At 40.7% G+C, this 288,358-nt stretch overlaps 2 protein-coding genes across 5 annotated transcripts; one reads left to right on the top strand and one right to left on the bottom strand.

Annotated features, from left to right (window-relative positions):
• Positions 1 to 91,930: 91,930 nt before the first annotated feature.
• On the bottom strand, positions 91,931 to 190,988 carry glt1d1 (glycosyltransferase 1 domain containing 1). Of its 4 annotated transcripts, XM_072587402.1 has the most exons (13): positions 190,638 to 190,896; positions 176,260 to 176,408; positions 167,828 to 167,933; positions 163,675 to 163,726; positions 156,365 to 156,401; positions 152,213 to 152,242; positions 151,778 to 151,834; positions 135,710 to 135,805; positions 134,183 to 134,232; positions 125,453 to 125,496; positions 124,164 to 124,284; positions 123,657 to 123,755; positions 91,931 to 95,570 (listed from the first exon to the last, which is right to left on the bottom strand). In XM_072587402.1, the coding sequence occupies exons 1-13, from the start codon at positions 190,799 to 190,801 to the stop codon at positions 95,424 to 95,426; spliced, it is 1,152 nt and encodes a 383-aa protein (XP_072443503.1). In that variant the 5' UTR covers positions 190,802 to 190,896; the 3' UTR covers positions 91,931 to 95,423. The 4 variants fall into 4 exon arrangements, with proteins under 4 accessions (XP_072443503.1, XP_072443504.1, XP_072443502.1 ...); XM_072587403.1 differs by lacking the exon at positions 152,213 to 152,242; XM_072587401.1 differs by lacking the exons at positions 91,931 to 95,570; positions 123,657 to 123,755; positions 124,164 to 124,284; ... (8 more) ...; positions 176,260 to 176,408; positions 190,638 to 190,896 and adding exons at positions 185,832 to 190,017; positions 190,915 to 190,988.
• A 1,380-nt stretch (positions 190,989 to 192,368) lies between these two features.
• slc15a4 (solute carrier family 15 member 4) lies at positions 192,369 to 263,925 on the top strand. The gene is made up of 8 exons (XM_072587398.1): positions 192,369 to 193,102; positions 198,812 to 199,104; positions 201,387 to 201,555; positions 202,239 to 202,349; positions 228,619 to 228,787; positions 246,082 to 246,237; positions 255,978 to 256,136; positions 262,799 to 263,925. Exons 1-8 carry the CDS (start codon positions 192,545 to 192,547, stop codon positions 262,945 to 262,947), a joined length of 1,764 nt encoding a protein of 587 aa, XP_072443499.1. The 5' UTR covers positions 192,369 to 192,544; the 3' UTR covers positions 262,948 to 263,925.
• Positions 263,926 to 288,358: the final 24,433 nt, after the last annotated feature.

Genomic DNA, 288,358 nt, shown 5'->3' with positions numbered 1-288,358 from the left:
GGGCAACTTTTTCACACAGAGGGTGGTATGTGTATGGAATGAGCTGCCAGAGGAAGTGGTGGAGCCTGGTATAACTACAACATTTAAAAGGCATCTTGATGGGTATATGAATGGGAAGGGTTTTGAGGGATATGGGCCAAATGTTGGCAAATGGGACTAGATTAATTTAGGATATCAGGTTACACAGATGGGTTGGACCGAAGGGTCTGTTTCCGTGCTTTACATCTCTATGACACTATGACACTGTAAACTTAACTGTCCTTGGTTCAGGATAAAACCTCTGTGAACATATGAACAATGTGTGTATTGAGTCCTGGTCATGGCACAGTTACAACACCAAAGCAGGTCATTTAGCTCATTGTGTCTGTGGCAGGAAAATGTAGCCAGTGGAATATTTGACTCAGTTGTGCTTTGCATAGATGGCAGATAAAAAGGATGGCAATACTAGAGCACAGCAAACCCCTCTCTTCTTGAGGACCAGGATATATTTACATGACAAACGTCATGGAATGTGAGTTCAGCTGATTGCATGGATTGGAAATAGAGTGTGAAAACCCAGACGGGGGTCAGAAATGAAGCAGAGGAAGACCTTCCTTGAGAGAATCTCACTTTGCCCTGTTTCAGTGTCCAACTAAAGTAAATCCACCATAATATCAGGTGCAAAGTGTAATTGTGAGAATCAGATAGTTGTTCAGATTTAGAGAGATGGAAAACTTCTGTTTTCAAACTGAATAACACAGATAATTCCCCTCTTTCATAAATCACTCTCAGACTCAGTTGCTCAATTTTGTTGCCTCTCCCACAATTAATGAAGGCACTGCTCCCAGACAACCACTAAGGGGCGCTGACAACCAGTCAGCGAAAACGCCAACCTTCCAACTTTCTCTTCTACCTTTTTTAAAAACTTGTTCATGGGTGTGGTCTTTGCTGGCTAGGTCAACATTTACTCCAACAGGCATTTCACTGTGCAGTACAGGGACCCCTTGCTGTATGAGGGTCTCACCTATGACAGCTCAAACTTATACGGGTTTAATTTTAGAGATTGGACATATAAACGTTTCCTGCACTTATGAATGGCTTTTTTTATATTGTCCTGTACCAGGTTCCCACTCACAAACAAATTAGTTTGCAAACAGACTCAAGAATGGAACCTGTTAACACCCTGGGGACTGCCTGTATGGCACTACAAGTCAAAATGAAACATCGTTCATTTACACTCCTAGACAGAAAAGCAAACTTTTGACTTGAAAAATTTCAAGAACTAGGGCCCAATACAATGTTGCTGGTCAGCTTCAATGTGTTTCCTTACATTTGGATGTAGATAAAAATAAACTTGCATTAAAACACATTTCCAGCAGACCAGAATAATATTATGAATTAGACTAAATATCAAAACCCTTGATCTTAAATTGGAAGGTTAAATTAAACATGAAGCTTAAGATAATTAATGCATGATGCAAATTCATATCTTTGAGCCGTGAATCCCAGTTGGTGTTGCATTTGCCCAAGTATTAATATGGGAACAGAAAAAAATGCATCCAACACTGACGTTTTCAAGAGTCTGTCTTATAATGCCACCTCATGGCAAGACTATCCAAGTTCTGTCATGAGGCTGTGCATAAAGCAAGCTGACCTGGAATTAAAGCTACCCAGTGCGTTACAATCTCTGTACCACATTTCATCACCCTCTATATTGTTGCAGAATTTGGAAAAGTAGTAAATGCCATGAGTTGTGCAGGACACTGAATACCAGGGACAGAAATTTTCTCAGAGATGCTCCTGTTACAGCAGCACTGCTTTACCAGAAGTTCCGGGTGCAATCTGGCAAAGTTCTGGAGCTAGAGCAGGATCAAGATCAGCTTTGGGGAATTCCAGACTTAGTTTAGAAATAGTATCTAGTGCAGTGGAATAAAGGGAAGGGGTACCATTAGACTGGTTGTCTTGCAGACACCCAGCAGCCAGCTGGCTGAATGGCCTCATGTGCTGGACCTATTCTACGATTCTCCTGCAAAATATCATCTTTAACTTTACCTGATAAAATGGATTCAGATGCAATGTCGGAAGGACCAATTTTGTTCCAACAGTTGAAGAATAGCAAAATGTTGCGATCCAACTGCTCCACTATCCAACTTCCTCCCAAATTACTGCTGCATTTGTGGAGACAAATTATAGGTCCAGGTGAACGTTCACACAGAGTGGCAGCATAGTTACAACCAAAGAGAGTGTCCCTGATCTGGAGTTAACTATCTGTTAGGGATGGGACCACACAATTTGGTCCATTAGCCTTGTTTTGTGGTCCATTTGTGATCAATAGCTACTGTGAGAAGTGACAAGACCATAAGAAATAGGAACAGGAATAGGCCATTTAGTACCTTGAGCCTGCTCTGCCTTTCGATAGGTTCATGGCTGTTTGGACATTCCTCATGTCCACTATCCTGCATTCCCCCATGACCCTTGATTCCCTTACTGATCAATAACCTATCTTAGCTTAAAGAGTTCCAAAGATTCTCAACTCTCAGAAAAAAGAAGCTCCTCTTCATCTCAGTCTTAAATTGAGATTATACCTCCTCATCCTGGACTATCACATGAGAGGAAACATCCTCTCAGCATTTACCCTGCCTAGCCCCTTAAGACTTCTGTATGTTATGCTGAGATCACCTCTGATTCTTCTAAACTCCATTGAATAGAGTCCCAATCTGTTTAGTCTTTGGTTGTAAGACAACCCCTCCATACCAGGGATCAACCTAATGAACATTCTCTGAACTGCCTCCAATTAAATAATATATTTTCTTAAATAAGGGATTTAAAACTGCTCACAGTACTCCAGATGTGGTCTCACCAGCGCCTTGTACAGTTGCAGTAAGACTTTCCTACTCTTATACTCCAATCCTCTTGAAATAAGGGCCAACATTCCATTGGCCTTGATGATTATCTGCTGTACTGTGCTAGTTTTCTGAGTATCATGCTCAAATGCCCCCAAGTCTCCTTTAAGCCCCTAACAGTAAATAATGCTTTTTTTTTGTTCTCCTTTCCAAAATTAACAACTTCATTTTGTCCCACATTTGCCAAAGTTTTGCCCATTTACTCAACCTAACACTATCTCTCTGTAAACTGCTTGTATCCCTCTCGTAAACTGATATTCCACCTTTTATTTTAATCACCTGCAAATTTGATTACAGTCCATTTGCTTCCTTCCTGCAAATAAATAATGTACATTGCGGCCCCAGAACTAATCCCTGTGGAATCCCAACAGTTACAGGTTGCTACCCTGACAAGGAACCCTTATCCCAACTCACTGTTCCCTGCCCATTAGCCAATTGTCTCTCCATGCCAACATACTACCTCCAAAACTGTGTGCGATCTGATCTCACAAGTGTATATCAGTTGAAGCTGGGAGCAATTTTATGTAATTTGCTGATAAAATTCGGAAAATGGTATTCAGCTGAAAAACCGCAGAGCAAATGATGTTGATAGAACCATATCCAACTTGAGCTCTATCTTCAGGACAGCTAAGGTAAGAATTTATTGAGTTCTGGGCAAAAGCCATATTGGAGCAGAAATGTTAACTGCGCTTCTCTCTCCATGGATTCCATTGAAGCTGCCGAGTTGCTCCCGCACTTTCTGTTTTTAATTCAGAATCTAAAGCACCCATTGTATTTATTTCAGACCAGTTATGTAAGCGCGCTACTTATTTAAAGAAAAATGATAGAAAAGCTGGAAAAGTTAATTATAAAGGGATAGTCCCTTAGTTATGTTGTGTGAATGTTTCTTAGTGTTTGCAGTGGAAGATGATGCTGGGCTCTACATAGGTGTGCAGTTTGGGTTTATCTTTTGTTACCTGTGAGAGTTATTGGGATTTTCTTGTTTTTCAATGTAAAACCGCAGCAATTTTGACAAGACATGCTTTCAGCGTTCACAGTATATTGCTTCTATAAGAATTTATTTGCTGCAGCAGTAAAGGCATCAGCATTTCTTGCAATTCAGTAAAGAAAACTGTTCTTCAATTGAGAAGAAGTGTTAACATAGAGCCATGCAATCCCAAGATAATGAAATCATTCCATATTGTCCAAAGATAGGAACAAGCTGGAATATGACAACACAAATGTGCAGACACTGTAAGGGCTGAGTAATCATGGTCCGGTGGTAGCAGTTCCATTTCCGAATGAGGAAGGTTATATGGTCAAGCCCAATACTGACTTCTGGGACTGCTGAGGGGAATGTAGTTGTTTAGATGAAATATTAACAGAGTCCCCATTTCCTTGATCTGGTGGATGCAGGAGGTGTTATGAGACTATTCAAAGAAAAGCAAAGGATGTGTTCCCACTAATATTTACACTTCAAAGATTATGTGAACCAATCATCCATTGTTTGACAGTTTGCATGTGTTACAACACGGGGTAAACCCTTCTGCTAATTTGAACCAGACCCACAGAAAAGCTCACCTCGCCTCAGAGAACATTAGACCACAACTAGGTACAACTCCTTTATCTGAAACCTACCTCTTACCTCCCACTCTACAATACTGGTCCAATAAAAAAAGCACCGATTAAGATTTATATTAAAAAAAATCACGTTTCAAAACCGACCAGCTGGGTCGATTCTCCTCTGTAGATTCGCCTCTGGGTTTTCCTGAGCTGCCTTTTCATCAGCCTTCTGCTGCATGAATTTCTTCTGGGCAGGTACCTTTCAGAGAGCTATCCTGCTAGCAGTCTGTTGGTGCGTGGCTGCTCTTTCATCGTCTCTGATAAAGGTACCTGCGAAGAACCAAGCAGTAAGTCCAACTTTGTGATATAACTGGCTTGTCCAACTTTCTCAATACAGTCCTCCGCTCTGTGTGTTGGGTATGAGTCCAATCTCACAATAGTGTTGACCTTCTGATAATCCACATAAAATTGTTGAGTCCCGTCCTGTTTGGGAACTAAGACGATCGGCAAACTCCACTCATTCTGGTTTGGTTTGATGATATCCTCATTGAGCATGGCCTCCATCTCTTTCTGGACCTGCTTGGCATTGAAAGGATTAAGCTGATAGTGGTGTTGTTTTATTGAAACAGAATTCCCTATGTCTACTTCATGTACAATCGCATTAGTCCTCTCCATCTAATTCTTAGATATGTCCTTATTCTGCAGGAACAAATTTTTCAACTGCATTCCTTGCTCCTAAGACATATAGTTTACTAACCTATCCCACTCCTCAAGAACTTCTTCATTTTTTAACATATTTTGAGGCACATCAAAATCCACATCACTTGGATTTGATTTCTCACTCTGCAGGGCAGTAACTAACACCTGTTTCTCCAGTTCTTTCACTCTCATATAATATGGTTTCAACATGTTCACATGACATACCTGATACTGTTTATTTCTATCTGGCATCTTTACCAGATAGTTCACTTGACTCAACTTTTTCTCAATTTGATAGGGACCACTAACCCTGGCTTTTAAGGGATCTCCTATCACTGGTAACAGTACTAACACGTCATCCCCTCTGGAAAATATCCAACTCTCAGAGTTTTTATCTGCCATCTGCTTCATTCTATGCTGTGCCTTCTTTAAGTGCTGTTTAGCTAACTCACCTACTCGATTTAATCTCTCCCTCACCTCCGATACATAATCAAAGTGTAAGATCTCAGACTTTGATCCTGTCAATTTCTCTTAATTTCAATGAGCCTCTCACTTCATGCCCGAATATTAACTCAAAAGGAGTGAATTGAGTAGATTCATTTGGGGCATCTCTAATGGCAAACAATATGATGGGGACACCTTAATCCCAATCATTCAGGTAATCCTGACAGTATGCTCTTAACATGGTCTTCAAGGTCTGATGCGACCTTTCTAAAGCTCCCTGGGATTCAGGATCACACACAGTGGATTTAAAGTGCTATATACCTAAGCTATCCATAACCTCCTTAAACAGCCCAGCAGTAAAATTAGACCCTTGGTCTGACTGAATATCTCTGGGTATTTTAGGCAAAAGTGAGGACTGCAGATGCTGGAAACCAGAGTTTAGATCAGAGTGGTGTTGGAAAAGCACAGCAGGTCAGGCAGCATCCGAGGAGCAGGACAATCGACGTTTCGGGCAAAAGCTTTTCATCTGGAATAGAGGCAGGAAGCCTCCAGGGTGGAGAGATAATGGGGGGGGGGGGGGGGGGGGGTTGGGGGAGAAGGTAGCAAAGAGTACCATAGGTGAATGGGGGTTGGGGATGGAGGTGATAGGTCAGAGAGGAGGGTGGAGCGGATAGGTGAGAAAGGAGATTGTCAGGTAGGACAGGTCATGGGGACAGTGCTGAGCTGGAAGGTTGGAACTGGGGTAAGGTGGGGGGGAGGGGAAATAAGGAAACTGATGGAGTCCACATTGATGCACTGGAGTTGAAGTGTTCCGAGGCAGAAGATGAGGTGTTCTTCCTCCAGGGGCCGGGTGGTGAGGGAACAGCGGTGAAGGAGGCCCAGGACTTCCATGTCCTCGGCAGAGTGGGAGGGGGAGTTGAAATGTTGGGCTACGGGGCGCTGTGGTTGATTGGTGCGGGTGTCCCGGAGATGCTCCATGAAGCGCTCTGCTAGGAGGCATCCAGTCTCCCCAATGTAGAGGAGACTGCATCGGGAGCAACGGATGCAATAAATGACATTGCTGGATGTGCAGGTAAAACTTTGATGGATGTGGAAGGCTCCATTAGGGCCTTGGATGGAGGTGAGGGAGGACGTGTGGGTGCAGGATTTACAGTTCCTGCGGTGGCAGGGGAAAGTGCTAGGATGGGAGGGTAGGTTGTTGGAGACGTGGACCTGACCAGGTAGTCACGGAGGGAACGGTCTTTGCGGAAAGGGGTGGGGAAGGAAATATATCTCTGGTGGTGGGGTCCGTGTCGAGGTGGCAGAAATGTCGGTGAATGATATGGTTTATGCGAAGGATGGTAGGGTGGAAGTAATCACAAGTAATATTCACACCAGTCAATCACATGTAACATTCACACCACATACTCACAGGTAACATTCACACCACATAGTCACAGGTAACATTCACAACACACACTCACAGGTAACATTCACACCACATAGTCACAGGTAACATTCACAACACACACTCACAGGTAACATTCACAACACACACTCACAGGTAACATTCATATCACACAATCACAAGTGACATTCACACCACACAATCACAGGTAATATTCACTTCCACACACACTTAAGTAACATTCACACCACACAATCACAGGTAACATTCACACCACACAATCACAGGTAACATTCACACCACACAATCACAGGTAACATTCATATCACACAATCACAAGTGACATTCACACCACACAATCACAGGTAATATTCACTTCCACACACACTTAAGTAACATTCACACCACACAATCACAGGTAACATTCACACCACACTATCACAAGTAACATTCACACCACACTATCACAAGTAACATTCACACCACAGGTAACATTCACACCACACTATCACAAGTAACATTCACACCACACTATCACAAGTAACATTCACACCACACAATCACAGGTAACATTCACATCACAGGTAACATTCACACCACACAATCACCGGCAACATTCACACCACACACTCACAATTAACATTCACGCCACACAATCACAGGTAACATTCACAACACACACAGGTAACATTCACACCACACAATCACAGGTAACATTCACACCACATAGTCACAGATAACATTCACACCACACAATCACAGATAACATTCACAACACACACTCACAGGTAACATTCACATCACACAATCACAGGTAACATTCACACCACACAATCACAGGTAACATTCACATCACAGGTAACATTCACACCACACAATCACCGGTAACATTCACACCACACACTCACAATTAACATTCACGCCACACAATCACAGGTAACATTCACACCACATAGTCACAGATAACATTCACACCACACAATCACAGATAACATTCACAACACACATTCACAGGTAACATTCACATCACACAATCACAGGTAACATTCACACCACACAATCACAGGTAACAATCACATCACGCAATGAGAAGTAGCATTCGCACCACACAATCACAGGTAGCATTCACACCGCACAATCACAGGTAACATTCACACCACACAATCACAGGTAACACCCACAACACACAATGACAAGTAACATTCACACCCCACATACTCACAGGTAACATTCACACCACATAGTCACAGGTAACTTTCACACCATACACTCACAGGTAACATTCACACCACACAATCACAGGGAACAGTCACACCACAGACTCACAGGTAATATTCACATCACACAATCACTAGTAACATGGACACCACACATTCACAACTAACATTCACACCACACAATCACAAGTAACATTCACACCACACAATGACAAGTAACATTCACACCACACAATCATAGGTAACATTCACACCACACGATCACAAGTAACATTCACAACACACACAAGTAACATTCACACCACATAGTCACAGGTAACGTTCACACCACACAATCACAAGTAACATTCACATCACAGGTAATATTCACACCACATACTCTTAAGTAGCATTCACACCACACAATCACAGGTAACATTCACACCACACAATCACAGGTAACATTCACAACACACACAGGTAACATTCACACCACATAATCACAGGTAACATTCATACCACACAATCACAGGTAACATTCACACCACACAATCACAGGTAACATTCACACCACCCAATCACAGGTAACATTCACACCACACACTAGCCATTCATTTTTAATTGAAATCAGTTTTTAAATTTGAAGGCTGCAGCTAGAGGGAGCAGAACCTCACAGTAACTGTTCAGGAAACTCTGCTTCCAAATCATACAAAGAAAAAAAATGCTACATAAAGATAACTTTGTTTCTCATCGAGATATACTGGCTAATGACTATGGGAAAATATTAAAATACGCTTCATCTTACTTCATTTTGATGATCTATGAAGAGGATCAGGAAATGAGATATTGTATGGCTCAATATCATAGCCTGGAGAACTATTATGCACATTTGTATAAAAAGTTCAGATTAAATGACATAAATTACACTGCAACTTTGGCAAAAAGAATATAGGAATGGACTACTTTCTAAATGGTGAGAAACTTAATAAAGCCAAAGCACAAAGGGATCTGGGAGTGCTAGTCGAGGATTCTCTAAAGGTAAACATGCAGGTTGAGTCTGTGATTAAGAAAGCGAATGCAATGTTGTCTCTTATCTCAAGAGGGTTGGAATATAAAAGCAGAGATGTACTACTAAGACTTTATAAAGCTCTGGTTAGGCCCCATTTGAAGTACTGAGTCCAGTTTTGGTCCCCACATCTCAGGAAGGACATACTGGCACTGGAACGTGTCCAGCGGAGATTCACACGGATGATCCCTGGAATGACAGGTCTAGCATATGAGGAACGGCTGAGGATACTGGGATTGTATTCGTTGGAGTTTAGAAGATTAAGGGGAGATCTAATAGAGACGTACAAAATAATACATGGCTTTGAAAAGGTGGATGCTAGAAAATTGTTTCTGTTAGGCGAGGAGACTAGGACCCGTGGACACAGCCTTAGAATTAGAGGGGGTCATTTCAGAACGGAAATGCGGAGACATTTCTTCAGCCAGAGAGTGGTGGGCCTGTGGAATTCATTGCCACGGAGTGCAGTGGAAGCCGGGACGCTAAATGTCTTCAAGGCCGAGATTGATAGGTTCTTGTTGTCTAGAGGAATTAAGGGCTACGGGGAGAACGCTGGCAAGTGGAGCTGAAATGCGCATCAGCCATGATTGAATGGCGGAGTGGACTCGATGGGCCGAATGGCCTTACTTCCACTCCTATGTCTTATGGTCTTATGGTCTAACACCCAAATGTGGTCCAGAGCACAAACTCTGGGGACAATGCCACTCCTACTGGGAATGTGATTGACCAAACTATCCTGATTCTCAATGAACAGTTCTACTGCCTGGATTGCAAGGGGAAGCCCATGATGGTCTCCACAACCTGGCTATCTGGGGGATGTAGTCCTCTCTGCCAAACATCCAGCATGGAGCATGGCAGGAGGGGCAGCGTAGGAGATGCTGTGGACCCTGTCACTTTGAAAAGTGATATTCAAAGGCACCACTCTGCCTCCAATTTCAATAAAAATATAATCCTTACAATCAGTGCAGCTCTGTGTTTCTCCACATCTCCAGTCCTTTGTTATTGACCATCAACACACCCTCTTGTTTAAAATTCTGAAATAAAGACTCAGAACAATTTATTAACAGCTTTACCTAATAACACTTCTGATAATACATATATGGCTGAACTGTCCTTGCCTTTGCCTACCTGAGGGTTCCTATTTGGTGCTACGAGTATCTGCAGCAGAGCACTGGAGGACAGTACTAACTATCAATGGGGAAGATTTCTGAAAGGTTCATGGGATCATCTTGACCAGCCTTGGGCCTTGAGGTCTAGACTTCGGACTGTACCAGCTGAGAATATGCAGTTGCCATACAGGCTGGCTGGCTAACAGGTAACAACAGGGGCTCTAGAAGGGACGATCTTTAAAATCCAGACTCCTTGCTAGTGGCCAATGGATTTGTGCCAAATCTGTCAGCTTTCTCTTGTAGGTCACCCCCATTGAACTCTTCATCTGAGCCCGCTGCAACTGAGCCCAACTGCAAACTACAGTGAGTTGGCACACAGCGAACCATTCCTCCAGTCTGACTGAAACTTAGTCTTCCCTGGTGAGTCACCGTATTCTGATCCTGCCATGACCATTAAATCAAATGACTGTTTTTGTTTAAACATTTACGTTCTCCAGCTCTCAGCCTTCATCATGAGGTTGCAATGGCTGCTCAGGGGGCAGTATGTCTGAAGGCATAAACACTAAAGGAGGATTGAAAAAGAGTTGCATAGTTGCACTATCTACCCATGCCAGGTAGCAAGACAAGGATAAGGTTGTGTTTAAGAGCAGGCATTAAGGCAGGAAAATATCATGATCCTGATGTTCCCAGTTGCAATGACCTCTGGTACTAATACAGCTATAAGGCACAATACTGTGTCCTCCCAGGGACTCAGGGGATGAAGTCACACTTTTCCACTATCAGTTCTCTGCTCAATGTTATGTATGACCTTGTCAGACAAGAGAGACAGAAGAGCGTTAATGGGTATATTGCAAGGTGTATGTGTGAAACATTTATCATAACTGAATTCCAATTACTAGTGTTATAATCCCATTTGATGGCATCTCTGGGCTGCACGGCCTCACAGCACCAGGAACACAGGTTTGATTCCACCTTTGGGCGATTGTCTGTGTGGAGTTTGCACGTTCTCCCTGTGTCTGCATGGGTTTCCTCCCACAGTCCAAAAACATGTAGGTTAGGTGGATTGGCCATGCTAAATTGCCCATTGTGTGCAGGGATGTGCAGTTTAGGTGGATTAGCCATGGGAAATGCAGGGTTACAGAGATAAGGTAGGGGCGTGGGTCTGGGAGAGATGCTCTTCAGAGGTTGGAGTGGACTCAGTGGACCGAATGCCTGCTTCCACACCGTAGGGATTCCCTGCTTCCATGATATTGGACAAGTCAGATGCCAGAATTAAAGCTGTCTTGATACATCATATTTTGTTTTCTTAAAATAAATAAAAACAGCAGTTTTTTAGATCAGGCTTCAGATTTGGTTTTATCAACAGAAAGAAGTTAGTTATTCAAAATAAAATAAATAAGACAAACTAAAACTAAGCTATCCACATACATCAGAATTTAAAAGATTTCAAGCACCTGGCTAAACAAAATCCCATCTATATCCTGACATCATTCTTTTTCCATCAAAATCCAGAGAAATTTTCCCTTGCTATCAAATCTCTAGGCCGAATTAACTGCTTCTTTTCAGCTCCTGCCCTATGGGTTGTGAAGTCTTTTTCTTGGATGCATACATCTGAGATCTTAGACTTTGCTAGCTTTGAATAAACAGTGCAGATTTTTAACCAGGTATTCCTGGTGTGGATGTTTTCCACCAAGTAAAACTTTACACTAGTTGTCTTATTTGCTTAACTGCTCTAAACAAACAAGGCAAAGATATTGTTATATCAAACTTCACTCAGATCTTTTTTGAATTGAATTGAAAAGCTTTTAGATATTCTTTTTTTAAAAATAACTTGCTCATCTTAGCTTCCTTAGTCTAACAGCTTAACTTTGTTTTCTGTCCTGTGGTAAACCCCACATTATTAACAAACTTCTATTAACACTCCAGAATGCCTTCAATCTTTTCTCTGACACTTACTGGTTTAAACTCATGATTTCAAAGAGACTGGCCTAGTTAATTATTAGATTGCTGCACACAATTAGAACAAGCCCATATTACACTAGTTTAATTTATTATATAGAGCAGCTTTCATCACATTAGAGATGGTGATGGGAAGGGGTCAGATACATTGAACAGCATGAGGCATTAGTGATGTGATGGGAAGGAAGTGACATTTGAAGATACATTCACTGACCTTGACCACCCAAGTGAGGTCATTGAACTTCTTCTGGCCCTGCTGCCAAGTCCTTGGGACCAGATTTCTTCAAGTGGCTTCAGTGGCTATCTGCTTGTCTTGCTTTTTGTAGAGTCTGTCTCCTAGCACCCCTGGGAGAAACTACAAATTTTGCTGCCTGCATTGTTGGAACAAGGCATGGAGTAATCACACAATGCTGATTGCAGTGCTTGAAAACTGATGCAATCTAATATTTAGTCCATGCTTGCCTAACCTCCTCCATTTCTAATGGAAACAGGAAGTGTTGGCAATACTCAGGAGGAGGGGCAGCATCTCTGGAGGTGTCAGAAAATATTAGGAACCTCACAGGCTTTAAGCAAATACAGAGACAGAAAAAAGTGGGAGAGGTGAAGGAAAGGACAAAGAGAAGGTGTGTAGTAGAATGGAAGGCATGAGCTTTTAAATTTTGTGTTAAAATGAAGTAATCAAATCTAGCTTCATGCTATGTGAACGAGTATACAGAAGTTCTAAAATACTAATGTAACTGATGAAAGAAAATTGAGCATATCCTTTGACACTTGCTGTTTTATATCTTGCACATTGGAGAATTGACGAGTGGTAAAATTGCTTCTTTTAGGTGATATTAATACATACAGACACTGAAGGTTGGTAAGTTTGCAATACCTTGTTTATTTTACTGTATCAGTTCTGTTAGAATTTCAGAATACACCAACACATTGTTAATCAGTTCCTGTTCACTGCTGAACACTTCCAATAAATTCATCACGAGAACATTTACATGGGTATAGAGAAAGAGTAGGGGGATGGGAATAGTTGAGTTGCTGTTCCAGAGAACAGTCTCAGAGACTAAATAGCCTTCTCCTGTGCTGTAACCATCCTATAATTCTGTGATAATGATATAATGCACTGATACATTCATAGGCAACATCACAGACCAATTTATAATTCCCTTACACTGCGTGACTAATCTGAAATGAGGCACCTGATGAGCTGAGGCATGAAACATTTTGCGAGTGAGGAGAACAGCATTTAAGGGGTATACATTCTCCAGGTTAGATCAGCAATTTGTGTCTATATTGCCAAGTAAACATCTTCCAAACATAATTTTCAAAAGTCTCACGTTGGTAATGATTCTTCTATCATCCCTCTTGACAAAGTTATAACAGATCATCATTCTGTCTGTTCTGCTGTAACACTCTAGTGATGGAGAGGTCAATTTACTGAATGTTAATGGGATCTAAGGGATACATCAAACATTAATAATCTGTTCACTACTTTCAGTTACAAAAGGCTTTGAGATAATTTATACCTTCATTTATAAATACTCACAGCAAGCAGCATAACAAGAATGTCCCTCATATTTTTTCCCTAACTGATGAAAGGAATGTTGGTTTATGAAGCTGCATGATTGAGTTTATGATGATTGCAGAAACTAGATGACAGTCAAACCAAACCATTTGGTCTTTGGCTAAACATTACACTGAGAATTATGAGTGAGAAATCAAACTGAGGACTGAATTCTAGTCTGATATCTAGTTTTGTGTGATTTCAAATATCTTCTAGTTAAATGTAGGAAAGATTGAAGCCATTTGGTCCTCTTCAAAAACTATGAGTGGCGCTCCGAAAGCTAGTGTGCTTCCAATTAAACTTGTTGGACTATAACCTGGTGTTGTGTGATTTTTAACTTCAAAAATTATATTCACCTCCCTGGTCACCATCTCAGGCTAAATCAGACAGCTCGCAACCTTTAAAACTTCCAACCCTTGTACTCTCTAACATAAAGATAGCTCATAATATTGCTCCTCTCATCTATCACTGAAACGCTCATGTATGCTTTTGTTACCTCAAGACTTAACTATTCTAATGCTGACTGGCCTGGTCTCCTGTTGTATGTGTACGTTGCATTGAAGAGAGTTTACATCAAAGAACTCCATGGGCTCTGTGTATAGAATGCCTGACAGTTCATCTGCTGTGTGTCTGCAAACTGCACACACAGAAAGCAGTGAACTTATAGTAATGTCTGCTTCATATGTTGCAATGAGGTATACTGTGTTAAATAAACTAATACCTGACAAGCAACCTGACTGTTAAAACCCTTTTCATTAACATGACACCTCCCAGATTAAACAGTATATAAACTTGACTTCATTCAAAACTTTCTGCATGTATCTCAAACTATTGTCTCTGCGCTCATTGATTTATCATGGTGTAGAAATTCCTTGATTTTAAGTTTCAGATGCTCAATTGCAATTTATTTCACTGCCTTACTCTCCCTCTACCTGTGACCTTGTCCAGCCCTTCCTCTGATTTTGGTTTCCTGATCATTCCAAACTTCCTTTATACTATAATTAGCAGTTCTGCCATGGCCTAGACTCTGAGATTCTCTCCTTAACACTCTCCATTCAAATGAAAGAGATAGAAAATAAATAAGTGGAGAATTGTGCACTGAGCAGAGTGGGCAAGTTAGATGTATAAGTACAAATACTCGAATACCTGCAAAGATTTATAGAATAAGCAACCAGCTCAGATCATACAAAGTCATCAGTGATTATAGTACTACACTGGGGATAAACAGGTCAGTTCAGTCCAATGTACAAAACACCAGGCATGCATGAAGAGTGAAGAAGAAATCACCAGTGACAATGATCGTGTAGGGATGCTGAGTGACACCATTTTGCTTAACAAATGCAACATGAAACAATGTGCACCACTCCAGATGGGAATACAATCACCAGGTTGTATTGAGTTCAGTTGTATTTGAGTAGGTCAATTCACCAAAGTTCTTCTGAATTCGAATGATTAACCTTGTAAACTCTGCTTTATCTATCTTTATCGAATTGACAAGTACATATGCACAACCATATCTGGGAAAAATCATGATCTTTGGAAAAAGGGGGCATGTTTTGTTATGGCTCATGGTCAGAATGTCAGTATACCTTTAAGAGGAATGTTCATGATATCATTATTGTATGATAGTGTGTGACCTCAAGGAATATCAACATGAGGCAGAACACAACAAATCCTGGATCTCCCTTTGGAGAAGGGATCCTGAGCTGGAGCTTGGCCGCTCCAATGTTTCTTTTCTTTTATCATTCTCCTTTTTTCCCTCTTTCTACTTACCTCTTATCCTCAGAAGGCCACTGAGGGTAATGAGTTGAGCCAATGTGGACCCAAGTTGAAGCCCAGTGTGGACTCAACTACAGAATCTGCTTTTACTTTTTTCTTTTGTTTTCTCTTTTCTTAATCTTTAACCTTACTTACCTTCAGTGGGGAGGACCCCCCAGCTTCAGCAGCGGCTGCATTGCCGAGATTGGCTCAGTGTGGTCTCATGCCAGCGACATCATCGGTAGAGGCAAGATGGCACCAAGGAATGGTGCCATGGTGATATGGTGATAGGACCTGTGCTGGTGGTGGTCACAGTGTTGGGTGGAACAGTCCAGATGGAGCCCATGGCTAAGCACTCAGGAAGGATCGCAATGCTAAACCTTTAACTTTATTTTTTATTTTTTACTTTATACCTAAGATTTTGTAAGATATATCTGTACCAAAGGTGGCTCTGGACTATGTCAACTTTGCACACTTTTCACTGTTCTCTGTATCCCTGTACTTGAATGTATGTGACAATAAAACCTAATTCTAATGTTAATCTTTCTTGACTCGTTTAGGACACATATAAAAATCTACCTCTTTCATCAAACATTGTCTTAATAGCTCCTTCTCAATATTGATTTTTGTCTGATTATTCTGTCATGAAGCACTTTAAAATCTGTTACTATGTTAAAGCTGCTATACCATTGCAAGTGGTTATTGTTCTCCTACGTTTTGATGACCTCCATGCACTGGAATGACTCGGCTAAATCATAACTGCGAATTACTCCGTTAAACGTAAATCTCATTCCCTGCCTTAATTTCTTTTAAAAGGCTGCATAGAATTTACCTTTTTAACTTTACCTTTTGTCATTTCCTCAATCTCTGCCTGGGGTCCCTATGGTTTAACTAATGTCATTAGACGTTTGATTGTTTAAAGGAATGATTGAAGTGCAAGTTATGACTATATTGAATTCTAATAACAAGATCTCCCTTGTGGATGATATTGGAGGAATAAAAGCAGATGAAAATAAGTTTGAATTTCTAAGGAATCTGACTGCAGGGTACTCAAAATTACAATTGCAATGATGTATTTGTATTAGAGCTCTATCTCTTTGTCACGTACAGTATTGGGAGTGCAGGATTAAACACTGAAATTAACACTTACCTGTTTGATCGGTTTAGCTATGATTATTCCTACGCAACAAAAAATGCCGGTGTTTTACTGCAATTATTGACTCAACAAATATGTCAATTGAGAAGGTCAGTGGGATTAATGAAAGATAACAGGTGTACGAATGGAGTATTTTCTTAAGCATATATGGAACTGTAGTGAATGTGGAGCACAGTTAATGTTCTGTTCTACAATAAATCACTATGAGATTCAGAAATCACTGAATAATGCATGCAAACCCATCCATCTGTGAGCATGATCAGTATATTATTTGTCAATCACAGGGTTAAATCTAGAATTTTTTTCACCTTGCAGATGCTTGAAGATTGCTGAGCTGTACCATCGTAAGATCATCTTCATTAATGAGCTCACAGAGAATCCATGACACCCAGCTACTTTATAAATGAATACGAAGAAGTGCAGGAACCATTATTATTCGAGTCACCGGACTCTGCAGGTCTGTGTGAGGTTTTCGGCGATGGGACCATTTTTACTAAGTGTCATTGTTGCCGGAGAAGAGGTTGTTACCCTCATTTAAATAAGTATTATGTCTGCTGAGATTTCCAGTACAAATGTATGCAGTAGAGGTGAACATTTAAAGCACAATAAATCAAGTTGCTTTGTGTGATGCAGCAAGTGTGTAATAAATGAATTACTTGAGGCCAGTATGTGTGGCAGTGGGCCGTGTGTGGTAGACTGCATTTTCAGCCTCACTGGGTGATAAAGGTTTCATAGACGTTTCTGTACAGGAGTACAGAAGCCAAACATCAAGTCTTTGCCTTGGTTTGCAAAGCAAAGCACATGAAGTTCAATGGACTTGCATATCCCATCACTGCGTCTCTCCAGTAAAAGTAAACAGCAGTCAGGAGTGAGTGCTTCAGAAGCTGGGTGCATCTTTTGGGTTTGTCAAATGATCTATTGTTATTGGGAAAAATGCATGGGATCAAAAAGAACACAAGTACACAGTTGAATCAGATCCACTATATTATCTCCTGGGCCGTCCTGTATTGTACACTTCTGGACTGAAGTACAATAGTCCTAGCTTCTCCTCAATAGCAGCAACTGATAGGGATGACAGGGATCTTCCCAGGTCTATGTGGATAGAGGCACTGTGAACAATTGCCAGTTGAAACCTGGTCAATCACTCACTCTGGCTGTACCAGGAAAAGGATTTGAAACCTTTTCCTAATTCTTATCAATCCGGCAACACCTTGAACAGAAAACTGTACAAGAGACATATTTTTTCTTCCCAACTATTAATTCACAAAGCACAATCAAACTCCAGTGAACAGTAACTCTATTAACAAACATAGAAGCAAAGTATGTCCCAATACAAACATTTTCATAATGATTTTAAATTTCTGCTTTCCACTTATCAACGTACTACCTAATGAATGTAATTAATCTCAATCCAATTTAAAAAGAAGAGTTTTGTGTACCTTTATTAGATTTATAATTTTAAAAAAATTCATGCCTATATACAAATCCATGCAACCTATTTTTGTTAACAGACTGCTCTACCATCTTTTCCCATTATTATTCCTGTCTTCTCACTTAAACTAGAAACTACCAATGTAAACTTGTCGCACTGTAATTATCCCCACTTACCACTGGTGGCGCTGCAGTGCTTGTTTTGTCTCGCCCAGCTCCACACTGTGAGAGAAACTCCCATCTCTATTCCAAATCAGCACTGTTTTGCTCTTTAGTTATATACAGTATCGATGAAAGTATTAAATAAAATTAAGGACATAATCTATTACTTTAAAATGGGGTAATAAATTAAATTTGCATGCCTTAGTCAAATTACATTCCCAGCCCAATATCTAATCCCTTGCCACCTGAGGATTATTCTCATATAGTTAGGTGATGAATTTCCATGCAGAAAGTGAATGGAACTTGGAAAATGAGTTAGACTGCACTGTTCTGACACTATAATAGCTGGTTACAGAGAGACAATAACTGATGCCTGCCAGTAGGTGACTTGTTTGAACCAATGGGAAACACAAAGGAAACAGAGAAAATATATTTATTAAGGGGACAGTAATAAAGTCTATGTGACAAGTATGTTTCCCAGCAGTAGCACATTACATTAGGCTGCTGATAGAGCTGATTGTAAAGAACTGGCTGAAGTATGTGTATTGCCCACATTAAGGTTACCAGCTGATAAAGTTAGGATAGCATTCTACGAAGAAACCGCTCTTTCAAGATGCTCTATTGACTTTCCAAATGGGTGCTATATTTCAAGGCAAAGAAAAAGATCTATATGATTGCTTTACTCTGAACAACCCACCAGAGAGCAGTACCGCAGTTTGAAAGGGACAACTGGAGGTAAATTCTTATTTTCTTCTCACTGTTGCTTTCTTGGTTGCACCTAAACAAGCATGCTGGCAAGGTAAACCACAATGTCACAGAAAAGGGCCATACTATTAGACAGTACAAACATCCTGTTTTGTAATTCAAACAGATTGCGCAAACTTGAAGCTTTTTCCTCTTGAGAAACACACTTCACAATCAGGTTTATCGTCCCATCCTCCTACCACCGTCTTTCTCATGTTCATTTCCACTCACCAGCACTTTTACAAGGGGAAATAGATCACAGGAAGAAAGAAAGAAATTGTAGTTCATTTTTCATCTCCTTTTTGTGACACTACACAGCAGTGGGCAGCCTCATTTATCAAACTGTTCAGTCCAGCAGGGAAGGTTGGTGTAATTCCTTTAGGATTACAGGTACAATGGATTTCCCTTGCTTTCCGCAGAGTTTAGGTGGGGCGGGGGGGGGGGGGGTTGGGGGGGGAGGAGGTGGATTATCTTTGTGCCCAGTCGACAGCTAAAACATAGATAATTATGCTATAAAGCAGAGGAGGAGTGTAACTGCATGGTAAGGAAGTTTGCAGCAGCGTGCCAAAACCTCACATGCCAACGTTGGATTCGTATATAACCAGGTACATCTGAGCTGAAGCCTGTTTCATATGTAGCACTTACAGCAAATAGCAAATTATATCCTCATGACGTGAATGGTTCAGGAATATGACAGAAGATGAATCATTGTGCAACACTGGATTTTTAATCTGAATACATTCCAGGTTGATTTTAGATTACATTGGTTCTGAAGTGCAATAAATTCTCTAGCAATGAAATGCTGACCATTCGATTCACATTCAGGCTGAGTTCATTTGACCCAAGTCATTGATGCGATGGTTTGCAATTCACCTTTGCTAGAAATTCAGAACTGAGCTGACAGTCACATCATTTCGCCTCTTCTTGTCATGTGTCACTGCGTCTGAATCAAGCCAAATATCGTAACAGATTTTCGCACCTTGCTTTCAAGTGATGTAAGAAATGAGATGAATGTCTTCATCCTGAACTAACTTCTTCTTTAAATTGGGAATAAAAGTGAACTCAGCCAAAGCCTTTATCCATAATGGCACATGTAGTGTTCAAGGTTTCTGCAACTAATCAGCACATCCATCAAACTGGTTAAAGACAGAGCTGGCAAATCAAGGATTAAATAATTGGAAAAAAAGACTTGAACTAATCAAACCAAGAGAGGGGCCAGCAGACCAACTAAAGATTGATAGAATGTTCAGTGTTAGACCTGGTACACCTTGCCTAGATCATTTGTATAATCCAAACACAAAAGCAAGAATATATAAGGCTCAATTAGTAAGGCTGCCCTAGTACATGTCGAAATCTCTCAGCAGGTCACTTCTTCTCAAAACTCTACTTCTGTCCAAAATTAGGTTCACGGAGCTAGGATCTCACTCTGTGGCTTCACTATAATTTGCAGCAGGAACGCAGCTGTTTGGGGAAAGACAGCAAGGCAATCAGCAATACAGAGGGTAGGGTGGAGACATTCAACAAAAAGGAAGACATTCATCATGAAGCTGACTAGGCAAACTCGTGAATATGTAAAGTACTGTCCAGTGCAGCATGGAATCAGACAGACCATGCCTTATGCAGATTGATTTCTACTGACTGAGCAGAATTTAGTCAGTGTAGTTCTCTCTATGATCAGGAAAGGTTGATCAACCAGGTTGACCTGCTCCTGATCATTAAGCCAGTAAGGCAATGGGAAAATGCATAAAATCCATACGTGGCTTATGTTGAAATGAGAGCTGTGGTTCTCTTTGCAGTCAAATAACCCAATAAGGTTAATTGTTTATCATAGGTGCGAAGGGGTGAAGTAACAGAAAAGATCTGGTCTGAATGAACCAGTCCCTACTAAAACGCAATACCTTCAGGAGGTGGCAAAGAAAGGAAGGAGAGGTCCTCCTGGATTATATTAGAATGCATTTCCTTCTGACAATCACTTACTGTCCACAATCTATACAAACTAGACTGAGAGTGAAATCATAGTGAGATGATGCTTATTGGTATATGATAAGAGGCAAGTCCTATTTCCCATTTCTGAAGGAAATGTTATATATTACTGTTGAAATTCCTCTCTGTGTGGATATTTTCCTGTTCTGGGTTATTGGTTATCTGAACATCTCCTGCTTTATTAAATGAAGAGACTGGAGAACTGATTGTATGTTAATGTAATTAAATATTATCTCAGTGTGAAAACTGAAAAGCAGTATAATAAATTAATGACACATCCATTTGTACTGGGAAGTCAGCTACTTGGGTAACCACAGGGGATTTCACTATAAGTCCAGATTAATTTTTCAATAAATAAATGTTTTATATTATTATGTAATAACTACAACAAAAGCACCTGAAACTGATGGCCATACAACATGCTGGGATCAGTGCGATGCTGATTTATGTTGTCAGGGCCCCATGAGAGACTGGTTAGCAAGGTTAGATCTCACTGGATATAGGTAGAACTAGCGATTTGGATACGGAACTGGCTCAAAGGTAGAAGACAGAGGCTGGTGGTGGAGGGTTGTTTTTCAGACTGGAGGCCTGTGACCAGTGGGGTACCACAAGGTGCTGGGTCTGCTCTTTTCGTCATTTATATAAATGATTTGGATGTGAGCATAAGAGGTATAGTTAGTAAGTTTTCAGATGACACCAAAATTGGAGGTGCAGTGGACAGTGAAGAAGGTTACCTCAGATTACAACAGGATCTTGAACAGATGGACCAACGGGCTGAGAAGTGGCAGATGGAGTTTAATTCACATAAATGTGAAGTGCTGCATTTTGGGAAAGCAAATCTTAGCAGGACTTATACACTTAATGGTAAGGTCTTAGGGAGTGTTCCTGAACATGGAATCCTTGGAGTGCAGGTTCATAGCTCCTTGAAAGTGGAGTCGCAGGATAGTGAAGAAGGTGTTTGGTCAGAGTACTGAGTACAGGAGTTGGGAGGTCATGTTGCAAGTGTACCGGACATTAGTTAGGCCACTGTTGGAATATTGCATGCAATTCTGGTCTCCGTCCTATCAGAAAGAAGTTGTGAAACTTGAAAGGGTTCCGAAAAGATTTACAAGGATGTTGCCAGGATTGGAGGATTTGAGCTATAGGGAGAGGCTGAATAGGCTGGGGCTGTTTTCCCTAGACTGTCGGAGACTAAGGGGTGACCTTATAGAGGTTTACAAAATTATGAGGGGCATGGATAGGATAAATAGGCAAAGTCTTTTCCCTGGGGTTAGGGAGTCCAGAACTAGAGGGCATAGGTTTAGGGTGAGAGGGGCAACTTTTTCATGCAGAGGATGGTACGTATATGGAATGAGCTGCCAGTGGAAGTGGTGGAGGCTAGTACATTGCAACATTTAAAAGGCATTTGGATGGGTATATGAATCGGAAGGGTTTGGAGGGATATGGGCCAGGTGCTGGCAGGTGGGACTAGATTGGGTTGGGATATCTGGTCGGCATGGACGGGTTGGACCGAAGGATCTGTTTCCGTGCTGTACATCTCTATGACTCTATGACTACATGACTGACATATATGAATCAGTCATTTAATAGTCTGAAGTGTGTGATGGTTTGCAAGCAGAGTAGGGGCCAATAATCAGATCACGGGATTTAATTATAGTTCACGTCTTTCAGAGTGAATACACTGTTGAGTTGCGTCACCGTATTAACATGGACTTGACACCCTTTCTGAGAACTCTTTCAGCAGCCATTGATGGTTTGCTCCTCTGACTGAATCTGGAACTCACGTATGGATTAATGCAAAACTTTGCATGACAGCAGGTGAGGTCTGTGTCTCAGCATGAAGTCATGCCAATTGGAAATACATTAAAAAGCTTAGTTTTTTTCACAGCACTAACACCAAAAAGTATCAAGAGGCACTTCCTCTTAGTGACTGCACCAGCCTTTAAAATCAATACTCTGGGGCTTCCTCTTGCTGGCAAATGGTGGTGAAGTCAACTGCTCAATGTTTGTCAATGTAAATGAAACCATCTGTGTGAAGCTAGTCCCTGCCTAAGACCCATTTCAGGAGCAGGTTCTATGTTAGTGATGGTGTGATAACATTTGACATTTCTCCATGAAAAACAGTGATTCAGTGGGACCCACAGCATCATCCCACGTCAGCTCCTGCTCCAGCCATCTGTTTCCACTGCCGTTAGAACAGAAGCAAATTGTTTGTAAAGTATAATTTTATAGATACACATGCATTCGGCCTTATCTATGTATACTGTGAATGCTGGTGTATCATTTACTAAACGGTGAAAAATATGTGCATGCTGTCCAAGGGACAATAAGTGGCCGATGTTCATGACCACTCAGTCAGATCCACAGTGAAGAACTGGATAAGGCATTTTTTGCAGAGTCTCACTGTAAATCTGACTCAATCACAAGGAGGCAAACCTGAATCTTGACGTGTCCATGTGTCAAAGGGATACAACAAGGACCAATGTCAGGGAGTCCTCAGAACAGCCACGTTTGGCTCATGCTTTGAAATCACAAAACAATTTCTCCTTCAATCTGTCCAAATCCACACATTCTATCTCCAAATTTAAGGAGACAATTCTAAGCCTGTTACCCAATCTACTCAGCCTATGACAATAGACAGATTAAATAAAATAATGAGCTCCTGTTATCTTTCTATTAGTTAAATTACTAGTACCATGCTGAGGTTGGTTAGCTCAATTGACTAGATGTCTAATGAGGAGATCAGATTAGTGCCAATGGTTTGATCCCCATTCTGGATGACATAGATTCGGGACCTGCCTCCTTACTCTATCTGGAGTGTACATTATGACAATTATTGGTTTTGTGCAATAGTCTAATATTTTTACGGCTTCAGAAAACTTCCAGGAATTTCAGAAACATGTGCACTGTTGTAACATTAATTTTCTGTAAGGAATAGAGCATTAAACATCAATCCACCCTGTACAACTTCCAAAACATTAACCAGATTATCCATAATCCTAATAACTCTAAATCCTAGTTCCTGCAAACAGGAATACAGGATGCTGTAGCTGGAAAGAACCCTCAGCCTTTTTGAAGTCTGCACCTTTCTTGCACATTAGGGTCAGGGGCTAAATGATAAGTTTGGAGGTGGGAGAAGTTATTCCACTACCCTTGCTAGCTACTCACTTGCCAGCCTTTTATTGAAAAGCATGGTTGCTAGAATTTACAATTTTCCCTTCTTGTCCTTGCTAATGATCTTGTGAAACACCTCGAGACACTCTACAGTGTTAAAAAAGAATGGGACATGATCCAGTGTAAAATTCTGACAACACGGTAACAGGATTGCTGAAGGAATGCTTCCCTGGCTGGAGCATCCAGAATGTGTGGCCACAATCTCAAGTTGAGAGGGCGGCCATTTAGAACTGAGAGGAGGAGAAGTTTCTCCCCTTAAATCTTATTGCAAATTTTTGGAATTCTCCACAACAGACAGATATGGTGATTGGTCATGGCATCTATAAAGGCAGAGGTCAATAGATTCTTGGATGTTGGGAAATCAAAGGATATGGCGATGGTGTGGGAAGGTGGGGTCAAAATGGAATGGTGGAACAAGCTTGTTATGGGGACAGCATGGTGGCTCAGTGGTTAGCACTGCTGCCTCACAACATCAGAGACCCAGGTTCATTTCCCACCATGGGTGACTGTCTGTGCAGCATTTGCACATTCTCCACATGTCTGCATGGGTTTCCTCCCACAATCCAAAGATGTGCAGGTTGGGTGAATTGGCCATGCCAAATTGCCCATAGTGTTAGTTGCATTCGTTAGGGGAATGGATCTGGGTGGGTTACTCTTCAGAGGGTTGGTGTGAACTTGTTGGGTTGAAAGGCCTGTTACCATACTGTAGGGCATCTAATCATCTTGTGGTTCCTAGGGTTTCAAACAAATCACACATTTAGAAACAATGTTGGAGCCTAAAATCAGATGTATTTTTCAGTTCTCCTCATATGCTGTGGAAGGTTGCACTACTGCTATTAAACACAAACCACAGTGAAGCCATAGTGATGTGGCATTCTGATTACCCAAGCATGCACACACCCAATGCAGTGCCCAGCTCTTCTTGAACAATACAGCAAAACAACACCCGAATGGCCTACTCCGAGGTGCTATATAAATGCAATGTTCATCTGAAATCATGAAGCTCTTGAAGTGTAGACAAGCTCTTTTCAGCAGGATGGAAGAATGAATTACTTGCTCTGCTGCAGTGAACTATTTTTCTTTGCCATGTCCCATTTAGCAGATTGCCAAGACCCAAAGTCTCCCTGAATAGATCATGAAGTTCTAATTTCGAAAGAATTCCATGATTTCAATAATAGAACGATCATTTTGTTTGACATGTTGTTCCACTTTCCCAGTCACTCTGTAGACTTTGATGCTGGTACAGTGAATTTAAGCAAAATTCTAGCACTGATCAGGGGCACCGGGGGCAGTGCCAGGGGAAACAAGCCCGTATGAATGCGCACCCTGCATTGTACAATAATAGCAGATGTGCAATTACCTCTTCACACCCTGTGAGATGCCTGATGTAGAGTTGTTATCTTTGCTAAGGATTGGAGTCTCTGACTATCTTGTCATTCTTTGCCAGTTATTGAAAATCGTAACAGTTAGTGGGGGCGGGTGGTGGTGGGGGGATTAGTTAGTGGAGCTCAATGCTGGTGTTTAAGTAGTGTATTGAACTCCATAAACAGTCCTACCTTGCTGTATTGTTTAAATGCAGCTGATACTGTGCACAGTACTGGAGTTTTATGAGAACATAAAAGAACAAGAAATAAATGTTTCATTAAGTCAGATGGGATCCAGCTACCAATAAAGTGACATGCAGGAATAATATTTTTTTGTCTGGATTTTGGCAATTAGAAGATAGTCGTTTGTTGGATTAGAGGGGAAGTACAGCACTGAAGTGTGAGTTCAGTTCAGATACTCTTGATTAAATCCAGGAGCTATGTCTAGCAACTCCTCCAGGGTAACTGTTGTGGTAAATAGGTTATATAGCTCATTCTACAGTCTTGAAGCAAGCAGGAGGTGGTTAAGACTTAGAATTGAATTTATTTGGACTTTTTTCTTAATCACCTAATAGGCTGGGGAAGTGATGGCCTAGTGACATTATCGCTGGACAGTTAATCCAGAGACCCAGATAATATTCTGAAGACCTGAGTTCAAATCTGAATTCAATAAAAATAATCTGGAATTAAGCCTCTAATGATGATCATGAATCCATTGCTGACTGACAGAAAAACCAAACTGGTTCACTAATGTCCTTTAGGGAAGGAAACTGCCATCCTTACCTGATCTGGCCTAATGTGAATCCAGACCCACAGCAATGTGGTTGATTCTTAATTGGCCTCATTAGGGATGTGCATTAAATGTTGTCTCATCCTGTGAATTAATAAAGAGACAAATAAAAAATAATTCAATGCTGTCCCTTCTGGTGAATTTGGTAGAGTGAGGTTGGTCACGCAGGGGCCCTAATTAAGTTGGGGTAGGAAGGTTTGTGGACAGTCTTACTGAGCACTGCCAATTGAGGCCATTATGGAGGCAATTAATGCTTACGTGAGACCCTCATCCAATTGCGGTTGGTACCTGATGAGGGACTCACATGTGGGAAACAAAGCAAGCCAATGCCACTGCCAACTCCCCTCTGCAGTCCCTCCCCTGTGCCTGGGATCCCTTGATGATCCTTAGGTGAGCTCATTGCTGACATAGCCACCACCTCCTGAGTGATGCCACCAGGCAATAACAGACTGCCAGCATCTGATTGTCAGCTGAGGGCACTCTGCCCTTGGTGTCCTTGATCCAGGAACAATTCGCCACCACCCAGTTAGTGCAGTAGCCTTTCCCAACATGACGTGACAAGGGGGGGGGGGGGGGGGTCTCATGGCCTCTGCAGCCAATCAGATGTATCCCTGTCACCTACATTATATTCTGCCAAATGTGTTTAAAGCTACTTGCAGTTGGAGATGAATATATTTTTGACACCTCAAAAACCTAACTCCAATAGTTACTGACAGAACAGAAAGATAAGAAAATGTATCTGAGACTCAACTTACAAGTTACAGAAAACTGGTTAAATTTGGATTTGAAAACCTAAATGCACATGTTCCCTAGAATATTTCAGTGTTTTAATATTGGGACCAGGAAAGACACAAGGAAAGTGTTAGTCAAACTACTGTATGACCTTGTAATGCTATTCCAACTACATAAAGAATTATGGAAAGGACCAACGCAATTATGAGTTGTCAGATGATGCATGAGTCCAATGAAGCAGACTACAATGCTGCTCTCCAGTACACTAGCTATCTGACACCCTTTATCACTCTTGTCCCTCGATGACCCACTAATCAAATATATCCTCCACAAGGCCATGGTGTTATCCAATAGATGCTAGCCAAAGAGATAAAATAAAAATAAATTATGCACATTGGTTGCTGTGCTCTGTCGTGGGCTTCTTGCCACTTATAAAGAAACTAATAGCAGGATCTGCATGCAAATAATTATTTTTAGCATCTTTAGATGAAGACAGCAATACTTCTATCAGCAAGGCATGCAGTATAGGAAGAATGCTTATAATAGATAGCCAGAACTGGCTTCCTATATTCATCCCATGACATACCTGCTGCACGATAAACTCACAGATTACCAGGCTGATATTTTACTCTTTTCACTGAGGAGGAAGCCAGCTGGATTTGAAATCATCAAACCAAAATAACCAAATGGAAAAAGTATACATCCATGAATTCAGGAGTACATTTGATGTAATGGTAGTGGTTCTACCTGTGAGCCAAGTGACCCAGATTGAAGTCTCACTGTTCTGCAGGTATACAATAACTGGTTGATTGGAAAATATCCATATCCATGAATTCAATCTGGGGGACAATTACACCTTACATCTCATGTAAATACTGTTAAAATCCAATTAGGAGGATGAACTGATTTCTCTCCTTATCTCCCACTCCTCTTCTGGTCACAACAAAGTTTGAATTTTAAATTGGAGGTTATATTGCCAATTACATGTATGTCAGAGTGTGTGTGTCTCTCAGTACCAATAACAAGCCAACCAAGTCAATAAGTGAAAGAACTAGTATTCTGCAAACAAACATTTTGCTTAAGCAAATACGTGAAAATCATTAACAAAAGGTTTAAACCGCATAAATGTATCCATTTCTTTTAAAAAAAACATGCATCCCAGAAAGATAAGATAATACTCTGCAGTGTTGTCTTAAAAGTACTTTGGTTAAATTTTAAATTTCAAAAAAATGAACTTGTCACCAAATATACAGTCAAATACCTTTCCAACACATATAACCCATCATATCTGCACCAGTGAACATAAACCGAACAATACTGACATCATTTTCCAGATTGAGCAAAGAGTTGACTGCAGCTAAAGTGACTTTCCACAAAAAGTGTTTGCACTGGGATTTCTTCCTGGATTGGATATGGCTGGTTGATTTCTCTTTATCCGGGAACAGTAGTGTGGGCTCTGAATTTTACCTGAAGAACACGTGGACTGCTGCAATGAAAGATTTTCCATCAGAAACTCCCACTTGCACTGATGAGGACTTCACGTGGGTTTTCAGCTTTCAGATGCTGATAAGAGGCATTCCAGAGTAAGGGAAATGGCTAATGCTCTTGATGTAAGTGATGTCAGACCTTGTATATCAATGTGACCTCTTTCTGAAAGTGTTACAGACTTAGCAACTCCATCCAATCAGCTTGTTCTTTCTAAATGCAACATTGCTGCTGCTGCAACCATGTCTTTTGCTTTGCAAAGTGTTCTTTTCAAGTATTTCAAGAAATATGTACACATGTTCAGTCAACAATATCATAAATTCAGATCTTGCAGAATAGAACTTCATAACAATGTCCATTTTCGTCTCAAAATTGAAAACCCATTCTGATGGCACAGATATTAACTTTAAAGCTTTTAGAAAAACAATATTCTGGCATAGTGAAAATTTAACTGAAAATTTTAAAATGAGGGAGCCCAACAAGTTTAACAAGTATGTATGTGACAGACAAACAGTTATCATTATCCTAGTTATTAAATCTGTAACATTTCTTTACTTGTCACTATACCTTCAACTGGCAATAACAATACAAAATGCAACAAATATGCATTGTCCTGGATATTGCGATATGCAGATCTGTGAAGTTGGCAGTATCTTCTGGCATCCTTACAGACAGAAGTCCAAAATGGTGTAAGTGATTCCTTGTTCCTTCACAGTGTGCATTACCGAAATCTCAACAGTTAAAGTAAACCCCAACAGCAACAATCAACAAAGCAGCAACTTACATTTATGCAGCACCTTGACAAAATAGAACACCTGAAGGCATTCTGCAGGAACATTGGAAAACAAATGTTGACAGCAATCCACATAAAGAGCTATTAGGACAGAAGACCAAAAAGATGTCAATGAAGGTTACCTTTTAAGCAGCACCTTAAAGCAGGTCGGACAGACAGATAGCAGAAGGGGTTTTCAAAGTTTAGGGTCTGGCCAGCTGAAGACCCTGGCAGATCAGTTAAAATTGGGGATTCTGAAGAGACCAAAGTTAGAGGATCACAGGTCAGGCTGGAAATATGAAATAAATTACCAAGATAGGGACTGGTGAAGACATCAGGGGATTTGAAAACAAGGATGAGAATAATGAAATCAAAGCCTAACATTTAATATGCTTCTGGCTTAATAAATTATTGGATTGGTGTAAGAAGTAGAAGAATTACGTGCAGTCACAATTTCCTATTGAGGGAGCCAGTACAGAGATAATGTGCTGAATGGCCTCCTTCTGCACTTTAACAATCTTATAACTAATTTCAACATATTCTCCAAAACCAAAAAAAAAGTGTAAGTCAGGCATTTCAATTGGCAGTAAAGAATGAATTTGTTCCTCACTGTTTTATGTACAAAATGACTATCAAAATCATCCACGGTAATTGCTTCGTGGTTGACATACAGAGGATTTTCTTGTCAAGTTTTAGGATGGAAGGCAGCTGAGCTTCAGTTGACATTCCTGACTATGACAAACGGCTTCTAATTTACAAGGGCCTCCCTTCCTTTTTCCAGTTCAGCAGCATAACAGAATGCCATAAATTGTTAGCAGAATTAATCGGGAAGATTAACCAGGCAGCTAACAGTTTAGAAGAACACACGATGTAGCATGTCAACATGTCCTTCGTTTCTATGTACACAATCCTGCTGAGAGTTCCCAACAATTACTTATGTGACTGTGTATTAATGAACAATCAAGGAGTCAAGAGCCATGTCATGCTGGGGGATGAGGAGCCTTGCGTTTTGTCAATGAACATTCATTTACACTGATTGCTCACCCACATTTGTAGATTACCTAGTAGCTAAATTTGAGCATGTGATAAGTTAGCAACGCAGCTAATGATGAAATTCCAACATTACAAATTCAAATTTTTACATGGATTAACTGATAAATTTGACAATATTAACATTTATAGAATGATGTTGAATTCATTGACGGAGAGAATGCGGGTAAGCGGAGTTGAAATGCCCATCAGCCGTGATTGATTGGCGGAGTGGACTCGATGGGCCGAATGGCCTTACTTCCACTCCTATATCTTATGGTCTTATTGACAGTAACTATAGACCCCAAAGTGGGCCTAGCAACCTGTAATAACTCTTTATCAGCTATTCACCCCCCAAAACATGTCTTCAAAACCATCCAGGGCCTTCTGTTAATCAAACCCTGTGGGGTAACTGGTGCCCTTTACTCTTCTGACTCACACCTACTGTATCAAGCACCACCCCCACCCCCAACTTCCACTCCATGATCAATGCTATAGCTTTCAGAAGGCAATGCCAAGCAATTTGAAAACTTTGTTCCCAAACCTTACTACTTTCTACTTCTCTTTCCACATCCAAAATCCTACCTCGAGAACCTTGGTCTCAGTCTGCATTACAGTTTTTGATGGCGTACGCCTTTTTTTAAGAAACATATTACAATATATTGCTAAAGGCACTGAATAAATACAAGCTGACATTAGGTACGCAGACTATAATTTATATTTTTATACAGTAACAAAGATATACTCATTAAATCTGGGACAAGTCCTCAGTACAGGGACATTTTTGTATATTTTTTGTTTACCATTTTCAGCACCTTTGCCACTATCCTCTGCCTGACTTTACTTGGTCTCTCCTAAAGTCATTGACTATCTGCTGGGTTCAAGGCCACTGACCACCATTACTTGCTTTTCCTACAAAAGCCTGCACTCAAAAGCCTGACCTTTCACTGCTGTGCCACATGCGCAGTGTTAAGTTTCTCAACCCTGCAAATCCAACGTAGAAGAAACTTTCTTGAATGGCCAATTTTCACTTTAGATTTGGGATGTGGGTGCTAACCAGAAATTGGGCTCAAATGTCTCTAGAAACAGTGCCACCATAACCACAAAACATTTTCGTGTCTACTCTTAACAATTTCAAAGGAGTGCTTGAACTCTCTGGAAGGGTACATGACTTCTCTAAGGTGCTCTAGCAGATGCTCCTTAAATTTGGAAATCCCAATGTCTAATATTGCTTATGAGTAAAGTCAATGTGCTGCTATCTTGCTGAACAGTGAATGAATGAAGGATGTCCAGGCCTGGTGAAAATGGTGAATGCTGAATATGGGGTGGGTCGTCCAGATTCGGGTGTCCCATGTCATTTTGGTTTAGAGCCCTGTCACCGCCATAAAAAAAGTCAGACCAAAGTGCTAGCAGGTGAGTTGACCATGGCAGAGAAAAGGTGATCTGCTAAATAACATTGCATCTCAATACATATATACCAACCTAGATATCTACGACACAGCAAAATTTTAATACATAAAACCAGAAGACTGCAAGGAAATAGGGACAGGAGTAGGTCATTGGGCACCTTGAGCCTGCTCCCTTATTTAATAGGATTGTGGCAGATTTGATATTCCTCACGTTCACTTTCCCACCCTTTCCCTGTAACCACTGATACCCATACTGATCTCAATTTATTGAACACAACCTTAAATATACACAAGGATTCTGCTCCCACAGCTCTCAGTGACAAAGGGTTCAGAAGATTCACTGTGCTCTCAGAGAAGAAATTCCTCCTCATATGATTCTGATATTGGCACTGCTTTATTCTGAGACTATGCTCTGTGGTCTGAGTCTCTCTAGTATGGGAAACATCTTCTCATCATTTATCCTGTTTAAGAATCCTATATGTTATGATGAGATCAGCTCCCATTCTTCGAAATTCCAATGAGTAGAGTCCCAACCTGTTTAACCTGAGAGAACCTACTCCAATGTGCCTCCATAATTATTGCCTTTGTCATTTTACATGCAGGAAATTATGCAGCGTAAAGACATGGGAAAATTATTGTAGTCTGGGAAAGGGTCCATTTGTAAGCAGATTGTACTGACTACCATTTGAGTTAACATGACATGCTAATCCACAGATGATTCCAGGAACCTTCTTCAGCTGGCTTACATTATTTATGTGCTGGTTGGTTAGCTTGGTTGCCTGGATGACTGGTTTGCAAACCAGAGTGATGCTAACAGCGTGAGTTTAATTCCTACATCAACTTCATCAACAGTAATATTATAAAGGCATCTTTGTGCATCTTTGTAACATCAGATGGGAAATCAGTTTAGCTCAGTTGGCTGGATTGTTGGTTTGCAGAGCAGTATGATACCAACCGTGTGGGTTCAATTCCCATCACTGATTTGAGCTTACCATGAAGGAGTCTTCTTCTCAACCTCTTTCCTTACCTGATGTCTGGTGGCCCTCAAGTTAAATCATCACCAGTCTCTTGTTTCTCTAATGAGAGAGCAGCCCCTTGGTCTGGGAGGACTATGGTGACACAACAACAATGATGTCTGTCTGTAAACGTGCATTTACCAGGCGAACATGCATGTGAAAATTAATTAAACAAGTTAATGTCAAGAATACGGTAAATAAATATCACAGTGAGTAGGAATCTGTTGGATGTTTTAGGAAAGAAATGTTGAAGATACTTGAGGTTCATCTCAAGCCCTGAGTAGGTACCATTTCTCAGGAGATGATAAGTATTCTCTATTGATTAAAAAAGGGGCCCTTACTTGCACTTGTAAACCAAGCTACAGCACCATCTTCCACTGCAAACACCATCAGATATCTGTAGGACACAACACAACCACATCGCAGGAACTCTCCAGTCAGAACAAATGTTAGCAGTTTCTCTGTCACCTTTCACGTTAACGTATTTACATGATTAGCCTTTTGCTTACAATTTCTCTTTTTGTTGCTTAAATATATCACTGCATCATTAGTTCTTTCTTCACAAATGAAAAGATACAAGTAAAATTGTAAATATTTTTAGTTACAGTCTGTTCTGCTATAATTCATGTTTCTTCAATGCAAAATTAACTTCTACGTGATTGAAGAATTTAGACTAATATTTTTCGAATGTGAACTTTCCTTCCCAGCATTGACTATAACATGATTCCAGTTGCACTAATTTAAATGGCACGTCTATTGTGCGATTTTCTTATGACGTGAGACTGGAGCTATCGCGTTATGGTAAAACTGACTGTATATCTGGAAGTGAAGTTTAAGTTCTCAATCTTTTCAGTGTGGTTGACTTGAACAAGTCTCTCTCTCTCCTTGCTAAAAATGCACAAATGGTGGATGCTTAAACACCCAAAAGTGTAATAAAAACTAAAGTTCAATAAAGTGATATGAGAGTATCTCTGTAAAACCGCAATCTTATATCTACAATGGGATTTGTTGACCCCTGACCATCCGTTGATGAGGCCATTGCTCGTGCTGTCTGAAATTATTTCTGTAATAAGATATGTCATCAGTGTCTGTCATTCATTGCAAGGATTTTTAAACGAGACAAGTAATGTTATAGTCAGGGCAGCTCCAGAGCAGCATTATCTATTCTGATTGTCTTCACATGTATATTTTCATCATTTTCAGGACACTTGGAATAAACTGCAACAATAAAGTGGCAGAGAAACCAACAGGTCACTTGCTTAGAAGGTTTAAGAAGCAGAGGAACAGTGAGCTCAAGCCTTTCATGTTTATGATATTCCATGAACTGCCCTTCATTCACAGTTTGGTTTGTCTAAAAGGCTTGTTCTATTCAGCTCGTTGGTCTGAGCCCTAGGTTAAAGGGTGGGGGAGATGTATGGTGTTGAAGCTTCTCCTGGGGAGATTTCAGTGATAATGGCATGGCTGACCTTGATGACTGAGCTCAATTCCAGTAACATTTTGTCAACTCTCACCTGAAACCAGCCTGATCTGTTACTTTTCTGGTGCTCAGAAGAGGGGACTTGGAGAATCAGGAAGCATTAGGCAGATGCAACAGCAGGTAACTAAACCATGGGTGAGGGGATTCTGATTTGGGATTCTGGGTTGCTTTAACAAAGATCAGTATGGATAGGGACATTGGTATGGGGTGGGGGTTGAAGGCTCCAGTGATGACCAGAAGAGTGAGATGGGGACGCCTTTTCTCTGACCATGATCAGGGTGACTGTGCAAAGTTCTAGTATAAGTACTGGATGGAGAGGTAGAGATGTCCTCTAGCATTTGATCCCATAGGAAACCTGAAACCTAGGACAGTTACACTCCAGGAGCAAAAATGGTTTCTGTGGGATGGACCAACCAACTGTGGTCAACTGGAAAAGTGGGAGGACTGCAAATGCTGGAGAGTCAGAGTTGATAAAGTCTGGTGCTGGAAAAATACAGCAGGTCAGTTAGCAACTGAGGAGCAGGAAAGTCGATATTATGGGGTATCAACTCTTCATTAGAATGGCTAATGCCTGAAACGTCAACTCTCCTGCTCCTCAGATGCTGCCTGACCTGCACTTTTTAACTAGAAAACTGTCAGACTTAAAGAATGCCATTGTGCAAAGACATTGTGCAAAGCTCAGAAGACTTGACAGAATATTAAAAAAAAGCAAAGATTGGCTAAAATGTGAATAAATGGGGAAAGTTTAGAGAATGAGAGAAAGCTATCTAGAAAAATAAAAACAGTAATATTTGGAAAAGTAAAGTCTTAATGAAGTGAACATATAGAAAGTAAATTGGAGAATTAGGAATGGAAAATAAGGAAATGGCAGAAGAATTGAATAGCTATTTTGCATCAGCCTTCTCTACGGAAGATATATCCCAGAAAGAATAATAAATCAGGAAATTGCAGAGAGGAAGGAACCCAGGAAAATTACAATTCCTGGAGAAGTGGTACTGAGTAAATATTTGGAGCTGCAGACTTACAAATGACCAGATCTGATCAACTTCATCCGAGGATCTTCAAAGATGTGGCTAGAGAAATAACTGATGTATGTATTTCCAGAATTTCTTTAAATCAGAGATGAAGACAGAAAATAGTAAAATATGCCAGTTAACTAAACATCTTCTTTAGTTATAGTCAGGCACTTAGATGGATTCAAGGCAATCCAGGAAGATTCAATATGGTTTTGTGAAGGGGAGATCATGTTTAATCAATCTCTTGGAGTTCCTTGAGGAAGTACCATGTGCTGTGGATTAAGGAGAGCCAGTGGATGTACCATATTTAGATTTCTAGAAGGCATTTGATAATATGCCATATCAAAGGTTACAGTAGAAAGGAATTATGGTATAAAAAGTAACACATTGACATTGGTCAGAGATTAGCTAACTACAGAAACAAAAAGTAGGTATAATTTTTTTTTCCGGATTGGATGCAATGTGTGGTGTGCTGCAGGGATTGGTGCTGGGATCTCAAATGTTTGCAATTTGTATAAATGGCTTTAATGAAGGGCTGGTAGCCATGGCTACCATATTTGCTAAAGGCACAAAAATAAGTAGGCAGGTAAGTTGTAACAAGGATAATGAAGTCACACATAGACGTACGTAAGTTAAGTGAGTGCGCAAAAATAGACAAGAGTGCAATGTGGGAAAATGCGAAATTGTCCATTTAGGCAGGAGGAGTTAACAAGGAAGCATACTGCATACATGGTGAGACACTGTAAAGCTCTGAAATCCAGAGATTCAGAGGACCTAATGCATGAATCACAAAAGGTTAGTATGCAGGTATGTCAAATATGCAGGAAATCTAACAGAATGTTTAGCAATTATTGTGATAGGAAGTGAATACAAAAGGAGACAGCTAGTGCTTCATTTATACAGGGCAGTAATAAGTCTGTGTCAAGAGTACTGAATGCAATATTGGCCATCTTATGTAAGGAAATGGGAAATTTGTGGGAAGCAGTGAAGAAATGATTTTATCAGACTAATACGGGGAATGGGTGGGATGTTTTATGAGGAAAGGTTGGACATGCTGGGTTTGTATCCACCAGAATTTAGAAGAGTAAGAAGCAACTGAATTAAAATGTATGAAGTCCTTAAGGGATCTGGTTGGTTGGATGTGTTGGGGTGGGGTGGGGGGGGGTTGGGGGTGGTGGTGATGCTTCCTCTTGTGAGAGAACCAAAACATGGGCTCACTGTTAAAAAATAATGTATTGCCCTTTTAAACCAGCGATGTGATAATGCTTTTTTTCCTCTCAGAGGGTCATGATCCTTTAGAATTTTCTTCCTGAAAAGGTGCTGGAAGCAGAGAGTTTGAATGTTCTTAAGGCTGGAGTGGGTAGATTCTTGTTAAGCAAAAGGGTGGAAGTTTACCAGGGGTAAGTGTAAATGCAGATTTGAGGTTACAGTCAGACTAGCTAAGAACTACTTGTGTTCCTTGTTCATTTCGTTGTATGTTGTATGCTTTGTCTGTTGGGATTCTTCCATCCAACATCCAGGATCCCTCTAGATATGTGGAATTGTGACAAGTCCTCAGTTGAAGTCTCCTCACTGCACTTGGGCCCGCTTAAGAAACTCTAAGGAAGATATTTTCGGGATCAACCTATGCAGACATGGTATTACACAGGGCAAAAGTGAGGACTTCAGATGTTGGAAACCAGAGTTTAGATTAGACAGGTGCTGGAAAAGTGCTGGAAAATGGTATTACACACACCACTGGAGCAGGAAGGACTTGACCCCAGGTCTCCTGGGTCAGAGGTCGGGATACTATCACCATTCGACAACAGCTTCACAAACCTTAAGGAAAAGTTTCCTGTGACCATGCTGCTCAAAAGAGTCAATTAAGATTGAGAAACGATGGAAAGGCAGTGCCCACCCCCAGTTTATCTCTTCACCCTGGAGGCTTCCTGCCTGTATTCCTGATGAAGGGCATTTGCCCGAAATGTCAATTTTCCTGCTTCTCGGATGCTGCCTGACCTGCTGTGCTTTTCCAGCACCGCTCTAATCTAAACTCTGGTTTTCAGCATCTGCAGTCCTCACTTTTTCCTAGTGGGACTATGTGTCCACTTTGAGGAAGTGGGGGTGGGGGTGGGAGTATGGGGAGGGGGGAGTGGGCAGAGGTGGGTGATAACTGCTTCTTCTAGGGTTCCCCGCCCCCCCCCCCACACTTCCCGACTTCAGCCTTGCCTTTGCTAAACAGGGGACAGTTAAAACCTGGTTCTAAAACTAACTCAGCCTAAAAGCTCATCTGAAATTAGATTCATGTTTCTGTTACTGGAAAATGGGAGAAAGACTCTGTTCACCGTTTGGAGCAATAACTTAAACATGCACACAGTCAGAAGACTATCTTATAGCAAACAAAGGACATCTTTCCCCAAAAAGGCTGTTTCCAAACAATTTACCTTGGGTTAACAAAGGATGACTTTGTGAAGCATACACATCTGGCAGCTCAAAAATATTAGCTGCTAAAACTCCACAAGGAAATGAATCGATCCTTTAACACGGATAATAGATACCTTCAGAAATAAGAATGGTCTGATGTCATCTGCCTTAAAAAGTACACATCCACGGTCAGTCCACAAAGTGAACCTGTGGAAATCTTTGGAAACTTTCATCATAATTTATTGAGCTGCCCTCGGCTTATTTCCAAATATACTTCACATTTAAGTGCCCGCTATGGATATGAGCAAGGCAGCTCACATTAAAAGACAAGGCATGATTGCCAGACTAAAAAGAGATTCCCTGAAAATGGCAGAAAGTTAGCTTCCATTAACTTTCAGCTCCGGCTCCCCCATCCATAACTCATTCAGATCTACTAGACTCCATTTGTCACGGCTTGACTTTCCTGCTGAAAAATATAGCCTTCATTAAATAACATGGCCATAAAATAAATGGATGCCAAGTAATTTAGTAAGATTAAATGGGCAGGACTTTGTACACTTATCATGGGTGCTGCAATGCATCATGTTCACATACAGCAAAATTGCAAAGTTAAGAAATGTTAAGGCCATTTATCAATCCCTGGATGTAACCAGCTTATAAAATAATGCCACAAGGAAATGAAAAATAGATTTTTATTTTGGTAAAACCCTACTTGGAAAGAATATGTTTCTTCTGGAACACACAAAAGAAACAGTGCACATTGTTTGAAAATCAAACTCCTTGAAAAGATACCAGTTTCCCTTAAGATTCATTGAGTATTCCCGAATTAGAATTCTGTACAATAACATGTAACATGACAATCTACCTGGTGATCTTCACAGTATTTTAGACCTATGGTCTTTGCATCATTCCAAACAAGGAACATTTGCAGCAATACAACCCCAGATTTTAACTTCCACTGGGATGTGGGGTGTTGCTAACACATACAGTCATCAGTCTGGCTCCTAGCAATTGAGTCCTGGAGGTTTAAGTGATTTAAATGACTCTTCTGTCTTGACTTTGGTCATCAGAAAGCTGGGAAAGCTAAGTGAGCAGACCCCCAGCAACCAGATTACATTGACAAAGCACTCCAGTTCCTTCCAATCTGCAAGGAAAACTCTTTTGTAGGAATGCATAGTCAAAAAATGAGCTTTTTCTGGTGAAATTCTACTTGCAACATGATTTGATTAATGGGTGCAAGACTGGCCAAGTTTTTCTCAAACTGCAGGTAAAATATACTATTGCTCCCTTGGCATATGGGCAGCCGTGCTGAGGCAAAATAAAATTCCCCTGTAAAGGTGGTGGCTGCTGTAAACAGTTTGGGAGAAGTTCACTAAGTTCACAAACTTGGTTATTAATCAGACTACTGCATGTAAACTTCTCATGGTGCAGGATGGGTAAAAACCCATGTTTTTATTTGTCTAGTGTCCAGAACGTAAATGTGAGTGATGTTCAATATTGAATATAAATCACCCTTTGATAATAGTTGAAAGTTCCAAAAATTCATGAAGTTTCTATAACATTGTGCAAAAAAAAGTGCAGATTTGAATTTACAAACCTTAGGGAAGGAAGTAAAAGGTGTGGGGGTGGGGTTGCATTGCTGGTCAAGGACGATATCACGGCTGTGCTAATGGAGCACACTATGGAGGTCTTGGGTAGTGAGGCATTATGGGTGGAGCTGAGAAATAAGAAGGGTGCAGTTATGTTGTTGGGGCTGTATTACAGACCTCCCAACAGTGAGCATGAGGTAGAAAAACAACTAGGTAAACAGATTATGGAAAGATGTAGAAGCAATAGGGTAGTGGTGATGGGAGATTTTAATTTTCCCAACATTGACTGGGATACACTTAACGTCAGAGGCCTGGATGGAGTAGAATTTGTAAGAAATGTCCAGGAGAGTTTTCAAGAGCAGTATGTCAATAGTCCGACGAGGGAACAGGCCATATTGGACCTGGTACTGGGAATCGAGCCAGGACAGGTGATAGAAGTTGCGGTGGGGGATTACTTTGGGAACAGCAACCACAATTCTGTAAATTTTATAATACTCGTAGATAAAGAAGAGAGTGGTACTAAGGGAAGAGTACTAAACTGGGCCAAGGCCAATTATATCAAAATTAGGCAGGAGCTGGGAAATGTGGATTGGACACAGCTATTTGAAGGGAAGCCCACATTTGAGATGTGGGAGGCTTTCAAAGTTAGGTTAAAGATAGTGCAGGATAGGCATGTCCTGTTGAAGGCAGAGGATAGGAAGGGCAAGATTCGTGAACCGTGGATGACAGGAGAAATTGTATGACTAGCCAAGAGGAAAAGGAAAGTGTACATAAGGTCTAGGCAGCTAAGAACAGAACGGGCCCTGGAGGAATATCGGAAAAGTAGGACAAGTCTTCAATGAGGAATCAAGCGGGTTAAAAGGGATCATGAAATAGCTTTAGTGAGCAGAATTAAGGAGAATTCCAAAGCATTTTATTCTTATATAAGAAACAAGCGGGTAACTAGAGAAAGGATTGGTCGACTAAAAGATAATGAAGGAAGGCTGTCTGTTGAACCTAAGAGAATGGGTGAGATTCTGAATGATTACTTTGCATCAGTGTTCACTGTGGAGAGGAACCTGATGAATGTTGAGATTAGAGATAGAGGTTTGACTATTCTGGATCACGTTGACATAAGTAGGAAAGATGTGTTGGGTGTGCTAGAGGTTATTAAGGTGGACATATCCCCAGGACCAGATGGGATCTATCCCAGGTTGCTGAGGGAGGTGAGAGAGGAAATAGCTGGGACCCTGACAGATATTTTTGTAGCATCCTTAAATACCGGTGAGGTGCCGGAGGATTGGAAGGTTGCTTATGTTGTCCCCCTGTACAAGAAGGGTAATAGGGATACTCTGGATAACTACAGACCAGTGAGCCTGACGTCAGTGGTGGGGAAGTTGCTGGAGAAGGTACCGAGGGATAGGATCTATTTATATTTAGAAAAGAATGGGTTTATCAGTGATAGGCAACTTGGTTTTGTGCAGGGGAGATCATGCCTTACTAACTTAATAGAGTTCTTCGAGGAAGTGACCAAGTTGATAGATGAAGGAAGGGCTGTTGATGTCATATACATAGACTTTAGTAAGGTGTTTGATAAGGTTCCCCATGGTTTACTCATGGAGGAAGTGAAGTCACATTGTGTGCAGGGTGTTCTAGCTAGGTGGATAAAGAACTGGTTGAGCAACAGGAGACAGAGAGTAGTAGTTGAAGGGACTTTCTCGAAATGGAGAAAGGTGACCAGTGGTTTTCTACAGGGTTCAGTGTTGGTGCCACTGTTGTTTGTAATATACATAAATGATCTAGAAGTGGGCACTGTTGGTATGATCAGCAAGTCTGCAGAAGACACGAAGATTGGTGGAGTAGCAGAAAGCATAAGGGACTGTTAGAGAATACAGGAGGATATAGATAGACTGGAGAGTTGGGCGGAAAACTGGCAGATGGCTTTCAATCCAGACGAATGTGAGGTGTTGCATTTAGGCAAGTCTAATTCTACAGTGAATTATACAATGAACGGAAGAGCCTTGGGAAAAGTTGATGAGCAGAGAGATGTGGGAGTGCAGGTCCATTGTACCCTGAAGGTTGCTGCACAGGTGGATAGAGTGGTCAAGAAGGCATATAGTATGCTTGCCTTCATTGGGTTATTGAGAATAAGAGCTGGCAAGTCTGTTAAAATTGTACAAGACGTTGGTTTGGCCGCATTTAGAATACTGTGTACAGTTCTGGTCACCACATTACCAAAAGGATGTGGACGCTTTGGAGAGGGTGCAGAGAAGGTTTACGAGGATGTTGCATGGTATGGAAGGTGCTAGCTATGAAGGAAAGTTGAGTCGGTTAGGTTTATTTTCATTAGAAAAAAGGAGATTGAGGGGGAACCTGATTGAGGTTTACAAAATCATGAAGGGTATAGACAGGGTGGATAGAGACAAGCTTTTTTCCCAGGGTGAAGGATTCAATAACGAGAGTTCACACTTTCAAGGTGAGAGGTGGAATGTTTAAGGGGGATACACACGGTAAGTACTTCACACAGAGGGTGGTGGGCATTTGGAACACGTTGCCAGCAGAGGTGGTAGAGGCAGGCACGGTAGATTCATTTAAGATGGGTCAGGACAGATGCATGTGTAGGTGGTGAGCAGAGGGAATCAGATGCTTAGGAATTGACCGACAGGTTTAGACAGTACATTTGGATCGGCTCAGGCTTGGAGGGCCGAAGGGCCTGTTCCTGGGCTGTAAATTTTCTTTGCTCTTTGTTCTAAACAATGAAACATTTTTGAAATGTAGTTTACCTTTGGAATGTTAGGAAATGTGGCAGCCAATTTTCATACAGTAAGCTCCCATAAACAAACATGTGACAACAACTAGATAATCTGTGACAATGATGGGCAGGAAAACCAGTGCGAAGAGTGTGGGGATGATGCTTGCATTCTTCTTCACTATAGTGAGTTGGAATTTATATATACCCAGGCCAGTCTTGGTTTAATATCTCATCTAATCCTTCCATTATCAAATGGACACAGTGGTTGTATTAATGCATTCTGCTCTGACAGCAAGTGTTATAATAAAATTGAAAAAAATAAGAGTTGGCTAGCTTGGTTGGATGCTTTGCAAAACAGAGTGATGCCAACAGCATGGGTTCAATTCCCACACCAACTGAGGTTACCTTGAAGGATTCCTCTTCTCAACTTCTCCCCTCACTTCAGACATGGTGACCCTCAGGTTAAACCACCACCAGTCATCTCTCTCTCTCTCTCTCTAATGAACTATGTTCTTGTTAGACTACAGTGACTTCACATTTACTTTCAATACTATAATGGTGATTGGATGAACAAACATGTGTCAGGTTACTTTTTTGCAGTGGATAATGTCCATGGAATTTTTGATTGCATTCATTAAACAAGTTGGAGTTAGACCAGTTAGTCAGGTCTGGAGTGAACAAAAACAGAAATTGCTGGTGAAACTCAGCAGATGTGGCAACATCTGCAGGGGGAAAACAGAGTTCATGTTCAGAGTCCAGTGATCCTTCTTCAGAACTGCAGGTCAGTTCTGCATGATAGTTCAACACTCCCATTGGCTTTACTCCCACATGGGTTCTGAAATGGATGCTGTCATATGGTTGCTCATTCCACCTTCCGAATGTGCAACACGACAGCTTTCAGGTCTGTCCCTGCCTGACCTGCTGACCCCCAAATCCTGACTTTTTTCCTGCAGGAAACAAGCTCCTACATTGCCATATTAGGAAGGTGGGGGAATGAGCAGTAAGCTAGTAAATCTTATGATTCAGACCATCCTGGTGGAATACTGCAGCGCTTTAATTTTAAATGAGGAGAATGATCTATTCTTTGCTGTTTGGATGATAATACGGGTAATCAGGGATGGGCAGTAAACACTATCCCCACACTGTGAAAGCACATTTCGGCCCTATTTCTGCATAACAGCGAAAGGATATTCTGTCTGACATGTTTTTCAGTCAACCCAAACACCTCTTCTGAACAGAAGTAAAAAGGAATGGTGACCCAACAGAACTTGGTTCTTTCCCATATTTTGTCCCCAGCCCCTGCTTCCTCTTTTCCCTTCACTCCCATCTCTGCTATCCTAAAATATAATCCACTCACATCCTCCAAAATTCAGGCATTCAGGCTTAAATATTGGATTCATATTCCAATGGGCAACAATATGTTTTGTTGCCTTGTCACTCATGGGAAACAGAGGGAGAAACGGGTTCAATTGTGGAGTGTCATGTCATCAAACTAAACATTATCAGCTCAAGAGGCAATTAAAGCAATAAAAACTCTCCCTTTACTGGGTGGTGTCTGGCACCACCATCAGAGGTGACATTGTGCTAGGTGTGGGTTAAAAGGACAGCTCAGGTTCAGAGAACATCATAGGAACCTAAACTGTATCTTTAAAGAATTCAGCCCAACAAGTCCACACCTACCCTCCAAAGAGTAACCCATCCAGACCCCTGACTAATAACCTATACTATGGGCAATTTAGCATGGCCAATTCACCTAACCTGCACATCTTTGGATTGTGGGAGGAAACCGGAGCACCCGGAGGAAACCCACGCAGACACGGGGAGAACGTGCAAACTCCACACAGACAGTCACCTGAGGCTGGAATTGAACCCAGGTCCCTGGTGTTGTGAGACAGCAGTGCTAACCACTGAGCCACAGTGCCTCCCTGGAGGATGTCTTTCCTGTCTAAAATTTAGATATGGAGTCAATTTGGCTTGGAGTGGAGGAGAAAATCATAAATTAATTCCCTGCTTAAGCCAGAAACAGGCGCTGGGCAGGGGAGGGGGGAGATGCTGTAATTCCCTATGATACTTTCAGGGAGGTTCAGGGAAAATTTTTCTAAATGACTCCTGGCAACATTTCCCACAAGACTCTCGGCTGTTTGCCTCATTGATGTTGGATCTGGCCTCTACAGCTTAATGCTCATGCTATCTTGTGGCCAGCACAGGCAGAAATCCTGACCAGTGCTGGGATCTTCTGGTGTCCACGCAATGGGTGAGATATTGAAACCCCAGCAGCATACCATTTCAACCGGGAGCTGCTCTTTGTGTCGGTGTGCAATTCCAAATGACATAGCTGAGAGAGAGGCCTGCTTCATACTTGGAGGTCCTGGTGGCTGGGGTGGTAGACCAGAGGGCAATCCTCTTTCCTCAGGACTGCCAGAGGAATCTAGACCCTGCCAGCCTGCTCCAACGTTCCTGCCACTATCGGTGTTCACAGTCCACAGGGATGTGCAGCAATGTTGTGAGAGGCTTAATGACCTTCTGCACTCCATAAAGGTGAGAGCTACTATCTTCTCCTGACTTGATTTGATTTATTATTGTCACATATACCAAGATGCAGTGAGAAGTTTTGTTTTGCATGCTATCCAGACAATCATATCTTACACAAGTACATCAGGGTAATAGAACAGAATGCAGAATATAGTGGTACAGCTAGAGAGAAGGTGCAGAGAAAGATCAGTGATCAGCACTAGAGCCCTGAGTTTGATTCCAATCTTGGACGACTCTCTGTGCACAATTTGCATCAACTCTCCCTGTTTATATGGGTTTCCTCTGGGTGCTCCAGTTTGCTTCCACATTCCAAAGATGTGCAGGTTAGATAGATTGGCCATGCTAAATTGCTCATAACATCCAGGGATGTGTAGGCTAGGTAGCTTAGCCATGGGAAATTCAGGGTTACAATGATGGGGTGGGTCTAGGTGGGATGCTCTTTGGAGGCTTTGTGTGGATTTGATGGGTCAAATGGCCTGCTCCCACACAGTAGGGATTCTATGAACTCTGATAATGGGGAAGAAGCTGCTCTTGAATCTGTTGGTATGGCGTAGATATGGGAGGGGTCTTTGATTATGTTGGCTGTTTTCCTAAGGAAGAGTAGACAGAATCAATGGAAGGGAGGTTGGTTTTTGTAGTGGACTCACTTTCACTTCCCATTGCACATGTTTCCCTCCAGAGCTTGTGGAGCATAAGAAATAGGAGGAGAAGGCCAATTGACCACTCAAGCCTGTTGCATCATTCAACAACATCATGGCTGATCTGCCCCAGGCCTCAACTCATCTGTCATACCAACCCAGCAGGGTCCTCAACTCCCTGATGGGTCAAAATCCATCCATCCATTTCTTCTTTAAGCATCTTCACTAATCTAGCCTCCACAACTCTCTGGGAGAAGAAATTCCTTCCATTCTCAGTTTGTCCGGGTCTTTGGTACCACCATTCCAGACGTATGGAGAAATATCACTGTAATATGGTCCAACTAACCTCACCTTCATTCGTCCAGGAATTTTAGGGCAAGGGCTGATTTATGAAAACAAAAACAATGGAATCATTTAAAGTAAAACAAAGGATGAGAATTTAGCCAAATTGTAGAGCAAGAGACTGACACAACTCTTTGGTGGGTGTTCTGATAAATCTGCTCAGCCTTACTCAGAGGCATACTGTAAATTTAGAATAAAGTAGTCTATAAATGAGATGTTTCCGTCTTTATTATTTACCTTCATTCACACAGAACCTTGTTAGGTTTCACCCAGATGCAAATTCAATTTAAATCCACAGCAATGGCTTGTAAACATAGACAACCTTTGAGATTAATGTATTATTGTACACTATGGAGTTATTCCATGCATATTTAATAATATACAGCAGCCTTTTATCCGTAATGTAAAATTACTGGAGTTTGGCTGTATTGATGGAAGTAAAAATTACTTTGATACAAATGGTCCTGCCTCTCATAGTATAATGCAACCACCTTTGTGTCACTTGTAATATCAACATTATCTGTTCAATATCTTTATTAATTAGGCTGGAACCTGTTTCAAAGCACCTAGGAAACATCCATAGTAATTGTAGTTAGTCAAGAAAGTTATTACAGTTGATACTGATTGTTGAATGTGCGTAAATCTACCAACTACTCCAATATAGTTAATATATTTCCAAAGATTGCTGAAATAGATCAAGACAGACAGCTTGTCTACCAGAGCAGATTTAAATCTATATCATTATTTATTGCTGGTAGAGATTTTCACATGTCCCTCTCAAAAATAACATCTTACGACAGGGATTTTGTTTATAATGATTAGATTATGAGATCAGGTCACTATAAACAGTGGCGCAAAACGACAAACTGAAAGACAGAGTTTCCAAACATAAGCAAAGCAAAACTCCATGAGTGCAGAAGACATATTATACACACGATCCCATTAATTAACATGCTTCATTATTCAAAGCAAAGAGTGCATTCATTGAGTTTCTGATGTCTGTATACATTTTTGTTCCACTGGAAATATGGATTCAGATAAGCAGGTTGTTTTGTGGTAATTTTGGAGAAACTCAGTTAAATCAAGGAGAGTTCAAAGGCTCAAGGATACACTACAGGAGGAAGAAATTCCTCACAGCATCATTTATTTACTTCTAATGTGGGGTTTTAAAGGCTGAATGAAATAGGAGGAAATCTTTAAAGCTGTGTGATTCTGTTTGAAGCCGGTCCATACTGGAGTTAAGGTGCATTGGGCAGGAATGAGCTCCAGACAATATGATTACTGCTGGAATCAAAGACAGATGCTCATATTCTCTGTTCTGAATGGCCTCACCCATGTTACCTGTACGCACATTTGTAATGGAGATAGGGGTGCCTCGCTATGCGTGGGAGTTGTGTGTGGGGTGGTGTGCTGAGATGGGATATTCATTGACAGATATACTAGCTTGCAGGTGCCATATGCATGTACCTGACCCAATCGCTTATATGTGCCAATGGATATGTTTAATAGTCTCGGACCAGCACCTTCAGGAATTAAGAGTCTTATTGTGTTCTCTGCGGTCTCCTTGACTGTTATTATGAACAGCTCCATGATGAGGCACATCCACAAAAAGTGATTTACAGTCAGTGAATTATCTTCGAAGGGCAGTCAGTGTTTTTTTCTGGGCGAATACAACAACCAAGATGTATGCAAACTGCAATAATTTATTGAACCAGAAAGTCTGTTTTGATGGTGTGGATTCAGGTTTGTAGCTGGCCAAGACACCAGGGGAAACTCCACAATCAGGGCCATGGGGTCTTTCCCATCCACCTGAAAGTGTTAGGTCATGGATTTTAATACCTTACCTCCATCAGGTTAGAATCCCTTTCATTACTCCACTGAAGGCTCAGCCTTGATGATGTGCTCTTGATCTGGAGTGGGCCACCCATGAGCTTCTGGTTGGGTCAAACATACAACCTTTTGAAGAAGAGGTGACAAATATTACACCATAAGCTGAGCTGCGAGTTGACGCGGTGCAACACAGACCGCGGCCTCTTCAGCAACACTCCATCACTCATGGAGGTAAGGAATTTGTAAAGCCTCAGGAGTGGGCAATGTGATCTGAACTAGATCTTTCCGTGCTCACTCGTGGGTGGTAGCTGTAAGGGTTTGTCTCTGACTAATCCTTCTCCTCTGGTAAGTGTTGGCCCAGGCTGAATGAAGAGAGTTTACTGGGCGTGTTCACAAACCAGGGGAGCCCCCGAATTTATTTTGAAGGCAGTGGTAGTGGTCCTGCTAGATGAAATGCAATTTGTCTGTCAGCTTTTCAAAAGAGCTAATGAAACTAAGAAGGAGTGTGTTTATCCTGACCAAGCCTTTCCATACTGGTTTCGAATATACCCATGTATGGGGGAGAGTTCCTTTGGGTTCATTTAAATGGAATTTTCAGACATTCACTGATTTCATTCCACATCGATTCATTCTGCTTCCTGTTCCTATTGACATCCCTTCTGTTGGTTGTGAAACACAACGAATGAATGGGAGGTCTTGTTGGACAGTCCTCTCGCTCCATGTGTAATCATGCACTGCACAATATTGTCCAAGATTACAGGATATGTCGAATACACATACAGTTGGATTCAGTCTGGTTGCTGTGACTCCTTGCACTGTCAATGAGATTTTTTCGAACTGCTTAAAGGAAAGTCAGCTGATATGTTACACGGCGCCTCCACTGCTGAGACTAAACACCACCCTTCAGCAACCAGGTTCACAAAAGAAGCATATGATCTGGTGCTTGTGTGTGCACCCAGCCTGACTGCAGTCTCCAATCTGGTCTGACCTTCTTGCCAGGTACACCCTATCAGTCTGACACTGGTTAGGAGAAGGTCAGGAGGCAGGAAGAGAGAGAGGGAGGAGAATGGGCTGGGAGAGAATGAACAGTAAAACTTGTGAATGACACATCCTAATCTGACTCATCTTGTATACATCAAACAGAGCTCTTGTATGACCACAACATTTATTATGAAGTGTTATTGTTATTTCTTCAATTTTCTTCTGGGGAATATTGAAGGAGGGACTGGAATCACAGGGAGACAAGAGATTGGAGGGACAGTAGGAAATCTGAGGTGGAAAGGGAGATCGGAAAGAGGGCAGGACTTTGAGGGAAAAGGAATCCTGGAGTCGAGGGATAGAAGACTGGGAAAATTGATAGGGAGGATAGTGGTGGGTAGATTGGAGAGGGCATGGGAATGGCAGGCAACAGGAAATTGGTGGAAGAAAGGAGACTTCAGAGGTGGAGTAGTGATGGAGGGACAGGAGACTAGAAGGAGTCAAGAAATTACAGAAGCCAAGAAATCATGGGAGGACAGGAAATGAGAGGAAGAGGAAATTAGGGGAGAAGGAGATGGTGGGAGAAGAGGTGGGGGAACAGAAGGTGGGAGCACGAGAAATGTGTAGGGGCAGATAGGGGTGGGGGAGAACTGGTCTTGGTCAAAAGAGGAGGGACATACAGCAAGCAGAATCATTAAATTGGCCAATCATATCTCCTGCAAATTCACTCCACACTTTATACTGCCCCCCCTTCTGATCGCTGGTCAGGCCCTCTGATTGTCTCTCTGCCCCCTCAGATATCCTTATTGCCAGTAGACATTGGTAGGGAAGGAGATCTGAATGGTGTTTTATCTCAACAATAATTGGTCATTTAAGGGTCTCAGTTGGTGTTGGGATGGAAAGGCCATCCTCCATCCACAGGCTTTCCCCCCTCCACCACTCCCCCACCAGGCCTCAGTTGGAGTGGAAGGATGGAAAGAGATAGGGTCTGCTCCACCCTATCATCAAACTCATTTGCAGTGACAGTGTCTGATCCCCACACAGTAGGAACACAGGTGGGTAATGGAGAAGGATGAGAGTTAGGGGGAATTAAAATGATGAAATAATACAGCTCAATAGGGGCTTCAGCAATCACTGCAATAGTTCAAAGTGCATGTAACACAATTTTCATTTCCATATTGTTTTGTTGCCTCAGACTTTGGCAGTTTAGAAACAGCAACATGAGGGCCAGTTAATTGTAGAATCATTTGAGCCTGCTATATGGCTTTGTAAAATAGAGGCTGTTATGATTCTTGACAGACAGTGAATGCTTTGCTGGAGCTGGGCAAAGTGAGCCATGATGTTTATAGGATTCATTTTTGTGTAGTTTTCTATGTCTACAAAAGGTCACCTCCTTCATAACCTGCAGTGATGCATTTACGGTTTCTGTTCAATGTTTAACCTACTTGTGTTGATCAATTTAAAATTGGTAGGATGCATGTTTTTAATATGTTCCCCCTGTTACCATTGAAAGACATCAAAGCAGCTTTCAGCATGAACAGAGTCGTTTAATGGCTTTGAAATTGAAAACCATTCATCCATACCACTCCTTCCTTTTTCAATTGACTTAGTCAATCTTGTATCAATTTCAAAATTGTCCACCAGATGGCACTTGTAAATCATCTCTCAATGCTCAGATTACACTTAGCTTCCAAATTGTACAGTACATTTGCAAATCAAGCAACACATTAGGTAGCCAACTCGTGTAAAAGAACAATTTCTGGAATTTATTGATTAGTAAATCAGTTGGTGTTGTGGCTAACTCACTAACTTGACAAGTTTACAATTCTGAGATGTGCAAGTCTTCTTTAAAAGTTTTAAAAAAAGCCATCACTTTAATTAAACAGAACCTGTGGTATTAACTAACTGAAGTAAAAGGTCATAGGTGCAGAGAAATTGTTTGACTTCTTCATCATCGTCCAAAGTTATAAGATAAAACATGATAAAAATACAAGTTTCTGTCGAGAGGAGTAAATGGTGAGGAATGTATTCCATAGCTTGCCGATTTCTCATTACACAACGGACATATTTTATTATGATTGCAAAATTGCATTCAGCATTTTGAAATCTAAAAATATGATTTGTAATGAAACATGTCCATTTAGTATTGCCATTTAGATTGAAAAAGACTGAAACAATGAATGTGTCAGTTCCTCATTAGATTGTTCATTTTCTAGTTTCCAACTTTCAGTTCCTTCAATGATGCTGCCTTGAACATATGCTCGGTCTACCAGTCCATTTCCTTATCAAACATTATATAGAGTACCAAACAAATGTCGTAACTTTATATTATCAACGTTGCTGTTGACTCTGACTGTCCTCTGAATCCATTATACTCTATCATGGAGGAATGAGATTTTTAACCCATTTCACTGTAATGTGTTATTGTTATTACCCCTTCTACTTCATCAGTTTGATACTGAAATGGAAGGTCGTTGCCCCTCTAACTCCTGTTACAGTGAAATAAGATCATAACAGCTAGAAAGACAAATGGTAAAAATTGACAGATACTGTGAATGGAGGTGGACAAAGTTCTCGTCAGCATGAACTCAGAGTGAGAATTCAAACAACGATATGCAAAAGATAGCCCCCTGCAATGATGGATGAGGCAAGAGGGGCAAGGTTGGAACTGACATTTGTAACAAGTGATGCTTTGGATAATATTTGAACCAATATGAGGCAAAGTGCAGTAATAGGCTGCAATTTTAACTGTCAGGTCATTTGATGGGCTTTGTGTCAATATTCATTAGATAACCCAGATATAATAACCTTGATATTATCTGAGAGAAAAAGACAGAGAAAGAATATTTTCCTGTTTGTCTTGTTTGTTAATTTTTATTTTCTCTGCTCAATGTTACACCGGGTTAATAAGTTTGATTCTTCCACTCATATACTGTGAAGATCAAATCATTGCTGTGGTTCCTGCTCCAAACTCTGTTCCCTAGCCACTGACTCCAACACTCTCCTTGCTATCTGAGCTGAGTCAGCCCCCGTTTGTAACCTTGCTGTTGTATCTGACCCTGAGATGGGAGAACAAGAACGGTTTCATATCTCAAAGGAGTAAAACCTCTGGGACGAGAGGTCATCGTCTCAGGATAAGGGGGAACAAATTTAAAACAGAGTTGAGAAGAAAATACTTCTCCCAAAGGGTTGTGAATCTGTGGAATTTGCTACACCAAAGTGTGGAGGATGTTGGGACAGTGAGTAAATATAAGGAGGAGTTAGGCAGACTGTCAATGGATAATGAGTAGGAGGCTTATAGGGAAAAGGCAGGAAAACGGGGGTGAGGAGCATTTCAGCCATGATTGAATGGGGTGCAGACCCATGATGGGCTGAATGGCCTAATTCTGCTCCAATATCTTATGAACTATCGCGGAAGTCTTGCCTCCATTGTCTCAATAACAATGCCCATTATACCAATGTCACTTGTATCTGGTCACTATCATCTAATAAACTACATACTGTTAAAGACAGGGGCCTCATCTTATTCGGCTACCAAGGAGCTTTCCTGTACCAGACTAAACCAGGTAGGCCCTCTAGATTTCTCCAAGGATAGAGGATAGTAGCAGTTGTCTGATGAATGAAGGTAAGGCTTCAGCTTACAGCACTAATGAGGTCAGAAGCCAAATGGCCCTGGTGTACACATTGGTGAGCAGGTAATGGGGTATGGGTGTGGGTGTCACATCACTCCTCAATTCTACCTCTCGTAGGAAACAGGACAATGACAGCAATTCTATCTCATGGATAAAAAAAAGCCAGGGATTCATCTTATGATGTGGTGCTACATGGTATGGACTCTGTGTAACAGTAGCAATTCTAAAATGTGGAAGTCTGCAGATCCTTTGGCTTTAAGAAGCAGCTCTGACAGTCAGTCGCAGACAGAGCCGAACATTTGAAATCCCTGCAGAGGACAATTTCTTCACAAGATTCTACCAGAATCCACAGTCGATGGTGAAAAGCATTTCAGACCTGGTAAGAGAATCAGAGCAGCAACAGTTATCTGCACAGAGCACAAGTCAAGGCATATGGTGCAATTGATCTGTTGGAGCAGACCTGAGTCAAGGCCTGAATGGACATCGGGGGCTCTGTGCATAAAGCTGAAGTCACTGGTGAGCAAGGGAAAACTTTAAAAACAAAAGTTTATAGGTCGCAAGAGTTCAAAGTAAAGAAGGAACTTACAGCTCAGAGTGAGTGGCACCATAGTAAGAAGGCACAGCCTTGTGTTTATGAGATAACAAGGCTAATGGATTCTATTCAAAGTCAGTTCCCAGAACCTGGGTGATCTGAGGCCAGAAGGAAAATGATAAAGGGGTAAATCTGAAACTTTGGCAGATGAGATTAAATGGAAGAAGTTAGAGAATTATTAAAACTGCAGAAAAGACAAGAGGTCAATTATTTAAACACTGGTAAATATGGAAAGTATTTATTTAAACTGCTGTCACGGGGATTCATCCAGGAAACAAAAGCAATAGGGATTGTTAGTAGCATCACTAACAATGGGAATATAAAAGGAACAGGATTTATCTTATAAAACCACAAAGAGTGGGATTCATTCAGTAATACCATTATGGAGACAGAATTAATGTATTAATGCTGTGCTGGATGCATCTGCAGAGATGGTATGAATTTTTTTTAGATTCCCTACAGTGTGGAAATAGGCCCTTCAGCCCAACCAGTCCACACCAACCCTCTGAAAAGTAACCCAGCCAGACCCATTTCCCTCTGACTAATGCACCTAACACTATGGGCAATTTAGCATGGTCAATTTACCTGACTTGCACATCTTTGGACTGTGGGAGGAAACCGGAGCACCCAGAGGAAACCCACACAGACAAGGGGAGAATGTGCAAACTCCACACAGACAGTCGCCCGAGGCTAGAATCGAACCTAGGACCCTGGTGCTGTGAAGCAGCAGTGCTAACCACTGAGCCACCGTGCCACCCCAAATCCTCCATTATATTCACAAAAGGTGGGAATCCTCCACTTTGATCACAAAAATGCAAGAAAACCCACCAGGACAAGAGTACACTGCAGTAGCATTGCTGTGCTGCATGGTTAAAAGCCTTTAAAGATAGGAAAATAAGCACATTAGGAAGGCTTGGCATTAGAAATAATCTTATGAGGAAGATTTGATTTTAGGGATGGGTCAAAGAGAACACAGGACTGGGCTTCTTGCAGAAATCAATTCATAAGATACAGAATGTATTCAAACTAGACATTAAATCAGAAGCTGAACAAGGAAATATACTTTTGAATTTGATTAAGGCATTAGCTAATGATGTTACAACTTGCTGGAAGGAATGTAAAAGAAGCAACAAATACTTTTGAGGTTTTTCTGCAAGTTTGTGACAATTACTTCCATCTCAAAATAAATAACATTCTTGGAAGAGTAAGAGTTAATAGAAGAATTCAATATCCCAAGGAATCCATAGTTAATTTCATTAATAATCTCTATATATTATTGATAAAAATGTGACTATGGAGCTTTAAAATCACAATTCATAAGAGACATGAATCACTGTTTAATGTGAGATTTAATGTGAGCAATGGTGTGGAAAGGGGATTTTTCTCACGTTTGAAGAACAGTTGGAAGGCCATGCCTCAATTTGTTCCAGGAGAACGTAAGAGCTAAGAGTAGGCCGTCCGGTCCTTCGAGCCTGCTCTGCCATTCAGTAAGATCATGGCTGATCTCTTCAAGGCCTCAGCTCCACTTACCCACTCTCTCACCATAACCCTTAATTCCTTCCCTGTTCAAACAGTTATCTTAGCTTTAAAAACATTCAATGAGGAAGCCTCAACCACTTCCCTGGGCAAGCAGTTCCATCGATTCACAACCCTCTGGGTGAAGATGTTCCTTCTCAATTCAGTCCTAAATCTGCTCCCCCTCATTTTGAGGCTATGCCCTCTTGTCCTGGTTTCACCTGCCAGTAGAAGTATCCTTTCTACGTCTATCTTATCTATTCCCTTCATAATTTTATATGTTTCTATAAGATCCCCCCTCATTCTTCTAAATTCCAATGAATATAATCCCAATCTACTCAGTCTCTCCTCATAAGCCAACCAACTCAACTCCAGGAGGGTCAAACCTGTTTCATTCCAATCAGCAATTTGTCCAGGCAGTGTCAGGCCACATATTGAATGAAACAATAAGTGGAGTGAGTTAATCAGAGGTCAGTATCTGCCCCATAGTGGCAGTGTCATTGGGAGCAGAAACCTCTATTCATACCACAGTGGGGCTTAGCACGTCTATCATCCTTGTGGATTGTAGGAGCCAGGATGGCATTATAGGGAGGGTGTGACCAGTGAGAGTTGCGAAGGTGATGTGTCAGAAACAAGGACCTCCTGTGGAGCCCCCTCCCTCGATTGTTAGCACAATATGTATGTGCGGGGGTCTCTGAACACAGTAGATCATAGGCAAACCTGTCCAGGGGTTCATTTTGTAGAGATCTCCAGCCAAGTGGGCTTCCCACAAGCTTTGATTGGAGGTGGAATGGGGAGGGGTAGGGAATGGGAATGGGATCTCTAACCTACACTCTCCTGCCTCATCACAGTGCCCCTTTCTGTCTCTGAACCCACTTTCAAGATGATGTTAAATCCACATTCTGGTGAATAAGAGCTGCTCAATAGCACTGAGGAACCATGAATTGTCAGATTGGATATGTTCAACATTTTGTGGATAAGACATATCAGAGCATGTTTCCACAGTGTTAGTGTTGTAGCTACACTGGAACAGCTTAGTTATGAGGAAGTGACAAAAATGATTGATAAGGCAGTGGATGGACTTTACTCAAGCATTTGAAGGGTCTCTCATGATAGACTGATCCAGAAGATTAAGTCATATGGGATCCATAGTGAGTTGGTAAGTTGGATACAAAATTGCTTGGTCAATGGTAGAAGGTACAACCAACTTTGTTTTAACCAACACTTAGTGAACTGGCACTTGCTGATAAATCAGCAAAAATTATACCCCTGAAATACCAGACGTTTACTGTATTATTGCGAACTCTGCAATGTCCGAGTGGTCAGTTAAGAGTGCAAGTGAGAAGGCTCTCTACAAGTAAGTTTTATTTAAGGCAAAGTTGTATTATTATTATTCAAGTGATTTATGCTGTAAATCAGTGATGAGTATACCCCATGCATTATGTTTCTAATAATTACTGTGTGTTTTTACATTTATTATCTGGACTTCTTGGTCAACCAGCACACTCTTGGTCCCGTAGGCGTCAATTAATAAAAAGTTTGCTGTAGTTGTGGAGAGGCGTTTCTCTGAATGTAGCTCCTGTGGTGTTCTGCAAGAATCAGTGCTGGCACCTCTGTTGTTTGTAATATACAGAAATGATTTGGATGAAAATGTCAGTGGTCTGATTAGTAAGTTTGCAGACAACATGAAAATTGGTGGAGTTGTGGATAGTAAGGAAGGTTGTCAAATATCCAGCTGGATATAGATCAGTTGGTAAATTGGGCAGGGAAAAGACAGAGGAAGTTTAATCAAAACAAGTGTAAGGTGATACATTTTGGGAGGTCAAAGGCAAGAAGAAAGTATACAGTAAACAGATACATAGAACATAGAAACAGTAAGGACCTGCACCTGGTGCTGTACCCTTAGGGGCATTGATACACAGAGAGATCTTAGGGTGAGAGTCCATAGATCCCTGAAAGTAGCAACAGAAGAGGATAAGGCAGTAGAGAAGGCATATAGCAAGCTCGCCGTTGTCCCTTGGGACATTGAATATAAAAGTTGGCAAGCCATGTTGCAACTGTATAAAACTCTGGTTAGGCCACATTTGGAGTATTGTGTGCAGTTCTGATTGCCACACTGTAGGAAAGATGTGAAGGCTTTCAACAGGGTGTAGAAGGGGTTTACCAGGATGTTGCCTGGATTGAAGGGTATTACCTGTAAGGAGAGGTTGGACAAACTTGGATCATTTTCAATGGAGTGTCAGAGGCTGAGGGGGGACCTGATAGAAGGATATAAAATTATGAGCAGCATGGATAGGGTGGATAGTCAGAGTCTTTTTTGCAGGATAGAAATGTCAAATAGTAGGGTGCGTAAATTTAAGGTGGGAGGGGGAAAATTTAAAGGCGATGTGCGAGGCAAATTTCTTATGCAGAGGTGCCTGGTACATGCTGCCAAGAAAGATGGTTGAAGCAGACATGGTAACAACACTTAAGAGGCATTTAGATAGACACATGAACAGGCTGCGAATAGAGAGATATGGACCATGTGCAGACAGATAGAATTAATTTAGAATGGCATCAAGATTAGCACAGACATGGTGGGTAAAGGGCCTGCTCCTGTGCTGGACTGTTATGTTCTATGTCAGGTTCTGGAATACAACTTTTCAGTTTTAGGGCCAGGTTGCATAGCATTGTGCTGCTATCTCTTGTGGCTCTTTCGAGATGGTGATGGAGCGGTCTGGGACATTGGCTGTGAGGCAACATTCTGTGAGTCTGACTATCATCAAGCTGCTGCTTGACTGGGCCATCATGTGTTTGGTTAAAGAGGGTCCTGTCATTTTGGATAGACGGTCTGTGCAATAATTGTGGTTGTTGGAAATCTTTTAGCTCTCGGGTGGGCGAGTCTAATTGCCCAGCCACTCACCTTTCTCTGGGCAGCTTGGATCAAGATAAAGTGTCAAAGCTTGACTAGGTGCAGACCAGAATTGTGGTGGTAAGTGTACTGGTGTATCCTTTATGAAACATATTAATTGTTTCAGCTACCCAGACCCCTACCAGAACCAGCTGACTGACGGGAAAACTGCATGTCTTTTGTTTTGGTCAGGGTGGGAAGAGTAGAATAGGTCTTCACAACGATGTTAATGAGTCAGGATCAGAACAACAGATTGAGGAACTTGCAAATTTCTTGCATAAATCTATTGTGTTTCCTCTCAAGCTTCAGCTAGACTGATACATTCCAGGAAATGTGGGCATTAGAATAGGGAAGGTGTTGGAACAATTAAGGTGCAACAATACGTTATAATGGTGATGTGCTCCTCTCCTCATCAGAATCTTACAACATTCCCCTCTCTGATATTATCCCTTGATGTTTTGTATTGGAGATTACCAAGCTGTGGCTGGAGACCGTTCTCCTGGTGTCTACTAGTCTGGTGAATTGTATCTCACCCATGAAGCCAAGTAATAATTGCATGAAGTCTGGTTGATTGTGGAAGTCACCTGATCAAGCACTTTGTGAAATGCTTCCAGTACAGCCAAATGATTGCCAGCTACAGCATTACTAGGAAATGACATCCATTTGTTCTCCATCAATATACTATTTAGCTTGAGTAATGACTGAGGTACCTTCAAGGTGACTTCTGCTGCGAAGCTGGGGCTGTGCTCATGCATTGTTGAAAAGAAAAGCCATTAGTGGTGCTTGTTGTGTTACATTAAAGAGGACTCGCCTGTGTCTGCTCCCGATAGAGCAGCTTGGCTTGAAACTCCCGCATCAGCACCGATGGGAAATAAAAACACTCTGCTACAATTCTGTACTGATATTAAATTTTTGTACCATGTATTGAGGCTCTTTAGCAATGCAGTAATGAGAAATCTCATTGCCATTGTCTACAGGATTGAAGGAAAACTGCACGGGGGTGGGGAGGTGGAGATATAATCAAAATCAACTTTGGCAAAAACAAGTTTCATTGTTCCACTGCCCAGCTGACTCGGCAGCTGTACGGGTTCATTGATCCACAGCTGAGACTTGTCAAGATGTTACACACGTATTCATTATGAATTTATTTCAGATTAGAGGGATGAGATGTCTTTCCATCAGCCTGTCTCAACCCTGCTGTCCACTTGCAAGAAGTAACTGATCATCTTCTCAATGTTAACCAGATGGAGGCAAGATCCTTTATGATAAAAATTGGGTTAACATTGCATTTGTTTTTATTCCAAATAGAATCAATAACATAAGTACTGGCCTTATCGGTTATTTAGTGTTCAATGCGTTATATAAGTATTTTATTACACTAAAGTTCTCTTATAATAAATTGCAAACCATTACACAAGAGAGAGTTTCCTTTTCACAAGATGTCACGGCCCAGATGAGCTCAATGCCACCTTACTGTTGGAAATATACTGCGAGATGGGTATGGAATGGATCTTGGCAACTAGAATTGTGTACGAGATATACATGTAGAAAGCAGTGAGAGATTCTTCCATTCTGGACCAAGACCCTCAGCATCACTTGATTACCATGTGATCTAATGCCACTTCCTGTGTTGTCATCAGCTATCTTAATGTTAGCTGCTGTCTTATTCTACATTCCACCACCACCCCCAAAAAAAGGTATTTGTTCTGCCTCTGAAGGTTTGCCCTTCCAATCATTAACATGTTTACATTTCTTTTTGTTTTCAGCCTGCACCTCTTCTCTCCACTGAACCTCTTGTACAGTTCCTGGGTCAGAGGGATAGCTGCTGGGATGTTTTGACCAACCACATAAAATGATGTTCACAGATCCAGGGAAGGTACTGGGTTGTTGTCTTCCTGCAGAGGATATGGAGTGGTCTGGTTTGGACTCTCAGTCATCAGGATTACCAGCCTAGTCCCTTATTAATATTTTTTGGCATGTGTTTCATGTGAGCATGTTATGATCCATTTCCATTAGGAAAAATCGTGCCTAGGGAGTGTACCCCAGAACCTGACTCCCTCAGTTCAGGGCTTGGACCAAAACAGGCTCGCTCACTGGGAGTTCTGTGCTGGAAGTTAAAGCTTGTAAATAATGGTTGACTTTTCTTCTTCCCATCTTATTCCTGTTGTTTTGACAGCCAAAGCTTGTGTGGAAGGGCTGAGAGCTAAAGACTAGGTTTCGTGATGGGCCTGGACAGTTGTGCAATGGAGCAAATGAGGCTGAGTTAATACCATTAATCTTCGTCAAAACTCACTAAGACCATTAAGCGTTTACAAATAAAGTCTTCATAAATTATTTACTTCCAAAACAAAGCAAATCTTTCACTTAATTGGTACCAATGAGAGCAGGAGCGTGCCTATTGTTCAAATCTGTTATGGACCAGACCAGACCCCCTCAAACCATTTCAAGAAGGTAGACCAGACCCTAACTTTGTTAGTTGTTTTAAGCAGGTGTAAAGCAGATATTCCATGAGAGAATCAGTTGGTCAAACTATTTAGTGTTAAACAAAACAGAATTTATTTACTGAATGAAACACAAACAAAAGAGAATAGAATAGAGAACAACTTAATCTATGTGAAAATCCAACAGACCATACGAACTTAATGATGCTGTTCCAAATTTAGATAGATAGATAAGACAGATAGACAGAAAGAACCAACCAACTTGGACCTGATTATTTGGGTCCAGCAGCATTTTTCCTATTACTGCTTAAAATGACAACAAACCATAGAAAAGCTGAGCTGGGAGAACTGACCACTCCCCTTTCAGTGTACAACTGTTTTTTAAAAAAAACTCGAAAGCCTTCTGCATGAGGTAGTATCTGTTAGCTAGAATAAAATTGACCCTGAAACCCTTCAACCCCAGACTTTTCAGAGTCTGTGTCTTTTATGAACTCTCTGAAAAAAGAGCCAAGGACAATGTAACCTTGTTAAAGGAGTGGCATCTTCACACCTCTCCCCTTAATAAAAACTCCCATCAATATCCAAAGATGGTTTCATTTTTAAAACCCCTTAATCCTAAATTGTTAGTACTCTACAACACACATATACATTACATTGACAATAAACATGCAAACATTCCCTGCTACATCTTGTTTCTGTCTGTTTTACTCCTGCCACCGAACACCTCCATTTCTCATTCAAGTCTCGACAATGTGTCAGCAATCACGTTTCTCATCCTGCCACATGCACCATTTTCAAGTTGAATGGCTGTAACAACAAGCTTCACCTAAACAGGCTAGCACTGTTGTCCTTAAATTTCTACACAAACCTCAATGGGTTATGATGGGTGGGTATATAATTGCCTCAGAAACGTTACTGGTACCATAAACACTGAAATGTTGTCATTCCAACACCAAGCTCAAAGTCTCCTTCTCAACCATTGAATATTTCTGCTGGTGAATTTTCAACTTCCTGGAGAAATACCGGGTAGGTCTTTCTATCTTCTTGTCATCCTCCTTTAACAGCATTGACATCCCCATCACTTGCATCGATAGCCACCTTGAATGGCTTTGTGTAATTAGATGAGGCCAATATCAGGGCAGTGATTAACACAGCTTTTTCTGACAGAGGTACCTGCCAGTATTCTCTAAGCAAGTCCAACTGAGAAGTATACATTGCTTGTCCCACCTTCTCAACACAGTCTTCCAAATGTGGAATTGGATATGTATCAGTCTTTGTAACTTTATTGACTTTGCGATAGTCCATACATAACTGTTGGGCACCGCCTGGTTTTGGTACCATTGGGTGAGCTCCTGTCACTGTAACTCACTTCGATCATGCCACGTTGGAACATGCATTCTATCTCTTTCTGAAATTATGCCAACTTTAGAGGATCTTGCCTCTTAGGATGTTGCTTAATCAGAACAACATCTCCTATATCTACATCATGTATAATTAGGTTAGTACTTCCCAGCTTATTTCCACATATCTTCCTGTGTGATAATAACAACACTTTTTGGTCATTTTGAACTTCCTCTGGAAGGTAACTCAATAATTTATCCCAAATTTTGACAACTTCCTCATTGTCCAATTTAATTTGAGGAATGTCCAATTCAGAATCCTCTGCGTTGTATCAATAACACACTCTCCTCTTGCTTTCCCTCCCTGTCAAAATACCTTTTGAGCATATTCACATGACACACTTTGTGTGTGGAGTCCCTATCAAGTAGCTCACCTCACTCAATTTCCTTTCGACTTGATAAGGTCCACTAAACTTTGCTTTTAAAGGTTCACCAATCATTGGAGGTAACACTAATACCTTATCCCAGACAGCAGAATTGTGGAGTTTTGATTTCTTGTCTGCTTCCTGTTTCATTGTCTGCTGTGATGGTTTTAAATGCTGTCCAGCCAACTCCCCTGCTCTATTTAATTGACACATAGTCCAAATATGTGGTCTCTGAATTCTGACTTACCAATTTCTCTTTAATCAATCGTAATTCTCCTCTCACTTTGTGTCCAAAATCTAATTCAAATGGTCTTAATTTAGTTGATTCATTTGATGAATCTCTGTTTGCAAAAAGCACATATGGGATTCCCTTATCCCAATCACCTAGATAGTCCTGACTATAAGCCTTTAACATGGTCTTTAATATCTGATGCTACCTTTCTAGCGCTCCTTGTGATGGCATGCAGTAGATTTGCATTGTTTTATTCCAAAGCTGTCCATAACTTCCTTGAATAATTTTGATGTGAAGTTTGACCCTTGATCTGGTTGGATCTCTGTGGGTAGTCTGCATCTGGTGAAAAATTTGAGCAATTCCTCTACAATCCTTTTAGCTGTGATATTTCGTAATGGGACGGCCTCTGGCTATCTAGTCAATACATCCAGTACTGTTAACATATACTGATTCCCACTTTTTGTTTGAGGAAAGTGACCTATGCAATCAATTATGATTCTTGTTAAAAATTCTCAAATGCAGGAATAGGTATTAAAAGGTGTGGGTTTTATTACTGCTTGTGGTTTTCCAATTACTTGACATGGATGACAAGTCCGGCAAAATTCAACTACATCCTTGTGCAGTCCAAATCAGTAAAAAATGTTTTTGTATTTTAGCTTGTGTTTTTCTCACTCCTAAATGACCCCCTAGTGGTAGCTCATGTGCCACTCACAACCTCCATTCTATAACCCATGGGAAATACGACATGATGAACTTCTGCCCATTTCTCATCTGCCTGAATATGTAATGGTCTCCATTTCCTCACTTAAGATAATAACATGCAAGGATACATTCAGATTCTTTTTCTGTTAATGCCTTTTGATACAATTGCTTTAAATTTTAATTTTTCTGCTCTAACTCAATTAATTTATCTGAGCTAAAGATGTCTACATTGTCATCTATCTGCTCCTGGTTTGTCTAAACCATTTGAGCAAACAGGGTCTCTGCTAATTCCACTTCAACTTTCTTATCTGTACTCTTTGATCTCTCGTGTTTCAGCTGGTGACTTTGTGACCTCATCACCAAACAGTCAGGAAAATTCCCAGGATATGTGTCCTGCAATAGTTTAGTTGCCTGGGTTTCCACTGGCTTTTCAACCATAGTAGCCAGCACTCCTACCTATGAACCAGCTATATTGTTTGCAAGGACAAATTGTATTCCTGGACCTGAGAGTTTGTCCGGTACTCTTACCACGACTTCCCCATTCTTCACTGGACACTCTAACATCACTTTACAAAACTGAACACTTTTTGTCCAATGTGAATTCCAGTCACTAGTTCCTTTTCTGAAATTATATCTCCTCATCTTTCAGTATCACAGATTGAGTGATAGACTCTGTGCCTCTTAATATTGTAACCACTTTACCTGCTGCTCCTAGCCTATGTGATTAAACATTACCTTCGCAGGTATATGGTTCTATGTTCATCTGAATTCCTCTGAGTGATGGACCATACCCAGTTGCTCCTTAAAGCCCCTGATAGCTTTCTTTATGATTTGAAGCCTGACTTTGTCTTTTGCACAATTGTGTGGTCTGGATCTGGCTCTCCACATTGGCCTTGGCGAGAGGGGAGTCTTCTTCATGATGGCATTATCTTTGCCACATACAATGCTGTAAGTGTGCTTAGAGATGAAAATGGGGAAGCTAGAATGACTGGAAGCGGTAGCTTCAGCAAGTAAATTGTTTGTGGAGGAATCAGAGACTAAGTCCAGTAAGGCCCAGAGGAAGAACAGACGGAGAGGTTACTGAACACGATAGGTAGTGGTCTGAGGTATGTTTGTTTTAGTGTGAGGTGTATGGGAGGGGCTGATGAACCTAGAGCTTGGAATAATTACACATAACTAAAGAATGTTGTAACTATTGTAGAGGCTTGGTTGAGAGAGGAACAAGACTGACTGCTTAACGTTCCTGGATTTACATGTTTCAGGTGAGATAGAGAGGGATGTAAAAGAGCTGGGAGAGTTGCGTTACTGATAAAGGAGAATTTCATAGCTGTACTGAGCGAGGACATCTTGCAGGGCTCATTCAGCAAGGCCATATGGATAGAGCTCAGAAATAGGAAGAGTGCAAATCATTTTGATAGGATTGTACTACAGGCCTCCCTCTAGACAGATAGAGAAACAGATATATGCACAGATCATGGAAAAATATAAAACTAACAGGGCTATTATGGAAGATGATTTTAATTTCCCATATATTGACTGGGACTATCTTAGTATCAGGGGTTTGGTTGAGGGCGAATTATGTAGGTGTGTCCAGGATGGTTTTTTGAAACAAGATGCAACTAAGGAAGGGGCCGTACTAGAAGCGGTATTGGGGAGTGAGCCTGTCCAGGCGAACAAAGTTTTAATGGGGGAGCAATTCAGGAACAGTGACCATAATTCTGTAAGTTTTAAGTTACTTATGGATAAGGATAAGAGTAGTTCTTGGGTGAAAGTATTAAATTAGAGGAAGGCCAGCTATCACAACATTAGACAGGAACGGGGGAATGTTGATTTGGGGCAGCAGTTTGAGGATAAATCAACATCTGGCGTGTCTGAATCTTTGAAAGGCCAGTTGATTAGAGTTCAGGACCGGCATGTTCCTGTGAAAATGAAGGGTAAGGATGGCAAAATTCAGGGACCTTGGATGACAAGAGAAATTGAGAGCTTAGTCAAAAACAAAAAGGAGGCATGTGAGAGGTACAACAAGGAAGCAGACTGTTTGGTCCAACCCCTAAATGCTGACCAGAGGAAACTGAAGGCAGACAGAGCCCTCAAAGAAATCAAAGATAGCAGGAGAGAACTCAAACAAGGAATTAGGAGGACTAAAAGAGTCCATTCAATGTCTTTGGCAAACAGCATTAAGGAAAATCCCAAGGCAGTATATGTATATAAGGAGAAGGAAGGTAGCTGGGGAAAGGGTAGGTCCACTCAAGGACAAAGGAGGGAACTTATGTGTGGAGTTGAAGGAAGTAGGTGAGGTCCTTAATGAATACTTTGTATCATTATTCACAAAGGAAAACAAAATGGTGGATGGTGAGTGTCAGGAGGGGTATGTTGGTATACCAGGGCATGTCAGTATAGAAAAGGAGGAAGTGTTGGGTGTTTTGAAAAGCATTAAGGGAGACAAGTCCCCAGGACCTGATGGGCTCTATCCCAGAATGCTGAGGGAGGCTGGTGAGGAAATTGCTCGAGCATTGTACAAAATCTTTGCATCCTCTTTTGTGGCAGGAGAGGTCTCAGAGAACTGGAGACTAGCCAACATTGTTCCTTTGTTTAAGAAAGGGAACAGGAACCACCCAAGAAATTACAGGCCAATGAACCAGCACACTAGAGATAGGGACATTATTGGAAGAAATTCTTAGGGATTGGATTTACTCAAATTTGGAAATATTTAGACTTTTTAGTGATTGGCAGCACAGCTTTGATTAGATTAGATTCCCTACGGTGTGGAAATAGGCCCTTTGGCCCAATAAGTCCACACTGACCCTCCGAAGAGTAACCCACCCAGACACACTTCCCTCTGACTAATGCACCTAACATTATGGGCAGATTAGAATGGCCAATTCACCTGACCTGCACATCTATGGACTGTGGGAGGAAACCGGAGCACCTGCCGCAGACATAGGGAGAATGTGCAAATTCCACACAGACAGTTGCCCAAGGTTGGAATCGAACCTGGGTCCCTGGCACTGTGAGACAGCAGTGCTTCTGAGCCACCGTGCTGCCCGTAAAGGGTAGAGAAGGTCATGTCTCACAAACTTGATTGTCACTTCTTCAAAAACGACAAAGAAAATTGATGAGGGTGGGGCAGTAGATGTCCATATGGACTTTAGCAAGGTCTGTGGCAAGATTCCTCCTGGCAGGCTGATATAAAGGGGATGTCACATGGGATCCGCAGTGAGCTGGCAAGATGGATACAGAACTGCCTTAATCATAGAAGGGAGAGAGCAGCAGTATTTTTCTAACTGGAGATCTGTGACCGGTGGTGTTCTACAGGGATCAGAGCTGAGACCCGTATTGTTTGTAATTTATATATGAATGATTTGGTGGAGAATGTAGGTGGCCTGATTACTAAGTTTGTGGATGACGCAAGGATTGGGGGAACTGCAGACTGTGAGGAGGATTCCCAGAATATATAGCACAATATAGGTAGGCTGGAGACACGGCAGATGGAGTTTAATCTGGACAAATAACAGGTAATGCATTTTGGAAGATCTAATGTAGGAGGGAATATACAGAAAATGGCAGAACTATTTGTAGCATCAACATAGAGAGGAATTTAGGCACACAAGTCCACAGTTCCCTGAAAGAAGCAACACAAGTGGATAAGGGTGGTCAAGAAAGCATAGGATATGCTTTGGTCAGGGCACTGAACATAAAAGTTGGCAAGTCATGCTGGGGCTATATGGAACATCAGCCTAAATTTTAACTCGTGAGGGTAATTCTGGTCGCAACACTACCAGAAGGATGCAAAGGCTTTGGAGGGGTTACAGAAACAGTTTACCAGGATGTTGCCTGGTTTGGAGGGTATTAGCTATGATGACAGATTGGACAAACTTGGTTGTTTTCACTTGAGTATTGAAAGATGAGTAGTGACCTGATAGAAGTTCACAAAATCATGAAAGGCATCAATAGAATGGATAGTCAATGTCTTTTTACCAGGACAGAAATGTCAATTACTGAGCAACATAGGTTTAAGGTAAAAGGGGGTTTAAAGGAAATGTGAGAGGCATGTTTTTTTTTGACACAGATGGTGGTAAGTGCCTGGAATTCATTGCCAAAGGCAATTTAAGTAGCATCTTGACAGACACATGAATAGGCAGGGGATAGAGGGATATTCACCACGAGATCTAATTACTTGTAATAAACAGTGGTTCTTATAAAATACAGAAACTGGTTTTCTATCAATGTGAGTCTGAAAGTTAGGTAAATTGGAGAAATTGATGTACTTATTTTAAAGTCTTGACCTTTTGTGATGACTCTGGGAATGTTGAGCTTGATTTTCACCGCACTACCCCAATGAGTCATGACATATTCCAGGTGCAGGCAAATGATCCTTTGGCAATTTTGGAAAAATAGCAATGTTTTCTGCTCATATCTCTGCTCATGCCTTTCTCTTGACCAGTGACAAAACAAACTGACAGGCCATTCATTCCATCACAATTTGTGGGATAGTATTGTGTGCAAAACGAAAGCACAGTTCACCAATATAATGATGGTCACTGTAGAGATGTACAGCATGGAAACAGACCCTTCAGTCCAACTCATCATGCTGACCAGATAACCTAAATTAAACCTCATTCATTTATCGGCATTTGGCCCGTATACCTCTAAACTCTTCCTATTCACATACCCATCCAGATGCCTTTTACATGTTGCAACTGTATCTGCCTCCACCACTTCCTCTGGCAGCTCATTCCATACACGCACTACCCCCTGCATGAAAATGTTGCCCCTTAGGTCCCTTTTAACTCTTTTCCCTCTCACCCTAAACCTATACCCAGTAGTTCTGGACTCCCCCATCCCAAGGAAAAGACCTTGCCCTATTTACCCTATCCATGCCCCTCATGATTTTATAAACCTCTATAAGGTCACCCCTCAGCCTCTGACGCGCTAGGGAAAACAGCCCCAGCCCTGGCAACATCCTTGTAAATCTTTTCTACACCCTTTCGAGATTCACAACATTCTTCCTATAGGAGGGAGACCAGAAATGCAGACATTATTCCAAAAGTGGCCTAACCAAATGTCCTGTACAGCCACAACATGACCTCCTAACTCTTGTACTCAATGCACTCACCAGTAAAAGCAAGCATACCAAACATCTTCCTCACTATCCTATCTACCTGTGGCTCCACTTTCAAGGAGCTATGAACCTGCACTCCAAGGTCTCTTTGTTCAACAACACTCTCAGGACCTTACCATTAAGTGTATAAGTTCTGTTCTGATTTTTCCTTTCCAAAATGCAGCACCTCACATTTATCTAAATTAAACTCCATCTGCCACTCCTCAGTCCATTGGCCCATCTGATCAAGATCCCGTTGTACTCTGAGGTAACCTTTTTCACAGTCCACTGCACCTCAAATGTTGGTGTCATCTGCAAACTTATTAACTATACCTCCTATGTTCACATTCAAATCATTTATATAAATGTTGAAAAGGAGTGGACCCAGCACCGATCCTTGTGGCACACCCACTGGCCTCCAGTCTGAAAAGCAACCCTCCACCACCACCCTCTGTTCACTTCAAAATTCGAGAGTATATATGAAGTACTTTGTGATATGTTTTTGGTGAATCAAAGTTTCTTTCTTTATTTACATAAATATACTCAACAACAACAACAACAACAACAACAACAACAACTCACATTAATGTGGCTCCATGAAAGAAATTAAAATTGCAAGTTGCTTTACAGTGAAGCACTGATCTTCCATTTTTATGACTTGTCCATGATGCTTACACTGAGTGACACATAAACTACCATTTGAAAACCTTTCATACTCACCGTCAGAAAATGTCAACAGTTTTCAGACGCTGCTACTTAATGGAATCCAACTGACTGGCTGGGACAATCTTTGGTTGTCACACACAGTCACCTGCTGCTCTGGTTGGACACCTTATGCAGGACGCTATCCAAGGCAAAAGTTCGGAGTGATGAAATCACTCTGGCCAACCTAATGGAAAATAAAACAAACAGGTCCTTGTTCAGGCATTGGAGGTCCATGTTGTGCAAGAAAGCATGGACATTACATGATGAGGCAGAGATTAAATACTGTCGTGTGTTGAACAAGAACTGCTGGCTTGTCCAAAAAAAGCTTTAAATACTGTAAAGACATTGCTGCAATTTTAAAAAAAAATCACGCCCCCAAGAGTTGTGTAAAAGGTTGCATTTATCCTGGGCTGTGCAGTGTAAGGATTGTTCATGTTGCTACTGAAGATAAAGTGACTACAAATGCCTTCTTCTGAATGTGAAATTATGAAATATGTTCATGATTTCAGCGATGATGAGAACATTTTTTTAAAAACGTAATCTATTTTTCCTAATCAACGAGTCAGAGATGTCATTACACACCTCTGGGGAAGGTAAGATTTGAACCTGGGCCTCTTGCAGTAACAACACTACACCACAAGAGCTCTTACAAGTAAGACTGGTTCAGGGGGAAGTAAGCGTGAATAGACGTAACTCTCATGTTTTGCTATCTGCATGTCACACACTTTATGATGAAATACAGATTTAAAATGGTGTTTCATTTATTATGAAGAGAGATATGTAAAGGCCACCTCTTTTTATTTCCTTTGGTTTTGAACTGTGGCCAATAAATACTGTATATTACTTTTAAAGAAAGGAAACTGCAAAAGAGATGGCTGCAGTTGTAAAAGTTTTGCTTACTGGAGCACACTGTGCGTTGTTTACAATATTACTTTCCCCTGAAGCAGAGAAAGCAAGCACCACAGAGTAGATGGGTTTTGAACCAGGGCAACAACTGCTTGACAATGTTTTGATTGGCTCTTAATGAGGTGCCCATGGTTTATGTGGGGACAGAGCAGCAGAAAATCCTCTGGCCTGCAAAAAAAAAGCGGTGAAAAACAAGTCTGTCTCTCCAGTTCTGGAGGCACTAGGAAATCTTCAGTAACAGTTTGCTGCTGTCCATGCACCTTCCTACGCAAATCCTGTGTTGAAGGAGGAATAAGACACCATTAAAAAGTGAAAGGGTAGATACACAGCCAGCAAATGAAAATGGCATCAGTGTGAAAACAACAGTGTTCCATTGGCAAAGAAGTAGAAGGAATTGGAAGAAACTGAAAGAAATAACTCAATTCCTGTGATTTAGACTTGTGCTACTGAATTGTGTTTCCCTAATCATTTTCACCATTCTTATTATCGATGCATTCTGTGTCTCACAGGTCTGCATGAGAGGGAGTTGCAATTTAAGAAGTGGTAGATCTTAAATTATAGAGTTATAACTTAACAATTCTTATAACCTAATTGCAATTGAGTAAATACAGTTTGCTTACAATTAATCTATTTTCTTGTTAAGAACACAAAACTGATGAGATTATCTTTTAACCTCAGTTCATCAGTCAGGTGAAATGAGAGCTTTGGATAGTGACAAAAATGTTCACATTTGTGAGAACTCTGGGGAGAGTAAGGCGTAATTACCAGAACACACTTCAGTTAGTCCTGACATTGTGTAGAATGTTCTGCTTAAATTGAATGTTTGCTGTATAATCCTTACTGAATAATTTTCAAGATTCTGTATCTACTGCTACTTGGAGTATGTACTCTAGCGTTAGAAGTTAGAAGGAGGTCAGAAACTCATTTAACTAAGCGACCAGCGATAGTTCTGCTGCAAATGAGCTATTGTTGTAAGTTTCCTTAGTTGCTTCACTCAGGTAGCACAAACAGATTATCAATGAAATAATCGACAGACTCTCCTGGGAGTTGGTATTTGCGATTGCAGCATGGTCTCACTATTGTCCTATTTATTCTTGAAGTGAAATATTGATCAAAAGCTATTAAGGGGTTGTCAAATGTAATTTGTTTCTCATTGATCTGTTGTCTGTGTTGTACATGATCTGATGTTCTTCCTATATGGAAGAAAAGTGTGATAACCTGTTCTGCATTTGATTTGGAATTCAATCTTAAAGCTGTTCAAAATCTTAGGAATTGTGCTATCCACATTTGCAATTTGCTGCCCTTTAAATTGAACTGATAGCTCGTTTTTATTTAATGGAAAGATCACAGTTCAGGTGAAATTTATCATATTGGCTGACTGATGAAAGGCACTTGAAGTTGTTGATTATTTTCTCGATCTGAATGGCGATTGTGAGCGCTTTGATCTCTGTATACTACACTCAGTTTTTTGTTTTCTTTCTTCAGTTGTTGCTGAATCTTTGTTATAGCATTACAAACTGAAAGCTATTAAAGTTTCCATTGTTCTAAATGCTGTTTTCAATGTAAGATTCGGTTTGTCTTTACCAATATGGCACTTTCATAGAGGTGGCTGAAAATATTCCTTTTCCAAGGAAAAGGATGAAGGATTTCTAAACATTCTCTCAAAACCTCTCTCAAAATGCTGTAAGTCAGTAATATTCAATGGTTTTTTTTTTGATGGTATCATAGATGGTTGCTGTGACATCATGCATAATATTTTCTGCACCTGAAGTATTTCTACATCAAATTGGACATTACATCATCAAATTCTTGTTCCTTTCCTTTATCTCCAATTTGTTGCATTTTAGGAAATAAAATTGAAAGCACATTTTAGTTGCTTGAGAAACTTGTGTTTCTTACTCAAACCATCGAAGCAAAGATTTAATGAACTCCATTGTGAGGACCCACATTGTTGAAATTCAAATACACTTTTTTTAACCCTGAGTTTTGCAATTGATTTACGTGAAGCTCATTTCTGAATAGTTATCTTAACCTGCTTGTTTCTAATTTTTTTGTTGAGCTAATAGTCCAGGCATTGTTGAATCACCATTAGAAGTCTCAACTCTGTTCCTCAGCTGAGCTTTTCAAATGTAAACAAGATGGCTTCTCAAATCTGCTTCAAGTGTCAGGGTGGGGGGTAAGTGTACAGGCCACCCAATAATAATGCTACATTGGCAAAGGTGAATAATCAAGAAATATCTGACACATAAAGAATGGAACGCCAGTAGTCATGGGTGACTAACACGCATATCGATTGGCCGAATCAAGTCGGTAGAGGCAGTCTTGAAGAGGAGTTCATAGAACTCATCCGTGATAACTTTCCTGAACAGCATGATATCAAATCTACAAGGGAGTGTGCAATCTTAGATCTGGTCCTGTGTAATGAGACAGATAAAATTAATGATCTCGTAGTTAAGGATCCTCTCGCAAAATGTGATCATAGTATGATCGAATTTCGGATACAAACGGAGGGTGAAATAGTATCAGCTAGAACCAGGGTGTTATGCTTAAACAAGGGAGACTATAATGGATTGAGGAAGGGATTAGCTAAATTAGACTGGGAACACAAGTTATATGGTGGAACAGTTGAGGAACAGTGGAGACTTTCAAAGAGACTTTTCACAATGCTCAAGGAGAGTATATTCTGATCAAAAACAAGGGCAGGAAGAGCTGGCCTTGGATAACCAGGGAAATAAAGAAAGGAATCCAAGTATACAACAGCCACCTGTTCCCCTCCATCTACCGCGCTTGTTATATCCTCAAAGAACTCCAGTAGGTTTGTCAAACACAGCCTTCCCTTCCTGAATCCATGCTGCATCTGCCTGATGGAATCCTTTCCATCCAGATGCCTCACTATTTCGTCTTTAATGATAACCTGCAGTCAGAAAAATGCTGGAGGTTAAAGCCAACTGGTCTATAGTTACCTGACTTTTGCCTCCATCCTTTTTAAACAGCGGCGTGATATTCATTGTCATCCAGTCCACCAGGACCTGTCTGGAGTCCAGTGAATTTTGGTAAAGTACCACTAACACCACAACCAGTATAACCTCCACCATTTCTTTCAGCACCCTGGGATGCATTCCATCAGGAGCAGGGAACTTATCTACCTTTAGACCCTCAAGTTTGCTCAACACTGCCCCTTTAGTGATAACAATTAAATTGAGGTCTTCACCTCCCATTGTATCATTAGCATCATTAAAAGCTCAGGCTTACAAAGTCAACAAGAGTAGTGGGAAACAGGAAGACTGGGAAAACCTTGAAAAGCAAAAAAAGACATGAAGCAAGCAATAAAGAAAGGAAAGATAGATTATGAATGCAAACTGACATGGAATATTAAAACAGGTAGGAATTGTGTTTACAAATATAGAAAACAGAAAAGGGTGGCTAAAGTCCCTTGCAGAATGAGAAAGGGCAATTAATATTGGGTAATGCTGAAATAGCTGAGGCCTTGAATAACTATTCTGTGCTGGTCTTCACAGGGAAGATATGTCTAACATGCCAAAGAATGATGCTAATGATACAATGGGAGGTGAAGACCTCAATTTAATTGTTATCACTAAAGGGGCAGTGTTGAGCAAACTTGAGGGTCTAAAGGTAGATAAGTTCCCTACTCCTGATGGAATGCATCCCAGGGTACCGAAAGAAATGGTGGAGGTTATACTGGTTGTGGTGTTAGTGGTACTTTACCAAAATTCACTGGACTCCAGACAGGTCCTGGTGGACTGGATGACAATGAATATCACGCCGCTGTTTAAAAAGGATGTAGGCAAAAGGCCGGTAACTATAGGCCAGTTAACTTTAACCTGCAGTCAGGAAAATGCTGGAGGTTATCATTAAAGACGAAATAGTGAGACATCTGGATGGAATGGATTCCATCAGGCAGATGCAGCATGGATTCAGGAAGGGAAGGCTGTGTTTGACAAACCTACTGGAGTTCTTTGAGAATATAACAAGCGCGGTAGATGGAGGGGAACAGGTTGTATACTTGGATTTCCAGAAGGTATTCAATAAGGTGCCACATGAATGACTCATCCATAAGAATGCATGGAGTTGCATGGAATGTACTATCCAATGTAATGGATAGAGGACTGGTTAACCAATAGAAAGCAGAGAGTTGGGATAAGTGGGTGTTTCTCTGGTTGGAAATTAGTGGTGAACAGGGTGCCGCAGGGGTCGGTGTTGGGCCCATGAATGTTCGTGATATATATAAGTGATTTGGAGAGACAGGGTGTAACATATCTAAGTTTGCTGATGGCACTAAATTGAGTGGAAAGGCAAACTGTGCAGAGAATGTGGAGGGTCTGCAGAGAGATTTAGGTAGGTTATGTGAGTGGGCAAGGATCTGGCAGAGTACAAAGTTGGTAAATGTGAAGTTATCCACTTTGGAAGTAAAAATAGTAGGTCAGAGTATTATTAAATGGTGAATGATTGCAGCATGCTGTTGTGCAGAGGGACTTCGGGGTGCTTGTACATGAATCACTGAAAATTGATTTGCAAGTGCAACAGGTAATCAAGAAGGCAAACAGAATATTGACTTTCCTTGCTAGAGCGATTGAATTTAAGAGCAGGGAGGTTCTGCTGCAATTGTACAAGATGTTGGTGAGGCTGTACCTGGAGTATTGTGCGCAGTTCTGGTCTTCTTACTTGAGAAAAGACACTGGCATTGAAGGTGGTTCACCTGGTTGATGCCAGAGATGAGAGGGTTACCTCATGCAGAGAGGTTGAGCCACCTGGGACTATACCCCCTAGCATTTAGAAGAATGAGAGAGGATCTTATGGAACATATAACATTATGCAAGGGATAGATAAGAGAGAGGCAGGCAAGTTGTTTCCATTGGTGGGTGAGGGGTGAGACTAGAACTAGGTGACATGGCCTAAAATTTAGGGAGAGTCGATTTAGGACAGAGATGAAGAGGAACTATGTCTCTCATTCTCTGCTCAAGGAAGCAGTAGAGGCAGCTTCATTAAGTATATCCAAGACACAGTTGAATGGGTTTTTGCATGGTAGAGAAATTGAGGGTTATGGGGATAATGTAGGTAGGAGGAGCTAAGACAATGGAAAGATCAACCACGATCTTAATGAATGGTGGAACAGGCTCGACAGGCCAAATGGCCTACTCCTGCTTCTATTAACATGAAACTATGCCACTGGCTTCTTTTTGTAGGTGCGTGTTCTGGATTTATTCCCTTGGCCGCTAGTGTGCTTTTACTACTCATTACTTTTTAACAGATTGTTTCCCCAATTATTGGCTGTAAAATGCTTTTATTCAGATTTACGGTTGCTTGCCTGCAGCAGTTCTTTGTTCAGAGATTATTTTTATTCACAGCGTTCAGATCTGTGGTTTTTCTGGCTGCCAGCTGGCCTTACAGCTATTTTAAAGGGTAAATCAGTAAGGTCATAGATGATACAGCGCTGCCAAAACCTGAGCAAATGCCATCTACAAGTTTGCTGATGACACCACTGTGGTAGGACGGATAACTAACAATGACGAGTCAGAATACAGAAAGGAGATAGAGGGCTTAGTGGAATGGTGCATTGAGAACAACCTCTCTCTCAATGTCAATAAGATCATTGACTTTGGAAAAAAAGGAGGAGGAGTATACGACCTCATCTATATCAATGGAGCTGAGATTGAGAGGGTGGAGAGCCAAGGATCCTCACTAACATTTACAAATATATTTGGGTGCATAATGGCCTGGTATAGCAACTGCTCTGATCAGAAACTACAGAAGGTTGTGTGCAAGCCCAGACCATCACGGAAGGCAACCTTCCATCCATGGACTCCATTTACATGGCTTGTTTTACAGAAAAGCTGCCATCAAAAACCTATTGCATCCTGGCAATGCTCTCCTACAACCTCTTCCATCAGGCAGAAGATATAGAAGCTTGAATACATACACCAGCAGGTTCAGGAACATGCCATTATTAGACTAATGAATGTACTCTCGAACTTCAGATAACACTGATCTTGCTAATGTTGATTTTCCGTGGTGCACACCGTGTGTGTCATAACATGTATGCCTCTAAGTTTTTTTTTAACCTTATGATCTGTATGTCTTTGCTTATTATGATCTGTCCACACTGCTCATAAACAAAGCTTTTCACTGTACTTAGGTTCACGTGACAATAAATCAAATCAAATCAGATACAAAAATGGCAAGGTGGTTTATAGTGAAGACGATGGCCTTAGAGTACTGAAGGATATAGCTGGGCTGGTCAGATAGGCTGATCGATGGCAAATGGAATTCAATGTATGAGACATTGGTGAGACCTCTTCTGGAGTACTGTGTCCAGTTCTGTTAGCTCTGTTATAAGAAGAATGTTATTAAGCTGGAGAATGTGTAAAAGAGATTTACCTGGATGTTGCCATGAATGGAGGGTTTGAGTAAAAAGGAGAGGCTGGATAGGTTGGAACTTTTTTCAGGGTGCAGAGGAGATTTACCAGGATGTTGCCTGGACTGGAGAGTTTTACTTATGAAGACATATTGGATAGGCTACAGTGATTTTCCTTGGAGCAGAGCAGACGGAGGAGGTACATGACTGAGATATGGAAAATTATGCAGGGCATATAAATGGGCAGACAAAGGAAATTTTCCCTTGCTGGAGAGGGCATGGATTTAAGGTAAGGGTCAGAAGTTTTAGAGGGAACATGAGGAAAGATTTTATTTCATTCAGAATCTGGTGGCAATCTGGTACTCACTGCACTTGAGATATCAAGGTATACAAGGCAATGGACCAAATGCTGAAAAATGGGATTATAATTGTTAGATGCTTTGACCAGCACAGGCTCAATGGGCTAGAGGGCCTTATTCTGTGATGTAAATTGTTATGACTTTATGAAGTGATTCTTTTTCAGATCTCTTCTTCAATGATTTCAGGTCTGTTTCTTGACCTTCACTGCTGTCAAGATTTTCTAGGCACCCCCTGCTGCCGTCATTTTTTTTTGTGTGATTCTATGTCTACAGTCATGAGTTTGTACCCAAGATACAGTGGTCAAGGAGATGGCAAAGTCCTTTCAGACCAGGGCTTCATTATAACACTATTTATTACATATTAAAACAAAATACCACAATATATGATATTCAGAAATACACTAAGGTTCAACCTTCATGTAATAATAATAAAAAAAGGCTATTCCACTGTCTAATGCTAGTTAATCCATTCCACTTGTTTCTCTCTTCCTTTCCTCTTAACTCTGACTACACTATGCCATCTTTACCCAGTAAGGAGTAGCTCTGTTATATCATCACAATGTTGCAACAGAGTCCTAAGCTTCTTGCACAACAATAACGAGTAACATTTTAGAACCCTTTTATGAAGTAAAGTTGGAGTTTCCATAAAGTGCACAGTTGGAAAATTCCACTAGACCAGTATGGATACACTTCAGTTTATTTTTCTATAAACTTTAGGTGAACTCATGCTTGCCTTCATTCATGTCTACCAATATTCAGGCTTTTGCTAAATCTAACTGTTAATTGTCTCTGCCTTTCTCCTACACTTGATAAATGTTAAAAATCAGCAAAAAGCAGGCAGAGATTATTGGCCACAGGGCATTGTTTGGACTCAAATATCAAAAATAAAATCTCTCTGAAATAGCACAGTCTTGTTACAGCCTTTCATTCTTGATCTAATTTCTCCCTTTCCGTTCTTAGGTATGTATTACCTGTTGTTTTGATTGAATGCCATTATTTCTAATTATTATTCTCTGATGCACAGCACAGCACCATCTGCTGCACTCTCAAACAAAAATTACAAATTTAGGAGAAATTAAAATTAAATTTGTTCAAGACAGATTTTTCATGTTAAAATGTTTGGCCAAGGATACAAAACACATCATACATCATCATTGTTTACTGACCAGATGTTCCAAAAATAATCCAAAATATTTCAATTTGTCCATTTTTGTTATTTGCTACTCATTTTTATATGGATTATTAGCTGATAATCATCGCTGCTGTTGTATTGATTCAGCTCCTCGTGGAAAGATGGGTGTAAGAGCACTCTTCCTGGAGTCATGGTAACTCCAAGATGAACTATCTGGTGATGATAATCTGAAACCAATCTTCATTAGTGGAGATGGTAATCTGAAAACTGATCCAAATGGCTGTGCAGCGCCCTAGCTCCAGTTAATACTGTTAATGACTGATCAGCCTGGTTTATTCATAGAATGGAGAGAGGTTCACCAGTGTCTGGGACCTGGGATTCTTCACATTTCAGCTCTTAATAGGTTTGCAAGCCAATGACCTGTTGATTTGGAGTGCCCTGATTTGATAGCGTTCTGTTAGTAGACTGTATGGCTTTAATTGATTCAGCGTCAGCAATAATTCTGCATATAACTTGATCCTTAAGCTTTGTCTTAATTCTGATAACCTGAAACTAAGCATTCTAGATTTAAGGAAGTAGGTTTATGCTGTACACTGAATTCTGTAAGTGTTAGGAAATTGGTTGACCATAAATTGTATTTATTACACCTGAATTGCTTTAAAGGCGATGAAAAAAAAAGTGACAATTGGAGTTGGCTCATATTCGGTTCTTTTATTCTAATTCTGTTTGGTACTTATTTTCTCTCCTATTAAACTCCTATCAGTTTGTTCTATTTCAATATTGTTTGCATTTTCCTTATCCACTTTATTAATTTCTCATTCTATAATTTGTCCTTTATATTCCTCTTTTCTCGGTTTTTTCCATTTAGTTATTATTCCCCAGCTCTACTTCTTAATGAAGGAAAGCAGTAAAGTTATTTCAACACCCTGAGGTTCATTTATATTTAGACTTTTAAAAAAAAAGTCAATAAATCTGAGCTTAATGAATTAGCTTTGGAAATAACAAAACAGCACGAATAATTCTATCAACTAGAAACAGAGTTTATGCATAGCCACTGAATATTTTACAAGTATTTTATTGCAGGCTTGTCTGTAGAATAAGAGCAGTAAAACATTAAGTGAGCAAATGCTTCACTAACTTCAGTCCATAGATCTTACTTTTACTCAGTAAATAATACATTTGTAATGCGTAGGGTTGTAAGACTGGGATGGAAGGTTAACGTTCAGTTTGCAATAATTTATATTATTTCGTGTATTCTCCCTACCCAAAGCAGAATTCAGGGATGGTGCTGGAATTGTTAGCACCAACCTAACCCAAAGATATTTCCTCACAGCAGAAGCATTCAGCCTATTAATTTTGTTTCTCTCTTTACAAAATGTTGCCTGAGCTGTTACGTTTTTCTCTAATTTTCTATTTTGCTATGACTGGACCTGGAGCAAGGATCCCCAGTTTCTGATGGTTCCAGGTGAGGAGGGTGGAACTGACTCCCTTTCTTTGTCCACTTTTTAAAAAATTCATCTTCAATTGTAATGTAATTTTATTTTAAATAGAGCCAATGTGACCAGGCTTTCCTGAGAAAGAAAGAGCAAGTTTCTTTGCTACAATTATGAGGAAAAACAAAAGGCAACACACAGATATGAGAAGTGAATAAGAAAGAACAACAATAAAAAAAAAGACGTACAAATCAATTTTTGGTTTGTCCTTGTGGAATAGATTGTAAAACACTGCAACCATTAAGTTGGGTGATTCTAGTGGTGTTGACGTCAGCAGTTGAGCAGTTGGTTTGGAGATTGGGTTCTACAGATTTGACAAAAGAAGTTGTCGGATTTTCTGTTTGACTGTGACTTCTGGTCGATGACTTGCTTCCTGGAACGAGAGAAAGACATTTTCCATTTTTTTCCTTTTTAGCTGCAAGTGCAGGTGTGTCAAGTAGATGTTCTTCAACTGTATTCTTCACAGCGCACCTTCGCCCAGTAGCACTAGAATACCAGGCTAGCACACTAGCACAAGAACTCTCAGCTAGTATGCATACACCAAATGGTTTTTAAACCCTTCTCTTGTGTATTCGTACCAGGGGAGAGCATAGGCATGTTTAATTTTTGCCCAGACTGTTTTCTTTACCTCATTATGTCAATAATCTGCAGATATAATTCAGAGGAGATGGTTCTTATCTTTGTATTGTACTTGAAGTGGTTCTCTGAAATTCCTTGACATATTTCTGGGTATCTCTCCATAGTCTCTCTCAAGATTGAGTATAATCCACACAGACATTTTCCAGACAGACACTACAATTTATTCTCAGCGATTATTGGCTTATTTGTCCTTTTCATTTTATTAAATAAAACAACCAATTTTAATTCATATTTTAATATGTTCATAATTAAATTGGGGTATGATCCATTGTTCTGGCACTTATGTTTGATTATTTTAGTTTCCCATGTAAGAAAAGCACACTAGTGAAAATAAAGGGAAATTAATAACTATTACATTATCCAGGTAGAAATCCAGATAGAAATCCAATATTACTTTCTCCTAATGATTACATGAATTTATAACGCTGAATTCCTCTTGAGTGAACGTAGACTTTAGTTTCTATTGAAACAAAAAACTTTTATGCTGAGGAGTTCTACCAGATGTTTAACACAGAAAAAGTATTTTCATACAAATGGTGGGAACCACTTATTATGACAATAACAACAGGATAATTCAGTGAGCAACTTTAATCCAACTGATTTGAAGTACTGTTATTTATCCTTTGCTGTATCTCTCTTTTTCGTGGTTTCTTTGACATGAGCCCGTTTTTGCAAAATGTAGTTCAGAGTAGGAGTTATTTGAGGTATATATTACCACCAATCCTCCTTTATGTTTATTCTAGGCACTGCCTAATGATCAGTGGTTAAGGTTACAACACTGTACAGCCTTTATAGAATAGGCATTGTTCTTAGATATCAAGACTGATTATTGCATGATTGCAATACTGCACTACAAGACAGGCATAAATATGCAGACTCTCAGGAACTGTTTAAAAAAAACCATCTGCTTCCTAGTAAAGTTAGTCTAGAACTTCCTTGTCCACCCAGAGACTGTTTGACATCAACAGAATGGGTGGAACTTAGTTTAACTGTAATACTAACTCCTTCACAATCATTACCTTATGACATCTATTGAAGACACAACAGTTTGAATAGCCGCCTTTTACACCGTAACATTTCAGTGATACTTCCTGAAATAATTCTGTGAAGGCTGTTATTCTGTCACCAAGTCACCCTTTATGTACACGTGCATTAGTACGAGTCACTGACCCAGCTAGGTCAGAGCCAGCTCGAGTGAACAGAGTTCCTGACACTCCTTTTTTTTTTGGCACTCCTGTTTATATCTGTCAGCCAGGACTTCCTGATTGGTGGTGTTAACCTGGTCCAATCAGGGAACTGGTTCTATGAAATCCACCTGGCTGACATTGTTCCAACCACTAAGCTTCCCTGCTCAGTTTGTGCTTCATTCTGCTTTGTCAGTGCTTTTCAGCCTTGACTTTTCTCAACTGTTTGTTTGTAGCCATTAATCTAGTACCTCATTTATGATCCATTTTGGCCATACCTGAAATGTTCAGGTCATTCTTCCTGATATAGTGACAGATCCCTTACCTACTCCATTCCATCACATGATTCCCTGAATATTTCCTTCTGGCTTCTTCCAAATTCCTTATCACTTTTTACTCCTCAATGGATTCCCTCATTAAGATGATCTTAAATTGGTTTCCTGTAATGAAATTGGGTGTGAGAAAATTGTTTTTAACGTTTTTATAAACCTCATGTGTGGCTAGAACTTTGGAAAACATCCTATTTTCAGTGAAGCATCTGATCTAGCATGAAAATGTTATACTTGAGAAGCAAGTTGAATACTTAACATCCCAAGACTTCTACATCCATATTGTTTTCAATTTCAACCTTGTAGTATATTGCATGCTCCCCAGAATCACTTTCAAGACATTATGAACTATCAATTTTCATTTCATTCTATACAACCAGTCTTTCCATTTACTGACTTATCTAGCTCAGTTTTGGTCATCCTTGGCTGTATCTTCACACTTGATTGTCTCCTGGAGATTGATATTGTTTGCAAATTTAACAAGTTCGTATTATGGTTCTGAATGTAGGTTGCTCAGTTAAATTGGACACAGTTGGTATCTCAACACCAGTCCCTGGGACACTCATTATAGAAGCTGCTCAATTTGCTTTCCATTGATATTAGCAGAGAGAAACCACCTGGCTGATTCTTGAAAAATACCCACTGAGGGTATACAAGGAAGAGCTAAAAGAGGAGGCTGTCAGGCAGCAAATTGGAGTCTCAGAAAAGAACAGAAGAGTGTGCAGGAAACACAATTCTTTCTTAGGCTGTGGACACGGGAGATATTCTGTTTGACTAACATGATTGACTGATGATGGGTAAGTGTGGAATTGCAGAGCCAAGTTCTGTTAACTCAAATAAGTTAAACTAAACACAGCAATCATCTGCAGTATTTGCAACAGATGTGAAAAAAAGCTTCTTGATTCACATCAAGCCTCAAGTCATTAGTTGTTTGCTGAGCCCATCAGCTGCAATCCCTGATGAGGCTGGCAAACTTATGTTATGGTCTGGTTGGGGACTGTTAGCTGTTAGTTTCTTTAAAGCGAACAAAGTTTAGCACTTACCAAGAGAATAAAAAACACAAGATTCCACAGTTTTGAACAAATAAACTTCATAAAGTAGGCAACAGGGTTCAGTTGGGAAACTATGGCAAGATCAGAAAAATGAGATTCTGAATTTCCATAAAGATTTGAAGATTTGTGAGACAAGTATGAGTGGCACGGTGGCTCAGTGGTCAGCACTGTAGCCTCATAGCACCAGGGACCCAGGTTCGATTCCAGCCTTGGGCGACTGTCTGTGTGGAGTTTGCACATTCTCCCAGTATCTGTGTAGGTTTCCTCTAGGTGCTCTGGTTTCCTCCCACAGTCCAAAGATGTGCAGGTTAGGTGGATTGGCCATGCTAAATTGTCCATAGTGTCAGGTGCATTAGTCAGTGGGAAATGAGCCTGGGTGGGTTATTCTTCGGAAGGTTGGTGTGGACTTGTTGGGCCAAAGGGCCTGTTTCTACACTGTAGGGAATCTAGTCTAATCTCAGTGGAGTGAGTGAGAGGCCTCTTGGCATGCTTTGCCATCTCACTATGACCTATTCTTTTCCCATTTATTTATACTTGCCCATATAGTGGAGAGAAACTAGATGGTGACAATTCAAAATATGAAATCTCTCCCTCAATGTCAGCAAAACTAAAGAATTGATCATTGACTTCAGGAAGGAGGGCCACACACCCCTAGCAGAGGTGGAGAGGGTCGTTAGCATCATCATGTTCCTAGGAGTGATGGTTACCATCAATCTATCCTGGACCTCAACTCCTCTTCTTCCTCAGGAAGCTTAAGAAATTTAACTTGTCCATAAGGACCCTCACCAACTTTTACAGGTATACCATAGAAAGCATTCTAATTCGGTGCATAATGGTAACCGCTCTAGTACATCAACTGCTCTGCCTAGGACCATAAGAAACTAATAAAGTTATGTGCACAGCCTAGATCATCACATAAGCCAACGCCCCATCCCATCCATGGACTCCATATACACTTCTTGTTACTGTGGAAAGGCTGCCAACATCATCAAGGACCCCTCCCATCCCAGTAATACTCTCGTATAACCTCTTCTGTCAGGCAGAAGATACAGAAATTTAAACACCAACTGATTCAAGAACAGTTCTTCCCTGTTGTTATTAGAGTGCTGAATGGACATCTCGATTTTCAAATCTAATGTTGATCTTGCTTTTGTGTACTTCCTGTGCAGCATAACCTTGTATGCCTTACTTTGTCTAAATACTTTATGATCTGTATGTCCTTGTATGTTATGATTTGTCTGTATTACACACAAAACAAAAAACTTCTCACTGTACGTAAGTACATGTGGCAACATTAAACCAAATCAAAATGTCAGAGCGGGCACCTGGTACATCTGGCTCCTGGTTGCTCCTCTAGGCCTTAATCTTGGAGAACATTTCTCAACATATCCAGGCAGCATCTGCTCGAACCCCAGACCATAGAAGTTGGCATTGGACAGATGCCAGCCCCAGCACTTCATCATAGCATATCTCAGATTTGCTTAGAATACAGTCCTCCATGTCAGTGCTGCATGTTGTGAGTACATTGACAGGGACAGACAACTACCTCATGCATTGGAGCAGAATGCACCTCAGTGTTCTTTGCTTGGTCTCATAGCATTCATTTACCTTCACACCTACTTGGATACTTACAGCTATTGTCTTGCCTTCACTTGGACTTAAGGACTCACAGTCCATCTCACCTTGCTGTTCCATTTAATGCAGACACAAAGTGATGCAGTTTTTCATAGTTTCCAGTGGTGATCAGTCATAGGGTGGGAATGTTGCTGCACTGCACAATGCTACATCAATTTCACCTCTGCAGCATGTGCCAGCTGCTTATGTGGCAAATACAATGTATGTGCTTCAACCAAATAGCCATATGCAAGGTGAGTAGTCTTCAGTCAAAGGAGACTGTTGTCAGTCAGGGGATTCAACGCAGTAGGTCCAGGGCAGAAACCATTATTGGTTCAGGGGCTTGGATACTCAGATGTCTGCTTGGGTTGGTCAGGGTCAGAGGTTGTGTAGTAGAGTGGGCCGTGGTCAGTCCCCAGGTTCAGTGCATCCATGAAACTGCACAGAGATCAGGCAGGTCTCATCAGTTGGGAGTTTGTCATTTAAGTTGGTTAGGGGAGTGGGGCTCTGTTCACTGGGAGATTATCAGGAGCCACTGCTGTGGTGGGGTAGTCAAGCATGCCAGGTGGCAGACAGGGCTATAGTTGAGACAGTGGGAAACTGAACATAAAGGGTTGGGAGGTGACAGTAACCCATGTTCACCTGTAACCATTTGCACTGAGCTGGGAGGGTCATCAACAGTCACTGACAGTCTGGCTTCAACACAGGTACAATAACTAAGCTATAGGCGTGAGGCTCAGGGAATAATGTTGGGTAGTGATGGTATAAAGAATTGGGTGGGAATATTTGGAAGCTCAAAACTGATGGAGTTGACAGGGAGTTCAAAGAAGGAGGGAAGAGGCATTCCATGTCCCTTGTCACGGTCCTTATGTCCTGCTGTATGGAGGGCTATATGATACTATACTGTAATGTGTGTACGACGTGAATGTTGCGTGCTCACATTACTCAAGATCTAACATGTTTCTGATATTCCTGATAGAGGTTCATTGGAATGATGACCAAAAAATCCAGCCCCAGGAGGGGTCATCATCACCGTGGCTGCAGTACAATGAAGGTGCAGAGAAATGGAGCAGGAACAAACATACCTGCAAGCCTGGGACCAATACCAACCTCCAACAGCTGCCCAACAGTGTCCATTGGAGAAGCCACAGCTGAAGATCCCCTCAGGATGTGCAGAAGATAAAGGAGGCCTAGGGCCTATTGCCCTCAGTGACATTTCTTCCAGATGAGCAAGGAGAGACAGAGGATGGCCCAGGACATTGTCACTGACGTGTACGGACTGCTGCAGCAGGACCTGCGACCTGAAGGTCCTAGGTCCCACCCTATCTCACTGCCTGTCAAGGTGACAGCTGTATTAAATCTTTATACTACTGGTTGCTTCCAAGGATCCATTGGGAACCCCTGTGGGATCTGTCAATCCTCAACTCACAAATGTCTCCAGACTGTCATTGATGCACAGATCACACTACTTCATCTCATTTCCCCATGACAAGGTCAGTACTACAGCCTGGACAATAGGCTTTGCCAAGTAGCTGGCTTCCTGCAGGGCACTATAGGCTTTACATATGTTGCATTGAGAGCACCATTTCACAATGCAGCAAACTTTATCATCAGAAAGGGTTCCATTCCATCAATGTACATATCTGTGAGCATCGGTTGTAGAAGTCTGCACAAAATATCCTGCTTCATTTCAAGATCCAAAATGCCTTAGAAGGATGGTCATTTGGAAAACAGGGCTATCCTCTCCAACTGTGGCTGCTGACAGCATTACTCAATCCTGAAGTCTGAGTGTAGATACCACAGCTATCCTCGAGATGACCGTTAACCTACTGAAGGGGAGGCTCCCCCGATGTTTGGATTGGACCGGAGGGGGCCTTGCAGTGCAGTCCAGACAGAGTGTGTCACACAGTGTTTGCATGCTTTGCCCTGCACTATTAGATCAAGGAGAGGGAAGGGGAGAGGATCTGAAGAGCTGGGAAAAATAGAGCAATTTTCCAATCAGGAAGATAAGGACATTGAGCAGGAGGAAGAACACTTCAGCCTGATTGAGTGGCGCAGTGTCAACTGCTGCAGGACAGTCAGGACCGAATTGGTACCTGCTTCCAGTAGGTTGCAGTTGGGTGAAACCATTCATTCATTCATTCCCTGTCTGTTGTTGTTGCACAAAAAGGCAAACAGCCCATTTATTCCCAGAAGCAAATGCAGCTTTTTGTTGTTTCTTTTTTCTTCTTCGATTTTTATACATTACAGTAGCAGTTAGTGTTTGCAACTATTCTGACGGCTTTCCAACATGTGATGTTCACACATTGAACACTGGAATTTGGGAAAGACTAACAGTCCCTCAGACAGGAGTCTAATGTGGTATGGCATGAAGATAGGTAGCCTCTGCAGCTTCAATCTTGGAGCTGCCGTTATAATGGCAGTTTATCTGACAGGTGATAATGTGAAGTAGCAATATATTTATAAATGTGAGATACAAATTTTTAATGAAATGCCATCCTTGTCACCTATGAGCCCTCAGGAACTTTGTTTTTACATCTCTCCTATTATGTCTACTGTGATGGGCCATTCCTGGCTATGATGGGGAGGTGTCAGTGTTGGACTGGGGTGGACAAAGTCAGAAGTCACACAGCACCAGGTTATAGTCCAACAGCTGAAGTTGCTTCACCTGATGAAGGAGCAGAGTTCCAAAAGCTTGTGATTTCAAGTAAGCCTGTTGGACTATAACCTGGCGTCATGTGACTTCTGACTCCATTCCTGGCTGACAATGCTGGACTTGGTGCACACCTGGGCATTAAATTTGGCACCAGTGGTGAGAGTCCTAGAAGGGCACAGATGAGTAAATCTGCTGAAGCTGAACACAATCTTGATGCCATTGAGGTGTGGAGCATTCATAATGAGGTGAGCAGCGGACAACTTGAGATAACTTGCTAGAGATCAGGGAGAGAAACCATCATGAAGTTCCTCATAATTGACACTTATCTGATTTTTGGTAAAGTTCAGCCCTTTGCCTCCTTTAAAGGGGATTCAAATTCTTCACTCTCAAAGATCAACCTTCAGAACTCTTTCACGAGTCACTCCACCATGGACTGCCTCAATGATGGTTTACATTCTGTAGGATAAATCTCTTCCCTGAGACTGCATTCCAACATCTACTCTTGGGCAAAATTCGTAGACAGCTAACTTCATTAAACTGGCACTGTATCTTGTTTTGTTTCAAGCCTCAAATGTTTCTCAGCTATACCAAAATACTGCTTGCAGGGTTCCTTCACCCAAGTCTCAGCTGTAGCTCCTGAGATGTAAATGACCTCCAGCTTCTGACAGGTCTGTGGAGGCTTCTTCTTTGGCTGCATCTCTCTCTCATTGTCAGAGCCAATGACCTTCCTCCACCTTCTCAGGTCAAGGTTCCTCCCAAGCCGTGGCTGCCTCAGCACCTCTGCATCCAGGAACTGCTTCTTCTGCTCCTCTCCATTGGATTCACTAACCTATTGCAGGATCCCCCTCTCCTATGATCTTTCTGGATCATGTAACGGTTTCTTTTTCACCTGTCTGTCCCATTGTCTACCTTCACAAGGCATACTTTATGTCTGCAGCTGCCTAACAAAAAGATATCCAGTTCAGATCATGTCCCTTAGTCACACTATTGTACAGGAGGGGAAAGGGCACATTGAAATCCTATACAATTCCCAAAGTTAATTTCTCAGACCACTTTTAAGATCCACTAAATTCAGGAAGACATTTATAGCAGACCTCACGTTTCATTGTGAGCCAAGCAAGAACTGTCCACTTCTGCAGCTTTGTAGACTGTTACCTTCATTTTCGTTAAGTAGGTCTCTAATAATAAATTCAGATGATGCTCAATTTTACAGTTCTTTCATCACCGAGTTAGTACTATTCTTCTGAGAAAGAAGTTGTGCTGTCATTTTTCAAACTCTGCAGCAATGCTAATGGCTAGATCCACTTTACCCCCAAGTGCCATGACCTTTTCTTATTGCTGGCGTTCAATCTTTTTTCCCCTTGTCTCACTCTGAATTGTCACGGTTAGTTCTTGATGAGCCATGGATGGCAGTGTTTATATTTCACAATTATATTTCCCTCGTAAAACATATTCATCAAATCTCTTTGTGAAAAACAGCCTATTAACCAAAAAATGTCAACATTTTCTGGCACTATGCTAATTCAACAACGCCAGCTTCGTCAGCTCTAATTAAGGTGCCAGCTGCTCAAAGAGTACCAGGTCTGCCAACTGTGCAAAGAGCACCATTAGCTCCAGATGTGCCAAATCTATTGAGGCAAAGCAAACCTTGATGTAATCAGACAACTTGCTTTTCTTGTGAGCTACTCCCCAAAGGTATAGAACCTTAGTTACATGGAAGTATACTTCTTTGGAAAACTGTGTGAAAACACCCATGCTGAACTGCAACTTTCAGCTATCCAACTGGTGATACTGCAATAACAATGACAATTAAAGTACCTTATTCTACAGTATTAGTACAACACAAACATGCCTACAGTTAAAAGAAAGTCGATTTACTATATTTTCTCTTCACTGTGAAACTCTGTTTTATCATGTAAGACAACACAAGTTTTTAATACAGAAGTCATAAGATGCTACCATCTCTTCACCTTTGTGCATTCCTTAAAACTTGGACAATAAATAAAGATCTGTGGATGAAAATAGAGGCCAAAGGTGGAAGATACTAAAAATTCAATTTACAGACCATGCGCGGTGGCTCAGTGGTTAGCACTGTTGTCTCACAGCACCAGGGACCGAGGTTCAATTCCAACCTCAGCTGACTATTTGTGTGGAGTTTGCACATTCTCCCCATGTCTGCATGGGTTTCCTCCCACACTCCAAGGATGCGCAGGTTAGGCGAATTGGCCATGCTAAATTGTCCATAGTGTTCAGCGATGTGTAGGTTAAGTGCATTTATCGGGGTAAATATAGGGTAGGGAGAATGGGTCTGGGTGGATTACTCTTCAGAGGGTTGGTGTGGACTTGTTGGGCTGAAGGGCCTGTTTCCGTTCTGTAGGGATTCCATGATAATGACAAGGGGTACTTAAAATAGCAAGAGCACAAAGAACTTGAAAGAAATGACACAGAAGACTTCAAAATTCTAGATGTTTGATCAGAGTCTAAAAGCTACATGTTTGCTTCTAGCAGGCAAAATGAAGGGCAAAATGATGCAAGGTTGAGCAAAAACCCCCAGTACTAAAACATATGGACAAAACCCTGGAATTTGGACAGAGACCAGGACTTTCAAAAGAAAGGGGCAGCTGGACTGAGTTCAGTGGGAAAGACACAAGAAAACCAGCAGAACGGAGATTGCTAGATGGAACTATTGTTCAGCCTGCAATCCCAAATTACAGCTCCTCTCTAAAAGGACAATCGACTGAAACTAACAGACCCTAGCCCGAGCCAGCATTTACACCTTGGGTCACACAATGTCTTTGAGATGTGGCCTATTAGATACTAGACATTCAACCTTGACCAAAACCCATTCGCATATAATCTAACCATCAGAAAGCCAATTAACTTCAGAAGAGAACATCACTGTGTGTGTTGGCACAGTGGCTCAGTGGTTAGCACTGCTGCCTCACAGTGCCAGGGACCCGGGCTAGCTTCCAGCCTCGGGTGACTGTGTGTGAAATTTACTGTGTGGGTTTCCTCTGGGTGCTCCAGTTCCTTCCTGCAGTCCAAAGATGTGCAGGTTAGGCTATGCTAAATTGCCCTTAGTGTTCAGGGATATTTAGGTTAGGTTCATTAGTCAGAGGAAATGTAAAGTAATAGGGTAGGAGAATGGGTCTGGTGGGGATACTCTTCAGAGGGTCAGTGTAGACTTGTTGAGTCAAATGGCCTGTTTCCACACTGTGGGGATTCTACGATGATCAAGATATAGCAGCCAGCCCAATCTCACCTCACTGTGGCCTTTTTTCAACAAACAAACTTCTGTACAGCTTCCCCTGACAGCAGCTCCTAAACCTAGAACAGAGAAGACAAACCAAGGACCTCATCAGAACAAAAGACATCTGAGAGGGGGAAACCAACTGAGAATCTGAACAAAAACATCCAAACATGATGCTTCCTGAACCAAGAACACTGCTGGCAAGAATCTCAAAAACCAACCACAACCATTAGAACTAAAACCCAAAACCTCTACTGATACCACAAGTCCTCGGGCATAACAGCCAAACCAGCAAACGTAGAGAAAAACCAAGTACTTACCCAATAGATCCAATTCGCACCAGTGAACTCAACCCAAAAGGAAAAACCCAAGCAGTCTGAAGTCTTCAACCAGGCTCCCGCTACAGCAAGCCAGAACAGCCAGTGCACATCAAAACCACGATCTGAGTGGTGAGCATAAACCCCGAGACCCCAAAGTTCCAAAATAGAGAGCAGGGAGGGGAAGGTCTGGTGTACCAGTACATCGGGATCTTCAGGTAGGAATTCTGATTAAGAGCGCAAAATTAAACACTGTTGTTTTCTGTGGGTTAGTAAGGTAGTGTCTAATAGCGGTAATCTAACTAACAGTAGATTTTAAATAAGTCCAGTGTCCAGAGCCAGGCGTGTAGGATTGATTCAAACCACCTAAAGGTTGAGAATAAAAATGACTGCAAACTAAAACCCTACAATGAAGAGTTGAAACAAAACCAGAAATTGCTGGAGAAACTCAGCAGAGACAAGGTTTCAAGTTTAACGACCCTTCCCAGGTATAGTTGGATGACAGATATCATAAAGTAGTTGTAGACTGGGTTCAGTGAATGGGCACAATTGGCTCTGGAGAGATACTCACCTCCCCTTTTTGTCTTCTCAGCAATTAAGTGCTGGGCAACAAGCTCCATCAGGGATCTCCTGACTTGCCAGCAACTAATTCTCTTGAATTGTTAATTAACATCCACTTAACTGCATTAAGTTGCCATCAGCCCAATTACCTACCTTCCCAAAAGGTGAGGAAAGTGGCTAGTTTCCTGACTGGAAACCAGAGTGACTTACTTACTGGCAGTGGGGTCTCCATTTGGCCAAATCAGGGATAGGGATAGGGATAGGGATAGGGATAGGGAAAAGTGGGTAGCTGCCGAAAGCCAATCCACATTCTTGTCTCTGACTTCCTGACTCTCCTCATACCAACCCTTTGAGAAGCAAAACAAAATGTCTTACCTTCTTGCCATTGGATCCCCTGAAATCTAAGCCCTCCATAAGATCTCAAGACCCCGGACATTGTTGGCCTTTGATTGGCTAGCAGCCGATGGCAAGGCAGGACTTTAACATCAGGGCCTGTGATTCACCGAAAAGCTTACAGTCAGCTTTTAAACTGTTTGGCGCTCAATCTGGCAAGGTTTGCCATTGGTGGGGATGGAGAGCCAGTCAATACCTGCCCCCCTGCACTTTGGCTGCAAAATGGGAAAATCTTGGCTGATATGTGAGTATAGGACAAGATAGACAAGTGTGACATATTTTAACAAGCAGTAACAGCAGCATAACAAATGGTTATGAATTCATTATAGTATAGTCCAACATCCCTTTGTAGTAGTTATATTATCTGGCAATCTGTATTCAGAATAGCATACTTAGTTGTTGGTCTTTTTACAAATAACTAATTACATTGCCTATATTAAGAATAGTTTTCAAATATTATATTTTCCAGCTTCGCAACTGACCAATTAAGAGCTTATTTCCCTCAACCTCATTCAGGATATTATCTCCAATGCATGCACATTTTTTTTAGGTCTAGAAACCTCATAATATTCCACTTCTTCGCTGAATACTACAGTAAATATTCTAACAGAGTGGATCTAGAATCATATCTTCTGGATATGCCAAATTGACACATTCTTACATTAATAACCAATAACTTTTGAAATTATTTTGCTTTTGGTCTGGTGATCAAACCATTCAAGCTATGTTCATCATACTGGACTTTCCAAACATTTCATGATGGTAAATGTAACTTGAAGAAAGAAAAAAGTGTGCATTCCAATGAAAACTTATTTTTGATGTTGATATGTTACTATAGTATTCACTATTAACTTCTGCTTTTTGGAAAATATATAAGATCAATTTATTTACTAAGTAAATGTATTTATATTCTTGAGTTCAAAAATGAATTACAATTAAACAAAATCTTATTCTGACTCTGCCTTTTTGTGATAAATTCTCAGCAAAATAAAACAATCAAATTACTTCTTGATTGTTGTGTGCTTTGTCTGGTGTATGTTTTGTTATAGTGTAGAGCACTGAAAAGCTTTCACACGCATGAAAGTGAAAATATTTTAAATTGACAGTTATTAGATAAATTATTAAGGAAAAGGTATAAATAAATCACTATAAAATAAATCCTGAATGATTCTGGAAATTGAATGCAGCAGCAAAATATGCCCATACCTCAAACGATTTACAAGTGATCAAGTTCAGAATGCTAAGGCTCCAGTCATGCCAATATTGATCTTTTAACTTGTTCATTGATAAAGATGGGGTCCTTGAATTGCCATTATAAACTTTGTAACATATTCTAATAACCTCTACAGGAAATATTTGTGTGAGTTCAAAACCATGCTGGCATAATTTATACCATATATCATGGATTTTGCTATTCTTGGAACTGGGTTACTAATGTACCAACAACATTATGGAAGAAATACAGAGGACCCTCTATTATCCAGCATTCGATTAACCGAATTTCAGATTATCCGAACAAGATCGCAAGGTCCCGATGCTTGGCTCCCTGCCCGTGTCCTTTGGATAATTGAGGTTCTTCTACACCATTTTGATGGGATTCTGGGAATAAAGGGCAAGTTCTCAATTTCTCCCAAGAATAGATCATTGACTGTGATGTTTTGTTTGAACTTCAGTCACACAATTATAAAATAATACAACACAGAAGGTAGCCATTGATCAAGAGTTTACTTTCATTGAAAGAGAAACTGGCCACTATTATGCCATAGTAGCAACCGATAGTGACTCTGGAATAACACATAAAGTTCAAATATTTTTAATTGAACAATATTTCCAAAGCTTTTAGTTAAAAGACAAAAGATATATATATTTCAAAATCACAACTCCAATATAAAAATAAAAGCACATTATTTTGTCTTATCTTGAAAACCAAGTGCAAATTTGTACTTGTTCAGTACACATTACGTCATTACACCCCCCAATTCCATCCATAGCAAATGAAAATTTTACAGTCTCTCAAATTACTTTGCTGAACATGAACACGCAACACTCTATTCAGAATGGCTGGTAAGCCTTCTGCTAAAATGTGTATCAAAGAATCTAAGCTTACTTTAAATCTTTAACAAAGAAAATAAATTCCAATTTTCTTCAACTAATGCAGAGAGCAAAAAAAAAAGCAATTGCAGAGTTTTTCTACAACACCTATAGTAATTTTATCGGATCATTTCTGTATTTGTCAAACATTTTAAGTATACTTCTACCATTCAACTGGCAGATGTAGTTAATGCCTAATTTCTGAATGCTGATATTCTAAATTGAAGATAAAATTGAGACTACATCAAGAAATGTGTTCAATAAACAGCAGTTTACAAATTATATTAAAATGGCGTAAACATCAAGTGTTGCCATTCAAGTATTCTATCATGCAGAATAGCATTTCAGAACTAGCAATGGTATAAACAAATTGCCAGGAAAATCATTGTAGTTTTTTGATAATAAAAATCAACATAAAGGAAAAAGGCTGAAAAAGTGGCCTCAATAAAAGAAGAATTAAAGTGTATCCTACACTGTGAATGTAAAAACCACAGCCCACACGATTTCACATAATTTGGTTTTCAACTGCCTATACCAGTACTGAGTGTCCACATTTGTATCAGAGAAAGTGAGGACTGCAAATGCTGGAAAGTCAGAGTCGAAAAGTGTGGTGTTGGAAAAGTCCAGCAGGTCAGGCAGCATCCAAGCAGCAGGAGCATTGACATTTTGGGCATAAGCTCTTCATCAGGAATGTGAGGGGGAAGGAGGCTGAGAGATAAATAGGAGGATGGGGGTGGGGCTTTGGGAGGTAGCTGGGAACGCAGATGGGGAATTGTGATAGGTCAGTGGGGAGGATGGAGTGGATAGGTGGGAAGGAAGATGGGCAGGTGCCTCCTCCACTAAATCCAAGCCACCCGATGACTGGAGGAAGAACGCCTTATCTTCTGCCTTGGGACCCTTCAACCGCATGGCATCAATGTCGACTTCATTAGTTTCCAAATTTCTCCTCTCCCCATCTCATTCTGATCCAACCCTTCAACTCACCACCCCCTTCTTGAACTGTCCCCACCTGTCCATCTTCCTTCCCACCTATTCAATCCATCTGCCCCACTGACCTATCTCAACAACCCCTCACCTGCATCCACCAATTGCCTTCTCATCTACTTCCCCCCCACTCTGGCTCCATCCCGTTCTACCCCCACCATATTTATCTCTCAGATCCCTTCCACCACCCCACATTCCTGATGAAGAGCTTATGCCTGAAATGTCAACTCTCCTTCTCCTCATATGCTTCCAGGTTTAGATATTTACAAAATTATGAGGGGCATGGATAGGATAAATAGACAAATGCTTTTCCCTGGGGTGGGCGAGCCCAGAACTAGAGGGCTTAGGTTTAGGGTGAGAGGGGAAAGATATAAAAGAGACCTAAGGGGCAACTTTTTCATGCAGAGGGTGGTACGTGTATGGAATGAGCTGTCAGAGGAAGTGGTGAAGACTGGTACAATTGCAACATTTAAAAGGCATTTGGATGGGTATATGAATAGGAAGGGTTTGGAGGGATATGGGCTGGGTGCTGGCAAGTGGGACTAGATTGGGTTGGGATATCTGGTCGGCATGGATGGGTTGGACCAAAGGGTCTGTTTCCATGCTGTACATCTCTATGACTCCATGTACTCCAACACCAACACCTACCTCCATTATCTCAAGTTTAACTTTGTAGATCCGTGCCAGAGCAACTGTAATTTTGCTGCGAGAACTGAAGCTGAAAAAGTTTCTTTTCAATGCAATATGTTAACTTCTGAGCACTGAAATACCAGATGGTTAGGAAGTACATCTATTGCAAATCTATAACTGAATGAATGAAACTAGTAAAAGGGGCTAAACTTCATTTGATAAAGTTGTGTTTTAATAATTTTTGGAGAGTTTACTCTCATTTTTAAAGAGATCAGGCATGCTCAAAAACAACTTTGACGATTTTCTTTACTATGGCAATGCTGAACCTGTGGGAAGTCAGATGTCAAGGCTGAATGACTCACTCCAAGTAACATTCACAATAACAACATAATATTGAATATAAAGGAATTGTATTTGTGCAGTTGTCAGAATAAACGTGAACTGTTAAGGAAGGATGAGTAAGGGAAAATTCATAGATGTCAATAAAAGCCCTCAAGTGGACACTTTGGTCACCAAACAGTTGTAAATACTGGACCAAATATTCAATCTCCAATTCAGTCAGCCATTGTTAAGTGGATAAAATGTCATTATTATGGGTAAAACTGCTCTTCAAGCCTAGCTGTTTCTCTTTAAAAATTCTATCTGACCAGTTGGTTTACAGTGTTTCCAGTTTGCATTTTGTCTTTTTGCTATTTCCAAACGTTCAGGTAGTTTTGATAATGGTACTGAATCTAAATTCATTAACACAAACAAGAACGAGATTTACTGTCAGAAAATAAAGGGTTTAAGGGATAAACTTCATTATTAGAAGACTACTGCCAAATAATGCAACATTATAATTAGTAGTGATATGCCATTCAGTAGCTCACTAAATTAACATCTTGTTTTAATCTAATTGTTCTAATTGTTTTGATTTGATCAGCAGTGATGCAGAATTTCACGCTGTCCTCTCATAGTAGGATTGCCTTCATTAAGGCTACATCGAAATGTTTAATAACTGAATTTAAAAACAATGGTTTTTCTTTCTTCCTCCCTCTCATTAAACTGTGCAAATAGGAATTAATTGCCCAGCTAGAGAGTAATACCACTGATAGTGGACTTTAAAAGTCCAAAAATGCTTGCAATTGTTAGTTGAGGAAATCACAGAACTGTGCAGACAACTGGAAAATAAAATACTGTTAAAGAATGCACCAGCAAGTTGAGCCTTTCTTGATGTGTGCTTCATACAAAAAATATTCCATTGACATGAATTCATTTAAAGTCAGGAATTGCAGAAACAAGAAAAGAAGGCACTGGCAGACAATTTAACACCAGCAGGTCACACAGGTTAAAGCTTAATCAAAATATGACCTGACTGATGGTTAACACACAGCAAATGGTTTTATATTCCCTTTTAAAAGCCACTCTCAATCCCCATAACCTTAATTTAAAAACACAATTTTATTTTTAAAATCTCTGTTCTAATCAATTATACCCAAGTTCCAAACTTGACTGCTGGCTATTTAAAGCAGGTTTTCAATGAGCTTCTGATAAGTCTCCTTTTCTGTTTCCCAGGAATGGAATTTCTCTACATATTCTTTGGCTTTAGCCACAATATTTTCCTTCAAAGAAGTATCAATGATCAATCTTTTTGATAATTCAATGAATTCCTAAAAGAAAATAAATACAAAAAATCAGAATTTCATTCACAACACAATTCACAAACAGAGCTTATTAAAATATACCTGGTAACAATGTTTGCTTAGCAAAATAAAATGGTGTGGTGAAGCATTTCTTGATGCATTCAAAAATTGAACAATTTTTCAAGCAGATTTCTACTTTTATGATTCCAGCCTGTTATACTACTGGATACAAGATTAGAGTGGTGCTGGAAATGCACAGCAGGTCAGGCAGCATCCAAGGAACAGGAAAACCGATTTTCCTGTTCCTCAGATGCTGCCTGACCTGCTGTGCATTTCCAGCACCACTCTAATCTAGATTCCAATCTCCAGCATCTGCAGTCCTCACTTTCGCTTATACTACTGGACAAGTCAAATCCCATAATGAAATCTAGCTTGATAAATCATTTAAAAAAGTAATTACATGGTGGTGAGTCATTGAAACAGAATCATAAAAAGCAGCAATGTTTCTGTACCAACGGAACAAAACTTTATTACACAAAAGGGATCAGAAGGTAAAGGTACCGAAAATAGAAAACAGAAAGATCTTAATACAGAAAGCATAACAAATTATCAAACAATTTGCTGTTCAACTCCAGAGAAATTACACTCCACCTCTTAACTCCCTAGAGTTAACTGATTCCTGACAGTTTCCTTGCTGTGACTATGGTGACAATTCAATGAGTCTTTTCCAAATCTGCCAACATTAACTTTACCACAGCAAAGTGCCTAAGTTTTCTCAATTCAAAGAACCTACAGATTTCAAACCAAACTTTCCTGATTTGGAAGTTCCACAGACTACACCTCTATTGAAGTGACTTATTTTCCCTGAATTGTCCTATATTCCTTTAAGGAGAGAAAATTAACCTTGCTTCAGATTTCAGTCAGGTCTCCTCCAGTCTGCCCTAAAAATGTTCTATCTCTGTCTTTTTGAACTAAAATCAATTCTTGGTTATTCTGAACTGTAAACAAAAAGCTTGTAGGCTTCAACATTTGTTCACTGCCATAAACCAGACAGTATAAATAATTTTCTGTTAATATACCACAGGAGTCTACAGCCACTTGCTTTCTGAACAATGCTAGATTAGGTTACTGTATCAGAATGCATCTGATCTTTGTTTTCAAAGAAAACACTTCAAAAAGTAACCAACACTCATATGTCACTATTTTGAAATCCAAACTCCAAACGTTTTACACGCGCATATAATATATATATAAATAAAACTATACATGTTTATCACACTATTTCCTTTCAAGATCTACAGTTTACTGATTTAAGATTATTGGTTAGGTTGTTGCGTATCATTTGTTTATCCTGAAAATTGATCAAAATTATAGAAATTATAATTCCAAGTGAAGAATGAGATTTCCTTCATTTTTTCTAATCTTTCAACATCATTGCTATTACTTAAATATGGTAAAGGGAGTAAATCTTTAGAGGAAAACTGTAAGCTCAAGGCAAGATTTGTAATAATTATAAATGAAAGCATCAAAACAATCAAGAATCAGTTGGGTTTTTAACTCTATGAGAATTGAGAAATCTTCACAGTAATTAAACATAAAGAGTGAATAGTGTACTACAAGTACTCCACTGGAACAGTCTTTCTAAATATTTTTGAGTTGACATATTTACAGCTATACACTGCAATACAATACGATGCTTTACTGAATTACTGGATAGTATGATGTATGAAGGATGCAATGTACCTCTTTTACTTTGTATGAACTCCATTAACTTCAGTATAAACACACTAGAAGCACACACAGAAAATACACAAGGTAGTGCTGGGCATATTAATGAAAATATTTTGCTGCAGAATGTAAAAATAGGACATAATTAACATACACAGTCAGGATGTATAATGAGGAAGAAAATACCGAGGATGATATTTTCAGAAAATATACTTTATCAGGGTACACTATTCAGCTATTATAATTTGCCTTTCTCTTTACAGATGCTGATGACGGGCGTGTATTTTCAGCCTTTTAATTTTCTTCCTCATTTGCAATTTTTTGTTTAATTGATAAACTGTGCCTGTCATAGCCATATGCTTTTCAATAACAGAAGACTATCAAAGCTTTCTTTTCTGCTGCAAGCACTTGCTACTTTTTAAGTAGCAATGACGCCTATTCTAATTGCCAACAATACTGGAATGGTCACATGAAAAATAGATGGATTTTATTGAAAAAAATACTTACATGTGTAATCAAATCTAATGGACCTTGTGTATTTCCAGATAAAAGTAAGTACTATTCAATACGGACTGTTTTCATTAAATCTATGTAATCCACTCAAAATGAAACAATAATAATATTTACACTAGCTTTTTTTCTTTCAAAGATCCTACTCAATACTACTTTGAAGCATGGTACTGTATTATATAGGTTTTGAAAGATTAGTTGCCCAAAGTTTGTGTTTTTTTCTATTTGTTATGCAAAGGAAGATAAAAAGTGGCTTACATAGTCCATGGCCTATAACAGACATACCAGTACTGTACCCTGTACCAGTTGCATTGCTCTTTCAGGTCAACTTTACAGAGAATGATTAAACAATCAATGGATGGCTCTGAAGGTGCCTTTTAATTTCCTGGTAACAAATTTCTCCACATCTATGGTTTATCAATGTTTCCTTACTTTAAAATGTTATATGGTAGAAAAGCATCATGGTGCAGCACACACATGCAGAAAAGAGGGCCAAGTATATGTCCTTGGGGAACTGCAGAAATGATGGTGGAGGATTGTGTTATTGACAAGCCACGATGGTGAGTGTGTTCTAGAAAATGTGATACACAGCAGAACTTGAGATAACTCCACAGAGGCTGGTATCCTGTCACCAAGTCACCCTTTATTTACATGTGGAGAATCCTTGATAGTGAAAAGCAAGCTCTCAGAGTGAATGGGATGTTTGACATTCCTGTTCTTGCCTGCCAGGCGGGGCTCCCTCAATGGACCAAACAGCCCCAATCAGGGAAGCATATTCTATGATGGCCACCTGGCTGACCTTGTTATAATCACCATAGAACTGAGTGATATAGACTAGACTTTTGATGTATTGCTAAGGGATCTGCCATCGCATTATTCATAAGATACTAGAGGAGTTAGACCTCCTGAAATGTTATCAGTTAAACGAAAGCAGCAGGTACTATAACTAGCAAAATATGTATTAAATAATTATGGCCATTTGCTGAAAATAGGGCTGATTATTTAATCTGCTGAGTTTGCAGAAATGTATTAAAACCAGAAGCTTTTTAAGAAAATGGAAGACCTCCAAATCCATTGACTAAAATGATACAAAATCCCAGGAAGAAAAAGTAAATCCAACTATCAGGCAAATCACAAAACATTTATAAACACACCATGTAATTTTTAAAAACATAATAAAAACTAAATATACAGATGATTGTAATTTAATCATCTTCAGATAGTATGAAGAATTACTATGACTACACCATATAATCACTAGATGGCAGAGTTATATAATTTTAAAACAATTTTATGCCTGAAATCCAGAAGATATTTTAGGGATTGGGCTGGATTTTATAATGCATCTTTTCACAAAATTTGCATTATATTTATAAATTCCTATCTTTACAGTGACATGAAGTTTACAGGATTAGAGAAAAAAAGGTTCACTTTCATTCTAATCTCTTGCAGTATAAATGAAGAAGGTAAACTGAAGTGCTAGTAAAATTCAACAAATCAGTTTACTATTCCAATTAATTGGAAGAGCTACAAAATAAGCCAAAAATATGATGTGTACTATTTTCAGCTATCAAATTTATTGAGTAAACATATATTAGCCAAATAAAGTTATCATCTTAATACTGACTACATCTGAAAGATCATAGAAATATACACAATGTGTATCGGCAAATGATAAGAAGATTCATACAGCTTACAAATCTGAATATTTTTCTGGTTGTAAGCATAAGATTTCTTAAATTAACAAACAGTACTCGAGGTTCATGGTAGTAAAGGCAGTCATTTAACTTGTTGTATTTGAAACAGCTCCTTGCCTGAGTATAGTAATCCAAAATGAATCTCTGTGTTCATTCGCTCCACACATTGCATCTTTCACTCTTTTAAACATTTATCCACTCTTTCCATAAGATGTAATGGCTACAGCCTTAAGCGTTCCTTTTGGTAATACATTCCATCATCCATTAATCCTGCTTAAAGGATTTTCTCTAACAGCATTTGCTTTCTTACAGTTCTACATTGAAGATCTATTGTTGCTGATACCCAATTAGATGAAAGAAGCTTTCTCTTTGCACTTTATCAAGGTTCTTCACAATGTTTAAAACCTTTGTTAAATCTCATCCCCACCAGTGCAATTTAGGGGAGAAGTGGCATCGTGGTATTGTAATCCAGTAGTCCAAGTTAATGTTCTGAGGATATGAGCTTCAATCCTATCATGTCAGCTGGTGGAATTTAAATATAATTAACAAAACATGGAATTGAAATCTAGCCTCAGTGATGGTAACCATGACATTATTGTAAAACAAAACCATTTCAATAATAACCTTTGGGGAAGGAAATCTGTCATCCATATCTTTTATGACCTACATAAAGACTCCAGACCAAACTCTAACTCTTAATTCATTAGAGATGGCCAATAAATGCTGGGCTTACCAGTAATGCCCACATCCTATGAATGAGTAAGAAAAACATTCCAATTCTGTACAATAGCTTGATCCCCATTCTCAGTTGCATAATTAATTTTGTAGTGTAGTGATATTTAATGGTAAAAGAAAATGAGGCTTCAGATTTGTAAATCTTTAAAGAATTGTACAGTCTAAAGCATAGCTTTCATAGTTCATGATAATTATCTCAACTTTTCAATGTGTTGCTGCCTTTGAAATATTGCAGATTAAGCTCTGTTTTATAAATAAATAATTCCTGCTATGGGTTTACACATTTTATGCAAACATTGCCTGTTCAAGCACCTGGCATTTTTTGTTGCATTACGTTTTAAATAAAAGCATTCAGTTCCTGGTTGTTCCTCCCAAAATAATGCAACATTTTGAAAGTTCATCTACTCTGGTGAGATCTTGTAATAATGCTGTCCATAGCTCATCTCTACTTTAAGGGTGAGACTGTGTTATTTCATTGCTGTTGCCTCAGACGTCCACTTGATCCTGCCAGTCAGGGCCAATTCTGCATGGAACACCTTACAATTTATTTTATCAATACTTACAGAGTTAAAATTTTGGGGTCCAAAACGGGCCTGCATTATGTCAAGTTTCACAATTACAGATTATGTTCCAGAAAATGATTCAATTTCAGGGGCAAATCAAACAGTGAACTCTTAATCTACTCTCTTTTGCTTCAAACATCAGCCATGTGATGTTTGGTGTGTTCAAGGGGAAAAAAACATAATGTATCCAGTTATATTTTGAAAAGTTTGAAAGATTTTATAGTATTAGTAGAAATAGTTCAAAATCTTAACATAAATTATCCTTGTTGCTTGACAATGCCAATGAGTCAACAAAATTATTCACTAAGGAATGGATAGATGTAATTTCACCTGTCCACAATTTACTCAAGGAATGAGCTGTTTACTTTTGAAAAGTTTTATTATTTAAATACAACATCTGTCCATCACAATAAAATACATATGCAAAAAATCTGAGGCAAAGAAAAGAAAAAGTTGGAAATACACAACAAACCTGTTACCCTGAATATTTCAGTTGTTACCTTTGATAATTTGTCTTTTGTCATTACAATACAGTTCCTTCAAGTCCACATTACAGAGGGATGTTAACAAAGATAGATAGGAACACAAGTTGTGTGGATGCTACATGGAGTTTACAACAGGATGTAGACATGTTCAGTGAGCATGAAAAGTTTAGCAGATGGAGTATAATGTTGGAAATGTGAGGTTGTCCACTTTGTGGTATAAGAAATGCAGAACATTATCAATATGGAGAATGCTACTATCGAGAGGGAACTGGGAGTTGTCATACAGGAATCACATGACTTTTAAAATCAACTTGTTTGCACATGTTATGACATACCTCTTGGTCTCATTAGATTTGAGCCCAACCATTCTTCCCCAGAGGTAGGGACACAACTTCTGCCACAAGAGTCCTTATGACCACAAGAAGTTAGATTGCAGGTACAGCAAATGAAATGTTGGCCTTTATTGCAAGGGGTTGGGGGGGGGGGAGGTTGTAATATTAATTCTTGCTACAACTACACAGAGCAATTGTGAGACCATACTTAGAATGCTGTGTATAGTTTGGGTTTCCTTTGTTAAAGAGGAATAAATTATATTTGTGGCAGTTCAGAGAACATTAATTAGATTAATTCCTAGGGTAAAAAGGTTATTTTTTGAGGAAAGGTGTAGCTGTTTGGGCTAATATTCATTGGAGTTTAAAATACTGAAAGATGATCTTATTAAACCCCACATAGTATGGGGCCAGTGAATATAATCAAAGATGATTCAGGTTTTTGAATCACAAGGCCGTCAAAGGTTATGGATGGGATGGTGGCAGTGGAAAGTACAGGTAAAACTACAACAGATCAGCTATGATCTTACTGAATGGTGGAATGGACACAAAGAGCTAAATGGTCTACTTCTGCTTAAATTTCTTATTTTCTTAAGAATTAGGTCAAAAGCTGAGAAAATTCATCATTTTCAAGTTAGAAGGAAAAAGGGTGATGCGCTTTGCAAACACCCATATTAGATTAGTTATATTGCAGGTTATTACTGAGGCTCTAAGCTATTACCCCTCTCTTGATCATCAACACAATGTACCTCACTTTAAAACACTGTGTCTGCAAATCAAATGCAGTACATGAGCACTTGACACTAAAAATAGTAAAGTACCAAAAATGTGTTAATGATTAATATGTTTTACATGCACCATCATACTCTATCATTTTGAAACCAAAATGCATTAATACCTCTCAAAGATTCAGCATTTAAAAAATTACCCAAAAAATCTTTTTTGGATCTATTACAAGAATAATATTTCTACTTCTTTAGATGAAAATATGGCTCCTTTAGATGCTGAACAGGTTCTCAGGTGGTAAAGATAGATTTTGAACTGACAGTTTAGCTTGTATTCAGTGCAAAAGTTCATTTTGATAAATAATTTGAAACATGCACTAAGAATGGCTGCCAGGAGAATCATCAAAGAACTGAGTGCTAGTTAAATTGCTGGACAGTCCTCATTAACAATACTGTGCTGTGTTTTGGTGGATAGTGCGTGACCCAACAACATCTCCTAACAGCAAGCAGTTGTTTAGGAATAAACAAGCTGTTGCTGACAGTTATGAGCACTATTTGAAAATAAATCCCTTTAAACTGTTCACTTGAAGGGTCCTTGTGGCACAGTGTTAATGTAAATACCTATGGGCCAAAATGTTAAAGTACAAGCCCTGTGTGCTCCAATGATGTGTCATATCATGACAAAGGAAATCCACAAAAAAAACACTGTTCGCTTGCTAAAGGATATTTGAAAAGGATTTTTGAAATGCTGGGGGAGATTTTCTAAAGACAACTTGTTAAGACTTCAATGTTGTTGACATTCATTCTGGAAATTCTCTAAGGACTTGATCCAAGGAGCATTCTGCTGCTCTATCTTAGTGACCTTATAGGAATCACCATGTCATAGAGTCATAGAGATGTACAGCATGGAAACAGACCCTTCGGTCCAACCCGTCCATGCCGACCAGATATCCCAACCCAATCTAGTCCCACTTACCAGCACCCGGCCCATATCCCTCCAAACCTTCGTATTCATATACCCATCCAAATGCCTCTTAAATGTTGCAATTGTACCAGCTCCACCTCATCCTCTGGCAGCTCATTCCATACATGTACCACCCTCTGCATGAAAAAGTTGCCCCTTAGGTCTCTTTTATATCTTCCCCCTCTCACCCTAAACCTGTGCCCTCTAGTTCTGGACTCCCCAACCCCAGGGAAAAGACTTTGCCTATTTATCCTATTTATGCCCCTCATAATTTTGTAAACCTCTATAAGGTCACCCCTCAGCCTCCAACGCTCTAGGGAAAACAGCCCCAGCCTGTTCAGCCACTCCCTGTAGCTCAGATCCTCCAACCCTGGCAACATCCTTGTAAATCTTTTCTGAACCCTTTCAAGTTTCCCAACATCTTTCCAATAGGAAGGAGACCAGAATTGCACGCAATATTCTAACAGGGGCCTAACCAATGTCCTGTACAGCCAAAACATTACCTCCCAACTCCTGGATGCCTTGTCAGGAGTGTGTGCTAGGATTTCAGAAGGAATGGGAGGATGAAGTGAGGAAAGGCAGAGCAGCATCAGCTGCTACACGAGATGAACACTTAGGGTGGCATGGTGACCCAGCACCAGGGAGCCAGGTTTAATTCCAGCCTTGGGTCACTTTCTGTGTGGAGTTTGAACATTCTCCCCTTGTCTGCGTGGGTTTCCTCCGGGTATTCCGGTTTCCTCCCATATGCAAAGGTGTGCAGATGGATTAACCATGGGAAAAACAGGTGTGCAGGGGTAGGATGTGTCTGGGTGGGATGCTCTTCAGAGGGGCTGAATGGTCTGCTTCCACACTTTAGGAATTGTATGATTCCTCAGCTAATACGTATCACTCCTCTACCAGAACTTCCAGTGCCATGCCTGAGGATTTCTCTGCTTTTTTCTTCAATTTCCAAATCAGTCTGAATCCTGCCACTGTGCATCAGTGAGTTCATTCCACATCTTGGTGGGAGGGCATGCATGGAATCTGCATATACCACTGTACAATTACTGCTTCGAAGGAGTGCTTGAGTGTTACAGGTATCTGTTTCTACATCTCCAGCCAAGTTCACATTATCAGCAGTTAGGACCACAATTGTATACCACAAATAGGCTTTCCACCAAGCAAGTTGTATTAGCACAGTACCTATTTTCAACAATTTATCAACTTGTTGCAAAATGATACCCTGAGACTGTCTAAAAAGATAGTTGGCTGGGAAACACAGGAAAAATAGTCTTTCTTGTGGACTTAACTACTTTAACATAGCTTTATTAACTGTCAATATTTGGCAAGTTTTCAGCATTCCACTATGCTTAAGATTGCTCAGATACCAGAGGGAAAAAGTTAAAGGTGAGAGAAGAAAAATTTAAAAGGGACCTAAGGGGCAACTTTTTCACGCAGAGAGTGGTGCGTGTATGGAATGAGCTGCCAGAGGAAGTGGTGGAGGCTGGTACAATTGCAACATTTAAAAGGCATCTGGATGGGTATATGAATAGGAAGGGTTTGGAAGGATATGGGCCAAGTGCTGGCAAATGGGACTAGATTCATTTAGGTTATCTGGTTGATGTGGACGAATTGCACCAAAGGGTCTGTTTCCATGATGCATATCTCTATGACTCTATGACAAGGGACTTGAAAGGATATTATACATTAAAGAAGATACTGTACAACATGATATGGACATCTATTAAAATGTAAAATACATTTATTGTTTTCAGTAATGTGGATTGCGGAATGAAAACATAATTAATTGCACTTACACCTATAGACTTAGAATTGAGACAGTCCCAAAATGTTGCTGAGGGGGTAATGAATAAGTATACTCAATTGTTAACCACAGAAAATATAAAAGCTTCTTGAAATATTGCTATTACTTTTACTACTTAGAGACAGTTAGTGGGCAGAAAATTTAATTTCCCTTTTCCCCAAGCTTGATTCGCACAATTAAGATAAATGTAAGTTTATCTGTTTAGTCTTTGCATTTCTCCAGACAGGCACTATGTGCCCCATCTGTATCTCATAATAATAATCAATCCATCAATTAGAGTTTCTTAATTTTATTCCATTTAATGCATCAAAGCTCGTTATACGATATACATTGGGTAAAATTAAACAGATGCTGCCATTAAATTATCACTTTACCAACAACTGCAGATCAGCTCCTTTGTGACATTGGCTGCAGCAACATAAGCCAATGATTCACACCAGAAACTAGCATCGCATTTTTCATCTTTATAAAAAGCAATATTGCGCCATCTATCTGCTATCTGTGAAGTGCTGGCTAGCTGCAAACTCGATCAATAAAATGGGATCTAATTGTGAATGGTGCTGTTTTAGTTTTACTTCCATTTCAATAAAAGGAAAACCTCTAAACCAGGGTGAATTTTAAGCTAGACTTGAAAGAGTTCTGGTACACAGATTAATGCCAGTGCAATGCATATTAATAACTAATAATAGGCATATCAGAGATGGAATACAAAATTTCTTTTAAAAAAATCTTTCATGTAATGTAATTTCTTGCTCATTCCTGAGTGGCTTTCTAGGCCATTTGAATGGCCAGTTAGAGTTAACTACTTTTCTATGCAGTCTCATGTAGACCAGCTAAAGATGGCAGCTGAAAATAATGGTTGCAATAATCAATGACCGTTATTACACAGCTTTATATTCTAGATCTATTATCAAACTTTTAAGCAATTTTGGGCATCCTCTTCTGCACTGTTTTCAAGTCTATGGTAGTTATGATGAAATGGAAAGCTGGTAGACTGATGCTAATATAGCCATATATACTGAAATTATTAACTCTCAGGGACTCATGCAGCAATATAAAATCATATTAGAATTTCTACAGTGTGAAAGCAGGCCATTCTGCGCACTGAATCCACCAACCCTCCAAAGAGCATCCCACCCAGACCCACCCCCACACTATTCACGTAACCCCCCCATTCGCCATGGCTAATTCACCTAGCCTGCACACCTCTTGATACGATGAAGCAATTTGGTATGGCCAATCCAACTAACCTTCACTTTGAACTGCAGGAGGAAACTGGAGCACTCAGACATGGGAAGAATGTACAAACCCCACACAGAGTGTCATCTGAGGCTGACCATTGAGTCACTGTACTGCTCTTTTTTTATACAAGTCGTCATTGTGAATGTGAATCATGGAATCATAGAATCCCTACAGTGTGGAAGCAGGCCATTCAGCCCATCAAGTCCACACTGACCCTCTGAAGGGCATCCCACACAAACCCACCCATCCCTGTAACCCTCTATTTTCCACAGTTAATCCACCTGGCCTGCAGATGCTTGAACACTATGCAGCAATTTGTCATGGCTAATCCACCCAATCTGCACATCTTTGGACTGTGGGAGAAACAGGAGCACCTGGAGGAAACCCACGCAGACACAGAGAGAATGTGTAAACTCCATGCAGACAGCTGTCTGAAGTTAGAATTGAACCCTGGTGTGGTGAGGCAGCAGTGCTAACCACTGAGCCACTGTGTTGTCTTAAAATGTCTGGCATCCAGTCACAGTTTTGTGACATTATTCAGGGTAACATCAGAATGAATTTTTAAAAAAAATCTGCCAGCCTTTAATCATGGCCACCAAATTCCCAAAGAATTGGGGGAGGGATAGGGCATTGTGGAAAAAAGGGAATGTGGAGTTTTACTTGTTTTAATAGCAGCATCTCATTTGAATGTTTGAGTTGGTTTTGTGTCAAGCAGCTGGCCAAACTGAGAGGCTGACAGCTCCACACAGTCAGGCTTTTTATTCAAGTTTGCAGCCAAGCATAGGATAGGAAAGAGATAGTGGGGTGAGGTGGTAAACGTGAGGTGGGGACGAGGACTTATTGAATAACGAGGTGGCAATGAGGGAAAAGGCATTAGGTCATAGAGAGGGAGACAGATTGTAGCAGGTTTACTTGTGAGGTGCGGAAAGAGAAGAAATCCTGCTCCTCATGATCCACAAGGAATGCTGGAAAAGCACTTCCTGCTGCAACTGACTGTTCTAGTTTAGCTGTAAGGTTTCTGGAGCTTCTGGGAATGATACCTTTAGCTGATGAATCTAAATGGCTGCTAAACCCTGGGCCAGACAAGCTCATTAGCATGTTCTAATTTTAGACACACCTCTCTATTCAATGGTAAAGATATACCATTTTCAGCAGCAGCTTGGTCAAGAAAAGCCTCCACTGTTTTCACTGAATACCTTGGAGATAGATAATGTCACCTATGGTCCAAGAACAAAGAAAAACACGAAGTGTAAAAATAGAACTGTATGTCAATATGAACAATTATTTTTTCATGTAAACCAACACTTCCACTCTCGATGTCCATCATGCTAGACTGTGATTATTTAAATGTATGAATTTAGATTGTCATCATGAATAGATACTTCATATAAATACATTTTTAATTTTGCTAGACTTTCAATATCCTGAAAGCAAATTTTTATCAGTAAATTAGTATTACAATTATATACCTACTTTGAGCAAGAAATTTCTTCAGATTTTCTTTAGAAACTGGTCACTTATAGTCCTAGAGTCATAGAGATGTACAGCTTTGGTCCAACTTGACCAGATACCCTCAATTAATCTAGCCCCATTTGCCAGCATTTGGCCCATATCCCTCTAAACCCTTCCTATTCTTATACCCATTCAGATACCTTTTAAATGTTGTAATTGTACTAGTCTCCACCACTTCCTCTGGTAGCTCGTTCCATAGAAGTACCATCCTCTGTGTATAAAAGTTGCCTCTTCAGTCCCTTTTGAATCTTTTCCCTTTCACTTTAAACCCATGCCCTTTAGTTTTTGGACTCCCCTACTCTCAGAAAAATTCCTTGACCATTCAACCTTTCCATGCCACTCATGATTTTATAAATCTCCATATGGTCACACTCGCTCCAAAGAAAATAGCCTCAGCCCATTCAGCCTCTCCCTATTTCTATATGTAGTGGACTGCAGTGGCCCAATAAAGCAGTTCACTACCACTTTCTCATGGCAATTAGGATGGGAAATAATGCTGGCCTAGCCAGCAGAAGTTTCTTCTTCTTGCATATGACATGTTGGTTTTATAAATCTAAGTCAGACAGCAAATTCACAGTACTGTTTTTTTTTGGATGGACTGCCTTGAATCCCGCTGCAAATTTTCACTGCCCAATTCATTCATGATATACTGGCAATGGCCAAATCCCATAAATTAATTTTTAAGTTTTACCTCATGTGCCCCTACCAAACAAAAATTACTGCTTGAGTAAAAATAATTTCAGAAATGACAATTAAGTAAATGATACCATGAAGTTTGTCAGGAATAGAACAATTTGCTGACAGATTCCATATTTTCCACTAGAAATGAATCAAAATGAACAGAAGACAAGAAGAATATGATTGCAGGATGCTGAAAATCTTTTAACCATACTAGTTTGATAAAAATCTAGTACTGAAAATATGTGTAGCCAATGGGACCACAGGAAAGCTATTGGCCCAAGGAGGGAGTGGTGTTGGAAGCTATGCACCAAATAGGTGATGAGGCTTCATAAAAAATCGTCACCCACCGTCGTGATGGTGTCTAGCAAGCATGTGCAAGAGACAATGCTGAAGTGGGTGTACCTGTCTTCAGCTTGACGTTTCGGGCAAAAGCCCTTCATCAGGAAGGGCTTTTGCCCAAAATGTCAATTTCGAACCTACTTGGATGCTGCCTGAACTGCTGTGCTCTTCCAGCACCACTAATCCAGAATCTGGTTTCCAGCATCTGCAGTCATTGTTTTTATCGTACCTGTCTTCAGCCAAACGTCTTCTGTGGTCACTAGCATTATAGCTGCCAGTATTGAGCAAATTTGGTTCACTTCATGGAGGACTGAATGGCAGCAAAGGCAATGGGTCCTGACAATATCCCCAATTTACTAGCAAAGATCTGTGTCCAAGAGCTAGTCATTCCCTTCAGGTCATATGTGACACTGGCATCTACCAGTCAATATAGAAGATAGTTTGGACATTATCTATCTGTTAAAACTAGGTAATTGTAATTCAAATACCATCCAATTATTTTCTTTTCAATCATCAGTAGTGATAGAAGAAATCATCAATAGTGCCAATAAATAAATCCTATTTACAAATAATCTTCTTGCAGTTTGAATTGTATTTTATCAGCTCGCTCTAAAATCCACTACATAGTTGATCCTAAAATGCAATCAGTAGTTAAATATCAGTGGAGGAGGTATGACTGGCTGATGCAAAAACTCAGTTAAAATGAGTACAAGACCAAGAGCCCTAGCAAAATGAGGGTTGGGGGGAAGTCATACAGTGGCTGAAGGGAGGTGTTTCTGACAGCTTTAATGGCATAATTGTGTGATGTCCACATGTTGCCTTGTCTTATTTGTCTTGAGTTATTTTATTGATGACTTTCCTCTATGTTCATTTCAGTTGTAGCACTGTTTACTGATGGATCCATTATTTCACCTCTGCTTGCATACCTTAATGTAGCAGTCCATGACAGTTCACACTCGGATATAAGACCATAAGACATAGGAGTGGAAGTAAGGCTATTCGGCCCATCGAGTCCACTCCGCCATTCAATCATGGATGGGCATTTCAACTCCACTTATCCGCATTCTCCCCGTAGCCCTTAATTCCTTATGACATCAAGAATTTATCAATCTCTGCCTTGAAGACATTTAGCATCCTGGCCTCCACTGCACTCTGTGGCAATGAATTCCACTGGCCCACCACTCTCTGGCTGAAGAAATGTCTCCGCATTTCTGTTCTGAATTTACCCCCTCTAATTCCAAGGCTGTGTCCACGGGTCCTAGTCTCCTCGCCTAATGGAAACAATTTCCTAGCGTCCACCCTTTCCAAGCCATGTATTATCTTGTAAGTTTCTATTAGATCTCCCCTTAATCTTCTAAACTCCAATGAATACAATCCCAGGATCCTCAGCCGTTCCTCGTATGTTAGACCTACCATTCCAGGGATCATCCGTGTGAATCTCCGCTGGACATGCTCCAGTGCCAGTATGTCCTTCCTGAGGTGTGGGGACCAAAACTGGACACAGTACTCCAAATGGGGCCTAACCAGAGCTTTATAAAGTCTCAGTAGCACAACTGTGTTTTTATATTCCAACCCTCTTGAGATAAATGACAACATTGCATTTGCTTTTTTAATCACGGACTCAACCTGCATGTTTACCTTCAGAGAATCCTTGACTAGCACTCCCAGATCCCTTTGTACTTTTGCTTTATAAATTTTCTCACCGTTTAGAAAGTAGTCCATGCTTGTATTCTTTTTTCCAAAGTGCCAGACCTCGCATTTGCTCACATTGAATTCCATCAGCCATTTCCTGGACCACTCTCCCAAACTGTCTAGATCCTTCTGCAGCCTCCCCACTTCCTCAGTACTACCTGCCTGTCCACCTAACTTTGTATCATCGGCACACTTCGCTAGAATGCTCTCAGTCCCTTCATCCAGATCATTAATATATAACGTGAACAGCTGCGGCTCCAACACTGAACCCTGCGTGACACGGCTTGTCACGGGCTGTCATTCCGAAAAAGAACCTTTTATCCCAACTCTCTGCCTCCTGTCAGACAGCCAATCCTCAATCCATACCAGTAACTCACCTCGAACACCATGGGACCTCACCTTGCTCAGCAGCCTCCCGTGTGGCACCTTATCAAAGGCCTTTTGAAAGTCTAGATTGACTACATCTACTGGGTTTCCCTGATCTAACCTACTTGTCACCTCTTCAAAGAATTCCAACAGGTTTGTCAGGCACGACCTCCCCTCACTAAATCTATGTTGACTTGTTCTAATCAGACTCTGCTCTTCTAAGAATTTAGAAACCTCATCCTTAATGATGGATTCTAGAATTTTACCAACAATCGAGGTTAGGCTAATTGGCCTATAATTTTCCATCTTTTGTCTTGATCCTTTCTTGAACAAGGGGGTTACAACAGCGATCTTCCAATCATCTGGGACTTTCCCTGACTCCAGTGACTTTTGAAAGATCTCAACCAACGCCTCCGCCATTTCCTCAGCCACCTCCCTCAGAACCTTAGGATGTAGCCCATAATCCAGGTTTGGCTTGACAAGTGGCAAGTAAAATTTGGCCCACGTATATTTCAGCAGATTCCAACAAAAGAAAGCCCAACGGTCACACCTCATTCTGAACAGCATTATTACTGCTAAGTACTTCAATGACATCACCTTTCATCATCATCACCAAACAGTACCAAACATATACTGCCATCACTATAAGAACTGCGCAGAAGCTGGGAAATTTGTCAAGGATGACTCAATTGCTGATTATTCAAAGCATCTTCACGATATTCAAGATTTATGACAGGAGTTTGATGGAACACATACCCTTGGCTAGGTAGGTGCAGTCACAAAAACACTCAAGAAAGTTGGTAGCAACCTGGACAGAGTAGTTCACATAATCAAAACATCTTACAATAATCTGCAGACTGAACCTGCAGCATATACAATTCGGAATTGTAATTCAGATGCTCTCTCTATAAATCCTCCCAGACCTGCTGAGTATTTAGAACATTTTATTTCTTCTTGAAATATCCAGTATGTCATATTCTGCTCTCATTACTTTATCCAATTTCATTTCCAGGTCTTCTGCTATCTTATTTCATTATCTCATGATGCAATTCTCCCTCCATAATCTTTCAAATAAACTTCCAGCTAGAAACAACACACATTTGCACTCTGTCTTCATATCCTTGTTTTTGGTTTCCACTGAACAACATTTTTTCACTGTTTGGCTTGGTGTCATCCTGGGAATGCCTAGTTTTGGGTTTCTTCTGCGGGATTTGGCAAGTTTCATTTAATAATCAAGCTTATTCATTCATTAGAAGCAGGCAAGTAAATAGCAGCAAAGGAACTGCAAATTTACACAGGAAGTAATAAATGTGTCACGTGTCCTAGACTAAAACTCAATCTAAACCTGGACTGTAAATGTTCCTCATGCTAGGTTTTATTACAGGAGCGAGCATAATTTGTTATTATATATACTCCAAAGAGGGGTACTTACATTTCAGATATTACTGTGAAACTCTGTATTTGTTACTGTTTACATAGCTATTTAAAATTAAGAAATCCACTATGCAAGGTTTGGCATGTTCTGTAGGGTACAATTCCATTTCGCAGAAGCACAAATAATTCAACATTAATTGGGAATGTCATGCAGAGAATCCATAAGGACTCCTAAAGTTTGGAATAAAATTGTCCGGTTGACATTTTTTATGTATCTAATACATAATTTACATGAACTATGACCACTTCATGCTAAAAGCACTCAAAAAGTGAACAAATATTCTACTCTGCAATAAACTCAATATTTCCCCAACCATCAACATCTATTGCAAGTCAGGATTCTAATGTTGTTATGAACTTACTTGTTAAAAACAAAAAATCTTAAGGAAGGTGTTCCTCTTCACTACCTAAAAATAGACTCAATAATGCTGCTGAGCTTTGATTTTAATATTTTACTTAAACTAGTATTCGTGTTACACCTCTTAAAATGACAGGACTGGAATTCATAACCTCATAACTAGATATATTATTATGTGGAGTACACAGAAACTGTCAGAATTTGCCACATAGAAAAATCATGTTTAATTCACAACAAAAGCTTTTCTGCCTATAATTTTCAAATAAAGTTTTAAAAGTGTAGGTTAATGAAAAAGATTACCATTTAAAGCACTCATTAGGAAAATATTGTGATTCATTAAGCATCTCACTTTTATATCTACAAACCTGTCCACAACACTCTAGTCAATTGGTAGACTGACCTAATCAACCCCCACAATCAAGAAATTAGACCTGGCTTCTGCATTACTGCTATATCCAGCTGTAAATGGTGGTGGACAACTAAACAAGAGGAGAGGAGGTGGCTCCACAAATATCCTCATCTGTGATGACAGGGGACTGCAGGATATCAGTGTCAAATATAACGCTGAAGCATTTGCAACCAACATCAGGCAGAAGTACCAAATGGATGATCCATCTCAGCCTCCTCCTAAGCATCACAGATGCCAATCTTCAGTCAATTTGATTAAATGTTTGAATGCCCTGGACATTGCAATGGCTACATGACCCTGACAACATTTTGGCAACAGTTTTAAAGATTGACATAGAAACATCGAAAGTCCTTCTAGCCTGCTCTCTCATTCAATATGATTATGGCTGATCATCCAACTCAGTACTCTGTTCCCATATTCTTTGATTCCATTTGCCATAAGAACTATAACTAACACTTTCTTGAAAACATTCAAGATTTGGCCTCAACTGCTTTCTGTAGCAGAGAACTCCACAGCTCACTACTCCGTGGATGAAGAATTTTCTCTTCCACTTTGCCTAAAATGGTCTACCCTGTATTCTTAGACTGTGACCCTGGTTCTGGATTTTCTGGTTACCAGGAACATTGTTCCTGTGTTTATCCTGTATAGTCCTGTTAGAATGATAAAGGTATCTATGATATCCTCCCTCATTCTTCTAAACTACTGTGAACAAAGTCCTAGGACTTGTGCTCAAGAAATTGTCATGTCCCTCACCAAGGTGATCCAGTATACTACAACACTGATGACTACTCATCAATGTGGAAAATAGCCCAGATCTGACCTATCCACAAAAAGCAAGACAAATTCAAATCAGTCTAACTGTCAATCCATCAGCAATTAAGTGATGGAAGGTGTCATCGACAGTGCTATCAAGTGAACTTATCCAGAAATAACTTTCTCATTGCTTCTCAGTTTGGGTCTGAGAATATTGCTTCACTCTTCACCTCATTACAGCCTTGGTCAACATAGAAAAAAAAGAGTTGAATTCAAGATGCAAGTCAGAATGATTGCCCGAGACACCAATACAATATTCCACCCATTGAGACAACAAACAGCTCCTGTAAACTGAAATCAATGGAAATTGCGGGAAACTTTTCCACTGGTTGGAGTGATGATTGTGGGGTTTTTTTTAAGAATAGATTAGACTTCCTACAGTATGGAAACAGGCCCTTTGGCTCAGCAAGTCCACACCGACCCTCCGAAGAGTAACCCACCCTATATTTACCCCTGATACCATGGGCAATTTAGCATGGCCAATTCACCTGACCTGCACATCTTTGGATTGTGGGAGGAAACCAGAGCACCCAGAGGAAATCCATGCAGACACAGGTAGAATGTGCAAACTCCACACAGACAGTCGTCCGAGGCCGGAATTGAACCAAGGTCTCTGGTGCTGTGAGGCAGCAGTGCTAACCACTGAGCCACCATGCCATCCCAACCATCCAGGATATCACTGGAGTTCCCCAGGATATTGTCTTTGGCCCAAACATTTTCAAGTGTTTAATCAGTTATCTTCCTTCCACTATAAGATCAGAAATGGGAAGATTCATGATTCATCAGTACAATGTTAGCACCATTCCCAACTCCTCAGATACCACAGTAGCCCATGTCCATTTGCAGCGTGATCTATACGACATCCAGGTAGGGTTGATAAGTGGCAAGTAACATCTGTGCCAATGATCAGCTCCAAAAAGAGAGAACTGAACCACCTCTCTTTGATTACCAATGGTACTACCATCACCGAATCCCTTGTTATTAATATCATGGGCAAAATTAAAAATCACACAACACCAAGTTATAGTCCAACAGATTTATTTGGAGGCACTAGCTTTCGAAGCTCTATTGGACTATAACCTGGTGCTGTGTGATTTTTAACTTTGTACACCCCAATCCAACACCGGCTCCTCCAAATCATAATATCATGGAAGTTACCATTGAAATGGACCAGCTAAGCAAATACTACGCTGACAACAGCAGGTTGAAAACTAGGAACTCTGAGGCAACTGACACATTTCCTGACTCCTCAAATCCTGTCCAACATTCACAAGACACATGCAAGGACAGCGATGGAATATGCTCCACTGGCCTGAATGAACGCAGCTCCAGTAACACTAAAGAAGCTCAACACCACCCAAGCAGCCTGTTTGAACAGCACTCCATCTACAAACCTAAACATTCATTCTCTCCATCTTGGACTTAATGGCAGCAACACAATAAATATATAAAATGCATTAAAGCAACTCAGCAAAGTTCCTTTGAGAGCACGTTTTAAAATTGGCTACTTCTACCACCTAGAAGGAAAAGTGGAGCAGACATACATGCAACCACCACATCCTACAAATCCCCATCCAAGTCATACACCATCCTGACTTGGAACTATATCGCTGCCATTGGATTGAAATCCTGAAACTTCCGTCCTAACAATGATGTGGAATGACCCATGCTACAATGGGTACAGAAGACAGCCTACCAACACCTTCGCATGAGTAATTAGGGATAAGAAGGAAATGCTGGACCTGCCAGTGATGCCCAGAACTCGTGAAAGACTTGGAAAACTGAATAAAATAAGAAATACTACGAAAGAATATGAAAACAAAATGACACAAGAACAGAATAAAGAAACCTGCAGTCAGATTATGAGTTGATAGTCTGAACTGTTAATGCATTAGTACAAATGGGCTCCAGATTTGGTGAGGGAGATTTGTTACATCCAAAACTCCTAGCCAGGAAATACAATTGAATGGGAAGAGTTTGTCAGAACTCATGGAAAAGGGTGGATTGACAGTGTGTTCAGGAACTCTTATAAACTGTGGAACAGCACCCTTCTTCAGCCATTTGCTGTTGCAGTTAGAGCAGAAGACTAGGTGAAACTTCAAGGTAATTCAGGTCCTAATTATTAATTGAGATTGAGTTTAAATAAGATCAAGTTGAGTTTTGTTTACTTGCTAAACTGAACCTATTTTACAAATGAAAAAAATAAGCATTCCTTCTGTTTGCATTTAGTTCAGTTAATGCACGTATATTCCTCTATTTAAAATAATTACTTATTTGTAAGTTAATAATCTACACTATTTCTATGCAATAGTTAAGAAATGCTATTACATACAGACATTTGAAAAAATTCTAAAATGAAAGAACTGAAATCTGCAAGTTTAAATCTGGAAAAAGGTTCGGTTGAGGTCAGAGTAAAGCAGATAGGTTAGCCTAGTCATCTGAACCTGAGAATAGATTGCAATATCTTTTGTAACATTTATTATGATGTAACAAATTAATTGTAACATTTCTATATCATTTCAAGTTTGTGTGAAAATATGTTTCATTAATGTGTGAGAGTAACAATATGTGATAATGCAGTATTAGATTCTTGGCACCAGGCTTTTGGACAATGTTTCTCAATTTTTTTTCTCTCTTTGTCCCCACATCAAAGCTTCAAAATGACCACGCCCCCTCAGTGAGACCTGTCAGAGTGGGGACAACAGGCTACAAGAGTACAGACCTGTTAGGGTCGAAGCTTCATCACGGCCATTGCTGCAGCAAAGCTCAGGACCCCAAAATGTCAGCTTGTGACATCACTTGGGTCCCGTCCTCTACTCCTTTGGGAAACCTTCTTTATGAAGTTTGTGAGGACTTCATTAAGAATGCAGAAAACATTTCAGTGGATGGCTCCAGGGATGAGGGATTTCAGCTGCATGGGCAGATTGGAGAACCGGGATTGTTCTTGCTACGGAAGGAAGGTTGGGTGGAAATTTGACTGGGGTGTTTAAAACCATGAGAAGTCTAAACAGAGTGGTTAATTCTCTAGAAGGACATGGGCATCGCTGGCTGGTCAGCATTTATTGTCCATCCCTAGTTGCCCTTAAGCTCACATTGGTCAAGCTCAAGGTCAAGAACCAGAAGTTGCAGGTTTCAAGTGATTGACAAAAGAATCAAAGGTGACATGAAGAAAATATTTTTCTTACACAGAGTAATTTCAAGTTGGAATTAACTGCCTGATAATGTGGTAAAGGCAGGATCAATTGTGGCTTTCATAAGGTAATTGGATAGGCACCTGAAGATAAATAAATTGTAGGGGATACATGCAGGACAAAGACAGTGAAGTGGAATTACATAAACTGCTCTTACAGACAGTTGCTATGGGCTTGATGGACTGAATGGCCTTCACCTGTGTTGTAATAATTCTATAATTCAATGCTTTTGTACAATAGCAATATGGGCAAGTAAAAAATATTTCTCAGCAAATTTAAACCAAATGGCTTTATCTGACAGTATTTAATAGACAGTTTCTCACAATTCAACATGAAAGCCGAGGTTAACTGAGAAGACACTGATCTCTTGCAATCATTTAATACCACATAGGAACTGGAAAATGACCAGCACATTTGTTCAACAATTTACAGAAGAAGTGAGTGACCTCTGCATTTGTGCTAACAATAAAAAGCTTTATTTTCCTGAAGCTCTGCATGACAAACATTCCTACCAGACAGTACATTTTAAGAAATAATTTGGTTAACAACTGTACAAGGTAAGTGCGTGGCAAGAAGGCATTCCACCCTTGCATAATGTAAATCCTTCTGTGTTCTTAAATGTTAACTCTGCTTTCTCTACACAGATGCTGTCAGACCTGCTGAGTTCCTCTGGCAACATCAGTTTGTGTTTCAGATTTCTTTGTTTAATTTTAAAGATCCTACTGTTTTCTGCTTAGAGAGCAGTTGTTTGTTTAAGAAGTTGTGCCTTGACCTTCGTCACTCGCTTTGACAACTGATCTATTGTTAATCATCTCCCTGTGAAGAGTGATGCCTGCCTATATTTTACTCTGCACCTCCTTGCCCTGCAGCCCTGACATATCTTATTATTGAGCTCACTTTTTCTATCCCACTGAGAATCTTTATTCTTCTAAAGAACTCTCTTCAAATCCTTTCACAAAGTCAAAGAAAAGCAAAGACTTCTCTGTCCCATTTTCTTCATGACAGAAGTGAAAGTATTCTTGACCTTCATGTACTTTTCACAATTATGAAATATGGTAGATAAAATAGGTTGAAATAGAAGAACAAGATTGATTTTGTTAGAATTTTATTTGGGAACTAGATAATTGGGGTAAAATGTTACTCTTTCAACTCTGGGACTATTGGATTTTTTTCCCCAACAGCCTCCTTCTATGTCCTGAGTTCAAATTCAGCCCAGTTTGTTTGGATGATTTATTTAGTTATTTTAAAATAACCAGTGCTCCTCCAAACTAATATTATCTGATCTCTTTTCCTGCATTTGGAGGACACTACTGTAGATTATTAGCCAGGATTATGTGCTCAAAAATAATATAAACTTCTCCAAAGGCTGACATTTCTGAGGAAATGCAACATGGTTGGTGATACCCCCTTTCAAATACTCTAATAAATAAAAGGTCCAGATGTCCATTCTCCTGATTCAGGTGGTCACTAAAACTTCCATTACACTATTTAGAAAAGAGCAAAATATTCTCCAATGAATCGATCAAAAACAATTATTTGATTTGTCATATAATGATTGTGTGTGCAACGCTGCTATGATAGAATAGCTACTACAGTTACACAAACATAATTAAATTGATGTAAAATCACTTCAGCTTTGAAAATTAGTGCCACATGGTCAAACATTCCCACGATGCCAGAGGCTAAAACTCTAATTTTATGAAGGAAACATGTACTCAAAATCTATTTAGATTAGAAAATATTGCAACAGTAAAGCAAATTCATGATTACATGAATAGATAGTTACAAGACTAAATGTTTGATGAGGGAAGGGCTGTAGATTTCATATATATGGCCTTCAGTAAAGCATTTGATAAGGTTGCCTATGGTAGGCTGATGGAGAAAGTAAAGTCGCATGGGGTCCAGGGTGTACTAGCTAAATGGATAAAGAACTGGCTGGGCAACAGGAGACAGAGAGTAGTAGTGGAATGGAGTTTCTCAAAATAGAGAACCATGACCAATGGTGTACCACAGGGATCATTTCTGTTGTTTGTGATAGACATAAATGATTTGGAGGAAGGTATAGCTGGTCTGATTAGCAAGTTTGCAGATGACACTAAGATTGGTGGAGTAGGAGATAGTGAAGGAGACTGTCAGGGAATGCAGCAGAATATAGATAGATTGGACAGTTGGGCAGAGAAATGGCAGATGAAGTTCAATCCAGGCAAATAGGAAGTGATGCATTTTGGAAGATCCAATTCTAGAGCAAACTCTAGGGTAGATGGAAAAGCCCTGGGGAAAATTAATGTAGAGAGAAATCTTGGTGTTCAGGTCCATTGTATCCTGAAGGTGTCAACGCAGGTCGACAGAGTGGTCTAGAAGGCATACAGTATGCTTTCCTTCATTGAATAGGGTACTGAGTACCAGAGTTGGCAGGTTATCTTACAGTTGTATAGGACTTTGGTTCAGCCACATTTTGAATACTGTGTACAGTTCTGGTCACCACACTATCAAAAAGGATGTGGATGCTTTGGAGAGGGTGCAGAGGAGGTTCAGCAGGATGTTGCCTCGTATGGAGGGTACGAGCTATGAAGAGAGGTTGAGTAGATAGAGATTATTTTCATTAGAAAGACGGAAGTTGAAGGGGGTACCTCATTGACATCTACAAAATTATGAGAGGTACAGATGGGGTGGATAGCAAGAAGCTTTTTCTCAGAGGGGGGACTCAATTACTAGCAGTCACGAGTTCAAGGTGAGAGGGGAAAAGTTGAAGGGAGATATGCGTGGAAACTTCTTTACGCAGAGGGTGGTGAGTACCTATAACACATTGCCAGCAGAGGTAGTAGATGCTAGCACATTAGCGTCATTTAAGATGTAGCTAGACTGATACATGAATGGGCAGGGAGCAAAGGGATTCAGATCCTTGGAAAATAGGGGACAGGCTTAGATAGAGGGTCTGGTTCGGCACAGGCTTGGAGGGCTGAAGGGCCTGTTCCTGTGCTGTAATTTTCTTTGTTCTAAATTACACTTTTAAGATGAGGTGATTGCTGTAAATTCAGTACTTTCATTCGTGAACACAGAAAGAGCCTAATTGCAGTCCTGAGCAAAGGGAATATGTAGCTTCAAAACTACCATGTCCACATGCTAAGCAAGATCATTGTTATTCATTACTAGTATTCGTAGCTTACTAACCTTTTGTGTTGACATGAAGGCTAGTAACTATCTTAACTGAAAGAAAATTAGTATCAATGAGACCCATTCAAAAGATTTTGATATTAACTTGGCCAGGAGCAAATATGTGTTTCAAACAAGGTCAGCACGATTCTCCAGCCAAGATTCAGAAAGCTGGATAAAACAGGCCATTCCTGTATCACCATTCCTGCAGGAATGGATGCCTAGCAGAAATAGCTGCATCAGTCCCTGATGCCTCAGCATCAATATTAATTACACTGCAGCAGTGGACTGAAATGATCAGCCTGGTTTTACCTGACAATTACCAGCAACTTCATGGCACAGTCAATGACAACGTGTAATCAGCATAGAATTTCACCATCTTCTGGTTTGGCTACTTTTCAATAATTTCTCTGTTAAAACTGAGCAGATGAGCTGCTCACTGAGGGCAAATTTGAGTGGTTTAATGACACCCTAGTCAGCAGTCATTGGTCTTTGATTCTTAATTGCTATAGTAAACTTGCAATTCAGCCAACATTATCCAATATGAACCCTGATTGACTCTTAACTGCAGAACAGTTCTGGGTTCTACAATAAGCAAGGTATACATTCAATGTGACTAGCAGGAAGCCAATCTAGAGCACTTGAGAAAGATAACATTTCTTCAGCTAATAGATCTGTTACGCTTATATTTCTAGTTGTATTGACATCTTTCGCTGTAGTTGTAACTATGTCAAAAGGGAACAATTTAATTGAAGTAGGCTACAGCTCACACAATGCAATTAAAAGAACAACTGAATTAATATTTTGGAGGGCTCTTGTGACACAGTAGTATCCTTACCCAAAGACATTGGTTCAAGTTCCATCTGTTCCAGTGATGTGAATAACATCTATAAATAGATTGATTAGAAAATACCTTGAATAAATGTTTCTCTGTGAAGTTAGGAGAGGGATTTGACTGTTAAAATAAGTTAGAAGGTGTTTTAGCAAATATAACAACCGTTAAATGATAGATCAACTTTTTTTTCCAATTGTACGAATGTGTTGCCTATAATAGGAGAGCAAGAGGTAAGAGTAGGATTAGACCTCAGTCACTGTTACACCAATAATATACCTAGCCTGGCGGAAGCTATATATAGATCAAGCATTAGTTTAAAAACCAGTTTATTCTGTGTTGCACTTTGTTTCCTAGAAAATGCTATTATAAAACAAAGCTGCAATCATTAGCAAATTTTCTTTTGTCCAGTTTCCAAATACCAGTAAGAATATTCCGGCCAGGGTTAATTATATTTTCTTCAATTTTATTTCACCTAAAATAAAAACAGTCCAAAGTACCAGGGTAAAGAATGGGAAGACAGAGAAAAAGAAACAGAGCATAATGCCATCAAATTCTCCACTTAAATGTACAGATGAATTTCTGTTTGATTTGTACAAGCACTACTTTGTAGAATAAAGTACTTTGGAAAATGAAGAATTTCTCAGTGTGCAACAATGCTGAAAAATTAATGTTGTATTGTAAATTATCAAGTCTTAAATGGGCTTTTTAAAAGTTTCTTTGATAAACGTATCTGACAAAAAATTCTATATTGTTTTATCGAATTTTTCAAATTAACATAATGCACTCCTACGAATACAAGAGAAAAAGTATGCAGGAAACCTGGATGTTTGTAAATAACTAGTTTCTTAATCAAAATTCAACAGCCACACAACTGATTTTCTGTTAAAACAAGGCTCTACATTGTAGAAATTGACCTTTGAAGGAGTGCAGTGCAAATTCACCAGCAAGTTAAGGACATAAGAAGTAAGATTAGCAGTAATAGGCTGTATGCCTCTTCGGGCCTGCTCTGTCATTTGTTAAGACCATGGCCGATCTTTGATCTCAATTCCACTTCCTCAATTTGATTCCTTAGATGCATTGATTCCCTTAAGAGTCCAAAGATTTATCAATTTCAGCCTTCAATATACTCAGAGATTGAGTATCCACAGCATCTTAAGGCGACAGAATTCTAAAGGTTCACAACTCATTAAGTAAGTTTTTTTTCTCAATTGTCAACCCCTTATCCTGGAAAGATTACCCTTTTCTGGAATTTCCAACCAGGCAAAGTAGCTTTCAACAACGATCCTGTTAAACTGTCTCAGCATCTTAGTCAAATTCAATTAGATCAACTCATTCTTGAAATTATAGAGAATGCAATTCCATTTTACTCAATCTTGCCTCATGTGATAAATGTCTTATCGTCAGGAATCACTCTAGTGAACCTTTATTGCATCTTTTTCTAAGGCAGACTGTGGCTCACCCCATTAATTAAATTTAGGACATTTGTACCCCAAGGTATGGCTGTATTGTGAAATGTAATTTATGATAAATTAGCACAAGAATGGCTCAGATTAACAGAATATTTAAATTATGCATAAAATAATTTTAATCAGAAGAAATCTATTTAAATAAAACATAATCAGCAGTTTTGTCAGTATTCACTTAACTGCATCGTCATTACCCAGGATCTTCTGGCAAAATAATCTGATTTTTAAGACGTTTAGGTCATCCAAGAATTAATACTGAAAGCTTTATGTATTTCTCTCAAATCCAAATGTGCTATTAATTACACAAGTGTTGTGTTATGGTTTTGTTAAGTAGAAATTTAGCATTGTTAATAAATTATATTGAAATTCCAGGATCTCTTGGGTGTGGCGTGGTGGCACGGTGACACAGTGGTTAACACTTCTGCCCCACAGCACCAGGGATCTGGGTTTGATTTCACCCTCGGTCGACTGTCTGAGTGGAGTCTGCACATTCTCCCTGGTCTGCGTGGGTTTCCTCTGGGTGCTTTGGTTTCCTCCCACAATCCAAAGATGTGCAGCTTAGGTGAATTGGCAATGCTAAATTGCCCATAGTGTTCAGGAATGTGTCGGCTAGGTGCATTGGGAAATGTAGAGTAATAGGTTAGGGGAATGGATCTTGGTAGGATACTCTTCGGAGGGTTGTTGTGGACTTGTTGGGCCTAATGCCCTGATTCCACACGGTAGGCATTCTATGAAAATTTTGCATTAGCTAAATCACTAATGTCACAATTACTTCATAACCAAAAGGTCAATGCTTGTGGGGGTTGGGGGAAAATTACAGCATTTTTATTTCAGAAACTAAATATATTGGAAGACTTCAAGACGGGGGTGTGGCAATCAAGTGTATTTACAGCTCCAGTCATATAGCATCAGTGTAAATTCAAACTCTAATTTAGTACTGATTGACTCATTTGAGTCAGATGGAATGCATTACAAGCTTTGGGTTGAACCGTGGATGATTTCTGAGCCAATTTGACCATGCCTTGGCACCATAATCAGAGCATAAGATTCCTCTTGTCCTATTTAAATTGTTCATTACTTACTGGTGGATCGAAGAAGAGAAGTCCTGTGTGTTCGTGTTTTACTATGGCTCTGTTTCCAGATATATTTCTTGCCAGCACTGGAACATTAAGGTCCATCGCCTAAATACAACAAACCCCATTCAAAAAAAAGAGGAAACACGTGCCAGTCATCTTAGCAAAGCAAATGAAATAAAAGTAAACTGAATTTATTTTGAATCTTTCCCAATTTTATCCTGTACAGATTATAAGTCACAACACACTACGTCCCGGTCAGAAACTGGTCAATAAATTTCTTCGTAACATTACTGATGTTTTCCCACAGCTAAATGTGCATTTTATGTTTCCTTATATAAAAGAAATCCATTTAGCTCTAAAAACACCTAAGTTCTATGTCACAACTAACCTTAGAATACACATCTACTGATGTTATAGTTGAAATGTTAAAAAAACTAAATCATTTAAGTTAGCGAAATTAATAAAAACATATTTGTTTATGAAAGAAAATTAGGTATTTCAGAAAATAAGAACCTCGAGAATAGTAGAAGACATTCCTTCAGAGATAGAGCTATTTACAACAGCAAAAGAATCCCTCATGGCAGCTTGCAGTTCTTCCTGAGGCTTCTCTGAAACTAGATAGACCCCAGAAGCACTATAAAATAACAAAAAAAAATTATGTTTAATCTTCATTGAATCAAATGCAAATATTGCATGTCAACAAAAGATTTTATAATCAGTTAACTTCTATTTGTGATTGTGATTTTGATTTAGTTTTCTTGAAATCTGGAACAATTTTTGTGCCCTTTAAATCATTAAGGTGAGAAATGACAGTGCTGGATCATGAAAGGCTATATCTATTTTGAATAACTATTAAGCACTCCAAGGTCATGAATAATATGGTTAAGGAATAGAATACTGATCTGAACTTATCAGAATTTCTATGTTTTCATTTGGAGAGTCATAGAGATGTTCAGCATGGAAACAGACCCTTTGGTCCAACTTGTCCATGCCCACCAGATACCCTTAATGAATCTAACCCCATTTGCCAGCACTTGGCTGAGATCCCTTGAAACCCTTTCAATTTATATACCTATCCAGATGGCTTTTAAATGTTGTAATTATACCAGCCTCAACCACTTCCTGTGGCAGCTTGTTCCATACACATACCACCCTTTGAGTGAATAAGTTGTCCCTTCAGTCCCTTTTAAATCTTTCCCCTCTCACCTTAAACCTATGCCCTCTGGTTTTGGACTTGCCCACCCTGGGGAATAGACCTTGTCTTTTTACCCTATCCATGCTCCTCATGATTTTATAGACCTCTATAAAGTCACCCCTCAGCCTCCGATGCTCCAAGGAAAATACCCCAGTCTATTGAGCCTTTTCCTATGGCTCAAATCATCCAATCCTGGCAACATCCATGTAAATCTTTTCTGAATTCTTTCACATTTCACAATATCCTTCCCATAGCAGGGAGACCAGAATTGAATGCAGTATTTCTATAGTGGCCTAATCAATCTCCTGTAGAGCTGCAGCAAGACCTCCCAACTCCTATACTCTGCACTGACCAATAAAGGCAAGCATAAAAATTTGCTGTACCAGTGTGAATTTCTCTTTTTCTCAATTTCTCAAAAATAACTAATTATTCCATCAATCAAGTTAGCAACAAACCATGTTTTTTTTCTTTACCGCAATGTTTTAGAACAGAAACACGATTCCAATGTGGGATCAACAATAAAAGACAAATAAAATATTTCAGAGAAGCTGGCATTACAGAAATGAATACTTGCTCATTCAATTCAAAAAAGTTAAAATTAGCTTACCTCTTGACCTTGGCTTTCACCTGCTGTGTGAATGCTGCATCAACCTGCAAAGATCAGTCAAGCAACAGATAAATGTGACCCTCCTCTTTTGGAACATAACTGTACTTGTCTCTTAGATAATGGATATGCACGTATGGAGTCAGCTATTACGAGGGGGCATAGCTTTAAATTAAGGGGTGGTAGGTATAGGACAGATGTTAGGGGTAGAGTCTTTACTCAGCGAGTCGTGAGTTCATGGAATGCCCTGCTAGTAGCAGTGGTGGACTCTCCCTCTTTATGGGCATTTAAACGGGCATTGGATAGACATATGGAGGATAGTGGGCTAGTGTAGGTTAGGTGGGCTTGGATCAGCGCAACATCGAGGGCCAAAGGGCCTGTACAGCGCTGTATTTTTCTATGTTCTATGTTCTTAAAATAATATATTTTGAAACTGTATAGTATTTGTCATGGCCAGCATTGTTCCCTCTGCTATTACCAGCAAAAACTGATTGACTGACTATTTATCCTTTATACTCTTTAGAATTTGGATGCACTCCAAATCAGCTGCAATCTTTGTTCCCATAACACTTCAATTTAAAAGTAATTTACTGGGCTATGGAATTCACAGAATGGCCTAAGACATGATAGTATAACAAGATAAATGCAAATCGCTCTTCCTTCTTTATAACATAGCATGCACAATAAAAATAAATTACTTTTACTTCTGAATTTCTTGCTCCTCTTCTGACGCTGGTGATTGAGGCTAGGACCTGGTGCCAAGAGTGGTGACAGCCTTGCTATCTATCAGCCAGGTTCCAATTTGCCTGCAAACTTAAACAATAACAGCTGCCACTCTGTTTCATCATAAGGGCAGCACCACTGAGCTACAGACTGTTCTTACTCAACATCTATACAGAGGCACTCTTTTCAGTTTGGGCCATAGACAACAATCACACGCAGGAATCCCTGGTCCATATTTTCCCTTGCTATGCCTACTGTTATGGTCCTATCATATTCCAGCCAAAGATTATTATAAAAAATGTATTTTGAACTCTACGACCCTTCTTATATCACAACAACATCTGAATAACCATGCAAAGTTTTCCTCTGGGTTCCTTCTGGTGGACCAAACAGGTACAGTGAATTTGAGCTGCATTATGACTGTGAAGAAAGGGGTACCTCCAATTTTCCAGTTTTGGGCCTCCCATGTGTAGGTATGAGAGGTCATAGGATTAATGTAAGGAAAGAGTAAGGTTTGGAGTTAATATAAGGTAAGAGCTTGCTTGCTAATAGAATCCATACAGTGTGGAATTTGGCCTATTGAGGCTAACAATAACCCTTCAAAGAGCATCTCACCCAGACCCATCTCCCTTCACTACCCCTGTAACCCTGCATTTCCCATAGCTAATCCACCTAGCCTGCACATCCCTAGATAATTTATCACGGCCAATCCACCTAACCTAAACATTTCTGGACCATGTGAGGAAACCAGAGCATCCAGAATAAACCCATGCAGACACATGAAGAATGTGCAAACTCCACACAGTTACCTGAGGGTGGAAATGAACCCGGATCCCTGGCGTTGTGAGACAGTAATGTTAACCATTGAACCACCATCCAGCCTTGCTCCCGAGATCTGCTGAATCTCTAGCTATATGTTCCTTCTTCAAAAGCTATGATGTTTTGGATTACTGTCAGTGAGCTGTCCAGATATCAAGCAGATACACACATGATCAAGGTGGATGGCAGGGAATGCCTCCTTGTGCCTCAAAATCACACTTGTGATGTTGGCCTTGATAATGTAATGTCAGGTAAATTCAACAGCAGTTGTTATGAAGATGATGTTCCACAGATGATGTGGAATGATGAAAGCCTCCCCTATGCACTTAATATATTACTTAATATATGTTACTGAAAGTTCCAAATTTATACTGGAGCCTTTGCCAATCTACTGTAAATACACCAAATCTCCAATGAAGTCACTGCATGACTCAGAGCTGTTTCATGACATATTTATGTTTCTGAAATATGTTCTACTATCCCAAGATCTATCCCTTTTCAGTCTACTATGATGGTGAATTACAGTATGTTTCAGGTTTGCATTTGAAATCATGTCTTGCAATTAATTAAAACATAAAATTTACTGGATATACAGGCATTTGATTTCTTATCGGTAAACTGATGCTGCTGTTCTCCTGTTGCTATTTGCTCTTTTAACTTCGCACATTTCCACTCTTTTGTGTGATTTCCCTGGATGTCTTTCACATTATCTTACTTTCAAACTTTTCTTGTTTGACTCTTTAAACTCTCATCGCTTCCATTTATTTTTTTCCAGTTGCCTCCTTTGTGTTAGCCATTTTCTCTCTGCTTCAAGTGTCCTTTCAAACTCATTTATTTTCAATTTTCATTCTTTATTCTTATCTTTTTTTATCCCAGTTGCATTTTATTTACTTTTTGCTACCAACACAAACATAAGCTCAAAACACTCAACAATTCTATGCTGGTGCATGGAGCATAAAAGACCTTTGGAAACAAAGGGCAAACTGAAAAATCCTGGCTTCAGTCAGGGAACAAACAGTGAGCTAAAGGTTTTGGGCAAAAACTGTTATCATGAGCTGCTATTTTGACACCAGGAAGACAAAGTGCAAAGATACAATCAAGAATAGTGCACAGTTTTCTCACATCTACCCAAATACATGCTTCAGTAACATTTTCTTGGTATTAGTCATAAAGTTACACCAGTTTTAAAATAGGGCTAAAAGAAGCCTTTAATCCACTGAAAAGCTTCTTCCTGTTCAGCCACTATAGAAGTCCCTCTCTTTAGTGGGTTGACAAGGCGATCAGTCGATCAGTCTCTGAACTGATCAAACACAGTCAAAGACCCACTTTGTTTTATACAGTTTGAGCACAACACGGCTTTGCAAATGTAGAATATGGCAAATAGTTTCCTCACTGCAACTCCTGGAGATATATGGGCATTACTGAAACACTTTCAAACTGACACAATGTTAAAAACAACTTCATCAAACAGCCACATTGTTTATTAGAACTGTTCATTAGAAAATGAGTGCAAAAAAAAATCAAAGCTGACTAGAAAATGAATAGAGAAATGGCAAATCTGCAATGCAACCCTTCTAAATGGCAGTCAGCCAGACAGGCTTATTGGCAATATCAAAGTAATTAACAAAGAAAACACATTAAATTGTTTAGCAATGTGGAGAGACACGACCATCTGCTGACCTGAAATACTGTCCAACTTCCATATCTAAACCAAGTTTAAGAAGGATATTTATCCCTAAAAATTGCTAGCTCATGGCCAAACTTCATCTCTGAAGTTAACCTTTTATTGAAAACTGCTTTAGGAGAGCATTAGGATCTGGGCAGAATGTAACAGAGATTCACTATGTTAGTTTCTGGGATGGGCCATGAGAGATTGAATAGACTATGGTTACATTCCCTGGAGTTTAAAGAATTAGAAGTGGTTTAATTGAAACAGAGACAATTCTCAAGGGGCTTTGAGAGGATAAATGCTGAGAAAATGTTTTCTTTCCTGGTTGGGAAATCTCAAATCCAGGATTACAGATACAAAATAAAACTACTCACCTTTAGTACTGAGAAGTGGAGAAATTTCTTCACTCAAAGTGTTATGAATCTTTGGAATTCTTTAACCCAGGGAATCTATGATACTCAGTCATTTAAGATATTCATGATAGAGTTTAATAAGCCTTTTGAATGCTAATGGAATTAAGGGATGTGATAGCACAGGAAGGTCGAGTGCACACAGAAGATTAGCCATGATCTTAATCCATGACAAAGCAGGCTCGAAAGCCAAATAATGCCTTCATTAATTGTTACCTCGTTTACTATAACTTGTTTTTTTAAGTGCCTTATCCCTATCTCTAGAGTTACTTTTTAAACCCCTCCACTTTTCTCTTTCCAGCCAAGCTTTTATTTCCCCAACATGCTTCCCTTCACTGTTCCTGACTCTCAATTCAAAGCCCAAGCCATAAGCTCATACAACATCCAAAATGTTTCACATGAGAGCAAGTTAAACATAATCAAATGATTACTAAAATTAAAATTGAGGATACAGTTTCAAAGCAGTATGTTATGTACACATAAATCCTGAAGCCCAGATCAATAATTCAGAGAGCTAAGTCCAAACCCCACCATAAAAACTGTGGAATGTAGATTTAGTTAATTTTTAAAAATCTACAATAAAAAGCTCCTATCAACAATGGTAACCACAAAGCTACCAAATTTTCATTAAAGAAAATATTTGGTTTACCCATGACCTTTAGGAAGGGTACCCACCATTCATACTTAGTCTGGCCCTTGTGAGTGGAGACCCAGAGTAACATGATTGGCTCTAAACCACCTTCCAACATGGCCTAAGCTATTCAGTTGTATTGAACACCTACAATGTAGTAAACGTCTAAAACCGAACAGATCAATTGGCTTCAAAATAGCCACCTGATTCGGACACAACAGAGGTACAACTAGCTCAGCCAAACCTTCAAAATTCTCACCAATTTCAAGGAACTAGATCTGCCAAAAATCCAAGCAGATGTTTGCTGCCAATTGCAGAGTTCAGTCCCCATCCTAGCTCCTCAGCTACTGAATCATAAGACCATAAGACCATAAGACATAGGAGCGGAAGTAAGGCCATTCGGCCCATCGAGTCCACTCCGCCATTCAATCATGGCTGATGCACATTTCAGCTCCACTTGCCAGCGTTCTCCCCGTAGCCCTTAATTCCTCTAGACAACAAGAACCTATCAATCTCGGCCTTGAAGACATTTAGCGTCCCGGCTTCCACTGCACTCCGTGGCAATGAATTCCACAGGCCCACCACTCTCTGGCTGAAGAAATGTCTCCGCATTTCCGTTCTGAAATGACCCCCTCTAATTCTAAGGCTGTGTCCACGGGTCCTAGTCTCCTCACCTAACAGAAACAATTTTCTAGCATCCACCTTTTCAAAGCCATGTATTATTTTGTACGTCTCTATTAGATCTCCCCTTAATCTTCTAAACTCCAACGAATACAATCCCAGTATCCTCAGCCGTTCCTCATATGCTAGACCTGTCATTCCAGGGATCATCCGTGTGAATCTCCGCTGGACACGTTCCAGTGCCAGTATGTCCTTCCTGAGGTGTGGGGACCAAAACTGGACACAGTACTCCAAATGGGGCCTAACCAGAGCTTTATAAAGTCTTAGTAGTACATCTCTGCTTTTATATTCCAACCCTCTTGAGATAAGAGACAACATTGCATTCGCTTTCTTAATCACAGACTCAACCTGCATGTTTACCTTTAGAGAATCCTCGACTAGCACTCCCAGATCCCTTTGTGCTTTGGCTTTATTAAGTTTCTCACCATTTAGAAAGTAGTCCATTCCTATATTCTTTTTGCCAAAGTGCAAGACCTCGCACTTGCTCACGTTAAATTCCATCAGCCATTTCCTGGACCACTCTCCCAACCTGTCTAGATCCTTCTGTAGCCTCCCCACTTCCTCAGTACTACCTGCCTGTCCACCTAACTTCGTATCATCGGCAAACTTCGCTAGAATGCCCCCGGTTCCCTCATCCAAATCATTAATATATAATGCGAACAGCTGTGGCCCCAGCACTGAACCCTGCGGGACACCGCTCGTCACCGGCTGCCATTCTGAAAAAGAACCTTTTATCCCAACTCTCTGCCTTCTGTTAGATAGCCAATCCTCAATCCATCCCAGCAGCTCACCTCGAACACCATGGGCCCTCACCTTGCTCAGCAGCCTCCCGTGTGGCACCTTATCAAAGGCCTTTTGAAAGTCCAGATAGACCACATCCACTGGGTTTCCCTGGTCTAACCTACTTGTTACCTCTTCAAAAAATTCCAACAGGTTTGTCAGGCATGACCTCCCTTTACTAAATCCATGTTGACTTGTTCTAATCAGACTCTGCTCTTCCATGAATTTAGAAACCTCATCCTTAATGATGGATTCTAGAATTTTACCAACAACCGAGGTTAAGCTGATTGGCCTATAATTTTCCATCTTTTGCCTTGATCCTTTCTTGAACAAGGGGGTTACTACAGCCATCTTCCAATCATCCGGGACCTTTCCTGACTCCAGTGACTCTTGAAAGATCTCAACCAATGCCTCTGCTATTTCCTCAGCAACCTCTCTCAGAACTCTAGGGTGTATCCCATCGGGGCCAGGAGATTTATCAATTTTAAGACTTTTTAACTTTTCTAGCACTATCTCTTTCGTAATGGCAACCATACTCAACTCAGCCCCGTGACACCCTTTAATTTTTGGGATATTACTCATGTCTTCCACTGTGAAAACTGACGCAAAGTACTTGTTAAGTTCTCCTGCTATTTCCTTATCTCCCATCACTAGGCTCCCTGCATCAGTTTGAAGTGGCCCAATGTCTACTTTTGCCTGTCGTTTGTTTCTTATGTACTGAAAGAAACTTTTACTATTATTTCTAATATTACTGGCTAGCCTACCTTCATATTTGATCCTCTCATTTCTTATTACACTCTTTGTTATCCTCTGTTTGCTTTTGTATCCTTCCCAATCTTCTGATTTCCCACTGTTCTTAGCCACTTTATAGGATCTCTCTTTTTCTTTAATACATTTCCTGACTTCCTTTGTCAGCCAAGGTTGTCTAATCCCTCCCCGGTTAATCTTTCTTTTCTTGGGAATGAACCTCTGTACAGTGTCCTCAATTATACCTACAAACTCCTGCCATTTTTGCTCTAGTGTCTTCCCGGTTAGCCTCTGCTTCCAGTCTATTTTAGTCAGTTCCTCTCTCATGCCCTCATAATTACCTTTATTCAACTGTAACACCATTACATCAGATTTTGCCTGAATGTGGTAAGAACGAGACAACATTCAGACTTGGGATAAGTGCCAGGCAATGAAACTCTCCAACAAAAAAATTACTTGTTGACATACATTGGCACTTCTATTGTTGAATCCTCCACAATCAACATTCTGAGGGGTTACTAGTGATCTAAAATGTAACTGGACTAATCACTTAAACACATAGCTACAAAAGCAAGTCGGAGGCAGGGAACTCTGAACGTGTTACTCACCACCTAACTATGCAAAGTCTGTTTACCATTTACATAGCATAAGTCAGAAGTGCAAAGTTCCCATTTCCTTGAACGAATGCAGCTTCAGCAACACTCAAAACTTGAGATCACTAAAGGCAATGCATCCTGTTTAATTGCAACCACCTTAGCCATCTTTCATGTAGTATTGGTACAGAGTCAGAAGTGTGCACCATCTGCAAGGTGCAGGCAGCAACTCACTAAAGGAATGTCAATACTATCTTATAAACCAGGGCATGGACTGACCACCTTGAAGAACAAGGGCAGCTGGCATACGGAAACACCATCAGCTGTAAGTTCACCTTCAAGACACATACTATCCTGACTTGGAAACAGATAATAATTGCTTCATTGTCACTAAATCTAAATCCTGGAACTCGGTTCTCAACAGCACTGTGGGAGTGCCTTCATTGCACAGACTGAAAGGTAATCAGGTATCGGCAATAAATGCTGACCTTGCCTATGGTGCTTGCATCTCATGAATACAAAAATAAAAAAACTCATTTTCTAACATATTTTCATAAGCCTACTGAATAAAGACTGGTTACACAATTCCATATTGATTTGTAAGGATAATACATTTAGTTATGATCCTAGCTGATGGCAATATAGGACAATTCACTATCAGAGTGAAACCTGAATTAAATCATAAGTTTTATTTTTACAATATAGTCAGTTACTGAATGTTTTTACAAGAAGTTGCCAATGTATGTTTAACACAAGAACAGACAAAAGGAAAAGAAAACACCGCCCAGATGATATTAAGAATTACATGAAATGATCTTATGACAATAGCGAAAGTGAAGAGTCAACTCTTGTACCTTCAAAAACATTATCGATACTCAAATCTTTGTGAAAGGTCACTTTGCTCCCACTTAAAAATAGTTCCTTCTTTAGTTGGCACAACTAAACTTGGCTTTTTCAAGGCAAACTCCTGCATTCACTCAATGCTACATCTTTGGTTAGTATCTTTTCATAAGACGATTAGACAAACTGCTAACACAGCTCACTTATTTCTTAACAATGATTGTTTAAACTCTTCTTCCACAGCCTTCTCATATTGACATTAAACCACGACAGATTGCTTGACTCCAGTCTGGATTGTTTTAAAAACCGCTAAACTGTTAACATTGCTGCCATAGATCTGTGCTTTCCGACAGAAACCTGTACACTCACTGAAATAAATCTTCTAGATATTTCTGTGTTTCTAAATATACTCGTTTCAGTTTCTGTCTCTTTGTGCCATAGATCGCCTTGTTGTTCAGCAACAATCTAACATTTTCCTCTCCACCTTTTTTTCCTAAATGACAACTTTATTCACCTCAAGGATCTTTTAAAAGCCTAATTCACATAAACAGATTACCAGGTCGGGTTGTATCCCTCATGATGTGTTATGTTTGAGTTAAGTCTTTCCTTCTTGATGCAAACAGTACAGAAATACAAATCATAGCTATGCATAGTTCCAGTCATATGAGAACCCTCAGTTTCCAAACAATAATAGAATATCACAGACCTTCATCACATTGGAATAGTGATAACTTGGGCCTGCTTAATATACCATCTACTGTGCAGAAGGACACTACACAGGTCAATAAAACAGCCTTTATGAGAAAAATAGACATTCAAACATTTGAAGAAAGATCTTACCTCTGGTCCAATAATAATTAAATAAACCCTTGGATCTTTCTTATGCCAAACTATAAAACAAGATTTTTAAAAAATCAGCTGAAATACATGAAATGGATTTTGCTGTAGATTTTGGCCATATTTCAGTTACATTAACTTCATGACAATGGTACACTATTTCATTTCCATTTAATAGCTTCAAGGAAAGAGATAAGACTAAACCTCAGCAGTAACTCTGAAATTAACTTTAAAACTGGGTTCTTGGAAAAGGGAAATTGTGCAGGCAGTTTAAATTAAATTACTTTAGCCAACAGATGATGAATGCATGGTATGGAATTTTCAGAGAAATGCTGGAGGAAGATAGCAATGGAAAAAAATCAGGTTGAAATTAGATCAGAATTTGAGAGAAAGGGTGTTTTAATAGGATTCATTTTTGAGACTGGTCAGGATAGACTGCTAAGTCATTCCTGGCCCTGTATTTAGGTTCTGGATCCTGTTTTTAAGCATTTCAACTTACAATCTACACTGTTGACAGTTACCGATCGCACAGTAAAAGCATTACTGTAATTATAACCAATATAACTTAATATGGTCATACTTGTTCCCATTTCTTTAGATGCAAATATTCAGATAGTTCATTTTATCACTATAAAAATTGCTACAAATTGTTCCATGCAAATTTATGAAAAATCTCCCCAGGTCCAAAACTCAGTAATAAATATTGGATGGTTGTTAAATAGGGAATTCAGAAGAGACCTCAGTACCCAAGGAATGTTTGGAATGTGGCTATTACATAGATTCTCAGGAGGAAGCTAGATAAACTAAGGAGAGAGGAAAGGAATATCAGAATCTGCTGATAGGGCTAGATGAGGGAGGGTGGGAAGATATTTGCATGGATCTTAAACACCAGGATAGGTTAATTGGTGCATCTGACCTGTTTTTGTGCTATATTTGAATATAACACAAATAAAGCATAATACATAGATTAAAAACACATATTTTGTAATATCTGTTACAGCATCTTCAAATTTCTTGCATTTAAACTTTAGGTGAGGTTTGATTAATAGGAACTATCTCTGTCATTAACTGTACAGCTTCCAAGTTTCTTCACAGAAGGAATGTCCAGTTGGAAAAGACAAAATGTTTCATCAACAGTTATTAATGACAAAATATAGTTCATGGTTTGGCAAGAAAGTCTGCATAATGCCTCGAATTATTTGTCTCAAATCTTATTAATAACACATAAAAAAAGCTGAAGCTGCATTAGATTTCACAAGTTGTGACAATTAAGCTCCCAAAATAGTACCAATGACCAAACTAGGTTGCATTTATTCTAAGCGAGGTTTCCAGAGTGTACAAGGTCTCTCTTCTTCTCATTACAGCATAAAGTAATAAGCTTTCAATTCACAGAAGTAATTAATAGAAGGATCAACAGTTCAATGCAGAATATACATGCCTGGATTGTAAAGAGAGTTCAATTACGAACATTACCACTTAAAAGTCAAGGGACATTCAATACATTAAGGTAATGAAATCTATCTTAAGTACCTGAAAAAGCATCCACCAAAAAGAGGGGATCTTTAACTCGCCGAAGTCCACACACCAAAAGAAATATGTATGCATCAATATTCTTACAATGAATCCCTGTAATCAATATATGGGAAAATATTCATTTATAAAGTAGAAAATCATGTTCAGTAATCTTTTCAGTCTGAAAAAAATCCAGTCTTTGTTAAACTACCTTTTGCAAAAGATAATTTTTAAAAATCAGAGCGATCTAGTTTTGTGTTGTTATTCCAGTGAACAGAAAGGTCAGATTGATATAGAAAATTAACATGTTTGCAACATTCTATATTTTGGTTTACACTGACGATTACTTTATTGCAAACTGTTAACTCAAGAATGTCACAATCTTTCAGCTTTGATTCAGAACGGAAAATTTCTTAAAAATGTCAGCATTTCAGCAGGCTCAATTAAAGCTATCAATTTTCTTGGAAAGAGTTTGTAAAGCTGGCATTGATCTCAGTTCTGTTCCTGGGCTTGCTCTCTCCTAAGGTTACTTCACGTGCACTGTACATTTTGCTTCTGAAGAACAATGCAGAAACATTTAATTTTACCATTTGCAAACTTAAATTGCAAAAACTATGCTCATCTGTACTCAATAAAACAACAGATGAAAGTAATCCTCTTTTTGCTGGCAAATTCCAAATCAGGAGAGACTAGTACTCAAAAGGAAATGAACTAGACAATGATGTAGTAGCCATGCCTGTACATGATAAAGTGGTTCTGTAGGGGAAAGTTAAATTTAGTGCAGTAAAACAGAATAATTGGCTATCTTTTATATAGAGCACAGCAAAATCCTATTTAGTTCACCATCCAAAATAATAATATAGCCTGCTAACTTCTACCAAGTGGATATCATAGCATATTTTACTTCAAACAAGCTAAAGCAGAATTTAAAAGAAAATCCATATGCAAATAAATCTGTCATGGGATTTAAATGAATAACGTATCTGGCTTTGCTCACTGTTTTAGTTGACATATGATTATCAACTGGATGACTGGTTTGCAATCCATTCTCATTTAATCAATATTATGTGTAACACAACAGGGTCAACAGTGACAAAAGATGGAAAACTGAGTTTTGAGGAAGAGTCTGAATACACTTCAATATTCTGACCCAAGTCTGTGATTATCAGCACACACCTAAGTGTCCCAACATCCTACATGCGTTAACATATTCTACTACCATAAGTTATATGCAACAATATTGTTGGAGCTTCACAAATATAAGATTTTTTAAAAATTTAAAACTGATTTTACAAACCACTGAGGGGAAGAAAGATAACAGTGATTAGAATGAAGAAGAAAAAAAGACTTGATTTGATACAACACTTTCAATACATGTGAAGTTGATACAAGCCACTGATAATGACTAGGTTTTGTACCACTGGGCAAAAAGGGGAAAAGAAAATGTGGATTAGACATTAGATTTGATGATGTGACCATAAAAATCAATCTGCATCGAATAATTTACAATCAATTATCAGCTTAAACATAGGAAAATATTTGGCTGGATTTTACTAGCAATTGGCTAAGTGGTAACTCTGGTAAGTTTCATGGAAGGCTTCTCTCCGTATTGACGTTTCTTACGCCATTTCTCAAATTTGTCTAATTACCTGTTCACCATTCCCCAATGATACCCTGTTTGTTGTATTCTCCTTCTCACCGCTACCTGGGACCCCTGGTGCTAACACCATCTTTAAAGCCCAGCTGTGTATTCAGTCCAGTTCTGTCCTTTGGAACTGCCTTTCATTATGCATGTCATGGAAACATAACCAAAGGCAAATGCTTCTCAGAGTTCACAGGTGACATCGCTGACACTTCGCATATTAAAGAGGATGTTCAAACATCTGTTGCTCTTTAAGAAGCTACACAATTTACTCATCATTAGCCTCATCCCCTCTAACAACCCTGTCTCAGGGAATGCAACTCTGTCCTCAAAGCTCAGTGTAGCCCAACATCTTCTCACTGTTTAATGTGGGACCATTGCATACTGAAACGACTTCAAACAGTTCAAAACATGCACTTTTGTTCAGCAAAGGGTAGGACTTATACAATTAATGATGGGATCTTGGGTAGTGTTATAGAACAGAGGGACCTAGGGGTTCAAGTACATAACTCCATGAAGTTTGTGTCACATATGTGGTTAAAAAGGCATTTAGCACGCTTGCCTTCGTTGCTCAATCCTTTGAGCATAGGAGTTGGAAAGTCATGCTGAGGTTGTGCAGGACATGGGTGAGGCCTCTTCTGGAATACTAAATCCAGGTCTAGGTGCCCTGCTATAGGTAGATTATTCTTGCTGGACAGGATTCAGAAGACATCCACCAGGATGTTGCTGGGGAAGAAAGGTTTGAGTTATAAAGAAAGGCTGGGTAGGTTGAGACTTTTTTCACTCGAACATAGAAGGTTGAGAGGCAACCTTACAGAAGTGTATATATAATGAGGGGTAAAGAAGGGGTTAATGGTAGTTAACTTTTCCCTTGGATGGGGAATTTCAAACCAAGGGGGCACATTTTTAAGATGAGAGGAGAGAGATTTAAAAAGACATGGGGCAAACATTTTACACAGAGGGTGGCTCGCGTGCAGTATGCACATCTTGAGGAAGTGGTGGATGTGGATATTTATAGAAGTACATGAATAGATTTGGAGGGATATGAGCCAGTGGCAGGTAGGTAGGCCTAGTTTAGTTTGGGATTATGTTCGGCATGGACTGGTTAGACCGAAGAGTTTGTTTCTGTGCTATATGACTGTATGACTACAAAAGTGAACAAAACAAAAAGAACAGAAGCTGCAATTGCCTCTGGGAACAGACAGAGACTGCTGCTCTTTTCATCAGCAGTCAATGAATGATCAGTACATCCAGCTCACATCTACTCGAACCAGGTTTCAATGAAATCCTGTTTGACTTGCTGCATATGATGCTGTAATGGTCCATTATGTGGTGTTGCTCGGATCAATATTCTCATCTTCCTCCTCAGAAGACTGCTGTCATTCTCCCAGTTCTTCAAGTCCATCACAATCCCTTAAAACTTGCTCCAGTTGTGCAGAGCACAATATGCTAGGCATTTGTAGTGTACAGTCTGGACTAAATTGAAGGACTGTCCAAGACGTATCCAAACATTGGAATCTTATGTTTAGCACACCAACATTTGCTGCAGGATGGTTTGGTTGGAGAAATGGGCTGCATTATACATACTTTCAGTTTCAGTCAGATGTTGTGTAATGGAGTCATCAGGCATGGTTGCAGACAGGAGCCCTTGTCTCCCAGTCACCATCCTTTTTGAGGCATCCAGCTCTTGATACAAACCAGCAACATGAGAGTTCTCAAGGACGCAGGCATCATGGCAACTTCCAGGGAAACCACTGCAGATGCCTAAAGTGTTGCACTGGTGATCACAGATGACTTGTACATTGATGGAATGGAACCCTGTTCTACTGTAGAAGTCACTTGTACTTTGATATGGCGTTGTATGTGATGTGTGTAGTCCATCGTGTCCTGCATCTGGGAAAGCCAGCTGTGCTGCCAAAGCCAATTGTTCAGCTGCACAACTGATCATCGAGACATGAGATTACGCAGTGTGATCTGGCACAAATTGCATTGGTAACAGCCTTAATACATCTGTGATTTGAGGATTGAGAGATCCCACACAAGTCCTCAGTGGCTCATTGGAAATAATAAGTTCTACAAAGAATTTGGTCAGTTGTCACCTTGATGATCATCAGGACAGGTTGGCACAGATCTGTGACTGTGTCTTGGGACACCCTCAGTCTGTGGCGTCATCCCTTATTGCTCATCTGAAGGAAATGTTATTGAGGATGATAGACTCTGGGCCTTCAGTCAGTCCTCCAAATCCTGTGGGGACCTTCAACTGTGGCCTCTTCACATAGGCGCTGTTCAGCATCTGTTGGTCCTGGACTTGCTGACGTTTCTGTTCCTCCTCCATTTCACTGTATCCTTGTAGCTATGCATTAGCAGTGGCAATAACCCCTGCTGCGGCTGAATCGATTGGTCATGCTTCCAATGAACCTTAATCATACAATCGCCTCAGTGCAGATAGAAGTCATTTGGGCCCGAGTTATCACCAACATTCCAAACAGCATCCCAACCTATTCTCATAACCCCACATTTACCATAGTTAATCCACTTAGCCACACTATGGTGCAACTTAGCATAGTCAATCCACCTAACCTGCACATCTTTGGACTGTGGGACTTAATGAACAATATAAGAAAAAGAATGTGAGCAGTCAATATTCACACCACACAAACTTTACAGTTTAGCATAGTCTTACAGACAATGGGACATGGACAACTCCAATGTGGAAGGCCACGGAATGCAGCTCCATGGAACTTGGACGTAGGGCCTTCAGACTGATAAATATAGGACATGTTATGTCACGTAAAAACACGAGGAGATTGAAAGTGCTGAATGATTACTGATACCTTGTCTTCCATCACCTGCTTTACCCAAGAGAGGTTTCATTGCACGTAAGAGTATGTTGGCAAATACTTGTAGTTCAACATGACAGGAAACCAATTCCATGCTCTTGTGCAGCCTGTAAGATCTTGGATTGGAATTATGCATTGTGACTCACAGACGTCACTTTTAAGGTCAACTGTGATCACAGAAATGATTATGATCAATGTGCAATGACCAATGCCATGGTCAAGGTTTCTTGTAATCGGATTTGCACCCCACACAGTTGGACACTGCATACATTACACATGCATGATGCTATGTTACCGATGTTACTATGCCTAAGTAATGCAATTGACTCTTGAAGGGCTTCACATTGTTCACAAGTGGGTGCCTTCTGCTCAGACAGCAAAAAAAATGCCAACTGTGGTTTCAGCCATTTTCCATTTCCAGAGTTCAGTTACAAATCCTCATGCATTCTCACACACCTCTTTGAATCACTTCAGCTCTCAATTTTACCTCATGAGCTCAGGCCCCACAGTTTACTCCTGCCAACCAACATATTGATCATGCTGTAGTTTATCCCCACTGAGGCCAGGGTGGCTCTCCCCCGCAACAGAGTATTCTACCACCTGAAATACATTTCTTTGTTGACATCACCCCTTCACAATTATTGTCCCCTATGTATCCCAGCATGCTGCCTCCAACCTCCACAATCACATGACCCCATCACCATTCTCTAGCACTGTAGCAGCTCCTGATAATCCCTGAATTGATTCCCAAAAATGACTGTGACCCATTTCCATGACTGACTTTGACACACAGCCTCGACTGATAATTGACCAGACCCCTGACTGATCCATTTGCAACTCACTGACAGATTTAATGTGACTCCCCAAAGTTGAACTGGACCTTCTGGACTGTTTGTGGCCCATTCCCCAGATAGCAACAAAAAACACACGGCCTAATCCTGACAACCTTAAGTAGTAGAAAGTGACGACTGCAGTTGCTGCAGATCAGAGTCAAGAGTGTGGTGCTGGAAAAGCACATTAGGTCAGGCAGCATCTGAGGAGCAGAAGAATCGTGTTTCGGGCATAGTCTCTTCATCAGGAATCCTCAAGTAGCCAACAAACCGTGTCCAAGCAACTGGACTGATCAATGAAAATGCCCTTTTTAATCCATTTATTGGATGTGGGTATTTATTGCCCATCTCTAACTGTCCAGAGGATAGATTGCAGATATGAGACTGTCAACAACAGGGTGCAGTACAGCAACTATCTACCCCTTTGACTGATAACTGCTGACAACCAAGACAAACTGCCTTCCCTTGTGTCTGTGTTAAAGACAAAACAAGGCAGAAGTACTGTTACCCTTCAAGCAGTGACTGAAGGCGCATAGTGCAAAAACGCAGAATAAGGCAAGGTAGGGATGCTGTAGGCATCTAAGCACATGCAAACACAGAGAGTACCAAGGCAGCAAGTGAGGATCCTCAAGATACAACCTGGTCAAATCCAAAAGCTGGTTACCTGTTTATGTGCATTCTAAAGTGCAGATCTTGTTTCAGAGTTGTGCCATGGGCGCAGAAAAGCTGGTACAAGATGGATGCCAATTTTTGTGGGATTCATGCAGCAACTGCTCATGGAGTGTGCCCTGAGATATTGGTGACTAGTGTCCAAGGTGAAGGGCTGGAGGAGATGGTAGCAAGTTGGAGTCACCAACTAACCTCTCTGACTTGGGAATTATTAGCATCTAGTTTCTATGCAGCAGGTTAGAGAACATAAGTTTGCATGGAAATGTGGCAGACTAACCACCTATAGGATTATCAGATCAGACATGATATTACTGAATGACAGACAGACTCAATGGGCTCAATGGCCTACTCCTGCTTCTACTTCTTATGGTTCCTGGTCAAATAAGCTGTCAAGAAATTCTAATACATGCAAAAGGCCTCTTGCAGTTTACTAGAGAGAATGTTGTTTTGTTGTTCAGTATTTGGTTGAAAAATGGGACATTTTGCTCTCAGCATCGAGAAGTCTTCACAACTGAACTCACAAGATTTTCCCAACTTTCTCACCAATGCCCATGTCATTCACTGTGGAAAAATTCTGCCCATTGTTAATTTTAACCATTCAATGCAACAAAACATTTTCATCTTAGATGAGGCTTTGATAAAGCAAAACAAGACCTTCTTTAAATTGAATTTCCTTCAAGAAGAAGACTATAATCGATGAAGCTCTTTACTCAAATTATCAAAAGTTTTGAGAAAAAACGTGGTTTATTAAGGAAGTCAGTTTTGGAACACTCAACACAGAAACAGAAACTAGGAGTAGGAAGAGGCCATTTGGCTTTTGAAACTCTACCGTTCACTATGCCATGGCTGATCATCCAACTCAGTACCCTGTTTCTGTTTTTTCCCCATGCTGTTTGATACTTTTGGCTGAAGAACTATATCCAACTCTTTCTTGAAAACATTCAATGAGTTGGCTTCGACCACTTTCTAATACAGAGAATTCCAAAAGCTCAACACTCTCTGGGTGAAGAAATATCCCCTAATCTTAATCCTAACCGCCCAAATCCCATATCCTTAGACTGTGAACCCTGGTTCTGGAAACTCAGTCATAGAGATATAAAGCACGGAAACAGAACCTTCAGTCCAACCTGTCCATGCCGACCAGATATCCTAAATTAATTAAGTTCTATTTGCCAGCAATGGGTCCATATCTTCTAAACCCTTCCTATTCATATACCCATGCAGGTGCCTTTTAAATGCTGTAATTATACCAGCCTCCACCACTTCCTCTGGCAGCTCATTCCATACATTCAGCACCCTCTGCATGAAAAAGTTGCCCTTAGGTCCCTTTGATACCTTTCTCCTCTCACCCTGAACCTATGCCCTCTAGTTCTGGACTCCCCTACCCCAGGGAAAAGACCTTGTCTGCTTATCCTAACCATGTCCCTTATGATTTATAAACCTCTATAAGGTCATCCCTCAGCCTCTGACACCCCAGGGAAAATAGCCCCAGCCTACTCAGCCTCTCCCTATTCCTCAAGTCATCCAACCCTGGCAACATCCTTGTAAAATCTTTTCTGAACCCTTTCAAGTATCACAACATCATTCTGAAAGGAAGGAGACCAGAACTGTATGCAATATTCCAAAAGCAGCCTAACCAATGTCTTGTACAGCCGCAACATGACCTCCCAACTCCTGTACTCAATACTCTGACCAGTAAAGGGAAACATACCAAAATGCCTTTTTCACTGTCCTATCTATGTGCGACTCTACTTTCAAGGAATGAACCTGCACTCTAAGGTCTCTTCGTTCATCGACACTCCCTAGGACCTTACCTTTAAGTGTATTAGACCTGCTCTGATTTGCCTTTTCAACATGCAGCACCTCACATTTATCTAAATTAAACACCATCTGCCACTCCTCAGCCTATTGACCATCTGATCAAGATCCCACTGTAATCTGAGGTAACCTTCTTCGCTGTTCACTACGCCTCCAAACTTACTAACTATATCTCCTATGTTCACATCCAAATCAGTTATATAGATGATGAAAAGCAGTAGACCCAGCACCGATCCTTGTGGCACTCCACTGGTCACAGGCCTCCAGTCTGAAAAACCACCCTCCACCACCACCTTCTGTCTTCTACATTTGAGCCAGTTCTGTATCCAAATGGCTAGCTCTCCCTGTATTCCATGAGGTCCAGCCTTGCCAACCAGCCTCCCATGAGGAACCTTGTCGAACACCTAACTGAAGTTCATATAGATCACGTCTACTGTTCTGCCCTCATCAATCCTCTTTGTTACTTCTTCAAAAAACTCAATCAGGTTTGTGAGACATGACCTCTCATGCACAAACATGTTGACTATCCCTAATTAGTCCTTGCCTTTCCAAATACATGTAAATCCTTTCCCTCAGGATTCCCTCCAACAACCTGCCCACCACCGTTGTCGGGCTTACTGGTCTATAAATACCTGGCATTTCCTTACCACCTTTCTTAAACAGTGGCATCATGTTAGCCGTCTTCCAGTCTTCTGGCACCTCACCTGTCACTATGAATGATACAAGTATTTCAGCAAGGGGCCCAGCAATCACTTCCCTGACTTCCCACAGAGTTCTAGGACTTAATGGTAAGGTTGTTTTGGTAACGGCAATGGGAGTATTGCTGAACAAAGAGACCTTGGAGTGCAGGTTCATAGCTCCTTGAAAGTAGAGTTGCAGTTAGATAGGATAGTGAAGAAGGCATTTGGTATGCTTTCCTTTATTGGTCAGAGTATTGAGTACAGGATCTGGGAGGTCATGTTGCGCCTGTACAGGACATTGATTAGGCCACTGTTGGAATATTGCATGCAATTCTGGTCTCCTTTCTATCGGAAAGTTGTTGTGAAACTTGCAAGGGTTCAGAAAAGATTTACAAGAATGTTGCCAGGGTTGGAGGATTTGAGTTACAGGGAGAGGCTGAACAGGCTGGGGCTGTTTTCCCTGGAGCTTAGGAGGCTGGGGGGTGACCTTATAGAGGTTTATAAAATTATGAGGGGCATGGATAGGTAAATAGGCAAAGTCTTTTCCCCGGGGTCAGAAAGTCCAGAACTAGAGGGTATAGGTTTAGGGTGAGAGGGGAAAGATATAAAAGAGACCTAAGGGGCAAACTTTTCACACAGCGGGTGGTACGGGTATAGAATGAGCTGTCAGAGGAAGTGATGGAGGCTGGTACAATTGCAACATTTAAGAGGCATTTGGATGGGTATATGAATAGGAAGGGTTTGGAGGTATATGGCCGGGTGCTGGCAGGTGGGACTAGATTGGGTTGGGATATCTGGTCGGCATGGACGGGTTGGACCGAAGGGTCTGTTTCCATGCTGTACATCTCTATGTCTCTATGATCTGATCGGGTCCTGGGGATTTATCCACTTTCATACTTTTCAAAACATCCAGCACCTCCTCCTCTGTAATATGGGAATTTTTCAAGCTGTCACCATTTATTTCCCCACATCCTATACCTCCTTCTCCACAGTTAACACTGATGCAAAATACTTGGTTAGTATCTCCCTCATCTCCTGGTGCTCCACACATAGCCTGCCTGGCTGATCTTTGAGGGGCCCTATTCTGTCCCTATTTACCCTTTTGTCCTTAATGTATTTGTAAAATCTGTTTGGATTCTCTTTAACCCTATTTACCAAAGCTATCTCATGTCCCCTTTTTTGCTCTCCTGATTTCCCTCTGAACTATACTCCGACTGCCTTTCTGCTCTTCTAAGGATTCACTCGATCTCTCCTGTGTATACCTGACAAATGCTTCCCTCTTTTTCTTAATCAAAACCTCTATTTCTCGAGTCATCCAGCATTCCCTATACCTACCAGCCTTTCCTGTCACCGTAAACAGAAAATACTGTCTCTGAACTCTCATTATCTCATTTCTGAAGGCTTCCCACTTTCCAGCTGTCCCTTTACCTGCGAACATTTGCACCTAATCAGCTTTTGAAAGCTCTTGCCCAATTCCCTCAAAATTGGCCTTTCTCCAATTTAGAACTTTCAACTTTTGAATCTGGTCTATCTTCTTCCATCTCTATTTTAAAACTAATAGTTTTACCCTCAGTCACCTGCCCTGCCTTATTTCCCCAACAGTAGGTCAAGTTTTACACTTTCTCTAGTAGGTACATCCACATACTGAATCAGGAAATTTTCTTGTACATACTTAACAAATTCCTCTCTGTCTAAACCCTTAACACTATGGCAGTCCCAGTCTATGTTTGGAAAGTTAAAATCCCCTACCATAACTACACTATTATTCTTATAGATATCTGAGATTTCCTTACAAATTTGTTTCTCAATTTCCCTCTATTAGGGGGTCTATAATACAATCACAATAAGGTGATCGTCCCTTTCTTATTTCTCTGTTCCACCCAAATAACTTCCCTGGATGCATTCCCAGGAATATCCTCCCTAACTACAGCAGTAATGCTGCCCCTTATCAAAAACACCAAAAATGCCAGTTATGTCCATCTCGGAGCCACATTTCTGTAATTAGTATGTTATCTCAGTTCAATGTTCCTAACCATGCCCTTTGTTCATCTGGCTTCCCTGTTAGGCCTCTTGCATTGAAGTAAATGCAGTTTAATTTATCAATCCTACCTTGTTCTCTGCTTTGTTCCTGCCTGTCCTGTCTGTGTAACTCACTCCCTTTCCCAACTGTACCAATCTCAAATTGATCTCTTTGCTCACTGTCTCCCTTGGTCCCACACCCGCACCCTGCTCCCCCCACCATCACCACCTCACCCGTTTAAATCCTCCTGAGCAGCCCTAGCAAATCTCCCTGCCAGTATATTAGTCCCCTTCCAATTCAGGTGCAATCCATCCTTCTCGTACAGGTTCACTTCTACCCCAGAAGAGATTCCAATGATCCAAAAATGTGAATCCTTCTCCCATACACAGCCCCTCAGCCACACATTCATCTGCTCTATTCTCTTATTCCTACCTTCCCTAGCTCATGGTACCGGGAGTAATCCAGATATTACTACCCTCGAAGATCTCCTTCTAAAATTTCTGCCTAACTTTCTATATTCTCCCTTCAGAATCTCTTTCTTTTCCCTTCCTATGTCTTTGGTTCCAACTCCTGCTGTGCTCTCTCCCCTTTGAGAACATTCTGCACCCTCTCTGAGACATCCTTGATCTTGGCACCAGGGAGGCAACACACCAGTCTGGTTTTTCGCTGCTAGCCACAGAAATGTCTGTGCCTCTGACTAGAGAGTCTCCTAACACATTCATTCGCTTGGACCCCTGATTACATTAGAGCTAGTCTCGATGCCAGAAATTTGGTTTTCGTGCTACATTCTCCTGAGAGTTCACCACACCCTATATTTTCCAAAATAGCATACTTGGTTTGAAATGGGGATAGCCACAGAAGATTCCTGCACTACCTGCCTCCCCCTCCTACCTTTCCTGGAGTTAACCAATCTGCCTGATTGTACCTGTGGCTTCTCTCCCTTCCTATAACTGCCATCCATCACACCCCCTAGCTCTTGTAAATTCCTCATTGCCTCTAACTGTCACTCCAATCGGTCCATGCAATATGATAGGATTTGCAACCAAATATATTAACTGCAGACATAATAATCAGTAACTTGGAAACTCTCCCTAAATTCCCACATCTGACAGAAAGAGCATATCACTCTATTAAAGGCCATTTTTGCTCCTTCTCAATCTACAGACCCAGAAAATAGCACTGTCTTTTTCCACTGGTCCAGGCGAACTGAGTACTTGTGGTTTATATTTTTATAGAATTTAATTAAGAGACAGGTTTCAATTAAACAGATAATCAAGAAAGACCCACTCTATTCAGTATTGTAGACTTACAGCAAGGTTACACTTTAAAAACCATGAACTTATCTGTTTCTGTGCTGGTTCCTCCATGGTCAGCTGTGAATTTCGCTGTTTGTTAATTTTTCCCAGACTCACTCCAATGTTCAGGGATGCATGAACTCAAACAGCAAAGGCAGTAACTGTGCAGATTCGCTGCTGTGTCAGCTAGCAGGTTTCTTTCTCTCTCTCCCTTCTGACCATGTGCTCGCTTTCTTTGTCTGCCTTTCCTCCTTTTAAAATGTCGCTGTTTTGACTTTTTTTTAGACTGAACATCCTGTCCTGTCTGTGTAACTCACTCCCTTTCCCAACTGTACCAATCTCAAATTGATCTCTTTGCTCACTGTCTCCCTTGGTCCCACACCCGCACCTTGTTCCCCCCACCATCACCACCTCACCCGTTTAAATCCTCCTGAGCAGCCCTAGCAAATTAGGGTTTTATAGGGTTTTAGGATTTTATAGATTTCTATGAGATCCCCCCCGCCCCTCATTCCTCTGAACTCCAGTAAACATAGTTCCAGCTGATCCAACCACTTTTCACACATTAGTCCTGGGAATACTTGACTGCTAATCAGGCTGAAGCTTTTAATATTAATTTTTTACTATAAATATTCTGTAGTTAAATTGTGCCATTTAATTCACTGAGAATTATTACAATAAGTTGTGATATTTATTATGATCAGAAGCGTTATACCATCTTTAATCATTATTCAGCTTATATTCTTATCCAAGATAGTATCATCTTAAGGACTAACTATTAAACTTTCATAAAAAAGTCACACTGATCATTCAACAAGAGAAACGGAAATGTGCATGTTTTCACAGTTTCGTTAGGCCTACAGCTTAGAAATGAATCCTTGAAAATAAAACATAAACTGCATATTACATGTAAAGGATTCATATATGTTAATGGCTGCCGACTGTTATAGGGTACAGATGAAGGACACCTCCTGCCCTGGACATTCAAAAGAGGAAATGGCAATGGAAGCCATGCCTTACAATACATACAAAATACTGCAATCAGTTTTAGATACATGATAATGGAGCAAGAAGAGTAAAATACATTGAAAGAAGGTATATTTATTAACCTTTCATTGTCAAAGTCACTGTTTTCAAAATAGAAACCTTCACTTAAAAGATTGCAAACAACATTACCAGCAATTTATTATTAGTATCTTGCCATGAGCTGCTTTTGTGAAAGCATCCTGCTTGTCATTTGCACAGTTTTTTTCTACTGAACACTACACAAAAACAAGTTAGATTAAGGGACGCTCTAAAAATGTTGCTCAAGGCAAAATTAAAAATAAAAACAATTCTGTTAACTACATTTCTCTTGATTTCTTAATATTTGTCTTTTTCTGTTTGGATCTTTTACCCATTGCTTTTTCTCTTGGTACTGTCCTTGTCACTCCATTTGCATCAAATACCTTGTCACATTAAGCCTCCTTGTATATGCTTTTTTTTGTCTTGTGTATCTAAAACCTGCTATGTTTCTCATCCTTGCTGATTTACTCAACTTATATTGCAAGGTCAAGAAAAATCGTAAAATGACTGTTATCAGATACTGGATCAAAGACTGAAAGAGGAATTTCTGGGAACTGCTACAGCATATATTGATGAAAACAATAGTTGGAACTTACGTTCTTGACAGGGATACAGTGATGGGTTTGGAAGAAAGAGAGCCACTGTGTGGTGTGAGCAATGGCAGGGAGTTAGCATACTTGGCTGCCTTGTCTGTATTGCTAAAATTGAGCACCAGGATCTGATGAGAATGTGTTACAATTAGGAAGTTTATAAGGTTATGCCTTCAGACTGTATCTTTTTGTTCATGGATTATAACATTTTGTGATTTTAAATTTAAGGTGAATGACAGGGTGGAGAAAGGTGATGACGGAATGGAGATGGTCGAGAATGTCAAGTTCCTAGGCGTGATGATCATAACAATCTGTCCTGGTCCACCCATGTTAATGCTATGGTCAAGAAAGTACAAACAACACCTCTCTCAGGAGGCTAAGGAAATTTGACATGTCCATAAAGACTCTTACCAAATGTTACAGATGTACCATCTACCCAGATGCATCATGGCTAGGTGTGGCAACTGCTCTGTCCAGGACTGTAGGAAACTACAGTGAGTTGTAGTCAGCCCAGTCCTTCACACAAACCAACCTTCAATTCATCAATACTTCTTGCTGCCTTGACAAGGCAGCCCACTGTCAAGTTCCCTTCCACTCTGATTATAACCTCTTCCTACCTTTTCCATTGCGCAGAAGATACAAAAGCTGAAACACACATACCAACAGATTCAAGAACAGTTCTTCCCCGCTGTTATCAGACTTCTGAATGGATCTCTCAAGTTTTAAATTTAATACTGATCTCACTCTTTTGCAGCTGTAATGTATTCTTCGCTCTATACTACTACCCTGATGCATTTTGTATGGTATGATCTGCCTGTACTGAATGCAAAACAAAACTTTTCACTGTACCTAGGTACAGGTGACAATCATAAATCAAATCAAGTCAAAAGGGGGTCATGTAAGCTGTTGTGCAGTCTTGTAAATATTGACTTGAGTGACTGGATTGCTGGGGATAAAAGAAAGGCTTGATTTGTTTTACTAAGAAGACAGTATGAGATATCTAGAGATAATATCAGCAGTATCTTGAGTTTATGGTGAATAAATCCTGAGTCTCCCAAAGTCCCATCAGGTGTTAAAGGTATCAGATTTTAAGCAGTTATGCTGTGATCTACCAGCTTACTTCTAGGATGGGGGGGGAATGAGATCAAAGGCAGCTACTTAGCATTTCAACCTGAATGGAAATCGAAATGTGTTTCATGTTGCCATCGGGAAGAAAGGATAGGAAACTATTTTTGGTATGAGTTTACAGGCTTCCCTACAAATCGATGACCATCACAGACAGTAGTTTCGTTTAGAATGGTCTGTAGGCATCTAACAGACAGAGACCAAGTAATGGACGCATCCAGTTCTGCAGTACAAGCAGAGAAAATGCTGACTTTGTTGTTCATCTCTCAGAACATGGTTGTAGCTTATGCTCAGAACGATGTGACTGAATTTGTGAAGATTTAAGAGTGAGGTGGAAGATTCGCCTAGGTTTGGCTAGTGGGAAGGAATCTGCAGTTTGGCACTCTTTGTGAAAGTCAGCGGTGGAATCAAAAGCTGTACTGCTGGGATTGTTTGTTATAAAGGCTGTAATTCTATAGAAAGTGTGATGTATCTAAAGGAGAATGTTCCGTTCTGTAATTGAAAGTATAAATTGCTGACAAAAAGAAATTGCGTTCAGTTATGAGCATTTTTAGACATTTATTATGATAAAAGTTTTAAGGCATGAAATCTTGCTCTGTCATTCTTTCTGCTAATAACTAGAAGTTTGAATTTATTTTTTAAAAGCTATCCTTCACTAAGAATTGATGTGATTATCTAATTTGTGATCAATATGGACTGATAACCAATGTCTTTAAATTTCTACAATTGCGACACGCATCAGAAGGCAAAAATACAATGTAATCCATTTTTAGTTGGTCATAGAGTCACAGAGTTATACAGCACAGAAACAGACCCTTTGGCCTAAATTGTCCATGTCGACCATGTTTCCCCAGACTAAACTAGTCCCATTTATCCCCTAACCATTTCCTATTGATGCAGCTGTCCAAACGCCTTTTAAATTGAAAATTGTACCTGCATCCACCACTTCTTCTGGCAGTTTATTCCACATATGAACCACCCTCTGTGTGAAAAAGTTGTCCCTCAGGTCCCTTCTAAGTTTTTCTCCTCTCATCTTCAAAATACACCCCCCTAGTTTCAAACTCACTCTCCCTAGGGGGAAAAAAATCTTTGCTCTTCACCTTCTCTATGTCCTTCATGATTTTATAATCCTCTATAAGGTCACCCCTCAACCTCCTACGCTCCAGGGAAAAAAATCCCGGCCATCCAGCCTCTCCTTATAACTCAAACCCTCCAGTCTCAGTAAAATCGTTGTAAATCTTTTTTGAACCTTCTCCAATTCAATAATATCCTTAAGGCCTATAAAATCTTAATGGACCATACAAAGCATTCTTAATTTTTCTCTTGGCTGAAAACTCACAACCAAGTAACAAAGTACTCCATCCCATTTTGTTTGTAGTAAAACCTTCACAGTATTATCATTAAAAATCAGAGCTTCCAAGATAATATTAGGCAAGACAATTTAAATTTGTACTATTTATATATTTCAAATAAAAAAAGATAGGTTCTGATGAATTCAACATAAATAAGTCATACCTGAATCTTGGAGAAATTCATTCCAATTAAAGTTTGTGCAAGGCTTGGTTACAACGGCTGGAGTCCATTTGAAGTAAAAATGGGGCAAAAAGAATATAAGAACAAATAAACAAACATTGTAACATTTCACTAATTTCCTATTAATCACATCCCTTTCCTAACTTGAATGGATCTTCTTACAAAATTCAGAAAATTATTCCTTTGTGAATACTTTTACTACTACCTGTTGAATGTTTGGGATGAAAACTAATTAACAAAATAAGTTAATCTGATGATTGGGATAATTTTATAATGACAGGTTTTGAAATTTGGAGACCCTCTCTTGCATTGCCAGATATGATTACAAGCTGGCAGGACTGTATAGGGACTCCACCTCTCATCAATAATAAACTGCAAATAGTGGCAATAATGGCACCATAACCAAGGATATCATACCTTCCTGACGGGAGGAGAAAACAGCATAGGCTGTGGGCAAAAAGGGAAAAAGTAACTGCATAAGGAAAAGGGAAAGGGCCGTTTTTAAAACAGAACTAATAACATGCTGACTTATTTTTACAATGCAAGAATCTACTAAAAGGATGAACAGAACCTAAACAGATAACCTCGCATTTTAAGACTGGAGCCATCATGGATATTCAGATACAGACAACAATCTGACATAATATTGGGAAAACTGTACTTAATGATACAGTACAGAGTGCTTGGTTGAATTTCCAACATATGCTTTCTGGCGGAGGAAATTTCCTGATAGGATACTTTGAAATTTTTTTTACAATCCTAACAAAGAATATTCAATTGAAATGATTAAATGAGTAATTTCTTTTATGAGTTGAGAGTGTGTTGCTGGAAAAGCACAGCAGGTCAGGCAGCATCCAAAGAGCAGGGAAATCGACATCTCGGGCCAACTCTGAAAACTCCAGCATCTGCAGACCTCACTGTCTCCTAATTTGTTTTATGACATAGGGTCATCAATTAACCTTATCAAAACATACAAGATTCTTCCGGGCTTGACAGAGTAGAATCTGAAGGCAAAGTAAGGGGTCACCCATTTAAGATAGAGATGAGGATGAATTTATTTCTGAGAGGGTAGTGATTCTGTAGAATTTCTTACCGCATAAGGCTGTCAAGGCTAGACAGTTAGTCTATTCAAGACTAAGATAGACCAACTTTTAATTAGTAAGGGAATCAAGAGACTTGATGATAAGGCAGGAAAGTGGAGTTGAGGATTATCAGTTCACCTGTGATCTCATTGAATGACAGGGCAGACTTGATGGACTGAACGGCAGGGGATTCAGTGATGGTAATGCAATTGACTGTAATGCAAGAAAGATGGTAAGATTTTCTCTTGTTGGAGATGTAATTGACTGACATTTGTGTGCAAAATTTAACTTGTCACTTGTCAGCCCGAATCTGGATATTGTCCAAGTCTTGCTGTGCATGGACATGGGCTGCTTCATTGTGTGAGAAGTTGCGAATGGTTCTGAACGTCATGCAACCATCGGCGAACATCTCACTTCTGACCTTATGATATGACAGTAATGATGCAGCTGAAGCTGTCTGGGTCTAAGACACTGAGGAACTCCTGCAATGATGTTTCACAACTGAGATGAATAGGTTCGAACAACTACAATCTTCCATGTATGACTCGAACTCCCAGTAGGAGAATTTTGCCTCTTGTTCCCAATGTCTTCGGTTTTGCTATGGCCTGTTGATGCCACACTCAGTCAAATGTGGCTTTGATTCAAGAGCAGACCATCTCACTTCGCCTCTTGAGTTCAGCTCCTTTTTTCCCATACTTGGAGCAAGGCTGTAGTGAGGTCAGGAGTTGAATGGCCCTGGGGGAACTTAAATCAAACTTCAATGAACAAATAATAGTTAAATAACTGCTGCTTGACAGCATGTCAATTGCCTCTTCATTTACTTTGCTGACGATCTAGAGTAGATAGATATGGCAGTGATTGGATTTGTCCTGCTTTTTGTGGACAGGACATACCTGTGCGACTTTCTACACTACTGTATAGATGCCAGTACTGTACTAGAACAGATTGGCTAGTGACAGGCTATTTCTGGAGCACAGGTCTTCAGTACTATTGCTGGAATGTTTTCAGGCCTTTAGCATCTAGTGCCTTCTGCCATTTCTTGATATCATTTGGAGTAAATCAATTCAACTGAAGACTGGCATCTATAATAATGGGAACCGTAAAAGGAGGCAAAGTTGGAGCATCAGAGTTAAAAGACAATTACAAATGCTCAGCTTTGTCTTTTGCACTGATGTGCTGGGCCTCCCCATTGTTGAAGATCGAGATATTTCAGGAGTCTCTTTGTCCTGTTGGTTGTTTAATTATTTACTACAATTCACAACTTAATGTGGCAGGACTGCAGGGTTTAGATCTAATCTATTGATTTTTGAATCAGTTAGCAGTGTCTATTGCATTCTGCTATGGTGTTAACATGCAAGGTGTCCTAAGTTGGAACTTCAGGCTTCATACCTCATTTATAAATATGCCTGGTACACTCCTGGCACGGATTTCTTGCACTTTCAACTGATTCATCAATTTGGTAATATTGATTAAGTGAGGGATAAGCAAAGCTAAGATTATGGTGAAATACAATTCTGCTGCTGTTGATGGCCCAGAGGGTCATTTGGCCGCCCAGTTTGATCACTTGATCTGTTTGAAACCTACCCTGTTTATCACAGTGGCAGTGTCACACGACATGATGGATGGTATCCTCCATGTGAAGATAGGTTTCCTTTGTGACCAATTTTCTTTACCCTATCCCAGCACTTCTATATGTCATTAAGAATCTATGATGAGAGGTGCAGATGGCCTCTGTAATATTTTACCATAGATCACAGAATACTATTGAAAAGCCTTTAAAAAATGTGAGTTGACATATGTGTAGCATACAATGTGAATTGATGTTAATATAGGTGGTCACAAGTTTCAAATGTGATAAAGCCTAACACCTGTAATTTATATTAATGTGACACATACATTGAATGAATTAATTCAACAATGATACCATTAACCACAATCAAATCATTTTAAAATCTGTTTCATCCATAATAGCAACATAACAAATTGGGAACTAGTTTTTTTGCTGCTATCTGATGGTAAATTGCTGGAAACTGATAAAATTTGCATTATCAGCTTTTGGTAGTCTCTGAGCAATCTTGGTATTCTACCACAACACATAAAGCAGCTACACCAACTAGCTGCTGCTCATCAATGTTTGCTGAGTTCTGGGTTTGATTGGATCCACTGAAGTGCACACATATTGACTGCATTCCTGGTGACACTGTAATCATCCTGAAGTTTTTTAAGGACCCATTTCAATATATGCTTTTCAAAATTAAGCCAGGGGCTGGTTGCTGTTCTCCTGGCGCATATGGTTTGGGGCATCTTCCTCAGGGTGAATACAATCTTCTTCGATTCACGAGCCAGTTCTTTCCGGTACCGAATTCCTTCTTTGCAGCCATTATTTTATGTGCTAGCAAAAGCTACAACTTTCAAACCAGCTTTGTCTTTCATTGTTTTTGCCGGATCATCCATTTTTGACCTTGTTTGCCAAGCTCTCTGTGAGCATGTCTTCAAATCCTATATATCTTCTAGACAACATGGCCCACTGCTGAGTATAGGATGTAATACGAGATTTGGCACCAAAATATTTAAGAGTCTTAAACGCTTGGTTGACTTATATGCTGTTATCAAAGGTATGAATTTCTTTGGATAGACAACAACTCAGGGATACTTTATCATAGAGAAATATTTTCCAGAAAAAATAAAGATATATCTCAACTACAATGTATACATTAATCAAATGGCATCTGCAGGTACATAAGCAGTCAGGGGCATTACACATTTAGCTCAAGGGCTTGAGCATCAGGCACGTAAAGACTTTTGATCTAAATGAAAATGTAGCACAAATCTGGGAAGTTACATCCTATTTTGTTTTTTTTCTATCCATTCATAAATGTAGTGGCATGACGCTGCAAAATTTATTTTTATTCTAATTACCAAGATCTTCAAGTCGAATCCATTCAAAAATGACATATAACACCATTAATGCTTTAGCTACTGCACCCCAAAGGCATGCCATTTGTACTTACTGTACTCGTCCAGTCGTCATAGGGAAGTACAAGCAAGTCACATCATAGTGGTACATTTAAGTGAAGAAATTATATAGACAGACTGCTAGAAAAGTACCGCAGCTGGTTTTATTGCTAACCAAATGTAATCACATTTAATTTCTCAAATGTTTTGACAATATTTGACAGGTTTTTATGATATGTAATTTTAAGTTCACTACAAATCACAAAACTGAACACTGATTTCTGGCTCTCACTGAATGTATGTTTGAGACAGTGAATGGTATTTTGTTTGTGTAGGTCTATGAAAAACATGCAAAGTAATTAATGCAATAAAGCTTCACATACTTATATTGTGGATAAAAATTCCCAATTTAAAAAGTTTCAACAAAATATTGCTGCAAATTCATGCAAAAGCAAATAATAAACAATAAAATTCATAACACCATGCTGAAAAGGCTACTGACTCTGTCAGTGAAACAGTCTGCACACCTTACCTTGAGGTTGCACATGAATCTTACTGCTAGCAAATGGCTTGAAAAGAAGAAATAAAATACAGGATGAATAATATTTAATATATATAATATTAAATATATAATAATATTTAATATATATATATGTACATGGATATTTGTATACAACATGTCAAATGAGTTTTTATTCATCTCCCACTCTAAAATAGGATATAATACATGTAAAAGATTACAATTAAGCTTGTTTAGAACTTTGGGAGATGCAGTAAAATAATTACATGACTAAATTTTACTTGAAGCATGCTCAATCTTTTTCAGGTTTAAAGAACTACCTTTACTCCAGTAGTTTACATTTGAATCAAATTATCTGAACTAGCCTTAATTACTCATTTACATTCTCAACTTCAAAACCCTCCAGGGTACACTGAATAATCATATCTTTAAAAATGTGTCCCCAAACATACATTTCACTACTGCAGCAGCTAAGAGAAAATATTATAGCTTAAAATCTTAACGTTAGAGTTAATAATTGCTGAGAAATAGTTTTAACTAACATTCTATAAATTTGTTTTACTGAAAACCCTTCAGAGTCGAGAGTGTGGTGCTGGAAACGCACAGGTCAGGCAACATCTAAGGAGCAGGAAAATTAATGTTTTGGGCATAAGCCCTTCATCAGGAATGAGGCTTGTGGGCCAGGGGGGCTGAAAGATAAATGGGAGGGGGGTGGTGCTGGGGGTAAGGTAGCTGAGAATGCAATAGGTAGATGAAGGTGGAGGAGAAGATGATAGGTCGGAGAGGAGGGTGGAGCAGATAGATGGGAAAGACACTCCAGCATCTGTAGTCCTCACTTCCTCCTAGTTGAAAACCCTTCAGTAATCTATCATACCAAATGTCTGTTATCAATAGAAATATCTTTTGACCCACTTTTCCATTCTTACCCCTCCATTTCTAATGAAATTCAACTCCAGAAGCAAAGGCCACCTTTGATATCTCACCAAAATGGCTATTTTTCAACTGAGAAAGCAAGAGATGACACCTACTCTAATGTGGAATCTATTACGTTTAGATTCCATCTTTCCCTCAAATAACCTTCTGTTTAGTAATAACATAAAGGTGACAGACCTTTTTTATGCTAACTTTGGATGGGGTGGGAATGACGTCAGGTTAATAGCTAATTAAACAAAAGTAAGATACTGAGGATGCTAGTTATCAGAAATAAAATGAGAAAATACTAATGTATTCAGTAGGTCTGGTGGTAGAGGAGACAGAAATAGACGCTTGATCTGAAGCATTTACTCTGTGTTCATAGTTGCAATTAGGCAGCTGAGTATTTTCAACATTTCCTTTTGTATTCCCGGGCTGAGATCAGTCAAATTACCAGAAATCAGGTTTTAAACTTGCATTGTTTATTATTGAAAGATGTAATGGCCTGGACTTTCTGCTGACCAGTCATCATTATCCCAGAGTAAATGGGAGTTGTGCATCACCATCAAAGCACGAACCAAAGGACATGTCCTGGAAATTGTACTTTGTACTTTCTGTTGGGGAATCAGTGTTCATCTGGAAGGTACTCAATGTATTTAAGTAAAGTAGTTACTCAGACAAAAGTAACTGCACCCAACCATCGCCCTGCAGCAGGACCCAACCCAAACTCCACTGTACTGTCCTGACCAACACCAACTCCCATACCTCCAAACACCATCAACACCAACAGCACAACCTGTGTACCTGAACCCCTGCTGACTGCTATGAAAAAAGATTGTGGTTTGCCTGCCTCTGACATGTCTGTGAGAATGGTCAGAATGGAAGTATGATTGGAATCTCCTCCCAGAAATGTGACGCTCCCTCCTTTCAGAAAAAAAGGGCCAGAGTGGCAATCTGTATGGAAAACCTGCCCGCTTTCTTTACCAGCCAAGTTTTTGAGGAAGTTACTTTATAATGGTAATTTGATTTTCTGATGTTAATTGGTAACAATTAATAACAGAGAGCTATACTTGTGACTTTAAAGAAGATTGGTATGAAATGGTTAAGTGAAATACAACGGTTCACTGAACTGATAATCAGAATTACTTGCTTTCGAATCATCTGTGGAACATCCAGTTAGTACAGACTATCATAATGCGATAGTTTTGTTAGTAGATAAGGAATTCAGATGACTGAACTATGAGCTCAAATCCCACTAGAGAAGTTATGGAATGTAAACTCTGTAACATAAATACTTTTGAAATAAAAATATCGTATCAGCAATGTTGACCATGAATATACTGAATATACAGTTGTACGCATCTATTTGGTTTATCAATATCTTTTAGGAAAGCAAATCTTTTGTCATTACTCAATCTGATCTCTATGTGCCTTCATCCCCACACTCTAGACCAGGGGTGGGCAATTAATTCTTCCAAGGGACCAAATGAGAAACCCGAGCTGTGTTGGAGGGCCGAACCAACAATAAATTGAACATAATTCTGCTCAGTACTAATTTTCTCCCATTGTAAAAAGTACTAAATTATATAGTTTTGTACTGAAACTTATAATCAAAAGAATAAGGATATTCTGTTAGAATAAAGATATGAAATTGTGGAGTAGGTCAAATATGTAGAAGAAATAAACAGTAAAAACAATAATTTCAGTATTTCATTTTATTTTTAACATGTTAATCTCACAAACCAATAATGAAATGTTGTTTCATTATTGTTCAGTATTACAAACAACAAACAATTCTATACAAAAAGCAATAAGTGCTTTTGATGTTTTCCAGTTCATTTTATTTGTTTAGTGAGAAATATCCAGTCTGTTTTGGGCTTGAACAAGTGACTGAAACCTGGTTGAATGTCTGAGGTGGATATGCGAAGGACAGTTGTGAGGTGATCATCAGTGAAAGAGGATCGGGATTTGGATTTGTTGAACTTCATTACTGAGAATGTCTGTTCACATATATAGGTAGATCCAAAGAGGACTAGAATCTTCTGAGCATGCCTCCTCATGTTTGGAAAGTTCTCCTCTTTGAGGGAAGAGTAAAAATCAAGCAGTGAGACTGACCTAAAGTACTCTGCCAGAAGTGTGTCAGACTGCAGGTCGATGAGTTCAAGCTGAACATCACTAGGTGCATTCTCCACATTGCATGTAAATGGGGAAAAAAACCATGTGCATTTCATTCTCAACCGTTTTAAAGTCTTGAAATCACCGTGAAAATTCACCATGCAGAGCTTCTAACATAGATGAGTACCTGTGGAGGTGATCAGCTGAAGGTGAAAAGTTCAGTGTTGGCAAGTAGGTGAGAATGTTGTCCTCCATTTGGCTTGACAGAAACTGCAACTTTCTCATAAAAGCCTTCACAATGTTGTACAATTCATGCACAAAAAGGCTCTTGCACTGCAGTTTCACATTTAGTTCATTCATAAGTGCAGTCACATCAACAGCAAAACCAAGGTCTGCAATCCGGTCTGCATCTGAAAGCTGTGGAATGCCATTCCATTTCTTCACACAGAAATTTTGAATCGCTTCTCTCAGGTCCCATACACTTTTCAGCATTTTGCCCAGGCTGAGCCCCCTGCCAGCTGTGTGGTAGCATATGTCACGATATTCAGTCTCACTTTCCTCCAAAAGTGCAACAAACTGCCTGTGATTCAAAGCTCTTGCCCTGATGAAGTTAACTATTTTAGTTACAACATCAACCACATGGTTAATTTTTAACACCGACTTACACAACACTTCCTGATGTATAATACAATGCAAAAATTCCAATTTCTGTTCAGGGTTAATTCCTGTCATTTTATCCTGCATTCTCTTTAAGAGTCCAACATTTGTTCCCGTTAGATTTGGACAACCATCCATTGTCACACCCACCAGCTTGTCCCATTTTAGTTCCAATGTGTCCAAACATGCATTTACCTCCGTGAACAAATCATTACCAGTTGTTGTTCATTTCATTGACTACATGGCTGCCAGCTCCTCCGTGATTTTAAAGTCCGTAGTTGTCCCACACACGAAGATGAGTAGCTCGGCTATGTCACGTATGTCGCAGTTCTCATCCATAGTCAAGGAAAAAAAGTCAAAGTTGACCGCTCTGTGCTGCAGGTGAAGCTCCAGATTTCTCGCAATGTCCCCAATCCTTCTCATTACAGTGCGTCGGCAGAGGGGCATATTCTCAAATGCCTCCTTTTTCTCCGGGCATATCAATTCTGCACAGTTCAACAAACACTCCTTAATAAACTCTCCATCAGAAAATGGTTTACTGTTTCTGGCGATTTTGTGGGATATGACATAACTTGTCTTGGCGTAAGCTAACATGTTGAGGGCTAGCCAGCGAGCATCACTTTTAGCTGTTCACGTACGCACATACACGCGCATGTGCATCCATATGTAAATAAAAAATGTATCCTTTTCAAAACAAAGCAACACAGTTGTATTGCGTGCATGACATAAGTACATTTTCATTTATGTTCTAATTTAAGATTGACCTCATGCGGGCCGGACAGGATATGGCCCGCGGGCTGTAAAATGCACAGTTCTGTTCTAGACTAATATCATTTGACTTAACTGGCTAGTATCTAGCAGGTCACTCTAGTAGTGTTGATTGTTACAGAAGAGTCTAAAAAGAACAAACTCGAATGGACAACTCAACATAATCATCAGCACCAGAAACGACAAAGACACAACCAAACTACGTGATCCCACAAAGTCCTCTTCAAATATTTATGTCAAAATTAAGACAGCTATTTCATAGACAAGTCAAGCAACAGCCTAATGTATAAGTACTATCTAATAAAACATCCTAAACTGCTTCATCACCATTTCCAGGTATACCTGTTGTCATGGTAGGTCAGACCAACAAAGACCAACACTTTGGGATACATTCAGGATTGACTGGCCTTTTCCAGTATAGCCACAATAGCATTTAGCTAGTAATTTGGAAAATCGTTCAGGTTTGCCTTGTCCAAAAAAAGCAAGACAAATCCAATCCATTCCAATACTGACCATCAGTTTGCTCTCAATTATCAAAGTGATGCAAGGGCTTTTAATAATGCTAGCAAACAGCACTTTCAAATCATCTACTGATCAAACCTTAGTTTCAAAATGGGCAAATTCACTTCTGGACCTGATTACAGCTTTGATGCAAACAAAGTTACACGCTCAAGTGCAGATGTGAGGTGACAATGACAGCCTTTAATATCAAGGTGGTATTTGACTGAACACGGCATGAAGCAGTTGAACATTGAAGACTGAAGTCAATGTGCTCCAGAGGAAAACTTTCACTAGTTGGAATCATAACTAGTACAAAGGAAAATGGATGTGAGTGTTTGAAGTTAATTATATCAACCACAGGACATCAGCAAGGAATTCCTCAGAGTTAGTCCCCATGTCAAAGCATCTTTAGCTGCTTTGTCAGTGACTTTCATGATCATAAAGTCAGAAGTGGGAATATTTGCTAACAGCTGCAGTGTTCAGTTCCATTTGTAACCTTTCTGATAATGAAGCAGTCTGTGCCTGTATACAGCAAGACCTGGACAATGTTATTTTTTAAATATTTCTGGTATTGGTCCTGGCATGAACTCCTGCATTCCTCAATGATTCAAGTTTGGTTTGATGGTTTGATGGCAATGGCAGAGTGAGAAATATCCAGGCATTAGATTGCAGTTGGTGGTTAAATACATTTCTGCTGTGCTGTTGATTGCCAAAACCTCATGGATAGATGCCCAGATTTAAGCAGCTCATTCTGTTCTGAATCTATACATTTAGCATGACTGTAGTGCCACACAACATGATGGATGTTATCCTTAATGTGAAGACAGGTCTTTGTCTCCACTATCAATACTGTCAAGGACAAGGACACCTCAGACAGGTAGATTAGAAATGATGAAGCCAAGGCAAAAGTGAGGACTGCAGATGCTGGAGATAACAGTCAAGAGTGTGGTGCTGGAAAAGCACAGCAGGTCAGGTAGCAAACGAGAAGTAAGAACATCGACTTTTCGGGCAAAAGTGTTTCATCGGAAATGATGGAAGCCGAGTAGACTTTACTCATTTGTTGGTTGCCCACATGCCCAGTTTGGTAATTATGGCTGTCAATTCCTGGCCAGCTAGGGCAGTAATGGCCTCAAGCCATGCCTGATTACAGACAATGAAGTCTACCATAAAACATGCCTGCTGTGCTCATGCTATTATCAGTGTTTCTTCTAAGTGGTGTTCATGCAGAGAAGCAATGAATTCAACAATTCTACCAACAGGTCAGCTGTTCCCATATTTTGTGCTCGAGAGATGGTTATTGCCTATGATTATTTATTCCTTGGTGTGGGGCGGGCGGGGGGGCAGCTCTTGACAGTGAAAAATATATCATTAGTTGGAAAGAATGTGTTTAATTTTCTGATTTCCGATCTTTTAGTGCACAATAGCTTCAGCCATGGTGATTCTTAGATGTTGAAACAGAACACAAATGAAGATTTTCTGAAAAGAGAACTATGTATTCTTAAAATAAAATTGGAAAACTGACCTTGATAATCAGTATGTATGGATTCTGTTTACTTATTGTGAAATGGAAATGAACATCATATATGCTGAAACCTTCACTGCAGTGCCCTGCTATAAATACACAGATCACATTCACGCTATTGTTTTTGTTATATTATAGCCATATTACTTACTCCTGTTTCTAAAGAACTGCAAAAATAAAACTGAAATTCTGCATAAATAAGCAGAATAAAATATTTACTCTAGTTCCGTGAAACATTAATATTAATGCTGAAGCTTCTATTCCACCCATTAACTGGAATGACTACTATAAATACAAATAACAGCAAATCTAAAAGACCACTTAAACTGGAAAAAAAATATAACTAACAGGAATCAGTGAGTTAATAGTCATGTTTGTTTGGCAAAGTCTTCAGACTTCATAACATATTGACAAGGAGAATATTGTAAGTCTGTGGAAGCATTGGCAAAATGATTTTAAAATGGCTCCTGTTTCTTGTTGTTGAAGGCATGGGAAAAAAATCAGCACCTTTTTGGCTTTCGATCGTTACCTCTTCGGCCTTGCAAGTGGTCATCAAGTCAGGATGGATTATAATGCCCTAAAGTTAAATAATCTGTTGAAACCCAGCTTTTGGCCTCAAACATCAAAACCAGGAGGAGGTGTCTACAATTGCTTATGGAGGTCACGCTCAGCAGGATTCAATGCAGAAAGGCACCAGGAAAAGATGCATTTGTTCACAAAAATGACAAAACAATTAGCTATTGAAGCTCCCTTTCTGCAAACAGTTCAAATTAAAAACCAACAATGAAAATATATGCAGATCTTGGTTATATGTGTTAGACAAAGCAAAGATAATATGAAGACATACCCAATGCACCTCTGCTGTTTTCTTCAATTGGTCTGTGAAAGCCACCAGAAACCTGACAATTAAGGAAGTTTTCAGAGAAAGAACATTACAAAGGATTCACAAAAGCATCATGTCAACATTTTGCACCAAATGGATGTTAGAAATTATAAGAAGTAACACCTCAAAAAATGAGAAAACAGATAGGAAATTTAATTTAAAAAATTGCAGTGCTACAGACAGCTTCAGGGGTTATCTTTAATAAAATCCAAATTATATTTGGCTCTCCAGGCAACTGTACTAAACAAAAGTGGCTGAAGGAATTTCAACTGCAATAGTGTAAATCTGCTGAGAATGATGCTATTTAATCAAAGTGTATGCTGAGCACAAAACTACACTAATAAGCCTCCAGTCATAATACAAATGACTTTCTAGAGAACTTAACCAAGATATCCATCACATAACCAGGGGATGTCAATAGGAAGACACAAAGATAGATACTACCCATGATGTACTAAGCCTTTGATAGCTTTTGTTAAACCAGGCTAATTATTCCAATGGTTCTAAGTCCCATCAAGCAGATCATGATTTTTTCAAAAAATAATTACTATTTCCAATAGTAGTTTGATGAGACTCGTAACTCAATATCATATGCATTCACAGTAAAGCACAGAATTGCTGCTGCAGAAACAGTATTGGAAAAATAAGATTCAACATTTTTCATATCTCATGAACAGTTATTTGCACAAGGATGCGTAGAGACTGAATTGAAACTTGCATCTCCAAATGTTTTATGTATTTGTGATTCATAATTAATCTGTATGAATTACATGCATATTTTTTGTAGGCATCGTGTAATGGGTGAATAATATGCACTAATGCTTATTACTGAAGAAATGAAGGAGCAGTTCAAAGGTTCTGTATAAGTTAACAACAACCTAAATAGTACTTTTTTTAACCAGTTATGATATTCCAGTAAATGCATTGCTACCAAAAACATCAAAAAATTCAACAACTTATATAATGCCTTTAATGCAGAAAATAATTACCCAAGGTACTTCACATGAGGGAAAAAACAGATGCTGATCCAATGTAGGAGAGATTACATAAGCTGAATAAGAAAAGAGAGCAGGAGAAAACCATGCTTCTTTTAAGGTAGTTCTGCTGTTCAATCCAATAATAGGCTAATCTTGCACCTCAGTGCAATCTTCCCATATTACACTCAGGGGAACCCTAATCACCTAATGGTCCAAAACCCCTCTGTTTTGATATAGTCAGTGACTGAATGTTCATTAGAATTCTCTACTTAGAATGTAAAGTTCCAAATCACAGAGCAGATATTGCTTCTCATCTCCAGACCTAAATGATCAAACTTTACTTCAGTGAGCATATGTTCCAGATTTCTCGGCTAGGAATAACATCCTCCCATGTATAACAATTGAGAATCTTAGATATTTAAATGAGGGCACCTGTCATTCTTCTAAATTCCAGGGAATACAGTATATTAAAAACTTTTTCCCAGGATAACCTTCTCATTCCAGGAATTAGTCCAGTGAACGATTGATGCACTTTCTCCAAGGTAAGCATATCCTTTCTGAGGGATGAAGGCAAAAGCTAAAATTCTATAAAGTATCCAGGTGTGGTCTCATCAAGTCTCTATAAGATTAAAATAAGACTTCATGCTCTTATATTTCAATCTCTTTATAATAAAAGCTAAAACACTTTTTGCTTGCTGTATCCATGTCATGATCCTAGATTAGAACCCCAAATGTATGTTACTATCTGGTTGGGGACTAGCAACTTATTTATTTAAAAGTAAAAAAAAGTTTGAAATTCAGAGTACTTACCGTGAGGATAAAGCCATAGGATTGCACAGTTTCAAGTTAAACAAAATAAACTTTACTATACAAAACCAGAAAGAAAACAATCTATAATATCTATCTTATACTTCAGCATCCAGAATTAACACAAGGGAAATACGAATTAGGAGGAAAATTGTGCCTCAACACGACCATATTACACATTGAATGGCAGGTACAACCAAGGCTGATTCCACAGACTTGCCAGTAACTCACCTGTCAATAATCCCTGAGTTACAAGATCTTGTTAACACTGTCTTCCACTTAGATTTCAACAGGATCCAAAAAAGTCCAGCTTCTTTAAGTCTTGGTTTAACCTGGTGTTGTGTGATTTTTAACTCTTTAAGTCTGACAACCTCAATGCCTGCTCACCTCCAAATTGTTCAATTTCTTCCCTAGCCTGTACTCTCCTGAAGTCTGAAGGGTAGAGTACAGCACCGACTTTCTGGTACACAACCAGCTGTCTAGCCACTCTGAGCAGAACACTCTTTCTTAAAGGGGTTATTGTTTTCCCACCAGCCAGCAGTAAGAGCCAATGACATTCTACCACTCTCATAGGTCCCAATTATTTCTTCTGGGCCTGAAAGGAATGGCTCCCAGGGCTTCCTGAGTCCTATCCCTAACTATTAGCTGCACCTAACGACTCCCAGTGTTTCTCTGAGCCCTCAAAGCGCAAGCATGCTAACTGCAGCTCCAAGCCATATTGGCCAAGTTTCTCTGGTCTTCTCTCAGTGGTTTCTCCCATTGGTCTCTGATCTTGTAGGCCTGGGGTGTCCCTTGCAGAACACTAAGCAAGGTCTTTTCTCATGCTTTTTAAATAGCTGACTCCTTCAGGCACAGAAATGGCTGCTCTGCATATGAGCCAAAACTCATGGTCTATTAGGAAATGGAGTTTCACAGGAGTCCAAAATGAGTTAAGTTCATGTCTCACGAAAATGTCAATTAATGTTCTGTGATTTGTGTATGATACTGGGGCCTGAATACTGACATTGCCCAATTTATCACCATTGCAAAAAATTCTGCTTTTCTAATTTTCCTTCCAAGGTGGATAATTTCATGCCTTCCTGTGTAGTATTTTATCTACAATGTCCCTGCCCACTCATTGCCTATATCCTTTTGTAGTTTCTATATGTCCTCCCAATAGCTTACTGTTCCATCTAACTTTGTATCATAAGCAATCTCAGATTCTCAGTACCCTCACCTTAGAGATTGTAAATAGTTCGGGCCCACCTGCTTAGTCTTACATTACTCTCCTAGTTACAACCTGAAAATGACTTATTTTTCCTGTTCTGTTTTCCAACCACTAAACGATCCTTAATCCATGCGAGTGTATTATTGTCAAATAAATTAGTTGCCGTTTTGTGTAATAACCACTTTACTGGCATCTTATTACATGCCATTGATCCATTATGATCCTGAAAGTTGCCATTTAGCTGATCAGACATATGCTAGTTTTTTGTAAAATGTTTTTTGAAAATCCAAATGCTCCACATCCATTTGTTTCCCCTCTTCTATGCTGCTCATTTCAACTTGAAAGGTCTCTATCAGATGTTTTTAAATGTGATTTCCTTTCCATGAATTCATGCTGGTTCTGCTTATTTTAATTCTCTAAGTGCTCTTTTACCATGCTCTTAATAGTTAATTTAACACCTTCTTAATTACTAATGTAACAGGCTTGGTTCTTTTTCCCTCCTTTCTTTCAAATTAGATTACGTTTGCTGTCTGCCAATCCATGGGGATACTTCCAGCATACATTATCTCTGAGCTATCTCTCATAAAACCTTACAAAATGGCTCATCAGGCCCAGATCTGTCAACTTTAAGTCTCATTAATTTGTACTCTATTACTTCATTAATAATATCTTCAAGTTTCTAATTTTCACTAGATTCTTGGTTTGGTACAATTTCTGGTTAAGTTTGCTGTGTTCATTCAGAAGGGGTGGCTAAAAGCTTGGAAGATTCATTTGTAACTGGGAACGCAATTGAGTAAGTTGTTCGGACAGAGTCCTATGCAGCTAGACATGCAATTCCTGGCTTGGGAAAACTTGACACCATCACTGATTATGTAAAATGGGAAATGTTTGGCTCTCTAGTGGCACTGTTATTCACTCTGAGCGCAAAGAAGCATGATCATCATATATGTACATGCAGGAACAAAGAAGCATTCAAGACTGACTCCCAAATGACAAAATAAAATTTACACTACAGTTCTGTAGGCCATCTTACTGCTATTATTTCAGATTTATTGATGCAATAGTTAAACAGTTGTCCCCAATTCCCTCCACCACAGGAGAAAATAAGATACATGCTTGCTGTTACCTAGATTTCTGCAGTACAGTCTCCATGACTTCACACTTCTTTTCATCTTGGATATCTTCATTGATGTCTGTTCCACCAAATATAACTCCATATGGAACATTACTGTCTAAAAGAATTGGTATCTTTACATATCTGCAATTATCATTTCCTTCAACAACTGACTTACTTCTCTATATCAGAATATACAAAAAGTGAAAAGCTGATTTCAGTTGCTTACATTGATAAACATTATTCACTTTGACACCATTTCAAGATGAGAGGAATAGCGTGAGGAGGAAGGGGTTGAAATAGAAAGGGAGAGAGATAATGGGAGAAAAGAAAGGGGGAAGTAGGAAAAGGAGGAGGAGCAGCAAGGAAAATAACCATTTTTGAAAACTGTGAATACTCCATACTTAACTTAGAAGGAAAAGAAAATATGCCATGAAGCTGGCATATATAAGATTATCACATTATTGATCAAATTGAGGTTTCTTGATCTGTGTACATGGCAGAACAAGTGAAGAAAAGCAGTGGGACATAAAGAAATTACTGGAGCTCTGATGAAGTTAGAAAATCCTGTTATCTTGCTGTAACAGGTCTTCACCCCAGGTAATTTGGTACAAAGATCTTTGAAAGATGAGAACACAGGTACTAAAGAGGTAAATGGCATTCTGTGTTTTATGCAGCAAATAATGATGATTAATCTGTAAAATGATTGCTTAAAGCATTCCTGTTCTGGTCATCCCAAAATGGGGCATAATTAGAATCATATAAATATAAAGTCATTATTCAAAAGAATGGACAATGGCTACAATTTTTTTAAATTCACTAGAACATAATTTCAATCTTTCTTCCAAATATAGCAGAGGGATTGTAGTGGAGTCTTGACCACCATATTTCCCTCACCAGCAATTTCCTGTGAGAGGAAGAGAAAGCCTTAAAAAAAAATCCAGCCTAATTGATGACAACATGATTGCCAGGAGACAACTGCCACAGGATATATCTCTCCAGTTCCTACAAATGATACTCCCTTTTTGGAGCAAATCTTCAGATACTACAAGAATCTGAATAATATGCCAAAAGGTCAATTAATCACTTACAGTCATAGAGATGTATAGTATGGAAACAGAACCGTCTGTCCAACTTGTCCATGCCGACCAGATATCCCAATCCAATTTAGTCCCACCTGCCAGCACCCGGCCCATATCCTTCCAAAGCCTTCCTATTCATTTACCCATCCAGATGCCTTTTAAATGTTGCAATTGTACCAGCCTCCACTACTTCCTCTGGCAGCCCATTCCACGCATGCACCATCCTCTGTGTGAAAAGGTTGCCCCTTAGGTCTCTTTTATATCTTTCCCCTCTCACCCTAAACCTATGCCCTCTAGTTCTGGACTCCCCCACCCCAAAAAAGATCTTGTCTATTTACCCGATCCGTGCCCCTCATGATTCTATAAAACTCTATAAGGTCACCCCTCAGCCTCTGATGCTCCAGGGAAAACAGCCCCAGCCTATTCGACCTCTCCCTATAACTCAAATCCTCCAACCCTGCTGACATCCTTGTAAATTTTTTTTTGAACCCTTTTGAGTTTCACAACATCCTTTTGATAGGAAGGACACCAGAATTGCACACAATATTCCAATAGTGGGCTAACCAATCTCCTGTACAGCCGCCACATGACCTCCCAACTCCTGTACTCAATACTCTGATCAATAAAGGAAAGCTTACCAAACGCCTTCTTCAACTATCCTATCTGCCTGTGACTCTACTTTTAAGCATTACTCCCTAGAACCTTGGTGGCTCAGTGGTTAGTGCTGCTGCCTCACAGCACCATAATCCCAGGTTCGATCCCAGCCTTGGGCAACTGTCTGTGTGCAGTTTGCACATTCTCTGCGTGGGTTTCCTCCGGGTGCTCCAGTTTCTTCCCACAGTCCAAAGATGTGCAGGTCAGGTGAATTGGCCATGGCAAATTGCCCATTGTGTTAGGTGCATTAGTCAGAGGAAGGTGGGTTTGGGTGGGTTACTCTTTGCAGGGTCGATGTGGACTGGTTGGACCGAAGGGCCTGTTTCCACACTGGAGGGAATCTAATCTAATTAAGTGTATAAGTCCTGCTAAGATTTTCCAAAATGCAGCACCTCACATTTATTTAAATTAAACTCCATCTGCCACTCCTCAGCCCATTGGCCCATCTGATCAAGATCCCGTTGTAATCTCAGGTAACCTTCTTCGCCGTCCACTACACCTCCAATTGTGGTGTCATCTGCAAACTTACGAACCATGCCTCTTGTGCTCGCATCCAAATAATTTATATAAATGACGAAAAGTAGTGGACCCAGTGCTGATCCTAGTGGCATTCCACTGGTCACAGGCCTCCAGTCTGAAGAACAACGCTCCCTCACCACCCTCTGCCTTCTACCTTAGAGCCAGTTCTGTATCCAAATGGCTAGTTCTCCCTTTATTCAATGAGATCCAACCTTGCTAACCAGTATCCCATGGGGACCTATGTTGAACGCCTTACTGAAGTCCATATAGATCACATCTACTGCTTTGCCCTCAATCTTCTTTGTTACTTCTTCAAAAAACTCAATCAAGTTTGTGAGACATGATTCTTCACACACAAAGCCATGCTGACTATCCCTAATCAGTCCTTGCCTTTCCCAATACATGTACATCCTGTCCCTCAGGATTCCCTCTAACAACTTGCCCACTACCGACGTCAGGCTCACTGGTCTACAGTTCCCTGGCTTGTGCCTTCCAGCTTTCTTAAATAGTAGCAGCACATTAGCCAACCTCCAATCTTCCGGCACCCCACCTGTGACTATTGAGGCCCACAGAGTTCTAGGGTACAACTGATCAGGTCCTGGGGATTTATCCACTTTTATGCGTTTCAAAACATTCAGAACTTCCTCCTCTGTAATATGGACACTTTTCAAGATGCTACCATCTCTTTCCCTACATTCTGTATCCTCCATGTCCTTTTCTACAGTAAACACTGCTCTCCTGGGCTTCACACAAAGGCTGCTTTGCTGATCTTTAGGGCTTTAGTCTCTCCCTAGTTACTCTTTTGTTCTTAATGTATTTGTAAAAACCTTTTGGATTCTCCTTAACTCTATTTGCCAAAGCTATCTCATGTCCCCTTTTTGCCTTCCTCATTTCCATCTTAAGTATACTCCAACTGCCTTTATACTCTTCTAAGGATTCACTCAATCTATCCTGTCTATACCTTACATATGCTTCCTTCTTTTCCTTAACCAAATCCTCAATTTCTTTAGTCATCCAGCATTCTCTGTATCTACCAGCCTTTCCATTCACCCTGACAGGAATATACTGTCTCTGCACTCTCATCTCATTTCTGAAGGCTTTGCATTTTCTAGCCGTCCCTTTACCTGCGAGCATCTGCCCTAAATCAGCTTTTGAAAGTTCTTGCCTAATACCCTCAAAATTGGCCTTTCTCCAATTTAGAACTTCAACTTTTCAATCTGGTCTATCTTTTTCCATCACTATTTTAAAATTAATAGTTTTACCCTCAGTCACCTGCCCTGCCTTATTTCCTAAGAGTAGGTCAGGTTTTGCACTTTCTCTAGCAGGTACATCCACATACTGAATCAGGAAATGTTCTTGTACACACTTAACAAATTCCTCTCTGTCTAAACCCTTAACACTATGGCAAACCCAGTCTATGTTTGGAAAGTTAAAATCCTCTACCATAACCACCCTGTTATTCTTACAGATAACTGAGATCTCCTTACAAATTTGTTTCTCAATTTTCCAGTGACTATTAGAGGGTCTATAATACAGTCCCAATAAAGTGATCATCCCTTTCTTATTTCTCAGTTCCACCCAAATAACTTCCCTGGATGTATTTCCAGGAATATCCTCCCTCAGTACAGCTGTAATACTATCCCTTATCAAAAACGCCACTCCTCCCCCTCCTCTTTTGCCTCCCTTTCTATCTTGCCTATAGCATTTGTATCCTGGAACATTAAGCTGCCTGTCCTGTTCATCTCTGAGCCATGTTTCTGTAATTGCTACGATATCCCAGTCCCTGAGTTCATCTGCCTTCCTTGTTAGGCCCCTTGCATTGAAATAAATGCAATTTAATTCATCAGTCCTGCCTTGTTCTCTGCTTTATCCCTGCCTGCCCTGATTGTTTGGCTCGCTTCTGTTCTCAACTGTTATCAGTTTCAGACTGATCCCTCAGTATTTCCGTGGGTCCCATCACCACCACAACTTAAATCCCCCTACCGCACCCCCACCCCCGCCATCTTACTAGTTTAAAATCCTCCTGAGCAGCCCTAGCAAATCTCCCTGCCAGGTGCAATCCATCCTTCAGGTCACTTCTACCCCAGAAGAGATTCCAATGATCCAAAAATGTGAATCCCTCCCCTATACACCAGCTCCTCAGCCATGCATTCATCTGCTCTATCCTTCTATTCCTACCCTCACTAGCTCGTAGCACCGGGAGTAAACCAGATATTACTACTCACGAGGACCTTCTTTTTAAATTCCTGCCTAACTCTCTGTATTCTCCCTTCAGAATCTGAACCTTTTCCCTTCCTATTTCATTGGTTCCAATGTGTACAATGACCTCCTGCTGGCTCCTCTCCCCATTGAGAACATTCTGCACTCTCTCTGAGACATCCTTGATCCTGGCACCAGGGAAGCAACACATCATTCTGATTTTTGCTGCTGGCCACAGAAACATCTGCCTGTACCTCAGACTAAATAGTCCCTTATTGACATACCCCTCATTGCATTGAAGCCAGTCTCAATACCAGAAACTTGGCTGTTCGAAAAAGAGATTATTGAGCACCTAACCTGATTCCATTGTTATGTAATTATGTAATTATTTGATCCATTGTTATGGATCTCCTCATTTTCAATAATTTACCTAATCCAAATAATCTGACCAAATGTCCACAGTCTAGTCCGTTTAGTATTTCATATGCTTCAATCAATTATCCACACAACCTACCTTATTCCTAAATTGAAAATATCCAGCTCCATGGGCCTTTCACATAAGATAGGAATTAACCCAGTGTCGGAATTTTTTCCAGATTCTCTATATCTTCCACAAAACAAAGAGAACCAGTCTGCTTGAACAGGCCTATATCATTATCAGGTACAGGTAACCTGTTCCTTCCGTAACAAGGCAAAAGCTGATATTCTGAAAACAAACCGGCTCAAAACTGCATTACACTGCTCCCTGGATCACTAAATATGAAAACATGAAAATATTCCCCATTATTTGCAGAATAAAACACTAAGAATTCCAATTGGTACATTCCTGGTTACAAACATACATTGAAGTCAGTTAGCCTTACAGCCGGTTTATACAGGCCTTACCAATCAAATGCAATTGTCAGCCTGTGGGAAGGTCGACCGGGGAAGGACCAGTCAGTACGCATGGAGGCTGGGAGCCGGACAGGCGATGGCCGGTCCATAGGAATGCTGGCCAGGAGAAAGGGTCAGTCAGTATGCGGGGTGGCCGGTTTCTGGAAGGCTGACAGCCTGACTGTAGGAAAGCAGGTCGGGGTGGCTTGGCTAGTACGTGGGGTAACTGGGAGCCAATGGCTGACGTCCATCCTGGAGGAAAGCAAGCTGGGGAGGGTCAGTCAGTACGCAGGGCGGCCTGACACCGACAGGCCAACAACAAGCTCGTAGGAAAGCTGCCTGGGGTAGTCCGGTCAGTATGTGGAGTGACTGAGAGCTGGGGTGTCGATGACCAGCCTGAAGGATAGCAGGCCTGGGGAGGGTTGGTCAGTACGCAGCGTGGCCAGAGACAGGAAAGCTGACTGTCCTGCAGGAATGTTAGCCAAGGACAGTCTGAACAGTATGTGGTGTGGACTGATGTCACGTGTCTTTGTTCAGTTATATTGGGTCTGTGTTCTCTGCCCTGTTTCACATTTGATTGCACTGTCTTGTCTGTGTTTCTTATTGTTATCTTTGTGATGAATGGAAGTGGGATTTGAGTTTTGTCCTTATCTCTCTGAAAACTATTTGAACGATGGGGTTTGCGGTTTGGCTTTGCTGCCCTTTCCCCTGTATATAGTGTTTTTTTTTGGCAAACTGCTGCTTTCTGTTTACTGTTAACTGTATGATGTACTGTTTGATAAATTTAGAAAAGAAAATCAAATGCAATTGCCTTCATTTCATCATAGAATCATAGAATTCCTACAGCGTGGAAACAGGCCATTTGGTTCAACAATTCCACACCAACCCTCCAAATAGTATCCCACCCAGACCCATTCCCTTACCCTATTACTTTACATTTCTCCTGATTAATGCACCTAACCTAAAAATCCCAGAACACTATGGGCAATTTAGCATGGCTACTTCACCAAACCTGCACATCTTTAGACTGTGGGAAGAATCTGGAGCACCCGGAAAAAACCCACACAGACAGTCACCCATGGCTGGAATTGAACCCAGGTCCCTGGCGCTGTGAGGCAGCAGTGCTAACCACTGAGTCACCATGCTGCCCATGTATACATTAATAACCGAGTTTTCAGAGAAAAAAAATGTTCTTTAGCTCAGAAATATTTCTGGATGTAGGATTGCTCACTGAGCTGGAAGGTTCATTTCCAGACATCTTGTCACCCTACTAGGTAACATCTTCAGTGGGCCTCAGGCAAAGTACTGCTGAAACTTCCTGCTTTCTATTTATATGTTCGGGTTTCTTTGGGACGGTGATGTCATTTCCGGTGGTGATGTCATTTCCTATAGTGAAGTCACTTCCTGTTCTTTTTCTCGGGGGTGGTAGAGTTAGACATCGAGTTAGAGCTCATCTACCACCCCCTGAGAAAAAGACCAGGAAGTGATTTCACCACAGGAAATGACATCACCACCCAAAAAAACCCAAACATATAAATAGAAAGCAGGAATCATCAGCAGTGCTTCGTTTGAGGCCCACTGAAGATGTTACCTAGTTGGGTAATGAAATGTCTGGAAATGAACCTTCCAGCTCAGCGAACAAACCTACATTGAGAACTTCAAACTGAGCTTCAAATCTTCTCAAAACTCGCTCAGAAATATATCATTTAGAATTTCTTCCTCTAGGCCTTTGTTAAAAGTTCTCAAAATTTATTCCATTTTGCGTTTTGTTTTGTTGAACACTGAAACAAAATAAAAAATAGGAGATACAATTCCAAAAGTAATGGAGAGGATGTATGTATATGTACACAGTCCACTGAAGCTTGTAGGACACATGGAAAGAACAGTAAATAAAGCATATAGTGTTCTCAGCTTTATTAATAAGGGCATAGAGTAAGACAGCAAAGAGGTGATGTTGAACTTGAATAAGACACTTGTTAGAACTCAGCTGGAATACTGTGTACAAGTTGTGAGTGCAATATTATAGAAAAGAGGCAAATGCATTGGATAGAGAAAGAAATGATTTACAAGAATGGTTCAAAACATTAGAAACCTATAGAAGTTAGGACTGCTCCTCCTGGACAGCAGAATACTGAGGTAAGATTTGATTGAGGTTTTCAAACTCATAAGTTGGCTGGAGCTGAGTAGATAGGGTGAAGTTGTTTCTACTTGTAAATGAAACAAGAACAAGAGGGTACACATTTGAAGTGCTGTGCAAATGAAGAAAATGTGTTGTGACTCCAACACATTACCCAATACTGCAAACTGTTAAGGTATGAAATGGACTGCCTGGAAATGGTTCAGTTCAGACATTCAAGGGGGGCATTGGATGGTTATTTGGATAGTAATAGTGTGCAGGGGTATGGGGATAAGGCAGGAGATAAGTAGTGAAGAATAGAGTTAGTGCAAGCAGAGTGGGCCAAATGGCCTCCTACTGCATCATAATAACTGTGATTCTGTGAACAATATAACATGTTGTACATACACAAGAACGAGTGTGGCCTAATCCGGATGGAACCATACTTACATATTCACAACATATGTACTGTATGTACATTCAAGTTATCAGAATTGATGTAAATATCATAAAACATGTTAACACTGCTTTGCTGCCAATTCATAAATTAAGTCCAGGTTCAGCCACTGCTCTACGTTCAATAGACTTTGCATTTTTTAATGTAGACCTGCTCTTATTTCAGAGAAGGTTGATAAGCAGAAATTTTCCATTGAGCTAGATGATTTGGTCAGTATATTAAGAAGCTGATAACAGTAACTATTATTGGGACAAAATTAGTTAAATACATGAACTATGAAAAAGAGCAAGTCTGAGTTCAAACACTGCACCTTGAAAAAATGGCATGAGGAGGATTAGATATATTAATGTAGCCTTGTTTACTTTTGACTTGCTTTTGCAATATCTACTTCTTTTAGATTAAACTCAAACAAATTTACTTTTCCATTATTGAATATGATTGGTGTTTATACATAATAACCGTTTTATCACTCAGTGATTTTTTTCAATTCTTTTCGACCAAATTCCCTCATCTCAGATCTATTTCAAAAATACATTTACCTTACCTAACAGTAATCTTCCTCCTTTGTAGAGATGGATTGTCATTACTGCTTCAAATTTCTGTTCATTGATTAACTCGGAAACTTGTGAAGATGATTTAAATTCGGCAATATCGTTCAGAATACATACGTGGCCACTACTTTGTATATATTTGCTACAGGCAAGAAAGATAAAATAAAAATAAAACTTAAATTCTATCAAGTGTTAAGGCTATGTCTACTAATGCAAAGAATGTATCAATAAATTGCTTTGATTACATTTGTGCATCAAAACATCTTTCAGATTATAAAATATCAAGAAAATCTCAGGACATTCATTTACTGTGTACTTTGTTTTATCATTTTTCTGCTTTTTGGTAAACCATTTCTCATTTCAGACTTTCGTTTTTCCATCATTTATTAACTTCTGCGGGTTTTAGTTTTCTGTTTCCCTGCTTTTCGGTTCACATTTCCTTTCAGGTCTATTTTCTGAATGTTATTTTCAGCTTCTTGTTTAATTTCCTGGCTTTTGACTAACCATTTCCCTTTATGGACTGACCTTTCACGTGCATTTTTTTTTTGCTCTGATTAATTACATCGCGTGGTTGAGGGGATCAGTTACCTAGGCAGCTGGTTTGCAATATAACGCATGGAATGAATTCATCGCACCTGATGAGGTTACCATGATAGACCTTCATTCTCAACCTCGCCTGAGAATGTGGTAACCCTCAGGTTAAACCACCACCAGTCATCTCTCTCTCTTGTGTACTAGCAGCCTTATGGTCTGCTAGGACTATGGCAACTTCACCTTTTACTCTTTTTGTTGAAGATAATTCCCTATCCTGACAGATATATTGGTTTGCACCAGTAAGTTTCAAATAATGTAAAACAAAAATAACATTCCTAATTAGGTAATTACTTTCATGACAGAAAATTGGGTCACAAAAGTTTATGAACCCTGCACCATCAAGCTCTTGACATTTGCTTTACAGGTGTTGGAAATATTTGAGGAGTAAGAAAGGGAAGCAGTCTCTGCAGAATTCCTATCTTCTAACCAGCTTTAGTCAACACAATATTTCTGTGGCTGGTTCAGCAACGTCTCTGGTCAGTGCTGAACCATATCCCCATTGCCAAACATAATGCTGAAAATGGAGGATTAAACAATGGAAGCTATCAAAAGTTAAGAGATAATTCAACCTTTTCTTGTTGGATACGAGTACTGCTTGACACTTGTGTAAGATGATCATTACTTGCCACTTATCAATCCAAGCTCAAATGTTGTCCATGACTTGCTATATGTGGACACGTTGTGCTTCATTAGCTGAGGACCGCGCAATCATCAGCAAAATCTCCACTTCCAAAATAATAATTGAGGCAAGGTAATTGATGAAGCAATATAAGGTGGTTGGGCACAAGATATTACTCCTGTCATGTTGTCCTGGAGCTGAGGTGATTGGGTTCTAAGAAATTCCCGCCTCAGGCGACTGACTGTGTGGAGTTTGCACATTCTCCCCGTGTCTGCATGGGTTTCCTCCGGGTGCTCCAGTTTCCTCCCACAGTCCAAAAATGTGCAGGTTAGGTGAATTGGCCATGCTAAAGTGCCTGTAGTGTTAGGTGCAGGGGTAAATGTAGGGGAATGAGTCTGGGTGGGTTGCACTTCGGCAGGTTGGTGTGGACTTGTTGGGCCAAAGGGTCTGTTTCCATACTGTAAGTAATCTAATCTAATCTAAATACAAACGTCATACGTGGCACTAAATTCCCTTGGTCCTATGTATGACTCCAAACCAGTTAAGAGTTTTCCATTGAACCCTGATTGGCATAGCTTTAACTGGGGTCCTTGATTCTAAACTTGGTAAAATGTTGCCTTGTTACCACTGTCATTGTACCTCTTGAACTCAGGTTTTTTTAAATCTACGCTCTAACTAACAGTTAAACTAATGGAGGCAGTGGGTAAGTCTACTCCAAAGGACCTAAATCATCCTGGAATATCCCCCATTGATTAGAACAAATAGGAGAAAAGTCACTCCTGTCATTTGAATGGAAGGAAATAGTGAGGAGACACTTCTTCAATTTTAGGCTGGTTCTCTCCCAGGCTTGCTGCTGATAGACATTTATACTAAACCTATGAATGGAGCAGGTACCTAGATTAGTTAGTGCCAGCAGTTGCCAGGGGTTAGTGCAGGTGGAGTTGTTTTGTGGGCTGGGGAAATAAGGCCCAGGGCGGAAGGTGGGGAAGAATGAAGAAGAATAGAATCCTGACAGTGTGGCAAGTGTGGGGAGGCTGATGTCTGGAGGTGGGAGTTGTGGTGCTGAGAATGAGGAACAGGGCTTGAGGTCTGAGGGAAGAAGACCAAAACAAAGCCTGTCTCCAGGCATCTAGATCAGTGGCTTCTGAGAGCAGAGGGCAGGCAAAGTCCAGGAAACAGCCATTGTTTTGCCAAGGGACCAGGAAGGGAGCCATCACTTGCAGCATCCTGTTTGCTCTCTCTCAGATTTCATGATCACTGAAAGAGGGAGGCTACATCTGTTGCTAAGGAGAGACAAGGTGTCACAATGGGATTGGGGAAGGATGGGAAACAAGATGGTTGGGGGAAAGGTGGAAGCTGCAAAAAAAGGCTGGGAGAGAGAGGTAAGCTTCACAGGGCTGAGAAAGAGGGGCAAGCTGCAAGAGTTGGGGTTTAGGAGAGACTGGGAGACTGCAGTGGTGGAGTGGTGCAAGAAACAGATGGAGGATGAAAAGGAGGGTGTGGGAGAGAAAGTGAGGTTGCAAGGTAGGAAGGAGGCTCTTGGGGGGTTAGAGCGAGCGAGAGGGAGGGAGGCTACAAGGGACGGTATGACAGAAAGACTGCAAAGAAGTCATAATAGTTTCAAACCTGTCAACAAAAGAACATTCAGCTAAGTCAGAAAACTAGAAGTCACTTAGGTAATGAATTACTTCCAAATGAACGTGATTTTCTTCATTACCCCTTCTTGGAATGTGAGTGTCGCTGGCTGGGCCAGTATTTATTGCTCATTTTTGTGGCTTGTTCGCCGAGCTGGGAATTTGTGTTGCAGACTTTTCGTTCCCTGTCTAGGTGACATCCTCAGTGCTTGGGAGCCTCCTGTGAAGCGCTTCTGTGTTGTTTCTTCCGGCATTTATAGTGGTTTGTCTCTGCTGCTTCCGGTTGTCAGTTCCAGCTGTCCGCTGCAGTGGCCGGTATATTGGGTCCAGGTCGATGTGTTTGTTGGTAGAATCTGTGGATGAGTGCCATGCCTCTAGGAATTCCCTGGCTGTTCTCTGTTCTCTGAGGACATGCCACAACCCAAAGGACTAGCCACGTTACCATACATCAAGAACATTTCTGAACTGACAGCCAGACTACTACGAACACTAGGACTCATAATAGCACACAAACCAACAGCCACTCTCAGACAACAACTCACCAGGACAAAGGACCTGATACCCAACATGAGCAAAACCAATGTAGTGTACAAAATCCCATGCAAGGACTGCACAAAACACTACATAGGACAAACAGGAAGACAGCTAACGATCCGTATCCATGAACACCAACTCGCCACAAAACGACACGACCAGCTATCCTTAGTAGCCACACACACAGATGACAAGCAACATGAATTCGACTGGGACAACACTACCATTATAGGGCAAGCCAAACAGAGAACAGCCAGGGAATTCCTAGAGGTATGGCACTCATCCACAGATTCTAGCAACAAACACATCGACTTGGACTCAATATACCGGCCACTGCAGCGGACAGCTCGAACTGACAACCGGAAGCGGCAGAGTCAAACCACTATAAATGCCGGAGGAAACATCACAGAAGCGCTTCACAGGAGGTTCCCAAGCACTGAGGATGTCACCTAAATAAGGGATGAAACGTCTGCAACACAAATTCCCAGCTCGGCGAACAGAACCACAACAACGAGCACCCGAGCTACAAATCTTCTCACAAAATTTATTGCTCATCCCTAGTCCCACTGCTCCTCGGATGCTGCCTGAACTGCTGTGCTCTTTCAGCACCACTAATCCAAAATCTGGTTTCCAGCATCTGCAGTCATTGTTTTTACCTTGGTGAAGCTCATGATGACCTATCTTCTTAAATTATTGCTGTCCACTTGCTGTAAGTACACCTGCAGGGCTATTAGGAAGGGAGTTCTAGGACTTTGCTCCAACTGAAGGAATTGCAATATAGTTCCAAATCAGGATGATGAGTGACTTAGAGGGAAACTGCAGTTTATGGCATTCACATGCATCTGCTGACATGTCCTTCTAGATGATAGTAGTCGTGGGTTTGGAAAGTGCTCTCTAATGAGCCTTTATGAATCTTTGCAGTGCATCTTCAAGATTGTAAAAGTTGGTTCTACTGTGTGTCAGTGATAGAGAGAGTGAACATTTATGGATGTAATGCCAATCAAGCAGGCTTCTTATTCGGGACATTGTCAAGCTTCTCGAGTGTTGTTGGAGCAGCACTCACCCAAGCAAAGGGGGACTATTCCATTACACTCCTGACTTGTTCCTTGTAGATGGTGGACTGACTTTGAAGAGTCAGGTGAGTTACTTAGCCCTTGACCTCTTGTCACCACGATATGTGTTAGGGCTGCCCATAAACGAGTAGCACAAAATGGCTACTAGGGCTGCCAATAATGCTGACAGTAAAATTTCTCAAGGTTGCTGAATGTACAATCATTCTTGCAAGGACTTGGATGATAACACGTAACATTTGATAACAATAGCAGCATTATACATAGCAGCTAACAAGTTTGCAGAATTAGTCGTTTCTTTTGAATTATTTAATCAATTTAAAATATATTAAAAACACACTAAAAAATTCAAACCAGTTTCATACAGTAAAAACTCCCCCCACCCCCAGCCTTATCATTGCATCTTTTGTATTCCATGTAATGAGAAATTTAAAACTTCCTGATCTAATTAATTGGCAATTAACATGGTGCAGAAAGATAAGAAAGTCTGTCCATCTTGGTGATTAGCAAGCTGAGAGCCAGTTACAGATGGACAACCTGGCTCTGCTGACTAATAATAATCAAATGGGGACGTGTGCACACTGATTTTAAGTTGTATAAGTTAAGATGCTTTTTTTGTGTGCCTTTATTGCCTTTTTGCGGTATGCTCTATCTGAGCTTTAAATCGCAAATAAAGGTCACCTGAATTCGCCCCACGACTTGGATTCTCATTGAAAATATGATATCTAACAGTTATGTAAATAGCTAATCCGAATAGTTTCTGGTCAATGGCAATCTCCAAGATGTTGACAGCAGGGGATTCAATAATGGCAATGTCGTTGAATGTCAAGGGTACTTGGTCAGATTCACTTGTTGGAGATGGTCATTGCCTGGCACTTGTGTTACACAAATGTTATTTGCCACTTTTCAGCCCAAACCTGGATATTTTTCAGGTTTTTCCTTGTTTGGACATGGACTGCTCAGTATCTGAGAAGTCACGAATGGTGCTGAACATTGTGCAATCATCTGTCAACATCCCCACTTCTGACATTATAATGGTGAGAAGGTAATTGGGGAAACAGCTGAAGATGGTTGGGCCTAGAACATTGAGGAAAACCTGCACAGGTGGCCTGGAGTGAAGATGACTGACCTTCAATAACTACAACCATCTTTTTTTGTGCAAGGTATGACACAGAATCAGAGGATTGATTCCCATTGACTCCAGTTTTGCTAGGGCTCCTTCCTACCATATTTGGTCAAATATAGCCTTGATAACAAAAGCATAGCCTCTCACTTCATCCCTAGAGTTCAGCCCTTTTGTTCATGTTTTGACCAAGGCTGTAATGATATCACAAACTGAGTACCTCTGGCAGAATCCAAACCGAGTGGCAGCAGATTAATAGTGCGTGATGGCACTGTTGATGACCCTTACATCTCTTTACAAACAACCTAGGCTAGACCGATGGAGAGCTGATCAGATAGGTGAGTTTGACCTTTTTCATTGTTTACAGTACATACCTCAGCAACTCTTTAGATTGTCAGGTAGACACCAATACTTTAGTTGTACTGAATGGGTTGGCTAGAGACACAGCAATTCTGCAGCATAAGTCTACAGTACTAGAATAGAATTGACTTCACTGTCATGTGCACTCGAATGAATGCAGTAAAAAGTTTGTAATTTCACCTCTCAGCGCCATTTTAGGTATAGGCGCAGAGGTATAGATATTTTAAGTGTTGTTAAAGAACTGAATGGGGTAAAAAAGACCAGCATGGTAATACAGTCCATTAAAAAGTCAAGAATGAGAATAAAAAGTATAATTTAAATACTCGAGTTACAGTCCTTTGTCACTGAGTCAGTGCTCACTAGGCTTCAGAACATGAGGTAACATGAGCCAGTGCTGCATTCATGTTCTGGCCTCTGTCCAGGACTTGCACCTCCCAAACCCCTCCAGCTGACTTGGGCTTGCTCTGTTCTCGCGCTGGCTGCTCCCCCACCAGCCATGACTCTGCTCCCAGGTCAGCCCACACACGCTCTGCTCCCAGGTCAGCCAACACACGCTCTGTTCCCAGCTCAGTCCACACACGCTCTGCTCCCAGGTCAGCCCACATACGCTCTGCTCCCAGGTCAGCCCACACACGCTCTGCTCCCAGGTCAGCCCACACACGCTCTGCTCCCAGGTCAGCCCACACACGCTCTGCTCCCAGCTCAGCCCACACACGCTCTGCTCCCAGCTCAGCCCACACACGCTCTGTTCCCAGCTCAGCCCACACACGCTCTGTTCCCAGCTCAGCCCACACGCTCTGTTCCCAGCTCAGCCCACACGCTCTGCGCCCAGCTCAGCCCATACACGCTCTGCTCCCAGGTCAGCCCACACACACACACACACACACACACACACACACACACTCTGCTCCCAGGTCAGCTCACACATGCTCTGCTCCCAGCTCAGCTCCCAACTCAGCCCACACACACTCTGCTCCCAGGTCAGCCCACACACACTCTGCTCTCAGCTCAGCCCACACACATTGCTCCCAGCTCAGCCCACATACGCTCTGCTCCCAGCTCAGCCCATATACTCTCTGCTCCCAGGTCAGCCCATATACTCTCTGCTCCCAGGTCAGCCCATATACTCTCTGCTCCCAGGTCAGCCCATACACGCTCTGCTCCCAGGTCAGCCCACATACACTCTGCTCTCAGCTCAGCCCACACACACTGCTCCCAGCTCAGCCCATATACTCTCTGCTCCCAGGTCAGCCCATACACACATTCTGCTCCCAGCTCAGCCCACACACGCTCTGCTCCCAGCTCAGCCCACACACACTCTGCTCCCAGCTCAGCCCACACACACTCTGCTCCCAGCTCAGCCCACACACACTCTGCTCCCAGCTCAGCCCACACACACTCTGCTCCCAGCTCAGCCCACACAAGCTCCGCTCCCAGCTCAGCCCACAAACACTCTGCCCCCGCTGCAACATGGCTCCCAGCTCGGCCTGCAACCGTGCAGCTCCCACCCTGGCCATGACTCGGCTCCCAGCTCAGCCTGTGCATGTTCTGTTCTCACTCCAGGTGCAATTCAGCTCCAGCTTGGCCTGTTCACATTCTGCTCCCACTCCAGCTGTGACCTGCTTCCGGGACTCGGCCTGTGTGTGCTCTGCTCCTGCTCCGGACGTGACTTGCTTCCAGCCTGCCCCGCACACACTCTGCTCCTGCTCCGGCCGTGATTCAGCTTCCGGCCCTCGGCCCGCACACACTCTGCTCCTGCTCTGGCCATGACTCGCCTTCCAGCCCGGCCTGCACACACTCTGCTCCTGCCATGACTCAGCTTCCGGCACCCGGCCCGCACACACTCTGCTTCTGCTGTGACTCGCTTTCCAGCCCGGCCCGCGCACACTCTGCTCCTGCCATGACCTGCTTCCAGCACCTTGCCCATGCACGGTCTGCTCCTCCTTCAGCCGTGACTTGGCCTCCAACTTGGCCCATGCACACTCTGCTCCTGCTGTGACTCTGGTTCCAGCCCGGCCCATGCAGGATCTAGCTGCAACTCGCTTCTGGCACTTGGCCCACGCATGCTCTGCTCCCATGTTGGCTGTAACTCAGCTCCTGGATTGGTCTTGCACTCTCTATTCTCCATTCCTCCCCAGTTAGGGTACTATTGCTGGAATGTCGTCAGGACCCATAAACTTTACAGTTTCCTGTTGCTTCAGTAAGCTCTCGATAACAGGTCAGCAAATTGAATTGCCTGATGACTGGCATCTTTGATGCTGGGGATATCAGGAGGGGACTGAGATTGATTGTTGAAAATGCTTCATTTTTGGCTTTTGCACTAATAAACCCACCCCATCATTGAACATGGGGACTTGTGTGGGGCCTCCTCATCCAGTGATTTCATTAATTGCTGATCGCCAATCATTTCTGGGTATGGCAAGACTGCAAGCTTAGATCTGATCCAATGCTTGCAGAATCACTTAGCTATGTCTTTGGAGTCATTCATGGTATGTTGAAATCACTGGCTGAGCCAGGAGTTATTGCCCATTCCTTATTGCCCTTGAGAAGGTGGTGTTGAGCTGATTTCTTGAACTACTGCAGTCATGTGGTGTAGGTAGATCCAAAATGCCATTACGGTGAAAGTTGCAGGATTTTGACCCAGCGTTGTCATTGATCACCAACATGCTGTTTGGCACACAGGTCCAGTGTTTAGCTTCATCAGGCTGACACCTCATTTTCAGCTTTCGTAAGTGTTGCTCCTGGCTTGTTCTTTTGCACTGTGCATTGAACTGCTTGACTTGATGGCAATGGCAGAGTGGGGGATATGCCAGGCCCTGATGTTACAGGTTACATTTGATTATAATTCTCCTGGTGCTAATCACCCAAAGTGCCTTGCGGATGCTTGGTCTGGAATTGCTAGATCTATTCAAAGTCTGTGCCATTAATCACAATGGATAGCATCCTCAATTTGAAGATGGGAATTTGTCTCCCCGAGGGCTATGTGATCCAAACAATACAAAATACTTTTATTTCCATTACTTGACAAGTCCAAATACCATATATGTGAACATAAATAGAAGGCAATACTACCATGACTGCATTGTCTAACAAACAGGTTAGTGAGAATGTAAAAGTAGCTGCAAAAATAACCAAAACTATACTGAGGTTTGGAGTAGAGTGGTCCGAACAGAACCCAAGTCAGGCTTCAGTATTCAAGTTACTGATAAGTGCAATGTGATAGCACTGTTGATGGCATCGAACAAAGTTTTAAGGATGGAAAATAGATTGATGGGATGATAATTGTCTGAATTGTATTTGTCCTGTTATTTGCAGACAAAATATGGCTGAACAAGTTGCAATTTCCTAGGTAGATGCCAGGATTGTACCTTTAGTGAGATAGCTTAGTCTGCAACATGGTTTGTTCTTCAATTCATCAACAGACAAACCACATGGAGGCCCAAAGCCTCCACTGTATTGAGTGAACTGAATGGCCTTAAGACTAGCTACTGTAATGGTAGGACTTGAAGAAGGTTGAGATGAATTGTCTTGAGGTTATGAAAGCTGCTATACAATTGAAAGTTCTACCTTTTATTTAAATTTACTGACATTACCAGTCTTCAAATGAACAAACATTTCTCTCATGGTGAACTACTAACTCGTCCTCATCTTGCCTTTCCTCTCCAGAGTATATGAATGTATTGTTGCCACTCTAGTCCAAGTGAACCCTTAACACCATGTTTTGATATCTTTAATCAGGTCAGGTTTGCAATTTGGTCAGCTGTAATGAAAATCACAAATGCCCCATCCAACATGACTGACAAACATACATAATTATTCCTTGCCCTTCCTGATCAGTAATGTAATACTAAGTAAGTGCCACACTGCCGGACGGGTGTATTGAGGGAGCATTGTATTGTCAGAAGTGTAGTATATTGGGCATGTTGCACTGTTCCAATATTGCAGGTGCACTGCACTGTTGGAAGGATAATAACAAGACTTGGGATTTGAATGACAATAGCCTTTGCTCTCCCAACATTTAACTGGAAGAAAATCCGACACTGACATCTCAAAAGAACTTAAAACATCTGTAGAGGGTTGCGTGGTTCAAAATCATGGGATCATTCATCAGGCAAGTTAGGTGGGATTGGTCGTATGATGCAAGTGGTAATATTTAAGGAAGTGATCAGAAATAATCTCCTGTAAAGGGTTAAAAATCACTCAACACCATATTATTGTTCAACAGGTTTATTTGGAATGCTTTCGGAGAGCTGCTCCTTCATTGTGGGGCAGGATCATAGGATACAGAACATATAGTAAAAGATCAAAGCGTCATACAACTGATGCAATATATCAGAGTCATAGAGATGTACAACATGGAAACAGACCATTCGGTCCAACCCGTCCATGCCAACCAGATATCCCAACCCAATCTAGTGCCACCTGCCAGCACCCGGCCCATACCCCTCCAAACCCTTCCTATTCATATACCCATCCAAATGCCTCTTCAATGTTGCAATTGTACCAGCCTCCACCACATCCTCTGGCAGCTCATTCCATACACGAACCACCCTCTGCGTGAAGAAATTGCCCCTTAGGTCTCTTTTATATCTTTCCCCTCTCACCCTAAACCTATGCCCTCTAGTTCTGGACTCCCCGACCCCAGGGAAAAGACTTGTGTCTATTTATCCTATCCATGCCCCTCATAATTGTGTATACCTCTATAAGGTCAGCCCTCAGCCTCCAACACTCCAGGGAAAACAGCCCCAGCCTGTTCAGCCTCTCCCTATAGCTCAAATCCTCCAACCCTGGCAACATCCTTGTAAATCTTTTCTGAACCCTTTCAAGTTTCACAACATCGGGTTGGGCCGAAGGGTCTATTTCCATGCTGTACGTCTCTATGACTCCATAACATCTTTCCGATAAGAAGGAGACCAGAATTGCACACAATATTCCAACAGTGGCCTAACCAATGTCCTGTTCAGCCGCAACATGACCTCCCAACTCCTGTACTCAATACTCGGACCAATAAAGGAAAGCATACCAAATGCCTTCTTCACTATCCTATTTACCTGCGACTCCACTTTCAAGGAGCTGTGAACCTGCATTCCAAGGTCTCTTTGTTCAGCAACACTTTCTTGGATCTTACCATTAAGTGTATAAGTCCTGTTAAGATTTGCTTTCCCAAAATGCAGCACCTCGCATTTATCTGAATTAAACTCCATCTGCCACTTCTCAGCCCACTGGCCCATCTGGTCCAGATCCTGTTGTAATCGGAGGTAACCCTCAGATTAGTGTGTGTCTGAGAGGGAGCATGCATGTGAGAGGGGGGTCTGCGTGTGTGTGATCGTGTCTAAGAGTGTGTGTGTACGTTTGCGTATAGTATAGTGGGGTCACCCGTAGCGTGACATGGTCCCAAGATCCTGGTTGAGGTCATTCTCATGGGTACCAAACTTGGTTAATAGCCTCTGCTTGGTGATTCTGCGTTGTTGCATATCCTGAATCCCGCTTTGGAGGACGGTTACCTGAAGATCCGAGGCCAAATATCCTTGACCGCTGAAGTGCTCCCCGACTGGGAGAGAACATCCATATGGTGACTATGGCATGGTGTCCATTCATCAGTTATTGTAGCGTTTGCTAGGTCTCACGTGTTGTTCCCACGTGTAATAGAACATAGAACAATACAGCACAGAACAGGCCCTTTGGCTCACGATGTTATGCCGAACATTTGTCCTAGCTTAAGCACCTATCCATGTACCTTTCCAATTGCCGCTTAAAGGTCACGAATGATTCTGACTCTGCCACTCCCACAGGCAACGCATTCCATGCCCCCACCACTCTCTGGGTAAAGGACCTACCCCTGACAACCCCCCTATACCTTTCACCCTTCACCTTAAATTTATGTCCCCTTGTAACACTCTGTTGTACCCAGGGAAAAAGTCTCTGACTGTCTACTCTATCTATTCCCCTGATTATCTTATAAACCTCTATCAAGTCACCCGTCATCCTTCGCCGTTCCAATGAGAAAAGGCCTAGCACTCTCAACCTATCCTCGTACGACCTATTCTCCATTCCAGGCAACATCCTGGTAAATCTTCTCTGCACCCTCTCCAAAGCTTCCACATCTTTCCTAAAATGAGGCGACCAGAACTGCACACAGTACTCCAAACGTGGCCTTACCAAGGTCCTGTTCAGCTGCAACATCACTTCACGACTCTTGAATTCAATCCTTCTGCTAATGTACGCTAATACACCATAGGCCTTCTTACTAGCTCTATCCACCTGAGTGGCAACTTTCAAAGAGCTATGAACATAGACCCCAAGATCCCTCTGCTCCTCCACCTTACTAAGAACCCTATCGTTAACCCAGTATTCCGCTTTCTTATTTGTCCTTCCAAAATGGACAAACTCACACTTGACAGGGTTGAACTCCATTTGCCACTCTTCAGCCCAGCTCTGTATCAAATCTAAGTCCCTTTGCAGCCGACAACAGCCCTCCTCATTATCCACAACTCCACCAATCTTCGTATCGTCTGTAAGTTTACTGACCCACCCTTCGACTCCCTCTTCCAAGTCATTAATAAACATTACAAACAGCAGAGGACCCAGAACTGATCCCTGCGGAACTCCACTTGTACCTGAGCTCCAAGCTGAATATTTACCATCTACCATCACTCTCTGACTTCGACCGGTTAGCCAGTTCTCTATCCAACTGGCCAAGTTTCCCACTATCCCATGCCTCCTGACTTTCTGCATAAACCTACCATGGGGAACATTATCAAATGCCTTACTAAAATCCATGTACACTACATCCACAGCTCTACCCTCATCCACATGCTTGGTCACCTCCTCAAAGAATTCAATAAGACTTGTAAGGCAAGACCTACCCATCACAAATCCGTGCTGGCTGTCCCTAATCAAGCAGTGTCTTTCCAGATACTCATAAATCCTATCCTTCAGTACCTTTTCCATTACTTTGCCTACCACCGAAGTAAGACTAACTGGCCTATAATTCCCGGGGTTATCCCTATTCCCTTTTTTGAACAGGGGCACAACATTCGCCACTCTCCAGTCCCCTGGCACCACCCCCCGTTGACAGTGAAGATGAAAAGATCATTGCCAACAGCTCTGCAATTTCCGCTCTTGCTTCCCACATAATCCTAGGATATATCCCGTCAGGCCTGGGGGGACTTGTCTATCCGCAAGTTTTTCAAAATGCCCAACACATCTTCCTTCCTAACAAGTATCTCCTCTAGCTTACCAGTCTGTTTCATACTCTCCTCTTCAACAATACGGTCCCTCTCATTTGTAAATACTGAAGAAAAGTACTCATTCAAGACCTCTCCTATCTCTTCCGACTCAATACACAGTCTCCCACTACTGTCCTTGATCGGACCTACCCTCGTTCTCGTCATTCTCATGTTTCTCACATGTCGACACTCTGCCATGTCTTGCAGTGGTTGCCGTGACAGGGTTGTATGGTTGATGTCCTGAAAGCTGGGCAGTTTGCTGTGAACAATGGTCAGTTTAAGCTTTGACGGTTGGTTAAATGCGAGAATGGAAGCATAAAGATCTTTTCAATGAGGATGAGCACCTTGACAATGTGTTGCAGGCTCCAAAGAACATGGTGTAGTTTCTCCACTCCCAAGAAGTACTAGACAACAAAATGTACACTATCGATCATATCCCCATGTCTGCCTCCTGAGGAGGTCCTCGCGGTTTCTTGCTGTGGCATGTCAGAACTGGCAATCGATGAGTTGAGCGTTGTATCCTGTTCTTATAAAGGCGTCCTTCAGTACCTTCAGATATCTGGGATTTACATATTAATGAATCGAAACCTGCAACCCAAGTGATTAAAAACTTAACAGCAATCTAGGTTTGTTCAATACATTGCATCAGTTGTATGACACTTTGATCTTTTACTATACATTCTGTGACCTATGATCCTACTCCACTAGTTACCTAACAAAGGAGCAGCTCTCTGAAAGCTTGTACATCCAAATAAACCTGTTGGACTGCAACCTGGTGTTGTGTGATTTCCAACTTTGCCCACCCCAGTCCAACAGGGGCACCTTCACATCCTCCAAAGGGGGCATAGGTCATGACATGTGGGTGGTTATGGATGTGAATTCACACAGATGAAATGTGCAGACATGAGGAAGCAGCATTTTTCAGCCACATCAATGCAATGCAATTACTCACAACAATACAGAAAATAAAAGGCGCCTTATTCTCCAGTGAATTGGAGGGAAATTTTCTCAGTCCTCTCCTACGTTTCCCACATGCTGTCGGATGTTCAGAGGTACCTCAATATTAAATTACTGCTAACGCAAAGCTCGATGAACTCTATGGAGACCAGTCAACATTGCGTGAGAAGGGCTCAGTAGTGAGGCCGGGACACGGTGTGCTGCCTGGCGGGGGGGCGGGCGGGGGGACTCGGGCCATCGGTGAGCCTCACCTTATTCTTTGAGCCGTCGTCCTGTTCCCAGTCGGGAGACTGAGGGGGGCGAGAAAGAGCAACTTCATCCCGAGCTGCTGACTGAAGCCACGCGGGGGGTGGGGGGGGGCAAATGAACAAACCCACACCCGGACCGACCGACCACTTGGTGCTCGGTGACACATCCAGCGGCGCCCGAGGCCAGGGCCCGGCCCAGCCCAGCCCCCTCCCACGAACCAGCCCCACAGCCGGGCAGCTGTCCAACTGAAGGCGGGGAAACCTGACACCAAACACCGACCTGACAGCTACCCCGCAACATGGCGGGCTAATCAATAGCGAGCTTCCATTCACGGCGATGACCGAGACGCCGAGGGGAACCCAACACAAAACATTAATAATTAATTCAATAAATAAATAACAGCCGCGGGGGCGGTATCCGAGCTGTGATCGACAACCCAGCTGTCCAATTGCGGCCCATCGCCGTATTGACCAATGAACGCAGATCGGATTGGAGTTTGGCCCAATAGTGAGGAGCTCTCGTTTCTGACCAATGGGAAGTAGCGTCCTTTGTTCCTAGTAGCCAATGGAAAAGGGTCATTCGGTTTCTGACCAATAGGAAGTAGATGGCTGTGGGTGTATTAGCCAATGGGTACAGTCCTGGAGCAGAGTCAATGTTAGCTCTCGAAATTGAATAAAGATTTGTGCACTTTGTGTCTTTCACTGTGTCTCACATCTACACACACACACACCATGGGTGCTGGGGAATAAAAATAAGCACTACCGCACTTAGGCGGTAGTGTGGGGGTTTAAAAAAAATATATATAACCAGGAAAAAAAATATGATTATACAAAATAAAAAAAAGAAAATCAATGTTAGCTCTCTCCTCGCATTTTTTGTGGATCTGCTGAGTTTCTCTAGTACTTTCTGATGTTATCGGTTTCAGATCTGCACTTCTCTTGTTTTAATATTTTTCTTTAACGGGCGGTGTTGCGGGCTGTATGGTTAGCATTGCTACCTCAGAGCGCCGCGGGCCTGGGTTCAGTTCTCAGCCTGGGCTGATTGTGGAGTTCGCAAATTCTCCCCATGTCCGCGGAGGTTTCCTCCCTCAGTCCAAAGCTGTGCAGGTTAGGGCCGATTGGCCGTGCCACGTGATGTCCAGGGACAGGGTTAGCCATGTTAAATGGGGTTGGGATGCTCTTCGGAGGTCGGTGTAGAGTCGACAGTCCCAACTTTCACTGCTGTGGGGATCCTATGATTATAAGGGATACACTCATGATTTGGAGATGCCGGTGTTGGACTGGGGTGTACAAAGTGAAAAATCACACAACACCAGGTTATAGTCCAACAGATTTAATTGGAAGCACGAGCTGTTGGGCTATAACCTGGTGTTTTGTGATTTTTTTTAACTTTGTACGTTCCAGTCCAACACCGGTATCTCCAAATTATAGTCCCACAGGTTTATGTGGAGACACTCGCCGTCGGAGCCAAGTGCAATGGTTTCTGACCAATAGGGCATGAATGGTGTATTATCCAATCGCAAAGGGCCGCTGTCTTTGACCAATGGAAAGCAGGGTCTGTGGACGGTTAGCCAATAGGTAGAGGGAAACTGTTTTCAACCAATGGGAATCTTATAAAGTGGAAGAGTTAGCCAATGGGAATGGTATAGACGTTTCAACCGACGGACGTGGTGGTGTTTCTGACCAATGGGTGCAGCCCACGGGTGGTTACCCCGGTTACGGTTGCTGAGTGGAGAGGTCATGACCCCAGGCCTATTTCCCCTCAGTGGCCTGTGGGCAGGTTGTGTGTTGGAGCGGGGTTTTGTTTATCATGACGCTGTGTTTTCCTCAGAGACCCGTGATCGGCGAGCGAGCGACCTGAGGCCGTCTGACGGGTCCCGAATTAAGAGCAGCCAAGTTTTATCGGAGCTATGGAGAGCCCCCAGGTTGACGAGAGGACTCCCCTGCTGCCGGACAGCCGCTTCACGCCGGCCGCTTCTGCCTTCCAGGGCCGGCGGCTGGCCTGCGCCGCCGTCTTGGTCACCGAGTCCCTGGAAAGGGTGGCGTTTTACGGCATCACCTGCGGCCTGGTGCTTTTCCTCAACAGCGAGCCGTACGACTGGCTGGGACCGCAGTCGGGTCAGACTCTGCTGCTTTTCATGGGCATTACTTACTTCATCTCTCCCTTCGGGGGTTGGCTGGCCGACGCCTGTTTGGGCAGGTTCCCCACCATCCTCCTGAGTATGATCCTCTATCTGGTCGGGATGATGCTTTTCCCCTTCATTGCGTGGGATCGGACTCGCCGCCGCCTCTGTGGAGAGCTGGAGTTCTATCCTATTGTGGACCCCCAGTGTTTCCACAACAGCTCCCGTGCTTGCTCACTTGGCAGAAATAGCTATTGCACACCGGCCATCTATTCGGGACTGGTGCTTGTCGCCCTTGGTGTAGGATCTGTGAAAGCGAATATCACTCCTTTTGGTGCTGATCAGGTAGAGCATTCTTTTTTTCTAGGTACTTCCGAAAACTGCGAAGCTGCGCACGTTGCCGCGATCGACGCATTTATCATTCCCACTATTCGCATTGTAACTTTTTTAAAATGTGAAATATGGCCCATCTTCGAACAAAATAGAGAAGTGATAAAAGCAAATTACTGCGGATGCTGGAATCTGAAACCAAAAGAGAAAATGCTGGAAAATCTCAGCAGGTCTGGCAGCATCTGTAAGGAGAGAAAATAGCTGACGTTTCGAGTCTAACTGACCCTTTGTCAAAGCTTTGACAAAGGGTGAGTTAGACTGGAAACATTAGCTCTTTTATCTCCTTACAGATGCTGCCAGCCCTGCTGAGATTTTCCAGCATTTTCTCGCAAAATAGGGAAGTGCCTCTTTTGCCTAGAGGGCACTTGCAGCCAAATCATTGCGATTTTTCGGTTAAATCCATTTAAAGCCTCCCAAATTTCATGACGTTATGGAGTGTACTAATTTGTGCAAGTAATGTGGTAACTTACAGTAACCATTTGGTTAGACGATTAAAATAACAACATGGCTGCAAATTGTTGAATTAATATGACTTCAATTAAAACTTGTTGACTTTAGAAGTTAGCTTATGAAAATACCTTTTTTTTGAGGGAAAGAATATAATTTCATGAAATGTGTTTGATGTTTTGACTTCAGCAAAATCAACAGATATGCTGAGATTTTTTTGTCTCAGATTTACAGCACCTGCAATTCTTTAAGACAATTGGCTTGTTTGGGGTCAGCCAGGGGGAAAAAAAAATATTTTGCCAGGAAATGTGATATACGTGAGCACACTTGTTTTTTCCTTTGTGAAGACCTCTTCTCACTAACAAGCCCTTGCAATTGGCTTTCAATTAACATGTTACTTATAATCTGAAGTACTGTACTTAATAGACTCTACTGTTTACTTTGTAAAACCGGAATAATTTCTTCAGGCTGATATGGAAGTTTAAACTTCTAATTTTGAATTCACAAATTTATTTTAAAGGAAAACAACTAAATAAGGTTTTAATAAGAAACCTGTGATTTGTTTTTCAGGCTTGCCTTTTCCTAATTTGCCTTTTTGGTTGCTGTAACTATCTTTAAAGCATTATATAATTTCCAGTGGTATTAAAGCATGTATCTTGGGAAGAAAGTACTTTCCAGCTGTTGGAATGTACTGATCTTATGATTGTCACATGCTCAACTTGGTTGTCATGTGTTCTGAATCCTTTGCTTGCAGTGAGTAAGACTGACTCCTTTCTTCAAAAGAAGAAAATTATGTCATGTGTTTCGAATGAACAAAAACACGGTTGTAATATGTAGGTTCGACACTTCGTCACAAAATGTCACAAGTGGCTGCAGGGCATTCTGTAAGGGAGTATGGGCAGCCAGTAGTAGTGATCCATTTTAGGACCAATGACATTGGAAGAAAGAGAAATAAGGTTCTTTAAGTAAACTTTAGGTGGTTAACAAGTAAATGGGCAAGGAGAGCTCCAGAGGTTGTAATCTCTGGATTACTCCTGATGTCATATAGTGAATAATGCAATAGAAGGATGGAGTTACTAATCGAATAAGCAGCCTTCAACATCGATAAATCTGCAGCTGTAAATATGATATATCTTAGGTTGTTGAGGGAGGCAAGAGAAAAGATATCAGCAGCCCTGGCAGTAGTCTTTAAATTCTCTCTGGCCATCTGTGAGGTGCCAGAGCACTGCTAACATTGTCCCATTGTTTAAAAAAAGGAGCAATGGGTAGACCAGGAAATTACAGGCCAGACAGTTGAACCTTTGGTGATGGGGAAGTTAGTGGAAAGAATTCAAATAAGAGAGTATCTTGGCACTTGGAGAGATATGGGTTAGTCCAGAGTATTTGGAGTCATACAGCGTGGAAACAGACCCTTCGGTCCAACTTGTTCAGGCCCACCAGCCCAATCTAGTCCCATCTGCTAGCATCTGACCCATATCCCTCCAAACCCTTCCTATTCATATACCCATCCAGATGCCTTTTAAATATTGCAATTGTATTAGCCTCCACCACTTCCTCTGGCAGCTCATTCCATACACATACCACCCCCTACATGGAAAACGTTGCCCTTTAGGTCTCTTTTATATCTTTCCCCTCTCACCCTAAACCTATGCCCTCTGGTTTTGGACTCCCCCACCTCATGACCTTAAACCTCTATAAGGTCACCCCTCAGCCTGTGACGTTCCAGGGAAAAAAGCCCTAGCCTATTCAACCTCTCCCTATAGCTGAAATACTCCAACCCTGGCAACATCCTTGTGAAACTTGAAAGGTTCAGAAAAGATTTAAAACATCTTTCCAATAGGAAGGAGACCGGAATTGCACACAATATTCCAACAGTGGCCTAAGAAATGTCCTGTACGGCTGCAACATGACCTCCCAACTCCTGTACTCAATACTCTGACCAATAAAGGAAATCATGCCAAACGCCGCCTTCACTATCCTATCTACCTGCGACTCCACTTTCAAGGAGTTATGAACCTGCACTCCAAGATCTCTTTGTTCAGCAACACTCCCTAGGACCTTACCATGGATTAGTTAATTGTCTATTTAACAAACTTGCTTGAATTGCTTTGGGGATGTAACCAAGAGTGTTGAGGATAATACATTTGCAGTGGTCCATGTGCACTTTAGCTTGCCTTTTTGAAAAGGTTTGTGATGGCAGACTGGTCAAGAAAATTAAAACTTATCCAATCCGAGGCAAAATGACATGTGGATCCAAAATTGGATGAGAGGCAGGAAACAGAGGGTGATGGCTGAAGGATGTTTCTGTGACAGGAAGTCTGTTTCGAGTGGGGTTTCACAGGGATTGCTGTTGGGGCCTTTGCTGTTTATGTGCATTCACAATTTGGACCTAAGTACGAGGGGTATAATCAAGAGCTTTCCTGATAATGTGAGAATTGGTGGGATGGTAAATAGTGAAGAAAGCTGAAAATCTACATCAAGGTACTGTGGTCTGGTCAGCTGGGCAGAGGATTGGCCAATGGAATTCAGTCATGCAGCACGGAAACAGATCCTTCAATCTGGAGAAGTGTGAAATGACAGTGAGTTTTGAGAAGATTTGTAGCTCAGGTTGAGATTCTGGATGTAGGTTTGCTTGCTGAGCTGGAAGGTTCATTTTCAGAAGTTTCCTCACCATGACATTCCAGCCGGAACTCTATCAACAAACACATTGACTTGGATCCCATCTACCACCCCCTGAGAAAAGAACAGGAAATTACATCACCATAGGAAATCATGTCACCACCGGTAATGACATCACCAACCCAAGGAAACCTAAACCTATAAATAGAAAGCAGGAAACGCCAGTAGTACTTCATCCAGAGGCTCACTGAAGATGTTACCTAGTATGGTGATGAAACGTCTGAAAATGAACCTTCCAGCTCCGTGAGCAAACCTACATCCAAGTGTGAAATGATGCAATTTTGGGTGGTCTAACAGGGCAAGAGAATACAGCATGAATGGGGTCCACAGATTTTTGAAGGTAGCAGATTTGGTGAGGTGGTTAAAAAGGCATATGGAATACTTGCCTTTATTAACCAAAACATAACATCCCAAATTTTGTATTCTATGCTGGAACAGTATAAAATGCTAGTTAGGCCTTAACTGATGTTCTGCATGCCCTTCTGGTCACTCCACATTATGCAATATGTGTAATTGCATTGGAGAGGATGAAGAGAAGATTTACTAGGGTGCTGATACTCAAAAGTGAATTACTGTGATGATAGAAATGTGAAATAAAATCTGAAAGTGCTGGGGATAATCAGGTCTAGTAATATTGGTGAAGACAGCAATAGAGTTAGTTTCAAGTCTCGTTTGGAACTGAAAGTAGCTGGAAAATTGTGGGGCTTTTTCTTTCCTTAGATGAAAGGAGGAGCAAGTGGAATAGGTTAAATGCCCAGAATAAAATAGGAAGGTGGTGATAATGGTAAAGGAGAGAGAAAATTTGTCATGGTAAAGTTACCACAGTCTTGCCAGACTGTAGGGCTGCTCTGTCATGAGAGAGAGAGAGAGAGAGCTGGTCGTTATCGTGCCTCATGGGAGAGGTTGATATGGAAAGTCCTTGATGGCAGTCTTATCTGATGTTGGAATTAAATCCATGCTGTAGCTTCACTAACCAGCCATTCTGTCAACTGAGCTAACAAAAGTACTGGGAGCGACACTTTGAATTTGTTATAGGTGGGTGTAAAATGAGGTCAAGGGAAACCTTTTTTTTTCTGGAGGGAGAGGAAGGGAGTAAGGACTGATGTGTGAGAGTTATGTTGGCCATGGTTGAGGGCTGGCAATCATGATGGGAAGTAATCCTTCGTTTGAGCAAAAAGAACATGTTAGAGGTACCTCCAGTGTAGGATGGCATCACTGGAACACATGACTTACACAGATAAACAAAGCAATTGAGTCCTGAAGGAATCAGGATGTGAGATAATATACTTGAGCTAACTGTGAAAGGTGATGAATTTGCAATGGATATTGTTTGCATTCCACCAATGTAGTCAAGGAAAGGAAGAGAAGATTGAGATGGCTTACAAAGCCCTCAAACATTGTGGATCTCTGCCTCTGCTCTCACTACTTCTGCTCCCTCAGAACAGTGATAGGGTCTCCCATGTCCTCACTTTCTACCTTATCCATCATAGGATCTAAGATATTTTGAGATGTGATGAGCCTATGAATAGTGCTGTAGAAATGCAAATCTTGTCTGAATTTGCTTAAAGGCTAACCCTACAAAGAAGTTAGCTTGTTTAGAGATCAAAAGGCTAATCAGTGTGATGGCAGTTGTATTGTTGTTGACATAGTTCTTGATGAATATTTTGTCTTGGTCTTCTCTTTTCTTTCATAAAGACATTGTAATGCGAAAGGTTGTGAAGTAGCAGTATATTTTAAATCAGCATTTACATTACCCTCTGCGTTAGCATCCAAAATCCGATGAGATTGGCATTTTCGGACTAGTTTGTCCAAAGGCAAAGATGATTTGTGAAATTAATTAAAGAATTCCATTGCTGTTTGAATGGAGCTGCAGGTTCTATTACATCCACCTGAGAAGACCAATGAGGCTTTGATTTAAAGTCTCATTAGAAAGATGCCAATTGCAACAATGCAGCACTTTATCAATACTGCACTGACGTGTAAGGCTAGATTGTATGCTTATTTCTATGACATTGGTCAAACGCATGCCCTTCTCTCCCTGAAGTGAGAGTATTATCAACTAGGTGAAAGTGGGTACTGCAGGTGCTGGAGATTTGAGTCAAGATTCAAGTGGTGCTGGAAAAGCACAGCAGGTCAAGCAGCATCCGAGGAACAGGAAAAATCAACATTTCAGGCAAAAGCCTTTCATAAGGAAGGTCTTTTACTCAAAGCATCGGTTTTTTTTCCTGCTCCTCGGATGGTCCCTGACCTGCTGCCCTTTTCCTGCACCATTCTCTAATCCTGACAGAATATTATCAGTTACAGCTATTAGCTTCATGCTTGTCCTAAGAATGTAAAAGGTGAGAAATTGTCAATTAATCCTTAAGATACATTTCAAGAATGAAGGTTTTTAAAGTCATTTTCTGATGTTGTATTAAACTTTTGTATAATATTTTATTGTATATGCATTTCATGTGTTTTGGGTCTGGTGACTACTGCTTGATGGATTGAATGAAGTTTTCATGTAGTGGTACTGAATGCTTATTTTGTTTCGCACAGGTGAAAGACAGAGGTCCTGAAGCTACACGCCGCTTTTTCAACTGGTTCTATTGGTCGATTAATCTGGGTGCTATTGTCTCATTGGGCGGCATATCATATATTCAGCAAAATTGTAGTTTTCTTCTTGGATATGTTATCCCAACAGTTTGTATGGGAATCTCTTTGCTGGTCTTTGCATGTGGCAAATCAGTCTTTATCTCAAAGCCACCTGATGGCAGTTCCTTCTCAGACCTGTTCAAGATTCTTTTTTATTCCTGCTTTTCAAGGAAAGCCAATAGTGACGAAACTACCAGGTAAATGTTGCATGATAAATGTGAGTTTTAAAAAATTGTTTTGATGATATGCTATCTAGCTAGCTGATTTGTTGCCATTAGCACATCAAACATTTTAATTTCCCCTTCCTGTTATACATATTTGTAAGTGCAGAAAGTTTGAAAGTGTTTCTTGCTGAAGCAATACTTTTGTGTAGACTTATAATAGTAACTGGAACTTGTGTATATACCTCCATTGTTGCAACTATTCAGATTTTAAAAGGAAAACTTTTTTTTTAGAGATGCAATTAAATTAGTATTACACGGCAATATTTATTGTATGGATTTTAGGTTGTTAAACCAGACAACACAAAGCTGGGTGGGAGAGTGAGTGTGAGGAGCATGTGGAGATGCTTCAGGGTAATTTAACCAAGTTGCGTGAGTGGATGAATGCATGGCACATGAAGTATAATGTGGATAAATGTGAAATGATCCTCTTTTAGTTGCAAAAACAGAAAAGTGTATTTATTATCTTTAATAGCTTTAGAAGGAGGTGCAACAAGATCTGGTAATATTGTACACTAGTCACTGAAGATACACATGCAGGTGCGTCAGATGGTGAAGACAGTAGGTGGTGTATTCATTTCTAAGCAAGAGAATTTGAGTACAGGAGATGTGATGTCTTCTTTCCTGCAGGTATAGAGGATCTTGGTGTTACTGCAGTTGGAGTGTTATGTACTGTTTTGGTCTCATTCTGAGTAAGGGTGTTCTGGCTATGGAGAGAGGGCGACAGAATAGCGGACTGATTCCTGGGGTGGCAGGACCAGCCTGAAGAGATGGGCTAGGACTATCTTCATTGGAATTTAGAAAGAGTGGAACTCTCAACCTTTTAAAGGTTTAACAGGACTAGACAAGGTAAATGCAGGAAGTGTGCTCCTAATGACTAGGGATACCAGAATTAGGGATCGTAATCTATGGATACGGAGTATTTAGGACTGAAATAAGGAGAAATTTCTCTCCCTAGAGTGGGGAGCCTGTGGAACACTGCCACAGAAAATGGTTGAGGTGAAACTGAAAATGTTTAGAGCTAAATGGATAAAAGGATATGGGGAGAGAGCAGGAACTGGATCTGAGTTGGATGATCAGCCATGATCATATTGAATGGTGAAGCAGGCTGCAATGGCCAAATATTCCTATTTGCTATACTTATATTTTTTTGGGACCACAAATCTATTCATGTTATACTTTCACAATCTGGACAAAGAAAGTAAGGACATTGCTTAGTTTGGAGATGTCTCAAAGATAGGTGGAGGGGCAAGTAGAGTTGAGGAAGCAGGAAGGCGACAGAGGGACTTGGATAGACTAGGAGAGTGGGCAAAGAAGTGGCAGATGGCATGCAATATGGGAAAGTGTGAGATTATGCAATTTGGTAGGAAGACTATTTCCTAAATGGGGAAAGACTTTGGAAATCTGAGGTGCAAATGAACTTGGGAGTACAATTCAGGATTTTCTTAACCTTTAACATGCAAGTTCAGATGGCATTTAGAAAAGCAAATGCAATATTAGGATTCATTTCAAAAGAGCTGGGATGTACTCCTGAAGCTGCATCTGGTTAGACCGCCTTCGGAATACTGAATAATTTTAGGCCCTGTATTTAAGGAAGGATGTAGTGTCCTTGAAGATGATCCAGTGGAGGTTTACACAAATGATTTGGGCTTGAAGGGCTCATCATGTGAGGAGCTGTTGAGCATTCTGGGTCTGTGCTTGATGGAACTTAGAAAAGGGGATATTATTGAAACTTAGAGAATACAGAGACACCTGAATAGGATAGATGTGGAGAAGATATTTCCACTAGTAAGAGAGACTAGGAGACAGGGGAACAGCCTCAGTGAAGGAATAGCACTTTAGAACTGAGATGAGGAGTAGTTTCTTCAGCCACTGTGGATGGTTAATCTCTATGCCATTTACTGTATTCAATGTGGAAAGATGTGTTCTTGATTAGTAAAAGAGATCAAGAGTTACAGGGAGATGATAGGCAAATGGGGATGAGAAAGCCATGTTTGAATGGCAAAGCAGACTCGATAAGCTGAATGGCCTAATTACACTAGTAGATCTTGTGGTCTTAAACAGTTATCAGAAGGCACTTGTTTTAACGTATTAATACTGAACCTTTTTAGGAATTTTAGTCTTGGAAATGTTATGACTTGTATTGGCAGTAACTTTGGTTGCTCCAGTTTTAATGTAATCTGAATGGAGAGGAGGTTTTATTCATTTTTTTTGTCATAAGTAAGATGAATGAAAAAGTAATTGCTTCTTTATTTCAGTCAAAGCAATGGAATTTACCCACCACCTATTCAGCCAGGCTTTCTGGATCTTGCCAAGACTGTCCATGGTGGGCGATTTCAAGATAACAAAGTGGAAGATGTGAAGTCCTTTGTCAAAATTATCCCAGTTTTCCTGGCACTTATTCCTTACTGGACAGTTTACTTTCAGGTTGGATATAGTTTTGCACAGTATCGCGAGACAAAATGTTGAATTGTTTGCATTATATGTTGTGGAGACATTCAGAATATGTGCCGTGGTAACAGACTCTTTGATCGAACTCCTCCATGATGACCAGATATCCTACACTGATCTGGTCGCATTTGGCCCATATCTCTGTGCCCATCTCGGTGCCCTTTAAATGCTGTATGCACCTCCACAATTTCTTCTGGCAACTCTTTCCATGCATGCACCACCTTCTGCATCAAAATATTGCCCCTTAGGTTGCTTTTAAATCTTTCCCCGCTCACCTTCAATCTCTGCCCTCCAGTTCTGGACTCCCGCACCCTAGGAAAAAGACCTTGGCTATTCACCCTATCCTCCTTGATTTTTCTAAACCTCTAAAAGCTCAGCCTCCGATGCTATGGGAGGCAAAAACGCCAGACTATTCAGCATCTCTCTATAGCTCAAACCCTCCAATCCTGGCAGCATCCTTTGTAAACCTGTTTTTGAACCCTTTCAAATTTAACAGAATCTTTCCTATACCGGTGAGACGAGAATTGAATGCAGTATTCTAAAAGTGTCAGTTGTAAGTCATCTTACATATTGAAATCTTCTATATATTTTGCATAAATACTAAAAAAAAAAGTACTCTTTTGGAGTAGCTTAATATTCAAGTTTTCTTTGTTTTATAGATGCAAACTACGTATGTTCTGCAGAGTCTGCATCTACGGATCCCAACATTTTTTGACAGCCATAATAGCAGCAATACTAGCAATTCATTTGTAAGCTGTAATCATCACATGGTAAGATCCAAATAGAGTTATTTCTCTATAATGCTGTTTGAAAGAATACACGTTTTGGAATGCACGCTATGTCAATATTCAACAGTCAGCGTCAGAAAGCATTTTCTGTATAGATGTTTTCAGTAGTAATACAATGTAATTGCAGTAACATTTGATGTCCACGGTCATGCGGCATGTATTTGCAGAGGCCTCCAAAAGAATAAATTCATCTATGCATTGGGGTGTTATGGAAATCAAGCCCAGGATACCAGAAGAGATGGAGGAGAATTAAAGTTGCTAGTTTCTGATGTAAGATTAGTACTGCTCAAGAAGTGGGGCAAGAGCCAATACTAAGACATTGTGTTAGTTGATGCATGATCTATCGTTTTTTTTTCTTCTTCTTTCATTTTTTTTTAAAGAATTTGTGCTGTTTGTGTCATGAAATGAATGTGTGATTGTATCAGTAATCACCCTGAATGATGTCTAGTTATTACCTTTTTCATAAGGGATAATTTAGACACTGGAAAAGGCTGAAAGGTCGAGCCATTGGAAAAATCCTAGTTGAAGACCTGAGTTATCATGACAGGCTTTAAAGGACTGAGCCTTTTTTTTTCCACTCGTCTCCTGGAAAAGTTTAGACTTTTGGACTGAGTCCCTTTGTCCTTTTTGGATATTAAAATATGTATGGATAGAGTGTTTGAACTCATTAGATTAGGGCAAACAGTTGTTGGTGGACATAGTCAATGCATGCAGGGACCTGATTGCTTTCACTTTGCAAATTTATCAGTCAGTCTGTGGGTCAAAGTGAGCACCAATGATGAGTGTTGTGTTTTTCTTAAATGAGCTTAATGTTTGGATCTGTATCTTAAAGTCATTATGATGTTAGGAATACATTATTGTTTGACTTGATTGAGAGGAGTTTCCCACTTCTGTTTTCCTCTGAATTAGTTTAGGATTATTTTTGTTTGTTACCATTTCAGAATATTACATGAGTGCCAGTGATTGGACAAGGAGGGTCATGATGCCTCAAAATTGGAACAGATGTGATGCATTTTTCCTCTCTGTCTTCTCTTAGATTGCTATGTAAATCAATATGACTGCCAGGATGCCTTTGAGTATTTAGTGGTGGTGCCTAATGGTGTCTTTAGTCAGCTTTTCTTGACATGTAATAATTTGTACCAATCCAATAAGAGCCCTTTTTAATGCAATATTTGAGACGTTTGTTTTCCCTCTGGTATTTTGGAGTCTGTGACTTGAATACGACAGTTTTAGTACTGTTGTCTGATGGTACTTTCATGGGGTAAAATAAATGCATCAGTAAGTTTTCTGCTGTAATCCCAAACAACAAACATGTTGTTCCATGTGAGAAAATATTGTTAACTCTTAACACTACATAATGGAACTTCCAGCTGAAGTTACCATATCCTTAGATTTTCTAATGACACTTATGGAGATGGGTGACTCAATTAATTAACATAAGATTCCAGGAAGCTTGCTTAACAAACTCTATTGTAGTTTAAGATTTTAAACTTCTATTTAAGCTGTTGAACATTTCAACTTAAAATTGATGAGGCCTCTAGAAGGCCACACTAGCCCTATAGTTCATAGACACTGCATTACGTGTAGTAGGGATGTGGTCACTTCTCTTCCTGGGTGACCCACCAGACCAGTCCAGCCTGGGCAAAGATTGCACCCTGAGTGAGTGTCACTAGCCTCAGCAAAACTAGTGTTCGGCAGTGCTGGAAAAACGCCAAGGATCTGCAATCTGTAAGGTTTGGCGGCATCATCTCTCCCTCTTTCAGCTCCATCAGTTACACCACCTCTGCCACTGTGTACACATTTAACCAAGAGTGATGGTCTGTAATCTGCAGCATTGCATGCATCATGTCCACTGAAGGGCTCATATCACCTCACCTTCTCATGTCCTTCAGTGATTGTACCCACTGGGGAAGCCTCACCACTTGCCAGGGTTATGCATGGACCCAGCAGCTCTTGTACCCATTCCCATGATATCGAGAATACTCTGTCATTGCAGGAAAATCTAGCCCAATGACTGGGTCAAGGGCACCAAGACTGGTAGGGAGAGTGGGGGTGTGGGCAAGTATTGGGGCTGATCAACACCTTTGTAGTATTGATTGCCAGGGAAGACCAGGACAAGTCCTGTGGTAATGAGACAGCAATGGCCGGCCAATCCAATGAGCATATCGCGGACACAACTCTGTAGCCGGTGGAGAACAAATATCCTAGATCTGCTGGATACTAAATATATACTCTGAGGACTGCTGGAGATCAGGCAACGACGGAGATCAGGCAACGACTCAGCTCAGTGCTGGCAAGCCTCTGTACCTAGCCACAACTAGCATGGTCAACCTGCAGAGATGGAGAGGGACATCAGACAAGTATGCCAGAGGCCATTGCTGTGCTGCAACACAAGTTGGAGGAGTCCTACCACATTGTAATAATTGTGGTTGCTATGGCCTTTGAGCACATGATTGCCTCCATGGAAAGTATGCTGGATGCCTTGGAGAACCCAACTCCAACAGAACACTAAAGTAGTTATGGGATATGGCGCTCATGTCTACAATCTGTTACTTTAGCTGTGGGCGATCAGCATATAGGCTAAGGTGAAAAAGGAACTAAAGGACTTTTGACCACACTCCAGGTGCCCCTTTCTCTTGAGAAGAAAGGGTGGTGCCACATGCCATCTACAAGAAAGAGGAAAGACTCTCTGGTACCTTGACTGATTCTTCACTGCACTTCATAGGGTGCCTTCCAGTAGCTCAAGCCAAGGATGGTGAGTTTGCATCTATGCCAATTTGGCTGGAAAGGCAGCAGGGGACCACCACCCAAGTCACCAGTGCATTCCATCAACGGGCTCCCTCCCTACCTGAGCATGTTGGACCTGTCCCCAGATAGTGTTAGAAAAAAAACAACTTACTGAGGGCATGTTGATGGCATCAATTTGTTAAGACACCACTTTTTGTTAATGTATTTTCACTTTCGCTTAACACTTGTTTTCAGCCTATTGCATCCTGAGTTCTGTCAGGATGCTGAGGAACAGCAAGGGATTAGTGCACTTTCATTACAATGTGAAGCATTAAATAATGCTGCTAGACTATGTTTCGAGGAACATTCTCAGGATGGATAACAACTTGATAGTGTTCATACGGGAGTGTTCTTCCTAAAATTACTTAATCTTCAATATAATGACTGTGTTAGCGCTAATTTGTAGCAAAGTGATCTAATTGAAGTGCCCACCATTCCACTGCTATTTTATTGCTTTTCATTGCCCTGGGGCAAATTTTACATGGCAATTTACTTCGAGTGGAAGAGAGGATATTTGATACACATTTTAAAGAATGACTCAAATTTTATTCACTACATAATGGGCAAGGACAACAACTGTTAACTGTTTCAGATGCCAAGCCAGAGGGCTGTATACCAACTGAGCAAATGATATATCTAGGAAATAGACTGACTAACCTGGGTGGAGAGTTTCTATGTACGGGTGAGGTTTTCCCTGGCCAGAGGCCTAGTTCTCTGTTCTAAGGAAGGGTCACTGGACCTGAAGCCTTAACTCTGATTTTTTTTTTCTCTCCATAGATGCTGTCAGTCCTGCTAAGCTTTTCCAGTATTTTTGTTTTTTGTTTTTGTCTCTCTGGTGTTTTAGGGTTTCTAAACCATTGCATTGTTTTCACCTGTTTGAAGCTTCTTACTGAGTCATAGAGATGTACAGCACGGAAACAGAGCCTTTGGCTCAACTTGTCCATGCCGACCAGATATCCCGACCCAATCTAATCCCACCTGCCAGCACCCGGCCCATATCCCTCCAAACCCTTCCCATTCATATACCTGTCCAGGTGCCTTTTAAATGTTGCAATTGTACCAGCCTCCATCACTTCCTCTGGCAGATCATTCCATAAACGTATCACCCCTTAGGTCTCTTTTATATCTCTTCCCCTCTCGTCCTAAACCTATGCCCTCTAGTTCTGGACTCCCCCACCCCAGGGAAGAGACTTTAGCTATTTATCCTATCTGTGCCCCTCATGGTTTTACAAACCACCTAAGGATCCACACTGTCATCTTCATCCACAGAAGGTTCATGTCACGCCTGCATTCCCTTCTCATCTAGAACACTGTGACTTTACAAAGGCACACAGCACCACACCATAGTGTCATGGAGTATCCAGTCTGGGCTGTACTGCATGGCACTGCCTGACCGGTTTAGGCATCAAAACTACTACTTGAAAAAATTAATGGCCTTTTCCACTATAGCTTTGTTCAAAGCATTGGTGGCATCGTACCTTTGCTCTGTGGCAGTGTGAAGATTTCTTTGCGGAGGCATCTGGCAGGTATTGAGCAGTTAGCCTTTGTCTCCCAATAACCATCTTTGTATAGGCTGACAGCTTTGGAAAGAGGCTGGTATCCATGAACACTCCAGTCTAAACACATCATGGCAAGTGGCTGGACATCTATTGCAAACCATAGTGTCATGGTCATAAATTAGTTCAGCATCATGTGAACTTTTTTCTGTTCATGAACATTGCTAGTAATTAATAGTTTTGAATGTAGGTATTCAATATCCACTTGCAGCTTGGGAATCTAAAATTGGTTGAGAATCCTAATGCCTTAGCTTCTTGGCTGGTCACATCAAGGGCATAGATAGGATCTGATAAACATTCCATCAGTGACATCTTGGATGTGCTTGTGCGTTAAGGATTGATCTCTGAACTGAACTGCTGACAAATTTAAGGGCATCTGTAACTTTTGAGGGCTTCCAGATTGAATTGCACCCCCAGTCTTTCTAAGTTTAAGTCTTCGTTCAGCAGCTGGTTGTGATGTGAAACAATGGCCTGGAATGTTCATAATAAAGTTTCTGACATTGCATCTCACTGATTTGCAGCCAGTGGTAATGAAATCTGAAGATCCAGTTACTCACCAGACTCTGTCAATGTTTTGGATGTTTCCGTATTCCTAGAGGTTGAGTCAGTGCCCCTGATGTTCATCATAGCATGCAGAATCTTTTCTCTGCACCTATTTCTTCTTGGACACCGGACCACCAGAAGAACAGCTAGGTTAGCCCAGACTATTCAGTTCTCTGTAGATATAGGATTATTATAGGATGCCTGTGTTCTGATATATTCTTGCATTGAAGTTGAATGCCATCTGCCAACAGCAGGTAGTGTTGAACCTGAGCAACAAGATTATTATACTAAATTGACAACAATTGAGTGCTGTGTCCTTTTGCTCGAGTATGGCAGCCCAACAGCTTCCCCATTTGTCCTCTGCATGAGGCAGCTTCTGGAACCCTCCCTGAAAATGCCTAATATCACCCTTTCACCCATTCTACCTCCAAAGTCAATTCATAGCATTATTGCTGTTATTTGTCAGGATATAGCAGCTGCAACATAGCCTTGAAATCCTTACCATGTAGCTTACAACGAGGCCAATTCCCTGACCTGAGCTACGTGACCTATGGACCAATCGATGAAAAGCTTCCTCATTCTGTACAGCAGTCCCTCTACTTGTCCAAATACAGACTGACTGACTGTAGCCTGTCTCCTGGATTGACTTGGTAAGACAGCCCACTTACCATTCTTTTCAAGTACTCTTATTCATTCAGGGAATGCGGGCTTTACTGTCTGCTCCAGCGTTTATTGGTCATTCCTCATCACTAGATCATGCCGAACCACTGTTGATGCAGCACTATGCTGTAGAGCAAAACGTTCACCGCCTTGAGTTGTACACGCACTCTCAACTGTGTTTTCTTTCAGCCATGCCATCCTATTAAACTACTAACTGGAAGCCACAAGCCTCCTGTCTGTCCTTTGACACTATAGCAGTTGTTGAAATGTAGAAGATGGTTCACTGCTTTGTACTAAAGCAATAATGGAAAGGCCGAAAATACAATTACAACTAAAGTGTCCCCATCCTTTTGGAGCAGGCCTGTCGTCTCATCTAAGCACCAAGGCTTCTTATCATTGAATTTCCAAGGTGCCCACTTTCATGTGAACTTTATAGTTGGAATAGTTTGGTAAATTTCTTCTCCCTTTTCCCTGCTGGATTGTCTTGCAATTGATTCAATGACTTCTGCAATGATTTTTCATGTAATATTTTCTGATGATGTGTCTCTTTTCTCTCTTCTTCTTTCTTTCTTTCTTCTTTCTTCTTTCCTTTCTTGCTTCTTTCCTTTCTTTCCTTTCTTTCCTTTCTTTTCTTCCTTTCTTTCTTTCCTTTCTTTTTCGTTCCTTTCTTCTTTTCTTTTCTTTCCTTTCTTTTCTTTCCTTTCTTCTTTCTCTTTTCTTTCCTTCTCTTTTCTTTCCTTTCTTCTTTTCTTTCCTTTCTTTCTTTTCTTTCCTTTCTTCTTTTCTTTCCTTTCTTCTTTCTTTCCTTTCTTCTTTTCTTTCCTTTCTTCTTTCTTTCCTTCTTCTTTCTTTCCTTTCTTCTTTCTTTCCTTTCTTCTTTCTTTCCATTCCTTTCCTTTCCTTTCTTTCTTTCCTTTCTTTTCCTTTCCTTTCTTTCCTTTCCTTTCTTTCCTTTCCTTTCTTTCCTTTCCTTTCTTTCCTTCCTTTCTTTCCTTTCCTTTCTTTCCTTTCTTTCTTTCCTTCCTTTCCTTTCTTCTTTCCTTTCTTCTTTCCTTTCTTCTTTCCTTTTCTTCTTTCTTCTCTTTCCTTCTTCTTTCCTTTCTTCTTTCCTTTCTTCTTTCCTTTCTTCTTTCCTTTCTTCTTTCCTTTCTTCCTTCTTTCCTTTCCTTTCTTCTTTCCTTTTCTTCTTTCCTTTCTTCTTTCCTTTTCTTCTTTCCTTTCTTCTTTCCTTTCTTCTTTCCTTTCTTCTTTCCTTTCTTCTTTCCTTTCTTCTTTTCCTTTCTTCTTTCCTTTCTTCTTTCCTTTCTTCTTTCCTTTCTTCTTTCCTTTCTTCTTTCCTTTCTTCTTTCCTTTCTTCTTTCCTTTCTTCTTTCCTTTCTTCTTTTCCTTTCTTCTTTCCTTTCTTCTTTCCTTTCTTCTTTCCTTTCTTCTTTCCTTTCTTCTTTCCTTTCTTCTTTCCTTTCTTCTTTCCTTTCTTCTCTTTCCTTTCTTCTTTCCTTTCTTCTTTTCCTTTCTTCTTTCCTTTTCTTCTTTCCTTTCTTCTTTCCTTTCTTCTTTCCTTTCTTCTTTCCTTTCTTTTCCTTTCTTCTTTCCTTTCTTCTTTCCTTTCTTCTTTCCTTTCTTCTTTCCTTTCTTCTTTCCTTTCTTCTTTCCTTTCTTCTTTCCTTTCTTCTTTCCTTTCTTCTTTCCTTTCTTCTTTCCTTTCTTCTTTTCCTTTCTTCTTTCCTTTCTTCTTTCCTTTCTCTTTCCTTTCTTCTTTCCTTTCTTCTTTCCTTTCTTCCTTTCCTTTCTTCTTTCCTTTCTTCTTTCCTTTCTTCTTTTCCTTTCTTCTTTCCTTTCTTCTTTCCTTTCTTCTTTCCTTTCTTCTTTCCTTTCTTCTTTCCTTTCTTCTTTCCTTTCTTCTTTCCCTCTCTGTGCTAACCACTGAGCCACCATGCTGCCCATCTCCTGATGTCTACCAAAATAATGTTGATGTTGAGGTAGTTGTGATTGGCTGAACCTGAATGAAATTGCTTTTGTAGATCAGTAGTTATTTTAAGCATACCCAGGTAGTATATAAGAGGGATATGCTATTAAAACAAATAAGAACTATAGGACATGACTGAATACCTAGGGTAAAAGGACATTCTGTCTGTTTGGTGAAGTCTGTTCTTCCCTAATGAGGTGTAGTTTTGCTATGTAACTAAGAGGATATGCAATAAGGAAGGTCTTTCGAGGACTAGTCAAAAATTTTCACTCCTTTCAAATTTATTGTCAAATTATTCAATGCTGAAGTAACCCTCCCATTTTGCAATTCAAGCTTCTAAGTAATGTTGACTTTACTAATGTTGGTTTCAAATGGTTATCCAATGTGTAAGTGATGGCGTTGATCTATCGTATTAAAATATTGAAGCTTGCTCTTAGGCCGAGTAATATGTTTAACCTTTAGATAAACAGTATGATAACTAAATAGCATGTGTTTTTAAAGCTATTCTTGAGCTGAGTTGTGCAATATGTTCAAACGTACCCTCTGTATTGTTTCTAGCTAGCTAAACAAATTCCGTGCAATAATTTTGCAGATGACACCAAAATTGGAGGTGTAGTGGACAGCGAAGAAGGTTACCTTCGATAACTTCGGGATCTTGATCAGATGGGCCAATGGGCTGAGAAGTGGCAGATGGATTTTAATTTAGATAAAGGCAAGACGCTGCATTTTGGCAAAGCAAATCTTAGCAGGATTTATACACTTAATGGTAAAGTCCTAGGGTGTGTTGCTGAACAAAAAGACCTTGGAGTGCAGATTTATATAGCTCCTTAAAAGTGGAGTCACAGGTAGATAGGATAGTTGAAGAAGGCGTTTGGTATGCTTTCCTTTATTGGTCAGAATATTGAGTACAGGAGTTGGGAGGTCATGTGGCGGCTGTACAGGACATTGATTAGGCCACTATTGGAATACTGCGTGCAATTCTGGTCTCCTTCCTATCGGAAAGATGTTGTGATGGTGAAATCTGTTCTTCTTCCTAATGAGGTGTAGTTTTGTCATGTAACTAAGATGATCTGCAATAAGGAAGGTCTTTCAAGGACCAGTCAAAAGTTCTCACTCCTGTTCAAATTTATTGTCAAATTATTCAATGCTATGGACTCGTAGGGTTCAGAAAAGGTTTAGATTAGGTTAGATTCCCTACAGTGTGGAAACAGGCCCTTTGGCCCAACAAGTCCACACCGACTCTCCGAAGAGTAACCCACCCAAACCCATTTCCCTCTGACTAATGCACCTAACACTCTGGGCAACTTAGCATTGCCAATCCACCTGACCTGCACACCTTTGGACTGTGGGAGGAAACCGGAGGAAACTCACGCAGCCATGGGGAGAATGTGCAAACTCCGCACAGACAGTTGCCTGAGGCAGAAATCGGACCCGGGTCCCTGGTGCTGTGAGGCATTCGTGCTAACCACTGTGCCACCCTTGGCAAGGATGTTGTCAGAGTTGGAAGATTTGAGATATCTGGAGAGGTTGAATAAGCTAGGGCTTTTTTTCCCCTAGAGCGTCTGAGGCTGAGGGTGACCACATAGCGTTTTATAAAAACATGAGGTGTGTGGGTAGGATAAATAGACAAAGTCTTTTCCCTGGGGTAGGGGAGTCCAGAACTAGTGGGCAAGGTTTAGGGTGAGAGGGGAAAGATATAAAAGAGACCTAAGGGGGCAACCTTTTCATGCAGAGGGTGGTGCTTGTAAGGAATGAGCTGCCAAAGGAAGTATTAGATTAGATTAGATTACTTATAGTTTGGAAACAGGACCTTCGGCCCAACTAGTCCACACCGACCCTCTGAAGAGCAACCCACCCAGACTCAATTCCCTACACTTACCCCTTCACCTAACACTAGGGGCAATTTAGCATGGCCATTCACCTAATCTGCACACCTTTGGACTGTGGGAGGAAACTGGAGCACCTGGAGGAAACTCATGTAGACACTGGGAGAATGTGTGAACTCCGCACTGACAGTTGCCTGAGGCAGGAATTGAACTCAGGTCTCTGGCATTGTGAGGCAGCAGTGCTAACAACTGTGCCACCCACGGAAGCTAGTGGAGGCTAGTACAAATGCAACATTTTAAAAGGCATCTGGATGGGTATATGAATAGGAAGGGTTTAGAGGGAGAAAGGCCAAGTGCTGGCAAATGGGACTAGATTAGTTTGGGATATCTGGTTGGCATGGACAAGTTGGACCGAAGGGTCTGTTTCCGTGCTGTACATCTCTATGACTCTACAAAGAAAACTGAACTTAAAAATTATTTTTATTACAATTAGTGTTTTAAAAAAAAAGTTGCAATCTTGAGCCATTTCTAGCTATTTATCATTTTCTAATCCTTGTTGAACATGAGAAAAAGTTTCATTCTTGTACGATTGCAGTTTAATGGTAATAGAGGCATGACGATTGGTCACTCCCACCCTTTTCTAAATAGATGTAGTGCATGACTGACATTGGGAACTGAAGGAAGTCTAATCTTTAAAATGTGGTAAATAATGTTATTTTAACAGTCCATTACAGATCTAAATAACGTAAGAACAGAAGTAGACCATTCTGCCCCTCAAGCATTTTCTGCCGTTAAATGAGATCATGGTCCAACTCCATACACCTTTTAAATTTCTCTTGAACAAGAGGATATTATCTATCGCAGATTTAAAAATAAACAACTGATCCAGTATTCACTGCCATTTGTGGAAGAGTTCCAAACATCTGTTGCCTTTTGCTTGTATCTGTCCTAGCATACCTCCTGAAAGATCTGGCCCTAATTCTCAGACTATGCTAGTTAATTCTTGAATCCATAGCTAATGAAAGGAGTCACTCAATTAAGAAATATTCTGAAATGGTTCTGGCTGATTTTAAAGGTTTTTTTTTGAGTAGAAAGCATTGAACCCAGAAACTTTTTTTTTGTATTACATAAATATAGATTGAAATCTACTATCCAATGATCAAATTTTGATTTGTTAGATGCTGAAGTAGGTCTTCCAAGTCTTTCAGTTATATTTCTTAATATTCATGCCTTCCTTCATAAGAGCCTTTTTTGATTACGGATAATAAAATTCATCCACCCCCCCCCCCCTATCATTTTGCTATCACCTAGAAATTATGTTGCCCAAATGTAAAGATGATGATTGACTACATTTCCATGACTTCCTGAGTTAAATGATTTGATTTGTTTATTAGGAAATACCTTGCATATATTACAGGACTAATAAGTTTGCATTTTTGCTTTGATGGTTTAATTGTGAATCAATTAAGTTATTGAAAGGAGTACAAAATACTACAAGGTCGTATTCCAGAATTAAAGGATTGATGCACATGGAAAGATTAGCTTGCTATTATTTATTTTCTTGAGAAGAGGAAGATGGAGAGCATTTGTACCAGTTTGTACAATTTGGATCCAGTTTGAAGAAGTCACATCAAACTCAAAACATGAGCTCTGTCTCTCTCTCTCCACAGATGCTCTCAGACTTGCTGTGTTTCCCCAGCATTGTGTTGGTTTCAGATTTCCAGCATGCATGGTTTTGTGCTTTTATTTGGAACCATATAAATTTTTCTTTGTATATAGAATTAAAGCAAATAATTTAAAGCAGTTAAAACAGGTGCCCTTTGTTGCCCTTAATTTTTAGAGTTATAGGAAGAACATTCAAGATTTACAAGAATGTTACCAGGACTGGAGAGTTTGAGTCATAAGTAAAGGCTAGAAATGCTGGGACTTTTTTCACTAGAACGTAGGAGGCTGAGTGGAGACCTTATTGAGGTTTATAAAATCATGAGGACCATATCTAGGTGAATAACTAAAGGTCTTTTCCCTTGGGTGAACGTGTTCAAAACTAGGGGCATTTTATTTAAGAAGAGGGGACAAAGATTTAAAAGGGACCTGTGATGCAACTTTTATCACAGAGAGGGTGGTTCGTATGTGGTATGCACTGCCAGAGAAAGTGGTAGATGTACAGTTACATTTAAATGACATTTTGATCAATACATGAATAGAGAAGAAGTTCAGAGGGATATGGACTAAATGCAGGCGAGTGGGACTAGTTTAGTTTGGGAAACTTGGTTGGCATGGACGAGTCGGACCGAAGGGTTTGTTTCAGTGCTGAATGACACTGACTATAGATGCTAAATAAACCTGCTGACAAGTTCTAGTATCTTTTTGTCTTTCTTTCCAATTTTGAACATTTGGTTTTTATGTTGTTTGAAGTACAATATCTCTGTTTCTCCAAGAATACTGCCAATTTTCACCAGGCATTCCATAAGAACTTTTGGCCCTTGAGCCGATTGTAAATTCTTAAATTTAAATGCAAAAGTACATCCTTCCTTTAATCATATGAAAAGTATGCCCATGATACTGAGTGAACAGGCACCAATGGTGTCACCAATGGCCTGACCAGTTGTAGCAAGATTTGATCCTCCCTGCAATTAAAGGTAAATATTTCATTTGGCTTTCTAATTACTCGCTGTATCTATATGCTAACATTTTGTGATTAGTGTACAAGATCAGGATCCTTCTGTTGTGTTTTGCAGTATTCTTGCTATGTGAATAATTTTTTTTTTGAATTCTTGCTATCATGTGGATTAACTTGCATTTTCACACATTATACTCCGTCTGTCAAAGTTTTACTCGGGTGGCTCAGTGGTTAGCACTATTGCCTCACAGCTCCAGGGTTCAATTCCCATCTTGGGCGACTCAGTGTGGAAGTTTGCATGTTCTCCATGTGTCTGCATGGGTTTCCTCTGACAATCCAAAGATGTGCAGGTTGGGTGAATTGGCTGTGTGAAATTGCCTGTAGTGTTACGTGCATTAGTCAGGGTAAATATATGGTAGGGGAATGGTTATGGATGGGTTACTCTTCAAAGGGTCGGTGTGGACTTGTTGGGCCGAAGGGCTGGTTTCCATACGGTAGGGAATCTAATCTAGTCTAAACAGGGTGGTTCAATAAGCAGTGGTGGAATAAGACTCCTTACTAAGCTTAAAGAAGGATATTGTCAAGAAACTGAATTTGAGGTTCCTAGAAATACCTCACAGGCATACTCTGAATAAGTTTGAGAGACAGGGAATGAAAATTTGTTTCAGCTTGAAACTCTGCTACTGATAGGTGCAACAGATTGAACTTCTGGAAGTTAAGTATTAAATGTTGCCTCTAAAATGTGCTTATATGTTGAACTGTGAAAGTGGTGAAGCTTAACCTCTGCAGCTGTAATGCTTATTTGTTGGCTGGCAGGAAAATTTAGCGTGACTATTAATTGTATGATTCCTACTTCCCTTTTTAAAATTTCGTTCCCTGTTCCTTGTTGTACTATATTAGGCCTCTTCCTCTTTTCTGAAGTTAAGTTTTGAGCTGACTTTATAATTATCAGCAGCATTAAACCTTTTACTTGTGATACTGAATAATTTGATTATTTGTGTTTTAGGTTACCTGGAGAGGTTTTGTCCAAGTTTTGTGGCTCTTCCATCGTCTTTGTAGGCATGCAATATTCCATGTAGTTAGGCCAGATAATTGGTCCTGCAATCAAGTGGACACTTTATATGCAAATGTTGATGGGAGGAGTGAATTAAACTATATAATGCACGAAAAGAATGCTGTTAGTTAACATTCTTCTGATTTTTTCCTGATGAATGTAAGACAAAAGGCTTTGACAAAATGTATCTCTTTTTCATAAATACTGAAATTCCTTAGCTCAGCATGAGGAAGTGGAAGGTTGGTTAGTAAGTTTGCCAATGACACAAAGGTTGGTGGAGTTGTGGATAGTTTTGAAGATCTGGACCCCTTGGGTGAGGGGACGGGCGGAGGGTGCGGATCTCTCGGTTCCTGGATTGGTCAGTAAACACTAGCAATTCCGTCTAGTTCAGTAAGATTTCACACTTTATTCAATCTCGGCCAGGCATAGGTTGTCCAGTAACAGAGGTTAAACACATCCATGTTCTTCTGAGAAACTGCTCACATGGCCTAAGACAAAGACATTTTTACACATGTTTTTGAGGAGAAGTACAGAGCATCATTCCAGAGCATATTCGGATAATTACCAATCTATTTTAATAAAATGACTTTATTGACAGCAACTTAGCTCAATGATATTTCCTGGGAACCAACTTTACTTTCTACATCCAAGCACCCCTATCTCGCAAAACTATTCTTTGTAAGTGCAGGTGCAAAGTCTGTTAGGATGGCTAGTAATGTCTTGCCTAGTCTAGTTATTTCTATGCTGTAAAGGGGGCATTGTCTGCTAATCTTTGTTGAGACAAACTATGGTTTAGTTCAGGAATGTAGCTTTTAGCAGGGTTAAAAGCCATTTTATGTAGCTTTTAAGCAAATTGTCATTAGCGAGGTTTGAGAAGATTTGTAGCTCAGGTTGAGGTTCTGGATATAGGTTTGCTCGCTGAGCTGGAAGGTTGATTTCCAGACATTTCGTCACTCTACTAGGTAACATCTTAGGAGGGCCTCCGGGCTAAGCACTGTTGATAATCCTTGCTTTCTATTTGTGTTTGGGTTTCTTGGGGTTGGTGATATAATTTCCTGTTCTTTTTCTCAGGGGGTGGTATATGGGGTCTAACTCGATGTGTTTGTTAGAGTTCCGGTTGGAATGCCATGCTTCTAGGAATTCTCATGTGTTTTTCTGTTTGGCTTGCCCTACACTCCACTCTTGTAAATCTTTCTTTTCTGAACTCTCGCTCTCCAATTTAATATTATCCTTATAGTAGGATAAGAACTGTACACAGCACTCCAAACGTGGCCTCACTAATGTCCTGTACAAACTCTACATGACATTCCAATTCCTATACTCCTGTTCTGAGCATTGAAGGCAAGCCTAAATACCACCCTAACCACCCTGTTTACCTGTGACACAACTTTCAAAAAAAAGCTATGCACCTGAACCCCTTGGTCTGTCTGTTCATCAATACTACCTATCTGTAATTACATAAATTTTTCCCACAATGTGAATAATCTTGTATTCAGTAGGTGAAACAAAAGACCCTATCATAATAGTAGTCTTGTTCTGAGATTGAATCTTTTTTAATGAAGGCTGGTGGATTATGAACACGGTAAGTTAATGTTGCCTTGTTACTGTGTCAGACAGAGACTTCAACGTTTTGAAGAGCCAACAACAATCCCAAAGTCTCTTTTCCCTCCCTGCAGTCCTACTTCTGATCCTGGTTTAGTTTCTTGGAGAAATTCACTACTGCCTTCTCAATTCCCAACTGTTCCTCCTGGAACAGGGCAGCACCCACCCGTGTCATCTGCACCAATTACCATTTTTAAAAGTCTGGAAAGGTTAAGGGTAACCAACACTGGCTCAATTATTCAGATTGACTTCAGCTTCTCAAAGGCTGCTGGAAATTCTGTTGATCGTATCTTTGATTCTTTAACATTTTTGTTAAAGGTACAGCTATCGCATCTGAAATTATACACACATTTCCTGTCAAACCCACACATTCCTGATTTCTTTCTTGTTTGTTTTTGGGAGCAATGAATTCTGTTAAATCCTCCGTTTTCAGTGTCATGAGGAACACTTGTCCTTGTCCTTGTCCTTTTCCTAGATATATTACTCTTGCTCTTAAAATCATAGTCTCAGTCTCGGGTATCCACAGCACAGGAAAAAACTCTTGGACCCAACGAGTCTGTGCTGGTCAAAAACAATAACCTAATTATTATAAACCCAATTTCCAGTACTTATCCCCTTGCCTTTCATGCCCTGGCTTTGCAAATGTACATCTAAATACTTATTCAATGTTATGATAGTATATGCCTCCACCACTGTTATAGGCAGTGAATTCCAGATTCTTAGCACCATCTTAATGAAGGAAACTATCTTCCCATCTAAACTTCCTGCCCCTTAGCTTAAATCTATGTCCCTGGTCATTGATTCTTCCACAAAAGTGCAAGGTTCCTTCCTGTCTGCACTGTCCATGCCCTTTACAATTTTTTATACATCTCAATCATGACCCTCTATCTCCTCTGCTGTCAGGAAAACAACACCAATTTGTCCAATCCCTCTTCATAACTAACACTGTCCAGCCCAACAACATCTGGGTAAATCTTCTCTGGACTCTTTCCAGAGCTATCACATCCCTCCTTTAATATGGATTCCAGAACTATACACAATACTCTAGCAGTGACTGCACTGATAATTTATACAGTCCCAACATCAACTCCCTCCTTAAACTCAATCATAGTGATACAGCATGGAAGCAGACCCTTCGGTCTAACTAGCCCACGCTGACCACATTCCCAAACAAAACCAGTCCCACTTGCCTGCATTTGACCCGTATCCCTGCAAACCTTTCCTATTCATGCAGTTATCCAAATGTCTTCTAAATGTTGTAACTGTTATCTGTAACGAACAAAGGCAGGTTGGAGTTTTGGATCTGCATCTTCCTGGAAGAGAACTGAACTAAACAAAGTAGAAAGCAAAACTGATCTATATTATTGCCATTGTTAATGCTCTCCCATCATTTAAAGTTCTTTGTCTCATTTGGATCATCTGAGAGGATTTTATTAAATTGGATTTGAGTAAGCTTCCTTGTAGGATTAAACTATGCAATTTTTGAAGCCCATTCAGACTATCTAATGCTGTCACATTCCACAGATTGTCAAATGACAAGTTTAACTACTCTCAACTTCATAATCCATACAAATCAGCATTCAAACATGACTAGTATGCAGTGGAAATATTTTGGAAATTAACTGTGTCCTTTATTGACCTCCGAGAAGATCAGGAGCACCCTCACTGGAAAGGGTTATTACACAAGAGTTCACAGCATAGAAACCTGTTGTGTTATCATGACTGGTTTGTTTTTAAAAAAAACTTATGATTCTGTTTACACATCTGACTCTAATATTATAGACCTTTATTCGGAGGTGCTGTTGAGTTGAACAAGTCAGTTTTGCAAGCCTCTCGTTGCTTCCATTCGCAGGCATATCTTGGATAACTAGTTTGCACTGGATACCATGTTGCATTTGAACATTATCCTTTTCATATGAAGGTGTAGGTGTCCATTCAGCTCAATATTGTGATATGAAAGTCTCTTCTCTGACCAGGATTCCAGATACTTAGAAGAAATTCTGTTTCCATGATGTTGCTCAGTTGAAATGGATCACTTTGAGAAGTTGACTCATTATGAAGGCTTGTAGCGAGTATGTGGCTTAAGCTCACTGAAAAAATAAATAACTAACCTCGAAGTTTCAATAAAAATACTATGTCAAGAATGGGGATCATTATAGGGTGGAATGGGCTCAGTGGTTAACACTGTTGCCCTTCAGTGGCACCTGAGTTTGATTTCACTTTCTGGTGATTATCTATGTCTGTGTTCACATACTTCCACTGTCTGCATGGCTTTCCTCTAGGAGCTCCCAGTTTCCTGCCACAGTCCAGAGATGTGCAGATTAGGTGCATAGGCCAAGTTAAATCGTCCGTATTGTTCAGGGATGTGCAGACTAGGTGGATTAGCCTTGGGAAATGCAGGGTTACAGCAATAGGGCAGGTGCATGGCTCTGGGTTGGATGCTCTTCAGAGGTGTGGACTCATGGTCTGAATGTCCTGCTTCCACACTATAGGACTTCTATGATTATCAATACCAAACTACAGATGTTTCTTGTGCGCATCGTTTTAATTATGATGGTGCCACTTACTGAAGTACTACGTAACATTGTCATATAATTTGTTTAAACTCAGATTAATACCTTCAATTTCCTTATTTTAAAGTGTAAGGAGGAACTGGAAGAAGGATGTGTGATTAAACCAATGGATTTAAGTTTTAAGTATTTACACTTGTGGTATAATATTACAAAGCAGCTGCTGAGCCTTTTTTAATTGCTTCATCTTTTCAATGCTACTCCAAAAAATGTGTTTCTTTGAATAACTGTATTTTGAATCGTGCACAATTTATTTAGAGTCATAGAGATGTACAACATGGGAACACACCCTTCGGTCCAACACTTCCATGCCGGCCAAATATCCCAACCCAATCTCTCCCTACTGGCCCATATCCCTCCAAACCCTTCCTATTCATATACCTATCTAGATGCCTTTTAAACTTTTTGCAATTATACAAGCATCCACCACTTTCTCTGACAGCTCGTTCCATACACATATCATCCTGTGCGTGAAAAATGTTGCTCCGCAGGTCTCTTTTACATCTATCCCCCCTCGCCCTAAACCTCTGCCCTCTAGTTCTGGACTGTCCAACCCCAGGGAAAAGACTGTCTATTTACCCTATCCATGCCCCTCATAATTTTGTAAACCTCTATAAGGTCACCCCTCACCCTCTGCTGCAGGGAAAACGGCCACAGCCTGTTCAGCCTCTCCCTATAGCTCACATCCTCCAACCCTGGCACCATCCTTGTGAATCTTTTCTGAACCCTTTCGAGTTTCACAACATTTTTCCGATAGGAAGGAGACCAGAATTGCACGCGATATTCCAACAGCGGCCTAACCAATGTCCCGTACAGCCGCAACATGACCTCCCAATTCCTGTACCCAATACTCTGACCAATAAAGGAAAGCATACCAAATGCCTCCTTCACTACCCTATCTACCTGCGACTCCACTGTTGAGGAGCTATGGACCTGCACTCCAAGGTCTTTGTTCAGCAACACTCCCTCGGGACCTTACCATTAAGCGTATAAGTCCTGCTAATATTTGCTTTCCCAAAATGTAGCATCTCGCCTTTATCTGAATTAAGCTCCACCTGCCACTACTTAGGCCGTTGGCCCATGTGATCAAAATCCTGTTGTAATCCGAGGTAACCTCCTTCGCTGTCAACTACACCTCCAATTTTGGTGTCATCAGCAAACTTACTAACTATACCTCTTAAGTTCACATCCAAATCATTTATATAAATGATGCAAAGTAGTGGACCCAGCACCGATTCTTGTGGCACTCCACTGATCACAGGCCTCCAGTCTGAATTTTTATTTACTTAAGTTGTAGATAGTTATACACTATAGTTTAATCTGTTGACTATTATTGTCAGCATCAATTACTGAACTTATTGTTCTCAGTCAACCAAAAGCTAAAGCTGAAATCTGGTTGCCTTTCTAATTAAGGTTATGGAAACAAAGATTTGTAAACCCATTATACGTTAACATATTTCAGTGATACTAGGAACCGTTAACAAAGTCGGGCAAGTTGAGAAAATTCTGAAACTCCAGAACATTTGGCGTGCTCCTAGGTAAATGGTTAAAGTTTTACACAGGATGTGAAAGCAAGTTAAAGTCTGAATTGGTTAATTAGTAATACTGAACCTGTAACATCAAATTTTGAGTACAGCACAAATTTAACTGGCAAAAGAGAGGAAATCGGGATAATTTCTGCAAAATGCAACATAATTGTGCCAAGCATATTTGGTGCCTGTGCAGTTGTGATGAAAAATCAGTTTCTCAATTATAATATATTTCTCAAGCACGTAACGTTTTTAAAGTCATTGTAGATATCCTGACTCCTCCTGTCTCCAAGGGGCAGGCGGATGACTGGATCGTATTTGGTTTTATGTCCTAAAAAATCATGCGTGTAAAAACAACCAGTTGGGCTGTCTCCCCCACATTGATTGCTTTTCACTGTAGTTCAGTGAATCTCTGTCCTTCAGATTCTGCTGTCATTGTTAAAAGTATTCTTCTGAGAAGATTCCACTGAGAAAGCACTAAGTGACCTGCTTTGGATTGCTGTTATTTCTTTGTGGTCCTTTAAAGACTTTGATAAAGAATGAGGGCCCCAGTCATTACTTCTCTCATGACTTCGCCATGTGTGAGTCATGTTACAATTTGCCAGAAGATGGTAAATGTGAAGTTATGCTTCATTGCAGGCTTGACCTTTTGCTACTAGTTAGTTTAAAAAAAAACTTGAGCTTTCAAAGTGGCTTTCAGGTTGTCGGTTTTCTTTGTTCGAAGCATGCTGTTCAAGGGAAAACTATCCTTGAATTCACTGTGTACCCTTGTGCAGTGTTTTGCCTCTTTTTAACTTCTTGACATGCTTTGACACTTAAGACAAACATTCTTCAATTGTGAGCAGAAATTAATGTTCCCATTCTGTGTGAAAGTTGTAGTTTTTGGTTGCTTTCTAGAGTGTGCAGATTCATTGTTCATATTATTGTTTCATCTTGTAGTTTTTCATGTCTCTGTGCTGTTGGTCTGGAGCAGGTAGGCTTCCAGGTCTGCGCCTCTGGAACATCTAGAATGTTGCCGGCTACTTTCAAGTGTAGACAGGGTGATCATATCTGTGATCACTATTTGCTTGTGTTGATTGAATTTGGGCACGGCAGCATTCACTGTAATTTTTCTTCACTCTGCTCAGTAATATTAGAGAGATGGCTGAAGCAAAAAACCTGAAGGTCGACAGATATGAATGGGACGAGCTGAACTGTTCTTGCTGAGATTCTGGATTAGTGGTGCTGGAAGAGCAGTACTGCTCCTCGGATGCTGCCTGAACTGCTGTGCTCTTCCAGCACCACTAATCCAGAATCTGGTTTCCAGCATTCTGCAGTCATTGTTTTTACCTGTTCTTGCTGAGAGACTGCACTAACATGGTGGACTGAATAGCTTCCTATAATGCTAGTATTACAATATACTGGCGTTACTCATCACACCTAGTATAATTGGTTTTCATTTATTTGCATTGCCACCCACAAAACCTACTTTGCCTTGCAATGATAGTCCATCTGGTCCATATTGATACAGAGTCATAGATGTACAACATGGAAAAAGACCCTTCAGTGCAATTTGTCCATGCCGACCAGATATCCAAAATTTGATTTAGTCCCACTTGTCAGCACTTGGCCCATATCCCTCTATACCCTTCCTATTCTTATACCCATCCAGGTGCTCTTTAAATGTTCTAATTGTACCAGCCTACTCCACTTCTTCTGGTAGCTCATTCCATACATGCACCACCCTCTGCTTGAAAACAGTGCCCCTTGGTTCTCGTTTATCTTTTCCCTCCTCATTTTAAACCTATGCCCTCTAGGTCTGGACTCCCCCACCCCAGGAAAAAGACCCTATCTATTTATGCTATCCATGCCCGTTATGATTTTATAAACCTCTATAAGGTCCCCCCTCGCTGCAGGGAAAACAGCCCCAGCCTATTCAGTCTCTCCATGTAGCTGAAACCCTCGAATCCAGGCAACAGCCTTTGAAATCTTTTCTGAACTGTGTAATATGAAGTTTCACAACATCCCTCCAATAGGAGAGAGATCAGAGTTGCACATAATGATTTGGACACTTTTTTTGGAATAATGTCCTGTATAGTGGCAACATGACCTCCCATCTTCTATACTCCATGCACTGATCAATAAAGGAAAGCATACTTCACTATTCTATCTACGCGCGACTCTACTTTCAAGGAGCTATGAACCCACACCAAGGTCTCCTTTGTTCAGCAGAACTCCCTAGGACCTTACCATTAGTCCTGCTAAGACTTGCTTTCCCAAAATGCAGCTCCTCTCATTTATCTGTATTAAACTCCACCTGCCACTTCTCAGCCCATTGGCTCATCTGATCAAGATCCTGCTGTAATCAGAGGTAACCTTTCTACGCTGTCGACTACACCTCCAATTTTGGTGTCATCTGCAAACTAAGTGCCTCCTATGTCCACATCCAAATCATTTATATATGATGAAAATTGGTGGACCCAGCACCGATCCTTGTGGCACACCACTGGTCACAGGCATCTGGTCTGAAAAGCAGCCCTCTACCCACCACCCTCTGTCTTCAACCTCCTGAGCCAGTTCTGTATCCAAATGGCTAGGTATCCCTATATTCCATGTGGTCTGACCCTGCTTACCAGTCTACCATGAACCTTCTCAAATGCCTTGCTGTAGTCCTTGTAGATCATGTCCACTGCCCTGCCCTTATCAATCCTTTGTTACTTCAAAAACTCATTATTTTCCATGCAGAAAGCCATGCTGACTATTCCTGATCAGTTCTTGCCTTTCCAAATGCATATAAGTCCTGTCCCTCAGGATTCCCTCCAACAAATTGCCCACCACTGAGGTCTGTTGTTTGCAGGTGTTTGCTCACCTTGCCTTTCTTAAATAGTGGCACCATGTTAGCCAACCTCCAGTCTTCCAGTACCTCACCTGTGACTATCAATGATTTGAAATATCTCTGCAAGGGGCTCAGCAATTACTTCCCTGGCTTCTCACAGAGTTTGAGGATACACCTGATCAGGTCCTGGGGATTTATCCACCTTTAGGCATTTCAAGACATCCAGCACCACCATCTCTAATATGAACATTTTCAAGATGCTACCATCTATTTCACCACATTCTGTATCTTGTGTCCTTCTCCACAGTAAACACTGATGCAAAATGCTCATTTTAAGTTCTTCTCTCCATTTCTTGCAGTGGACCATTCTCCACTGCACCAGCTCCTCAGCCACGTATTCATCTGCTCTATCGTCCTATTCCTACCCTCACTAGCTCGTAGCACTGAGTAATCCAGATATTACTACCCTTGAGGACCTCCTTTTTAAATTCCTGTCTAACTTCCTATATTCTCCCTTCAGAATCTCTGCCTTTTCCCTTCCTATGTCAGTAGTTCCAATATGCACAATGACCACCTGCTGGTCCCTCTCTGCTTTGAAAGTATTCTGCACTCCCTCTGAGATACCCTTGATCCTGGCACCAAGGAGGCAACACACCAGTCTGGTTTCTCATTGTTGGCCACAGAAATGTCTTTCTGTGCCTCTGACCAGAGAGTCCCCTATCACACTTAATCGCTTGAAACTTAATGTACTCTTCATTACATTAGAGCCAGTCTCAGTACCAGCTGTTCACGCTACGTTCCCTTGAGAATCCATCATCCCCTACATTTTCCAAAATAGCATACTTGTTTGAGATGGGTATAGCCACAGGAAACTTCTACAGTACCTGCCTTACACTCATACTGTTCTCGGAGGTAACCCATCTGCCTGACTATATCTGCAGTTTTTCTGCCTTCCTATAACTGCCATTCATCACACCTCCAAGCTCCTGTAAATTCCTCACTGCCTCTCATTGCTACTCCAACCCATCCATGCGATCTGATAGGATTCACAAACAAACACGTTTACTGCAGAGGTAATAATTAGTAATGTAGAAACTCTCCTTTAATCTCCCATCTGACAGAAAGAGTGCATCATGCTACTAAAGGCCACCTTAGCAGTGTACAGACCCAGAAACTATTGCTCTAAAAACAACTGCTCCAGGCTAAATTAGTACCTATGTCTAAAATTTTTAAATTTAATCGAGACCGATCTCAATAAACCATACAATCAAAAAAAGAACCCACTCTACTCACTATTGTAGATTTACAAAGGTAATGATTTGCAAGGTTACACTGAAAGCTATATATTTAGCTGCTTCTGTGCTATGAGCTCTCCCACGCAGGTTCATTCAGGGTCAGCTGTGAATTTTGCTGTTTGTTAATTTTTCTTAGACCCACTCTGTTGTCCAGAGATATTTGAACTCGAACTCAAACAGCAAAGACAGTAGCTGTGCAGATTCACTCCTGTGTCAGACAGCAGTGTAAGTTTCTTTCTCGTTTGATTCACTGACCGTGTGGCCCCTGCCTTTGACTTACTTCCTCCTTTTCAAAGTGCTGTTGTTTTGATATTTGTTTTTTTCCCCACAAAATTCCACATCAATGTAACGGCTTATAAAACAACAGTATTTGCTTCTCCTGGAATTTGAGGAAATCAGCTCCAACACCTAAAATACCTCAAACTGAGTGGTGCTTAATGCCACAATTGTTTTCCCATCCTCAGTCTTTAATTATATGAAACCATAAGCTGGCAAAGCATATAAGAGCATCCATTTTACTTAACCACATAGTTTCCAGAAGCACAAATCAGTGACTCGAGATGCTAGTGAGATCAGCAGTTGGGGCATGCATGTAGATGGCGGGGTCAGCTGTTAGAGACTCTCAATGATGATCTACATGATGAAGACCCTGGCACTTGTTGGACAAAACCAGAAAGTAACTTGCAAGTTCAATTAACCTGTACTTCCTACATTTGAATATTTTTGCTTACTTTTGGCCAAGTGAGCCTGCAAGGAACTTCCATTATTATGTCTTTGACATGTAATTATTAAAATATGTAATAATGACTTGGATGAGGAAAGTGATGTACTGCTGCCATGTTTGTGCACAACACAAAAATACGTGGAATGGCAAATGATAAGGATGACCTGGTCTGCTGAAGGGTATAGCCAGGTTAAGAGAGTGGGCAAAAACTTAGATGGAATATAATGTGGAGAAATATGAGGTTATGCATCTTTGGTTGGAAGAACAGAGGAGCTGTATATTATTTAAATAGGGAGACTGCAGAAGGCTTCAGCACAGAGGGATTTAGAGGAGTCTCCCACGAATCTGAAAAAGTTAGTGTCCAAATTTTTCTTTTAGGTGGAAACCAAATGCAACATTGGTCTTTTGTTTCAAAAGTAACGGACCATAAAAGTAGAGTAATTCTGCTAAAATTATACAAGGCAGTAGTCATATCACAATAGGAATATTGGACCCTTTTATCTAAGGAAAAATATATTGGCATTGCAGGCAGCCCAGAGGGTGTTCTGTCAGCTGACACAATTGTCTTACGAGCAGAGGTTGAGTCTGTAACCATTGGATTATGAAGACTGAAAAGCGACCTTGTTGAAACACCAAAATTGATAGGCAGTGTGATAGGGTAGGTGCGGAAAGATAGTTTTCCCTTGTAGCACAATCTGGAACCAGGGCATAATCTCAGAACTAGGGATTGCACGTATCAGGCACGTGAGGTGGAATTCTTTTCTCAGACGGTTGTGAACCTGTGGAATTCTTTATTACACAGATGTGTTGAGGCTGTCATTAAGTATATTCAAAGTTGAGAGAGATTTTTAATCAGTACGGGAATCCAGAGTTATCAGAAAATTCAGCAAAGTGAAGTTGAGGATCATCAGATCAGTCATGATGTCATTGAATGGCAGAGCAGGTTCAGCGGGCTGAAAGGCCTATTTCTGTTGCGACGTCTCATCATCTTGGATGGCCTTAATTCATATGCATGATGTGGTAAGTGTTTGATGTGGTAAAAGGCCCCCAGTGTTGCATTGCCTTTTATTTGTAACTAGACAAACCTAGAATTAAATCTGCTGAAGCACGTCCAAATTTTCAGGGGTTTGGGAAATTTTGTCAGGGATTCTATTGTAATAAAGAAGCAAATTGCATTTTTCTCAAAAATATATATTAGGATATTTTAATAGTTGACAGCTGCTTCAATAGTTGCTTTTTTTTTTATATAAAGTTCATTTAATTTTGTATAATTTGGAATGAATTGAGTTTAACCCTGCCTAACCATATTAATTATTACTGGCAGACTAACTACGTTACCATAAAGGTCTTTATAAGCAATTCATTGTGGCCTCATGATTTTTGCCAAGTTATGCAGTTAAATAAGGAGATAAGTCAACTTGTGATTTAGTGTAACGACTATCACTAATCATGCCAAGTACCATAAATTGACCAGCTTTTCACAGGAAAAGAAAGATTCCCCTCTAGCACTGATAATGGCTCCCAGCTCAATTATTCTGAGTTCTGTGCAGGAACAGTGTGATTATGGATGTTAAACATATTCCCTGAAGTTTTTATAGCTTATGTAATATTGAAATCACTCATTCAATTTCTTCAACTCTTTTAGAGTCCTAGAGATGTACAACATGGAAACCGATCCTCTGGTTCAACTTGTCCATGCCGACCAGATATCCTAACCTAATTTAGTCCTATTTGCCAGCACTTGGCCCATTTCCCTCTTAAACCCTAAACCCTAAACCCTATTCATATACACCTGCAGATGCCTTTTAAGTGGTGTACCAGCCTCCACCACTTCCTCATTCAATACACGCACTACCCGAAATAACCTATGCCCTCTAGTTCCAGACTCCCCAACTCTGGAAAAGACCTTGTCTATTTATCTTATCCATGCCCCTCATGGTTTTGAGAATTAAAAAGAGCAGTTTTTCAGAATCTGAAACTTAAAACAGCACTATTATTAGAGTGTGTTTCGAAGTAAGGAATTGTATAGCCTTGAATGCTTGGCATAATTAACAACTACTGAATAGTCTAAAAATGTTCAATAACAGTGTCAATATTTTTATGCAGATTGTGAAATAAATGCACCAACTGCTGTTGATGTAAATGTTTTGTCACTTAATTTTTGTCAATCAATATTTATAGCTGGTGGCATGTTCTGCAAGATGTTACTTGATGGTAAATAGCAGACAACGCAAATGAACATAGAGCATTAGCTTGTCTTGATATTGTGTTTTAATAATTCTGATTTAAGTTATAGGCTGAAATTTGTTTGTGCATTGCAATTGATCTGTTGGTTCTTTGATTCCTATTTCTTGACGTTATTTCAGCTTAACCTGTGTAAAAAAAAAAGACTTTTTTCTCCCCCCCCCCCCCCCCCCCCCGCCAGCTCATGAAGGTCTTCTCTTGATATTTTAAAAGATCGTTTTTTATTTTGTTGCACTGCATTTCAGAGAAAGTAGAAGGATTCAGCCAAAGATCATAACTGTTTAAAAGAGTTAAGTTGTAAGACTTGTAAAATGTATTATTAACGATAAAGTTACAAATCTGATTTATCTTGAATACCACAGTTTGAAGCAGAATTATAATCATTTGTTTTGCTGTTATATCTTCACTTAATTTTGATATTACTTTTAAAACTTAATATTGCAACAATGTTTTTCTACAGCTTCCAGCAGCATGGTTCACCATGTTTGATGCAGTACTTATTCTGGTGCTTATCCCAGTGAAAGACAAAGTTGTAGATCCTATCTTAAAGAAGAAAGGCCTGCTTCCTTCGTCTTTGAAGAGAATTGCTGTTGGCATGTTTTTTGTCATGTGCTCTGCAGTGGCTGCTGGTAAGAATTTTCAAAATATTTTTATCAAACACTACTTGATTTTCTGTTGTAAAATAGACACTTTAAGACTATAAAAAATGACTTGCTGCCAGTGCATTTATAAATTGGAGATAAATACCATATCCTAAATGTTTTGTGATTTTTTTTTTACTTCATACAAATTTTAAGCATTTTGCAATTGTGGCTCGTGAAATATGTTGAAAGGAAAACCACTTATTTCAAACCAAAGGATATGCCTAATTATAAAAACCTAATAGTGCAATGTACAATTTTGGTTGAGAAATCAAGGTGATTTGCCGAAGACTATAGTGCAGGACAATATCCCCAGTTTAGAGATTTGCTGAAATGCAATGTAGTGAGTTAGAAAACCTAAACTTAGATTTTCAGTCTGAAGATGTTGGGATTGGAAAAAGGCTAAGAGCTTGTAATTAAGAATATAATTTAGTTTAATAACCCTTACTAGTTTATGGTCAAATGCAAGTGGATCTAGGAACCTCTATTATTTTTTTGTTGCTCATTTGCATAGGCCGTGCTTTCCTCTGTCTGGAAGAGGAACTGCAAACTTCCAGGAAGAATTTTAGTGCTGAGATCACCTGGTGTTTGAATCGATGCCAAGATTTATTTTGCATTTTACACCTCTCATTATATGCTATGACCACCAGTAGCTTCTTGCTCCTGATGCAGATAATAACTGTACTTATTCACCACTTGCATATCAAGGAACTATTCTAAAGTGCGGGATGTTGCAGTGAAGGCATTCAGGATAGTATGCTTCCCTATTTTGAGTGCATTATATGAGCTGTGCACAACAGGTCCTGACAGAAAACCTCGTGGAATGAGGAAGTGGGCCATATGATCGAAATGAAATTGTCTATAATTGTGAACAAATATAATTACTTCTGTTGTCGTTTTAGTGTAGACCGAAGATTACGAAAGAGTAGAACAAAGCTGTGCCCCTCAGTGGATTTGCCAGACATAGCTTTTATAACAATAGTGTGACTAAACAGAGTCATAGCAATGTACAGCATGGAAGCAGACCCTTTGGTCCAACCCGTCTATGCCGACCAGATATCCGAACCCAGTACCCGGCTCAGATCCCTCCAAACCCTTCCTATTCATATACCCATCCAAATGCCTTTTAAATGTGGCAATTGTACCAGCCTCCTCCACTTTCTCTGGCAGCTCATTCCATACACGTACCACCCTCTGTGTGAAAAAGTTGCCCCGCAGGTCTCCTTTACATCTATCCCCTCTCGGAGGAGAAAGTGAGGACTGCAGATGCTGGAGATCAGAGCTGAAAATGTGTTGCTGGAAAAGCGCAGCAGGTCGGACAGCATTCAGGAGAAGGGCACATGCCCGAAACGTCGATTCTCCTACTCCTTGGATGGTGCCTGACCTGCGCTTTTCCAGCAACACATTATCAGCATCTATCCCCTCTTGCCCTAAACCTCTGTCCTCCAGTTCTGGACTGTCCAACCCCAGGGAAAAGACTTTTTGTCTACTTACCCTATCCATGCCCCTCATAATTTTGTAAACCTCTATAAGGTAACCCCTCAGCCTCTGCTCCAGGGCAAACAGCCCCAGCCTGTTCAGCCTCTCCCTATAGTTCAAATCCTCCAACCCTGGCAACATCCTTTCGTAAATCTTTTCTGAACCCTTTCAAGTTTCACAACATCTTTCTGATAGGAAGGAGACCAGAATTGCACGCAATATTCCAACAGTGGCCTTCCAATGTCCTGTACAGCTGCAACATGACCTCCCAACTCCTGTACTCAATACTCTGACCAATAAAGGGAAGCATACCAATGCCTTCTTCACTACCCTATCTACCTGCGACTCTGGTTTCAAGGAGCTATGAACCTGCACTCCAAGGTCTTTGTTCAGCAACGCTCCCTAGGATCTTACCATTAAGTGTATAAGTCCTGCTAAGATTTGCTTTTCCAAAATGCAGCACCTCTCATCTATCTGAATTAAACTCCATCTGCCACGTCTCGGCCCATTGGCTCATCTGTTCAAGATCCTGTTGTATTCTGAGGTAACCCTCTTCCCTGTCCACTACACCTCCAATTTTGGTGTCATCTGCAAACTTACTAACTGTATCTCTTATGCTCTCAGTCAAATCATTTATGTAAATGACAAAAAGTAGAGGACCCAGCACCGATCCTTGTGGCATTCTACTGGTCACAGGCCTCCAGTCTGAAAAACAACCCTCCACCACCACCCTCTGTCTTCTACCTTTTGAGCCAGTTCAGTATCCAAATGGCTAGCTCTCCCTGTATTCCATGAGATCTAACCTTGCTAATCCGTCTCCCATGGGGAACCTTAACGAACGCCTTACTGAAGTCCATATAGATCACATCTACCGCTCTGCTCTCAATCCTCTTTGTTACTTCCTCAAAAAACTCAATCACGTTTGTGAGACACGATTTCCCATGCACAAAGCCATGTTGACTATCCCTAATCAGAGCTGAAAATGTGTCGCTGGAAAAGCGCAGCAGGTCAGGCAGCATCCAAGGAGCAGGAGAATCGACGTTTTGGGCATGAGCTCTCCTTCAGGAATGAGGAAAGTGTGTCCAGCAGTCTAAGATAAAAGGTAGGGAGGAGGGACTTGGGGGAGGGGCATTGCAAATGTGATAGGTGGAAGGAGGTCAAGGTGAGGGTGATAGGCCGGAGTGGGGGTGGGGGCGGAGAGGTCAGGAAGAAGATTGCAGGTTAGGAAGGCGGTGCTGCCTTGCGTTTCCAAATACATGTACACCCTGTCTGTCAGGATTCCCTCCAACAACGTGCCCACCACCGATGTCAGGCTCCCTGGTCTATAGTTCCCTGGCTTGTCCTTACCATCCTTCTTAAACATTGGCGCCAATTTATCCAACCTCCAGCCTTCCGGCACCTCACCTGTGACTATCAATGATACAAATATCTCAGCAACAGGCCCAGCAATCACTTCTTTAGCTTCCCACAGCGTTCCAGGGTACACCTGATCAGGTCCTGGGAATTTATCCACCTTTTTACCCATTTAAAGACATCCAGCAAATAGAAATTATATTTTAAGTGTTTAGTGGTATACCTCTCTAGATTTTTCACGCATCGATTGTTTATCTTTAATATTGAATAATGCCAGAAAGACAACTTCCTCACTCTGAAGTTGTAATTAAAATGCATTTTGTATATTCCTATCACAACTGAAGAGAAAATGTGACAATATATTTTAAAATCAAGCCAGCAACAGTAAGAGTTTTGAGTATATCCTTGCTATATATTATTAATTGTACTTCCAAATCCCTTTTTCTTCCTGAAACCCACCTACACCTGCACCTTCCATGTATTCTTCTGACCAAACTGTACTATCTTGCATTTACCTGTGTTCAGCTAACTTTCGGCTTTTTCTCCAACATATTAATGTTCTCTTGTACTATTTTGCAGTGTTAGATGAATTCCAGAATGGCTCAATTAGTTTCCCCCATAAAATGGACCTTGAGCATTGCTGACAAAAGAGACATGTGTGAAAGCTTTTCCATCTTGCACTCATTAGGATAAATGCAAGAATTCTAAATTTCAAAGGAAGCAACAATTTATACTACATTAAGAATGGGTGGTAATTGGTTAATTGCTTGGCAATTAAGTTCTGGTTGAAGCATTGTGAGGTTGTAAGTTAGCTCGCTGAGTTGATGGGTTTTTTTCAGAGCTTTTGTCACTCTGCTAGGTAACATCAGTGAGCCTCCGGTGAAGCATTCATTTTTCCATCCCACTTGCTATTTAGGTGTCTTGGTTTGTTGTGATAGGTGATACAGTTTCTCGTTCTATTTCTGAGAGGTTGGTAAATGGGGTCCAAATCTCTGTTTGTTAATGGATTTCTGGTTGGAATGCCAGGCCTCTAGGAATTTGCATGCATGCCTTTGTTTGGCCTGTCCCAGTCAAACTGGTGTCCCTCTTCATCTGTGTGTATGGATTAACAAGACAGACTTCCAAAGAATGAAACCTGAAGGATCCAACTCATTCCATTTCTACGAATTACCAAAGGTACGTAAAGAGACCCATAGTCTCTCTTCCCAGCACACCGACATACAGACTAGCAAAGGAACTCCATCAACTCGACCCAGGATTTCCTTAACATCATCAAAGATACCAAGGTAGACGACGATGAGGTCATGGTTTCCTTCAACGTGACTGCCCTATTCACATCAATAAACATCACCCTACCCAAAGAAACACTGGCCTCACTGCTAGGTGACCCAAGGATAGCATCCTCAAACTTCTAGACCTGTGTCTTGCAACCCACTTCAACTTCAACGTCAAGATCTACAAACAAATTAATACAAATTAGTAGAAGCAGTTATGCAGAGGTTAGAACGAACAGCCCTTCCCATGATCCAGCCCAAGCTTTGGTTCCACTGTGGATGACACCTTTTTATCATCACAAAACACAATAAATTAGAAGAAAGCCACAAGCACATAACCAGCATCCTTACTGGTATAAAATTCACTAAAGAGTAAGAGAGCAATAACCAACTTCCCTTCCTAGATGTCACAGTAAAATGAAAAGCGGATGGAGAGCTGCAGACCAGCGTTTACGGGAAGGCCACACACACTGACCAGATACTCAACTACAGGAGCAACGCCCGAGCACCCACAAACAGGTTACCATACGCTGCAGCACCCAGGAACTGCGAGAAGTCAAGGAACAACCTTACCCAATAAGCGCAGTCTGCCAATTCCTGCACAACAGACCTAAACAGGAAGACACAGCACACCCAGAGACTCTACCCATCCTACCATACATCAAAGACATTTCAGAGATGACGACCGGACTATTCTAGCACTGAGGCATCATGGTGGCACAAACCTACCACCACACTGAAACAGCTCCTGATGAATCTAAAGGACCCCGTACCCACAGCCAGCAGAACAAATGTCATATACAAAATGCCCTGCAAGGACTGCAACAAACACTACATTGGACAGGCAGGCAGGAAACTAGCCACCAGGATACATGAGCACTAACTAGCCACTAAAAGACATGACCAATCATCACTGGTATCCATACACACAGATGAAGAGGGACACCAGTTCGACTAGGACAATACATCAATCCAGAGACAAACAAAGGCATTCACAGGCATTCTCAGAGGCCTGGCATTCAATCTGGAACTGCATTAACAAACTCAACGATTTGGACCCCATTTAGCAACCTCTCAAACAGAACTGGAAATGATATCACCTACTGCAACAAACCAAGATACCTAAATAGCAAGTGGAACAGAACATGTTTCACCGGAGGCTCACTGATATGTTACCGAGCATGATGGCAAAATATCTGAGAACAAACCCACCAGCTCAGCGAGCAAACTTGCAACCTGATTCACAATCTGAGCTACAAAGCTTCTCCGAAATCTCTCTTGTTATTGTGAAGCATGCATCAGCGAATTTTGTTTCCCACCCTTTTTATTTAGTTCAAAATAAAAGGCACTATGCCTTGATATGTTGCTCTATCCTTTAGAGGACAGGTTCCGAAGTTTGAATAGACTAAGCTTTTGTAGCAAAAATGAGCCACATTGTGCACCCTCATAATAATCTTTAGTGGGTGTTGGTGTAATTCATAACCCAATTTGGGCACCATTTGTTGAAAAATCCTATCATGGCATAACACCTGACATTAAGTATTATGTCCTGAGTTTTGCAAGCATGGAATGGTTGAGTACAGTTAGTACTCTGCCCGTAGCAAGCAGCAAAAAGAATGTTGTGATATATATTCTAATGACCAACAGATTATAATGTTGTAGACTGTCATCTGTTTTTTCCATAGTAAAGCCTTGACCAATCTGCATATGGTTTTGCTTACTTTTGAAATTTTGGTATGTTTGCTTCTACCCTGACCAGTACAAACTTTGACTGTGGCTTTTTTGCTGAAAAAAAGAAACTATGTATGTGATAATGCAGAGAAATGTTTTGTTAGATGCAGATTGCAATGACTATTGTGGAATTAAGTTTATATGTTTGTTTAAATGACTGGTGAAATGTAGTAGCAACTGTCGGTTATTTATCTGAGGGGAAAGCAAATAATTGAACTTAAATCAGAAATATTGTTAATGTTCAAATTTCTGAAAGTAAATCTCCACAGTTCTAATTTGCTGCTTTCTAATGTTCTGTCATTCTGATAGTGAACACTAATTTTATATGAATTCTTGGCACTTGTTGCAGGTTAGGTTTATTTTTGAATACTGGTCTGCTGTTACTCTTAGGATTTTTCTTTGAATGGGTGTTTCTGGATAGGAGATGGAAGAATATGTCCTGTTGTCGTTTTGTGATCAGGGAATTAGCAATCTGGTTGGTTGCGGCTTTATTCATCACGACAATTCTTTTGGTTAAACAAAAGTAAGTACACTGTGTGTTTAAATCTGTTAGTTACAGAGAACCTGGAAAGACATCCTTTGCGCAATTCCTTGCCATGAAAGGCAATGAACTAGCCTTTATTTTTCACAAAAGTATCACTAGGAATAATTGATCTGATTGATATTTTGTACCAATTGACTGACCCATCCCATATTATAATAGTAACTGCACTTTCTGGTACAGTATTGACTAGGAATTGCATTATTATAAATTAAGACGAGGAAAAAGACCTGTTTGTTTTTTTTTTTTGTTTGCAATGCAGTAAACAAGAACAGATTATAGCTTGCACTGTATGATACCCATTCACGCTATCTGGACAAATTCACGTTGTTATGAGGGGAAATGATATGCGGAATGAATCTGTTTCAATTTATATCTAAATAGTAGATACAAATGAATTCAAAGTAGACTATTTTGTCAACAAGATCATGGCAGATCTGTTTTTGATTTTAAATTCCGCATTTCTATCTGCCACTGATTATTAACCCTAATTCCCCTGCCACACAAGAATCTTTTAGGGTGTAGGTTTGCTGTGCTGTAGCACAGCTTCGGAAAACAGAGGAGAACCACCTATACAACGTATTCAAGAAGAACGGATACTCAAAAAATACAGTCCGCAGGTTCCTCAAGAACAAACCACGACAAGCAGACCAAACACAGCCAGAAACCCTAACCACCTTACCATGCATCAAAGAAGTTTCAGAAATGACAGCCAGATTACTAAGACCCCTCGGAATCCTAGTAGCGCACAAACTCACCAACACTCTCAAACAAAAACTAACAAACTTAAAAGACCCAGTACAACCCATGGACAAAACCAACGTCATCTACAAAATACCATGCAAGGACTGCCACAAACACTACGTGGGACAAACAGGAAGAAAGTTAGCCACCAGGATACACGAACACCAGCTAGCCACAAAAAGACACGACCCTCTCTCCCTCATAGCCCTACACACGGATGAAAAAAAACCACCATTTCGACTGGGACAACACATCTATCCTGGGACAGACTAAGCAAAGACATGCCAGAGAATTCCTAGAGGCCTGGCACTCCAACCACAACGCCATAAACAAACACACAGATCTAGATGCCATCTATCAACCCCTCAGAAAACAAACAGGAAATGACATCACCACAAACCCCAGGAACCGCATCCAGGAGAAAGATATAAATAGAAAGCAGGAGACAACAGCTTCGCTTCACTTGGAGGTCGCCACTGATGTTACCTAGCCAGGTAATGAAACGTCTGGATATCAAACCTACAGCTCAGCGAGCAAACCTACACCCTAAACCTCAACCTGAGCTACAAACTTTGCACACAAGAATCTATCCACCACTGCCCTGAAACTATTCAATGATTTTCCTCTGCTGCCTTCTGAAGCAAAGCGTTTAAAAGAGACACCCCCTCAGTGAAAAAAATCTCATCTGCCTTGCTGCAGAAAGAAATGACTCCTAAACTTGAAATCGTACATCCTGCTTTGGTTCTGACCCTCCAGTGGAAACATCGTTCCATGTTCACCTTGTCAAGACCATACAGGATTTTTTTACACTTCAATCTAGTCACCTGTTTTTTTTTTTCCCCTCTCCCGCCTTTAAATTCTAGTGGAAGAAAGTCCAGCCTGTCCAAACTATCTCCATAAGACAACCCACTCATTGCAGATATCAGCATAGTAAACCACCTCCAATGTATTTATAGAGATGTCTCTTGGTCTCTTGATATTGGTCTATTTGGTACAATATTTTGATGCCAGTGTTAGTTCTTGCTGGATCAACAATTTTGTACTTTTCACGGTTTTTGAACAATGTTTGTATGCCCAATGAGCATGAGCAGTTTCCGGGCCATTGCTGTGAAACAGAGTTCTTCAAATTGGTAGTCTTTCTCAAGATCGTCTCAATGTAGACTTGATGTCTCCGTGAAGTGAATAGAAAAGGTGCATATTTTTGTAAAGTTCATCTCCTAAGAATAAACTACACCACACTTTAAACGCCATCTGGTAAATACAATAGTATGCTCATTCATTTTTCTTCTAGACCTTCATTTAAACCGTATCTTCCTGTTTATTTTCAACAGATTGTATTTCATTAATCTCTTTTTTTTTTTGCTAAGCAAGGTATTGCTCTTACAATCTCTGCCCACTTCATGTAGCCATTTTAGTCATCTTTGAATAACGTAGAGTTATTCAAATTGAATCCTGATGCTGTAACAAGTACAGCTTGGTGAATACAGTAACCAGTGTTGCAACCTGTAGCAGACAGAAGCCATTTCAAGAGCAAGATGAGGAGAATGGTGAAGAGAAGTGAAGATCAGCCAGAGGAGCTTGAGATTGAAATAGTTGAGGAGAGCAGGGTGCACCAGGATATAATTGGAAGAGAAGAACATGATCCAGGAATGAAATGGATCCACAGAGTATAATTTCCAGGAAATCAGAAGCCATTCTAGTTCATGACTCCAGAGTAGTGGAGGTGCAGCAAGCAAACTAACAAAGCAGTACAAGTGAGAAGATTTATGGAAGAGAAAATCAGAATTTAATTCACATTTCTTCTTTGAAAATCCACTTAATAGTAATGTTTCTTTGATTTTGTGGAGAGACTGATCCTCCTTCCACAAGATGTTTGATTTTTATTAGCTTCATTAGAGGTTTGTTTTGCTTCCGCAACGTGTCTCTCAGAATGTACTCATGGAAAAGGAGTATTCCTGTCATGGGGCAATAAATCAAAATGGTTCAATTTTTGCCACATTTTAATGACTGTAGATTATGTAGTATTAAAAGACAAAAAAAGTGTAGAGGGAGAAAAGACATTGAGGTAGAGGTTGACCTTTAAATAAAAATGTTTTCTTTTCTCATGGCCTGTCAAAAATTGTGGCAGGAAATTGTCCTACAGTAGCCAGCAACCTTTGCATCTGTCAATGAGACCTTTTTATTTTCACAAGGCTGAAGGTAGATTCTATTCATTATTAGAGCAGTTATGTCAGCTGAAGATCCAAAGGTCATAGCCACTGACATTAGCCTTTTGATAAGATTGCCACCCTAAGCAGTGGTGCAACTAAAATGTAATCCATCTTAATGTGACTCTGCTATCCTAAACAATGATGCAACTGAAACAACATCTGTTGAAAACAATGGCGTGACCATAAAATGTCAAACATTATAACCTAATAGGTACAAGTCTTGTCTATCAAATGTCTTGTAAAACAAGTAGCCATCATTATCTAGGATTGTTATGTTAGGATGTAAGAACTGCATTTATTGTTAAAAGTTGTGCTTGAGAAAAGTATTTTTAGGCACCCTGTCTCCATGCTTTTATAATAGATCTGGACATATCTGTTTTCTGAAAAATGCTTTCATATAATTTCCCAATGGGTCAAGCATTAATGTGCTTTCCACACTCACTTTGTACAGCATGTCCTTTTTTCATCAAAATATTTTAGATGTATTTAAAATTACTGTGTCCATTCAGCTCTTGCTGAATAGCTGTAGGTTACAGCATTTAAAGTATGGTTTAGTTTTGCCTTTTGAGATGAACTTTACACATGTATATGCCTTTCCTATGATGTGCCATTGTAAATCTACCTACGAAGTGGCGATTGTTGCCTTCAGCACTGTGAAGTTACGATTTCTTAGTTCTTTTCCTGTGTGTTCCTTTTCCACTTTGTAATAAATGCAGATCATAAAATGGAATGTGCTCCCAAGAACATTTCACTGTATTATCTTTGGTGAAGGAATATTAATTGCACGTTCGTAGTAAAAATACATGCAAAGTGTCTCAGTAAAAACATTTTTTAATATAATGTTTTTGGTATTATTGTAATTGTAGATTAAATACAATGTAATTTTTATAATTATTTAGCTGTTAAGGGTCATTATGTAGTATGTTTTCAACTCCAAATATGGTATTGCACTGTTTAGAAGCGAGATCAGTGGTGAATGATCTGAACCAGACTTCAGAAATGGCAGATGAAGTTTAATTCAGATAAATGTGAGGTGCTGCATTTTGGGAAAGCAAATCTTAGCATGACTTGTACACTTAATGGTAAGGTCCTAGGGAGTGTTGCTGAACAAAGAGACCTTTGAGAGAAGGTTCATAGCTCCTTGACAGTGGAGTCACAGGTAGAGAGGATAGTGAAAAAGGCATTTGGTATGCTTTCCTTTATTAGAGTATTGAGTACAGGAGTTGGGAGGTCATGTTGCGACTGTACAGGACATTGGTAAGGCCACTGATGGAATATTGCGTGCAATTCTAGTCTCCTTCCTATCGGACAGATGTTGTGAAACTTGAAAGGGTTCAGAAAAGATTTACAAAGGATGTTGCCAGGGTTGGAGGATTTGAGCTATAGGGAGAGGCTGAACAGGCTGGGGATGTTTTCCCTGGAGTGTCGGAGGCTGAAGGGTGACCTTATAGAGGTTTACAAAATTGAGGGGCATGGATAGGATAAATAGACAAAGTCTTTTCCCTGGGGTGGGGGAGTCCAGAACCAGAGGGAATAGGTTTAGGGTGAGAGGGGAAAGATATAAAAGAGACCTATAGGGCAACTTTTTCACGCAGGAGGTGGTACGTGTATGGAATGAGCTACCACAGGAAGTGGTGGAGGCTGGTACAATTGCAACATTTAAGAGGCATTTGGATGGGTATATGAATAGGAAGGGTTTGGAGGGATATGGGCCAGGTTCTGGCAGGTGGGACTAGATTGGGTTGGGATATCTGGCCGGCATGGACGGGTTGGACCAAAAGGTCTGTATGTCTCTATGACTCTATTCAGTAACAAAAACTGGAATGTTCCTGTTCGTTTGTAACCTAAATATATTGTAACATTATTGCACATATGTTTATTAGAGAAACTGCATATTTTTGAAAAGAGCCTGTGAAGTATGCATTTGTCCATCTTTTGTCACAACCAGTTTCAATCAGTAACTTGTCATTAGAAAATTGATTCTGTACCGCAAACAACCAGCACATGCTTAGTAAAATTACTTAGTGTTGAATATTTTGGCCACTAATATTATATTGATAATTATACTCTGCATAATTTTCAAAATGCCAGTACTCAATGTTGTCCATAAAAGTAAGTAAATTGCCCATTTTTGAAGTGCATATTTTTGTTTGGAGACCAGTGTTGTAGTGAAATAAGATTTCAGTCTCTTTGAATTTTTCTTAAGTCTACCGCGTAATGCTTCTAAATTGTCTAAATCACTTCTGTACAGTATGCTGCTAGATTACAAATTTGAAACTCAGTTACTGATCTCTTCTTCAAATTCAATAGTGCTGAAGTAGGGTGGACTTTAAATGGGAAGTTGTGATGTTCTCAATGGGCAGTCTTGCTGACTATTCTAAGAACTTTAGGGTATATTCTGACTTTCTAATTGAATAGTCATTTATCCTGTTCCCCACATACTTCTGGTTGGAAAGCAGCTGACGAATATGAAACCTCACATTTTGTTCTTTGGAGGAGGAAAATTGCTATTGAATCCTCTTGGGATTCAATTTAGAATCTTTCCCTTTGAAATTTGAAGTAGTGACAATATTGACTGTTCTATCCAAAGGGCTTTCTTAGTCCATTTTTCATAATTTAAACCCCCACCCACCCTGTTTTTTGGTAATTCTAGTAACCAGCTCTCATCAGTTGACAGATGAGGATTGTAGACAGTGAGATGTTGTGATAGCTCCTTAGAATAAAAGATCGGCAAATTCCATTTAATATTTTAAGGCTGCTGGTTTTACCTAACTTTTGCAGGCTTGCTGATTTCCTAGATTAGGTAATTTTTATTTTGGCTTTTTTTTTTGATGGTGATAATACCACACATTTATTTTGGAAACATTGGAAATTTGCACTGACCTTAATTTCTCCAATTCAGATAAATTTCAGGTGCCAAGATGGTAAATCTTGGTGAATAGCAATTAATACTTTAGTTTAGTTTTTTTTTGCTGTGTCAGGAGGTACCAGTGAAAGAATTTCCTATTAACTGTAATTCTTCCAGTGAATATAGATCTAATCCTTTCAGTCTCTTCTTAAATCTCCTTATCCCAAGGACCACTCTAAAATTGTTTGTTACTCTGTGTTAGGACATGTTTGTCCGCCCTTGGCGAAGGAGACTAAAACTGCACAAAACTCTCATGATGTGGCCTTCCCAATACCCTGTATAACTCGAAGAATTCTTAATTATTACACTCCAATCCCTGCATAACAAAAGTTAGCATACAATTTATACTTTCTTACTGTATTTACATATTACTTCTAAATATGATTAATTTAAGTGGACTCTTCAGTCTCCATGAATGTAAACATTTCCCAGTCTCAACCCTTTTTTTTTAAAAAAAAACTGTCCATTCTTCTAATAAGAATGAAAAGTTCCCATCCCTTTTAACAAGATAGTTTAAACCAATTCATCATAGTAAAACTGGGAGAAAGTGAGGACTGCAGATGCTGGAGATCAGAGCTGAAAAATGTGTTGCTGAAAAAGCACAGCAGGTCAGGCAGCATGCAAGAAGCAGGAGAATCGACGTTTCAGGCATAAGCCCTTCTTCAGGAATGAGAAAAGTGTGCCAAGCAGGCTAGGGAGGAGGGAGGGGTGTTGGGAATGTGATAGGTGGAAGGAGGTTAAGGTGAGGGTGATAGGCTGGAGAGGGGGTGGGGCAGAGAGGTCAGGAAGAAGATTGCAGGGCAAGAAGGTAGTGCTGAGTCCAAGGATTGGGACTGAGATAAGGTGGGAGGGGGAGGAAGCTGGAGAAATCTGCATTCATCCCTTGTGTGGGTAAGGGTGGGAAGAAGGTGGCGGAAGAATTGTTCGATGTCTCGCCACGTGTAAAGATCAGTCCTCAGCAGAGGCCTCACCTTCATCCCCCTACGCTCCTGGATGAACGAGTTTAACACGCGGTGAGACATCATACAATTCTTCCGCTGCCTTCGCCTCCGCACCTACTTCTTCAATCAGGATTCTCGCCCACCCTCTGAAGACCCCTTTTCCCGCCTCCAACACACCCCATCCACCTGGATACCCCATGCTGGCCTCTTACCCACCCTCGATCTCTTCATAGCCAACTGCCAACACAACATTGACTGCCTCAACCTGTCCACCCCTCTTACCCACTCGAATCTCTCACCCCTCGCAGCGTGCAGCCCTTCACTCCCTCCGCTCCAACCCCAACATCACTATCAAACCAGCAGACAAGGGTGGCGCGATGGTAGTTTGGCGCACTGATCTTTACATTGCTGAGACTAAACGCCAGCTCGTAGACACCTCCTCCTACTGCCCCCCTTGACCATGACCCCACCTCCCACCACCAAACCATCATCTCCCAGACCATCCATAACGTCATCACCTCAGGGGATCTCCCATCCACCGCCTCCAACCTCATAGTCCCCACAACCCCGCACCGCCCGTTTCTACCTCCTGCCCAAAATCCACAAACCTGACTGCCCCGGCCGACCCATTGTCTCAGCCTGCTCCTGCCCCGCCGAACTCCTCTCTGCATACCTCGACACGGTCTAGTCCCCCTTTGTCCAAGAACTCACCACCTACATTCAGGACGCCACCCACGCCCTCCACCTCCTCCATGATTTTCGCTTCCCCGGCCCCCAACACCTTATCTTCACCAGGGACATCTAGTCCCCTGTACACCTCCATCCCCCATCACGAAGGCCTCAAAGCCCTCCACTACTTCCTTTTCCTGCCGATCCAACCAGTACCCTTCCACTGACGCCCTCCTTCGGCTGAGTGAACTGGTCCTCACTCTGAACAACTTCTCTTTCCAATCCTCCCACTTCCTCCCAAACCAAAGGAGTAGCCATGGGCACCCGCGTGGGCCCTAGCTATGCCTGCCTCTTCGTAGGATATGTGGAACAGTCCATCTTCCGCAGCTACACTGGCACCACCCCCCCCACCTTTTTCCTCCGCTACATTGATGACTGTATCGGTGCTACCTCGTGCTCCCACGAGGAGGTTAAACAGTTCATCCACTTTACTAACACCTTCCACCCCGACCTTAAATTTTACCTGGACCGTCTCAGACTCCTCCCTCCCCTTCCTAGAACTCTCCATTTCTATCTCTGGCGACCGATTCAACATGGACATTTACTATAAACCGACCGACCTCTCCCACAGCTACCTAGATTACACCGACTCCCACCCTGTCCCTGTAAAAACGCCGTCCCATGTTCTCAATTCCTTCGCCTCCGCTGCATCTGTTCCCAGGAGGACCAATTTCAATAGTGAGCAACTCAGATGGCCTCCTTCTTCAAAGACTGCAATTTCCCCTCAGACGTGGTTGACGATGCTCTCCACTGCATCTCCTCCGCTGTCCACTCCTCCGCCCTTGAACCCCACCCCTCCAATCGCCACCAGAACAGAAACCCACTGGTCCTCACCTACCACCCACCAACCTCCCAGATACATAGTCATTTCCACCATCTCCAAACAGACCCCCACCACCCAGGATATATTTCCCTCCCCTCCCCCTCCCCCTCCCCTATCAGCGTTCCAGAAAGAACCACTCCCTCCGTGACTCCCTCGTCAGGTCCACAATCCCCCACCAACCCAACCTCCACTCCTGGCACCTTCCCCTGCAACCGTAAGAAATCCAAAACTTGTGCCCACACCTCCCTCCTCACTTCCCTCCAAGGCCCCAAGGGGTCCTTCCATATCTGTCACAAATTCACCTGCACCTCCACACACACCATTTACTGCATCCGCTGCACCCAATGTGGCCTCCTCTACATAGGGGAGACAGGCCGCCTACTTGTGGAACGTTTCAGTGAACACCTCTGGGACACCCGCCACCAACCAATCCAACCGTCCCGTGGCTGAACACTTTAACTCCCCCTTCCACTCCGCCAAGGACATGCAGGTTCTTGGCCTCCTCCATCGCCAGACCATGGCAACATGACGCCTGGAGGAAGAACATCTCATCTTCCGCCTAGGAACCCTCCAACCACAAGGGATGAATGTAGATTTCTCCAGCTTCCTCATTTTCCCTCCCCCCCCCCCCCCCCCCCCCCCCCCCCCCAAACTTATCTCAGTCCCAACCCTCAGACTCAGCACCGCCTTCTTGACCTGCAATCTTCTTCCCAACCTCTCTGCCCCCACCCCCACTCCGGCCTATCACCCTCACCTTGACTTCCTTCCACCTATCGCATTTCAAACGCCCCTCCCCCAAGTTCCTCCTCCCTACCTTTTATCTTAGCCTGCTTGGCACACCTTCCTCATCCCTGAAGAAGGGCTTATGCCTGAAACGTCGATTCTCCTGCTCCTTGGATGCTGCCTGACCTGCTGCGCTTTTCCAGCAACACATTTTTCATCATAGTAAAACTGTCCTTTCCTCAGTTGGTTTTATATTTCAGTTCCAAAGTTGATTTCTCACCATTTTCTATAATTTTCTTTCTACTGCTGCTGACATATTGAACTCTCAAATTGTTTTATTTGTGGAAATTTGACTATATATGCTAGTTTGCCCAGGAGTGTGCAAACGGTAAAATATGGAAACAAGCCTAAGATACTCACTGTCTGTCTTCCAATAAAATAGCCTATTCTACGAAATTGGATTGTAACTAAACAAGAAATTAACATCTTAAATGATATTTTTCCATATCAAGCAATTTAGTTTCATTTGGCACTTCTGTATTTAAAGAAGAAAAAATTGTATCTCGCTCAGTTATTTCGTTTTTCACATTTTGAAGATTTTGATGAATGGTATAACTAATACACTTTATCTGCACACTATTAAATTCAAGTCTCCCCCTATTATATTAGCTCATACATATCTAGCCTCCAGCAGGTAAACGCATTAATTAAAACTGTGAGGACATGGTCATAACAGTAATTGACAATAATGAGCGATTCATTGTTTACGTTTTGGCTTTTAAAAAAAATAATTCACAGGATGAGGGCGTTGCTGGCTCAGCCAAAGTTTATTGTCAATCATTATTTGCCCAGCAGGCAACTAAGAGTCAACCAGTTTGTGGTCTGGAATCACTTGTAGACTGGACCAAATCAGGACAGTGCTTTGCTTCCCTAAAGGGCATTAATGAATCGGATCAGTTCCTCCAAAAATTGGCCATGATTTCATTAAGTTTTATTTTATTTCATTGAGTTCATATTCCACCAACTGCTATGGTAGAATTTGAATCTGAGTCCATTGAACGTTACCTGGGTCTCTGGATTAATAATCCAGTGATAATACCTCCAAGGCTTTCACCTAACTTAGTGTTTTGTTTAGTGAAGATGAATATATAAAACTGAATATGGTTTACAATTGGGAATGGAATTTTGTCAAATGTAGAGTTTTTGATTTAATGGTTTGGGGTGATCTGCATTGAAGTTGATAATTTTCAAAAGGAAATTTTGAGTTTCCATTTAATAGCTAAAAAGAAGACTTAAAAAGTTTCACAGTTAAGATGTTTACTGTATCAAAAGACTTAAAAATATTATCGACTAAAGATTTGACTTCTGGGCAGCTTCGAATGAAAAACCCAGTTTCAAAAAAAATTCACTACACAGGGTATATATTACACTGCCTTTTTAGCAGACATTCAATTCTTCTAGAAACAGCCAAAAATAATTTTTAGTTCTTGAGACTTTATTCTGTTCTTTTCCTTTCTCAGCCTAGTAACTTGTAACCCCAGAGCTGTATTTCACGGTAACAATATTAAAGCAAACCTCCCTCTACTACAAGCTGGGAAAACCTGCTGCTTTGCTAAAGCTCAAGAAATTGGTTCCTTATTGTGCTGTCACCCCCCCTCATTCTAGAAACAAAATTTAAATCCACAAAATGTTTGGGTTTTTAGACTAAACCTTTTATGTGAAAACTGAACCAAAAAAAACCTGACAATTAGTGGGGTTGCATATTTGTTGATCACCAAATATTCTGTTTTACAATTTGTGTATTTCTGTTTTGTTTATCGCATCAGGAATTCTGGAAGATCAACGCTTAAATAGTCTACAGAATGGTACTATTGAGCAACAGATTGGGAATGTGTGGTACAATGCTGCGCCATTATCGATATGGTGGCAAATTCCACAGTATGTAATGATTGGGGTCAGTGAAATATTCGCAAGCATAGCAGGTACGTTTGGAAAACTAAGCTATTAAGTCTTTAGCTTATGCAAATAATTATCACCGTACATCCCCAAAGTTTTTGTGTACACTAGTTGCTGTTGAACTTAAATCAATATTCTTTAAAAGCAGCAAAGTCCAGATAATTTCATTAGATGTAAATAACAAGTGTTGTGGATGTTTTATGAATGAGATTGTGATAAATTTGGAATTCATTTCTAGGTTACTGTGGGTGTATATTTTAACATTATTAAGATATGACCTGTTTGAATTTATGACAGCAAAATTCCACTTCAACCATTTTTTTACTCTAGGAAGCAAATATTGCCACCAAGATTTCATGCTCCTGCTTTAGTTTTTATTCAAAATGTCATAATGTACATGTACGTTTTCTTGCCTGTATAAGGATAGCCTATTCCAAGTACCAGTTGCACGTGCAACTTCAAAATTTGATTTGTTTTGTGTATGTTTCTACCTGTTTCACTGCCATCAAGAACAGTACTTTTTCTTGTTTATCTTCGAGCAATGTGTGCATCATTGGCTCGGCCAGTATTTATTGCTCATCCCTATTTGTCCTTGAGAAGGTGGTAGTAAGCTAATGTCTTGACCTGCTGCAGTCCAAGGGGTGTAGATACATTTAGTGTTGCTAGGGAATTCCAGGATTTTTGTCCCAGCAGCAGTGAAGAAATGGCAGCACAATGCCAACTCCAGGATGGTGTATAGTTTAAAGGGGAACCTGCAGGTGGTAGTGTTCCCATGCATCTGCCACTCCTGTTCTTCTGGGTTTTATTATGTGTAGATAAATTATTTGCTTCCTCTTTGGGACTTGATTAAGGTATTTTGAAAGTCATGCCACAGCAATATTGTATTCATCTCTGACACTTCAATATTTTAATTGTAGTTACACAGATCAAATACTTGATACTTTTTGATGCATCACATTATTAATCAAGGTGGAAGTTTAAAGTTGACCCTTCGATTTTTTTTTTTTCATTGCCAAATGCATTGAAATTCTTTCGGGGTCATGCTTTTAGTTTGCCTCTCATTCGATTGCATTTATTTCATTTAATGGAGCTGCTAGATAATGACTATATGGTGATATCAATCAGGTGCAATTGATTTGTAAGCCAATAAGACATTACTGAAATCAAGGTTAACATTGGGTATGTCGGGTACACACGACCAAATCCTGAAAGTTCACTGGTCCCAGTCGTGGTTTGATACATTTGGAATCTTTTGTGGCATTTTGTAGATATCCAGTGTCAAGTAAAGTGATCTGTGTAGTTATAGTAGTAATCACTACTCTTCTTTGGTAGTGTTAATTTCTAATTTTTTTAGATATAAAATAATCAGTGAGTTACTCAGCTAAGTACAGGTGTTTTTTTTAAAATCAATCTTCTTAAGAATAAAATCTGTGAATCAAATGTGGACTGTAAAATGCCAAATGTGCTGGCTTTATTGCACAAACTATATTTTGTGCATTCTACTGAATGTTAATTCCACTGCATGTTTTATCTGTAAACATAGCAAATTTTCCATTCTTTTGCCAGAATCATGGCATCAGGTAGATTAAAGCAACCCCCTTATCTTGTGATTGAATTAGTTATCCATCAACTTCCACATTAAAATAATATGGTCATTGTGTAATTACAAAATATAAACATAATTTTCAATCAAGCCTTCTTGGAACTCTTAAAATTGATGTTCATTTGCCCTGTACTTAGCGTAGTTCATCGGTTTGAAGCTAGCCAAGAAGTTGTCAGTAAGTAGCATTATATTGCAGCCCAGAATATATTGCAGTTTATTTAATAAGCTCACCCAGACTCAACCTAGTTGATCTTCTCGGAACTTCCTCCAATTCAGTATTTCTCCCCTCTGGTCAGAAGATCAAGATTGTTCACTGTATTCAAGGTCTGATCTAACTTGTGCCTTGCAGTTTTAGCAAGAACTCCCTATTTCATACTCCTGCTTTCCTTTTGAAATAAAGGCCAATATTCCATGTGTCTTTCCTGTTATTTTTTTTTTATCTTTTTATTCTTTTTTTTACATCAAAGGGCAATGCTGTGTGATCAAAACAGCGAAGGGGGTTGTCATCTTTTATTTTTTTTTTCTCTTTTTGTTTTTACCCCCACACTACCGCCTAATTGCGGTAGTGCTTATTTCTTTCCCCAGCACCCATGGTGTGTGTGTGTGTGTGTAGATGTGAGACACAGTGAAAGAGTCTTTCCTGTTATAGTCATTGTAGTGAGTTCCCTGATTGGACTAGATTAACAGTTCCAATCAGGGAACTCTGGCTGACAGATATAAACAGGAGTGTCAGAGGTCCTATGCTTTCTGAGAACTGGTTCTGACTGAGCTAGATCAGTGTCAAGAATGTAAATAAAGGGTAACATGGTGACAGGATACCAGCCTCTGAGGAGTTATTTCACCTATTATTCACTGAACTTGGATGCTGATGTTTTGTGATTCATGCATGTAGACCCTCAAAATTCCATTACTTTCTGTAGTCTTCCCATTTAAATGATATTCAGCTCCTCTGTTCTTCCTGCCATAGTGCATAACTTTGCATTCTAATATAGCTCTTTGTGAGATTAGATGTGGGGTGGGATTAAATGGGTAACAGTTCTTAGCATATCATGCAGCAGCTCCAATTAGCTGATTTTAAAAGTTTGAGACAGGAAAAGGAACAAGCAGGCAACCTGCTGCCAAGAGGTAGGTTGGAACTTTAAAATAGGTAAGTGAAGTTGAAAGCCACTCATTTATCCATTTGGCAGGGAGTTTCCAGCAGCTGAAACAAGGCAAGGACTCGGGGGGGGGGGGGGGGGGGAGGGGGGAGAAAAAATGTCTTTACATCGCTCCTTGTGGGGCAAGAAAGCCCCCACATTTCTTGATCATCAGAACCCTCCACTTTGGGGTCATAAATCTGATTTGCCTGCTACTGCTATGTCCCTCCTACTCAAATGGATGTAATAGGTTCCCCGCCTGGATGTTTACTTTATCAGTGGTAAAATACTCGCATTGTGGTGTTAAACGTCTGCATCAAAATTCAAGAACCACAGCCTGCCAGGTAACCCCAATGTTTTGCCCTCTGTTGTCAACTCCATCTGTCCCATTCATGTCACATCCCTCCGTAAATATCAGGTTTGCATCAGTTAGGGCACTTGACTAGTTTTCATTTGTTGACCTTAAAAATAGTTGTCTTGCAAGACCCAATACCTAGATGAATGCTCCACACCTTCAAATCCTTGTGGAGCTGTTTTAAATTTAAATATTTCAGCTAACTTTTTTCATTTGGAAGAATCCAGGCATCTTTTCCATCAGCCTCAGGAGTATGTGCCAGTGTTCATCTGGCATTCTGTTCCTTTTAAGGAGCATCCTCAGGTTGCTGATTGTGGCTTATGCAATGATATCACTGGGGGCATAGGCTCCTAGAACTGCCCCAACTGATTTGGGGAGTGAATCTATACTGTTGATGTTATTCTGCATCATACTCCAGCCATCCAGTGAACTGACCTAACCACCCCCTCATCTGGCATTAGCTATGTAAAATGCTTAAAAGGCATTGAGAAAATAATTCCTAGGGAAACCTAGAAATTCTCGAGACAAGCTTTTCTGCCATAAAGTTGGCAGCAGATTTGCCCAGGCCAAACTCCTCCAGACCTCTGTTTAATGGTGTAAATTTGAATTGAGGTAGAAATTGGGTTCCTCTCCATTTTCAGGTTCCCAAATCTGAGATCCACTCTAATGATTTATTTCAATTTGAAATTTGATGCTTTTAATCTTTTAAAAAGACGAGAAGTAAAAATTTGCAGTGCCACACTGAAAAGCTAGTATTGGTTTTAAATGTATTTGCTTAGATTATTTGCAGTTGCATGTAAACATTAATATTCAATTACTGCACTTCTGTATAATTAGTGTAATATATCAAATTGAACAGTAATTGGCTGAATATGTGGAACTGGAAGTTGTTGCCTTAGTTTTACTGTGTTATACATGTAATACAAATTAAATCTTGTACACTAAGCAATTTAAACTTTGTGACACCATATTGTATTTCTTTCCCATTTAAAGAGTAGCAAGTTACGAAATATAGGATAGAAAGTTATTTTCCAAATTAATTGGGGGGTGGTGGGGGGGGAGAAAATGGCAACAGATGGTGTTTGAAGTAAAAAATTGAGATATCATTCATTCATTTTGAACCTAAAGAAAGACAAAACTCTTCCCTCTGATGGGACGATCCAGAGCAAGAGCACATAACCTTAAAAATTAACTGCATTGATTGATGAAAGCATTTCCTTACACAAATGGATAATGGAAATCTCTACTCAAAACCCTTTGAGGATAGGCCAGTTGAGAATATCACCAGCTATTTCTGGCTAAATGTGCTCCAGGTAGCATTGGCCGAAGATATTCACAAAACTGGCATGGTGAGACTGGGTTCTAATGGGAAGTGCGTGCTAGAGACTGGCTTGGAAAGTAGGGATTAATATAAGGATTTACTGATTCTCTGTTGGGAATTCAAAATCCCTGCTTTGTGAACATATTTGAGGAATGACTGGGCTGTGGTCAAAGCTTTGCTGTATTTCCAGTCAGTTATTAAAAGAAATAGTGCAGGAATATTTTCAGCAAACCCATAAAAACAAATTTACTTCCACTGCTTTAGAGCAGAATCAGGGAGATTATTCCTCACAGGCCCAATCAGAAGTTCTACAGGGAAGACCTCCTGCTGGCTCAGGCTAACTCACTACTCTGAACACCAGTTTTAATTGGTAAATGGAACAAATTTGCTTTGAGGGTGTATCATGCTTAAAGCTTAGAAGGAAAAAGAAAGCTTTAGTCACTTTGTGCAAAAATTATTAATTTTTTTTTTCTCTCTCCAACTGTGTTTTTAATGAAGTAATTTGACTCCCTGCTTGTGCCCATCTCACTTACATGAACATTGGTTGCTCATACTTGATCACTCAATGAAATTCAAATCACACCAATCTCATCGCAACCTGCCAAAATCCAAGCCAATTGCATTCATGGCTATTGCTTTGGTTTGAAGAGGTCTGAATTGAATTGGGTGATACAAATCAGTGACAGTGACTAGTTATAATGGGAGTGGAATTCTTTTCCCCTTGGTTGCTGATGATGAATTAAGGGACTAATTTGTTTAAAACCTTTAAAATGTCTTCAAATGCTTTCTTTTGTCTTTGAGAGACTAATGCTAATTCTGCTGAGTTCCAAGACATCGAATGCATTGGCAATGCCAACATTTGTCCATTTCTATATTTAAATAATAGTTGCCCTATTTTTTTTAATCCGAAGCGCATGCCTCCAGTTTTCCTGTATTAAAATCCATCTACCAAGTTTTTGGCCACTCACTCAACCTGTGTATATCCCCATGCACATTCCTTGTGTTCTCATTACAACATGCCTTCCCACTTATTTTTGAATCATTGGCAAATTTGAATATATTAAAATCTGTCCCCTTCTCTAAGTCATTAATAGAGTAATTAGAGGTCCTATAACTCAGCCTTGTAGCATTCCACTAGTTGCATCTTTTCAACCTGTAAAAGAGTAATTAATCCTGTCTTTTTTTTTTATGTTAACTGATCCTCAAACCGTGCCAATATATTGCCCTCAATACTATGACCCCATATCTTGTGCACAAGCTTTTTAGGCAGGAACTTATTGAATGCCATCTAGAAATCCAAATAAGAGAAAGTGAGGACTGCAGATGCTGGAGATCAGTCAAGAGTGGTGCTAGAAAGGCACAGCAGGTCAGGCAGCACCCGAGGCGCAGGATAATTGATGGTTTGGGTATAAGCCTTTCATCAGGAATGAGGTTTGTGAGCCAAGGGAGCTAAGAGGTAAGTGGAAGGGGGGGGGTGGAGCTGAGGGAGGGAGTGCGTAGAGATAGCTGAGAATGTGATAGGTAGATGAAGGTTAGGGAGAAGGTGATAGGTCGGTGAGGAGGGTGGAGCGGATAGCTGGGAAAGATGATAGATCGGTCAAGCGGGTGGTGCCAAGTTGGAGGCTTGGGACTGGAATAAAGTGGGGGAAGGGGAAATGAGGAAACTGGTGAAATCCACATTAATCCAGTATGGTTGCCGGGTCGCAAAGGTGGAAGATGAGGTGTTCTTCCTCCAGGCATCGGGTGGTAAGGGTTTCGTGATGGAACTGGCCTGGGACCTGCATGTCCTTGGTGGAGTGGGAGGGAGCTTGAAGTGTTCAGCCATGGGGTGGTGAGGTTGGTTAGAATGTGGATTTCACCAGTTTCCTCATTACTCATCCCTTCTACCTTAACTCAGTCACAAGCCTACAACTCAGCACTGCTCTCTTGACCTGTCCATAGTCTTTACTATCTATCTGCTCCACCCTCCTCTTCAACCTATCACCTCCCCCATCCCCCACCTACACCTACCTATCACATTCTCAGCTACTCCCCCCAGCCTAGCCCCCCTCCCATTTATCTCTCAGCCCCCTTGGCTCACAAGCTTCATTCCTGATGAAGACCTTATGCCCAAAACATCGATCTTCCTGCTCCTTGGATACTGCCTGACCATCTGTGCTTTTCCAAATACACTACATCCACTAGTTCTCCTTTATCAACTCTGCTTGTTACGTCCTAGAGGAACTCTTAAATTTTGTCAAATGTAAGTTCCCTTTCACAAAGCTGTGTTGACTCTTTGTTCATATTAAAATTTTTTAAAATGTCTTGCTATTCCTTCCTTAATGGACCTTTACGTTTTCCAACAGCAGATAGTTTCCTACTTTCTAGCTCTCTCCTTCTTGAAAAGCAAGATCACGTTTACTATTTTCCAATCTGCTGGAACAGTCCAACAATCCAGAGAATTCTTTCAATCGATACACAAAACTCTTGGATACAAGCCATCAGGTTCTGGCAATTTGTCTGCCTTCAGTCCTCATTTTGTCAAATACTTTGACCCTTATGTCATAAGTCATAGAGTCATAGAGATGTACAGCATGGAAACAGACCCTTCGGTCCAATCCATCCATGCCAACCAGATATCCCAACCCAATCTAGTCTTACCTGCCAGCGACCGGCCCATATCCCTCCAAACCCTTCCTATTCATATACCCATCCAAATGCCTCTTAAATGTTGCAATTGTACCAGCCTCCACTACATCCTCAGGCAGCTCATTCCAGACACTTACCACTCTCTGCGTGAAAACGTTGCCCCTTAGGTCTCTTTTATATCTTTCCACACTCCCCCTAAACCTATGCCCTCTAGTTCTGGACTCCCCGACCCCAGGGAAAAGGCTTTGTCTATTTATCCTGTCCATGCCCCTCATAATTGTGTATACCTCTATAAGGTCACCCCTCAGCCTCCAATGCTGCAGGGAAAACAGACCCAGCCTGTTCAGCCTTTCCCTGTAGCTCAGATCCTCCAACCCTGGCAACATTATTGTAAATCTTTTCTGAACCCATTCAAGTTTCACAACATCTTTGATAGGAAGGAGACCAAGATTGCACGCAATATTCCAACAGTGGCCTAACCAATGTCCTGTACAGCCGCAATATGACCTCCCAACTCCTGTACTCAAAACTCTGACCAAAAAAGGAAAGCATACCAAATGCCGCCTTCACTATCCTATCTACTGTGACTCCAATTTCAAGGAGCTATGAACCTGCACTCCAAGGCCTCTTTGTTCAGCAACACTCCCTAGGACCTTACCATTAAGTGTATCAGTCCTGCTAAGATTTGCTTTCCCAAAATGCAGCACCTCGCATTTATCTGAATTAAACTCCATCTGCCACTTCTCAGCCCTTTGGCCCATCTGGTCCAGATCCTGTTGTAATCTGAGGTAACCCTGTTCGCTGTCCACTACACCTCCAATTTTGGTGTCATCTGCAAACTTACTAACTGTACCTCTTATGATCGCATCCAAATCATTTATGTAAATGACAAAAAGTAGAGGACCCAGCACCGATCCTTGTGGCATTCTACTGGTCACAGGCCTCCAGTCTGAAAAACAACCCTCCACCACCACCCTCTGTCTTCTACTTTGAGCCAGTTCTGTATCCAAATGGCCAGTTCTCCCTGTATTCCATGAGATCGAACCTTGCTAATCAGTCTCCCACGGGGAACCTTGTCGACCGCCTTACTGAAGTCCACATAGATCACATCTACTGCTCTGCCCTCATCAATCTTCTTTGTTTGTTACTTCTTCAAAACCTTTCCTCCCATTTGGACTTCGCTTTTCTGATTATCTTTTGGGGTGTTTGCAGTGCTGTCCACTATGAAGACCAATGCAAAATATTGGTTTAAATTATCTGTCATTTCCCTGTTATAATTTTGTGTGGTGCATCTTCTAGGGGTCCCTTATTTGCATTAGCAACTCTCTCTTTTCATGTACTACATTTATTGCAAGTCTGTTCCTATAATCAATTTTCTTCCCTTTTTATTAGCTTTTTTAGTCACTTGTTGTTAGTTCCTAAAGCTTTGCCAATCCTCTGTCTGTCACTAGTTTTCACTACTTAATTTGCCTTGATGTTTGAGTACATACACTCCTTAGCTGCCTTTAACAATGGTTGGTTCATCCTTCTCAGCAAGCCTTCCTTTTTGACTGGAAAAAATGTTGCTGAGTGCTATGAAATATCTACTTAAGTGTCTTGCACAGCTCCTTGACTGATCTTCTGTTAGATTATTTTCTTGTTCTTCACACCTTTTGTAATTACCCTTATTCATGTTGAGGACACTTGTTTGAGACCCGAATTGCTCTCATTTGAAACTCTGTTGTGATCTCTACTCTCTAGAGAATCTTTAACTAGGACCTCATTGTACATTACTGGTCTGTTCCCAGATGGGTTATGTTGCGTGATGCTCTAAGAAACATGCACTCTATAAAGTTGCCTTCTCAGTTATCTTGCCCATCTCATTTGCCCAGTCAGTTTGCAGATTAAATCCACCCAAGACAATTGTAGTGCCCTTGAATGCTTCCATTCCTCCAAGGCATTCCCTCCTCACACCCCAATGGTACCTTCTATGCAATCGCAGAAGGTGCAACACCTGCCCATTTACCTCCTCCACCCTCACTATCTTAAGCTCCAGATGCACCTTCCAGGTAAAGCAGTGACTTACCTGCACTTCACTCCATGAAGTCTAATGAATTCACCATGGTCTGCTGTACATTGGAGAGACGAAATGCAAATAGGGCAGCCGCTTTGCAGAATACCTACATTCTGTCTACAAAAATGACCCTGAACTTCCTGCTGCCTGCCACTTCAACACACCATTGTGTTCCCTGTCCAATGTCTGTCTCAGGCTTGCTGGAGTGTTCCAGTGAATCGAACACCATTGGAAGAACAGCATTTCATTTCCTGCTTACCTTCAGGATTTGACATTACTGTCTAATTTATGCCATCTATTGTCAGACCCATGCAATCCAAAACTGTGACTCTAGGAATTCTTGTGCTGCTTCTTCCTTGGTAAGATTGAGTTCTGATTTATACCTGCACTTCAATTTTAACTCTGTGAAGCAAACATTAAAAATTTGAGAGCATGTTTGCTTAGGTACTAGAAGGGTTATGAAGGGTACTGAAGGGTTATTTCAGAATTAAAATGTAAATTGTTATTCACTTTTTTGCTTTGACAATGTGTGAGATAAAAGATATACTGCTTACATTTTGATTCAAAGCTGGAAAGTAATTTCAGTTGACCAAAGATGAATCTTTATCCAACTCTGTTTGAAATTGTTAAAATTGCACCTAAAATGTGCTTTTCACTTTGTGCTTTTCAGGTCTGGAGTTTGCTTACTCAGCTGCCCCCAAATCAATGCAAAGTGCTATCATGGGCCTATTCTTCTTCTTTACTGGAGTTGGTTCCTTTGTTGGGTCAGGGCTTTTAGCCCTAGTATCTGTTGATTGGATTGGTTGGATGAACTGCAAGAGTGATTTTGGTATGTAAATATGTTTTGATGCCAATAGATTAGAGCTTTTAGTGTGTAAGACTGCATTTAGCCAAAAATAGTCCCAAGATTAGTTTTCCAAAGCAATGGAAGAGTTTTTTAAAAAGCTGTTTATCTTGTTAACAACATATATAGTAGAGCAATTAAATGTAATTATTTCATTGTTTCTCATATTGAAAAACAGTTTGATGTAGGCAGCTTGAAATGCCACTGGGAAGAGTGCCAACATTTTGACCTAGTGACACTGAAGGAACAGTGGTATTTCAAAGTTAGGACAGTGACTGGCTTGGAGGGGATCACGCAGGTTGAAGTGTTCCCAGGTTACTGATGCCCTTGTACTTTTGGATGGCAGTGGTCATGGTTTGGAAAGTGCCATCTGATTTGAGTCTGGGTGAATTTCTATAGTACATCTTTGTAGATAGCAAATGCTACTGCTTCTGAGCATTAGTTGTGAAGGGAGTATTTGTTTGTGAACATGGTACCAGTCATGTAGGCTGTTTTTGTTCTGGATGGTATCAAGCTTCTTGAGTATTGTTGAGTTGCACTCAACCAAGCAAGCTGGAAGTACTTCATCATACTTCTGACTTGTGTCTTGATGGCAGGCAGATTTTGGATAGTTGGGTGGTGAGTTACTTGCGGCAGGATTCCTCACCTCCAACCTGCTCCTTTGGAATCTATAAGGCTGGTCCAGTTCAGTCTTGAGTCAATGGTTTCTGTTAGTGGGAAGTTTTGTGATGATTGATTGATTACGCTATTGAATATTGAGGGATGATGGTTAGATTCTCTTTTATTGGAGATGGTCATTGCCTTGTACTTGTGTGGTGCAAATTACTTGTCACTAGCTACGTTTGAAAAGACTGCATTGGCTGTGAAAAGTTGGAGTGGATTTGTTTTCGTGCATTTCAAATGCGCAAATCATTAATTACTACTTTATAGTTGCAGTGAAGTGATTCCGACTAGGCTAATTATTGTTTAGTTTTTGGTAAACATATTTTCAATCACCTCATCTCATTATAAAAGGTTTAAGTGATTCCTTGAAGTTGGGCGGCACGGTGGCACAGTGGTTAGCACTGCTGCCTCACAGCGCCAGAAACCTGGGTTCAATTCCCGCCTCAGGCGACTGACTGTGTGGAGTTTGCACGTTCTCCCCGTGTCTGCGTGGGTTTCCTCCGGGTGCCCCGGTTTCCTCCCACAGTCCAAAGATGTGCAGGTCAGGTGAATTGGCCATGCTAAATTGCCCATAGTGTTAGGTCAGGGGTAAATGTAGGGTATGGGAGGGTTGCACTTCGGCGGGGTGGTGTGGACTTGTTGGGCCGAAGGGCCTGTTTCCACACTGTAAGTAATCTAATAAGTGAGTAACAGAGGCATTGAATATTTAAATACCAATAAGCCAGAATGCTGGCTGTTATCTGATAGGTTCAACTTGATTCTGTCAGTAGGTCAACTGATTATTAATAGTCATATAAAATAACAGGAAAAATTAGCAGTGATACATATTAAAAAGACAGTTTGGCTGTGTTTTGTGTTAAAGGTGTCTTAGATAATTGCTCTTTTTTTCCTAACAAGACCATCTGTGATCAAGTATAACCCCACAATGATTTATTGAAAGTTTAAACGCAGCACAACCCTATAGAGTAAGCAAATGATTCTCAGTATTTGCATTTCTAACTAGTTGTCTCCCATGTTTATATATACATATTTTCCTATTTGATTTGAGAAAACGTTAAGAATGTCTTTTTGCTTTTGTTCTTAAGTATGCTTGTCAAATAATATTTGATCATTGAAATTAAATGCCAATAAGAATCATTCTGTCTGACATAAGATACAAACTAATGGGATGTTGAATTATACTTTCACCAGGTTTTGTACTAAATCCAACTACTGTGAATGGCCAATATTTACTAATCAATAGCAAATAAATTAAATCCAATTAAATCAAAATAAATTCCAAAGGGTGAGGATACAAAAAGTGAAAGACTTCCATACGATATGCACTCTATAAAAAGATAAGGCATTGACAATGTTATGAAACAAGTGGACAGATTAATCCAAGACAAAACATTGGTTCCAACAATCTTCATTCATTCAGTTTGATAAAGGGCTCATGAGATTCCTATATGATAGATGTAGGATGCAAGCAAGTATTGATTCATTTAAAAGTGGAGATGGAAAGTTGAAAACTGTAGACAGAAATAACTTATTTAATTTTTGTTTTACATTTCACATTCAAGAGAAGGCAAAGTCATTCTTTAAATTTTCAGAAACAACAAAGGCTGGGGAATGTAGTATTTGCATGTAAATATGGTAAATAGTCTTAAAATAATTCTTAGTAACAATAATAGTGCAAGTAACTCAAACCAACAGTTTTAGTGATTGGTAAAGCTGGAGTTAACCTCAGTTTAACGGTCATTTTGTGCATTCTAAATCAATGAACCACTTTTTAGCTTTTACTACATGAGCATAAGACTGAGAATGAAGTTCAGATAGACCTAGCATCCATAGAGCAATATGATTAATATTTGTTACACTGAAAGCCTGTTGGACAAACAAAGTTCATTAGTTTCACATGAATTCTGGAAACTGATATCTTGAACTTCAATTGTGGTGGTTTGCCAAAAATGCTACTGATCGCGTGTAGCATAGGCATTATGGATGAATTTATAGTTGATTTTTCTGAAAACATTTGTTGATAGTTCAACTAACTTCAGTAGCATCTGGATAATAAGGTAACTGGACCAAAGGGTGACAGATTCAAAGGCCTGAATTTCCATTTTCCAGTAGTGGTGAACACAGAGGTTTAACATGATGGAAGGACTCACCTGTACTACCGCCTCAGGAGAATTCGCTTACACTAAAATCCAGAAGTGGGGGTGATAGATCTGTCTTTCCTGTGTTTAAAGCAGCTGGAATCATTAGTTTGGAAACGTTGGCCTGTTTGCCCTCAACTTGAACTGTTTGTTTATTTGTTTCTGTGCGAGATGATAATACTAATAATCACAGTTATAAATTGAGGAGTCAGCTCTCCAAATGTCTGTTTACTGTGTCAAGATAAGCAGATGGTTGTTAATTATGAACAAAAGTGTTTCAAGAACTGACGGTGGTGGATGGAGTGGCAGAACAGAGGGGTCAGAGAAGCTGTAGATGTTCGAGGGAAGGGGTGTTTGGAAGACATGAATTTTGCAGTTATTTTCTTTTTGGCCTGGACCACCTTCTTAGGGGCTGAGAGCCACACTTGCCACTAAATGGAATGTCTAGGTCAAAGTCAATGAACATAACATTGAGTCGTGGAAGCAAGGAACAAATGAAGGAGTATGTATTAAATTGAATGATGAAGTAGCATGCAGACCCAAACATTATATCAAAGAAAGAACAATAGTCTCTTTCATATGTGGTTTTACGTCTACTGGACACCCCAAAACATTTCACAGCCAATTAGCTACCTATGAAGTATACAGTTTGTCCAGCATTCAAATTCCACATTGCCATATTGTACGAAAAGGAGTGAAATAAGTAATCATTTACAGAGGAACCACAATTATCCGAATGAGATGGGCAGACAGTATTTCGTTTGGATAATTGATTATTTGGATAATCGGTTTGACCTTAAACAAGGGAAGCCATACTGAGCGAACGAACACTGTGCTATACTGGCGAGTTTGTTTTAATCTATAATTTTGATGAGTCAACTATGCAAACAAACTAATCTTTGCATTCTGCAAATTGCAGGTTAAAATGAGAAGGACTAAACCTTTACCATCACATAAATATGAAATCCCAGCATTAAACAAGGTCCCGAACAGCTTCCACAATCACAAGAGCATTTGTCCGTTTCCGTGAACTGTGTTGCGCTAGAAAGACAGAAGCACTGCCTCGCACATGTGTTTACTTCCTCTGCCTTTTATTTTGTCATGAATGGCCCAATAAAGTGACAGGATTTGTAACTAACCTTTACGTAAAAAAAATATCCAGTTGCTGATGCATGAAGTGCTTGTGTTTCTTTGTTTTTGCCATCATTTTCACTGTTCTTCAGTACAGGTAAATTGAATACACTTACCTCTGATGTAATGTTTTTATGGGACCTTGAGGTATAGTTTGGATGATCCAAAATTTGGATAATCAAGGTTCCTCTGTAATCAGTTTTGGTGAAGCCCATTGAAGGGTAAATGCTGACCAGAATAACTGTGAGGACTCCTTTTTATTTTTGAATTGTGCTTTCTGATCTGTTAGGTTCAGCTGACTGAACAGACAGGCACTGTCCCTCTAGCCATTTATACACCAGACAACACTCTCAACCACATAGCCTTCTCTTAGTGCTGCACTGGCATTGAAGCCCAAATTGTGTGCTCAAGTATCAGAAATAGGGCTTGAAGTCATGACCTTCTGAATCCAAGCCAAATGTCCTACTGCCTAGTCAAGATGATTATATAATAAAGTTGTCAGCATTAGCGGATGAGTGAAGTTTAAAAATAAAGTACTGAATCAAAAACATATAAAGTGTGAACTATCCAATAGGTCACCATTATCTGTAGACAGATAAGTTATAAATCTGAAGTGGTTATGTAGTTTTGTGTATGTAAGGGGATATATCACATCAATTTTATGACACTATGGTCTTTTGCTATAAATTCTGTATCCTATGATCCTGCCCCACTAGCTACCTGATAAAGGAGCAGTGCTCTAAAAGCTAGTACTTCCAGAAAAATCTGTTGGACTATAACTTGGTGTTGTGATGTTTAACTTTATAAGGGTCAAGATAATAAAAATTGTAAAGAGTACTGTAATACCATGAGTGTACAGTCTCCATCACTTGTCTTCTCCTTTTGCTTCTGCATTGTCGTCATAGGCATTTCTAATTCTACCTGGAGCTTTGTAAAGCTCTTACAATCTTGCCACAATTGGCAAAATGCTGATTACACTTGTCAGGCTGAAATCTATATCTCTACCTTTCTCACTGTGAATTTAATTTCTCCAGTCATCATCTCACCAGTTTCTGGACTTCATCCTATATGAAATTGAATTTACCTAAAACTCCCTTATCTGCATATTATTTCTGTCTTATTTCACTTGGACTGGAAATAGATTAGACAGCTGCATCATAATTTGTGGTGAAAATATTCAGTAGCTTATACATAACTGATGGAATGCTTTAGGGTATCTGCCAATATCAGGAAACAAAGACAATTGAAACAGCAAGAACTAGATTTATGTCAATGCTGTATTGGAATGAAGAAACATAACTATTCCAATGAAATATCATCGTTTTTGAAGCAACCACTGCTAGATAAATGAGTAAGCAATCTTTTTTAATCCCCATTCCAAAAAGATTGCAATACCATAAGCATTCCTATTTTGTCTATCTGTAGTACTTGTTTAGTAACAGACAGGTTTGCTTGCAGGTGAATTATTTCATTGTTATTATGATTTTGCGACTGAATCACCTCAACAACTGACTCAACTTGCAGCTTATAATTTTTTTAATAAGCCAAGCAATTTTTTTCCTGTTTTCAAGGCTACAAATGTTGATCATTAGTAAGTTATATTAACAGTTACTTAGGCGAAAGTCAGTAATGTCTACCATATTTTAAATTTAAATTTTACACATACACTAATCTAGAAATGTAGAGTATTTAAAATGACAATGTTTTTATGGGAAAGGTCCTACAGAATCTAACATGGGTTTTAATAGAGAAATATAATTTCATTTAAAATTCTTGAATTTAAAACGCCACTTTTCAGGAATACAACAATGCTAAGTAAGGACTTATTACAATAGGTTGCAGACACATGAAGTGGTGGATGAGGGTGGGAAAAAAGGACAAAAGTGAAGGTCTGGAGACAGGAAAGGTTAAATAACAAAGGTACAGGTCTAACGGAAATGTTAATTATCTTTTGCTCGCGCTCACTCTCTTTTGCGCTCACTCTGTGTTGCTCTTGCGCTCTCTCTCCTTCTCTTGCGCGCTCTCTCTCTCTCTCTCTCTCTCTCTCTCTCTCGCCTTCTCCTTTTTGCGCGCTCTCTCTCTCTCTCTCTCTCTCTCTCTCTCTCCCTCTCTCTCTCTCTCTCTCTCTCTCTCTCTCTCTCTCTCTCTCTCTCCTCTTTTGCGTTCTCTCTCTCTCTCTCTCTCTCTCTCTCTCTCTCTCTCTCTCTCTCTCTCTCTCTCTCTCTCTCTTTTGCGTCCTCCCTCCCTCTCTCTCTCTCTCTCTCTCTCTCTCTCTCTCTCTCTCTCTCTCTCTCTCTCTCTCTCTCTCTCTCTCTCTCTCTCTTCTTTCCACCCCCCCCCCCCCACCCTGCTCGCGCGCTCTCCTTCTCTCGTGCGCTCTCTATAATCTTCCAATTCTCCAATACAGTAGCAATGACAGTTCCAGATGACTGGAGAAATGTAAATATTAACTTTTTAAAAAGATTATAAGAATAAGCTGAAGAAATACTGTTTAATCTTGGTGAGCAAGCATTTAGTAACTAATTGAGACAAAATTAAGTTACTTGCATTATTTGGGTTAATTAAGGAAAATCAACACCGATTTCTGTTATAATCGAATTGATCCTTATTAGTGTCTTTCATTAGCTTAGCTCAGTTTTTGAGAAGCAGATTTCACCCTGTATGCTGTAACAAGTCAAAATTTTAATGTATTTTAACTGTTTTATTCCCCTCCAGGTAACATCAACAAATGTCATATGGACTACTATTTCTTCCTACTAGCAGCCATACAGTGTGTAACGCTAATTATTTTTATTGTGGTATCTGTGACATTTGATCATCACAAAACCAAATCTGGTAAACTATTCATCAATGGAAGAAGGTAAAGTGAAGAACTGAAGCATTATCAGACAAGGAAATAAAAATGAGCCAGTACTTGAGACATGCAATTATTATGAAAATACTTGTAACTCCTTTCTTCAACAAGTAATGGATTGGCTAGTAGTATTCCTTGGCTCACCACCTGCAAACTGAATCTTTTAGGTTGCCTGAAAGATGGTTGAGGTTCAACATGTGGGACACTACAAGTAATTTCAGAGTTTACTGGCAGATAATGAGGTTGTTCAAGTATTATTTTCTTCGCTTTGTCAAGGCAATACTTCTTTTATATCTACTTCTGTTCTTCATTGCCTCAAAGAAATATTCATGACTTTCTGATGTATTGTAAACTTTGAATATTAAGTGAAAGGTCCATTTGTTTGTTTTGAGATTTGTTGAACCTAATGTCATTTTTAGTGTAAGTGAACATTAAGAGTATTTTAATAAACTAGGTAATTTTTTAATGTTATTTTTGTTAGCTCAGTGTTAATCAAGTTCTATGTTTTATTAATTTTATCTTTTTATGAATATAAAGGTCAATGCCCTTTTAAGCACATCCGTAAAACAGCTGAAAATATAATTGCATCATTAGCAATTCTGTAAATCATGTTTACAACCAGAAGACTGAGGGGAATCTATCTTGCCAATAGCCAGTTGACTAATAAATAGATACGTTACAAAAATTAAAGCTATATAGTAAATGACATCTGATCTTGCAAAATGCATATAGTAGAGATTTGCACATTGTGGCCAGTTTACAACTTAACTGCTGTTTTTATGACTAATTTGAATTCTCTAAACTTTTTCCCTTATCTAATGATAGTAGTTGAGCCATCTGGCTGTTCGGCAACAGTATTTTTTCGTTTTTTTTTTAACTGACTGGGAAAGGCATTTATGATTGGGAGCTGAATCTTTCAAAGGATTGTTTTGAATACGCTGTAAAATTATGTATTACCAAATAAATGTAACTTGTTTTAAATGTAAAACTATCTCTTTACCTATATTGTACAAGTAGGTGAAAAGGTGCTGCCAAACTTACAATGATTTGTTTTCAGGATAACTCTTTTATAATTGAATTTCCCTTGCACAATTCTGAATACAGTTAAACTTGATTATCCACATTTGTTATTTCCTGCAGAGTAGTATATCCATGAAAGTTTTGGAATAAATAGAGTAAATCCCAGGAATTGGGATTTGGTTCATGGCAACCAACCTACAGTATATAATTTTAGTATTTCAAATTAGTTCTACAGACTCTGTTCTTGACTCAGCATAGCATGTTAGGATGGCTAGCCTAGATGGTGTATATACTAGTCCTGAAGATCTGATACCTTAGTCTCAAGTCTTAACTCTGGAAACCAGATTACCGATATCGGTAAAGAACAACATATTTGAAACTTTAAAAGATGTGTGGCCATATCTAAACAAGCAGGCAACTCAATTATACCAAAGTAACTCCAATATGCTTTTACATTTGACATAGACAGACATCTCAAGGTTTCAGAGGAATGTGGAAAAAAACATCGACTCTGAGGAAGGGTGTCCAAAATTTTGTTCAGAGGCAGGTTTCAAATTAGGCCATGAAGAAAAAGGCAGATGTCTGAGATTTAGGGATAACCAAGAAAGGTACAGCACAAAAACAGTTCCTTTGGCCCACTGAGATTGCACCAACACACATGCCTTTTTAACCTGAAAGCTTTTTGCCTCCGCACAGTCCTTATCCCTCTAGTCTCTGCCTATTCATATATCTGCCAAGATGCCTCTTAAATGTTGCACTTGTATCTGCACCCACCACCACCTCTGGCAGTACATTCCAGGTACTTACCTGGAACTTACCCTTTGTTTTTGTTTTAAAAAAAACATGCCTCTTACATCTCCTTTAAACTTTTACCTTAAACTATGTCGCCAGGAAATTGACATCTCCCCCTGGGAGAAAGACTCCCACTATCAAGTCTGTCCGTGCCTCTCATAATTTTGTAAACTTCTGTCTGTTTGCCCCTCCTCCTGTGTCATTCAAATGAAAATAAACCAAGTTTGTTCATTCTCTCCGCATTACAAATACCCTCCAAATTGGCAACATCCTGGTAAGCTGTTTCCGTACCCTCTCCAAAGCCTCCACATCCTTCTGGTAGTGTGGTGACCAGAACTGTACACTATTCCAAATGTGGCTTGACTGAAGTTTCAAATGGCTATAGCATGGTTTGCCAATTTTTATACTCTGTCTCCACCCAAGAAGCTCATTTGCCTTCAACCTTCTAGACCACATAATCCACTAATGTTGCCACTTTCGTGGAACTTGAAGAGTGTGGTGCTGGAAAAGCACAGCCATTCAGGCCGCATCTGAGGAGCAGGAGAGTTGGCATTTCAAGTATAAGCTCTTTATCAGGAATGTGGAGACGTGGCTGTGGTAGTGTGTCTGCTTCAGGACATGGCTGTAGAGCTTCAGCGTAGAGGAGACTACCTGAGGGGGTGCAGTGAGAGCGACTTATTCAGATACTTGTAGAGGGAGGAGGGGGATGCCTTCAAGGTAGGCATCTTTGGAAGAGGCTTCGCAGTAAGGTTATAATCAACTAGTAGAAAGCGAGGAATACAGATGCTGGACATCAGAGTTGAAGAGTGTGGTGCTGGAAAAGCATAACTGGTCAGACAGCATCAGACATTCTAAGATTGGGGTGATTCAAGATGGCGGCAGTCTTAAGTGGTGTGGTCTGCTGTGTTGGGCTCTGTGCCATACCCCCGGGCAAGGTGGAACTTAACCCGCCCCCACACACACACGCGCACACACACTTTACCAACCACCCACAGGAGAAAAAAGTATTCAGTAAACTTACTGATTATTTGGAACTGCTGAAATTGTCTGGGACAGCTTTAAGGCCAGGGGGAAGTCCAGGAAAGGAAAGGGGCCTAAAGGAGTACAGCAGTCAGGGCACTCCCCTACTGCATCAGGAGTGCCTGCAGTCAGTGCTCAAGTCTCCCGGGATGGCCCCTTTGGATCCAGCAGGACAGCAGCACTCACTCTGAGATTGTCAAACTCCTGAGAGTGGATTCAAGCAGACAGTTGAACCACTGTCTGCCATTCTTTAAAAAGCACGAGCAGGAAATCCAGCTGCTGGAATGAAGACTCGACGCAGTGGAGGTGAGGACTGCACCATCTGAGACCGTAGCAGAGCTCTCAGGAGGAAGAATCCGAATGCTGGAAGACCAGGTTCGGATCCTTCAGGATTACGTTGATGACCTGGAAAACAAAAATAAAAGGAAGAACTTACGGATCGTGGGTCTCCCGTAGCGTGAAGGAGGCGAGGACCTCGTAGGCTTTCTGCAGGGATGGTTCCCAAAGTTCCTGTGGTTGGAGTTTGAGTCAGGCCTGGTGAGCGTGGAGTGGGCCCACCAGATCGCAATGTGCAGATCCAGGCTGGACCCGCGCCCCAGCACAGTCCTAGTGCAGCTCCTGTATTATAGAGAAAAGCAGTTAATAGTGGAAACAGAAAGAAAATTGGAATGGAACTCAGAAGCTTTAATGTATAAAGGTTCAAGAATAATGTTTTTGCAGGAGTCCTGACTAAGAAGAGAAGGACATTTGATGTGAAAAAAGAATTAAGGGACCTGAACATTCAATACTCCATGAGGTACCCGGCCGCGTTGCGTTTCGCCCATGGGGGTATGGTATATAACTTTTGACTCCACAGAAATGGCGAAGGAATTTGCGAAATCTTTGAAATGAAGCACCTGAACCGGAGTGGGAGGAGAGAAGGCATCTTTGCAGACAATGGCTTGGCGTTTTTTCTATTATCCCCCCCCCCTTTCTACTTCCTTCTTCCCCTCTCTTTGTTTTGTGGTTATTGGTTTTATATGTACAGTTTTGTAAAATTGGAATTATTTTATATATTGTTTGGTTGTGTATTATCTAGGTTTTCTTTTTTTTTACTGCTGTTCTCTTGATTTTTTTTATTGGGTCTGGCAATATCTGTGGCTGAGATGAGTGGGTGGTGGGGGATGGGTATCCATTGTTAATTTTCAGAATGTAAATAACAGGTTTTCTTTTGTGAATTGCCTGGGGTGGGGCTAGGGCACAGCCTCAGCTAGAGGGAGTTAAGATGGTAGTAAGGATTGGGAGGGGTGCCCCTATGGGCAAGGGGACAGATCTCGAGCAAATTGGGGGTTATTTGGGTGTATGTTTCAGTTAAATGTAGTTTTTTTTTAACTTGTAGTTGTTTTTATAGGAATAGTTCTTAGATCTCAGAGTTAATACTTTTGTAACTCATCACGCCTCCTGGGAAACCATGGGCTGTCCTAGATGACCATGGCTAGTGATTTGTTCACCTGGAATATAAAAGGGAGCCATTCTCCGTTTAAAAGAAAGAAGGTCTTATCAAGCCTCAGGAAGGAAAGGGTGGACATTGCCCTGCTGCAGGAGAAGCATCTAACTAATAAGGAACATGTGAAACTGCAGCAAGGGGGGTTGTGAAAGAGTATTTTTCTCATCCTTCAGCTCTAAGAGTAGAGGAATGGCTATACTGATAAAGAAGGAACCTCCCTTTCCAGGTAATTGAGCAGATTAAGGATGAACGTGGACGGTTTATCGTTCTTACAGCCCTAATACATGGAGAAGATTGTTGTTTTGAATGTTTATTGTCCCCTGGTGCACTCTCTTAAATTTTTAATTGATGCAATGGCTAAATTAATGAATCTTGGGGTTCTGAGAGTATAGGAGGGGATTTTAATCTACTCATGGATCCAGAGATTGACAGGATGCCAAAAGGCCTGGCAGGTACACCCGTGCAGTCTAAACAGTTAGTGGACATGTGTGATGAGTTGGGGCTAGTGGATGTGTGGAGGCACCTCCACCTTAATGGAAGAAACTTCACATTCTATTTCAACCCACACAAGTGCCATACGCGAAATAACATGTTTTTTATGCCAATTGACAGTTTTGACAGAACATTGGTGTGCAAAATTGGGAATATAGCTGTTTTGGATCATGCGCCAGTGTATTAAGATGTTAAAATCAAGGGTAATGGAATGGATGCATATCACTGGCGCATGGATCCATTTTTGTTAGAGGATAGTAAATTTATTGAATATATTACAAGATAGCTCAGGGCTTTTTGGGGTATTAATTTGGGTACGGCCAGTAATCTGGCAATGCTTTGGGAGACCACTAATGCATATTTATGAGGACTGATCATTTCATATTCAATGACTAGAAAGAGGAAGAGTGAGGAGCAGCAACAGATGCTGGAGGCCCGGCTGAAGGCAGCAAAGAAAACCTGTTCTAATAGGCTGTCAGTGGTTAAGCTGTAGTGGGTCACAGCTCTCTGGGCTGCTCTCGAGTCAGTTCACACACGAATGGCTAAAAAAAAGGTCTCCTTTGCCAAATAAAATCCGTTTGAATTCAGCGATAAGCCTATGTCTGGTATATTTGACGAGGAAAAAAGGCTTCCTAATCTATTACCTCCCTAATCTATTAGGGAGAAGGCTGGTTTGCTTACTGTGAATTGAAAAGGATCAATGTTAGGTTGAGGGGATACTTTGAAGAGCTATATCGGTCGAAGGGGGGTGAACACGGTACAAAGGGAATGCAGTCCTTTGAGAGTCTGGACCTCCCCAATACAAGTACGAACAGGCTTCCCTTTTGAATGTGCCTTTAACAGTGCAGGAAGCAATAAGGCATCTCCAGGGTGCCAAAGCACCAGGACCAGATGGATTCCCAACTTAATTCTATAAGGAATTCATAAACATGTTGGTGGAGCCACTTTTGGGATGTACAAATATTTTTATACACAGGATTGTCTGCTGCGTGCTCTTAGGGAGGCTAATATCTCCCTCATTGTAAAGAAAGGGAATGACCCCGAAGAATGTACTTCATATAGACCAATTTCGCTGTTGAATGTAGATTTCAAAATTTTATGCAAGGTTAGATTCCCTACAGTGTGAAAACAGGCCCTTTGCCCAATAAGTCCACACCGACCCTCTGAAGAGTAACCCACCCAGACCAATTTTCCTCTGCCCATTGTGTGAGGTGCATTAGTCAATGTAGCATGGCGAATTCACTTGACCTGCACATCTTTGGAACATGGGAGGAAACTGGAGCACCCAGAGGAGACTCATGCAGACACTGGGAGAATGTGCAAACTCCACACAAACAGTCACCCAAGGCTGGAATTGAACCCGGGTCCCTGGTGCAGTGAGGCAGTGGTGCTAACCACTGAGCCACCATGCCACCCTTAATGGTGTGGGAGGAGGGAGACGGTGGATGGATATGTGGGCTGGGCAGAGACGGGAAAGGGAAACTAGCATCATCCTTTACGAGTTTAGGGTGGTCAGGTTCGCTTTGTGCGTTGAGGAGTTTAAATGTGAGGCAGTTTGCAGAGGGTGGGGGGGGGGGGGGGGGGGGGGGGCGGACAGACACGTGCAGTTTTTATTTGGCTGAGGTGGGGCTGTTGAGGGAGAGTGTGGTCAACCATCGTTGGGACTGGGGGGGGTTGTGATGGCAGTGGGTGAGGGAAACGGTGTTGTGATTTGTTTTTGTTGCAGCTGGCGCGCAGTTAGGAATTCGGAAGCGTAAGGAAAGTTCTGGAAGGCCGTTCTGTTGAGGGTTGGCGCGGAGCGGTAGGGCTTTTTTATGTTGGTGCAGGGGTCAGCAAATAGTGATTGGGTGATGTTGCCATCTAGAGGAAGTCGGGCTGAGGCCAGGCAAGAGATTCTGACCGGGTGGGCTTGCCATCTTAAGGTCTGGGATGGGTAGAAGCGCCGTGTGCGCTCGCCATGTGAGAGAGGCCGGGAGACGCACGCCATTTCACTAAGGTCACGGGCTGTTGCCATTTTGTGCAGATCACTGCAATGTAGGGCTGCCATTTTGAAGAGATCCTTGAGATGTTTGTGCTGGGGGCTGCGTTTGAGATGATGAGGAAGAGGGCATCAGCTGTTGACAGAATTATTTTTAGCTGCGACGTTATTTTGCGCACTCTGGTTGAATCACTCTTTTTCCAGATTCAATGTGTTGTGGTAAAAGAGTGATCGAGGTTAGGGAGTCCTATTTCAATATCAAGGCTTGCTAATTTTGTCAAGTCTATGTATGGTTTTTCTCAGTTGAAAGCAGTCTTCTGTATCTGGGGAGGGATGGCAAATGGTCTTTATACTTTAAAATAGTGGGCAAGAATGGAGTCCTTTGTGTGTGTGATGGTCACCTGCAAAATTCTCCTGCTTATGTTAATCTGAGTTACGTGAGTCGGTGGTATTTCCAAGTGGGGGGAAAAGTGGATAAGTTCAAGATGCTGGTTCTGAGGTTGGAGAAGGCCCTGCCTCATATTATAAAAGAACACCAGACAGGTTTTGTTAAGGGCTGTAGTGCCTCTAACAATATTAGGAGAGTACTGAACACAGTACAGGTATGCCAGCAAAGATTGATTCCGGGTTTGGTGGTCTCCCTAGACACAGAAAAGGCACTTGATTGGATAGAATGGCCGTATCTATTTGAGGTTCTCGAGTGCTTCAGTTTGGGGGGGGGGGTGATCCTTTGTCAGATGGGTAGCAGTAGTGTATAATGACTCTAAGGCAGCACTCATTACAAACGGTGTTAAGTCAATAACTTTAATATTGAAAGAGGTAGTCGACAGGGGTGTCCTTTATCACTGCCATTATTTACCTTGGCGATTGAACCGTTAGCCAAAACTATCAGGAAGGATCCTGAAATAGTAGCGCCAAAGGTGGGAATGGGGGACCATAAGATCACCCTATATGCTGATGACGTCCTTTTATTTTTGGTCAATCCGGAAAAGTCTGTTCCTCGACTGATCCAAACAGTTAATTCATATGGTGGTTTCTTGGGTTATAGGATCAATTTTACACAATCGCAAGCCGTGTCAGTAGGGGGTTTAGTGGAGGTGCCTAATCTGGAGGATAGAATGCAATTCCCTTTTAGATGGTTGTCAAAAGTTTTTTTTTGTATTTGTGAATTTTTATTACCTCTTCCTTCCACCAGCTGTATAAAGCTAATGATGTGCAACTACTAGAGAATAAAACAGGATTTGCAACAGTGAGAGGGATTACAGTTATCATGATTGGGCCGAATAGCCCTGTTTTAAGATGAATGTTCTTCCTCGGCTGCTGTACCCCATGAGAATGCTCCCATTGTTGTTACCTAGACAAGTATTACGGAGGCTTAAGGGTTGGCTAGGGACCTTTTATTTGGTGCCACAAGTATCCTCTACTTAAATTCACTAAATTGCAGCTTTCACAGGCTGAGGGAGAGGTGGATCTTTTGGATTTGAAGAAATACCAAATAAGTGCTCTGTCAACCTATGTTGGTAACTGGGTACGGGAGAATTCTGAGTGAATTTAGCTTGATATTGAAGCGTCACAGTAGAGATGTCCTTTAATTAATTTATTATTCATGAAGAAGATGAAATCCGTGACCCAGCAGTGTAAAAAAACAATTATTTTAAATAAGGTAAAAGCCTGGAGGATAATCAGGCAAGATGGGGGCAATTGGTCTAAGACCTCGCCATTTACCCTGTTGGTGGGAGACCAAGATTTAAACTTGGACAATGGACTCTGGCTTTAAGGCTTGGGAGAATTATTGAATCTTCTGTCTGGGAGACTTATTTGAGGGGGAGGTCCTGATGTCATTTAATCAGTTAAGTCAGAAATATGGATTGTTTAATAGGGATCTTTTCCAATATTTCCAGATAAGGGACTATATACAGAGGAAGACCACGCTCCTGGTTCTGTTACAAATCAGATGTGGAGAAAAGAGTACTGCGGTGTACGGGTGCTCTTTCAGTCAGTACGTTATATCATTTACAGAATGGTAAATGTCCCCTTGGAGGATATGAAAGGAGTCTGTAGGACGTGGGATGGAGAGTTAGGAGAGGGTATTTCATCGGACGTATAGGAAAACTTCTGGGGGAATGTAAGGAAAATCTCCGTATGTAACAGAGTGCAGGCCATGCTATTGAAGATCTTACACTGGGCTCGTAAGGCACCAGAGAGGCTAGCTAAGTTCAAAAGAGGAACGTCACCAGGGTGTCCCAAATGTAATATTAGTATAGGTGCGCTCACATACTACTATTGGTCATGTTGTAAGATCCAGAGATACTGGAATGCTGTAGTAAGGGAGCTAAAGTTTATCCTGGGGATTGAAATTAATGTGGAATCGGTATTTCTTCTTTTTGGGTTGCCAAATTTGTCCCCTCTGGGGGAACACTGGAAGAGATTGTGTAATATTCTTACGCACTGTACGAGGAAGAACATTCTGGTGAACTGGAAAAAAACACCAGGTCTTATGGGGTGGCATAGGCTGGTGATGGAGCATCTCTCCCAAAACTACCTCTCGAATATGGTGCACCACAAAACTGAACAGTTTTACAAGACGTGGCAGCCCATTCTAAATTATATTGACACTGACTTATCAGCAATATTAATCAGGGCTGTGGTATAACCGTGGGAATCAGTATGGGTGCCTCTAGGGCCCTGGGAGGAGGAAGACTGGGGAAAAGAATATGGGTACTGTAGATAGTGCTCCCAGGAAAGTGAGCCTCAGTGGAGGTGTGATGACTGAGATAGAATAAAGTAGTGAGATATTATTTAAGCTATTTTTGAATTTAGTTTGTTAGTATTTATCTAATATGTTTGTCTTTTAGTTTAAGTTAAGTAGATGTCCGTTTTGGGACAATAGTAAGTCGTTTATTAACAATGGTACTCTGTTATGGCCTTTCTTTGTTCTGCCTTTTTTTTCCTGTTTTGATGGTGTTATTCTTTCTCTTTGTACATAAATGTTTTGCAAAGATTTAAAAAGGTTTTCAATAAAAATATTTATTTTAAAAAAGCATTTGAGGATTGAATGATGCCTGACTGGCTTTGGTTTTCCAGCGCCCCACACTCTCAACTCTGATCTGCAGCTGCAGTACTTACTTTCTCCTACTTTCATAGAATTGTGGGCCAGTACAGAGATCCCTCTATGTTGATGCTACTAAGGGTTCTGCCAATTACTGTAAACTTCCCTCCTGCATTAGATCTCCCAAAATGCATCAACTCATATTTGGCAGGTGGAGTTTCATCCAGACCTTTCTCTTTCTGTACCCAAATTTCCAGCCTATCTATAACCTGTTATCTAGTGATCCTCCTCACTATCCAGCATGCTGCCAATCTTTGTGTCATCTGCAAACTTACTATTCAAGCCAGCTACAATACTCATCAAATTATTTCTATAAATTACAAACAACAGCAGTCCCAGCACTATCCCTGAGGAACACCACTGGTCACAGATCTCTAGTCTGAAAAAAACATCCTTTCACTGCTACAGTGTCTTCTGTGACTAAGCCAGTTCTGTATCCATCTTATCAGTTTACTGTGGATCCCATGTGATCCCATGTATCATCTTGCCATGAGAGACATTGTCAAAGTTGCCCTCATCAATCATGTTTGTCAGTTCCTCAGAGAATTCAGTCAAGTTTGTGAGCCACAATTTTGCCTTCACAAAGCCATGAAATTTCCCTATGAATCTTCTCCAATAACTTCCCTAGCATTGATGTAAGGCTGAGCAGACTATAATTTCCTAGATTGTTCCTTTGTTTAATGGCAAAAGGAGTATATTGGTTATTCTCTAGTCCTCTGGGACCTCCCCGTCACTAAAGAGGAAACAAAGATTCTGTAAAGGTCCCAGCATTTTTCACTCCTACTTCCCTCAGCAGTCTGAGACATATCCCATTAGTTCCTGGGGACTTATCTGTCTTAATACTTTTCTGAATACCCAACACTTTTAATGTTGACAAGCCCTAGAATATCTACATACTGCTCCCAAAACTCACTCCAATCACCATGTCCTCCTTTACGAATACCGATACAGAGTATTCATTAAGGACCTTACCCATGTCGTCTGGCTCCAAGCATAAATTCCCTTCTTTGTCTTTGGTTGGGCTTACCCTTTGCCTTGCTACCGTCCTATTCCTTTTACATGTATAAATCATCTTGGGATTTTTCTTAATCCTGTTTGCCAAAGACGTTTCATGGTCCCTTTTGGCCTTCATAATTCCTTGTTTCTGTTACCTTTTCTATTTTTTTTTGAAGGCTCTATCTTCAGTTTCCTAAACCTTACATGTGCCTCCTTTTTTTTTCGTTTTGACTCAGCTCTCAATTTCGCTTGTCATCCAAAGTTCCTAAATCTTCCCATCCTTATCCTTAATTTTCGCAGGAACATGCTGGTCCTGAACTCTACTCAACTGTCCTTTAAAAGATTCATACATGCCAAATGACATTTACCCTCAAACAGCCAGTGCCTGCCTAATATTGTGTTAGTTAGCCTTCCCCAATTAATTATTTCATCCTAGGACCACTCTGGTCTTTATCCGTAACTATCTTAAAACTGATAAAATTATAGTTGCTGTTCCCAAAATACTTCCTCTGATCAATTGGCCAGGCTCACTCCTCAATACTGCATCTGGTATGGCCCTTTCCCTAGTTGGACTATTTACATATTGTTTTAAAAAGACATCCTTGATGCACTCAACAAACTCGCCCCATCCAAGCCCCTAACACTAATGAGTCAGAGTCAATATAGGGGAAGTTAAAACACCCATCGCAACAACCTTGTTTTTACATATTCTCTCTAATCTGTTGGAATATCTGTTCTCTCTCTGACTAGCTATTGAAAGACCTGTAGTACAATCCCAAAGTAATTGTACCCTTCGCTTGCCTGAGTTCTACCCATCTGGCCTTGCTGCTGAGCCCTCTAAGGTATCCTCCCTCAGTGCAGCTGTGATATTCTTCTTTATAAGTAATGCAACTCTCCCACCTCTTTTGCAACATTTCTATCTTGCCTGAAACATCAAATCCTGGAATATTAAGCTGCCACCTGTGTCCCTCTCTTAACCAATTTTCAATTTATAGCTATAACATCCTATTTGCTTTACCTGTCATACTCCTTGCATTGAAACAAATACACCTTAGACCGCCAATCCTATCATGTTCTTCCTCTTCACCTTACTAGCCATACTCTCTGACATCTCCTCAGTTACTTTTCTTGCTGACCCCTACTGCGCTGGTTCCAAACCCCAAGTACATCAGTTTAAACTCTCCCAAGTAACACTAGCAAACCTCCCTATATTGGTGCTTCTCCAGTTTAGCTATATCCTGACTGTTATGGACCAGACCAAAACTACTCAAAATATAGTAAGATCCTAATTTTAAAATAAGAAAATGTTAAGCGTAAGGTGTTTTGTTCTGCATGCAATTTGATCAGACTACCAGACTTGAAACAAAACACACTTTATACATACACTCTTATTAAAATACAGGTAAAAGAAAATTGACTTAATTGTAACACACAAAATGGTTAACAAAATAAAATATTAACTACCACTAAACTCCCAATTTAGTAACCTCCCATCAGCACACCCTTGGCAAAGGTAAATTCAGTAAAATGGATAGTCTTGTGTGCAATTCTAGCAGCAGGAAGAGAACCCCCAGCTTTTAACTGTAACAGAGAATAGGAGCTTCCACATCCAGCTTAAAGACCCCAGCAACTATTACTGAAAGCTAAACTGAAAAGAAATCCTGGTTCTCTGGAAGCTTGACCCCACCCATTCAAGCTGCTTCCATTGTTCCAAATTTATATTTTTAAAAAACCAAGGCCTCACAAGCTGTTTATTGGCTTTGGAGCAAACAGCTTGAAAACTCTGCCTCAAGTTTCTTCATTTAAAGAAAAGGACCAAGTATACCTCTTAAAGCTATAGTTTCAACTCATGTCCTTCTTGTACAGGTCCCACCTGCCCTCGAAGATATTCCAATGATCCACATCCCTGAAGCCCTCCTTCCTGCACTAGCTCTTTAGCCACATATTTGACTCTACTATCTTCATATTACTAGCCTCACTGGAATGTGGCACAGGAAATCATCTTGAGATTATAGACCTAGAGGTCCTACTTCCTGACTTACTACCTAACTTCCTTTTCAGGACCTGCTATCACTCTCGCGCTCTCTCTACCTATATTGTTTGATCTGGATGCTCACACTCCTTCAAACTATTCTGTGCTTGCTCAGAAACAGGCACCATGGAAGTAAAACACCATCCTGCAGCCTTGCATGTGACCACAAATGCCTACCTGTGCCCCTAACTATTGAGTCCTCAATCACTATTGCTGTCCTGTGCTTCAATCCTCCCTGCTGTACAACGATCCCAGTCCTAATGCCTCTGATCCAGCTGCTATACTTTCTCCCGAGAGGCTATTCTTCCCCCATCCCAAGAATATCCAAAATGGTATTCCTGTTTGAGAGGGGAATGGCCAGAGGGGACCCCTGTACTGCCTGTCCACACTTATTCTTCTTCCTGGTGGTCACCAAATTCTTCTCTGCCTGTGTCGCCCTTAATGCTCAGATCACTCAATGTGATATCCATGACATTCTGCACCTCATGGATGCTCCACTGTGTCCGTCCAGAGCTGCAGTTGGATGTACTTCCTGTATATGTAGTCACTAGGGACACTGGCAGTGTCCCTGATTTCCCAGAAATTGCAGGAGGGGCATTCCACAGCGCTAAGTTTTCCTGCCATTTCAAACCTTATGAACTGAATCAACTTTCTCAACAAGAGAAACAATATAGGAACTAGTCAACAGACTCTGGTCTCACTCCTACTCTCCATTCCTACAGACTACAACTACTGAACATGAATTGGATTAAAGAGTCATCTCTTCACTTTATAGCTGCGGTGTTCTTCAGTGGCAGCACCCCGCCCTAAGCAATGGTTACCCCTCCCAGCAGCTTGTTGGGCTCCTCATCATTGAACACAGCCTGCTGGAGGTGATTGGGGGTGATGCGGGTCTACATGTTGTCCCAAGCCGCGTCACTGGCCAGCTCAAAGATTTCAGCCATTAGATACTGGAGAACCGCAGTCAGACAGGCCGGTGCTCCATCGCCCACACACTCAGCATAGTTGCTATTCTCAGGAGTTGGTGAGCACAGCCCAGCAGGAAGTGCTGGCCAGCCTGGACCAACTCCGATTTTGCCTTGGAGCAACCTTTCCCACTGGTCTTTACTTTTCCCAATATGTTTACAATCTCTAGTAGCTTCTTTTCATTTCAACAATATACTTTATTCATAAATACCTTTATACATGTGCATAGTATTCTGTACAGTCTTAGCACATTAAGAACAAACACACATTAGAGTTTGACTCCCCCAACAGTTTCAAAAAGCCCAAGGCATTTCTTACTTTTGCGAGATATTATTTACATGTATTTGAGGCACTGAGAGGATCCAATAACTGAATGGATCCCCAGTTACCTTTGGCAGAAAGACCTGAGATGGTGGTTTTCCCCCACTGCACCAAGCAACTGCCCCAATCTTTAGTGCGTCCCTCAGCATGTAGTCCTGGACCTTGGAATGTGCCAGTCTGTAACACTCGGTCAATGTCAACACCTTGCTCTGGAAGACCAACAAGTTTTGGACAGACCAAAGAGTGCCTTTCACCAAGTTGATGGCCCTCCAGACACAGTTGATGTTTTTCTTGGTATGTGTCCCCAGAAACAGCCCGTAAAGCAGAGTCCTGTTCCATGGAGCTGCTCAGGATAAACCTCACCAAACGGCACTGTATCTGTCTCTAGCCTTCCTTTGCTAACAAGAAAGTCTGAAGTAGACAGAGCACAGGATTGCAATATGGAATGCTCAGTGCCAGAGATCTTTTAATGAATGTCAGCTGGAAAGACAGACCAGACCTTAGTATAAAATCTCATCTAAAGGTGGCACCTCTAGCTGTGCATCACTCTTAGTATTATACTCAAGTATCAGTGTAGTTTATATGCTTAAGTTCTGATAGGTCTTGAACATGCAATCTTGTCACGCGAGTGCTACTCACTGTGGATTAAATAATACTGAACAGATTTGGCCTCCATTGTGAATTATTGTGACAAGTGCTTAGCCATTGGTAATGACAGTTCTGCAACTTCTATGGGGAAAAAAAAGAGCTTCATTTTAACTTTCAGACTGTGTACACATCATTTCAAACTAAAGGAAACCTAACAAATCCTATTTTGATGTGGAGACAGTAACTTAACCTGTTGCTGGTGTTGTCTTGAAGTTCCTTGCATGGACAGACATCCAACAACCTGAAACGTACTGCATAAGGCATTCACAAATGTCCTGTTTTAGATAGATACTGAGCATTGAGATAAATAGACTGTGCTTAACAACAACAAAATAAAAGAAGCATTGCCTGTGGTCAATATAAATTAATGCAGAATAACTAGGGGAGTTCTGTATTGAGATAGATAATATTTGTGCATTGGTATTAATAAAGGTGGAAACATCTTTTAAAGTGAGTTAGTAGCACACTCTATTGAATGCTACTCTTATTCTGAGAAATGGTTTAAATGTGTTTTCCTAGTGGCTTTGCTGACAGGCTCCTGCTCTTTGCTCATCCTACTGCCGAATAAATTTTTCAATAACTAGTTGTTATGCCAGTCCCCAGGTGTCCTTAAACTTCTTCAGTCTGAGAGAATCTCCTTCTTGGTATCAATTTCTTTACCAAGTGTGTAAACAATAAGTACCCTGATAGCTAAAAAGCACTGAAGCAAGTTGGTTTACAGCCCTCGGGAGTACGTGTTGCCAGTTTCAGTAATTTAATTTTCATTTGCAGTGACTTGGCTCCATCCCCTGCACTTTACAATTATGGCCGTTTATAAAGATTAATCTTACACTTTTCATCAGATACAGCAAGTCATCCACAGTTGATGGACTGAGTAAACTGCTTTCTCCCAAGGATTCATGAGTTCTTAACTCACAAGTCCTATGCATCTGAGACACTTGCATCAGTCATTCAGTCTGTGACTGCACACCATTGCTAATTACAGCCTCCCCTAATGTGCATTCCTTTAAAGTGAATGAGTACTCACTGCACCAGAAAATAAGCTGTCCTTTCTTGTGGCAGCATTTTGCCCTTCTGCTGTTTATGAACTTTGAAGCAAGACAGTAGTAGAAATGGCTTTTGCTTTTGCTTGACTATAAAAGGGTAAAGCGAAAGCAACCACAGTACAAATCACTAAAATTAATGAGAATGCTTTGGTGTATTGCTGAGAAGAAAGGCTAGTTTCTCCTTGACATTTTTTTTTTATCCACAACCCAAACAAAGGTTCCCAGAAAGTTAATAAATATTTTTCAAGTGTGCTGGAATTGAAAGGATGACTCACAAGCATCTGTTGCTGCAAAACGTATAAACTGTGGTAAAGGTATCCGGAAGTAGTGGCTTCAAGGTGAATACTTTAATCAGAATAAGATTGATGACCAACGTTTAATTTAAATGAAAGTTTAAAAAACGGAGTATTATCCTTGTTACCCTGTGGAAACATTTTGAGAATTCTTTTAAAATGTCACAGTATCTGAGAGTATTCCCTTTTGTATGGCATGCTTTTGGTTATCTAATTTTGGTTAGACAATAAACTTTTCCTTGAGCTAACATTGTTTAAGATAGTGTCTTTCTCATTTTCTGATTATATGGGATACATTATGTGAATCTCAAGTTACGCACCTTGGATACAATTCATTTAGCATCACCCTGTGTGTCTGCAATCTAATTTTGAATGTAAGACAGAAAATGTCTTTTTGGCTGATTGTCAGGTTCGCTTATAGATCTAATCACTTTAATCCAGTTACCAACAAATGGAGGTCCACTATGTAAAATGGCTTGCAATTTAGCACAAATTAGCAATCTCAGTTACAAGGGTTAAAGCCTAGTATTGATCCAGAATAGAGGGACTGTAAGAACCAATTTGGGGATGTTTATGACTGACACTAGGAAAGCTTCCGAATTCTATCCTTGATATTCTTTACTTTGAGTAAAATTTAACAAGAAACTCCTCAGAGAATGGGATAGCTCAAGACTCTCCACAGTTATACCTGAAATAATGGCATTCTGAATAGGTGCTAAATAAATCATCTGTGAGTGTTTCTATCAGAATCATCAGAGCAAAATACAAAGGGCTGAAGTATACCAAAGCTCCGCTAAGTGCCAGTTTTGCGGGGGAGGGGGAGTTTCATGGATGGTTTCTCTCTGATCTCTAGTAAATTAGCTCATGCAGTTTGACCCTACTCACCCAGTGATGTATGTAGCATGCTATTTTGCGTTTGCCAGCAGCTAACGTATTTGCCACTGCTGAGATGTTCTGAATTTCCTGCCGCTGGCACCTTAGTTACATCTCAGCTGCCAACCAGGATTTCCACGCCCCCAAACATCCCACCCTCCAATCCTGGCACTTTCCCATGCCACCGCAGGAACTGTAAAACCTGCGCCCACACCTCCTCCCTCACCTCTATCCAAGGCCCTAAAGGAGCCTTCCACATCCATCAAGGTTTTACTTGCACATCCACTAATATCATTTATTGTATCCGTTGCCCCCGATGTGGTCTCCTCTAGGACTGGGCGCCTCCTAGCAGAGCGCTTTAGGGAACACCTCCGGGACATCTGCACCAATCAACCACACCGCCCGTGGCCCAACATTTCAACTCCCCCTCCCACTCTGCCGAGGACATGGAGCTCCTGGGCCTCCTTCACCGCCGCTCCCTCACCACCAGACACCTGGAGGAAGAACGCCTCATCTTCTGCCTCGGAACACTTCAACCCCAGGGCATCAATGTGGACTTCAACAGTTTCCTAATTTCCCCTTTCCCCACCTCACCCTAGTTCTAAACTTCCAGCTCAGCACTGTCTCCTTGACTTGTCCGGACTTGTCCGACCTGCCTATCTTCTTTTCCACCTATCCACTCCACCCTCTCCTCCCTGACCTATCACCTTCATCCCCTCCCCCACTCTCCCATTGTACTCTATGCTACTTTCTCCCCATCCCCACCCTCCTCTAGCTTATCTCTCCACGCTTCAGCCTTTATTCCTGATGAAGGGCTTTTGCCCGAAACGTCGATTTCGAAGCTACTTGGATGCTGCCTGAACTGCTGTGCTCTTCCAGCACCACTAATCCAGAATCTGCCATTCGCAGTTGCAGTATGGGCTGAATTGCCCTGGAGGTGCCTGAGGAAAAGCAAGTTGGCACCGTCCAAAATGTTGCCTGAGACCTGGAGATCCTGGTGGATAGAGTGGTAGATGAAGAGACCCATCCTCTTACCCCAGGACTGCCATATGAAATTATGGCATCAGCCCTGCCAGCCTGGTCTGAAGTTGGCATCCATGTTCTGGAAGAATGCCCAGCAATGCATGATGAAGTTTCATGACCCTCCATGCTCTTAAAGAGTAAGTGTCATCATCTTCTCTCTGCTCCCTCCCACTCACTGTGTATTGTGCACACCTCCTACCAAGTCTCTCATGGTTTAGCACTCTTATGATTGCATGCAGCATCTTTGCTCAATCTCTCTCACACCAACCCCCAATCTCTAAACCTGCATGCCCCTTGCATTGCCTACTCACTCAGCTGGGACACCTCACTACCTTTCCCTCACCAATATCAGCAGTAACTGCTGTGCCGCCCACTTTCACCTCACTCAACCCCTCCCTCTGTCTCATTCCAGGCAAAACATACAGCCAACGCCAGTACTTCCTTCACCACCAGAGGGAACGCCCAGACTGTGGAAAGTGCTATAAAAGTTCCAGGGAATTAATGTCCCATTGACATAATTCACACTGATGGGAGACCTTCCAGGTGCTATCACTGTGGGATTGGCTTCAGGTGATCATCTCAACTCAGTGAACACCATCTGCCATGCAAAAAGAGTAGGGGATTGTAGGTGTGATAGGAAACTTGCCTCCCCACTCCTACCTTGATTTAACCAAGGACTGTTCCTCTTAAGACTTTGACACATGGCCATTCTGATTGATGCACAGGTAGTGCGTTTGCTGTATAAGGTGCAGATTGTAGGTGTGACATTTAATTAACGCAGTGCAATACAGCAGCATGACCATTCCATTGACTGGTCAGTGCTGACAACTGGGAAAAGCTGCCTGGCTTTGTATCTGCACTAAAAGGCAAAGGGAGGCAAGAGATCTGATGAGGCTGGAGGTCCTGAAAAAAGCATGGAGCGTGCCATGAGATATTGGGGACTGCTTGCCAAGTAGAAGGTCTGCGGCAGCAAACAGCAAACCGAATTGACCCATTGATTTTCATACCAGGAATTATTGCCATCTAATTTCTCCCTGTCACATTGGGAGATGGAAAACTACATTTAAAAGAAGAGCAAATAGGTAATAATGATGTGGAAATACGTGTAATAGACCTCTCATCGCTCACTAATGAGGCTCTCATCTTGCCATTCAAGTCTTGAGTGGAAGATTGAATATTTTTCTCAATGTTACAAATCTACTTTTTCTGGTCTTGCCATATTTTCTAAAAGACTTGCAATTGCACTTGTAGCTCGGGGGCTGGGAACATTCAGCATCTTTTTTTGACAACAAAGGTTTTTACAAGCATTTTCATGAAGAAATACCTTTCAGCGATTTTCAAATATTTAAATTATAATCTGATGTGCTCTCAGAAATTGATCGCCAGTATCAGCATATCAATTGAATCATCCACTGCAATCTTTTATTTTAAGAGCTAATATTAATTATACATTGCAACCTCTACAGTTTAGAAGTCTACTCTTCAGAAACACCAGCTGCCCAAAATTCTTTTGAGCAGACAGACTTGAGCAACTCTGACCATCATTTCAGTACTGTGCTTTTGGAGTAGGAACATGGAGTACATGGATAAGCAAAATACTTTTCAATACTGCTTTATTCTATTCTTTTCATGGGATTTAGATGCTGGCTAGGCTAACATTTATTAATGAAGGGCTTTTGCCCGAAACGTTGATTTTCCTGCTCCTCGGATGCTGCCTGACCTGCTGTGCTTTTCCAGCACCACTCTGATCTAAACTCTGGTTTCCAACATCTGCAGTCCTCACTTTTGCCTAACATTTATTGCCCATCCATAGATGTCTTGAGAAAGTGATGGTGAGCTATCTTTTGAACTATCGCCAAAATGCTGCTGGAGAGGGAGTTCCAGTTCCAGTTCACTCAAATGACTACTAAGGTTTCAATGGCTGCTTTGTCCTGGGTTTTTGCAACCTTTGATGTTTTCTGGTTCGCACTCTTGTGGTTAGGCATTCTGAAGTTATTCTATAGTCCACCCATTTCCAAGCTCCACAAAAGATTTGTTCCCAAACATTTCCAGACTAGACGTTGTAAGATGCATATATATTAACCAATTGAAAAATATTTGAATGACCACTTCAAATATCATAAAAGTCAAGGACATGGGACAAATGCAGGAAATTGGGGTTAGTACGCTTTTAACAGTAGTTATGTCAGTTCAGACTCAATGGGCTAAAGGGCCTTTTCTGTGCTGTATGAATCTATGAAACAATGGGTTGAAAGGGTGTTTTATGTTTCTTTTCAAATTGTAGCTACATAATTTTTGATGAAAATCCTTCTATGCATCAGAACCATTTTCTTTGTGGAACCTGAACACTAACTCACCTCATAGCCAAGATAAAGAAATATGACAGAATGAACTCTTTTTTTTAACTGCCTCTCAAAGCCAGGTTGTATTCAACCTTGTTGATAAGAATAAATGAGAAATTCCACGTGAGAAAAATTATAATAACATTATATGCCTGACATTCACAGGCAACATTTACCTAGTCAATGTTATATCTAACAGCTGAAATTTGAAGCATTCTAATCTTGTGTATTTCAATGATTGCATAGAAATGTTACTTTTTCCAACTATCTTAATATTCCAGCTGTTATTTAGCAATTCCAACAGTATTTAAAATTTTACTGGCATATGGAATTTGTTATCTGTAACAAATAGCCGTTACATTTTTATGTTAAGTAACACAGGAAATTAACAATCAAATCAGTGACTAGGCCATTAATGTGCGAAATGCATAAATTCTATTCCATGTGTCAAGAGATGCCAAGAAACTTGCAGGAAGTGTTTTAGAGTGGTTGGATAAATTAATTATTTACTTTCTGAAAGTATATGCCTATTTTGAGTTGTTCTCCTTGTTTATATTGTAGTACAGTTTCAAGAATTGGAAATAGCAATCTTGCTTCTTTGTTAGTCATACTGACATTTACAGAATGTTAGAACATAGAACATTCCAGCACAGTATAGGCCCTTCGGCCCTCGATGTTGCGCTGACCTGTGAAACCAATCTGAAGCCCATCTAACCGACATTACTTCATTATTATCCATATGTTTATCCAATGACCATTTAAATGCCCTTAAAGTTGATGAGTCTACCACTATTGGCACAAAATTTAGTAAAAGTAATCCTTTTTTTGATTTATGTTGAAAGTAAAATTGGAAAACTTAGGAGACAGCTAGCTCTCCAATGGCTGAAGTCATAATTAGCAGAAAGGTTTGGATTGTTAGAGGCCAATCATGTTCCTAAGAAATTGTAGGAGGTCCTCAGAGCATTTTACTATGCCTAATTATCTTCAATTGATTCCATCAGTGATCTTCCCTTTATCGCAGAGTCAGAATTGGGTTTTATTTTGGTGATTACAGGTCCATTTACACTCCGTCAGGCACTAAAGGGGTTTCTGAATATTTACAGCAAGGGCTGGATTATTTTCAACACACACAAACGCCGAACAAAGATCAGCTCTGGCAAGAGAATCTAATATTGTCATCACCAAATCCCTGAACATCAAAAATTTGGGGCATCAGCATTGACTAGAAATGTAACTGGACCTGCCATCTAAATACTGGGGCTATAAGAACAGGCCAGAGGCTAGGCATTATGCAGCGTCTTCCCAAAGTCTTTCCACCACTTACAAGACACCAGTCAGGAGTGCCATGGAATAGGTTCTTGAACGAGTGCATCTCCAGTAATACTCAAGAAATTTGACACTGTCCAGGGCAAAACAGAACACATGATTGATAGCTTGCTCCGCCTATCCCACATTATCAACAATGTGTACAAAGCTGTACCATATCAACTCAGCAAGTTACCTTTGACAATATGATTTCTGCTGGGAAAGCTACCATCATCAAATTTCCCTCCAAACTACATGCCATTCTGATGAAGGAATACATCATTCACCCTGCAGCAATGAGGAACAAAATCACAGAACTTCCTTTGTAACAGCACCATGTATATACCTTTATCACAAGGATTGCAGCAGTTCAAGAAACCATCATTAGGCAATTAGAGATGGGCAATAAATGATAGCCTTGCCAGGGATGCCCACATCTTTTGAGTGAAAGAACTTGGAAAAAATTCACGATTTGCACATATGTTATTTAGCTGCAGAATTATCTAATTCGTTAAAGCATTGACTTTCAACAATCTAGCTAAATAACTGAGAACTTTTGGAGTGTAATTCACTGTGTGATATTTATGCCTGTGTGTGTGATTAAATATTGAACATTCTTGCCCTAGGTCATGTAAAGCACAGAGTAGTCAGTGAGATTTACAGAGTAACACTGGCAGATGTTAAATGTCTTGAGTAAACTCACTGCAGATCTGACATGACAGTTATACAATAAAGAAATTCAATTTTTAATGCCCAATTCTGCAGACTTTGCTTTGTGAAATAGTTGAGTAAAATCTATAATTCATGCTGTAATGTTTTGAAAATACTCACATTACCTATAGTTCTTTATACCAGTAAATATACTCACTATATTACGTTGAGCTGTTATATTCAGCAATTTGATTGCAATCTTTAGTTTTTAATTTTCAAGTTGAAAATCTTGTGCCTGTCTTTAGCTGTACTAATGAAAATATATATTGGTGAGTTTTTAAAAATTTATTTGATAAAATGGAAAGTATCCCTCACAGAACATTGAACATTACAGCGCAGTACAGGCCTTTTGGCCCTCGATGTTGCGCCGACCTGTGGAACCAATCTGAAGCCCATCTAACCTACCCTTTTCCATTCTCGTCCATTTGTTTATCCATTGACCATTTAAATACTCTGAAAGTTGGTGAGTCTACTACTGTTGCAGTCAAGGTGTTCCACAACCCCTACTTCTCCCTGAGTAAAGAAACTACCTCTGGTATCTGTCCTATATCTATCACTCTTCGATTTAAAGCTATGTCCCTGCGTGCTAGCTGTCATCATCCAATGAGAAAAGCTGTCCCTATCTACTCTATCTAATCTTCTGATAACCTTGTATGTCTCAATTATGTCACCTCTCAACCTTCTCTCTAATGAAAACAGCCTCAAGCCCCTCAGTCTTTCCTCAATCTCTCTACCGATAAAAGCTAACAACCCTATCAACCTGGGTGGCAACTTTCAGGGAGCTATGCACATGGACTCCAAGATCTCTCTGCTCATCTACACTACCTAGAATCTTACCATTAGCCCAGTATTCTTTATTCCTGTTGCTCCTTCCAAAGTGAATCACCTCATACTTTTCCACATTAAACTCCATTTGCCACATCTCAGCCCAGCTCTGCTGCTTATCTATGTCCCTCTGTAACCTGCAACATCCTTCGGCACTATCCACAACTTCACTCACCTTAGTGCCATCTGCAAATTTATTCACCCACCCTTCCACGGCCTCATCCAAATCATTTATAAAAATGACAAATAGCAGTGGACTCAAAACAGATCTTTGTGGTACTCCACTAGTAACTGAAATCCATGATGAACATTTCTCATGAACCACCACCCTCTGTCTTCTTTCAGCTAGCCAATTTCTGATGCAAACCGCTAAATCACCTTCATTCCCGTGTCCTTGTATTTTGTGCAGTAATCTACCATGGGGAACCTTATCAAAAACTTGACTGATATCCATATATACCACATCAATGACTTTACCCTCATCCACCTGTTTGGTCACCATCTCAAAGAACTCAATAAGGTTTGTGAGACATGATCTACCCTTCATAGAACCATGTTGACTATCCCTAATCGATTTATTCCTCTCTAGATGATTATAAATCCTATCTCTTACAGCCTTTTCCAACACTTTACCCACAACCAAAATAAGACTCACTGGTACATAATTACCAGGGATGTCTCTACTCCCCTTCTTGAACAAGGGGACAACACTTGCTATCCTCCAGTCTTCTGGCACAATTCCTATATACAATAACAGCATAAAGAACTAAGCCAAAGACTCTGCAATCTCCTCGTTGGCTTCCCAGAGAATCTTAGGATTAATCCAATCTGTCACAGGGGACTTATCTATTTTCACACATTCTAGAATTGCTAACACCTCTTCCTTGTAAACCTCAATCCCATCTAGTCTAGTAGCCTGTATCTCAGTATTCTCCTCGACAACATTGTCTTTTTAGAGTGTGAATACTGATGAAAAATATTCATTTTGTGCTTCCCCTATCTCCTCGGACTCCAAGCACAACTTCCCACTACTATCCTTGATTGGCCCTAATCCTTCTCCAGTCATTCTTTTGTTCCTGATATACCTATAGAAAGCTTTAGGGTTTTCTTTGATCCTATCTGCCAACAACTTCTCATGTGCCCCCGGCTATTCTTCGTTTTCTCTTTTGGTCTTTCCTGGCTAACTTCTAACCTTCAAGTGCCCTAACTGAGCCTTCACGTCACATCCTAACATAAGCCTTCTTCTTCCTTTTGACAAGGGATTCAACTTCTTTAGTAAACCATGGCTCCCTCGCTCAACCACTTCCTCCCTGCCTAACAGGTACATACTTATCAAGGACACGCAGTAGTTGCTCCTTGAATAAACTCCACATTTCAATTGTACCCATCCCCTGCAGTTTCTTTCCCCATCTTATGCATCCTAAATCTTGCCTAATCGCATCATAATTGCCTTTCCCCCAGTAATAACTCTTGCCCTGCGGTATATATTTATCCCTTTCCATTGCTAGAGTGAACATAAGCAATTGTGGTCATTATCATCAGCGTGCTCACCTGGCCAAATCTAACACCTGGCCAGGTTCATTACCTAATACCAAATCCAATGTGGTCTTGCTCCTTGTTGGCTTATCTACATATTGTGTCTGGAAACCATCCTTGGACAAAAACTGATCCATCTAAAGTACTTGAATTATAGTATTTCCAGTCAATATTTGCAAAGTTGAAGACCCTGTTACTCTCGCTCCTATCCAGAATTATCTTTGCTATCCTTTCCTCTACATTTCTAGAACTACTCGGAGGCCGATAGAAAACTCCCAACAGGGTGACCTCTCCTTTTCTGTTTCTAAGCTCAGCCCATATGACCTCAGTAGTCGAGTCCTGAAATGTCCTTTCTGCCACATGATAGTGTCCTTGATTAACAATGCCACACTTCCCCTGAGGGAGGTGACCTGCTGAGGGTCTTGAATGTGAATTGGGAGAGGTGTGTGTGTGGGACCATGCATTTGTCTTTCATGTGCCCAGCAAGGAAACGTTCCCATCAGTAGCTGGGCATGTAGCATCTCTGGTGTATGAGGACACTGAAAGCAAGCAATAATACACCCTAAAGGGTGGAATGGGCAGGGTATCACACACCATCCCACCATGA

This window comes from Chiloscyllium punctatum, chromosome 17 (assembly GCF_047496795.1).
Source record: "Chiloscyllium punctatum isolate Juve2018m chromosome 17, sChiPun1.3, whole genome shotgun sequence".
Taxonomy (NCBI): Eukaryota; Metazoa; Chordata; class Chondrichthyes; order Orectolobiformes; family Hemiscylliidae; genus Chiloscyllium; species Chiloscyllium punctatum.
Note: the sequence above shows the minus strand (reverse complement) of the source record. Positions and strands in the feature narration are given on the sequence as shown.

Coding starts and splice junctions, on each gene's coding strand:
- slc15a4 (XM_072587398.1), top strand. CDS start 192,545: ATGGAGAGCCCCCAGGTTGACGAGAGGACTCCCCTGCTGCCGGACAGC. Junction 193,103..198,811: donor CTCCTTTTGGTGCTGATCAG/GTAGAGCATTCT, acceptor TGTTTCGCACAG/GTGAAAGACAGAGGTCCTGA. Junction 201,556..202,238: donor ACTGGACAGTTTACTTTCAG/GTTGGATATAGT, acceptor TTTGTTTTATAG/ATGCAAACTACGTATGTTCT.
- glt1d1 (XM_072587401.1), bottom strand. CDS start 189,151: ATGGAAAAGGTACTGAAGGATAGGATTTATGAGTATCTGGAAAGACAC.